This window comes from Cryptomeria japonica, chromosome 3 (assembly GCF_030272615.1).
Source record: "Cryptomeria japonica chromosome 3, Sugi_1.0, whole genome shotgun sequence".
Taxonomy (NCBI): Eukaryota; Viridiplantae; Streptophyta; class Pinopsida; order Cupressales; family Cupressaceae; genus Cryptomeria; species Cryptomeria japonica.
In genome coordinates this window covers 275,021,996-275,310,353 of record NC_081407.1, presented here as the reverse complement: position 1 = coordinate 275,310,353, position 288,358 = coordinate 275,021,996, and the positions used below count along the sequence as shown (strand labels likewise).

The 288,358-nt window shown below is 37.1% G+C and overlaps 2 protein-coding genes across 2 annotated transcripts; one reads left to right on the top strand and one right to left on the bottom strand.

Annotated features, from left to right (window-relative positions):
• Positions 1-47,549: 47,549 nt before the first annotated feature.
• LOC131063911 (uncharacterized) lies at positions 47,550-172,924 on the bottom strand. Its single transcript, XM_057997880.2, has 34 exons — positions 172,669-172,924; positions 170,502-170,636; positions 161,220-161,281; positions 160,851-160,943; positions 143,290-143,461; positions 142,865-142,980; positions 142,593-142,679; positions 142,323-142,439; positions 142,157-142,220; positions 141,881-142,023; positions 135,311-135,358; positions 135,130-135,198; positions 134,912-134,987; positions 109,406-109,536; positions 104,735-104,794; positions 104,406-104,475; positions 104,232-104,296; positions 104,033-104,094; positions 103,798-103,921; positions 103,619-103,676; positions 103,380-103,492; positions 75,638-75,715; positions 75,471-75,533; positions 75,106-75,201; positions 74,823-74,932; positions 73,250-73,439; positions 73,024-73,138; positions 64,031-64,143; positions 63,862-63,942; positions 63,539-63,604; positions 63,314-63,448; positions 63,154-63,210; positions 62,957-63,037; positions 47,550-48,207 (listed from the first exon to the last, which is right to left on the bottom strand). Exons 2-34 carry the CDS (start codon positions 170,629-170,631, stop codon positions 48,157-48,159), a joined length of 3,096 nt encoding a protein of 1,031 aa, XP_057853863.2. The 5' UTR covers positions 170,632-170,636; positions 172,669-172,924; the 3' UTR covers positions 47,550-48,156.
• Positions 172,925-261,506: 88,582 nt separating this feature from the next.
• LOC131063910 (RAN GTPase-activating protein 1) lies at positions 261,507-266,616 on the top strand. The gene is made up of 2 exons (XM_057997879.2): positions 261,507-261,904; positions 264,387-266,616. Exon 2 carries the CDS (start codon positions 264,423-264,425, stop codon positions 266,160-266,162), a length of 1,740 nt encoding a protein of 579 aa, XP_057853862.2. The 5' UTR covers positions 261,507-261,904; positions 264,387-264,422; the 3' UTR covers positions 266,163-266,616.
• Positions 266,617-288,358: the final 21,742 nt, after the last annotated feature.

Here is a 288,358-nt window from a genome sequence, read left to right as displayed (position 1 = left end):
TAGCCCACCCATTCTATTGATTGAGGATATTTGTGATATAATTCAGTGTAAGAGCATAGATGGTTTTGCTCCCAAGACACTCACCATACATATTTCCTTGAGTAGAAACATAGCTTTTTGAAAAGTCACTTGTCGCTTGATGAAAGTGGTGACTCCCCCATCATAGGGATCATCTATTTGTTCTGCTCATGCAAGACTTAGTATATCACATCCTTACCTGCCACGGCGAGATTCATAAGGTACGTAGTACCAAAGTTGAAGAAATATCAAGATGTGGGCTGAATTTATCACAACTGGCCATTTGACCTTAGGGATAAAGAGTGTTTGAAGTGTTTTCATTTTGAGTCAAGACCAGTGCAAATTGAGCTGACTTCAGGCTTTGGAAAACACCTAAAAATAAACTTAAAGGAAAGGGTCATAAAAATTCCAAGGATTGGGTTGATCTGGACCCATACTTATTTGTGCCTTTTGAGGAAACATTCTTGTGTTTGTGTGCTTGCTTTGTTTTGTTGTCAAAAAAATAAAAAAACCAAATTCCAAAGAACAAGTGTTCATCCAACATAAACAGTTTCAAACACCAACAAAAGATCAAAAATAAAGAGAAAAGTATCAAACTATATGACCATTCTTCACATCTTGAGAAAGAAGAATCTTCATCAACACATCAACTTGAAAAGAAGACCATTAAGCTCAAAGGCTTTAATCAAAAGGAGGAAATTCTTCTATCTAAATAGACAAATCTTTGTCTCTCATAGAGCTTTTATATGTCACATGCGTCTTTATCTTCAAGGAAAATCAAACGAATTTGATCAAAAGTCATTAAACCATCGAGCTTTTATGCAATATAGAGCTTTGAGTTATCACAAAAACAAAGGAGGCAAGATCAATCCTGACTTCTTTCCAAACATTTGCATCACATATAACGTAGCTCGGGAAGAACCACCAACTCCTGAAAGAGAAGAAGAAAAATTTGTCCCATATGTGACACAAAGCTTTTATTGAAGTTAAAACATTTCATTAATTATCACATTCACATCTTATCAAATCCATTCCAACTCTCAAAACATTAAAGAGGTTTTTATCCTAAGTTCTATTTTCGATATTTCTTGAATCAAACACAATACATCACTTTTTAGAGTGTCTCTACATCTAGGATAAACTCATCCTAAGAGGCATTTCTACGCAGGTTAAAACTAGTCTATGAGTGCATCCTCTCATTACTAGGTAGTTGAGTCTGTAACACATCTCAGATCTCTCTAAACCTTATCACATCAAACTTCATCAAAATAAACACAACAAGCAAATCAAGAAGAAAAATTTGGTCACATCTACCTCTAAAGTGCTTGAGATCCGTATGCAAAACATTTCACCAACCATAAATCTCTCATTTCATCAACAACTCATCCTCATTTTCACCCAACTTAAACAAAAACTTGTAAACAAAATGGCTCATACCAGGTCCAGGTCTAGACAACAAGAAATTGAAGAGGAAGAGGAGGAAAATATCAATGAATTCCAAGAAGCCCTTGGAGGAAATGTAAATGATGACAATCCAGGCACTCCTACTCCTGCGGCAATAGAAAGGGCGCAACACAACCCTCTCTTCAACAGACTTTTTGATGAAATACTCAAGAGTAATGTTGATGCTCACTTTTTAAAACTTGCTCAAGAAGAAGCCAAACTCCCCTCTGACTTCGACCTTGCACAACTAAGACAAGCATCAGAATGTCAAAGTCGTAATGAGGATGAAAGAGGCCGAGAGCACATTAGATACAACTTTCATCAAGGTAATCCCCCACCTCCTCCTCCTCCAAGTGAAATAGAAATGTTGCGGCAACAAGCTGAAAATCTTGCCCAACAACTTCATAGTGGTGTAAAAACCAATCAATTTTCACTCAATGACATTTGTCCCTATCCCTTTGATAGGAATCTTCATATTCCACCTTTTCCGTGAGGGTTAGAAACACCCAAGTTTGAAAAGTATAGAGGAAAAGGAGATCCTCATGATCATGTTAGAGAATTTCATTCAGCTTGCCTCGAAGTGGCATACGAGGATACATACATAATGCAACTTTTTCCCCAAAGCTTGGGAGGAACAACCACATCATGGTTTTCCTGATTACTAGGTGACATTAGGACATTTGAAGAGTTAGTCCAGAAATTCTTGGCACATTACTCACACAACATTGAATGTGATATCACCATGGCTGATCTATGTAACACTAAACAAAAACTAAGTGAACTATTTTCAGTCTTTCTGCAACAATGGCGTCAAATATCTAGCAGACGTTCTCTTCAGTTACCTGAACAAGAACTAGTGGAAATATTTATTTCCAACTTAAACGAAGAAATGGAATTTCACCTGGACATAAAAGACACAGACTCTTTCAATGACATGATCACCAAAGACTTAAAATGTGAGTGGGCTCTCATCAAGAAAGGACTTATCAAAATCTACAATGAACCAAAGGATGGCCTTCACCCACGTTTCAATAGTGACAAACCAAGCTTCTAGAACAAAAACAAAAATATCATCAACGACGGGGTTGTGGATGCAAGAACTATCAAATGTGCACAACCTGTAGTTTGATTTGCAGGACAAAATCCCCCACCTCAGATTAACACAATTGCTCCTCCAAATCAAGGTCGCATCCCATCTCAAGATGAACCCAGACCGCGTCAAGAAAAACCAAAGCGAACATACACTCCCTTAGGGGAACCCATCGAAACAGTATTACGACAACTGGTTTCTCAAAATCTGGTAACCTTACCCAAAACATCAAAATATGAACCTCAAGTCAAACCTTCATGGTGGAGGGATACTAAACATTGTAATTTCCATCAAGGGAAAGGACATAAGACAAGCAATTGTCATAGATTGAAAGATCTTATTCAGGATCTTATTGACCGAGGTGAAATCGAAATCGAAGGACATGACCCAAAGACAACAAACAATGATCATCTCATGTTTAAAAATCCACTTCCATCACAAGATCAAAGGGGTCCTTCCACTTCAGGGAGAAACACAGATACCACCAATTATACGCAAGCCACATATAATTATACTATGAATCACCTATACAATGCCAGTGAACAGATTGCAACTATAACCATAAAAAATCCCAGTTCCACTTGCAATGTTGTTACACGTCGCAACAAGATTACCATAAAAACAGCTCCACAAGGCACCCCATCTAGCCCAAAGCAGTATAACCTTGTGGAACAGTTAGATAAAATGGCTGCATTGACATCTATCTTAGAGCTATTGCACCTATCTCCATCCCATAAAACAATCTTGGATCAAGCTCTCCAAGAGGCGTTAGTCCCTGCAAACCTAAATACATATCAATTCCAAGCCATGGTCAAAAATCTAAGATCATCACCTTGTCTCACTTTCTTAGAAAGTGACAACTCCTCCTTCCAGCAACCTCATAACGCCTCACTCCATATTGAAGGGTTTATCAACTAGCATAGGATCAAGCGAGTCTTGATCGACAATGGAGCGGGCCTGAATATCTGTACTCTACAATTAGTCACAACTTTGGGATATGCAATAGAATCAATGGATCCCCGCAAGAAGATCACAATCAAATCCTATGATGATGCTGAACGTTCATCCAAAGGAGCTGTGGTGCTACCAATCCGAGTGGGCCCTGTGGTGAAACACATTATCTGTCAAGTTCTAGACCTTCCTCTGCCATACAATCTATTGTTAGGAAGACCTTGGATACACGCCATGCAAGCCGTTCCATCCACCTACAATCAGTGTATCAAGTTCCCACATAATGGTGTAGAAATTACAATCCTAGGCGATGCAAACCCCTTTGCATATTGTCATAATATCAATCATCAACCAAAGATAACTATTCCTAACAATAGAGAAGACATCTCCTCCACATCATACATAAGCCCAACCTCTCTTCCCAGTTCAAACACCACTATACCCAAGCAAGAAAAGCTGAAGATGAAAGTAGCAGAGGAAGGTCCTGGGGAATACAATTTGAGCCAACTCTTTTGTGTTGGACAAATGCCCACTTCTCCTAGAACACATGGTAAACCTCAACGGTTACTTCAAACACCATTGATCAAGCCAACATGTACTTTGACGCCTTTCATCCTGGGAAAGAGTCAAGAAGAAGAGACCAGAGATGATGACTTCGCAGAATGGATCTATAAAGATCCCATCACCACCAATATTCTGCAAGCTAAGCTTCCCACAGATCAATATGGCAAAGGCCTTCTCATTATGCAAAGAATGGGTTATGATGGTCAGAGTGCGTTGGGACCTTGCAAGCAAGGACGAAATGAACCACTACAGCCAGAATTAAAGCCTAAGGATAATACAGGCCTAGGCTTTCAAAAGGAGATCCTTCCTAAGCTAAGATTTAAAGGAAAACCCAACAAACCTCTATATCAACCTATTACAAAGAGGTCACCTTTGATTATAAAATCAACATCAAACACCATAGCAACTCCCCCGGTGAGGCTAAAAATCCTAGCACAACCACCTACAATACCCATCCTCCCACCAATCAGACTAGCGATCCCGCTAGCAACAACAATAACCTCAATAGCACCATCAGCAGCAACAACTGTATCAGAATTCCCAACAGTATTGACAACACTAGCAGTTCCAGCAGAAGCCACATAGTCAACACTACCGATACTCCCCGTATTGGATTCATTGATCCCCATAATCCTTCCTGCAACACTGATTATTTCATCTACACAGGTACATCAACCGATCACACCTGCAGTGTTTAACTAAAAGGACATCCCAGTAAGGTATAGTAATCGAATACTAGAAAGTGACTCAGAGACCGACTCACATGAATGGGAATTTGATTCCATCCAGCTTAATACTTTAGATGAGGAAGACACATCACTACCTCCACCCCGCAAAGACATCCTTGTTTACGGAGAAGCACAGATAAAGACCTCTTGGGTTCCTGAGTTAAAAACTTCTTCCACAAACCCTACGTCCCATCCTACACCTGATTCTGACAGGGAGAGTACCATCAACGACCTTCACCACAACATCTTAACCCTCACTGACACATCTAACGAACTTAACCTAATTGATGAGGTAATGCCCATTATCCATCCTGAACTCATCGAATGGAACCAACCTAATCCCCCATGTCTTGACCATTTCCAAAATGATGAGGCGATCATTGACTTTGTGGAACTACGGGATAACATACCAAGTGGGGATCACAAAGCTGGATTCGCCATAGAACTTAATAGTGCAACATACTTTGGGGCGGATGCCAAACCTTTCAGCTGCAAAAATATAACAATAAAACGTGGATCTTCGAGTGAAAACCACACTATGGCACTATTTGATCCAACAAAAGTAAAAAGAAAGAGCGTATCCAACAGTGAAAACCTCTTTGAGGCTCCGGAGGATGAAAGGTTTGATATTCTCCCTGCTAGTACACAACAGGAACGATCAATGATTTTCATCGAGGAAACAAAAGAATACAACGTGGGGACTCTTGAAACTCCTCACCACATACATTTGGCATCTCTTCTAACTCCAGAGGAACAACCTAAGTTTGTAGAGTTCTTCTAGAAGTGTTAGATCAACTTCGCATGGTCATATGCAGACATGCCTGGTCTTGATCCTGATTTAGTCATGCATCACCTCACCGTAGTAGAAGGAGCCAAACCTATCGAGCAGAAACTTCGCAAGATGCATCCTCAGATTGCGGTATTAGTCAAAGCAGAACTCAAGAAACTCCTAGATGTTGGTTTTATTAGACCAATTGATTATGCAGATTGGATATCCAATATTGTGCCTATTGGCAAACCAAATGGGGGCATCCGTATTTGTACTGACTTCAGAGATCTAAATAAGGCATGTCCTAAGGATGACTTCCCCCTACCAAACATTGACATAATAGTAGACCTAACAGCGGGACATGCCATGCTTTCACTCATGGATGGCTTTTCAGGGTACAATCAGATAAAGATCGTACCAGAGGATCAACATAAGACAACCTTCACATGTCCATGGGGAACATACTGCTGGAATGTAATGCCTTTCGGTCTCAAGAATGCAGGCGCGACCTATCAACAAGAAATGACTACCATCTTCCATGACATGATGCATACTATAATGGAAGATTATGTTGATGACTTACTGACAAAATCACTCACAAGAGAAGGTCATCTACACACATTGGTGAAAATCTTTGACATACTGGAACAATATCACGTTCGACTCAACCCAAAGAAATGTGTCTTTGGAGTAACCTCAGGGAAGCTTCTAGGATACATCATCTCAAGCAAAGGTATTGAGGTCAATCTAGCAAAAGTCAAAGCAATCATGGACATGCCACCTCTAAAGAACATTAGCCAGCTAAGGACACTACAAGGACGACTTCAATCAATCCAAAGATTCATTGCATAACTAGCAGATAAATGTCACCCATTTACACACCTGCTACATAAGAACATCCGTTCTCAATGGGATGCCAGATGCCAGCAAGCATTCCAAATGCTTAAAGACTATCTCATGAATACACCATTGTTGATCCCACCAGATACGAGCAGACCTCTGTTACTCTATATATCAGCAACAAATACAACATTGGGTGTACTATTGGCACAACATAATGCAGAAGGGAAAGAGTGCGTTGTTTACTACATCTCTTGCACACTGGTTGGCTATGAACTCAATTATACACCTATTGAGCGAGCTTGCCTAGCAGTAATCTTGGTAGCCATTAAACTAAGGCACTATCTGTTAACACACAAGGTACAACTCATTGCAAATATTGATCCACTCAAATACTTACTCAGTAAAGCAGCATTGATAGGCCGCTTGGCCAAATGGGTGATGATTCTCAGTGAATTTGACATCGAGTATGTGGACCGTAAAGCTATCAAAGGACAAGTCATTGCAGATCAGTTGGCCGATGCACTACTCATAAGCGATCATCCTCTCATTTCCAATTTCCAGATGAAGAGATATTCATGATCACAACAACACAACCATGGAAACTATACTTTGATGGTTCATACACTAGGCATGGCTCGGGGGCAGGCATCCTGTGTATCTCACCTCAAGGTGAAAACATCCCAAAGTCTTATAGGCTCACCTTTCCATGCACAAACAACATAGCAGAGTATGAGTCCTTGATCATAGGACTCAGGCTAGCCATACAATGGAAATTACAAGAACTACAAATATATGGCGACTCCCAACTGGTCATTCGATAAGCAACAGATGAATATCAGACTAAAGATGACAAACTCATGCTGTACAAACAAATGGTGGATAGTCTAAAGACAACATTTACTACTATCACCTTTGAGCAGGTACGAAGAGATCAGAATCGAGCTGCTGATGCTATGGCTACCATTGCATCTCTCCTAGATCTTCCACAGAATTCAACACGCTATGAGTTCTTGGTGGAACAACTTTGGATCCCCACTTATGATATCCCCGAATTCGAGATGATATGTCACCTTGTCAGTTCCGAATCCCCATGGTACGGTGAATTCTACACCTACCTTCGCGATCACACACTTCCTCCTAACCAATCGAATAACCAACATAAAACCTTCATTCGCCAAACCGCTCGATATACCATTATTGCTGACACCTTATACCGACGCAGTCTTGATGGTGTAGACACCTAAAATTGTCCAGTCTAATTAAATAAATATTTTATTTATTTAATTATTTGAACCTAATTCTTCTATTAATTAAATAAATCTTTATTTATTTAATTAATTCATTTATCCTCTTCTAGCCTTATTTCTCATTTAAATAAATACATTTATTTATTTAAATTATCCTTTTCCTAAATTAAATAAATATTTTTATTTATTTAATTATCCCACTTCTTCTATTAATTAAATAAATCTTTATTTATTTAATTAATTCATTAGCCTTTTCTACCTATGACACATGTCATTCATCTCTTAATTCATACACTACCTACCCCTTTCATTATTTTATTATTTCTTTTACCTACCCTCTAATCATAGCCGACCTCCTTTTACACCTTTCAATCTTATCCCTCCATTTCATATAGTGTCTTCTATATAAGGAGATGCTTCCTTCATTATCAAACCCTAATCATTCTATGCATTCTAATCAATCATCCTAATCAATCATCCTAATATATCATGCTAATCATATTTTATGCAATTGACTACACTACGATCCTACTTGCAACCACATTCCGTTCTTTGTTGAGCTCTTGTGCATATAAAATCTGAGAGCAAATATATCAAGCAAGGTCAATGGAGATAGGAAGAATGGAGATCAAAACCCTATTGGACATGTGATGGTATAATCTTTGTGATTTCATGTGATTTGCATTGTCTTAGGTAATCTTCATATGTTATGGTAGATCTTTGTTGATTGTTAGGCTAGGGTTTTGTGGTTGAATTCATTTAGCCTTTCAATATTGTTATTATTGTTATCCATTTTCACCATATACATTTTGGCACGCCTGGTGGGACATGGATTTTTCTTAGATCTATGTTTTTTGCAGATTTTTCTAACCCTATATTGCTATTTTGTAAAACAATTTGGAGAATAACCTTGTGCAGCTAGGGTTTTGGACACAAAATCAAGATTTTGGAGAGATTCGATCATATCTCATAAACGGATTTGAAATTTTGCACCAAATTGTTTTTGCAAGTTGAAGAAAGTATCAGGAGCTCTCAATCCAAAATTCAGATTTTTTGAAGTACATTTTCATTTTCTATTAATTTTTTATGATTTTTCATAAAAAAATAATTTTGAGAGCAAATGAGAGAAATTTTCAGATTTTCTTATATTTTTGGAAATCTCTCATAATTATACATAGGATCTGTTCTTTGTGAATTTAATTTTGATGCAAAATATTTCCCTAAAAATCAGATCTTTAAAAATTAGGGTTTTTCCTTATTTTGATCAGATCTCACAAAAACATTTGAATTTTGGTATAAAATTTTTTGTTCAGGTTAGGAAAAGTATCAGAAAGATTCAGTAAAAATTTTAGATTTTTTGGATCGATTTTGAATTTTATATGAATTTTTTATGATTTTTCATAAAAAATTAATTGTGAGAGAAAATTAGCGAATTTTTTGGATTTTCTTAAATTTTTGAAAATCTCTCAGAATTATACATAGGATCTGTTCTTTGTGATTTTAAATTTGATGCAAAATAATTCCTCAAAAATTAGATCTTTGAAAATTAGGGTTTTGCATTATTTTACTCATATCTCACAAACTGCTCGGATTTGTTGTAGAAAATTTTTTGTGCAGGTTTGGAAGACCATCAAGACTCTCTAGTAAAAATTTTAGATTTTTTGGATTGATTTTGAATTTTATATTAATTTTTTATGATTTTTCATAAAAAATTAATTTTTGGAGCAAATTAGCAAATTTTTTGGATTTTCTTACATTTCTGGAAATCTCTTGAAATTTTACAGGTGGTATTTTTTTATGATGAATCAGATGTTTGAATTGGTCAACAAAACGCATTATTGAAGGCCCCTATTTCACAAAGTCTTTTGGATCTAAAATTTACCCAACTTGTGTGCTTGCAAGAAGGGGTGATCATTTGAAACAATCCAAAATACTAATAAATCTTTGTTGCAGGTCCTTGGCAAGGGTTTTTTGGATTTTTATTGTGTGCCTTGTTTTCATAGACTAGCAAACACTTCAATTGGTGCACTAAAATTGAATCATTGTCTTTTGTGTCTTGAGCAATAGGCTCTTTTTGTTTAATCTTTAGAGGGCCTGTCTTCCCGTGTGGTCATTAGGACTACTAGTGAGAAGAGAACGACCCAAGTGGTAGCGAGGAAAACCCACCTCTTCCAAACCACTATAAACAAATGTATTCATGGTGAAAACTATGGATAACGTGTGTTGATTAGTTCATACCGACACTATGTCTCCCCATAAACCCGTTTGATCAAATTTATTTGATCATTTGTAGGGCGTAACCCCTACCGGCTGGGAGCCTTCTGTATTTATAGAGCTGAAAGTGCCGCATGTATGGCCACAAGAGCGAATGCCCTTACTAGCACCTTTTTTTTTTAGAAGCCCAAATCCTTCTAGTTGTTGGGGCAAGAGGTCGGACCTCTGGTAGCGGCCCACACACATACGATTCTTAGTAGAGATACAAAGTTCGCCACGGGGAGTTTTCGTGGGGACTGATGCTTGGTTGACCTGAGAAGTGAGTGCCGAGGGTGGAGCCAGTGAGGTCAAGCATCTACGTATCCGCTCTGAATAGCGTAGCCTCGAGGGTAAAACCTCATGTGGGATCAACAACTATTGTCTTGGCCAGCCATAAGAATTGTGCTTGACTTATTTTAAACATTCAAACATTCAAGACCAAACAACAAAACATTGTGTCTTTTGTGTCTTCAAGTGTATGCAAAACAATTTTACATCAAACAACACACTTTTCTTGGAGTCATTTTGAGTCTAAACACTTGCAAACATTGAGTCCTCATTAACATTGTGTCCTCTTGTCACGAAAAATAGTCAAACATTCAGATTTGGTCACAACTTCACAAATTGGAAAAATTTTACAGTCCAGCAAACAAGAGCAATCAGTTTCGGAATTCTTGAGCTTCCTAGGTTGTTTCTCCAGGTTTTCATCTAGCATTCAACTTGTCTTTGGGTCTCACAAAATCCATCATTGCTTTACACCTTACATTACATTCAGATTTGTCTAAACTTGAGTCAAAAGGTCACTTGCTTGTCCTCATCATACTTTGTCAACATACTACATACAACAACACTTTGCTAAGTGGTCCCTCATCAAGGTTTCTTACCTTTGGGTCTCATTTGGTTTTACTTAGAGTCAAGGTCAACTTACCTCATCAAGAGAAACTATCCTCTCTTTGGAAGTCACACCTACTCTACTACATACATACTTGGTCTTACACTTTGGACATTGCAAGTACACTTCAGACTCATTTACATTCCATTCAACTCTTGGTCTTCCATACTCTTTCCATTTTTCATCTAGTCTCTCACATCTTGGTCAATACCTAGTTCATGGTTGAAACCCGCCTTCAAAAATCTAGGAGAGAAACTAAAGAGGCTCAAGAGTCCGCAAACATGAGTTCTTATGAGTATGACAATGATATCTTTTTCAATTCTGATCATACTACATTACCTGACATGGATGTCTATAGAAACATTCCAAATGTTGAGAACATGGACACTATAAAGAACAATGCCACACACAATGACAATGTGGACAACTTTTCAGTACATTCAGCAGATGTGGAAGAATCCATTATGAATCCCCATTTCAATCGATTGGTTGAGGAAATAATGAGGAGGGATAGACAATACTTCTTACAAATGATGGCACAAAGTGGAGCCAAGATACCTCATGATTTTGACATGTCTCAAATAATGGAACATAGACCTTTGCAACAACCTCACTCCAATATGGATCAAAGGAGACCTAATAGTGGAGGAAATAGAGGACCACATATGGTACCTGAATCACCATCAGCTTTGCTTCAAAAACCAGAGGTCCCACATACACATGGTCAAACATATGATACTCACTTTCGTAGACCATTATGAAAGTCTTATGCAGACAGATATGCTCAATCACATACTAATGCTAAGGATCAACCACCAAAACAATTGGATGTTCAAAGGCATGCTCAAAATTTGGACACAAGGAAACCTCATGTCAAATTTGGGGGCAACACATTAGAACATGACATGCCTGTAGAGTATGGTATACATGGACAAAATAGATATTTCGTTCCTCAACATGAATCTATACCAAGTGGTCCATATACACAACATCATTACAGACCTCCTCCATATGAACATGTGTATGATCAATATCATCCATATATGCAACATGCTCCTCCTCCAATTGGTGCCTCAAGCATGGGGTATGGTCCAAGAAGTCGATCTCCACCTAAGAGCAATTTGGAGCAACAAATCAGGGACTTACAAAAGAAAATGGAGGACATAAATACACCGAAGCCAACATACACAATGAGAGACATATGTCCTTATCCATTTGACAAGAGCATTCCAATGCCTCCTTTTCCTACACACTTTGTGACGCCTCAATTTGATAAGTATAGAGGAAAAGGGGATCCTAAGGCACACATAAGACAATTTTTCATAGCTTGCATTGAGGTAGCATCAGAAGAGACATATTTGATGAGATTATTCCCACAAAGCTTAGGTGATCAAGCTATGGAATGGTTCTCCCAACTTCCACCTGGAATTAAGTCATGGGGTGATCTAGCAGAGGCATTTATCCAACATTTCTCCTACAACATAGAGACAGACATATCAGTCACTACTTTGTGCAATACCAAGCAAAAAGAGGGAGAGTCTTTTGCATCACTTTTACAAAGATGGAGAAATCTAGCCAGCAGATGCTCTTGTGAAATTCCACAAAAACAAATGGTAGAAATGTTCACCCAAAATGTTAACAAAGAGATTGGTTATGACTTAAGGAAAGCTTGTTTGTCCACCTTCAAGGACGTCATTGAAAAAGGCTTAACAACAGAAAAGGTCCTAATTGAACAAGGAGTCATTAAGATATTCAAGGAAAACAAAGATGACTTTAAAGGAAAAGACAAGCCAAGATTTTGGAATAAAAACAAGAACATAGTCAATGATGGTGTTGTTGATGCCAACACAGTGCGACCCAAATTCATTTTTTTTGGATCAAGTTCTACAAACAATCAAGTGAATACTCAAACAACTTCTAGATCACGAAGGAAGTACACTCCATTGGGAGAACCACTTGAGTCAGTTTTCAAGAAAGTAGTGGCAAACAAAGTAATCACAGTTCCAGATTTTCCTCCATATGAACCAAAGGTCAAGCCAAATTGGTGGAATGATGATGAGTATTGTGAATTTCATAAGAGAAAGGGTCATAAGATAGGAAATTGTCATCGACTGAAGAACATCATACAAGATCTCCTTGATAGAGGTGATATTGAGATTGAGGGACATTCCTCCAATCAAGAACATGAGATGTTTAAGGAACCATTCCCAAAACATGACAAGGGAAAAGCTAAAGACGCAGATGATCAAACCAACTATACCAGAGCATCCTATAACTATGATTCAACTATCAATCACATATCGATGGACAATTACGTCTCTACTATTATCATCAAGGACAAAGCGTTCGAGAATTCTACTCAGAGACCCAAGATTGTCCTAAAAGGTATTGGATCTTCTTCCGAACCTACCTCTGAATGTCATGTTACAACTCGCTGAAGTAAATTCACTTTGCAAGGTGCTCCAACTAAAAACACCGCTTCTTCATCAACCAAACCTGAGTATGACCTTGTAGAATAGTTAGGGAAGACACCCGCGCTCATTTCAATCCTTGAGCTATTACGCATATCTCCCGCACATAAAGCCATTCTTGACAAAATCTTGAGAGATACTGCTGTTCCTACTAATCTGAACGTGGACCAGTTTCAAGCCATGGTGGGATACCTTTCCGTTCCACATTCACTTACATTCACAGAAGTCGATGATGCCTCCGTAAGTCAACCACATAATGCACCATCACACATTGAATCCTTCATACACAAACATAGAATCAAATGAGTCCTGATAGATGGAGGAGCTGGTCTAAACATTCGTACATTTAGCACAATTAAACAATTGGGATATTCTGATAAAGTTGTTAATTCTACAAATCAAATCACTATCAAGGCATATGATGATGAAGAGCATTCATCCAAAGGCACAGTCACCTTACCTCTCAGAGTTGGGCCAGTTACAAAGGATGTGGTTTGTCAAGTCCTAGATCTAGATCTCACATACAACATACTCTTGGGACGTCCATGGATTCATGAGATGAGTGCAGTCCCATCTACATATCATCGATGTATCAAGTTCCCACACAATGGAGTTGAAGTGACCATCAAAGCTGACCCAAATCCATTCATATATTGCAACAATCTGCGACCTAGATCAGAAATAACAATTTCGGCTAATCGAGAAGTTGTTCCACCTTCAGCATATGTGGATCCAGAATCATTGAAAGATTCTACATCAAAACAAACAGAGCTCAAAGAAAAATTCAAGATTAAAGACATGGGATGTGGTGAGTATATCTTTCATGTTGATCAACTCCCATTATCTCCTAAGACATTCAGTCAACAGTAACAACCTACAAACAATTTGCAATGCCAAGGAATTGGGTGTGAACCACCTAGTGTTGTGGCTACTAAGTCTGAATGCAAATCTCCTCCAGTGGTGCAAGCAACTCTTGATATCAATAGTCCTAAGAATGGTTCCAACAAAGAATCTATTGAGCGTATCGCCAAACCTCTTGAGAACTCACATAGCTTTACCATATCATCCACTCATTCCATTTCCACTCCACTTCCAGACTTGGATCAACAAGAATTACAAAAGCCCTTACTAATTAGGGATCAAAAAACAAGCTTTGAAAAGAAAAATCTAAAAGTCAAAACTAAAGAAAAGTCCTTCAGTCCAAATCAAAATCAAAAGCTATTGGACTCTGCAAAAATCAAATTCAAGGATAAAAATTCTATAAAAGAAAAAGAGCAAGAGTTGATCTCCCCTAATATCAAAATAACTGGGGGCAAAAGTTCTAAAATTTTAAGTCAAAAAGCATACTTGTTGATCCTAAGTCTCCATCATGCTATCCTACTTTCACTTCTTTTCACAATCCTAAGCCTTCATCACTCATCCACTTGTTCCGCAGATCCATTCCCTTCTGGCGATACATCATGGACCTTTAATGGAGCTACCTCAAGGGACTTTGTTATCAGGGATGCCTGAACTTCTTTAGGTGACACGCATACAGGCCTGTGTAGTGCACACACTAGTAATTCTATCTCAATTCCTTCATCAAGGAAGACAGTCACTCGAGCTACACATCATTTAGTCAAGGAACAATGCAACTACAATCACAAGGTTAAGCCTCACACATTTGAGGTAGGTGACTTGGTTCTCAGAGAAAATCTTAAAAATCAACAAGACAGAGAGAAGAAGGGCAAGTTCGAACCAAACTGGCTTGGTCCTTACATTATTACAGCAGCATATGGATCTGGTGCATATCAGCTCTCAACTATAGAAGGTGAACCTTTGGAGGATCCTATCAACAGCATGCACCTTCGCAGGTTCTACACATAGCTCTTCAGAGTATCCTAATTCAAAAATACAAAAAAATTATAAAACAAAAAAATCGTTACTTGGTGAAAACCTGGCAAATAGGCGCCTTGTGACACAAAAAACATTGAAAAATTGAAAAAAGTAAAGAGAAATAATTTTGTCCAACGGTGAAAACCACTTTGGTGGCGCCTTGGCCAAGTACCATGGTGAAAACTGGGTCACCAGCGCCATGTGTAGAGACATTGCTCCTCCCTCCTTCAGGATTCTCTTTCATCACTTCACTTTGCACACACTCACAACCTATTCGTTCATAATAAACTTACCCATTCCCATCATGGCTTGTTATTGATCTACCCAAGATTGGTTAGCCATTCATAATTAACATTCCTTTTCATCCCTTTCCATCCATAATAAATCAGATCCTATCTGTGGCTAAGGCAAAATCCTACGTCTAGTAATGGGTGTGGAACTGAGAACATCACATGTTTCGAGGAGTATAGTTTCTTCCAGCTTCCTTCAGTCTATCCGTGCACAATCCGCAATAAAGCAACATTTGCATCACAGATCCGCAATAAAGTTTCATCTTCTTCGCAATAAAGTATCAGTTTCATGGATTCAGTCAGTTTTAGATGAGACACAACAGCAACAATGGGCTTCAACAAATCAAATCTTTCAACAGACTCAGACAACATTATGGTTTAGTGCTATCTATCCTTTCTGTGAAAGTAAACATTGTGACCACAATCAAATAAGACTTATACAAGTGACAAGAGACACCAAATTTGAGGACTACAATGGATGTTGGTGTCGAGTCTTGGTTTTCTTTTGATTTCATCTTTTTTTTGGTGACATGTCTTTTAGCTTTTTCGGGATGTCTTTGACTAGAGATTCTATCTCCAGGATGTCTTTGACTAGAAAGGCAAGGATGGGGTATCGTCACCTATTTGTATTTGCTGTCTGTGGATTGTCTCTTAGTAATGCTATGACTTGTCCAAGGATATGAGGACACTGTGAGTCTAGTGTGAACTGGGGCATTCCTTGTTTGTGACTATCTTATCTCCATGCAAACAGGTACAATGACTTTCTAGGTCGAACATATGCCTCGATTGTCATAACCTACTTGCCATAATAAAGCTCAATGATGATAACGCACAAGAAGCTCTTTCACTTTCATATCTTCTGTCTTCCATCCCCCTTTCTTGATTGACTTCCATCGTCCTTCTCGAGTCCGCATAGCCTGCTATCACATGACTGAGTATAATGACACACCAAAAACATTTGCATTTCATGTAGCTGCACCTACATTACCACATATAAGCATTTCATACATACATATAGATATCACAACTGCATCACATCCTTCACACAACACCTGTTAGCACAATTTACATTTGCATTACTTACATTCACATTTGCATCATGCATACACATATAAAACATAAACGAAATAAAAATAAAAATATTGCATTGCATCATATACATATTTGCATCCATATCATAAGCATCACATAAGAACATCTCATCACATAGGTACACATGCATATAGCTGCCGCAAAGATGCATCATCTCATATATATATATATATATATAAAGTGTCATGATACAATGATGTCAAAATCATATGGCTACAATCACTTGCAGGTGTCTACATCATTATACAAAATGGTACAAAACTGACACAGAGGAACTCACTGATCACTCCTACCAACACTATTGGTAGTGCTAATCCTATCCATGTCATGGTATCCCATGCCACGTGTCCCACCCTCATCTCCAGTCTTGGATCCTAGAACACTCGTCTAAGGGCATCCCTATCTCTGTCTCGATCGTACGGAATCAGCTCCCCATCAATCGGTATCCGCATAATCCTATATACATCCTCCAGGGTGACTGTCATCTCACCCATCGGCAGATGAAACGTGCACGTCTCAGAGTGCCATCTCTCAGCCAACGCAGTCAGCAAACCCATGTTTTCTTGAAACTCAGGCACATACAGCACATGTCTCAAACGCATCTCCTCGATGGCAGCTCTATCCTCGAGCGACAACTCAGGTCGCAACCTCTGTGTCGATGGGAATCTCTCCCGTGACTCTAGCATCGACAAATACTCCTGCAGTCAAACAACTCAATCATGTCAGTTATAGTGGCATTCACTGTTTATCACAAAATGCTACTCGCTATCTAAATGCATATGGCTATCTACCCTAGTGACACTCACTGTTCATCACAAAGTGTTGCTATTTATCCTAGTGGTACTCACTGTTCATCACAAAGTACTACGTGTGTGACACTCACTGTTCATCACAAAGTGTTTCTCACATTTGCACTCCCTGTTCATCACAAAGTGCTGCTCATATTTCAGTACTCCCTGTTCATCACAAAGTACTCTATCTTGGTACTCACTGTTCATCACAAAGTGCCTTGATCTATCCTAGTCTTCCTAGAGGACCTGCTTGAGTGTATCCCCTCAGCAGCTTATCCAATCGACAACATATGTTCATCACAGAACTGCCGATTTGACCTAGAAGATGCAAATTCATACTTTTCAAATGCAAACGCGCTTACATGACATAAACGCGCTCAAAGACTGCATAGACGCGCCTGAAAAACACAGACACACCTTCTTGACATAGATGCGCCTATGCTCTGCACAGACACGCCTGGACGTTTTTTGACACTTTTTGGACCCTAGTCTAAGTGCATTTATTACCTTATTCGACATGCATTAATGACAAAATTAAATGCGTCAAAGTACGAGGAGGTTTGGTGGTACTTACCGGCTCTCCTGCCTCTGCTGGCCTCTGAAATCGACGAACGCGGTCGAATCTGTGAGTGAAAGTCATCGCTGCTGACTGCTCCTACTCTATTTTCGCTCTGCAATATGCTCTTGTGAATGTGTAGATGACAATGAGGATGTATTTTCCCTCGTGGTCTATCTTATAGCCTACCCTAGCCCTCGCATTCATTTCCTGAGTCAGTCTTCGTTATCCCGTGACTTTGTCACTTTATCCGGTCAATCCATTCTAGCCTTTCTTTCTTATCGAGAGATTGTCTGCAATCTTTTCAGACATTTTCATCCAATCTCTCGAGGGGGCATATCATTCCCATTCTGGGGCAACTTTGTATCAGTTCATCTTATCTTCTTTGAAACAACGCGACAAGTCGCATTGTCTCAAAGAGGGGCAAAATGTAGACACCTAAAATTGTCCAGTCTAATTAAATAAATATTTTATTTATTTAATTATTTGAACCTAATTCTTCTATTAATTAAATAAATCTTTATTTATTTAATTAATTCATTTATCCTCTTCTAGCCTTATTTCTCATTTAAATAAATACATTTATTTATTTAAATTATCCTTTTCCTAAATTAAATAAATATTTTTATTTATTTAATTATCCCAATTCTTCTATCAATTAAATAAATCTTATTTATTTAATTAATTCATTAGCCTTTTCTACCTATGACACATGTCATTCATCTCTTAATTCATACACTACCTACCCCTTTCATTATTTTATTATTTCTTTTACCTACCCTCTAATCATAGCCGACCTCCTTTTACACCTTTCAATCTTATCCCTCCATTTCATATAGTGTCTTCTATATAAGGAGATGCTTCCTTCATTATCAATCTCTAATCATTCTATGCATTCTAATCAATCATCCTAATCAATCATCCTAATCATTCATGCTAATCATCTTTTATGCAATTGACTACACTATGATCCTACTTGCAACCACATTCCGTTCTTTGTTGAGCTCTTGTGCATATAAAATCTGAGAGCAAATATATCAAGCAAGATCAATGGAGATAGGAAGAATGGAGATCAAAACCCTATTGGACATGTGATGGTATAATCTTTGTGATTTCATGTGATTTGCATTGTCTTAGGTAATCTTCATATGTTATGGTGGATCTTTGTTGATTGTTAGGCTAGGGTTTTGTGGTTGAATTCATTTAGCCTTTCAATATTGTTATTATTGTTATCCATTTTCACCATATACAAATGGTACTCTCCTTTGATGTCTGGAATAAGATTAGATAACAAAGGCCTTGGAAGAGGTACATGAAGGAATTTGTGGAACTCATGCAAGCGGTCCGTCACTAGCCAAGAAACTCCTGCACACTGGATACTATTGGCCATCTATGGAAAAAGACTCCTACTATTTTGTCAGAAAGTGCAAGAAATGTCAAGTTCATGGAGACTTGATACATGCACCAGCATAGGAATTGTAACCAATCACAACACCATGGCCTTTTTGTCAATGGGGTCTTGACCTTGTGGATAAAATTCATCCATCTTCATCCAACGGACACAAATTCATTATTACCGCCACCGAATACTTCACAAAGTGGATCGAAGCTGTTCCACTTACCCAAGTCACTGGCAAGTAGATCGCCTCATTCATCCTTAATTACATCATTTGTCAGTATGGTGTACCCATGTCCATCATCATAGATAACGGTCTTCCTTTCAAAAATCAAGATGTCCGTGAACTCTGTGAGAAATTTCACATCCAGCACTACTTTTCCACTCCCTATTACCCAAAAGGCAATGGTCAGGCCGAAGCATCAAACAAGAACATATTAAGAATCCTCAAGAAAACAGTCAACGATGCTGGTCGTGATTGGCACGTTCAATTGAATCCAGCACTATGGGCGTATTGAACTAGCATTCGAACCCCTACAAGCACAACTCCCTACTCACTAGTCTATGGCGCAGAAGCTATCTTACCTCTTAAGGTCGAGATACCATCACTATGGGTTTCCTTGCACAATCTCATCAATGATGAAGCATACAGAGTATCCTGTCTCCAAGACTTAGAGCTACTTGATGAGAAACGACAAGATGCATACAATCACCTCAAAGCCTATCAACAACGCATGAGTAGAAGCTATAATCATCGAGTTAGACCTAATACTTTTGAGGTGGGTGATCTTGTTCTTCGAGAGAATCCTGATAACCAACCAAACCGCGAGCATCAGGGAAAGTTTGAATCAAATTGGCTAGGTCCATATGTTATCACTGTTGTATTTGGGTCTGGGGCATATCAGTTGGCTACTTCAGAAGAAGAACCGCTAGCAGATCCGATCAACAACATGCACCTCAAACGGTTTCACACATAAGCTGAATAGAGCATCAGGATCCCATACATACTGGCAAAGACACCAAAAAAACATTCAAATAAATGATCTGAAGAAAATACAAAAACATCAAAATAATAAAGAAAAATCATGCATCCAAACAGTGAACAACCACTCCGGTGGCACCTTGGATTAGTGCGATCAGTGAAAAATCATGCATCCAAACAGTAAAAACCTGGCAAACAGGTGCCACTCATAAAGGCTATGGCTCCATTATCTTTCAGGATTATTGCGATCACATCCACTACATTCACACATCCATCAGTCCAAACCATGGCTTCTTATTGATCTGCAATCCAAGATAGTACTTCATGCATCTTGCATCCTGCTTTTTCATAGTCATGTCTAAACTGAGGGCAATGCCCTTAACCTATTGATGGAAGTGGATTTTACATTTTTTTGTGATTCGTTGAGTTCTTCATTCAAAACTATCTCTCAAACTCCAAAAACATTCAAAACTATCTCTCAAAATCCAAAAACATTCAAAACAATCATCCAAATACCAAAAACATTGAAAAACTATCTCACAAAATAAAAAAAACATGATAAGACATTAAAACTCAATCAAAAACATGGCAACGCCCTGTATAGGCATTTTTCAAAGCAAACATTATGAAACACTCCAAATGATGACCACTTATCCGATCAACAAAACAATCAACATCAAACACGCAAACTATCTAAACAAGGATGCATCCTTCCTTACCAAAAACAAAGACAAGATGACATTTTTCTTTGACAAGAAAATATTGTTTAAGTTATCAAATACTTGGTTGATTTGTGGGTTATTTATTCACATCAGGTTCCTACAACATTGTTTGTGTATCTTCTGCGAATTATTTCGATGAAGTTTTGGGGCATGTACTAATGGTGTCTACGTGGGAAGTTCACTCAGCTACGTGAGCATAGGCAAAATACAATCATAGATCACTACGGCTTGCTGACTACAGCATATACCTCGACCATATGAGTATGAACCATTACCAAGGATCCATATTCTTTATTCTTTATGTATGCTGTTTGTTTACGGGTACAACGCTCTTTCTTTGGTTCCTCCTACCTCATCCAATTTGGATAAAGGTTTTTGTCTCTTATTACGGTATGAACTTGTCTCAGGATATGATCAGCCCAAGATCAAGGAGGATGATCCAAGTCATGCATAAAAGAAGATGATCCTTGTCTGTTTTGCAAGCAATACTCAGGTCAACTTGACCCATTATATCAAGTTGTTTGTATTAACTTGCTATATCAAAATCCATGTAAGGAATACTCAGGTCATCTTGAATCATTATGTCAAGTTGCTTGTATTTTCTTACAACATTTTAAAGCTCGATGATGAAAAATAAAGCACTATGGATCATCATTTCATCTCATCTATTTATATTGCATTTCGTTGCATATCATCCATCCATTTACTCATTCATTATTCATATACATAGTTTTTGCATGCAAGTGTAAACAAAGTTAAATATGAGCAGTTATGCAAAAGTTGAGCCAATTTTGGATACAATCGCGACAGAGTACTTTGATACATCATCAAGTGCATCATGCAAAGTCCAAAAAACAACCTTGCATTCCTCTATCATCATCCCATCATCATCTCATTACATTGTAGTTGCATTTGCATTATTCTTTAACCATTCATTTGCATCAAGTGCATTTCAAATCATTTAGATGCATAAATTACATATAGTTCATTATCATTTATTGACATTTGTCTTTATATATATCATTGCATAATCATGACATTTAGATTCATTCATATGATAAATTTGTCCTTAATTGTATTAACCATTACTCATACATTCATTTAAACATCCGCTAGTGATCATCATTTATCATCATTTCCACACTTATGTATGATACATTTGTTTAGGTTTTCATAATTGCATACATTCATTTATCTATCCATTAGTTAAAGTGCATTCATTCATCCATTTTTAGTATATTCTTATACTCATTTTATCTCACTTAGGATTCATTAGATTGCATTCATTATCCCTTTTTAATTGCATTAAGGTGCATTTATTCATTTAACCATGAGTTGCATTATCATCACATTATCATTTTACTTCATCATATTTTGGACATTTAGAATCATAAAACCATTTGTCTCAAACATTGGTTCATACATTATAGCATATGCATTCATTTAGAAATCATCATTTAAACATTTGTACTTTACATTTGTTTATCCATGTTACATTTATTTTTAACCCTCTAGATGCATATACATAAATAAATCATTCATTCCAAAGCCTTTGCATTAACATCATTGCATATCATCATTATGTTAATATAAAGTACAAAATACTATCTAATACCATCATAAATCATCATTTTATTATGCATACATAAACATCATGACATTGCATACATCAGGCATTCTATCCCATAACCATCAAAAGCACACATATATTAACCTGCATCCACATGTTAGCATCCAACATCATACAACATGCATATAGACATCATGTAAGAATAAATCATCATAAAACATGCATATAAGAATCATCTCATAAACACATACATATAGCACAACACAAATATCCATCTAAGCATAAACTCATAAAAATCATCATCCTGCATAAAATCCATACATATCAACATGCATATCATAAAATGGGATCTCCTCATATATATCATCTCATGTATCAGAGTACAATGAAGTCTACAAAATCGGCTACCAAGAGCCATCCAATACATAGTCCAAGGTAAACAATATAAATATATGCATGCAAAATGCTCTCTCAAATACCACTCTGACCAGATGCTGCACCACCATCACCACCTGCTCCCCCACTAGTCCCTGCACCATTCGATCTATCTCTCCGTGGAGGCCCCATCAAACCCCCACTAGCTCTTGTGCCACGTGACCTATCTCTCCGTAGAGGACCCATCACACCCCCACTACTCTGCATCCTCTGAGACCGCTCTGACCTAGTCTGTTGCATCTGTGAATAGCTTAGTGCTCGCTGACTAGCTAGCACCACCTGCTCATATAAACCCCTCCAATACTCTATCTCGGCCTGTGCTCACCGGACCTTCCTCACCAAAGCCTCCACAATTGGCCCCTGTCCTGGTACTCCCTTCAAGGCCCACACTCTCTCCTACAAATGAGTCACTCTCTCCACCACACCATCCCTCTCCCACAACACTACAGTTAGCTTTGACTCTCGTACAAATAGTTGCACATCTCTAGCTGCAACCTCCGCCTCCATATCCTCCACTTGCGTCTGGGCTGGTGTAAGTGGAGTCTACAAATGTAATATCATATGATCCCGAAGATCACCACCCCCTTTCGCTCCCTCCCCTATATCCATAGGTGCCTCACCTATAGCTCCTTCTCCAGTGGCTCCCTCCCCTCTATCCATCGATACCTCTCTCTCCCCCATACCTCTCCCACCCAATCTAACTCCTCCTTGTATCAGTGGTCCCTGTGATATCCGCAATGGCAAACCGCCTCTCCCTCTCCGCTGCACCTAACCACCACTACCACCTCCACCTTCGAATCCACCACCCCCACCATCCCCTCCTCCATCACCACCTCCTCCACCTCCACCATCCCCTCCTCCTCCATCACCGCCATCCCCTCTCCCTCATCCATCTACTATCAGTCCTCGACCTCCTCTCCTCCGTCTCCGTCCCCTCTCCTCCTCAAAATCGGGAATCGACTTTGCCAGATCTGATATCCAAAGTATTGGATGAGCCGCCATATACTGCGTATACTCCTTCGACACCCCTGCATCTACCACCCTCGACCGTATATCCCATGGCCTCGCCTATAGCATCTAAAACTCTGCCAAAGCCTGATCATAGGGTAGTAATGGCCCCCATGCATACCTCTCTCGTACCACCCTGGCATACTCCCCTAATCCCCTAGGCAATCCTTGCTGCCGTCCAAACTATCTCATAACTCGGCCCAACAACTGTCTCTCCACATGGTAGGCTATCCTCCCAATAAGGAATCGGGTCATGAATACATACGGCAGTGCCTCCGCATCATCCTCCCAGGGCTCGCACTCAATATAAGGTCTCCAAATAACTGCATCCAAATCATCCAGTGCCCGTTGCCACCACTCTAACTTCCCCAGGTGGGGCTGACTCATCATACCGCTATACATATACAGCTGGTCGGCTGCTCGAAATCTCAGACTCACTGGTCGGGTAATTGGTAGGTGCTCCCACGCCCAAATATGCAGCAGCGTCATTCCCATTGCCAATGAGCCCCTCTTGCGGTATACTACCTCATGAAGCTCCTGATATAGGTGCACTAACAGGCACGATCCCCATGCAAACCGGGTCCCCTCTGTAATCATCTGCTCAATAACCTGCCCCCAACCAACGACCAGACCATGTGATTGCCTATCCGGACATAGTAGCCCCCCAACGATCCTTGAAAACACAGCTGGTAATGGCTCGTACAATACGACATTATCCTCCAAGGCTATAGAGCCATCATCAATATACACGTCCTCCTCAAAGAATCTCTGCACCACTAGGTACCCCACACTCTTTTGTATGTCACCAGCTCACCTCGAATAGGTATATGCAGGATGCACCATACATCCTCTAGTGTCACAGTCATCTCCCCTGCGCCAAGTGAAACGTACATATCTCACTATGCCAACGCTCTGCCAATGCTGTCATCAAACTGTGATTTATCCGAATCACGGGCATATGCATCACATCGTACAACCCAGTCGCTGCAATGCAATCCACCTCGGCCTTTGTCAGCTGATCACGCAACCCTTGTGTCGTGGGATGTCTCTCGCACAACTGTAAGACGTGCAGATCCTCCTACACAAGTGCAATCAACCATCATCATCAGTTGTTTTGTTTCAAACTTTCTTAAGTTTAAACCTAGACTATCAACAAATACTTTGATCAAGTATCTTCGGGCCTCAACAGGTAAGCAATCATGGCACACCTAGACTTCAACAGACATTTATCCTAATGACCTAAGTCTCATTAGGGCTACTATGGCTCAAAACAACTCTCACTTCACATCTCCATGCATCCATCATTGGCATCCATAGATTATTTATTCAAACACTGGGGCATCTATTTTTCTGCACAAAAGTGCTATTTTGAACACAAAAGAGCTATCTCCTAACAATAGCACCATTACCCTAATAAAAGCGCTTAATCAACTCTTCAAAAGTGCTCAAACTACAATAGTGCTATATCAACTACACAAAAACGCTACATCTCAACAAAAGTGCTCAATCAACCACTCAATAGCGCTAAACTAGCAAAAGCGCCATTGCGGCACAAAAGCGCTAATTCATTTAACAAAAGTGCCAAAATAAAGTTTCAGCGCTATTGTCTTGACTCAACTTGGACCTAGCTAAAAACATATAAAAAATGTGGAAAATTCAAAAATTCAAATTTACATACCGCTGGTCCGCAATCGTCTGGCCGCTGGAATCGACGGACGCGTTCTAATCGATGCTCTGCTACTGGTACCGGCATCCTGACTACTCCTTGCTCTTCCAAAAAAATCACTATCAGAACTAAAGTTTCACTATGGTCGCGGATGCAAATGAGTCTGTTTTCACCCCTTTCTCCCCATATAAACCCTTTGCCGTACCCCTAATTTTTCCCCCGCTCATCGCCGTGGTCCCCGTGAACTTCCCGAGCCTTCCATTTCTTCATTTTATCTCTGATTTCCTCTATTTCTCACTAGCATTGCTAACTCCTCTTCTATCACCCTGCCAATTTTCATTCTTTTTTGAGAGATCGCCCGATTTTTCAAAAAAATTCGGCCCGTCTCTCAAGGGGGCATACCACCCATTAAATTAACATTTTATGGGGCATTTCTTCACACCTATATTTCTTTCTTTGAAACGATGCGATAAACCGCACTGTCTCAAAGAAGGGCAAATGTAGTCACATAAATCTATCTAGTTTAATTAAATGAATACTTGCTATTTATTTGATTAAAAACCCACTAGCCAACAATTAATTAAGTTAATATTTAATTAATTCATCTTCAAAACATTCTCCTATTAATTAAATAAATTATTGAAGTTATTTTAATTAATTCATTAAACCAAATTCACAGTCAATTAAATGAATAAATATTCAATTTAATCCCCTTTTCATTTTTTAAATAAATTAAATTAAATATTTATTTAAATCATTTATCCCTCCCACTTGTATTTTCTTACAAATGCAACTTACACACATTTAATTTATTTTAAATAAAAATCCTATTTTCCTTCACCCACCAAATCGACTTGCATTCCTAAACCCCCTTCTAGATTCTTCTAACCCCTTCCTAATTAACCTAATCCATCTCCTAATTATTGTCACATTCCTAAGCAACTTGGAGTCACTTCTCAAAGACTTCAAAGTCTTTGAAAAGCATTTAATGCTTTGTGTGTTCAACAATTTAACCTCTAAAGTCTTCCAAAACCACTAATGGCTCTTACATGACCATTAATGGCTCTTACATAACCATTTATGGTTAATTCAACTTGCACTCATGTGTCTCCTCAAGCATTTATTGCTTTGACCAACCAACTTGCACTCATGTGTCTCCTCAAGCATTTATTGCTTTGACCATGGTTATCCCTTTTGCCTTTGCACAAGAGTTTATCCATTGGATAAAAGCTTTATTCTTTTAATAAAGAATTTATTCATTCAACCTAACCTTGACCTTAACTCCCAAGTTAACTCTCAGGTCATGTCAAGCATTTAATACTTATTCCCTCTCCTCTCAACCTATCTCACATTAACACTTGTCATCCTGGGATTGGGTTGAAAGCCATCACATGAATTGAATATCATTCAATCCTGACCCTTGTTGAGATTACTCAATTTCAACCATCCATTGCTCCATTTTTCCTATATATAGAGCCCATTTCTTCATAATCCAGATCCTGAAAAATTGTATGCATCTAAGTTATAGAGAATTTTAGAGAGCGTTTAGCATATCTTATTCATATTCACTCTTTTGGATTAAAATCAACACTAGATTAGATAATAATCTCATTTCCAGTTTATTCATACTTGCATAGCATTTAGAGTAATCATCTACAATCTTGAACCTCCATAAGCATCCATAGTGCAAAAAGCTACTAAGAGCTACACTAATTTGGAACTTGGGGAGGAGAGGAACAAGGAAGGAGAAGCTACCGGCATGGTAGAGAGCATATGGAGAAGTTTAGTTACTTTTTGTAGATTCCTTAAGCTTTCTTTTTGTTTAGTAGTATCTTTCTTGATATGCTTGCTTAGAATAGATTTTAATTGGTGATTTCTAACAGTAACATCTAACAATTGATTTCTTTTGTTTCTTGTGTGTTTATCCCACATAACATTGTCCTTTTTTGCAGAACATCACTAATGTTTAAATAATTTCATTTAAATTATTTAAATTAATAATCTTTTCCGCCAAATCCCTAAATTTGAATTTCAAATAATTCCATTTAATTTCATTTCTCCCAAATTCACATTTTACCAAATCTAAATTTTAGTTAATTTCATGTGCATTTCAACATTCCAAAACCCAAATTCAAATCCAAATTCGAAATGAAAATCCAATTCAACTTCAAAATCCTACAACACATTAAAAATCTTAACTGATTGATCAAATCAGTTAACTCAGTTAACTTTGTTAATCTTAGAGGATCTGGTTAATACTGAGAGGGGGGGTGAATCAGTATTAACAACAATTTCAAACTTAAAACTTGAACTTATAAAACTTCACCAAATCAATCATAAACCAATAATAAACTCTTTACCATTACCGGTAATCATTGATAACAAATTGTTAAACTGATTTAACAAAACTGCTCCTTAAGTGTTCATCAACACACATGAATTGAAAGTAAATCAAATCAACACATAGGAAACATTCACCACATAAACACCATGTTTTTCACGTGGAAACCCAAATAGGGAAAAACCACGGTGGGAATCGGTACCCACAAAAATTGTGCACTCCTTCGGAATGCGCCTTGTTAGGAGCCTAGCTTGGTTAGGGGCTTACAAAGATGCCCTGTTAGGAGCAGATCCTATTAAGAGAAGACCCTATTAGGAGTCACTGGGTTAAGGGATTTAGATGACAAGCCTTGTTAGGAGCTTTGACCTCTTAGGATCAACCTCGCAAGAGGATTTAACTCTTAGATGTTGAGCTACTCAATTAAGGGATTTACAATGTAAGGCCAGTTAGGACTTACCCGGTTAAGGGATTTTGACTGCTGCAACTATTAGGGAACAACAATGAATGATCTCGGTATAGCACTTAACTGCTTGCTTGATCAGATCCAATTCTGCTCTAAATCTTCTACACTCTGGAAGATCTCTCACACTCTAGTTTGGCTTCACACTCTTCTCATAAACCACCGACACAACAAACATCAACTGTACCGACCTAAATAACATTTACAACTTAGTTGGTTAAAAAACCCTAAGACTTACAACATAGATCATCACAGATCTTTACAACTCATTACAGATCATCAAATGGATCATAACAATCAATTACAAATCAATTACAGTCGTTGAATGATCACCTCACCTCAATCTGATACACTTTGAAACCCTTAGCTCATTTCGCTAAGCACTTCGCTCATTCCCAAGAAATTCGCTCTTTGATCGTGCAAATTCATCATTCAAAAAATTCACGTGGTTTCAACCACGTCATCACCAACTTATACACATAATGTGATCCACCACCGAACTCAAAATCATTACCGGTTCTTCAACCCTTCTTAAACCCTGGCAAAGATACAATAGAAATCATAAACATGACTTTTGGTAACCAAAATATGATGCGGTTCCGATCAGATACATATTACAATGATACAAATTCACATTCCAAATTGCAACACTTCAATCATCACCAATCGCCAGATCTAATCAAAACATTCCCTTGTTTACCGATTAAGGTCCTAATTCCCAGTTTCCTGTTTCTTTATCGGTAAGGTCTTTCTAGTAGACCAAAAAGACTAAGATGACAAAATACAACATAGTAAACATCAATTGCCATCAATGACAACACAAATAACTAATCAAATTCATCTAATCACAATCTCTTCATCACAATGTCATCACAAACAGTCCTTTACCGGTTCAGTCATCATTCTTCATCTGCATCAGTTATGCCAATCATGCCAACATTCTCCCCCTTTGGCATTGATGGAAACACCAACATATTCATGTAAAGCGGAAAATCGCGATCGAACCCTAGTTGTTCTCCCCTCTTCCAACTCTGAGGAGAGAGAAGGGAGGTTCGCTAGGATTCGATGGTTTTCACTTAGGGGAGAGACTTTACATTCAAAAGAGGGGTTGAAACCCACAAGATCCAATCCCACACAATGCAGGATTGGATGCTAAATGTGTTTCAAGGGTTAAGACAGCAAGGCTACCCTCTTTTGTAAAGAATGTGCATAGGAGAATTAAGCTAAGCATGCATAGAAAGTGATAAAGATTCGCTTATAAACTGAGATAGGAATACAGTATGAAGCTGCGGACCTGGAATTAGTAGTAAAATGTTGATACGACGCTGTCCTGCAAATTTGAGCAAAATTTGTCAGGACGATGGCGCCCGGCGCCACGGTCCTCCGAAAAATCCACGAAACGAAGGGGGATCTGTTCGTCTCTGCACAAGAATTCCAGATCTTCAATCTCAGCCGCGTACCTGCAACCTACACACAGAAAAGCGAAGACGATTGGGGGGTTAGGGATTAGGGGTTTGCCTTTAGGTCAAACCCCGGTTTTGGAATTAACCAAGAAATGAGCAAGAGCTGTAAATGTAAATGTATGTAAAACAAGTACTAATACCTTGTTCTAAGGATGTTGGTATCCTTATGTGCGAAGGTTTAGATGTTGTATGTTGTATGTTGTATGTAGCATGTAGTATGTGATCTCCTCTTCAATGGTTGAATCCTTGACTTGAATGCAACACTTAGCCTTGAATGGAGACTTGAAATGATCAATTGCTTGAAGGAATGCTTGAATGCTTGAATGCTTGAGTATAGTTTCCACGCCTTATACACCTATCCTCCTCATATATCTGTTATGTCCAAATGAGAGAGAAAAATGTAGTTTATATACTTACCAATTAGGGTTAAAAGACTGATTTTCCCGACCTTAGGCCGACCAGGAAATGTAATTTCCAAATTGCAAACAAAAAGACCCGCAATCTCCTTAGGAGACCGGGCCCAAAATAGGACCCAGGGACCAGGGCGCTGGGCGCTCTGGTCCCACCTCCCGGGACAGCAGGGTGCAAGGAGGTTCAGGCCAGGGTGCTTGAAAAATGCAGTTTTCAGTGTCGTGAGCAAGTTTCAGGGTCTCCATTCAGGTTGCGTGTTGCGTCGCCATCGTGAAGACCGAAATGTAGTCGAAATTGCAAGTGTCACAATTTTAGGATGCTACATTTAGCCCCCACTTTAGCGGGAGTATGTATGCTCATACTTCCGGTAAAGTACAAGGAAACAACATTGAAAGACTTTCACCACGTCAAGGAGGCAAGACACACCAAGCCCCCAGTGGACTAAGGATCTTACGACTTCGATTGACAAAGTAAAAGGGAAGATCACGAGGGAGAACCATGACTGTCAGTAGTAAGGTTCCCTCACTATGAGTCATGTAAGAAAGATATCAAAAATTTTCAAGGCAAGGCTAAATTTACCAAGAAATTTTCAAGTATCTTGAAAAGATATGAACGAGATGTATGCCCCCCTACGTTAAAGTGATCGCACACGCGTCACCGGGGGTGATTGTTTTAACGTAGTGATACACATAAGAAATGAGAAAGGAGCACATTATCGCAAGGATTTAGCCCCCAAGTGTGAGATAAACCCAAGGATAATAGACACAAAACACAAAGCACAAGGTGACTTCGCTTTCCTCGGGGTCAGTATGCTGTATGATAATTCATGTATATATATCATATGTATGTATGCATAATTGTTCTTCATTCCCCAATCAAGGAAGGTCACCTAGAAGAAGGGAACACATATGTCTTTTGAGTCAACATGAGAGAGATCGAGAGATCTCAATGCTTTGCATCGTCCTCAAGTAGACAACACCAAGGACAACAAATAGAAGAATGAGAATAACACATAGAAGAAGTAACAAAAGAGAGGGGGAGAGAATCTGCTATGCTAATGTAACTAGTCTAGCATGTCATCTACCCCCCGATCTTGCTGATCAATGTTTCGGGAAGGCAGGGAACACGCTAGAGGAGGAACATCCAACACAGCAGATGGAGCTATCACAAGATCCAAACAAGGGCTATGTTCATGTTCCGAGCCACATTGTTCTTGTCTAGGAGCTAGGATAAGTGCTTTAGAAAATTCATTAGATAAATGGTTATCAACATCAACAAGTTCATATTCACTATCAGAAGCAAGAGGAGTAACATTTTCATCATGCATAACATTTTCATCCATATCATCATCAAGATTTATAAAAATAGGATCTTTAACTCGCACCGGATCAAGACCATCATGCATCTTATGTTTAGGAGATTTAGGCTCAATGTCCAGCTGAGGAGGAATGGAATAATGCTTGTTGAAGGTATTTTTGGAGATTGCAAAGTTTGAGAAGCAGCTGCTTGAGCTCTAAGACGACGCTTTCGCCGGCGTTCACGTGCAGAACGATTTCGTCTACTCTTAGTAGGAAGTTGCGAAGATTGAGGAGGAGGAATGTTCTCATCCTTATCACTTGGGTGTTTAGGTTGTGGTCTCTTAGGCTGGATAATAGGAGAAGAAGAAGGTCTCTTCTCTCTATAAAAGGACGGAGGAGGAACTGCTCCATATAAGGGAAGAATATTTGGTTTAGGGACAAGACCAAGTCCATCATGATGAGGAGGTATAGGTCTACTCTTAGGAAGTTTATTAGGCATAGACATAGTCACATCCATAGGGATGGGTTGGGAATCTTCTCGAGGAAAGACATTAGTTTTATCTTTCAAAGGAAGAACTTCCTTCTCAAGAATGATAGGAATGTCAAGTTTAGGTGTTCTAGGTTCACTTAGAGATAGGATCATATCTGTTTTCCACTTTTGATAAGATTTGAAAAGATGATCACTTCACGGAGGAAGAGATTGGAATTGTTTAGGCCAAAAGTAATCAATAGGAACACTAGAAGTTCTTTCAGCTGGTTTAAAGAGACTATGATTGACAGTAACAACTTCACCATTATGGGGAAATTTCAAACACTTGTGAATAGGAGAAGCAATAGCTTTCATGGAAGATAGTCAAGGATAGCCAAGCTTCACACGAAATTGTTTGGAAGATGGAATAATAGCAAAGTTCACATCAAGAGATTTGTTATGGACCTCAATAGGCAATGTAATAGAACCAATTGCAGGAGAAGAAAATGCATCAAATAGTTTCACAATCACATCTGTTTTGTCATATATCACTTGATTCAATTGCAAAGTAAAAAGAAATTCTTCAGTAATAACATTAATCATGCACAAAGGATCAATAAGCACTCCACGGCAAGGTGTATTCTTAACTTTTGCAACTATGTATAAAGGACCATCAGGTGCCCTAATGGTTTCACTGGAATCAAATGTGATGGAAGGTTCTTTAGGGATTTCTTGCTGCTCTACAAAGTTAATCACATTCGGGGTCATAGACACAAGACCATCAGATGAAAGAGAGAAATCATTAGCCTCAATTACATTAGAGGTATGAGAAGGCAATGGATCAGTGAAAATTTGAAGATTTTGGTTAGGAGGAGCTATAGATGTGTTGCCTTTATCATTCACTCCAGAAACAGAGATAGTGTTGTTATCAATCAAATCTTGAATTTTACCCTTTAAAGAAAAACATTTTTCAGTATCATGCCTAGGCTGACGGTGAAATTGACAAAAAGATTTGTTATCAAAATAAGGTGAAGTAATCTTTGCAGGATCAATTTGTCTTATAGGAGGAAGAGTAAGCACATTTTGTTCCAATAACTTATTCATAATACTATGCAATGATTCATTCAAAGGAGTATACTTTCTTTCTTTCTTGAAAAATTTAGAAATAGGAGGCACACCTGATGCTGCATTCACATTGTTGTTGATGATGTTTTCATTGAATTTGATGGAATCTCTATTCGGTTTAAACTTCCCAAATGGTTGTTGACTGCTATCACCCTTATCACTCGGAGCCATAGGATGTGATTGTTCCATTTGACTCACAGTCAGTTGATAATTGTGAAGAGTTGCACACAACTGTTGGAAAGAAGTAAACTCAGAAAACAGAAGTTTGTCTCGAATATCTTTTTGTAAATTAGAAATAAAGATTCTTTGAATATCATTGTCAGGCACTGGAAAAGAAATTTGAGCACACAAATGCTTATATCTACCAATGAAATCAGTCACTTTTTCTTTAACACCTTGTTTACAATGCATTAAATCAATCAAAGTAACTTTAGGACTTATATTGTTTTGAAATTGTTGAATGAAAGCATTTGCAAGTTGTTCGAAAGAAGTAATAGAATAGGAAGGAAACGAGCAATACCATTGTAGGGATTTGTCTCTTAATGTTCTAGTAAACAGTTTTGCAAGCAACCTTTGGTCATAAGCAAAATCAGTACAAATTGTTTGAAAAGTCTTAACATGTGTTAGAGGATCTCCTTTACCATTATAAAGTTCTAAATGCGGGATTTCAACATGTTTAGGAGGGATAGCTCGAACAATGTCAAGAGAAAGTGGGCTCGCAACATCAAATGTGGGCACACTAAACTTAGATTGATTCATAGAGGCAATTTGTTGCTGTAAAGAAGAGACAGTTTGTGCAAGATTGTTAATGGTCGCTTCGGTCGAAGAGTTCATATTAGATGTGTTAGATTGAGATGGAGGTGTTATGTTATTGAAAGAAGGTAAAGAGTAAGGTGGTGGGACCCTATGATAATTAGTCATAGGAGATGATTGGACAGGAGGAACACTACAAGGAGGAATGGAATGGTTAAATGAATTGCCCCCTTGCATCATGTTCATTTGTGGAGATGTAATAGGAACACTCATTGAAGGAATGAATGAAGAAGTCGGATTGAATGAAGGAAGAGGGTAAATTGAAGAAGAAGGGTTGCCCCCATGACTGGTGATCATAGGAGGAATGTCTTGTGTTGAAGTAGTCATTATGTTTGATGTAAAAGTAGGTATACTAGCAATAGGAGTTGTCAAAGGAATAGAATGATTGTCTTGAGTAGGAGGTTGTGTATAACCTAAGGTTTCGGCACAACTCTTCATAGGCATCACGTTCGAATTCACAATGTGTGAAATACCACGCAAAATATCAATTCCATTCTTATCACTTTGAAGCATACGTTTTAGACCCTCAATTAAAGGAAGAGCTTGACTATCAGGGTATTCTTGAGACATCCATTGTCGAAAATCGTCAAATTGGTTATCCAATTTCGAAAGTTGTTCTTTAGAAACCTCATGGAGAGCTTCTTCATCATTAAGAGGATTAGAGGAATTACCCATGTCCTCGTTAAAAAGGCTATTCAAATTAGGTTCCATTTCCTCAGTAATTAAACCTCGGAAAGACTTAATTCTACGGCTTCGTCTAACGGGAATAGTGTAAGTAGGGCTTATTGTTGTAAAACTCATGCACTAGAAAGAGAGAGAAGATTTTGAATTTAGAGGTAGCAATTTTTAGTAAAATCAGCTAATCTTCTGGATTTAAGCTGTTAAATGCAATCACAACAGTCTCCCGAAATTTCGGAAAAAATGTCCGGGACTGTGGCGCCCGGAGTGCAACACGGTCCTTGCAACTTTTTTCGAAATTTGCAGGGATGAAAGGTATGATGATTTTAGAGCTAATCTGAAAAAATTGAGTGATTTTACGATCTGTAGATAGGCCAAATTAAAGCCGCGATCTCGAAATTGAACCCTACCAAGATTGTCAAAAAATGCAAAATTTGAATTTTGAAAAAGAGAGGGAAACTGAAATTTTGAATTTTATGATTTTAGAGGGAATGTCAAGAGCAATGCAAATTTTGAAATTTGAAAATTGACTCAATTTCACGCAAAATTCAATTTTGAAAGCGGAAATCGAAGTTGTTGTAATTAAGCACTTAATTTCAAAAGTCACAAATTGCAAGAATTTGAATAAAGCACTGAAATTTTTAATGAATGATAACACACTTTTCAGATTTAGGATAGTAAGAACACAATTTTGACACAAAATTTCAATTTCAATGATTTTTAAATGTTTAGAAGCCTTAATCCAAGCAATCACAAGACCAACTTTGACTGTAATTTTGAAGGTGTTAAAATTGATAAAATCAGCCAAAATTCTGGATTTTAGCAGGAAAATACAGTAAGATCTCGCTCCCGAAATTTCGGAAAAAATGTCGGGGACGATGGCGCTCGGCGCCACGGTCCTCGCAACTTTTTTCCAAATTTTCAGGGATGAAAGATATTGTGATTTTATTGCGGAATCCAAAGTTACAGCTGATTTGGAGATGTTTTGATCAGTGAAATTGTCGGACAAAGGTTGAATCAAGAGGGTTTCAAAAATTAGGGTTTTGACATTTAACCATTTAATTTTCAGAATTAAAGCACAAATATGAATTGAAAATTTGTAATAGAAGGGCAGATCTGAAACAGGCATTAACATTTAAACATTTCGCAAGTTCAATTACTAAAAAAGAAATTTTAGGGTTTTAATGCAATCACCTCTAAAATTTTGCAAAAGATCAAACATGGAAATGTAATCAATTTTTTCAGATGTAAGCATGAAAAATCAGAAAGGATGTTCACGTCGGGTTCACCAAAATGTAAAGCAGAAAATCGCGATCGAACCCTAGTTGTTCTCCCCTCTTCCAACTCCGAGGAGAGAGAAGGGAGGTTCGCTAGGATTCGATGGTTTTCACTTAGGGGAGAGACTTTACATTCAAAAGAGGGGTTGAAACCCACAAGATCCAATCCCACACAATGCAGGATTGGATGCTAAATGTGTTTCAAGGGTTAAGACAGCAAGGCTACCCTCTTTTGTAAAGAATGTGCATAGGAGAATTAAGCTAAGCATGCATAGAAAGTGATAAAGATTCGCTTATAAACTGAGATAGGAATACAGTATGAAGCTGCGGACCTGGAATTAGCAGTAAAATGTCGATACGGCGCTGTCCTGCAAATTTGAGCAAAAGTTGTCGGGACGATGGCGCCCGGTGCCACGGTCCTCCGAAAAATCCGCGAAACGAAGGGGGATCTGTTCGTCTCTGCACAAGAATTCCAGATCTTCAATCTCAGCCGCGTACCTGCAACCTACACACAAAAAAGCGAAGACGATTGGGGGGTTAGGGATTAGGGGTTTGCCTTTAGGTCAAACCCCGGTTTTGGAATTAACCAAGAAATGAGCAAGAGCTGTAAATGTAAATGTATGTAAAACAAGTACTAATACCTTGTTCTAAGGATGTTGGTATCCTTATGTGCGAAGGTTTAGATGTTGTATGTTGTATGTTGTATGTAGCATGTAGTATGTGATCTCCTCTTCAATGGTTGAATCCTTGACTTGAATGCAACACTTAGCCTTGAATGGAGACTTGAAATGATCAATTGCTTGAAGGAATGCTTGAATGCTTGAATGCTTGAGTATAGTTTCCACGCCTTGTACACCTATCCTCCTCATATATCTGTTATGTCCAAATGAGAGAGAAAAATGTAGTTTATATACTTGCCAATTACGGTTAAAAGACTGATTTTCCCGACCTTAGGCCGACCAGGAAATGTAATTTCCAAATTGTAAACAAAAAGACCCGCAATCTCCTTAGGAGACCGGGCCCAAAATAGGACCCAGGGACCAGGGCGCTGGGCGCTCTGGTCCCACCTCCCGGGACAACAGGGTGCAAGGAGGTTCAGGCCAGGGTGCTTGAAAAATGCAGTTTTCAGTGTCGTGAGCAAGTTTCAGGGTCTCCATTCAGGTTGCGTGTTGCGTCGCCATCGTGAAGACCGAAATACAGTCGAAATTGCAAGTGTCGTAATTTTAGGACGCTACAATTCAACTAAAATCATGCTGCTTAGTTCTGGAACTTCTCTGTAGCACTTCACTCTTATGTCGGTTCTTCTCTTCTCCCCCTTTGACAACAATGCCAAAGGTGCATACGCATCACCAGTCATCAAATCTACTACTACTGTCTTCAACATCTTTGCAAATCTCATCTAAGTTGCTCCCCCTGCAGAGTAGACACCATTCCATCAATCCATAGTGAAGATTTTTCAATAAGCATACTAGATTGATGCATCTCCTGCATCCTAGTTTTTCTTGTGTATGGGTCTGACCCCTAATTTACCTCTAAGGTACTCAAAGGTAGTCTTCGGTAATGGTTTTGTGAAAATGTCTGCTAGTTGCTCTTTGCTTGTCACATATTCCATTCTGACTTGTTTTTACTGTACTCTCTCCCTCAGAAAGTGATATTTCAATTCTATGTGTTTAGTTCTTACATGTAATACATGATTTTTTGAAATATTAATTGCACTTGTATTGTCACAATAAATAGTTACCAGTTCAGATATATCAAGTTTAAAACCTTCTAACACATGTCTCATCCAGATTGCCTGCGTGCAATCCATTGATGCTGCAACATACTTTGCCTCTGTTGTTGACTGTGATACACAAGTTTTCTTTTTACTTGTCCAAGCAACCAATCTACCTCCAAGAAGAAAAGCTCCACCGGTCATCAACATTGCCTACCCAATCTACATCAGTAAACACTTCCAAAGAAAAATCATTTTTATAAAGATACCATAAACCATAATCTATTGTGCCTTTCAAGTATTGGAATATCCTTTTCATCGCTACCAAGTGAGTCTCCTTGGGATCCTTTTGAAATATAGCAACCAAACCAACAACATATACAATATCAGGCCTACTGTGAACAACATAATGCAACTTACCAATCACGGACCTGTAATCTTTTTCATCAACATAGTGGTGAATCATCCTGTTTAGACAATTTACAACCTATCACCATCAGAGTACCAATCGATTTACAATCCTCTATGCCAAATGTTTTCAACACTTCCTTTACATACTTACTATGACAGATAGATATTCCACCATTCAATTGTTTGACCTGCAACCCAATGAAAAACTTAATCTCACCAATAAGAGACATCTCAAATTCGTTCTTCATCTCCTCAGCAAAAGCCATACATAAATCATCATCACCTCCAAAAATTATATCATCTACAAATACTTCAGCTATCAACACTCTGTCTCCATCAGTCTTAAGATATATGTTACTATCCTCACTGGTACGCTGGAATCCTATCTTGATCAGGTGTTTATGCAATCTTTCATACCATGCTCTCGGTGCCTACTTCAATTCATACAATGCCTTATGTAACAAAGCAAATCCATATGGTTGTTCTATGTACACTTCTTCCTCAAGGATGCCATTAAGAAAAGCAGATTTAACATCCATTTGGTAGACCTTAAAGACTTTAAATGCATCATAAGCAAGTAACATTCTTACTCTTCCAATCTTGCCATCGGTGCAAAGGTTTCTCCATAATCTTCTCCTTCATCTTGTGCATAGCCTTTGCATACCAGCCTTGCTTTATTCCTCACAACCTTGCCTTCTTCATTCAACTTGTTTCTAAAGACCCATTTAGTGTCAATCATATTCTTGTCTTCCAGTTTGGAAACAAGTGTACATGTCTCGTTCTTCTCTGTTTGATCCAATTCCTCATTCATAGCATTAATCCAACCATCATCCTTCAATGCCTCTCTTACTGTTTTAGGCTCAATAGTTGAAATTAGACAGGAGTTTTCTCCGATTTTCCTTCTTCTTTGTACACCAGCATTTTTTATCTCCAATAATTTGGTCTTCTGAATGATTCAGTCTGACATATCTTGGTATTACTGGTTTCGGTGCTGTGTAATCTACTTCATGTTCTTCATTGCTTTCTTCATTTACCAGTTGAGTACCTATTTCTGCATCTTCCTGCTTATCATTCTTTTGTACTTCTAGTTCAATAAACACAAGTTTTTCTTCATCTTTCTCATGTTCAGATCTGCTGGTCTCATCAGATTTCTCAGAGAGTTCATCTACCTTCACATTTGCACTCTCAATGATCTTTTTTGTTCTCTTGTTATAACATTTGAAATCCTTACTCTTTGTAGAGTAACCAAGAAAAATACCTTCATCACACTTTGCATCAAACTTTCCACTGAAATCATTACATTTAATGAAACATTTACTCCCAAATTTTTTAAAGTAACTTACATTAGGAGTCTTGCCATGCCATAATTCATAAGGTGTTTTGTTACCTCTCTTGACAAGTACCCGATTCAAAGTGTAAACAATAGTGCTAATTGCTTCTCTCCAAAACATTTTCGGTACTTCACCTTGAATTAACATGGTTCTAGCAGTTTCAACAATTGTTCTATTCATTCTCTCTGCTATCCCATTCTGTTGTGGAGTTCTAGGAGCTGACATCTGCCTCTTGATTTCCTATTCATCACAAAACTTCACAAACTCATCAGAAGTAAATTCTCCTCCTCGGTCAGATCTCAAACATTTCAAATTCTTCTCGGTTTCTTTCTCAACTAAAGCTTTTAATGCTTTGAATTTACTGAACGCCTCAGACTTTTCTCTTAGAAAAGTTACCCACATCATCTTGGAAAAATCATCAGTGAAAATCATGAAATATCTATCACCATAATACCTCTAAGTCCTCATAGGACCACAAAGATCAGTATAAACCAAATCTAGAATATTTTCTGAAGAGAAAGATTTACTCTTAAAAGATACATAAGCCATCTCACCCATCTGACAATCCTTACATAACACATTATCCGGTTTAACAAGCTGGGGCAAACCTCTCACAATACTTGATTTACTAACCTTTATCAAATTGTCAAAACTCGTATGACAAAACATCTTGTGCCATAACCAACTGTCTTCAATCTTTGCCACCAAACAACTATTCACATTAGTATTCAAATGAAAAAGATTACCTCTTGTCTGCTTTCCGGTAGCAATCAATTCTCCATTACTTCCAAGAATCCTGCACACTCCACTTTTAAATTCTAGAAGATATCCCTTATCATTTAATTGACCAACACTCAAAAGGTTATGTTTTAATCCATCAACCCAAAAGACATCTACATTGCTTTTTCCATTCAATGAAATAATTTCTTTACCTTTAACCATGCAGGCTGAGTTGTTAACAAACCTTACCACACGTCCATCAAATTCTTCAAGGGATAAGAACTTGTTTCTATCACCGGTCATGTGGTGTGAGCAACCACTATCTATTATCCATTCATCACTGCTATTCATATGAGACACCAATGCCTTTTCATCAGTCAGATCTTCCTTCACAACAACAAACACTATCTCCTCATTGTCATCTTCTTTTGTTTCTTCATAAGTCACACCTTCATCCACTGCAACATAGCAATGTTTTTGTCCTTTTCCTTTAAATTTCCTGAACTTTTCCTTTTTATCACCATTAAGGCAATTTGCAGCAATGTGCCCAATCTTATTGCAGGAAAAAAAAATCAAGGGTAATTTACCTTTATACTTACCAGTGCCTCTCGAAAATCTTTTAGCCAATAGTGCCTCAAATTCCATCAAATGATCTTCATTATCATCCTCACCTCTTCTACCACCATGACTAGACCCGCAGTCATGATTATGACAAATATCCTTTCCTTTCTTCACAAATGTACCGGTTACAAAAACTTTAAAAGCACATTCAGACGGTTTTGAAACACTATTATCAAAGTTGTTTAACTCAAATGCAGTCAACTTTCTAATAAGAGAATCAACAATGACTTTATACTTAGAGATAGATCATGAATGAAATGCATAACATCATCCTCTCTACAAATATTTTGATGATTAAGATAGGCTCTAGGAGAATAAGGTGTATCTAGAGAGATTCAAACTCTAATATTTTGATCTTGTCCCCCTTGCGCTAGGGTATGTGTATGAGAAGAAGATGGGGCCATATTTCTCTTCAATGTTTTCTCTCCATTATAGAGATCATTGATAGGAGTATTAGCTTTCTCTTTGTTCACATTAGATACCCTAGGGGAGATACAAGTATTAGGTTTTGTATTATCATCTCTAGGATTGGGATCTACAAAAGCTTTTAGTTGATCTACATATGAAATGCATTTCCCTAAAAATATCACCATAAAATAACATGTACCATAATGGAAAGCATTGAGATCTAATTTATTGATAGGAAGCAATTTGGAAATTCTAAAAGTACAATATGCAAAAGTGCTAAGAATGATTAGAAGCAATGTGAAATGAAAAAAACCATTATCCAACACATGATTATGATAAATATAAGTGAAAATAAATCATATGTGAAATAGAAAATAAATCATATTTATTAAATGTCATTGTTAATGTTTAAAATCGGATCTAAAAATTGATTTGAAAAATTATACAACCCTCAAATCAAATTAACCAAAATAAATTAGGTTTTTTGTGAATTAAACCTCTTAATTTATGTAATTTGATTAAAATAAGATCTATGAATGCAAAATTGATAATTAGAATGTTCCCAAATCAGATCTAAAAATAATTGATCCAAATTAAACAACCCACAAGCTTAATTTTAGGATTAAAAATAAGGGTTTTTGTGAAATTTAACCTCTAAATTTTTTAAATTCAATTGAAAATTAAACTTGTAAATGTAAATTTGAATTTTAAATTGCATAAACACTCAGATATGAGAACATAAATCAGAAATAAAGGTGTAAGGAGTCGGGTTCACAAAAAATGTAATGGTGAAAATTAGGGTTTCCACAATTAGATGTAAGAAAACCTCTAATTTTGCTTAGGGACCATTAAATTAAGGAAAGATAGGAATTTTGATAGATCTAGATTATGATCAAATTCCTAAGGGGTCTTGAATGTGCCTCTTCTTTCCCTTAAATTGAATTGAATTATTGAATTTGTTGAAATTAGGGCAAATGTGTTGAAATGGAGGTAAATATGTAGAAACAACAAGCTACAATCATCAAATTGAACCACAAACATGGATTGAGGAATACAAGTGTATTCGAACCTATTCCCAGACGAAGCTCTTGATTTGTCAGGACTGGGATGGTGGTCGCCCTGGTCATTTGGTAGGTATATATGGCTTGAAAATTGGAGTTAAGACACTGAACAAACCCAAATAGGTGATGAGGGGTAGACACGCTAAAGTAGGAGCACAAACATGAGTGTAAATTGGCTCGGTGACAATTTACGATGCTATAGGCCACATTTTACCTAAACACTTTGTCCATGAGATCTTGAGAATGGGATGATTAATTAATTGTTTTGTTTGGTTAGTATTAAGCAGACATTTATTTTAGAAACATTTATGATCTCACGACAAGAAATTTCGGAGGTTGTATAAATAAGTTGATACTATTAGAAGTATTTTTTGTTGATTGAAAGTTGAATCTGTCAAAACTCCATATTTGGAAGGCTTTCGTGCTTGTAATGCAGTGCTAGGTCACTACAACATTCCTAGAAATTCAATTTATCTAAGAATTTTCCCTATCATAACTTTAGTAAATTGAAAGGTCACAGACAAGCATCAAGCATGAATAATCGTGAAATCAAAGGCCATCAAGGGGGATTATTAAAAAGAGAGTACTGAAATGCATTGAGGGAGAATCGGTGTGGGCATCAACAAAGAGAAAGAGTGAGGAGATGGTTTGCGAGTGAATGAGGAGTTGGAATTTTAATATTTTGAAATAAAGAACATAGCAATTGTAGAGAAGCTTAGAAGATATAGGTGTTTAGAGTAAAACAAAGAAAATAAAACAAACAACCATTGCAAACAACATTCACAAATAGAGTTGGAGGTTCACGTGATCTCCAGACAAAGCATGTGATAAAGGAAAGGGAAAACTTATGGTTGCAAACCGCCAAATGTTGTAGCTGCAAACCACCACACTCTGGAAAATCCGAAACCCTCTACAGATAGCTAATTTTTTAAATGACCTTGCATTTGTAATGCAAATGTCACAAAAACCCATGTGCTTGACTGTCATTTTCTCCACTAAATGTAGTATACAAACATGTTTGAAACCCTAACCACCGCGTGTAACCTCTAGTCTGCAAAAACTTTCACTACCCGAGACCTTGATTTGCTTGCAGCAGACGTTGCTTGCCGTGCATTATCTCACATAAAATCGTGTGAACAACACCGTTTGCCATGCCAATCAAATGTAGGAGAAATAAAAATCTTCAAAATTTGCCTTAAAAAATATGCAATTTCATCACAAAACATTAAGCGATGAAATATAGCTTCAAAAATCTGGCAATTGGATTGGTTGGGCAGCAAAGAGTTTAATAACAATTTAATGTTTTATGTCTTCGCTATAATTCCATGTGAGGCAGGAACTAATAAAATCAAAGTCAATATAGTGGGTAACCCTACACACATGCATAAGTAATGTTAGATCTTAGTGTACAACAATTTATTGATATGTACTTTGTTGACATACTAGATGTATATAGAATGCTACTTAGTATGTGACTTTAATGGAAATATTTTACAAATTAAATTCATGTAGAAATAACTTATGATAAAATTATAAATTATAGAGGATATATAGTTAAATGAAGTGTTTAATAAAAAAATTAAATTTGGAGTCTACACTTCTAAGTGATTAATTCTTGTAATACAATAATTAGTCAAGATAAAATAATATATTCTAGGATAACTAAAAATGATTTAAGACTTTGAGATTTGATAGATTTAAATCCAAGAAAGGAGTAAGAACAAGTTTGGAATTAGTTTAATTATGATTACAAAATATGAAACATTGATACATGGTTTATAGTTGACAATGCTAAAAAGGGTCATATTATTAATAATCAAGCAAGTAAGAATGTTGTATAAATGTATTAATAAAAAAATATGTAGATACATAAACAAGGTATATAAAATTAATCACTCAAATTTTAATGTAATTTAATGTGCAAATCATTACTAGAAGGAAAAAATAAATAAATGTTTTAACAGTAGTTAATTTTTCTCTCAAAATATAAATATATTACAAATTAAAGATATTATTAGTTGTTTTAATCACTAATCCTTCCATTTTAGATAATATCATGGACTTCATGCATTTAATGATGGTAAACATATTCTTAATCTTAAATTTATGTCCAATTTGAATTCAAGGGCATTTTTTTTTTCCTGCTGGAGCCTATATTACCTAAGGCAGGTGCTTTCACTTGGTTAGCATTAAATCAAAAAATTCTCACAAACTCCTATTTTTCTCACTTGGGAATTGCTAATTAGTCTCTGGATCACCTACTTTTACATTGTCCTTATTCTCAAAAATGTTGGGAATGGCTGAAGAAAAAACTAAATTGTCAGCACCTCTCTCCAACTCGCTGGTGGGCGTCTTGAATTGTTGGCCTTTGCTTTTTCAAGATTCCTTCTTTACAATCATCTAGGAAATCTCTCCATTTTTTAATTTGGAGCCTCTGGTGGGAGAGAAACATAAGGGTCTTTATAGGGCACTCCCAACTAATTCAGAAGGTTTTAGAGGGAACCAAAACCTCCATCTCAGAAAATGTCAAAGCTTTCACATCTAAGAAGAAAACTCTTTTAGCTCTTTTCTCTTTTTGGGATTCTGGCTTATTATCAAAATGAAACAAATTTCCCTACCATTCAAAGAAAGTCTATTGAGTAATTTATTTTAAAAAAAAGAAGAAAACAACCAACCAGAAACATGGTTTAGTGCAAACCTCAAATATTAATTTTATAAAACTAAATTTTGGTGGTGCAGCAAAGGAAAACCCTGGTCCATCAGGTGTGGGGCGTGTCTTAAAAAATCACAAAGGCCAAATTTTATCTATAGTGGCATCCAACTTACCTATAGACACTAACAACTCTACAGAATTCAAATCTCTTGATTGGTCTCAAATTAGCCAAAAATCAAAGGTCCAACACTTGTTCATCGAAGCTGACACGCAAATCATAATCAATGCCCTTAGTAGGCAGACGATTGAAAATTGGAGGTTAAATACATCTTAGTAGAAGCCTTTATTATGTAAAATTCCTTCCAAAGCTATCAAATTGGTCACATCTACAAAGAAGGCAACAAACTAGCTGATCAATGGCAAACATCGAAGTTAATTTGCAGTATGCTAATCAACACTTTTCTAAAAATGAAATACTCAAAATCCTCGATTTGACCGTTGAGTTGGCTTCTTTCAACTTGTCACCTTGATTTTCCATCAAAAGTTGGTTCTCTTGAACTTTTCTCTTTAATATTTCTCTGTTAGGCAGTTGTTTTCTGTATCTCACTTTTTCCTATCATCTTGAGAGGTTTTGCAACATGGAGGTTTAAGATCTTCCCAGTGTACATTCATGGGCTCCTAGTCTCAACAACTCGAATGTATGTGCATATAAATTGAATTATTTTATGATGGGTATAATTCAATCTAATGGGTATCTCATCATTGACTTGTTAGCGACAGAACTGTGTGCAAAAAGACATTAGCAAAAACATGTTTTCAAAGGGATTGTCATCAAATGGTCAAGATAACTTCAGCCATGGGCTACTCCACACAATCTACAAAGCTTACAAGCAAGTCAAGTTCGAGGCTCTGTAATGGTTGGTTATCATGGAGTAATTGGCAATCTTATACAACCACAAGATTTGAATCATAGAACAGTTTGTCCTATGCAGTATTGAACAAGTAATAATGATGGACAATATAAATGGTGCTTGAGGTGTACAAAGCAATCCAGCTCAAGTGTCGATGCATCAAGAACATATGCATCATTCCACTTTTGGCTTCCATCTGAGTTAAAAATGTCATTGTGTTTCATAAGCTAACACGTTTGTCTCTTTGTGCAAGTGTTTTAATGATTTTTGTTGTCCTCGCACAGATCCCTATTTCTAATAGCGGAGTTGTGGTCTGAGTCTGTTTGTTGGCAGGACATAGTATTTTATCATTCGCATGGGAACATTTTAGTTGCTTAATTTTAACCTTTAACACTTAAACAATCATACGAAAACATGAATTAAATCTTTATCATAAAAGATCTTTGCATGTGTATATCCAACATCAAAAGTCATTTATTTGTGGTCGGATTGTACATTAGCACCTTCATTCATAATTACTTTTCATCTCCTTTGTTTGCAAATATGTGTGGACAACTTGTTAGAAAAAATTGTAGAGTTTTTTGAGCTTGTGCTCAACAGGTTTGCAAGCCCATTCTACTGAGTTAATCTAGGTTTTAGTTTTTTTTAATCTATTTGTCCATGCCTACTCTATTAGATTTATCTAGTTGGTTGTTTTTTTTAAACGTATCTGGTTCATTATATCTTTATCTTTGCAACTCTTGTAGTTATCTTTTATATCAATATATATTTTCAGGGTTTGCACCTTTTCAAAAGAAAAATTATATTCAATTTGATAGTATTTAAAAATTTGATCATAGATGAAGAAGATTTAAATGTTGTTCCACTACATATCTGTATTTAGTTTTTTGTTGAAATGTTGTTAATTATGCAAAATGTAGACTTAGTTTTTACCATCTTCTATCACACCTAACATTTTATCCTATTTTTATGTCAACACTTCCTCACTGTCATTTTATGATAACTCTCATTATTATATTTAACTAAATAAAATAGATTTTAGTTAATTAAATTAATAATCATCTATTTATTCCAAAATAGAAAATTCATTTTCATGTATTTTCCAAAAAAAATCAAAAAAATCTAATTATCCGCTCATATTTCAGCATAACTCTTCCATGATCCCCTTTTTAATCCATGAACAACTAATTAACTAAAATAAATAAATAAATAAATTACCCTTATTCATTTTAAAATTCAGTAAAGATCAACATAACTCATTTTATATATTTTAGCCAATTAATATCCTTGACTCATTCTAAATCAATCTCAACTCTCCACCATTTTAAAATTGAACTTAATTGATACATACTACAAAAATATTGCACAAACCCTTGAGCTACATCTATTGCATTTTCAACAAAAGAAACAAATTGCATTGATAAGATTCTCATACATTCCTATGATATATTTGATTTAAAATGAAGATTTTTAATATTACTTTATTTTTCATTTTATTTTTTTCTCAATCTTTACTTATACATTAGACACAAGAACAATTAAAATAATTACATTATTTAATAGACAACAATACAAATAGATGATATGAATGTAAATAGAAAAAATCCAGTACAAATATGACACTCCAAAATACAACAAATCCCAACCGGTCGTTACATGTGTCAATACATGGACCATACCTAGCATGTTTGGATATAGTATCAAACCATCTATTATCGCATCAAATTTGATGTTATTAAAAAGCATTCAAATATTGAAAAAGAAATATTATATATATACAAGTCGAATAACGCACTTCCATAAACAAGTGAAACAATCAAGAAATTTGAGTTTCTGTCAATAGAAGGGTTCTTGCTTTTTTTAAATATGAATTAAAATTACTGAGAGAAACTCTCTTGCTGATACACTGGAAAATTATAATTCACAAGCATGAAAGTGCATGCCTGAATGTATAGGACCCACTCGTGGATCATTCTTCTGCCAGATATATCTCTAGTTTTGAACACTACCTCGTTATCAGGCCAATGACCTATAGTAACTAAACATCCGAATATAAAATACACTCATAATAAATAATATGCTTTGGCAGCGAGTCCAGATTCCAGACATTGCCCTTATTTTCCACATACATGTCGAAAATTGCAGAAAGACATTCGAAAGAATAACGAATTTATACTACAGGAGAAAAAATAAATTGACCTATATCATGAAGACTGTCAACTATAATATCAGGTTGTCAAGAAGAAATACCAGGAGTGATCACCGACATTATGATAATATTTTGTTGGAAAGATTACATATGGTAATATACTGTGGATTTTCACATCACAGAAAGGTTTTTATTGCACCAACACAGCCTGTATAGCATGTTTCTCCCGATCTGATAAGTCCTGGAAAAGATTATAACAGAAAATGCAAAATGTAAGCATGATTACAAGGTGGAACTCCCAAATGAGATTATTCAATACATGAACAAACATGTAAGACAAAACTCTATACTAGTTTGTAAGTATGAAGTTATTCGTACGTGAAAATCGCAAAAAGCATGCCAAAAGTAAAACAACAAATATAGAAAGGTAAAGCACAGAACCATCATAAATTCATCTCATTTCAAAATTGAAAAAACTATATCATAGATAAATCAGAAACAACTTGATAAACAAAACATAGGAGTTTATGTCATCCTGGTGTAAACTAGCGTCGTTGGGTTAGTTACTAGTGATTCTTCTGACTGGCCAAACTTGCTGTCACCCAAGTCTACTTACCGTGTTGGACTGATTTTATTCAATTTGCAGTATGCACTATAAACACAATTTCATATTTACAAATAAATTATTTTCACTCAAACTACTCCATACAATTGTACAGCTTGCAGATCTGGGCAATGAATGATGAATTTCAGACTTGTATGACCCTAAACAGATTGTTGTATGGATATTCTATTATTCACTGAAGTGGTACGACTATGGCTGGAAATTTGTAGGATACAGCAATAAATATTGTATATGGCCCCAGATTTGCCCTAACCTGCTACATCACCTCCTTGTGATGACATCACATAGCAAATAATGATGAAAAAAAAACTAAAGTCAATTCATGGAGGAAGGCAGCCAATCATGGAGACTCCTCTTCAATTCCTCTATTCTCTAGATGTTCCAGATTTTCCTTAACCTGTTATAGCACTTCTTTATGATGACAGCACACAGCAAATAATGATGACAAAAAAACTGAAGTCAATTCATGGAGAAGGTAGCCATTCATGGAGATTCTTCTCGGATTCCTCTATTCCCTAGTAATGTTCCCATATGTAAATTCTTAGGAATTAGGGACTATCAACTCACAAATTAATTGCAAGAGACTTGCTTCCAATCGAAGACTAAAAAAATTCTTTATAAAAGTTACATTGACGATAATTGAATTTGATACCACTCGTATAAAAATGATATATTCTGATCTGCATTTAAATATTTAGCCTTAGGATATACAATCAATACTAATAATATGATGATCTTGATCACATTATGATATACCACTAGTAAATGAATATCTTTTGATAATCTTAATCACTGTATGCTAATCAAGAATTCAGATTTGCAATAAGGTGGATAATCGTTGCTATCTCTGATATAAACTATGGGGATAATGCAATGATGATCTCTTGCTAAACTCCAATCTGCACTTATGGAGTAAACGTTGTTGGATTATTTGCCATTGATGTCAAAGGCTTAATAAGTTTTGTTGAGGTTGCTAAAGTCGTATTACCAACTCTCTCTAGTCAACACAGAATAGAATTGTCAAGTATCCTATCCTCTCTTGTGTAAGGAAATCCCTAATGCTGTTTTAGATAATCAAAGGGGACAACCTCAAGGTTCCAAATGTCAGGTCTTAACTGCAGGATAACTCAATGGTTTGATGTGTTTTGCTGGTAACACAGGGGGCTTACATTTACAAGCAGCTGGTGTGCATCCAACGATGCCGATTCCCAAACCGCGGAAAATAAAATCAAAAGAGAAGGGTTTAGGGATCCTAAGGATGGTGACAATAACAGTTAATGCAGCGGGTAGATAGATTTCGATGAACTAATTCTTGTTTTGAAAGAGACACCCTCACAACTCGACAAGAACAGTGCAAGCTTCAAGGGGATGAAGGATTTTCAGACTAGAGATACTCATTTAGGCACCCAATTCTGGCGTAGCCTAAGACGAATACCTACAGTTGAACTAAGCATAGTTTTGGGCTCAAACTAACCATACACGGTGACCTACAATCAGCAAGTCCCCAATGGTATGAACCTAAAATGCATCAAAAACCCTCACACATTTCGCCATTAAAATCACTGAACTCTAACTAACCAAATGAAGGGAAACCATGCAAACATGAGAAAAACAAAAGTAACAAACACCATATTCAATGTTCATCTATTGATTTCAACTGTCATTACAACAATTTCTACAACAGCTCTATTCTACTCCTAATCAGATAACTGCTAAAACCTATCTAATTTCTAACTCCTAAAAATCTAACAAACTCTAACTACTAAAATCTAACCCTTTACAAGAGAGAGGCCTTTGCTTTTTATAGATTTTACAATTTCAGATCAAGGGCCGAGATTGAATGCATCCAACAACTGCAATCTGCCTTCTAGAAACTTCGAAACTTTAACCCATGCCTATTTATCTTTAGTTGTCCTCCCAACCACTTTCCCAACTACCAGCAACTATTTGGCATCAATTTGATCAATTAGGTAGTTGGGGAATAACTGACCTGTGTACCCCTTGCTTTAAATATATTAGACGGGGCCCATAGGTAGCTATTTACATTAAAACAATTCAGTTTTGCAACTGATTTTCTGGAATCAATTCCAATTGTGTAAGTCTGAGAATGTATACACTTGTAACATTATGTGTGTTCTTTTATCTTCAATCTTGGTGGTGTATTCCAACTTGTTGTCCGATGGTGGCACGTTTCTCCATGATTGTCGTTTTGATCTTGCGCTCCTACATTTTTGCTTCCTGGCTTTGATCACGATCATGTCTTCAATCTGAGCCTTAGGTTTTCCCGCAGCTCCTTCCAATGATGTCGATCTGCAAACAATCGATTTCAACCCAAATCAATCACTTTGAAAAACTAAATAAATTTAACAAATAAGCGTCAAAAGACACTTAGCAACTTTTGAATGCCCTTTGCTTGAAGAAAACTCAACATCTTAGGGCAAATGCAAACAAAATTTCCTTCTAACGTGTTTGCTTTGTTTGGGCGATCCACTAAGGGTGAATGCAAACTCGAGATTTTTCTAGCAAAAATGCAAACATAGACCCCTTAAATTTTAAAATGCCCCCACCCCCTATTCTAGGCCAAAACTCGGCCTTATTAGTGGGTTTGGGCGATTTTATTTCATGCGCCTCCCTTTACTTAAGAGAAATTCGACCTTTAAAGGGGATTTGAGCGAACATAAGTCCCTTTCTTTCTTGCAAAGTTATAAAAAAAAACCGTCGAACTTTAACCTCGTCCATTTACTGAACACCAAAACTCGGCCATTTTGGGAGAAATGTGCAACTTAGGGTTCAATCTTTTCTTGCAAAAGTAAAGTCACCAAAACTTAATTTATTCGCCCTCTTGCTTCAGTTGCAAACTCGGCCTATTTGCTCAAAATGCGCGACTTTTCTTAGCATCTCCTAAAACTTAAAAGAATTTCGAACTCTCATCTTGCCCTTAAGTTGTGGTAAAAGAAACTTGGCATTTTGGAACAAAATGTGCGACTTTCTTCAGACGCATTTTCACTTTGAATGGAATTCAGCTATTTTGTTAGGAATGAGCGATCTTTATCTCTAAATTTAAACGCCTCTCCCTAAGTTGTAAACTCAGCCACTTTTATAAAAAGGTACAAACTTTTGCCTTTGCTTTTCATTTTTTTACCAAAACAAAAAGTGCCGACCTTGGCCCTTTAAATACCTAACACCACCAAACTCAGCCATTTTTAGAGAAAGGTGCAAAATTTTGCCTTTGATTTTCATTTTTTTACCAAAACAAAAAGTGCCAACCTTGGCCCTTTAAATGCCTTACGCCACCAAACTCGGCCATCTTTAGAGAAAGGTGCGAACTTTTCCTATTTCGCGCTTTGATTTGCAAAGTTTGGATATGGGGCGAGTTTACAATTTTGCCTCAGCACTTAGCAAGTTTAGGTTTTTGTTCAAAAGTGTGACTTTGTGCTCTTTGTGACATTGACAAGAGGGCGAGTTTTCTGTTTGTTCACTTTTATGTTTTGACTTGAAACTCGTCACTTTATTTGAAATGTGCGATTCTTGCCTTTGTGATTTCCTTTTTGCAAACTTGTTAAAATACCAATTTTTCTTCGAACACCCTTCACTTAGAGAAATTTAGGCCTTAAGGGGAATCCGAGCAAACTCAAGTTTTGGTGGTTTTTGTAATCTCGGCTCTCTAGGCGAAAATGCAAAGTTTTAGGTTTTAGGACTTCGGCCAGTTTGAAACTCCAGGTTTGAATTATCTTTCTAAGCTCAGCTCTCTCATTCTTGCAATATACTCTGCTGATTAGACAAAATTCCTACACAGGACCTCAGTGAGGCAAAGCACAGAAAGGGGGGACCCTGTCGATGACGGGGAGTGTGTGCAAGGCACAAGTTAGAGTATGCATTTTGGTTGAGCTGTCTACTTGTTTGCCTACTTGACCAGCTTGACCTGTCTGTGTGTTTGCTTAAGCTGTCTGGGTGCCTGCTTGTCCAGCTTGTGTGTCTACTTGGCATATGTCAGCTGCTACATCAGAAGTTTTTGCCAAGTCAGCAAACCTTGTGGAACCCGATTCCCATTGAATCAATTTTTTTTATATGATTTACAGCAATCTTTATGGATGACTTTCTCACATTTTATCTCTCAGCTTTGTTTGAAACTTTGTAAGGCCTTTTTCATATTTGGTCAAGGATCTTAATTATGGAGTCGGACACTTTTTTTTTTCATATTTGGTGTGAGGAAGTTTTTTGGGGGGAGGTATGTGTATTTATGAATATGGAGTGGTGCCGTCGGAATTTTCTGGTGTCCATGTTCTTTAAAAAAAAAATGACTTTATGGTCGAGAGCGCTTTAAGTATGCGTTAAAGACTCTTGATCAGCCATCGAAAAATAGATGCCACGGGGATATTTCTGGTTGGTGCCATCGTGGAAATTGAGGTGGCATTTTTTATTGCTGCAGGAGCAGCTGAATGTGAAGCACAACCTCCAATCTTCATTGCGCCTCTGAATGCGTTGCAGAAAAGTCATGTATACAAAGAATGGAAGTGATCATTTTTTTTTGGTGTTCGATTCTGAATTTCTTCCAGGGATGCATGTAACGTAAATAATATATTGATCTCTGGCATTTTAATTTTGGATTGTCGAGCTATGAAGTGGAATGTTTTTTTTTGAGAGTGGGATATGCGTATTTGGTGGGTGGTGCAAGTAAATACATGTGAATTTTATTCCATCATTTGAATTGATAAGAGTGCGGATACCTTTTTGGTGGGAATTAATGCCATCTTAGATAGCACGAGTTTTGCGTGTATTAGTCTGAGCTTTTTCTGAGCGTGGAGATTTAAGTAATTTGATTCTTGAACCTGGAAAATACACAGTAAAGCAAAAAGGGGAGCATAGAGCAGCTCGGAGAGTTTGTGATAGTAGTATCATTTTAGATGTATTCGACCTGAATACGATTTATAATCTGCAAAGTTCTATCATATTTCAGTGGTTGAGGTCGAATGGTTCATTTTACCAGTCATCACATGTTTGAGCCTGATCTGTGAGAAGCTTTTTTCTTTTGGCAATGAGAAGATTTCTATGTTAAAGTTTATTGGCTTGAAGCGAAAAGTTCGAGTGTATTGTCTGAACGTATAAGGTGCTCTCAGAATCTGATCAACATTGATATTGTCTTGCTCATCTTTTCACTCAGTCAAGTGTGGTTTATGATTCAATCAGCATGAATGAAGAGTCATGTTGATAGTTTGAAATTGTTGCATAGATCAAAGTTAGTATTTCTGACATATGAAGACTGTTCATGTGGGATATGAAATTGTGCTTCAGACTTGTTATGTTGGTGCACTTTGTGAGTTGAAGCTCACTTTTGTATCAGTGGGTTGGTGCACATTTGTTTGAGATTGGTAAGAGTCTTTTATGCTGTGGTTTTTTACCCGAAAGGGTTTTCCACGAGAAATCTGTGTGTTTTTATCTTGCTGGTTATTCTCTGTGTTTTTACTTCTGCAATTTTTGAAAAAGGTTGAAATACTGATTCCACCCCCCCTCTTAGTATTTCTTGTGTGCTTCTCAAACCTTGCTATTTTGGATATGGCAATGCAAATTGTGCTGTAAGTCTCCTCTCAATCACTTATAGCTGTTCCTGATATGGCAATATAAATATGTTGCAAGTCTTTACACTATCACTTATAGCAATCAAGATGTAATTACTGTTTCTGTTTATGCTTTAGAAGTATGCAATGGTGATGGTGATGATGATTTGGAAATGAGTACCGATCCACTTAAGTATCAAGGTTTAAGAAATGATAAGCGGTGTCTCTTCATCGCAGCTAATGGGGAGACTCTTCATGACACCTTTCGTTAATGATAAATCAAACTTCTAGAGATCGTACTTTCTCCCTCCAACTAATCGCTGCCTTAGTCTTAACTAATGATTAACGATTCTTTGAATAACTAATCAGTTGAATAGTTAGTTGCTCACTACAATCATCTATTTGGCGATAGTTGATATTTTTTTAGTTGATTTGAAACTAAGACTTCTCCTGTCACTATCTCTTGGCATGGTGGGATTATCACTGTAAACATGATGACATTGATATGTTTTGCTGATTGCCTTCGTACTCCCTTGGAGACTATATGATCGATACAATACAATCAGTCCTTAATATAAGAGTTCTCACTGCTTAACGTAATCATAAATAAGTTATAACTGCCGCAATATATATCTGCACAGCATCAATATTATGATCTCTGATTATTGCTATATCAATGTCATATCTTCAGTATGCATCATACTTCCTTCTATACCAATTTGTCTTGGTGATGAACGATGTATCTTTATGATTGATATGTGGTATCCCATCTTATGGACATGTCGGAGCATGAAATTGCTGTTTATTATGTTGATCATACTGGATTGATGTAAACAATGGTAAAATCATGACCTTCATGTTGATAAGGTTGGCAACCAGCAAAATCAACTTGCTTGATAACTTTTTGTCTCGAAACCCTGATCATACTTTGGATATGCTTGAGTATAGGTTTGTGACTGGTGCCTTGCTTCATATTGATGTAATCAAATGTTCATTGATACATGGAATAAACTTATTGTCTAATATCTGCTATTGATTATGACTCTTGCTGATTGGATGTGGACATCCCATGTTCAAAGTTCAAACACTGGCGGCAATGGTAGCGACAATGCCAATGTTGGGCCTAGAGTTCATGGACCTAGATTAAATTCATATGTTGTACCACACACTACTCCAAGATCTTAACCCTCAATTGAGAGAATGGATTGGAACATGGACAAGCATTGTGTAGCAAAGATTGCAATCAATGACTTATGGTTTATTATTCCATTCCATTTTATGCAGCCAGGTAATTAATTATTATTTTTGTTTTGAATTATTTTGTTTGACTTTTGTCTTCTAAATTTTTCAGTCTAGGGATTTGTAAAATTTAAACACGAATTTCATAATACCTAATTTTGTTTATTTTACTTGTTTTAGGTCTCTTTATTGACAAACTATGGAAAATGCCATTAATGTTTGTGGGGTAGTGTTGTGAGGTATTCACACATCGCCCCATTGCAAATGGGGACCCCCACTTTTTTCTTGCTTCCTAGGTTTTGTTTGAGTCTTTTGCTATTAGCCTTTGCATTAGAGAAGCATAGGCACTTAAAATGGCCAAGTGTCAGGTGGATAGTCTTGCATAAATGTGTAGTAGGCTTGCAAAGTCTAGGCATGATGAGTTCAATCATGCGTAAGGAAGGATTGTCAATTTGCAGGTCACTCCAAGTGCTCCTCTTAAAAGAACGAACTCCACTTCATGAACATTCCTTGTGGCCAATTTCTTGCACTTTTCAAAGTGAACTTCATGAGTTCAAGGTTTGGAGCGAATTTCACGAATAAGCAAGGTGATTGAAACAAGTTACAAGTACACACCATCCAGAGCAATCTTCATCTTCAAACCTAAACAAGCAGATCTCAACTTCATGAATTTACATACATAAGTGAATTGAACTTCATAAACTCACCTACATGAGCGAAATTCATGATTGAAGGGAGATGAGCGGATTTTCCTTAAGAGCTTTGTTTGAGTGTATGTATGAGTGTAAGGATTAAATTAATGAAACGACAAAAGGATTGAAGAAAAGTTCATTTGAAATTCATTTCATCTCCAAGCCTTCAAGAACTTCATGTCGAACTTCACAAAATGGAGGATATGAGTAAGCTTCAGGAATTGAGCTACATCAGCAAACTTAAAAAATGAAGACATATGAGCGAATTTTATAAATTGAGCTTCAAGAGCGAATTTCAAGTGAGTGAACTCTACTTCATGTGTTCCCAGCTGAAGGCGAAGGTGCAAGATTGACTACAACACCACTACATTGAAAGAGATTTGATGATTGGAAAGAATCATTTTGAATTGAAAGGATGAAAATTCAAAGATCACTTTATGAGAAGTAAGGCGAACTTCATGAGTAGGGGCTTAGGAGTAGACTTCAAGACCTCCTCTTCACGATCAAAAAACAACTTCAAGTGTCCCTTTATGAGGGCGAATTCTCTTTATATGCTTTAATTAAATCTATATATCAAGTATATTTGATACTCGCTTGTTTGTTTTGCAGGAAATGAAGAAAGAAATAAGGAGATCACACAAGAGGCATTCACTTACACAAAGACATGATCTACAACATCGACAACACGAAGGGAGTCACAAGAGAAGGAGTTTGAAACTCCGAAGGAGAAAGGCAGTAGTGACATCAAGAGGTCGTCCTAAGGCACATCAATACTTCGAAGACAAGATCTAATACTTGCACATCTATGATTGAAGCCCTCAAGAACATACTTTCAGAAGAGTTAATCAAAGTTAGAAGATTATCATCATCATCACGGAAGCTGGATAGTGTTGAATATCAAGAAATATTCCTTCAAGATGATCTATCCAGTCTACGAGGTGCAAGATAAAGGTGGCGTCCCAGTCATCATCCCAGTCATCAACCCAGTCACTATCTCTACCAATAGAAGAAGTTCCACATCAGCACGTCTAGATGCAATGTACCAGACTCACCAATGATGGCACAAACTCCGAGGCACCTACCCTTGTTATCTATTGGTTAAGCCAAGGTGTTGTAATCATTTCATTGGCCAATTTGAGTTTGTTGTAACAAACCCTAATTAGGGTTTTGATTGTAAAATCTTAGCCATTGATGGAGATTCAATCCTGGCCATTCATTGTAAATGAGCTCTCTATATAAAGCTCAAGCTATTCATTTGTAAGGGTTAATTGTTAATAGTGCTAGAATAGTTAGCTAATAGTCAATAGCGAATATTCAATAGATAGTCTTAAGAGAATAGAATAGAAGTTAGAGTAGAGTAGGAAGAGAAGGCAAAAGTTGTTGCCTAAGTTGTAAATGAACTTCATTTTCATTGAAGTTATGGTGAAGTGTGTTGTTTCATTACAATGTGCATGGTTTCTTGTTGGATCTTCACATTAGATGAAAAATAATTAGATTGAATGGAGGAATTTGTTGACTGTAATCATGTGGAATCCGTTTTGTCCATACCACTAGCCTCTTACTGATTGTAAGTGAGCCTTGCGTGGTCAACTGGAATGATATGAACTTAACTTCAAATCGTCCTACATTCATTGCTTATGCATTAACTTGAATGGTAATCGATGTTGGATGGTATCGATTTGAACATCCTTGAAACATCCTTAAAAGATTGCATTGAGCATGTGTCAAATAGTTCAAGTTGATGGTGAGACCTCGCTCGACACGATTCCATATAGTCATTCATCCATGTTCCTACATTCTAAGGCCTACAATAGACTCTCTCAAACCCTACCTCTTTTGCTCTTTTTTATCTTCCAATTGAGTAGATAGGACCTAAGTTCCAACAAATCAAGCATTCGAATGTAAGTCCCCTTCTGATTCCAACATAATCACATCAACCAACAAAGCTTATCCACACATAGTGACCCTACATTCAAGAACCTTGGAGTCTTCTCAAATGATCCTTAAGCTAATCTTCAGCATCCGAGAGATTTTGTTCAAGAGAGGATAAGATACTTTTGGGTATTTTATTTTGTGTTCGCATGTGCACTAAAAACACATCAACAGAAAGGATCAAAGCCCCTATTGACAAATTGTTTATCTAGGTTTTGTTGTGCCTTGCACACACTCCCTGTCGTCGATAGGGTCCCCCTTTCTTTGTTTTCTCGTCTCGTCCTCGCTCAGGTCCTGATTAGGGAGCCTCGGTAATTTGCAGAGAAGATGCAACAGTTAGAATTTCAGACAAAAGGAGATGATCTTTCTCAAGAGTGAGCTAGCCTGAGTCCTAGATACTGAAGTATTTGCATCTTGAAAATGAGAAGCAAGATGTTACAATTAAGTCAAATCGGCAAGTTGACAGGAGAGTCTTGAACTGTTAAGAAAATTGGTTACCTGAGTTGAATAAAGAACCTAAGGTGAATACACAAAACATTGTCAAGTCGACGTCGCCGTCGTGGGCAGGTTTCAAGCCTGAAGCCGATTGAGACAAGTGAGCAAGGCAACTTGGAAGACTCCAAAGATAGCCTTTCAGGTAAAAAATGACTTAAGATTCAAAAAATCGGCCTCCAAGGCCAAAATTCAAGCCAACTGTCAAAATCGGCCTAAATAAATAAGATGAGAGCTCCAAAGAGCTAAAAATCGACCTAAGAGGTCGAAATAAGAGAAAAGGCTTACAAATTGGCCTCCTAGGTCGAAATGGGAGACAAAATTGGCAAAAAGGCCTTATAGGCCAAAAACAACTCAAATCTCAAAATCAGCTTTTCAAGCCAAAATCAAACTCTCAAAATCTCTCATAAGCCCGAAATGCGAAAAGTGTAGAATCGCACATTAAGTCTCTTTTGGCTGAAAAGTTAATAAGCGTAAAATTGCGCATTTCACGCTTTTTACCCGAAATGGAACAAAGTTAGAATCGCGATAACAAGCCAAAAGCCGAAATCATCCAAAGAGTCCAAGTTCACAATATAAGCTAATAAGCCGAAAAAGTTAAAACTCCAAAAATCACGCCAAAGTCGTCTTTTATACCGAACAGCTTCAAGAGTTCAAGTTCACAATATTGTCATTTGAGCCGAAAACAACTTAAGGTTTCCTAAACTCACAAAATGACGATGTAGCCCGAAAATGGAACGAAGTTAAGAAATCGCGCAATATAACCAACTTGCCCGAAAAAGACATTAAGTTCAAATCGCGTGAAAGGCTTCTTATTTGCCGAAAAGGAGAAAGAAGTAAAAGGTTCGCAAAATGCTGAAGATGAAATAATGAGCCAAATTGCGCAAAAGGTATCACAAGCCCCGAGTTTTCAAAGATGATCCAAAGGCCGAAAAGGGTAAAACGATTTCAAAATCACAAACTTTCCATAGCCAATATAAGAAAGAGACCCATTCTCACAAAATCGGCTAAGAGGCCGAAGTCTTCCTTTAAGCTGAAATTCACAAAATCGGCCCATTAACCCGAAAAATACCAAAAGATAAAATTCACACAATATAGTGATTCAGGCCGAAAACAAGAAAGACGTTAAGAACAAAATCTCTCAAAACATCTAAAGCTCACGAAATCTCCTAATGTCCCAAAAACCACTCAGTATAGGGGGGCGAAATGTCAGCAAAAATGGCTCATTACTCTACTTGTAACATTCGAAATATCCCAATATCCCGTAAAACCCTAAGTCGCGCATTCCTTTCTCTAGGCAAAGAGCCAAGTTTTGCAAAGGATTAAGATCCAAAAATCACCTATTTTCTTCAAGGAGCCTGATTTTTTGAAGTTGGTGTTTTTATCTGTTTTGTGAAAGAGAAAACGCTCTTGATTCTCTTTGTAGAACCCGAATTCCTCCCCAACGCAAGTAATCTGTAATGTCCCCTACTTGATCTATTTCAATATACTAAAATTGATTGATATTCTTCAATAAATTATTAACAAATTCTTATTTATTTTCCTCATTAGATGATTAATTTCATAATTCATTGTTTTTAATATAGATATCAGACCCTGCTACTACTTCAGTTTAAGGGAGAAGGGTTTATGTATGTTACCAAAGCGCTTAGAGACCAAATACAATAGGTTCCCTCAAAGTTTACAGATCCAAGCCCTTACCTATCTTGGGTCCATACCCTCAAGGCTTATGGGTGCTGATCCCCACCCTATCTTGGGACTTAACCTATTGCTTGGATTTAGACTGCCCCTCTTTGGAACATCTCATTCCCATCTTCTTAAATACTGACAGTAATAACATGATTTAGACTATAAGTATACTAATTTCTTATGTATTATGAATATATATATGAAATTAAGTATGACTGTCATACATATTGAAGTCCATATTAATATTACTATTAATTCTGCATGAAAATATTATCAGGTTTCATATATTAAACATACATTCTCAGATCACATATATTAAACATACATTCTCAGATCATCCCCATGCATACCACCAAGAACAAAGATGTTACTGCCTATAACTTAATAACAGTTCTGATCTTATCAATCCATGGTGATGTTAATGGATGCTTTGATTCCTTTCCTTTAAATCTCTCAATGTGAGGGAGAGGTCACACCTCTTCATCATGCATGCCCTTTGGCAAGAGACACACCCTTTCACCATTAGCACCTTTTGAAAGAGTGCAACTCTTCATTATTTCTGCCCTTTGGAAGGGACGTAACCTTTTATAATCAGATCTGCACTTCTTATTTAAATTAGATCTGCACTCTCATTTTTCAAATTCTCCCCCCCTCAAATGAGTTTCTCTTCTCCCTTTTATATCTCACGTTTGAGGAAGTCACAACTTATCATTTCATGCCTTTTGACCTTTCATTAAGTTTAATCAAATTCTAATTATATTTAATTATATTCTTTTATATTTATATTTATATTTTTATATTTATTCTTTTGTATTTTAACTTTATTATTATTTATTATTAAATTATATTTCGAAGGAGGGACATTACATAATCATTCAAAGTGAAGAAAGCAAGCAAAATCATGCAAATAGCCTAAAGAGCCCGAAATTCTCACAAAGCCCGAAGTTACTAAGGCGCAGTTCATGCAGAGGGGAAAACGTTGAAAATCAAAGGATCAAAGCCAAGTTTTGCCTTCCAAGGGCATCAAGGACAAGCTTTTCGATATTGCCAGGTATGCCAATAGTTTCCCCAAATCGGTTTTATTTGTGCAAGGTGGTCATTTTTTTTAAACTAAGGTTATTATGTTGCTGCATTGTGTAAAATCTTGAGGATTAAACCAGAGTGAGCACCAACCTAACCATCAAACAGTCAGAATCAGCCCTGTAGCCGAAAATCTGCAAGCTTAGACAATCTAGGAATTCTAATCCGAAACGATTACAAACACATAAACTCATCTTTCAAAATTGCAAATATAGAATCATTTTTTAAACGATCAACGCTGAATCACGCAATCCAATAACGTTTGCAACTTTTCGCCATCAACAATCAGGAACAACATTTCAAAAATCCACTCCAAGAACAACAGTTAACCAAACCAACTGATTTTCAACTTCAAATTGCATTCATTCTCCAAGTGCAGATTAAAATTGTTTAAAAGCCTGTTTTTAAAACACTTTCAAATTTAAAAAATTATCTGGCTACTTGACGATTGTAGTGCTAACGCCGTCTTCTAGCACTGCTAACCCACATTTTTCCTCAATCTTGCCTTGTAATCTGTGTCCGGCAGTGCAAGATAAATGCCTAAATCAGCGACAGAGTCTTCAGAGACACTTGACGCAACCAGAGCATCACAAAGATTGGATACAAAGAGCATAATTAGAACAAATACAACATCAATGTATTATTATTTGCTCATACTATCCATTCTTTGATCATTTTACTCTTGATCTTGGTCAGCTTCCCACTCAAATATCACTAATCTACATTTATGTATACAATTGATGACTTGACCTCTATTTATTGTATATTGGAAGTGTCATTTTAGTGCACTAAAGAACTCCCAGAAATCTAGGAATTGAATAAATAATTTCATTCTACTTCTACCCTACCTATACAACTTCTTCAGACAAAAAGACATCATCATCATACCGGCACTCCACTTGTATAACTTCTTAAGGCAAAACAGAAGCTTTCAGAAGACTAACAACTACACAATTGTCCCATGGTTAATAAACTGCATCCTGCATTTACTAGCAGTTAAACTTCTGTCACTTGGGATTCTGCATGAATTGGCACCCATGGAAACTGATGGTTACAAACAGTTTAAACTTTATAAAACCACTGTCAATGCAATCTAGTGGTTTCATTGCATGCACAATATATCTATTCACAGATCTATTGCTGATTGTTTATGATTAACTAATGAAGGGGTGTTGATTTATACTAACATTTGTGTATCAATAACTTTTAAACTTAAGGAACAAATTCATATGTATTAATATCAACCAATGCAACAGGTGTTTCACTTCATAAGATTTGGATTAGACTGGAATTGAAATTGATTAGTCGAAAGATAAGTACGGGCAACATGAACTTCTATACATTTGTTTTAAAGTCCAATTACCAAATTTAATATAATCAATTAAATTTCGAAGTATAGACTAAATTTTCAGTATCATTACATGTTCTCATCTTAAATCGAAAAAAAAATTCAAACATTGAAAACGTAGCAGATCCATCTCCATCAATAACATTAAACAGAATACTAAAGAAAACGGGCATTTTGCAATCCATGTTAAAATGAAATTCTGCATGAATCTCGTATAAAAAATTTGAGCTATGGATTATAACATTCATCTTCATCATAGGTCACCCACTCAATTTAGAACTAGCTAGTTGCCGAAAAAAAAAAAAAAACTAGATGACTTTCAGACAAGAAGCGTTTACCTGGCAAAGAAGATCAAACAATTGGCAATCACTTTCACAAAAATTCTTGAGAAAGTTAACAATGTAAGATGTGAGATTGATCTGTAAAATTAACAAACCGTTTATTAATAGCTGACAAACATAAATTTCATAATCTCGGATTACCCATCTATCTAGTATCTATCCAAAAAATGAGTTTCAGAGAATTATTATTATACCTCATTTAGAGGATCTCCTCCTGTCAAAGGATCATCTTGGAAATCATCATCTTCAACCTAAAGTTCAATAAATTTATTATGAATAGAACATTCTTATTCAAGCAAAATTTGCATTCAGACTCTACATATTGAAAAGAAAACTGGAGAATTATCACTGTACCTCCTCATTTATTATATGCTTCATAGCATCAATATCATTATAAGCAGATCTTCCATTGAAAGAGGTATTCAAGCAGTGCGTGATATCTGCATTGCTATCATCTTCCTCATCTTGCACATCTTCCCATTCATCATCCTGCAACATAACACATCATATTTCCTTCTTGGCTTCCTAATCCAATCTAAAGAAAGACCACTACAAACATCACTTCCAACTTCCATGCACCTCATCATCTGCACCCATGTTTTGCTCCTTTATTTCAATCAGCATCTCCGCAATGAGAGAAAGTATCTAGAACAGCAAAAATAGAATCTAATCAATGCTTTTTCATGATTAGCATTTGACAAGAGAAAGACATTAAATTTGAATTGGTCAGATGGGAAAAGCAAGAAACATAGGAGATAGTGCCTGGTTGCATTTCTGAAATTTATTCTAAACAAAGATGCGCTCATCAAATAAAAAAAGAGGGATACATTAGATTCCCACAAAGAGACTGATGGGATAATGTTCTATATATATAGAAACCTAAGAAATTCAAGGATTTATACCTTGGCAGGAAGAGACATTAATGACCACTGATCTGGAGCCAATTTAGCTCTTGATCGCGTAACTATGCCACTTGTACTTGACTGAAATAAATATACACATATTATATTGTTGTTTGTGAGATCCGAGTAATAGAAATTCAAATAACTCCAAAAGTATTAAAAAAAATACCTTAATCAGGTGACCTTGAACATAGACTTTTGCCAACTCTGGATGTCGTGAAGCCAATATTAGACACAAAGCAGTAGTAGTAACCTTGATTTGGTAAGAACCATGTATTTCACCTGGTCACAAAAAGATGCAATAAAAAGTAACTCTTATGCAAAAACAAGAATAAAAATAGCACTGCAATTTTACAAGGGTTTTCCTACAAGTATGCACATGTGAGAATGATAGAAAATATATAAGCCTGAAAACAAAGAAGTTACTGTTTGCTTCAGAGTTGATATATGAAGAGAGAAACTTATATTTCAAGTGTACATGTTTTACATTGGAAAATATCAGATTTTGGAGCTATTTAATTCTGATGAACAGTTATAGGAATAAACTGCTTTAGGAACCAAACAGAAATAGCCTTGATTGATTCAAAATTGGCTGGAAGGATTTTTAGCAGGACAGATTTTTCCTGCTTGCAGGACTTCGGACATCCAAAATTTACCAAAGGAGTACAAAAGAAAAGATGTGACTTTCAGTCTTGTTAAGTTCATTAGTTGTCAATAATTTAATTTATTATGTTTTGGATAATACAAGATTCCAAAATTTTCATGGGAAAAAGATAACCTTGCTATATTGTCAAATTATATGAATGCATAACTAAGAATAATTAATTAGTGGATCAGTTAAAGGACGTTTCACCTGAATGAAAAGAAAGTTATGAAATAACCCTGTAGTATTGAAGGGAGATCAAAAACGATGAGCACAGACTTATATTGAGAAGGGTCAGGGGAGGGGGAGGTGGTGGTCTCGAGGGGGTGAATCAGTAAAAGGTAATAATTTACTTTTTCAAAGTAAAAATCACAATAACATCCATCACACAACTTCAACAATTAAGAACACACGAAAAATACAAATTTTATGTGGAAACCCTTTTCAGAATAAACCACAACAAAATATTGCTTATATAAAATTCTCTTACAAATTTTGTAGGCACCAACCTTTTGAAGACACCAATCCCCACTTATCTTTGTAGGCACCAACCTATTGGAGACACCAATCCCTACTTATCTTTGTAGGAACCAACACATTGGAGACACCAATCCCCACAACTAAGCACCAACCCAACAAGAGACACTAATCACTTTTATTGAGAGGCATCAACCTCTAACACAACAAAGCATGAGACTTTCGTCTTCTTGATATTGCTTCTTCAAAGCATGAGAGTCTACTTCATAAAATCAGCTATGAATCTGCTATAAATCTCCTTGAAAAATTTGCTATAAATCTGCTGATGAAGGATATAATTCTACTCTAAATCTGAAACATTTTTCATTAATTGCTTACACCTTACACCACAAAGTTACCTTCTTTTGTACCCTATCAGATACCTCTTCACCCAAAGGAGGTGACTCTCCCAAAGATGTTGGCCAAATGTGAAAAGTAAACAATTTATTTTATCTCACCCAAGGAAAGCAATCGTTGGCCCACATAAACGCTGAGTGAATTACCCAATGTGAGTGCCATAAATTAGGCACTAAGAACATACAATATGGCTCAACCTTAATAAGGATAAAATTCTGACTTTACATACAATAAATATTTCTCATTTGTATTTTGTTCTTCTTTGCATAAAACTTCTAGATTGGTCCACATTTTACAGCACCTTTGACATCAATGACAATTCATCTGGATATTGATTCCCCTTCAACATCAATGACAACAATATTTTCAGCAGAAAATATAAAGGATGTTATGGTGCTTTGGTTTAAATGGAGAACAATAAAGAATATTTACCAAAACTCTTTTGAAAAATAGAGGAATTATTGTATTTGTTAAATGATAATTAAAGGTAACATTTGTGAAAAGGTGTAATGGTTGGGAACCACCCATTAAAGGTTGTATAAAGTAGTTATATGAGATTTGGAAAGGACATAAAAAACACTCAAGGAAGAAGGTGGTACACACAAAGTGTATCCAACAAGGGGTACAAAGTACACTTGGTACTGTCTTGGCTAGGGCTTGTTGAACAATTGCTCTATTCTGCATGTTCAGTAATTACTCAGGAGCATGTTGCATTGTGTATGTTGAGTGATTGCTCTTCTAGTGTGTGCCATAGCTATGCGGACCAAAACCACTAATATCTTCCTAGGGTAGGGATGATCATTCCAAGTGTTTTGATTCATACAAGTATTGAACTTACTGTATTAAAAAATATTCTTAATTAATATATCATTCTAATGAAAATAATCGAAAGATGTTATTTGTTCCTTTAGATCATGCTCATATTGTTCGGTGTCAATTTATATATTAATGATGGTGATCTTAGTGTGCTTAAGTTTTAAGCTAGTTATTATTGATAAACCAGCATTTTTGCACATTTGTTTTAAATTATTAATATACATAATCTTTAAACTTAGATAATATCACTAATAACTCAACATTGCATGATCAGATTAAACAAAAAGGTCAGCTGTTTCAAAGTAACCCATCTCTGAAGGAGAATTGAAGACGAGTGCAGCTGCAAATGCAGATGGAAATATTCAATTAAAAAGCTTAGCTCATGAGGATCCTACGAAAATATGCTCAGAATGCCAAGAAGAGAAAAGGATCATAACAATTAGAAGCATATACATTTTATTTATTATAAAGCCTAAAGGATCTTTGCACAGTTAGCTCTACAGCAAGGGCAGTTATAGCAGGAAAGAGAATATGTTAAGATTAGAAACTTTTCCTTATAAGAGAAAAATTTCACAAAATAAGAATTTCAGAGTTTTAACTCCAATTCTGATAAGATATGACTAATATATCTGGTAACTTCTAGAGAGCTTTTAATAGATGCTTATGCAGGAGTTGAAAGTTTCTATTTCATGGGATCCACTTTATATATTTTTCTGAAAACATATCATGGTGATCTGAAAAATCAGATCTAGAATTATGTTGCATCATTTGGCAGAGACATTGTTGACTTCATAAGTGTACAGTTCTGTTGCAAGGCCAGAAACAGAGTCCAAATTGAGTGAACAGTTGAATATTTTTTATTTCAATGTTCCTTTCCAAAAGCTATACGATTTCAAAATAAATAGCATTATTTTTGAGTTTGTATGAGAAAGTAATGCCTTCAGGAAGGTTGCTGCCAACATAGTTGAAAAATCTGCACATTAATGACAAAACTTGCAACTACTCACTAGTCAAACTAACACACTACTAAGTCACTTAATGTCTCCCAGCCAACTAATTGGCCTGAATTTCTGTCAAAAACATGGCCACAATTTCACAATACAATTTTGCATGAAAAAAGGGTCCTTCTACACTATTTTGGAGCCCTTTTTCAACTTTAGCAGTAGTATTGGAGCAGGGAAATTTAATCTGCAGGCATTGAATAACAACAATTTGGCTCTTATTCAGCATTATGTAACTATAATACATTCCCAGCCTCTATTTTTGTTTTTGTCCCTTCTAAATGTTTTGTGATAGGGTTATTTGTTTTCTTTTTCATCTACTGCTACGGTTTAGTAACTTGTTAAAAAATTACTTTTTATTTACTTTAATTGCTAGGGTTTTGTTTGATTTTGTTGGGTTGGTTCCCTTCTGCTTGTTTTTATTTCCATTTTCCCAAACACAAAATGGCATATGCAAGCTAAGTCACTGCGTTCGAGTTCAAATTCGCCAACAATAAAATTTGGATGAAATTTGGCAAGAGGAAAAAATTCAAAAAAAAAAAATCGTCATTAAATTTGCTTTATATAAATTTGAATTTTTAGAAAATATAAATAATAAATCTAAAAAATATCAGAATAAACAAAATTATATTTGTTTAATTTAATTTATATATTTTAGTTTTAATTTGTCAAATTTTATATATAAATAATTAAAAATTTGAATTAAATATTCTAAAATATTTAATTTTTAATATATTAAATGTTAAATCTGACAACTTTTATAGCAAAGCCCCTTAATGGGCCAATAATTCTAATGTTAAAGGTACTTAAGATAATTCCTTTAATAAAAATAAATTAATCTATGGGAAAAGCCTTCGAAGGGATGGTGGAAGATTAACTTTGATGGTGCTTCAAAGGGGAGTCTTGGACCAAGAGGTGCAGGTTTCATTGCTAGGGACTGGGATAGCAATATTTTGGCTTTGGGGGCGAAAAGATTGGAGAATGGGACGAACAACACTGCGGAAGCTTCAGCAACTTTGGTAGCAGTAACACTTGGCAAGATGTTGGGTATACCAAGAATCCATTTAGAAGGGGACTCTTTGATTATAATTCAAGCAATTATGAAGGGTAGTATTGATGCATGGCACCTTCAAAATACAATATCTACAATAGTGGATGAATTGGCCACTTTTGAAGACTTTCAAATTAGCCATGTTAGAAGAATGGGGAATGTTGAAGCAGACAAACTTTCCAATTGGGCTTTAACTTTTGATAAAGTTGGTGAAATGAAGATCAAAGACTTCAGGTTTATGTCGTTGGAAGAGGATGTTTAAGTTCTCTTTGGCAAGTACGAGACATTAATGAGCCTGCATTTATTCATCATATTGGAAAGCATGCGAAATTCTGCCAACCTAGCTTGTAAGGGCGGTGGATGGTGATGGGACAACGCATTTATGAAGATTGCTTGGTTTTTTAATTTGGTATTTATTTCTTGTGAGGCTTCCTCTACTGTTTTTCTCGAACATTCGATAGTTTAGTGAGGAGTTGACCTCAAGGGAAGATTGGTGGAAGGTGGCAACACTGTTGAAACAGGGAGCAATGGAGGCAAATTTCACACTAGGATCAAAGAAACAACTTTGCCCTTTTCTTGTACCCGAATCTGAAGGGTGGCTGAAGGGGATGTTTTTGCTGAAGGATGAAAGATTGGTGAAGAGTGTACAGATGATTTTGGCTGAGGCCATTGGAGTTGTAAGTCACAAATACAAAACCGACATGGACGTATACTCACTCATTTTAGCGTGGGGTTTGGACTTGGAAAGCTCCGTGGTTAGAAAGGTGATGGAAGCCATAGTTCCTGAGGAATACTATCTGGGTATAGAGTTGATTATTGAATGGGTGGTTCCCGATGTTGGTATTGATGTGTGTGAAGGAATCGAGAACTTTCATCAAGAGGTTGCGGAGAATTACATTATGTTTGTGAGGTGGCAAGAAGATGGTACAAAGGCACGATACAGAGAGGAGGCGAGAAGGGGATGGGAAGCCCTGAAGGTGTTTCTGCAATTAATGGAGGTCGAGGCGACGCTGCAACAAGCCATTGAGGAGGCGATAACGATGGAATGCAGTGGGTTGCGGCCGAGGAAGAGAAAGGCGGGTGGTGAACAAACCCTTGCAATTACCCCGAGTAGTTCTTATTGAAATGTCTTCAGTTAAATGGTTTTTTTTTGTTTTGGGTTGCGAGGTCTATCCCTGTTGTGTTTTTTAGACCCTATCATGTTTAGATTGTGTAGTAAATTTTCACCCATAATTGGTCTGCTGGAACGAGCGAATTTTGTGCTCGATGTTACTATATTATTATTTGGGTTGGTGGTTTGAACAGGTGGTCTATGATGGTGGTTTTTGGTTTTGTAAGTGTTGAGACATGGACCAGCTAGGACTCGAAACTAGGACCTTCCATACGCTGTTGGAGTGCTCTACCACTGAGCTACTGGCCCCTCTTGGACCAATCCATCGTCGGTCTGGGTGTGGCTTATTTCCAACACCAACACCCCCCCTTAAGCCACACCTCTCGTGTGCTTGGGGCTCCTAGCTTGGACCTGGCTCTGATACCATGTTGAGACATGGACCAGCTAGGACTCGAACCTAGGACCTTCCATACGCTGCTGGAGTGCTCTACCACTGAGCTATTGGCCCCTCTTGGACCAGTCCATCGTCGGTCCGGGTCTGGCTTATTTCCAACACCAATAGTAGGGTGGATTGGCTGGAAGTCTTTTCGGGTGGTTTTAGGGTGGTATAATGCATACTTTCCTTTGAAGATGAAAACTTTTTTATTTCAATATTAATAAAAAACTCTTATTACCGACCAAAAAAAATATTAGAACTTTATTCCAAATAAATAAATTACCTTTCCATTAAATGCAAAATCATCTGAAGGGGTAAGAGAGTAAATTACATAAGGGTAGAAGGAATACTACAACTATGGCTGTTGAAGATGCATAAGCTTGATCTAATTGAATTTAACGTGTTTTCAACCCACTTAAATGATGGTTGGATTATTTTAGAAGCTTCTTAAGGGTGTTAAATCATCCTCTGTGGTAAATAAGCATCCAAATCATAACATAAATGACAAAAATTGCCATTATTGATTAAAAACACCCAAAGAGTGAATATGGCATTCCAAAGTTGGTGAGCTTTGGTTTTGTCATTTGATCTTTTGTTTCTAACCTTTAGGGACGCTGAGGGTTTGTCTTAGATACAATCTAAGTGAGCATGTGAGTGTTTCTACGATGTTTTAGAGCTCTTTTAAGCATTGTTGGGGGCTTGTTTGGACCATATTCATATTCATAACCTTTGTAATTATTTATTGCTTAGTGGAACAAGGAGTTTTTGCTCCTTAGATTTGAGCTTTTTGATTCGAAGTGAGTTCCAATCTAGGGTAAATGTGTTTTTTTCCAGATTTGGGCATGTTTGTTTACTTATCTTTCCGCATTATTGATGTTGATATCTTTGTTTGAGTGATTTGTACAAATTGAAGTTGTAGTTCACTCAATTTAATTGGACTAAATGCAAGAAGTTGTGTATTTGAAAAATTGACATCAAATTGAATCCATTGCTAAGAGGTGGCATCACAGTTGGTTGGTCGAATCATCCTATTGAGGGATGTGGTGTTGAAGCAGAAATTATTAAATTATATTAAAAGAAAAGATGGAGTCTCCAAGTAACCCCATCTCCTATTTTTGAAAATTAGCCGTACTAGTACCAGTACCAATATCCGGCGTCTCCAAGCACCCCTGTCTCCTAGTGACTATGCCAAAACCATAGCCTCATTAAAAACCTAGTCATAGGTTTAAAAATATTAGAAAACTGTTGAGAGTAACTGCATGAAGGTAAAAACCTGCTCATATTAAAAAAATGATAATTTTAAACACAAAAAATTTGCAGTCTTCAAACTGAAACAAACAAGATTTTTATACATATCAAGAAACAGCGACACAACTTTTAACATTTAAGAACCTACGATTTTCAAATAAAATTGGATTTCTCAATTGACCTTGCAAACATTCACTATTTCCTTCCAAAATACCAGATGCAATTTTATGCATTCTAGGTAAAAGTTTCCTTAAAATTTAACAATCCGGCCAATTCTGAAATTAGATTATTGGGAGGAAGTGAAGATGCTCCACTCGGGAAAGAAAGGACAAGCGAATAATTGTTCTTTATAGATAAGTGGCCCTCGAAAAAAGCATGAGATATCCATCTCGAACTCGAAATTGACCTTCCAATCAAGGTTTCATGGATCATCATTGAACAAGGTCCAAACCAACTCTATTTTCGCCCTACTATCTATAGGGGTGACGTTTGGAGTTGTAATGATCCTTGTTTGAAGGAAGCATGGTTTCGGGCTCCGAAAACACATATCTTTCGCCAACTATTTTGGAAGGAAAGTTGGCGGTTGAGTCGGGACTCCAAACCTGACGGAACGAGAACTCAGGAAAGGATGTGGGTCTTGTTTATGCATGCTTTTATGTTGTTGAAACTCTCACCTCGCCTGCTCCCCCCCTAGAGTGGTCGATTATCCCCGGGGGTGGGGCTCATCGATAGTTGTTTCATTCAGGATCAAGCCTCCACCAGGAAAGTAGCGAAGACCAATGGCGGTTAAGGTAAGAAAGCAAGCTTGACTGAAGGGGGAGAGAATGGATGTTTGAATGACGAATTCCTTTGATCGTCGTTGGTTATCGGGCCAGAGATTGGCTAGACCCAGAGATATAGGTGAAGAAGTAGTTCGTGGAATTGATCTTTACGTGTATCCCTCTGAAACAAAGAGTAATATTTTAACCAGGATGATGGCTCCTTAATCATTCTTGTAAGTTTAAAGAAAATCTTGGAAAATGTTCGAAAGACCATATGATGAGCTGCTGGGAGCAATATATTAGTGAGGTCAAATTTCAACTAGAGGATATGATAAACAGCAGTGCCACTATGCGTTAATAATTAGTGTTTTGATGGCCATACACTTTTCCTTAAGGACTCGACGGGGACAATCGAGGAAGAAATAACTTGTTTTCATTTCTATAGTATAGAAAAGTAAGTATTTAATAAAATGGGCATGGTATTCATTCTAACCAGATTTATGATAGTAATCCGGAATTAAAGTGTTCTGACTTCTCAGATGAAAGCAAACTAGTAGCAGTAAGATCTGGACTAGTTCAAAGCTAACTCTAAGCTCGCAATGCCTTGAAACTGGAAAGATTGTTCAAGATATGATTTGTTGGATTTTTGGTCACCGCAGCATGAAGGGATATTATCCAAATAAATTTACTTTGATGACTTCATTTGTAAGAGTGACCTCGATCATGAAAAAAATTTGTTTGATGTGATTGATATACTGTTGCTTTGTTTGACTTGTAATTTGGAGAAGATATGAACATTTTATCTACATGCAATTAGTTATAGCAATTTAGGATCCTGATAACAAATTTACATTATTAGCTTTTTAAGATCCTAACATCATCTTTAGCACATGAAGCCATAGACAGTAGGATCTAATTATAGGCTGAAAAATGATAAGCACGTGAATAAAATTGCAGTCTTGGCCTAAGTGTTCCTTATATGCGAAATTTTCAACCACCAGTAATCCAGAGAAGTCAACTGCATTGTTTCAAGAAAATTGTTGTGGAAGGCCACAAGTTGTATCTTCGTAGTCATTTGTGAATTTTCAATCTGCCTTATAGATCTGTAGTATACTAATGTTTGTATGTCTGGCATAAAGGAAACTTATTTTCATTCAACATTGAAAATTGATGAGACCATAAAATAAACATACATTGTGAACAAATTCTATAAATTACTCACCCTGTTGCTTGGTCCATTCTGACATTACATAGCCTAGAGAATTTTCATAACCTTTGACTGGAATAGTCGTTAGTAAATCAATAAACTGACCGACATCTGGAGAACTCATATGGACCTGCAACCATTAAAATAGCATAAAGCCATTGTACAGTAGTCAAACTAGAAATGAGTAACATATAAATGCTGACAAGAAGAGAATAAGACAAATTATATAAACCTGACATACCAGCCTGGCAAAGACAAGCAATAATGAGTTTTTCAAGCCTGCAATCTCTGAAGTTTCCATTCGCCGTACAAGAGCTACAACAAGGTCTCTGAGGTGCTGTGCCATGTATGGTGACAAATGCAAAACAAGCTGTAAAATATAGCTCCCTACAAAGAGTGATCCAGAACTGTCCATATTTGGGCTCAAAAGTCTACAATCAAAACTTATTATCAGATTCAGAATAAAGGGGCTATTACTTGAAAATAATTATTGGTCTAAGATCAGAACTGAGATTTTGCATTTGTGGCGGGCACACACTTTTCTAGGGCACACAATATAATGCATCGATACAAGATTAAAAAATAGCTAGTAAAACCTTTTTAAATGTGATACAATGATGGCTCGAGTTTCTTCCCTAGCATCCCCTCTCCCATTGACAACAGTCTTATTTGCCTTTCCATTTAAATCTTTGGAAGCAATGCTTTAATCCTTCCCTCATGGCATCTACATCCTTTCTTTTTAACAGTTTTTATAGTTGCTTGGGTAGTCATTTCTTCCAGCAATAATTATTTAGTATTTTGTATGAGAAATGATTCAGTTTAGTAGAATTTTTTGAACCTGGTAACTATGTTTATATCCCATTTATAGGTTTTCAACAAATTTTAATTGGATAATAGGCCTTCATTTACAACCTGTGCATTTAATGCCGACTTAGATCTGAATCATGAATTCATAAAAGCTATTTAAATACTATGACTGTATGACCTACTACCTTTATGCTACTTAATTCAGTTCATTGTAGAACTTTTGTGCAAATTATTATTTTCTAGGCTATTACATGGGAAACCAAACATTGTAATTTAAATTTTATTTCATCTTAAACTTCAGGGCAGCTTTGCAATGGCACCATTTTCAATTTCAATAAGTTGCCATTAATAAAACCTACTTTTCATATTTAATAAAACCTTCGGATTTATTAACTACAAAAGTATGAGCTCTGCTACCATTTAAGAAACAAATTGGCAATTGCATATATGTCCACAAATTACAAGAATGGAAGATACTAACAAGGGGAGCAAGGGAAAATGGTGAAACCCTAGACAACCTACAAAAGATAAATCCATATGAAACAAATACAGATAACCATATCCATTCTCATAAATATCAATGTATAAGCTAAAATATAAAATTCTGTAAATAAATATAAATTTAGATGCATCAGTATATGGTACTATGCATGAACAATGCATCCAATCGTTTAGACACTCATCAAAAATACACATGTACATATAAACAAGAATACACAGCATTTGCAAATCTTAAAAAAACAAAGCTAAGAAAGATGAAGGTGCCACTGGACCTTTGACACATAACAGCTGAATTTAACTTTCTCTTGCAAAGAACATTGAATCTATTTTGATGTTTTGGTCGGATGCGACAGACATTTTTTTTATAGAATCAAAAACAGGTTACAAACATTCAGAAATACAGAGGGGCACAACCAGCAAATTTATCTTAAATTACAAGAAATGTACTATAATAAATATTAATCCATATCATGACACATTTTTTTTAGAGACAAGTACGCCACCACCTTGCAGTTGCATCAAGAAGCATTTTCATGGTAATGCTGCTATCACCAGCCCAAGTCAACAATGCATCTTTTCCCCATAATACAAAAGCAGCCAAGCATTCTGTCCCATTCTGAAACAATAGTAAAACCAACAAATCTCACAACAATAAAAATGGGAAAAAAGAAGAAAACCTGATTGGGCATGAAATCAAGAATACAATCTTGATTCTTAATAGAAAGTTTACAAAAACTTCAGAACTGTCCAAGCAAAAAATAAGCTGGTAAAAGCTGTTTCATTCCTCACCTGCAACTCGCTATGATCATCACTTTCAAGAATTATTGAAACAACAGAAGAGAAACAAACATCATGCATAATTTTCACCACGTCTGATGGTGCATTCTGTATCAAGAAAAGGCTAAATGTCAAATAAAAACTACGAAACAGTTAATTGAGCAAGCATTGAAAATAATAAACATTCTACCCACAGATTGACTGGAAATACATGGAACACTTTGAGAATATGTGCATGACATGTTGATAGGAGGAATACAAATTTATCCAGAGAAAAGTGAGAATTACTTAAACATATTGAATTATTTCTAGAAGTGGAAAAGAATAAAACTGTAATACAAAAGAAACTGGAATTTTGGTTCATAAAAGGTAACAACCTTCAACAACATGGTAAGAAGATCCAAGGTGCCAGCAACCAATCCTGTTGGCTGTTGCTGAGGCTGTCTCAAACAATATAACACCATGGTGAAGCAATATGCTCAAGAATGAAATTTCAATGCACTTAACTGCAGCATGTCATTAAGGTGATAAGCATTAAACTTACATTTGCCAATATAGGGCCAGTACAAGGCAGAACCCGAGAAACAAGAGGAGGCAAGCAACCTGGCACATCCTTGATAGCCTGTTGGAGAAGATGAAGAGAGTTAAAGGTTTTTCACATTATGGCAATTCATAAATAAGTAATAACTGTTGCCTCACAATGCGCCTTGAATATTTGCATTGCAGACCTCAATTGAATTTCTTCAATCAATAATACACATTTATCAATGATTAAAAAAATTCAGCATTAAAACACAGAACAGTTGAGAATCAGAAAGCATATCCCATCAACGATAATATTCAAAACTAAGAATTGTTTTTGAGGTTTCAGGTTATGCTTCAAATCATGTTAGCAAACTCTTTCTTGGGATTGACTCAGCTAACCAACAGAAAAAAGAATTGATCATGAAATTATAAAATTGCTGGAATTTTCATTAAAATGGAGAAAAATGCAATCAGTCCGAGCTGCAATAACGGCAAATTTTTTCTAGATATTTGCGACTATGTTTAAAATGTTACGATATTTGAATCTGTTCTCATTCTGTATGCTCCATATTTTAATAGCAATGTGTTTGTATGTTAGGGTAAGTTCTAACATATAGGAAGGAAAAATTGTCCTGATACTTTTCTTGGATGAACAGTTAACTGTAGGAGATGACCTAAGATCCTTAAAAATATAAGATTCCTCCAAGATCCCTATAGTAGCTGCAGGAATGAATACATGAGAATAAGGAATACTTTCCAAAATAAGTAATGGCTCAACAGCATTCACATCTCAACCTCCTATTGGCTTTCCAATTTGCCATAGGCCTCCTGTCCAGCTATTATGGTTCTAAGTCCAACCTCCCAAATCTAGCATTTTTCAAGCAAAACATTGACAACTATTTGTAAGAATGTTAGTAACAAAATTGGTACTACCACAAAACTTACTCCTCGTGTTATCAAGTGTCAACTGAATTCTGCTCTAGTCAAGTGGAAAAATTATCTGGTTATACTCTAGGTTTCCAACTTGTCAGTGCCAAGATTAGCATCCCTATGAAATATAGGTTGTACCCAAGATTCAGTCAGTAATTATGTCATTTTTGTTGCTTTATCAATGCCAGGTTAAATATCCTCTTTGTCAAATTGCCAGGCTGTCATGTGTAGGTCTATTTTTGTCAAAGCTAAATGTTTGCAGATTCCTCAGCGACGGGGAGATAGTGAAAAAATATGATTAAGCTCTCAAATTGTTAGCATTAAATAAGGATGGAGAGAACATCAGAAGATTTGGCAATGAATGTAAATTAGTGAGCACCAACAAATGTTCTTCCAGCGCTTCATCCCACTAACATGTAAGCCGGGGGGCAAGAAGGAAGCAAACATAGGTTTGATCACCAAATCCAGTGTGGCAAAGAATTTCACAAACTACACAATGAAAGAAATCATCAAGTCTCATTCATTATGTCACACATTTTGAATAGTTGAACCAAGGAAAGATTGCACTTTAAATGGTTATGATGGCAAGAAACTGCACAAAGGTGGAGATGAGTTTAATAAAACAAATCTTTTAGCTGGTGATACTAAAGAAAGTGGCCATGGTGGCCAAAATATGTGATCAGCATCAAAGACTCAAAACTGTTAAGTAATTTTACCTTTTCCAATTAGCTATACCAAGGAGACTATGTGAGCAAAGTGGCAACAGTGGTTGATAAATGCAACAAGGGAAGGAGGGAATAAGACTTAAGTCAAAATCACACGTGGAATGGTAATGCTACTTACAAGCCACAATACAAATGGTGATGTGGTCAAAAGTGCAACAAGTTAAATGAAAGGCAAAAACATAAGTGCAACTAACCATTTTCAGATGGCAGCACCACTTGAAAGTGGCGATTCAAATAGACAAGATGGCTGAAAAATGTAACAAACGTCAGCCATTTCAAATACAAGCATAGGACTGGTCACGATGGCTCAAAAGATGACCAGCTGAAGACTTGACTTATAGAAGTTCAAGTCACATAATTAAGTTGCCATTGCCACGTAAAAACTATGATCAAGGGACAGCCATAGTTAAAATGCACGACCAAGTACGAAAGACCACAACATTAATTGATTTCACATCTTTCAAAGCAGGTTATAATGTTCCACAAGTGCTACTCAAGTGGCTAAGACGGTAAGTGAGTGTGACTGTTACAAGATCATGGCAAGATCAACTTAAAGTTGCAACCCAACTTGTTATAAAGATCAAAAACTGCAACACTAGACAATTTTGCCTCATTTCTAGTGCTTATGCCAATCAAAAAGAGTGGCTAAGGAGGCAATGGTGGCTGAAATGTGTGATAAGAGGTTTTAGTCATCAAATAAAAGCATGTTAGGCAAAGTTGATAAATTAGAAAGGAAAAAGTGACCCGAGTAAAGAGAGAGCTCTAAGGTGTATGGGGCAGATGAAGAATCTTCCTCCATTGTTGGCCTTACTCTAGATCTCCCTTTCACTTTGGTGAGTGTTCTTTGCAACTCCTGAATTATTCATCCTCTTTTTTCTCTTTTTGGGGTTTTCTTGGGCAAGTTCCCATAGGTCTTAGGTTTTTGTTTTTTTGTGTTGTCTTCCTTAATCCATTTTGAATTGATTTTGTGAGTTTCCCTCCAATAGTTAGCCACATAGTGTCCTACTAGGAATCTTTATAAGGGTGTGAGAAGTAATGGAGGAGTAAGGGGTACAAAAAATTAGATGAGGACAAAATTAGTCGTACCGAATTTGTAGAGAAATTTAAGAAATCATAAAGAGATGCCCTAAGCAATGGTGAGAAAGAATAAATCTTGTTGGAGACAAGATTTGAAGTGCAAGAGAGCAATGATGGAGCCTTCATGGGAGGTTTGCAAGCTAGAAAGGAAATTAGTAAGTTATCTCCTCCTCCCCTAAAACCCCCCATTGTTGAACCAAACAAAGATATGATTGTTGTAGTTGCTAAGGAAGAAAATGGGTTGAAAAGTGTTGCAATCTTTTTTTGCCATGGATACGGATAATCTCCTGTCAAGAAAAAATGTTAATGATTGGGTTTTAAATGTCCAAGGGAAAACCCTTGGGTTATATGTGTCACTTTGTAGGATGATTTAGAAAGGAACTTTTGTTTTCTTTATTTTATTTTTCAAAAATCATGCTATGCAAAAAAGGACCCTGAGCAAAGAATTTATGAAATGTTGGTAAATCAATTTTCAATGTAGTTAATTGGTCTCCAGCTGTCTTAAACAAAGAGATGTTAATTCATGTAATGTCCCCTCTTTCCTAGACGATCACTCAGATGATGAGATTTGCCTATCATCCATCTCTGTAGGAAAATCCAGTGGTTAGGGTATGATTTTCTTGGCATGAGAGGAATTTCTACACTAGAGATTGGCATTTGATTGGCATCCGCGTTATTATGAGCAAGTAATGTTATTTTAATATAAAGTTACTTTTTGCTAAAAATAAAGTTTTTTATTACTAACTTTATAAAGTTAAAATCATAAAGTAACTTTATAAAGATAAATTCTAAAGTTACGTGAAATTATTATTTTTCACCCAACTTGGACGCCACCCTTGGCCTGGACGCCACTTATTGATTTGAAAGCAAAATAAAAAATTGCAAAGGGAGGTGTTGGAGTCCTAAACTGAAAAGGGTTTTGTTTTTACAAAAGCTTGCACCCTTGTTGAGCTATCAACTCAACAACCTCGTGAAACATGGAAACAACCCAGAAGTGTGGGTCTTTGCAAAAGGGGGTTGAATCTCCGGAGAAGGCCGACTTCCTTCTCAAACCAAGTGAAGGTGTTGAACCAACTCAACACTTCAAAACTTCCTCCTAAGCCTATCCTAATAGCTTGCAAAGGAAAAGGGAAGAGAGAAATGCTTAAAATGAAAGGAGGTGATGCACCAAGATAAGAGATGTTTCTCTCCCCACCCGAAATGGCACAAAGAATCAGCTGAAATACCCAGGAGATGCACAAACTTCAGTTGTATGAATGACCCCAATGCATGTATGGAGGTTAGAATTTGCTAAATGTCAAAGGGGGGAAGATTTCCCACAAGTCACACTCAAAAATAAATTAACACAGCACAAGACAACACTTCACACTTCATAATTCCACTGCTTTTCTCTTTGATCAACTGGGGCAGCACTGGTCCATGGAACATATCTCCGATCGGTTCTTACTGATGGACCAAGGGTGTCATAAAATGACAACATTTTTAGTGATTTCTGCGGGATGCTTGCCTGCTAAGCATGAAGTCCAGAAGCCTTGAGCATCCATTGGGCACTGAGTCATTGAAAAGACCCAAAACATGTGTGCACCATCACTTGGAGGGAAACTGGAAACTAGAGCGCACACCCTATTAAGGAGAATGCGACATGTGCACAAGCACTTATGAAAGCAAAAGAACTTCTAGTCTAATATTTACATAGTCATCAACACCCTCTTCAGAAGCAGGGCTTGAGATGAATCCCATTCACTGGGATTGGAAGAACTTCGCCACCAACCCTGGAGAGATGAAATGCATTGGCCTCCTTGCAACTAGTGATGACATATGGACCGCTCCATATAGCATCAAATTTGGAGTGTCACGCGGCCTTGGCTATGTCTGCATCGCACTTTAGAACTAGATCTCCCTCTTTGAAGACCCTATTAGTAGCCTTTTTGTCAAAAACTTTCTTGACCTGTTCTTGATGAGTCTCAAGCGTATGTATAGCCCGACCTCTAACCTCTTCTAGCTCCATTAGTTCAACTAGCCTTACTGTCATGGCATCATTCTCTATCAATTCCAGCTGATGTGCTAGTTCAAGAGAGGGTAACTCTAGGGAAGTTGGGAGTCTTGCTTCTTTCCCATATGCCAGCATGAAAGGGGAGTTACTAATCGCCCTCTTGGGTGTGATCCCGTCAGCCCATAAGGCGGTCCTCAACTTAATATGCCACGATCTCTAGTTCTCTTCAATCGTCCTTTTAATTATCTTAATGAGGTTTTTGTTGGAAGATTCAGCTAAGCCATTACCCTGAGGGTAATAATTGGTAGACGTCTTCAAGTATACACAATGCTTCACTGCACAAGAACCGAATTGGGTTCCAACAAATGCCTTGGCATTATTTGATATGATGGTGGAGGGGACACCGAATCTTGTCACAATTCCATCAAGGAATTCCAATACTGAGGCCTCAATGGCATCCCTCAATGCAACTACCTCTATCCACTTAGTGAAGTAATCTGTTGCGGCCAAGATCCACTTATGGCCAACACTAGAAGGTGGATTTACCATGCCAATGAAGTCTAAACCCCATTGTGCGAATGGTTGATCTACTCGGATGGGGTGAAGAGGTAGGAGCTAGTCTTTCCTTTCCAGAGAAGAAAGCACATTTCTTGCAATTCTTCACCCATCTATGTGAATCATTGAATAAGGATGGCCAGTAAATACCAGCCCTCATTATTTTGATAGTTGTAGTCCTTGCAAAGAAGTGGCCCCCTGAAGAGCCATCATGAAATTCTTCTAACAATCTACTGACTTGATTTTGCTCAATACATCTTAACAAGACTCCATTAGAGTCTTTTCGAAAAAGGGGGCCATCCACTAAGACATAGGGGATGGATTGCAACCTGAAATGCCTTCTTTTGGTCCTGTCCAAACCTTGGGGGTATCTACCCTCCATTAAGAAGGTGGTCATGTCACTTACCCAATTGAATTGTGTGTCGTTGCTAGTTGGTTGATCCTCTTGTAACACAAGGGCGACCTCTAAAGTAGTCTTAGAAGATGAGACAAGTTGTTCACATAGGCCCCTGCCTCTTACAAGCTTGGTGATCTTGATGTTGATGTCCTATTCCATGACCTTGGTTATCTACCCAGCCCTCTTCTCACTGATGTCCTTGTTTAGAAGGAAATCCTTGACACTTGCATGTGGAACTAGGAGTTGGATCCTGTTGTTAGACAACATGTGTCTAAACTTTTTTAATGCCCTTACAATGGTGAGGACCTGCTTCTCTACATAGCTATACTTAAGCTCATAGTCCTTTAACCCCTCACTAAAGAAAGCAATAGGTTGCTCCAAATTATCATCGTTCAGTTGTGTTAGGACAGCGGAGATGCTAGATTCTCCTCTCAAGGTATAGAGGATAAAATCCCTTTCATAGTTAGGATTGACAAGGGTAGGGGCCTGAGCAATTGCTTGTTTAATCTCTTCAAAATCGGCCCTTCCCTCCTTGGTCCAACTAAAAGCCAATTTTTTCTTCAACATGGAGGTGAGAGGTTTTACCATGGGGGCAAGGTTGGGAATGAACCTCCTCACAAAGTTGATCCTACCAAGGAAACTTTGTAATCCTTTCTTGTGACTGGGGAGTGGAAGAGAAAGTATAGCCTCCACTCGCTCTGCATCAATTCTCAAGCCCTCCTTGGATACAATGTGTCCTAGCAATCTTCCTTGATCAGTAGCAAATACACACTTGCTAGGGTTCAAGGACACACCATACTCCTTGCATTTCATGAACACCTGCTCAAGATGACCAAGATGGTCAGCTGCATGCTTTGAATAAACACTTATGTCGTCAAGGTATATAAGCACAAATTTTTCTAATACACCCTTGAAAGCCATGTCCATTGCTCGTTGAAACATGGCATCTACATTGGTTAGCCCAAAAGGCATTTTGCAATAAGCATAGGTACCCCACTTAGTAGTAAATGTAGTCTTGTATTGGTCTAATTCTTGGACTAAAATTTGATTGTAGCCTGAATACTCATCCAAGAATGAAAATCTTTCTGAGCCAATGACCTTTTGGAGAATCTGCTCCATAGAGGGAAGGGGATAATGATCCTTGAGGGAGGCTCTATTGAGGTCCCTAAAGTCTACACATAGTCTAATTTCCCCATTCTTCTTCCTTACAGGGACAAGTTTGGCCACCCAGAAGGAGTGCTTGATAGGGAAGATGAAATTGGCTCCTATGAGCTTGGTCAACACCTTCCTCATTAGTGGCTCAATCTTGGGGTTTATTGGCCTTTGCTTTTGTCTAACTGGCTTTGCATCTGGGTTTAGCTCTATAGTATGCTGGGCTAGGCCAGGGTCAAAACCCTTCAAATCTTCATAGATCCAAGAAACTATTTCATCATATTTTTGACAAAGCTCAACAAAGGCCTCTTGTTCGGTTGAGGAACACACCTTGCCCAAGTTTAGAGACCTACCCTCGGCAACAACAACTGGCTTGTAATCACCCCTCTTTGCAACCAGGTTCATCTTCTTCTTCAACTGATCATCAGAATTGAAAATGCCTTCCAAGGTAACTAGACCTTTAGGCAACTTGTAGGAGTTGAGCTACATGATTTGATCTCCATACTGGTCTTGCAGACTGATTTTTAGCAGAAAATTCTGCTTCATTTTGCAAGAAGTTGACAATCTGTTGATCACTGTCGAACACTTGCCAATTTACCTCATTGTCTGGAACAACAGGCCTCACAACAAGCCTGATGTGTTGTTCCTTCTCGCTTACAGCATGCACTAGTATGTTGAAATTCGCAACAACCACTGCAAGCCTATCAGCATGCTTGTTTTGACTTCTAGGAATACTCTGGATGTTGAAGGCCTTGAATCCTTCAGTCAAATCCCAAACCCTGTGTTTGTATGATTTAAGTAGGTTGCTCTTTGTTATACTTTGAGCTCGAATGTGATTAACAACCAACTCACTATCTCCAAATACTTGCAAATATCTGATCTTTATGCTTTGCGCAAGTTGGAGGCCTTGGATCAAGGATTCATACTCAACGACATTGTTGGTGCAACCAAACTGAAGCCTAAAAGAGAAGAAATATTTCTCTTGCTCAGGAGAAACAAGCAACACACCGGCACCTGCACCGTTCTTGTTTCTTGAACCGTCAAAAAACATGCTCCACAACCCCTCTGAATCTCCTTGTGTCTTGATCAGGTTAAGGATAGGAGTATCCTCTTCATGGATACAATAGGTGCCAAGCCCAATCTCTTCAGCCACAGCTAATGGATCAAACTAAAAAGCATTGGCCCATTCGTCCAGCAAGCAATCAGGGACCTCTTGCAAAAGAGTAGTAGGCTCACGAACAGTACACTCCTCCCCATCTTTGTGCAAAGTGCAATTCATGTTTATAGGGTTGGGGGTGTAGGGCTCAATGTGGTTTTGCGCAATGGGCTCTGCCCTTATGGTAACCTTGGTACCATACCTTGTTCGAAATAGCATGTGGAACCAATCGAAAGACAGGTATCCACCTATCTTGGCAGTGAAGTCTCTAGACAGGCAGATGGCAAAGAAGGCAGGGAGGTCGATGATTGATACGTCTTGCAAGACAGTGCAACCAAGGCATGCATGCAAGGTTAACTTCAATTTTTTTACAACCCCTACTGTCTTAATAGAAGTGCCATCTAATTGGACCACACCTTTAGTCACAGGTTCATATTCAATGCCAAGAAGATCAACTACCTTCTTAGGCATGACTGAGCTACTCGCTCTTGAATCTATCATGCAATTGTGAACTAAGTTATCTTGTATGATTAAGGAGAGATAGAAGGGGGGAGGCTTGCTGATCTTGCTTGAATCTTCTTCCTCCTTGGGTTGCACCAAACTGGTGGAGACTGCCTTTTTGTTGATTGTTGCCTCATCACCTGACTGGTCAATGTCCTTCAGTGCCTCCTTAAGCAAATCCCTTTGAGATGGGATGGAAAGGACCTCCCACATAGTGACATTGAGGTTGGCCTTCTTCATTTGACCAACTATGTTGAAAGGAACACCAGCTGATTTTAGAGGCCGCTTTGAGACTACAAGGTCTACCTTTGCTCTTTGGACGACTTGGGCCTCCTCCTGCCTCCTACTTCCTTGCATGGTATTTTGGCTTGTATCATGGACAGCTATATTGGGTGTTGGAGCTTGGGCTGCTGTTGAAGGTGACCCAGCCTCCATAGCTCTCTTCTTTGACCTTGTATATTGTAGCATAGACTCACCGTTTGTTTGGTTCATACCATAAAATTTTGCCTCCTGCCAATTGACAAAGGTAGAATCACCTTGCAAGTAAGCCTGAGTGCCAACACTAGGTTGATTTGGGTCATACTGCTGGCCAGAGGTGGTTGGCTCATCTTGCACCACTAAAGCTTGGACAAACGCTCCATTTTGGCATGCACCTTGGTTGTGTGGCTGATTGCATTGTTGACACCAATCTTGCTCTTGGGTGAGGTTATGTTGCATTGGAACTATTGCTTTTGAGCTGCTTGTAGCCGTGGGGTTCACATTATTCAAAGACCTGGCGTTGCTCCATTGGTTTTGCACTTGAAAGGGTGGCCTATTCTGCTGATAGTTCTGATTTTGTGCTTGATAAGGTCTGCTATGTTGGGCTTGTTGCCTCTTTAGTGTCACCGACTCAATGCTAAATCTTTGCAATAGAGTCTTGACTTCATGGAGCTCATTAGAGGATGTAGAGGATGTCGATGGTTGGCATTGCTCGATGATTGATACGTCTTGCAAGACAATGCAACCAGGGCATGCATGCAAGGTTAACTTCAGTTTTTTTACAACCCCTACTGTCTTAATAGAAGTGCCATCTAATTGGACCACCCCTTTAGTCACAGGTTCATATTCAATGCCAAGAAGATCAGCTACCTTCTCAGGCATGACTGAGCTACTTGCTCTTGAATCTATCATGCAATTGTGAACTAAGTTATCTCGTATGATTAAGGAGAGATAGAAGGGGGGAGGCTTGCTGATCTTGCTTGAATCTTCTTCCTCCTTGGGTTGCACCAAACTGGTGGAGACTGCCTTTCTGTTGACTGTTGCCTCATCACCTGACTGGTCAATGTCCTTCAGTGCCTCCTTAAGCAAATCCCTTTGAGATGGGATGGAAAGGACCTCCCACATAGTGACATTGAGGTTGGCCTTCTTCATCTGATCAACTATGTTGAAAGGAACACCAGCTGATTTTAGAGGCCCCTTTGAGGCTACAAGGTCTACCTTTGCTCTTTGGATGACTTGGGCCTCCTCCTGCCTCTTGCTCCCTTGCATGGTATTTTGGCTTGTATCATGGAAAGCTATATTGGGCGTTGGAGCTTGGGCTGATGTTGAAGGTGAGGCAGCCTCCATAGCTCTCTTCTTTGACCTTGTATATTGTAGCATAGACTCACCGTTTATTTGGTTCATACCACAAAATTTTGCCTCCTGCCAATTGACAAAGGTAGAATCACCTTGCAAGTAAGCCTGAGTGCCAACACTAGGCTGATTTGGGTCATACTGTTGGCCAGAGGTGGTTGGCTCATCCTACACCACTAAAGCTTGGACAAACGCTCCATTTTGGCATGCACCTTGGTTGTGTGGCTGATTGCATGGTTGACACCAATCCTGCTCTTGGGCAAGGTTATGTTGCATTGGAACTATTGCTTTTGAGTTGCGTGCAGCTATGGGGTTCACACTATTCAAAGGCCTGGCGTTGCTCCATTGGTTTTGCCTTTGAAAGGGTGGCCTATTCTGCTGATAGTTCTGATTTTGTGCTTGATAAGGTCTGCTATGCTGGGCTTGTTGCCTCTTTAGTGTCACCGACTCATTGCTAAAGCTTTGCAATAGAGTCTTGACTTCATGGAGCTCATTAGAGGATGTAGAGGATGTCAATGGTTGATCTGTCGGTGCCATGGGGATAGGGGCCAAGGTGGGTTGTTGAGTGGGAGCTTCTGGGAAGAGAAGCATTGGAGGGCTTGGAGCTATCTTCCCAGCCTGAATCAAACAATTTTCTGCCCTTATGGCTATGTCATATGCACCTGGTAGAGAGGCTCCACCCATTGATTGTATCATGACAGCTATATCTTTGTTGAGAGCTCTAAGATAATACAAGAAGGCATGATTTGGAGATGGCTTCACCAGAGCAAGAATTCTATTCCATGTCTTATGGAATCTGAAATTGAAATCTCCCATGAACTCATGAGGTGCCCTCTTAACTGTAGTCAACTGCTCCACAAGTGATAGATGATCACTTTTGTCTTCGAAATGTTTGCACAACCTCTCCCCCAATTCATCCCAATTGTGAAATGAACTAGACGGCAATCCTCTATACCATTGCAAAGCTTTTCCTTTCAAAGACGTGGCTAAGAGTCTAACAACAACATCATCCTGAGTGTCATTATGGACGGAGTAGATGTTCGCAATGTCTTGAAGGTGCTCAATGGGGGTAGCAGCTGTTTCACCAGTGAAGTATGGTATACTTTTTTAACGCAGCCACTGGTATATCATTCCATTGAGTCAAAATAAGAGAACTTCCCCCATTGAAGGTAACAAAAACTTGATTTTTGGCCATGTGAAACAAAGGTCTATTGATATGAGTGGTGGGAGCCCTTGATAGTAATGGTCTAGTAAATGGAGGGGTAGAATGAGACCTAGGAGATGGAGCGTTTACAACCTTGACCCCCCTTTCTGGTGACAATGAAGGTCGCCTTCTAGAACTTGAAGATGAGAGTTCTTCAAATTGAAAACTACCTCTAGAAGACGCCCTTGTGTAAATTTTGGGCATGAAATCTGTAATTGTAACTAGTCATGAACAAGCAGTGGACCTGTGAGCAGAGACTTCAAAACCTCGGGGTTCTAGACTTTGGCACTTCGGAACCTGGGGGTTTCGGACTTCCGGAGTTGCGAACTGTGAAACCTAGGGGTTCTGAAGTTCCAGAGTTCGATGACTTGGGAACTTGGGGGTTCCGAGGTTCCGAAGTTAGGAACTTGGCATGAACAAGAACTGGACTTGTGAGCAGAGTCACCAAGTCCTTGAGAGATGATTACCTCTAAAGGCTGAGAAACTAAGAACAGCACTGAATCCTTAGCATGTGCATCGAAAGTAAGTCCCATGGGGCGTGCCAAAAATTGTTGTCACAAAAGCTTGCACCCTTGCTGAGCTATCAACTCAACAACCTCGTGAAACGTGGAAACAACCCCGAAGTGTGGAACCTTGCGCAAGGGGGTTGAATCTCCAGAGAAGGTCGGCTTCCTTCTCAAACCAAGTGCAGGTGTTGAACCAACTCAACACTTCAAAACTTACTCCTAAGCCTATCCTAACAGCTTGCAGAGGAAAAAGGAAGAGAGAAATGCTTAAAATGAAAGGAGGTGATGCATCAAGCAAAGAGATGTTTCTTGCCCCACCCGAAATGGCACAAAGAATCAACTGAAACACCCAGGAGATGCACAAACTTCAGTTGTATGAATGACCCCAATGCATGTATGGAGGTTAGAATTTGCTAAATATCAAAGGGGAGAAGTTTCCCACAAGTCACACTCAAAAATAAATTAACACACATATATGAGAGAAGAGCCACAAAACATACAACTATGATGAAGGTAAGGAAACATACACAGCATGCACAAGTTGAAGTAAGGCAAGAGTGATGATTTCAATTCATTCAAAGGACAATGGCCAAACTTACAGTTGCAGAAACGCAAAAATAAATCCAAGTCTTCAAGAGTGAAAGAGCATAGAATAGCTCAAGCCAGCAGGGAAAGCACCCTTTACAATGAGGCATAACAGCCTTATATAGAAAATGGTTGCATAAGAGAGATCATGACCCTTGTGTGTGCAGGGAAATGTCAATCAGGGAATGCAAGGAAGTGCATGCACCTGACATTGTGTACATGCAAGAAACCTGGCCATACCTTGAAAATGCAATCCTAAGAAGAAAGGTACTTCTAGAAGGTGGATTGACTGACATTCCAAAGTCAGAGCATGCAGGCATGACATAGGTAACCACAATAAGCATGGCCCTATACCTCTCTTGATGTAAATCCTACAAAATTATTAAATACACCCCTGTAGCTCCACAAAAGAAGGTGCACAAGTCACAAGAGTCGTCGGACCATTTAAAACTTTGAGCGTTGATCACACCATCCTGAAGTGTTGCAAGTCGAAAGGAAGTCGGAAGACTTGGTAAACTCGGGTTCCCAAAATGGGGAAGACTAAGGAAGGAACTTCGGAACCTCGAGGTTCCGGAGTTCCAAGAAAGAGAGAAGGAGACAAGGGAAGGAAACTCGGAACCTCTGGGTTCTGGAGTTCCAGGGAAGGGAAAGGAGACTAAGAGAAAAGAACTTCGAAACCTTAGGGTTCCGGAGTTCAGAAAAACTGGAGAGAAGGCAAGAAAGGAACTTTGGAACCTCGGGGTTCCGAAGTTCTGGGGAACTGGAAAAAGGCAAGGAGGGAACTCCGGAACCACGAGGTTCCGAAGTTCCGGGAAAGAGAAGGGAAGCAAAGGAAAGGAAGTTCGAAACCTCGGGGTTCCGGAGTTTTGGGGAACAGAAGAAGAGACAAGGAAAGTAAAAGGCTAAGGAAAGGAATTTCGGAACCTCGGGGTTCCGATGTTTTGGAGAAAGAAAGGAAAAGGCCAAGGACGGAACTTCAAAACCACGAGGTTCCAGAGTTCCGGGGAAGGGAAGGACAGGCAGCAAGGGACTTCGAAACCTCGGGGTTCCGAAGTTCAGGGAAAAGAAAAGGGCAAGGGAAAGGAACCTCCAGGTTTCGGAGTTCCAGGGAAGAGACAAAAGGCTAAGGAAGGAACTTTCTCCAAACAAGACAACACTTCACACTTCATAATTCCACTACTTTTCTCTTTGATCAACTGGGGCAGCACTGGTCCATGGAACATTTTTTTGATCGGTTCTTATTGATGGACCAAGGGTGTCACAAAATGACAACATGTTTTATAAAAGAGAATTCATTTCTCTATTTGCTCATTATGATGGATGAGTTTTTCAAAATTCTTTCTCATTGCAACTCATGCCAGACATTTTTTGAGGACGAAATCCCTTGGATAATTGTGAATTTAACAAAAAAACAGTTCACCATTGTGGGGAATCTACACAGGGTTTCCATTTGTGCGACATTGGATGATTATTTTCAGGCAGATTTAACAGGTTTCTTCAGCAATAAGGCACCTGGGGTTTGGTGCATTCGGACCAAGTTTATTCAATAATAAATAATGCCGCCTGGAGGTCAATTGGTCGTTGTTTGATGAAATCCTCTGCAAGGGTTTTGCGTAGAATTTGATTACAGCAGATATAAGGCGATTGTGAGCAGATTTGGAGGGTTTGAAGCCTCATTTTCCAGCAGTACAATATCCAGGATAGTCATACTTCTTTCCTTGCAGTCGTACCATTTGCGAGTGGCATTGGAATTCGTACAGATTTCTTATTCATCAGCAATTATCAGAAGCAAATTGGTGATTCATTCAGATATCAGGAATAAATTATGGATCAGTTGTTATGCACATTGGGACTTCCAGTTGATTCAATAATCTTGCCTAGAGGCCAAGTGTAGAATTCAGCATTTCCATGGCTACTTTCATTATTTGTTTTCAGTAATTATTGTTATTGCAAATAAAACTATTGGCACCTTTTAGCAAGTTGGACGCCCCTATTCAGGTGTTCCTTTCAATTCTTCAATAAAATTCCTCAACTAGTTGAGCGCTAGACTCCCGGGTATGCAAATTCTTGTTCATGGTGTCTCGATTCTCTAATTCTGAATAAATGCATTGCTGATCCAAATAAATCAGAATTTAGACTTTTATATCAGTCTTTCATAATCTTTCATTTGGGTTCAAAAATTATTATTTTCTTGCATATGTTCTATGGTAAACCCCATTCCATCATCACATTGAAACTCAAACTAAAACCTTTGCAAACAAACACAAAAACTTCAATCAGGAAGCCTACAAATCAGAAAAAATCAGATCAGACCTTGGAGGGGATCTTTCATTTGTATTGTACCCAGATGCGTAACTCTCAAAAGTCTCCCACCCCCAACTCTGGACTTTATGCCTCAATCGCTCCAACCATTGGGGGAATGCACTTAAACAGCAGAGACCAAAATGACATTGTCTCGTATGGATGCTAGAGTTCTTCTCTCACTCTCACTTGAGGTAGACACCATGAGCAATGAGCAATAAAGTTGGCAATGAGCATTTCGCCTCTAGTTAACGATTGTTAATTTTAGAAACATCGTCTTTGTAACTCTATTTAAAGGAGCTTTGTCTCCTTGATTAATTGAACAACATCGATTCTTTGAAATCCATTGCATGTCTCGCACTATTTTTTATGGTATCAGAGCCTGAATAAAGAATTTGTGAATTCTTTTCCGAGATTTTTCAGGCCTCTTAGTTTTGCTGCAGATTTTTGAAAAAAAAAATTGTGTTCAAAAGTCCGTTTTGGACTGTGTTTATGCCGTGTAACAGGATTCTTCCTGTTTGCCTCTGTCTAGCGAGGGTTTTCGGCATTTTTTGGCACGGTGCAGACCCGCCATTTTTTCTGCAACCCGCAACTTGGTCAAACCCGCGTTTTTTGACTTTCAGGTAGGGTTTTGACCCTCCAGATTCAGTCGAAAAAAATGTCCGAGTACAGATTTGTCGTGGTATTTTCGAGATCTCAACTGGGTCGTCGTCAAAATTTTTGGGTGCCTCGATTTTCGTGCCTCGATTTTCAAGCCAGCAGATCCAGATTCCGACAGCAAATTCCTTCTGGGTTTTTTGCAAGGATTTCTAGGTTGTCTTCGGATTTTTCTGGGTCAACCGGAAATGTTTTCTTGAAATTTGTGCCCGTCGTACTTCATTTTTTGAAGTATGTACCTGCATCTGCCTCTGTTTCTGCATTGGGATTTGAATTTTTTTGAATTCCGTGCCAATTCCTCTTCTCAATTTTTTTCATTTTCTGTGCATTGGAAAATGTGCAAGATGGTGTCACTGACCAACTTGATGTTGGAAGGCAATTAGGTTTTGTGCACTTAGCATCTTCTTAGTACCTCATTTTTTGCGCCTCGAAAAGTGTGAAGATGGCTTATGGGCATCGATGTTTGTTTCGGTTTTTAATATTTTTTTACCTTGAAAAAAATTCTGATGGGTTTTAATATTTTTTTCCCTTGAAAAAATCTGTGGGTTTTAATAATTTTGTCCTAAAAAATTATCTGTGGGTTTTAAATATTTTTTGTCCCCTGTAAAAAAAACAAAAAATCATGAGGGTCTATGATTTTTTCCTCAAAAATTGTACTTTGCTGCAATCTGTTTTTAGTCGCACCTGGAGTTGTTGTGCGAACATCTGCACTAGTGTCTTATTTGCAGTCTATTTTCGAGCATCTTGCTCATCTACAATAGTTTGGAGGGTTTGCCGATTTTTTCCTCAAAATCGTGACAGTTGTTCTTGGTGTGTCTCTAGTTATAGAGAGGAATAGTTCTCCAACATCAGGTTGGACGGTTGGTGTTGTTGTATCTCCAGAAGGTCTGCAGTTTCTGAGAGGGTTGGTGGCAGACTCATCTCAAGTGGCAGAGTTAGTGGCAGGCTCTTGTCTTCTGTTGCAGCGTGTTCTGAGAAGAAGGGGGCAACCTTCTCTATTATTTCTCTTGGTAGTTAGAACGATGACCATTAAGGGAGGGTATTAAAATAATATCTTTCTCTTTGTGTTATTAATGGTCATTTAAGTTGTTTCTAATTTCGCCTCTAGTTAACGATTGTTTCTTTTAGAAACATCGTCTTTGTAACTCTATTTAAAGGAGCTTTGTCTCCTTGATTAATTGAACAACATCGATTCTTTGAAATCCATTGCGTGTCTCGCACTGTTTTATTTCCAAGAGAACTTTTTACTTTTCTAGTGCACTCCAATTATGTTGAAAAAAAATGCTATTTTTGGTAAGTGTCTACAAAGTAAATTGGATCTTTGTAAGTTCCTGTATCTCCCTAAAAAATAAATCAGCAAAATGTACAACATCATGTGTATTCTTACAAGGAATGAAATGTGTCATCTTGGAAAATTGCTTGACTACTACAAATATGGAATCATGTCCTCTTTGTGTCTTCGGTAGTCCCAACACCAAATTCATGCTAATACCCTCCCAATGTCTTTCCAATATTGTTAAAGGTTATTATAGTCCAGTGTTTTGACCACTTCATTGTAACTTGACAGGTTCTACATTCTTAAACGAATTTCCTTGCATCCTTACAAATTTGAGGCCAAAATTAATTCACTTCAAAGCTACAATCTTGTCAATAACAAAGTGGCCTACTAGTCCCCCACTATGTTTCTCCTTGATCAAATTCTCCTACATTGAGCCCCTAGGTATTCACAATTGGTTAACCTTGAATAAATATCATCCTAAATGAAATAGTCCAACCAATTGCTTCTATCAGTCACTACAACGTCTCTACTTGCTTTGCAAGTTCCCAAAAAATCAAGGTAATCCTCATACAAGCGTTTTAGTTCACCAAATCCCATTACAACTACCTTCATTTCCATTAACAAGCTTCATCTCCTAGTCAATGTATTTGTAACCTAATTTGACCTTCCACTCCAATGTTTTAATACAAATATATAGCTCCACATGAACTCTACCCATCACACGTGTCTTTGGTTCAATTTACCTTGAATGTTCAAATATTGTGAGGCTTTATGATCAACATACAACACAAATACCTTTGGCAACAAATAATGTCTCCACTTCTTCAAAGCTTGGATTATGGCATAGAACTCCTAATCATAGATTGGATATCTCTTCCTTTTATCATTCAACTTCTCATTGAAATATGCCATAGGTCTACCTTCCTAACTCAATGCTAATCCTATCACACTTCCGCTAGCATCACAATCTACTTAAAGTACTTTATCAAAATTAGGCAAAGCTATAAAAGTTGTTCAATTACCTTTTCAGCAATTCAGAACACTTTTGTGCTCTTGATGTCCACTTGAATTCCTTCTCATCTCCCCTCAATGTCTTTGTCATCAATGTGCAAATAGCACTAAAGCTACTGATCAACTTCAAATAGAAACTCGTCAATCCATGAAAAGGTCTCACCTCCCCAATGCTTTTTGGTGTAGGCCACTCCACACTTGCCCTTACTTTCTCTAGGTTCATCTTCAACACATTAACAGAAATTACAATCCCAAATAGGCCAATTATGTTTTCATAAAGCTACACTTCTTGATGTTAATCAATAACTTGATGGAAATGTTGTCATTGATGTCAAAGGAATTAGAAGTCTTTATGTCAAAGATGTAAGAAGACAATTAGTCCTGTAAAAGGTGATGATTAAATAATTGGATAGCTGTGATTTATATGAAGAAGACATGAAACCATTAATGATCAGAATTGAAGGCATCTCCATGATCAGATTAGTGATCAGTATTGAAGATGAACTCCATATACAAGATGAGGGTATACAGTGATCAATGCAGCAACCTGTTTACAAAGACAATGAACCACTAAGCAACAAACTGATATATATATAGTCTCAACAAATGGCTACAGAATACATATATACAGTGTGTATATATATATACACAGTATATACAGTAATATATAAAAAGATGACAGCATACAGAAGACTGTAGTATATACAGTACCAGTATTGATTGTTCCAGCATTATATATATACTGAAGTATATTTAGTATTGACTATAGACAGAACATAGCAGAGTAAAGGTTCAGAACATAGCAATATACAGTACCAGTAAAAATACAATATACACATATCAATAAAAGGTTTCAAATAGTGTATTCCCAGAACGACAGTAATTTGCATATACCATACTGTGGACATATACCGTGCAGAGTGGTACACATAGCATTATGAGCAGATAGACTGTGGACAATACAGCAGACTGGGGACTAATAAAGACACACATATACATATACAGAGCCCTTATACAGAGCCCATATACAGAGTTCATACCGTATAAGTAAAAATCTTACACGGCACATATCTATACAACCAAATGTCTGCTCAGACTATATTGAAATTATTCATAAGAGTATCGAAAATGTCAATATGCAGGTCACAAACTGTTTTAACCCGATATCAAAGTTCATATGCATTATAGGTAGCATATCCTTGACAGCTGCTTACGGTGGTCAAACAAATATTTATATTTTTTGGAATGACGTAAGGAAGACATTGAAAGAATAGAAGCAGTGACTCTTAGACATCAGCGATCCTCTGAACAAGCGATTCAATCCTTGTAATTATTATGATCGTATAAGACAGTTGGGATGACAGCGATAATGATTATGTGAGAACAGCAATGAATGAATTTGGAGTTTAAGTATCATTTAATTTAAATATGAGCAGCAATTGAATATGTCTCAATAAACAGGTGCTATCTGATTAATGTATGAGAAGGTGAAAGGATAAAATCAATTCCATATTTAAAAGAAACAATATATCAAGCAAACAGCGATGGCATTAGCATTAGAGTAGTTATTCTAAAGTAGCAGCAACTCTGTTTTGACAACAGATCCGACAGAAAGACAGTGATCGAATGTTATAGCAGATCACAAGGGTTCATAATAGAGATCGAATACTACAGCAGATAGAAATTTTTTTAATTTACTGACATGATTAATAAGAACTGAAATAAAAAAAACCTTTGCAGCGATGGCTAAAGACTCATGAAAGAAAACAAACGTATTTACCAAATGAGTTAGATGACAAAAATTGCTGTGTCTTATTCACAAAAAAAGACAAACATCAGAAAAGGACAAAAATGAATAAAGACAAAATTATAAAGCAACGGAATGATTGGGATTTATCTATACCAATCAATGACATAAAAGATTGTCTTTTAATAAAGTAAGCAGCGCTTAAGACAATGATTAGTTTGACGATAAAAGGCAAAAAGAAACGAACTTGTTTGACTATAAAAGACAAAAGTCTTGTTAAGACAAAAAGAAACGAACTTGTGAAGGAGACGTGAATATTCATAAAGCAAGTTTATCAAGGTGGAACAAATGGGTGAAAGATACGATTAGTATTAAAAAGAGAAGAGGTTTGTTTAAGCAATAAATTAATAAAAGATGTATTTTGTTTTAAAGAAAATGTTTGTTTCAAGAGGTGCGAAATACATTTAAAGTGTGTAGAAAAAGAAAATATCAATCAGACATACACAGATCCGAAAATGAAGGCATAGAAGAGAGATCACTGCAGATTTTATCAAAGAAAATAATTTCAGATTTGTAGGTGTGTTGTGTGTTAAAGACATATCATATATACTAGCAGATATATGAACATGAATGTGCAGATTTGAAAGAGGGTTCAAGGGACAGAAAATATAAGAAGACCACGTGAAGAAAGAAGACTGATTGAAGAACATTATACAGTAAACTGTAAAGTAATCTTTGAAGCAGATTTATCAAAGAAGATAGAGGATATACAATGTATTGGTATGACTGCATAATAACAAAAATAAATCAGAAAAAATTATTCTTTAACAAAAAATTTAATACAGATTTTGAAGAAGAATTATGGCAGATTTATGAAAAGATCATAAATTCATAACAGATTTGTGGAAGATAATATAACAGTTTTATGAAGAAGAATATATGCTTGTGAGGAAGGAATATATGCAAAAGATTAAACTGTCCATCATCAGTTGAGATAGCAACATTGTCAAGATGGAAATTCAGATTTATATGAAGTGAGTTGGTGCTCACTAATTCTGGATTGGGGAGTTGGTGCTTCCAATGGGTTGATGCTCACAAATTCAGAAGTGAGAGTTGGTGCTTCCAGTGGGTTGGTGCTCACGAAATTAGATTTGGGAGTTGGTGCTTCCAATGGGTTGGTGCTCACGAAATTAGATTTGGGAGTTGGTGCTTCCAATGGGTTGGTGCTCACGAAATCAGATTTGGGAGTTGGTGCTTCCAGTGGGTTGGTGCTCACAAATAGAGTTAGGGGTTGGTGCCTACAAACAGTGTAAAAGAAATTTATAAAAGCATTTATTGCCGCGGTTTTCTCCCGTAAGGGTTTCCACGTCTATATCTTGTGTCAACTTGTGTTCATATTGGATAGATTACATATGAATGTTAGTATGCAATGAATATGGTAATAAGATAAGTTATATACTTATGATTGAAGTTGAAAAAGTTTAAATTGGTAAAAGATTGTTGTTATACTGATTTACCCATCAATACATGATCGTATATGAAATTTCACCAAACATTGCAAATTTACTAGTATCTTATGATCACCTTGGATCCAAGCAATCTATGTGGGTCTGGATGTTTTATCAATGCTACCACTATCAATGAACTTTACAATATTTACCTCATGATTTTCAGTTTGAGGTCCTGAAGGAGGCTATTCAGGAGGTTGGGCCACAAAATGTGGTTCAAGTAATGACAGATGCAGCACATGTGTGGTAGAGCTGCAGGGAAACTTATTGAGGCAGCCATGAACAACACACTCAAGGACGTGGGGAAGACTGACTAAATTAGAGGAATGGTCAGCGATGCGAGAGATGTGTTGATGTTTATCTGCAAACCACCACACTTCACATGCACTCTTCAGGACCTTCTCAAAGGTGTTCTTGAAACCATAGTTTTAATTCAGGACCTTCTCAAAGGTGTTCTTGAAACCATAGTTTTAAAACTAGTGGACTCGCCACGGACTCGCGAGTCCATGGGAGCCACGAGTCGATTCGCCAAGGACTCGCGAGGCGAGTCCTGGCGAGTCCATCTGAAAGACTCGCGAGTCTTTTGCAAGGACTCGCGAGTCTTTTAGATGGACTCGCGTGACCCAGAAAAAAAGTCATGCAAGCTTTAAAATTGAGTTTTTTTAAAAAAAAATTGCCATCATTTGGCATAACTAAGGGAGTGAAAAATAAAAGAAAAATAACACCCGACGCCTTTATAAAGCTGCCCATTGACCCCGCAAGGGGCGATGCCCCTTGACCCCAACTTGGGGGCGCTGCCCCCAAACCCTTGTCGAAAAATATAGGGGGAAACTGCGCCGATGGAAGTAGGGAAAATTTAACCTCAGAGTCTGATTAGGCTCCATATAACAGCATAATTAGCATTGAAGAAATCTTGGTATTATACATTTTAGAGTTGAAAGTTTGAAACTATGAGCATGTGACATGTGTAATGTTTCAATTATGGCTCTTATGCTCTCTAAATGCATTTTTTTCTTTATGATTTTTTGTAAAACTACGGTTTTTCTTTTTGCCGAGTCCTTGCCGAGTCTTTCACGAGTCTTTCACAAGTCTAAGTCCAAGTCCAAATTTTTGGTTTGCCGAGTCCAAGATTTTCAACTATGCTTGAAACCAATTGAGACCAAATATGCATCCTATTTCACTCTTGGAAAGAATGATTGAGTTGCAAGAGGCATTGCAACTCATGGTTATGACAGCAGAGTGGAATAGGTGGGTTGAGGCCAAGACAAAGCAGGAGAGAAGGGTGAAGGAAATAGTGAAGAGTGATGTGTTTTGTACTGATGCAAAATACATAATTTTCCAAGTCATCAAACATGGGGATGGGGATGCACCTACCCTTTGAGAGGTGTATGTGTGCATTGATTCTATGCTTGACTAGATGAGGGTTTTATGTGAGTGAAGGACCCCACTTTAGCATTCTACAATGAGCACATTCGACCAATCATTCAGCACAAAAGGGATAAGCTCAACAATCCCTTGCATATGCCTGCCTATGCCTTGAATCCTAAGTGGTACAAGGCTAGGCCTAGTGGAGTTACACCAATTCACGATGATGAGGTGAAGGCAGAATTCTTTAGGTGGCACAATTCGCACTAAGTGGACAAAATTTGCCACTCTTAGGGGTTATTCAGATGCGACTAAGATGGAAATAGCAATTATGGCACAAGAGTGTTAGTTTTACTTTCAGATTAACAGAAAAACTCAAAAAATAGATTTAGTAACTAGAATTAGATTATTTTAGTTATGGATTTCAACTTAGTAAATGACAAAAGCAAACAAAATGAGACAAGACAACATTACCCTGGGAAAATCTCTTAGGAGGAAAAACCCAGCAAGAAGAGATCCTCAGATCTGATTATGAATTATACACAATATTCTGATTACAACACTTATCTCTTTAAGAGGTCTGATATGGCCACACTTAGGGCTGATGTAGTTGACTAATCAGTATCAGGTCTGCACCTCAGATCTGCACTTTTGACTTCACCAACCAGTAACTTGGTCTACACTTTTGGACGCCTAATCCTTGATAGCAGTTCGCACCTTTCCCTGGAGATAATCACACTTAAAGTTTACACCTTGGCAGCAGATGTAATTCGCATTCAAGCACAACAGATAACTAACTATTTTCACTTCCACTTGAGAGCTAATTCGCATGATGTGTAGAATGATATGATGTCTGAATGAGGTCAAGTAGTTGTTTATTTATACGAGGCACGAGGACCTATTTTAGGTTGGCTTGGTGCTGATTCTTTTTATTTATTTTATTACTTTTGGTTTATAGGGTCGGCCCTATTAGAGGGAACACATTTCCCTTTTGAGTGGCATGTGTTTTTTAGTTATAGGGTCGGCCCTATTAGAGGGAACACGTTTCCCCTTTAGTGTGGCGTGTGAGAGGGGAGAGAGAAAGGCCCAGCCCTTGGCGGATTCCAATGTTGCCTTAAGGCAATTGGAATCCGCATTCTACCTAGTTACAATCAACAAGGAAGACCCACTTTTGTTGTGGAATTGTCATGGTCAAAAATCTTTGACTACCACTAGCAATTCATTTACTATCTCAAGTTTCTAGCTCTTCAACTGTTGAGAGGAACTAGTCTACATATAGCTTCATGCACTTTCTTAAGAGGCACAGACTTAACTCTAGGAGAGTAGAAAAGCTTGTGGTTGTAAATAGTGCTTTGCGTCTCATTGACCGCAAGACATTTGTGTACAGAGAGAGTCCAACGGCATGATAGGATGTAGAGCTAGAGGATCCATCACAGGTTGATGAGGATGCTACCACTTCATATGCAGGGCTAGTTGGTATTAGTTTGAGGGATCTTGACCGTGAGGAGTCCAATAGTTCCAATGATGAGGAGTTTGTAGATGATTAGAGGCCTCCCTTCACTACATTTTGACATTTTGATATTTGTACTTATTTTGATATCATGCTAGTCATTGTAATGTTACTGCTACTCATTGTAATGATGTAATCATCTTTATGATATTTCTGATATAATAGAAATCTCCAATTTGTATTGTCTATTATGTACTACGTAGGATCTTTTACTAGTGATATCTTCCTAGAAACTAATCCATTTATCCAGAAATTGTGTATGACAAATTGTTGATGGTTTGTTCTCTTCTATGAGCCAAAATGATGTAATGCATTGCAATGTAGTATAATCTTCTGAGATGCTTATGCATCAATTTCTCTTGCAACCAAATGGATAAAAAAATCTTTTAGTGGTATGGATCTTAGGAAATTGCTATTGAGAAACAATATCCAACTAGCAATCCCCAAGAATGCCAAGCAATGAAAAGGTTTGCAACCTCACAATGTTTACTTTGATAAATTTAATGTTTCCCCTTTTGGCTCTAAGGTTTTGAAGAGCATTTGGGAAGTGTCGGAGTTGGTGAGATGTTATATCAAAGGCAATAGTATGCATGAAAAGGAAAATAATAAGGTTTGTGGTTTTAAATCCATCTAGTGGAAATTACAATAAAAGAATAAGCCTTAAGCCCTTCTGTAAAGGCATCAAAGAGTTTAGTAATGTTGTGGAAAATAATTAATTTTAGACTTGGCAAAGGCTTCGTAATGCATTTCCCTATTCAGCTCAGTTTTGATAAAAAAATCTGTGGGAATTTGATTTGGAATTATGGTTCTACTCTTTGTAAAATCAATCCCAGAAAAGTGTACAGCACCCTAAGTAACTCCCAAGATGTCACTAGGCACTTGAATAATTGTTGGTAATTGAATTTTGACCAAAGTCATTGGTCCAAGGTCCTTAAAGTCGGTCCCATGTAATTGAGCCAAAAAAGCTTGTTTTAGATGTTTACTTCTCCTGAAGAGATTGGTTGTTAACTTGAGTTGCTTTAAGTATAATTCTGGTAGAGACTTGTGCTTCTTTTGCAAGGCTTCTGAGACAATTGAACATATATTTTTGGACAGTTCTTTTACTAAAGAAACCTAGTTGTTATTGACTTCTGAATTGTGTGGGTGGGATAAAGACCAATTTTTCTTGGCAAGAAATCTTGTTTCGCTATGTGGATGGGTTAAATAGGAAGTATAATTTATTTTGGCTTGTTTGAACCACTGAAATTCATTGCTTTTGTGGAAAGCAAGAAATGAAGATTGTTTTCAAGGCAAGAGAAGGCACCTTACAGAATCCTCTAAAAGACTCACATTTCATATTATTGCCTTGCAGGTTACCTTGACACTAAAGGTTTCAAAAGGAAAGAATTGGGAGTTAATGAACAATGGTTAAAGCAATAAAATGATGAGATCAAAACAGAAAAGTTTTGGCCATATGCTAAAGAAGAAGATGACACATTTGTAAAAAGCTACACGAAGTTCCAAAAAAGATGGATAAAAGTTTCACCTTTGACATACTTTTGATGTTGAAATATCTAGCTAGTATCAGATTCTACTATGCTAAATTTTAATGTTGCCTTTGGCAATTAAAATTTAAGTAATATGTGAGCGATTAGCTATTGTAATTTTAAAATGGGCCCTAAGTCAATGTTATGTAAAGCGTGGCCCCAATTGTACCTTATTTGTCAATTAAAAGGTGTCGCCAAAAGCAAGGAAATAAATAAAAGATAATATTTATAAGTCATCCTTATAGGCCCAGCCAACTCATGAAAGAGAGATTGAGTCTTGTATATAACAAGACTCAATCTACACATTCAAACACAAGCATTCCATTGTCATGCGAAATTATCAAGCAATCAAATTCAGTCATACAAGCGATCTGCCTCATGCATACTATCATCTTCAGAGAATATGATGCCTTGCTATCACCGGCGAATTGCTCTCATATAGTGCAATCTGATCATCATAGTTCAGGCGACTTTGTGCTCAATCCAAGGTGTAAACTTCAAGTTCAACATCAAAATATTAAAATGATAATATCAAGTTCAGTATCACTGTTTCAAAATTCAACTTGCAACAATTGGAACTTTATACTAAGTTTAAATCATCTAATGGATTCTTCTTCTTCTTGCAATAGCAGTCAAGAGTAACAGCAAAAGTCTTTCACGGAAACAACTAATGTGATTGAAGATGATGAAAAAGAAGAAGAATGAGCAGTCAAGAAAGTGAGCTCAGGAAACTGAATATTTTTGTTGATTTTCATAAGCCAAGGATTGAGCATGGGTATTTTGCTGTTGTGATTGAACATTGTTTTAGTACATTGTATAAGGTTAACAAGTAAGAGGTCAGAACTCAATTGTTTGCTGCTCTGTTTTATCTTGCTTCAGACATTAAAAATTTGAATAAATCTATCAATTGTCTGCTCTTGTTCTTAATAATTTTAAATTTTTAAGTCTTAAACCTGCATGATAACTTGCAAAACAAACACACAAATCTGCAAGTCTGAACTCATTGCCATAAATTTTATAAAATTTTGCATAAAAAAAATGTAAATTTGAGCACCCAAGATTCCAGGTTCACCCTGAGCTTGCCACGGGTTCACCCTGGACAAGCCAGCTTGCCTGGGTACAAACCCTGGCCAAACCCAAAAACAAACTGGAACAGAACCAGGAGCCCAAGGCAGCGAACCAGACACCCTTTGTGTTGTAATAATCATGCAAGTTTGGCAAGCCAAGCTATAAAGAAGGTTTTTGTTTAACTTTGTGTAGCCCCAATCTTCTACCTTGCTGAGCAACTTTGTATGCTTCAAAGTTGTTACATTCTTTTCAATCTTATTCTTTGCCCATTGCCATTATAAGTATTGTATTTCTCGTTCAAATCAATCGAACTGTTCATGTGTATCCATTGATCTCTAGATTATTTAATGAAAAACGTTAGTGTTTAAATTGATGTTATAATATACTTGCAAAAAAAGAAAACCTTGTGGTGAAATAAATACTTTGAATCTTGTGCTCCTACCTTAAGATCAAAAGACATCTCTAGATTGTTTTTCAAGCAATCCAAAGGCTAGTTTGATTATTTTAGACTATAGGTATAAAACAAATCAGGAAGCTCCCCTTGCTAATTTGAAGAGACGATTTTCCTCACACTATTCCATTTTGTGTTGTCATGAAAGTCACAACTTAAAATGGCAACAAACAAGACTACAACTTTATTACGAAAATGTCAATGGTGAAAAAAAATACACCTGTGTATGAACAAATCCATCTATATGCATTCTGCAATTCTATTCCATTTTGTTTTGTCATTAAAGTCACAAATTAAAATGGCAACAAACAAGACTACAACTTTATTAGGAAAATGTCAATAGTGAAAAAAAAACATATTTGTGTGTATGAACAAACCCATCTATATGCATTCTGAAATTCTACCAATTTTATATCTATATTCCTATTTATGTAATAGAAGAATACTAGGATAAAGGTGATTTTCTCCATGGAATACTTCATAATCTTTAGAAAAATTTGACAATGGGTAATAAATAGATTAAATCCTTCAAGGTTATTGAACTTCACATATGCGGTTATTATTTTGTTTTGTTCTTCTGTTGTGGAATTGTGATCTATTAACCATAACTTTTGACTAGACGTAATGTCCGTCCTTTAATCTAGCTGGTAAAACTTTTGTTGTTTACCTTAAGTATCTCTCTGCAAATAACTGTTGCATCAAGCATCAAGTTCTTTGTTAAAAGGAATAAACAGGAAAACGACACTAACATATACAGTAATAAATTCTTTGTGACAAACTCAATCAAGAGATGTTCCAATTTTGAACATTACTTAATCAATATCAAAAACACTTAGGATTAACGCCTTTGCTGATGAGAAAATAGGTATAGTTCATTTACAAGGAGAAAAACAGACACTAAATTGAAAATAAAACCACCATGCAATTCAGGTTCATTTCACATTACCTCTAAAACTTCCACAGCATCGATACTGATGAAAGGATCTGAAACATGTTGTGCCCATATGTTCAGAAGCAAAGGTGAGATAACTGATTCTACCATCACTGTTGTCTGTTGGTCTGAATCAACAAAAGAACTATATGACTCAGACAGGTACAACCATTGAAAAGCATTTTACAAAAATCATAGAAGAGCTCCTGCTCTTATGAGATCAGCCAAAAAGAGCCAACATGATCATCCCAGACCTGCTTTTACTGCTGCCTGCAAAGCCTCCAAAACCAGATGCAAAGTTTCATCTGAAGCCTGTAAATAGAAAGACACGGTTAATGAGAAATTCAATTTTTTAATTTTATAATTGCGCAGCTTACAATTCAAATAAAAGAATGAAAATCAACTAAAGTGCCTTTTTTGGCTATAAATTCACCTCCTTTAAGAGGGTTGCAATGGCAGAAAAAACATCCCCCATATGTGGCCGTAAGATCTCTGCATTTGACTGAGGAAGAAGTTGCGACAATGCTCTACAAGCACCCACCTTCACAGTTGGAGGCCTGTAAACCCAGAATTTCCCATTTATATTTCCAATTGTTGCCAATATCCTCATAATAAAAGGACCAAGTCACCATGTAACAATTACAATAGTGGAAAACAAGATTTCTTACACATCTGATGCTAATGCCCTCATAGAAGCATAAACAAATTCCTCTTGCCTTCCCTTACTAATCTGCACAGAATTTAAAGATGGAAACTGTTAAAGGAATAGTGTGACAAACCTCATACGGAATCGACAGCCTTTAATGGCAGCTAACATAGGATCAGGATGGGAGGGTCTATATCAGGAGATAAATTTGGAGAAATTACCACTGACGAAAACTTGGAAGCAGCCCAGAAGGCACGTGCGTTGAGAAATGGATACTCCACCATAGCTGCGAATGTATCATGGAATACAGAAAAAGAAATAAATTTATGAGCAACAACATAGATAACTGTGACGTGGAACTTGAATAAAGGGCCATGTTTTAATTCAAACATCACCTGTTCCTATATCATTTGCAAGTATATCATCAAGAAATGCTTCCACATCAAACTTGAGACTACCTTCTAACTGCCAAGTGTACAAACATCAAAATATCACTCCAAAATTCTTATCTCTAGTATGCCTCTTTAAATGTTGTGGAACAGTAATTATATATTTTTGATGCACATTATCTATATACCAGCATGAAAATCGTCTCCACAACTGAAGAAGAAAGAATCAATGGAAAATCTTGTACTGTCTGTCTGATAGCTTTTATTGAATAATACAATAGAAAAAGGACAGCTATATCTAAAAAAATTCACTAAGCATGCATGTTAAAGAAAACCTGTGATTCATCTAGCATCTCTGAAATCGATCCAAAGGCAAGAATTGCTGCTTCTCGTAACTGTCAGAAAACAACCAAAATAATATAATTGACAATTCAAATTTCAATACGGGAAAAAGCTGATTTCCTACAAAAACACCTAAACATGATGCCACTAAAATATGTATTGAAGAACTGATGGAAAACAATTCATTAACACAGATCAATTCTCAAACAAAATGGCACTGTCACAAAGTATTCAAGATTTATTTCAGTGAATTACTAATGTCACAAACATAATTCAAATGCCCAATGCCTACAAGACCTACTCTGTAGACTCCTTATCCCAACATATGGTGCTAGACCCCTTACCTTCAGTGGGTTGTCAGTTTCACAAGTCGAGCCTTTTAGGGGACTCCTAAGACTAACAAGCCGATTACCATCTTTGTGCATTGCCATAAGAGCTTTCCAATCTCCATATTCTCACATCAAGTCTGATTGTTAATGACCATCTAGTACCCCTAAAATTAGTCCAGGTTCCATGGAGAGGTACATGTCACATGTTTTCTCCAAATCTCTGAAGGTTCATCAGCCTTTGATGTTTGAAGATCTTATTTGGAATATCTTTCTTCCTTCTAGGATTTTTATTTTTTATAAAAAGGGCATTTAGCACAGGAAGTTCTCCTATGGACGACGTCAATTCTTATAAAAATCCTTTGATTGTGGATGATGAAGCTGTTTATCCTTTTTCTGTTCTATACATTATGGACTACATATATCTAATCTCCAGCCTTGGCGCTCAGATCCCTATTAACTCCTCTTCTCATCTTGATAGAGAAATCTTTTGACATAGTTATTTGTACTTGTAACATAAGGCTTTATCTTTTCCAACTTATCTAGGGTTTTGATAAAGTTGAAGAAAACAATGCCCTCTCTACCCTCTTAGAACACTATAACTCATCAATACATGTTGAGGCCAAGCATAACCTTTAGGGATCAACCTTTCAATACATGTTGAGGCCAAGCATAACCTTTCATTTGTTTTAAATAATGGGGAGAATAAAAACCTGGCTCAAATAGTAGATACCAACATTAATGTATTAGTGGAATAATCGGTCCAACTTCCAATCGATAATGCACAATATTGATTCATACTTGGTTATGTTCAACGGTCAACCCATACAAATGCTTAATTGCTTCTTTGGCCCTATCCATGGCTTCATATAGATACCCCATGTGGTTTTTGTCCGCATCCACCTACCACAAAACACTAACCAATGGTTCCAGCACCTTAAAAAAAGTGAATGGAAAGAGGAAATTTTAGTAAATATTGCTAAAGATTTCAAGTTAATAGCATTTGTTGTTCATGCCCAAATCTGATCACTATTTTTGAAGTAGTTTTATGTTGAGCATGGTAGTGACATTCTAAGGACTAGTTGATTTAGATCACTTGCATTCGGTTAATCTTTCCAACATTCTTGTGAAGAGGCTTACCTTTCCATAAGGCAAATTAATAATTAATGTTTAATATTTAATGTAGTTCTTTAATACATGTAAATAGGAGATTAGGGGAATTAATATTATTAATCTACAACAACCAATTCCAAAGCTTTGTGAACAGCGATCAACATTTGAATTTTGTGAAGTAAATTAAATTTGATAGGGTATTACAATGGTATCACAACTGGATCTTGCTAGCCTGTGAAAAAGTAATTATTGTCTAAAGACAAAGAAAATAAAAGGCTACTGATTTTTTAGATCGACATTGCTTCATTGTCAAAGTTTCAATTGCCTTTAAAAGAATTGAAAGTCACCATTAAAGAGTTGTTGCCACTCAATACAAAGAGTTCATAAGAAAATTTTGGTAAAGCTGCAACAAAAGGAAGACGCAAATATATGTGATTGAGCCCTTGTTTAAAAGATATAGAAGAAAGGAAGCCACTAGTAATCCCTCAAAGAATACTAATCTCAATCAATAGAAATTGTCAGAGAGTTTTTGGTGAAGTCATGGCCAAGGAGAAACTACGGCAAATAAGAGGTCATGGCAAAGGGAAGAAGGTAAATCATAGATGTCACTGCAAAAGGAAACTAATATTAGTTTATAAAATTGTTGGCCACCATAGTGAAATAATTTGTAGTGGATAATTTTACAAACAACAAAGGCAAAGATCAACAAATAAGGAAATCATGAATAGAGAAAACAAAGGAATTTGAATATATTTGATTAAGCACAATGACCAAGAGGAGACAAAGGAGATTATGGGTCACGAAACAAGATTTACACAAAAGCATAGTATATGTCATTACCCATTGTAAGATTTGGCTATGGAGATAGCCATCAAAGATCTAGAAGCCTAATGGAAAACACAAGAACATGAGAAGATCAATATGACAAGAATAAACTGTATTCCTACCAAAAATGTAAATACAATGAATATACAATGTATGAAAGACCCTTGGTGAGACATATGATAGCGTAAGATTATGACAAGTGTCTTAATCTTATGATATAAGGATGACATAAGGCATAAAGTGATAACTTATCATCCTTTTAAGGTGGAAAAGTAATAACTATCCACTTAAAGTGGAAAACTATTTAATATGTAAAGAATCCTATGTGGTCCCTAAGTAAACTTAAGTTACATGTGTGATTAGGACCTAGGTGATAAATTTACTATATATAACACCTTATTCACACCAACACCCCCACTAAATGCAAGTTAGGGATAATGTATACAAATGCAAAAGATGCAAAGATGGGTCCCAACTACTAGGCCATGTTAAGTACCCATGTACAAATGCAATCTCTCATAAATGTGGAAAAGAAGAAAACCCAATGGGACAAAACTCCTACCTAAAAGAGAGATGAAAATACAAAATAATCTCAAAGAATCATGAGAAGACAAAACCCCATGTGAGGTAAACATCCCCCCATAAGAGAGAAGAAGAGAGACAATGTAAACCCCCCTCAATATAAACAATGAACAAAATGGTAGATGCTCAAAACTAGATGTAAAAGATGCTCCACAATCATCAAACAATGTTCCTCCCCTTAGGAAGAAACAAAACCAAAGGTGTATGAATGATGTCTTCCCATTCCTGAAAGAAAGATGTAAGAAAAAGGATGATAATGTATGGAGTCTTTGAAGGCTACTCAAGTGTCCCCATATTGATGTTGAGATTTGCCCCTTCCAAATTAGGTGTTTAGGCCACACTGCTGAAAAAGACAATCTAGGATCTAATGAAGATGAATGTAGAACGAGATCCAAAAACTCAAGTGTCTCCTCTAAAGATAAAGAGGCCTCCTCCAAATGTTGTTCTAAGTATCCAACTCGTGTCAAGAAGAGAAGAATGATCATGTAGAGAACAAACAAAAGGGTTATAGTGTTCCCTCACAAACAATTGGCGAAGGATCAACTCAATCAAAGAGAAGATGTATGTCACCAATGCTGCCTCCCAAATCTACAAGAGAAGGCTCCACAAACAAACCTGCAATGTCTGCCATGTCTATCAAGTAATCATCCTAAGTCACTGTATCTGGAAGACAATGAATATCATGTTGCACCAAATCACAAGAAGCCATATCATTACAAGCAAAAGTAGATGTGATCTCAATAAGAGGAGATGGAATGCAAGGTTCAAGAACTCAATCACAATTGAGTATACCCAAGTTCAAATAACCAAAGTTCTCCTCAAAATCAGAATCCATGCTAGAAGTGTGATCATCATCTAAAGGATCAAATCCATCAATAGGTACAAAGATTGAAAAGGAGTACATAAAACTGTGATACAAAATCCACCAAACCAGTAGCAATGATTGCTTTACTCTCCAAGTCTCTAATGATAACTAAAACAGGAGTGAACTCCATAGTCTTCCCTGCTCCATCATGAGTGATTTGATAGATGGAAATGAGATTATTTGTATGATTGCCCATCATTGAAGTTGCCAATAAATCCCCTCCCAATTACATTCATATAAGTATGATTGCCGTCAAAATAGGTGGCATGTTGCAAGGCTCAAATGAAGAGAACATAGGCTGCGATGATGCCATATGATGAGAAGCTCCTAAATGTAGAATGTGCACTACATAGTACATCATACGATATTAACAGAATTTAATATGCTGCACTTTGATTTTCTATTGATCTATGTATAAATATTATAAATATTTCACAGATAAGCACATATATCTGCTCATGCTAAACTTTCCAATATAACTTGGAGCCTCATCTGCACTAAAGTGGTTGATCAAAATATGAGTTGTAAAATTATTTAGAAGTTAGTTCTTTTATCATATATAAACTTCAACATTAATAGGCACGCCTCTCAAGAGAACAGTTAACATCTAAGATTTGAACAAACCAAAATTATAATGAAAGGGATGCACAAGTTGGTGCTTAAATTCACATTAAGTATACTTGATCAATAATGTTATTAAATGTCACATTAGTCTTGATTTAGTATAATTCAGATACAGAAAGATCGTCTATTACTCAAAGCACTACTACAAATTCAACGGTTTGATTTTATTGCAGTAACTAAAAGAAATTCCTCTATGAAACTACAAAGAGCCCCACTGGAAATTGTTGTTTGAAATGAACAAGTTTAGCCGTAGTAATTCGGAAAACTATTCTAAAACTATTATGCTCCCACCAAGTAAATGAAAAAAAGTTATGTAAAGACATATGCACCTTCCACCAATTTAGGTTACCAGCAGCTTTTGCTTGGGTTGCCTCTGCGACACGTTGTTTTACAGCATCTACTATAGATTGAATGCCAATGAATTCATATGCACCAACCAGTTCCTCCAACAAGAGAACACCTGAAATCAAAACTCTTCAGATATTGATTAAGATGATATGAATAAATTTGTTCAAGAAAACAAAAGCCCTTTTAAAACCAATTTTTTAGTCAAGTTTATGCACTATTTTCAAAATGAATTTCCCTTATTTTTTTAGGAATAAAAAACACTTTCCACTTCAATTTGAAATATGTTCCTTACATAAAATGCATTCACATAAAATTGTACAAAAGTTGACTTCCCATTTTCAAGATCAACCACCCCAAAAAGGTGGCGATCTGTAAGTTGTTTAGAATAGTAAAATTCAAGAATCATAAATTATGCTAGCATATTGCTTAACTTGTTATCACAAATGACGGTGTTAAAGAGAGGGATTAGTTGTTCAAAACTTCAAATTAAGGAGGAAACATGCCACAACAGAAATAAAATCCATGCAATCACTCAATATTTAATCTAGAAAGACTCAAACAGGGAAAAACCAGCTTCTATAGTGGCAAATACCTACTACCTTCATTAATTGCAGAGAATCACCAAGTACATTATCTTGTTGGCATACAAAATTGTCTCGACCTTGAAAAATCATTATGAACAGCCGAATCCTCCTTTCTTTTATCAATACAACTTTACTTGAATCTTCCTATATTAAAATAGCTCTATTTATACAATTGTTAATGCTATAGCGTTCTCCCTGGCCCTAGAAGAATTCTCATTGATGCTGGAAATCAAAATGGCATCTGTTCATTTCAAAGTTCTGAGATACATAGTCAAATGACACTAGCACAGTTACAGAACAGTCCTACTCTTTTTCTAAGCAACCTATCGTGTTCTCTGTCTAGGTTCAAAATCCATCTTGCTGTTCACATTTTACAAGATTTTATAAATAGTTTTATTACAATTTCAAGATCCATATGGATCACATCTACCTCATTATAGAGCCTTCTGGTTCCAAGGAAATTTAGTGAGACTTTTGAGCAACAAGAAGATCCCCAACTTCCTCCTCCATGGAGGGTGGTAGCTTTTCTTCAATGTCCACACACTCATAGTAAGCTTGGACACACGCTTCATCCAAGTATTGTGAGTCGGTAGTGACTACTCTTCTTCTAATATGAGAATCGAGCCCTCTAAGGTATACTTGATTTGCAAAAGCCATCATCCTTTCATGCAAATGCCGAAACACAATTTGCATCTCACACAATCATCTTAAGATGACTTAGATGATGAGTGGTGGGCTCATGTGGAATATGTTTTGAAGTAAAAGCCATTCATGAGGATGATTAGATATGCTAATACTGCTCGACCATGTTTGGGTGAAATTTATGATAGCATGGACTCCATGGTGGAGTAAATAAGAGCATTATTAGCAGTGAAGGAACATGACCCAACGGAAACACTTTTCAAAATTGTGCAGAAAACTATTGTCGATTGTCAAAACAAGATGACCATCCCCTTACATCTCTTAGCATTTGCTTTCTCGCCAAAGTATTATAGTAAAGAGGTACTTTCATTGCCGAGGAGTGTGGCAGCACCATATAGAGAGAGGGAGATTATTGCTGGCTATAAGGCTGCATTTAGAAAGATATATACAGATGAAGAAATCCAAATTATTGTCTTCAGTGAGATCAGGCAATTCATAGCTTCAAAAAATCATGATGTTTCCACTCTTCATGACAAACATAGGAAAAATGCTAATGAGTGGTGGTATCTACATGGTCAAGGCTCCATTTCCTTGCAGCCTCTTGCAGTTAAATTTCTCTTACAAGTATATATCTATTTATTTTTCTTGTTTTTCATTCAATGTTATCATGCTATATATTATATTAAAAAAATTATTTTATAATTTATGTTTTAACGTTAAAGTTTTGATTCTTGAAGTATAAAATTAAATACTAAATGTTGTATGCAAACTCAACAAGTTGCAAGTTCTTCTTCAGCTGAGCGGAATTGGAGAACATACTCCTTCATCTGCTCGGTCAAGCCCAAACATTTGGGTGCAAAAAAAAAGAGGTTTTGACTATATTGACTCCAACCTTTGTCTCTTGTCACATAAGAAACATGAATACAATGACAGTGAATTGGGATCTAAACTTTGAGTGTGCTGATTTAGATGCTACAGTTGCACAACTTGCCCAAGTCTCTATAGATGAGGCAGCTTCTAAACTTGGCACAACTAGTAGGAGTGGTGATCCAATGGATTGTGGTTAAAATGAAGTTGAACCAAATGTTCACCTTGATGCTTCTAATGGAGAAGAATATGAAAATTAAATATTAATTGTAATTTGAATATTAATTGTGTAATGACATTTTGAGACTCGAGTATTATCACTTTCACAAATTCTGAATATGATATAATGAGGTATTTAAATATTCTATTTATTGGGAATTATGAATTTGAGTATCACTGTTCTTATCATTTATAATCTTAAACATATTACATACATATACACACACACACATACATACATACATACATACATACATATATATATGTATATATATACCCAAGTAAAAAAAATTGCAGTACCACCATTCCAGGCTCTGATTCCCATACCCAAATCAGCAACTTAGATACTTTCATGTGGTTTTCCAACAAGATTACTCATGCATTCTCAACTACTTGAATTGAGATTTGTGTGGTCTTGTCACTATCATACACACAACTTTCACAAAAATCAAAACCTCTGATAGCCAAATTATCCATAAATTCTCTAAATTAGTAGAATTTAAGAATAATAAACTGTGCTACATTTATTTAAATTAAAAATAAGAGGAAATTTTTGTCTGAATTAAGAATAAAACACATGCTGCAATAGAATTGAATTCCACACGAACTCAAATTTTATCATGGAAATCCTCAACAAGGAAAAAACTAGCTTATCGTAGTGGCAAATACATACTAATTGTAAAAAATCACCATGTACAATGATTTGCTAAGATGCAAGCTGCCCCTTGCTCCTTTAGTGGCATACACAATTATTGCAGCCTCTAAAAACTGTTATGAATGGCTGAATCCTCCTTTCTTTGGTCAAAATTAATATTTTTGTATCCTCCCATGTCAAAACACCTCAGAAACACCTCTATGTATACAACTATTGATGCTAGAACATTCTCACAAGCCCTTGAAGAATCCTGCAAATGTTCGAAGTTGAAATAGCATCTGCTTGTTCCAAATTTTGAGTTACACAATCAAGGGGTACTACCATGATTATGCCTTTCTAGACACTAACACAGTCACAACCCTGTCCTAAACACTACCACAGTAAAGGTAATCTCCTTGTGCTATGTTTTCTAAACAACCTATTTTATCCTATATCTAGATTCAGAATGCATCTTATTGTTCATATTTTACAAGTCTTTATGTGGTGCCCCTTCATGATTCATACTCTATGATGGTTATGATAGATACTGGCGGACTCTTTTCATGTCTTGATACTTCATGTTTTCATGCTTTATTCTTTCATGTTTGAGATACTTCTTCATATTAGTAGATACATTATAATATTCACGATGATGATTCTATATTTAGGGTTACTTGATGATGTTAGGGTTTACCATTTGATGGACTTTGTGATAACACATTTCCTAGGTGATATGGTTTATGTTCACTTCTCGTGATGTTATATCTTGTGCTGACCCTAATTCTCATCATCTCATTGGATATGGATGACGGTCGTTTGATTATGTTACATATATGTTTATGTTGTTTTACTGTTTGCAAGTGTGTAAGGGATGATATTACATCACTCATCATGAGAAGGATGTGATGTTATAATTCTCTTTCACTTGACTATGTTGATTTGATGTATATATGTATGAGCATGTCTTGTCTCATAATGTTGTGTAGGAGTGCAAGTACTAGGCATCGACTCCATCCGGTCCCACAGGTTTGAGCGTGCCTCCTTTCCCAATGGTAGTTGATCGGAGGTGACACTAAGGCCCTACCACATCTAACCCTAGTCCATGTTTCCGGTTTTGATCGTATGTCTTGATTGCATTATCATCGGCTTAATCCTTGTTTAGGATGTGTGGTCTTGTGGATGGTTTGGTGAATGGTTGTGTTTTCTCCTTTTTATGCTATTTTAATTTATTTGAGATTTAATATGGTATAAGGTTAATTATTATTAATATTAATTTATTATTTAAATTAAATGTTATTTATATAAGATAAGCTCTAAATTATAATAATAATGTCTTTTGTATTTATTATGTGTATATTTTGGATTTAGTGGTATTGAATAATATGTATATTTGCATCTCCTATTTTCCATCCTACTTTCTAGGAGGAATTATTTGATAAATTATTATGTTTTATTAGTGGCATTAAATATTTATAAGCATGAAATAATCTAAGTGGGATGATATAATATAAGATTATTATTAAATGAGATTGGTTGTTTCCCGTACAAACTAAAACAATGCGAGACACGCAATGGATTTCAAAGAATTGATTGATTAATCAGAATGAGCAAGACGCTCATAAATAATACAAAGCTATTTACAAGAATAGCAAGTTTCTAATAAGAAACTGTTGAGAAGATCGAAGACGATCTGTCTAAAATAGAATATACACTGATGAGCATTAATACTAAAATTAACATTATTCTATTACCCTCCCTTAATGCTCAATCTATTAACTACACCTATAGACCCCCTGAATTTTACAAATTTATCAGGACCAAGGGGCTTGGTGAAGATGTCTGCTGGCTACTCCGAGGTAGGAACATACAGCAACTGGATGGATCCGTCTTCAACCAGCTGTCGAATATAGTGACAATGCGTTTCCACATGCTTGGTTCTTTCATGGAAGACTGGATTCTTGGCGAGTTTGAGCACTCCCTGATTATCACAGAACAAGGGAGTAGGACCTGCCTGGGAGACATGCATATCCGCAAGCATTCTTCGAAGCCAAACTGCCTCACAAGATGCCTTAACTGCTCCCCGATACTCTGCTTCTGTCGAGGAGAGAGCCACTGCCTGCTGCTTCTTACTAGTCCATGTGACAGCACCAGATCCCAAACTAAACACATACCCTGCTGTAGACTTACGGTCATCAACCGAACCTGCCCAGTCAGAATCTGTGTAACCACTGAGTATAGGATCACAACTCCGAGTGTACAGAAGTCCATAATCAGGAGTGCCACTCACATAACGCAGCACACGCTTCGCTGCTAACCAATGATCAGCCTTGGGAGCTGTCATGAAGCGTGAAATGTAGCTCACTGCAAAACTGATGTCAGGTCTAGTGGCAGTAAGATAGATGAGGCTGCCCACTAGTTGCCTGAACAGAGATTCATCCACAACTGGTGAGGATGACTGAGCTGAAAGTTTGAGCCCGGGTTCCATAGGAGTAGAGACAGGTTTGCAATCCTGCATTCTGAACCTGTCCACAAGACTTCTGGCATACTTGGACTGAGAGAGAAAGATACTGTGCTCAGTCTGCCAGACTTCAACTCCTAAGCAGTAATGTAGACGTCCTAAATCTGTCATATCAAAGGTATGGCACAAATCCTGTTTGATCCCAATGATCAAATGTGCTGAACTGCCAGTAATGATTAAGTCATCCACATAGACAACTACAAACAGAATATCATTACTAGAATGCTTGATATACAAGTTTGCATCAGATGGACTCCGCTGAAAACCATGATCTGTCAGGTACTTATCAATTTTCATGTACCAAGCCCGAGGAGCTTGTTTCAGACCATAGAGTGCTTTGACTAATCTACAGACCTTCTGATCTTGACCAGCAACCTTGAATCCTGGGGGTTGCGTCATGTAGACTTCTTCCTGTAAGTCACCATTCAAAAAAGCACTCTTGACGTCCATCTGATGGACTTTCCAACTGAACTGGGCTGCCAAGGCAAGAATGAGCCGTATGGTACTCATTTTGGCTGTAGGAGCAAAAGTCTCCTCGTAGTCAATGCCTTCTTTCTGTGAGAACCCACGAGCAACAAGACGAGCCTTATATTTGTCTAAGGTTCCATCAGCTTTGTATTTTACTTTGTAAACCCATTTGCAGCTAATGGGCTTCTTCCCTGAAGGAAGATCAGAAAGGGAGGAAGATCAGAAAGGGCCCAAGTGTGATTCTTCTGAAGACTCTGGAACTCAGCTTCCATAGCCTGTTCCCACTCAGGTATACCTTTAGCCTCTGAGTATGTCTGAGGCTCAAAAACACTGTGTATGTTAGCCATGAGAGCAAAATTGACTGTATGCTGCTGTTTGCTCTTATTACGGGAGGTTCTACCCTCAATGAGCTTAGTATCCCTAAGATCACCAATGGTCTTGGCCCACCATTTAGGCCTTATGGTGATCACTGTATCCTGTCATCATGAGTTTCTGACTTTTGGAATCCAACTTGGAGCGCTTAGCATCTGGAATCCAAACATAGGCAACAGAGCCAAAAACCTTCAGGTGGCTGATCTGAGGCTTCCGACCAGACCAAACCTCTTCTGGAGTCTTCCCCTTAACAGCCTGAGTAGGAGAGCGGTTAAGAAGGTAGACAGCAGTAAAGACTGCTTCAGCCCAATACTTATTCGGAACACTCCTGTGTTGTAACATAGAGCGAGCCATCTCAACAACCGTACGATTGCGAAGCTCGACAACACTGTTTTGCTGAGGAGTGTAGGGTGTAGTCAACTGGCGTTTGATGCCATGGGTATCACAGAAGTTGGAGAATGCAGAAGAACAAAATTCCCCCCCGTTATCTGTCCTAAGAGTAATGATACTATGTCCAGACTCTTTTTCAACAAAGGACTTAAACTTCTGAAAGATACTAAATACATCTGATTTATGCTTAAGAAAGTACACCCACATCTTTCTACTAAAATCATCTACAATAAGCAAAAAATATTTGCAACCAGTAACAGAAGATGTATTCATAGGACCACAAATATCAGCATGAAGTAATTGAAGTACCTTAGATGCGCGCCAAGACTTTCCATGTGGGAATGAAGTCCGATGCTGTTTGCCAGCTTGACAGGCACCACATACTCCAAGATGCTGAGTCTGAATATCAGGTAACCCTGAAACAAGTCCCTCCCGAGACAGCTAAGAGAGATACTGAATGTTGAGATGTCCATATCTCTGATGCCACAAAGTGCTAAGAGGAGAAACACGAGCTGCCAGAGCCACTTCAGGAGAATCACCAGTGTCAAGAAGCCTATATAGGCCATGATCCTCTAGACCAACAGCAACAGTAAGACGAGTCTCCCGATCAATGATGGAGCACTTGTGAGCACTGAACACCACATCTAGTTGAGGAGAATTCCTCATAATCTGGCTGACAGAGAGCAGATTAAGTTCCATTCCAGGAACATAATACACATTCAGAAAAAGGAGAGTCCTGCCACCAGATTGTATCTGAACAGTGCCTTTGCCAACAACTATATACTCCTCACCTCCGCCAAATACAACGGAATCACTGAAAGGTGAGAAGTCTGTAAACCAGTCACGCCGATGAGAAAAGTGACGTGATGCACCAGAGTCGATGTACCAAGCAGAAGACCTGGCATGATCTGAGGACCTCTTAGCCATAAAGGCATAAAAGGCAGACTCCTTCTGCTCGGAATGTTCCGCAACATGCGCCTTCTAGTGTGACCCTCCCTGCTTCTTTTGTTCAGAAGCGAGCCTCTGACGGCAATCTTTCTTCATATGGCCGTACTTGTGACAGTAATTGCACTGCACATTCTTCTTCTTAGCTCCATCCTGTGTCTGAGAAGAGCCTTTCTGCTGAGAAGACTGAGAGGACTGAAATTTGCCTTTATCCTTCTGAAAGGATTGAGCTGTGAAGGCATTTTCCAAGGAGGCTGATGTAGTACCACTACCAAATTGCTGTTTCCAGCGATCCTGCTGTAGAAGTTTGGTGCATAATTCTGAAAACTTCAGATCAACATTAGTGGAAGTAATATTGAGGGTTTCAATGAAGTGTTCATACGATTTCGGAAGACTTATTAGAGTGATTACAACCATGTCTTCTTCCTCCATAGTCCGACCAATAGCTTCGAGTTGATCTCGAATGTCCTTAATCCTCGTGAGGTGCTCCTGTAAGGACATACGTTCGTCCATCATAATGGAGAACAACTGATTCTTCAGAAAGAATGCTCGGCTCTTGTCGGATGTCTCATGCAATTCCTTTAGATGCTTCCAGATGTCAGAAGCTGTCTTGCCGGAAGGAATCTGCGGTAACTGATCATCGGTTACTGAGAGTTTGAGAAGCATGACTACCTCCCGATTGCGTTCATCAAACTTATCTTGATCTGCACCAGGTGTACCAGGACTGAGCTCTTTGCCCAAAACAAGCTGGTCAAGACGCCTATATTCAAAAATGGTCAACATACGCTGTTTCCAGATGTTGTAGTTGTGACCATTAAAGCGTTGACTGCCTTCTAACATCAGATTGGTGAGAGAAGCCATTTGCACGTTTCCCAAGAAAAATTCCTGGCTGACCCAGAAAAATCCAAAGACAACCCAAAAATGCGTGCAAAAAACCCAGAAGGATTCTCCTGTCATAATCTGGATCCGCGGGCTCGAAAATTGAGGCACGAAAATCGAGGCACCCAGAAAAAACGGACAACTACCCAGATTGGGTTTCGAAAAACCCACCAAGAATCTGCAAGAAAAAATTATTTTCGATAAAAAAATGGAGGTAAACACTTCAATCGAAAAATGCAGAGGTCGTGGGCGCCATTGTTTTCTCAGAAAATGACATCGGCATTTGCAGAGAGTGACAAGTTGCAGGGGGCGCCGCTGGAGGTGACGACGTCGAAGCCTGCAGACGTGCATAGAGCCGTGACCAGGTTGCAGGTGCCGAGAACCGGTCGCAGGTGCCGAAGCAACGCCGGGAACAGGTCGCGACGCCGAAGGTCGCGAACAGGCGAAGTGGAGGTTGCGAACAGGCGAAGACAAAGCGAGGTTGCAGGCACGCGAACAAGCTGGCATGCACAGGGCCGCGGACACCGCCGGAGACAGACCCTGCAGGTCGCACGAACGCAGGTCGCGGTAAAACGCGACGATACAACCCCGCAGGCACGCGAACACAAATCGCGAAAAAACGCGACGACCCTGCAAACCCAGGTTGCCAAAAACGACGATTCCACCCTAGAAGCCAAAAAAAACTTTGATAAATTTTTCCAGAAAATAATTTCGAAAATTTCCACTAATTGGAAATTAGGATCAAAAAATTTTCGAAAAAATTCCTCCTATAGCTCTGATACCATAAAACAGTGCGAGACACGCAATGGATTTCAAAGAATTGATTGATTAATCAGAATGAGCAAGACGCTCATAAATAATACAAAGCTATTTACAAGAATAGCAAGTTTCTAATAAGAAACTGCTGAGAAGATCGAAGACGATCTGTCTAAAATAGAATATACACTGATGAGCATTAATACTAAAATTAACATTATTCTATTACAAACAACAACTCCCATTTTTGGGAATGGTACCTGTCCAAGAAATAACATGTTTTTTGGGGTTGATTATTTGCTTGAGAATTCTTGGGATTTTGGGGGATGAATGTGAGAAACGTTTGCAGCCTTATTTGTATTGATTTGGAGGATTTTTGAGGGGGATTTTGTGAAGTTTGTGAGAAGATTTTGTGAAACTTTTGCTGGAGATTGTTGCTGTGGTTTTCATGATTGGAATGCTTGCTTGATTGGCTGGATTTTCTGTTTGTGAGGAGTTAGCTCATGCAAGAGATTGTTCTTCCTTCTCTCTTTGAACTTTCTCTTCTATTTCCAGGTTGGATACTCAATTCCATTTCATTTTACGAATTGAAATATGCAATGGCATTGGAAAGATTGTTTTCTTTGTGTTTTTAATGTCATGACTCTACTTTGGAAAGATTTTGCATTTGTGGTTTGTAATTTGTATGCTTGATGAAGTAGATGTTTCCTTTGATGCATTTTTCTGGACTGTTTTTGGTGTTTTGTCTCTTGGAGTTTTATTATTTATCTTGGGTTTGGTCAATTGGCATTTTTGGGAAGGGGACTCACCCCTCTCAAATGGGTCTCAGTTAGTTTTGGCATTTTTTATCGTCTGGTTATCGAAATTTGGGCCCAAAGTCAACCTTGGGTCTTTGTCCTAGTTGTTGTTGCAAATGCGCTAAAAGAGTGTAAAAGTGCTAAAAGAACTTGCATATGCACTAAAAGAACATGCAAAAGCGCTAAAAGTTGTAAATGTGCCACTTCAAGGTTAAATGTGCAAAAACCCTATTTTGACTCCCCAGATCAATTTTAGGAGCACGTGTCAGTCCGAGTCAATCCAGGGGCTAATTCTTAGGTTTATAACTTTTGTTATGCAATTTCCAGAGGTTGTATGATTGTTTTGAAATGGATTCATGTTTCTCCTTTCAATTCTATGCATTCATTCATCATGGTTTGTTGATTTTGCATTCATGATGATGCCTTGAGTGCTTTCGGATAAAAGAATATTATGTTGATCTAAAAGCAAGTTGTGGTTCAGACTTTGATATGGATCCAATGTGATGTGAGTAATATGATGCTTCATGTGATCTATTATGTTTATGTTTCATGTTTAAGAACCTTGCGCTAGGGGTGTCTAGATACATGTTAGGGGGAGTGGCATCCAAATGGGTGTCGGGGCCCTAAGTGGCTGCCAGGAGATCCCATTGGAAATTTTCTTTAACAAGTGATAACTTAGTTAAATGTATTAGGAGGTAAGGTAGATTTCACAATAAAAAGATAAGGATGTTACCCTACCCATTGCCTAGAGTGCTCATACAGGCTCAGGATGAGATTGGGATGGCACATTGGCAAGACCGTACCTCCTTGTCCTAACGAGAGGTGGGTTCGGTTTCGCGTGTGTGTCACATGGGCATCGAGGCCAAGAGCGTTGTCAAGATAACTCATGGTGATGGCATGTGATGACACTCTTCCCTAAGTGTATCCTAGGACCCTTTCCTATGTGTTGTGCAAAAGCCTCTGGTAGTTAGTGTTATGTTTTGTTCTAGTCCTTGTGATTGTTGCATTCATATGTTAAGCGTGTTTCCATGGTTATGTTAGTGTTGACCTTAGTGGTATGTTTGGTGTGTGGGGCCTTATGTCATTCTCCGAAGCATGGGGACTGGACCTTTAGGTTCCACACGGTCGGGTGGTTGATGCTTTCTTCCATTGGGATTTTGGTGATATTATCATGAACTTCATGGATGGACTTTGTCTTCTTCAATTGCAAGAGCTTTGGAATTATGATGCAAGTAGTATTCTCTTATGTAATGATTCATTTATGTATTAGAGTGGGTTTCCATTTATGTCCATAATGTAATAAAAACTCTCTCTTTGAGATGAAGATGTAAAGTAAATTTAATGTAATGATGTTCATTATGTGACCGTTTTATGAGTTTAGATAGTATGGTGTTGGTACTATCTATCTGTTATGAATGATTAGATTCTTAATGAGTAAGATGTTAGTCGCAATGCATAAAATGTTATTTCATGAGTATAGTATCATTTATTAAGTTTAGTTGTTATGGTTATATGATAATGTGGACAGTAACCTTAGGAAAATTTGGATTTTGGGATTAATCATAATGTATAGTTCTTATATGATATCATTTCTATGTTAAGATTCATTTATTTATGTTAAGGCATTATATTATGTAATGGTTAGTTTAGATTTGATTCTTATGCCTTAGAAGTGTTAGCATTGCCTTGTAGCGACGCTAGGGGACCATAGAGAACATAGGTGTTATTGTCTTTGGGTTGTTTCTGCTTGTGCTTAGATAGGTTGTTATCATGTTTGAGATTATGCTATTCATCATTATAGTTTAATGAGTTAATGTATCTCTTTAGAAAAAAAAAATGTTGCCTCTTGAGGTTAGTTAGTTAGTTGTGTTGTCCTTTGGGGTTCCTTAGCGAAGCGTTACACTTTATACATTTTTATTACAACTTCATGACCCATATGGATCAAGTGGAGAGGGGGCATTCGAACAGTTAGCATCTATTCTAAGATGATGCTCTTGTGCCCTACCTTGGGTAGATACCTCTAGTGACAAAGAGTGCACAACAGTCCTTAAAAAACAACTATTCATGTGAGACATCTGTGTATATAGAGCTCCAAATAATGTGAAGAAGCAAGTGAAAGGTCATCATTTCTGATGAACCTACCTACTCGAAAATGTTCAAATAGCCTCTTGAGCACTACAAAAGCCACAAAATGGATTGGTATAATCAAACTATGTGAGTATTAATTTAACCAAAGAGCTTGGAAAGTCTCTAATTAGCAAAAACACTATAAAACTTGAGGTGGCATAATACTTACAAAGTTAGCATGACCTCACAATCTACAATGATTGAAGACCTAGAACATGCTTCAGGAGCTACACTTCCAAAAATTTCTAGTACCCTTAAGTTTAACACTTTTAGAGTCCATGGAGTTTTAGGCAAACAAAAAAACTGTTGTGTTCATTTATTCTAGAGCAACTCACAATTTCATTGCCAAAGGGATGGTTGCAAAAAGAGGCCTAAAAACTGAAAACTTTGAAGGTTCCAATGTAATGGTTGCCAATGGTTTCATCATACAATGCACAAGGAAAAACATTAAACCATGAGAATGTGCATCAACTACAAAGCTCTAATTACAAAGACTATTAAGAATAGGTATCCAATTCCCAAGATCAATGGAGGATGACCTAGCAATGTGACGGTAAGTCACAAACCTTGTTGATAGGGCGATCACGAGTTCAAAACTCATGCCTTTCATCCTGCAGGAGCCCACAACAAAGCACACACTAGCAGCAAGGAGGTACACAGATAAAGGACGAAGGTGGCCGAGCGGAGGATGCCACTTACAAAGGAAACAAAGAGTTGGTGGTAGAGGTGGTGTGTGATGGACAATATATATAAGGAGAGGTGTCACCATCGTGGAGGGAGTGCACGGGGAGACATAAGGGTGCAAACCGAAGAGATAGGGGATTGGAGACGAAGAGATAAGGGGCCACGACGATTTGAGCGATGGAGAAATAAGGAGTCGTGGAGGGATAAGGAGATAAAAGGAGTGATAAGGAGGAGCTTGATCGACCTTAGAGTGTGGCAGGTTGGAGTGATTAGGCATTTCACAGAGAGATAAGGAGAGGAATGTAGGAATCAGCAAGAGACAGATCTAGGAGGTGTTAATGCCGCAGCAATAGCAAAAAAAATTACCACGGGGATGGGGTCCCCCAATGTGACCCCGCTGATTCATAGCTCCAATCAAAAGCAATTACTAACCCAAAAAAAAATCCCAATCAATGAGCTAATTGATGAGTTGCACAAAGCAATCTATTCTTCCAAAATAGACCTTTGACCAAGATACCACCAACTAAACATTTGAGAAGACAATCTTCATAAGACAGCCTTCAAGTGTCATTATGGACACTATGAATTTTTAGTCATACCATTCAGTTTAACTAATACTCTAGCTACTTCTCAATCATGTATGAACCAATTGCTCAATAAACAGTTAAGAAAGTTTGTTTTGGTCTTCTTTGATGACATACTCATCTACAACAAAACTTGGGAAGATCACTGGGGACATTTGGACAAAGTTTTGGGTATTCTGGAAGCACAAGCACTACTTGCCAAAGAGTCTAAATGTGAGTTTGGTATGACTGAAATAGGGTATTTGGGGCATTTTATTAGCACTAAAGGAACGCAAGTTGATCAAGACAAGATTCAGACCATCTTGGATTGGACACCTCCAAAAACATTGACACGATTGAAAGGGTTCTTCAGTCTTTGCAGCTATCATCAAAGATTTGTGAAAGGATTTTTCCAATTGGCAAGTCCCTTGACTAATTTTACCAAAAACAAGAGCTTTCACATGGTCTAATTCAATGCAGCAAACTTTTGACAAAGTAAAAGAGGTGATGAGTTCTTGTCCTATGTTAGTCATTCCTGATTTCTCTCCTCCTCTTGTGTTAGATCGTGATGCTTCTAGGGAAGGGATTGGAGTTGTCTTGATGCAAAATATGCATCCTATTGCTTTTGAAAATTTTAAACTCAGAGAGGTTGAAAGAGGGTTCTCAATCTATCAAAAAGAAATGTTGGCCATCATGCATACTTTGGCTGAAAAGATCTCAATGGAAGGCGACAAAAAAGGGTAAGTAAGGTTCAAGTTTACACCTTTCACATTGTATCGAGGGAAAAGACAGTGGTTGATGCATTATAAAGAAAACCCACATACTTTGGCTGAAAAGATCTCAATGGAAGGCGACAAAAAAGGATAAGTAAGGTTCAAGTTTACGACTTTCACATTGTATCGAGGGAAAAGACAAAATGGTTGATGCATTATAAAGAAAATCCACCTTATGTTTTCTATGATGGAAATTACAATAGGTTGGAAGGTTAAAATTTTTGATAGAATATTCTGAAAACACCTTTTCCATTGACATATTCAGAGGAAACTTTGAGGATGATAAATATGTAGAGGTTAACAAACTCATCCTATAAAAGGATTGAATCTTTATGGTGCCCAAATCTAAAATGAAAGATGAAATTTTGAGAGTGGTTAAGCATATCAAAGAATGACTAGTTTATTAACAGAACAATATAGATCAAACATTTCTAACAGATTTGTTGTGGCCCCTACACATTCCAAATAAAAATTGGGAAATTATTTCAATGGAATTCAGCATTGGACTTCATAAGGTGCAAAGTAAGAACTAAGAACTGCATTTAAGTTGCTGTGAACAAACTCACAAAGCATGCACATTTCTTTCTTATTTGTTCATATTTTAAAACACCACAAGTTGCTGATTTGTTTTTCATGAAAGTGTTTAAGCTCCATGGCTTGCCAAATTTTGTCAGTGATAGGAGTAGTCTATTCCTAAGCTTGATTTGGCAAAGTTTTTTCATTTTGCAAAAATTGGACTTACTACCAACTCTCACTACCACTCCCAAACAAATGGGCAGACCAAAATTGTCAATAAATGGATTGAAGCCTATTTGAAGAACTATGTATCTAGTCAACAAAAAACATGGATCAATTGGTTCTACTTGAGAAAATTAAAAAAATATTGTAATATTGATATAATGGTCACCTTAGTCATTTAGTTAGTATTTAAAAACTTCCTTTTATGTCTTTCATCTCTAGTTAGTTTAAGGAAGTTTCCTTTTTGTCTTTCATGTCTCTATTCTCGATTGTTTCCGTTATGGAAAAATTGTCTTGTAATTTTCTATATAAGGAGCTTTCATCTCCTTTGTTAATATAACGAATTACCATTTCAAGGAAAGCATTTTTTAACACCACTTATCACTATTACTACTTATCAAGTTGCCATTAGTTTCATGTCAAAGTTATACTATATACTCTAGTCGGTTACTACTACCAAAATATTCAGTCGGTATGCACAATCTAGTCGGTTACAGAAGAAAGTAGTCTCAGAGCGTAGTTTACACCGAGCTATCTACCGAGTATCATTCCATGTCTACGAAACAGCAAAGATGACACACCAAGTTGATATACACCGAGTTAAACGTGTTACCAGATTCATTGAACCTGGACATACATATGAAAACGTGTTACAAGATCGAGGAACATCTAACCGTTATCACATTGGAAATTGCACTTAAAGATTGTGTATGATTTTGAGGTCATCTAACCAATGAAATATCTTGCATGGTTATTCATTCGATAAATCATATTTGTAAGATCGAAGCAATGAATGGATCACCGACATAAGAGATCTATTTATACAGCATGAGTTAAAAATTAACAAGGTGTGTGCACGAGTGTAAGAAGACTGTTACAAAGACACAGAGGTCACCGAGAAGGTTTTCAGAGAACAGTTAAAGAACAGAGTAAACAAAAGGGTTTACCTAGTTACTATATGGGTTGCTGAGGTATGCTATAAGCAAGGTAATCTATTCTGAGCACATAGAATCTGCTATAACATTCCAGATGTAAAGTTGCAGATATTTGTAATGATTTTATTGTAATATTTTGAAGTTGTAAGAGAAACCTTTAACAGGGTAAAAGACTCTAATCAAGTCTACAAATTGTAAAGCCTCTAACCAGGTGCGGCATTTAGTTTAAGTGTTGTAAAATCTTTTAGCAAGGTAGATCTAACAGATCTTATTACTCCTAACAGGGTAAGCTATCAGAAATAGCTAAACATGTAGCTCTAACCGAACACTCTTTATTATTGCAGTAGTGAAAGCAGAATATATGTGTTATGGAGTAAATCATGTATGATTGTTATCTACTTGTTTTAACTTTATATTATGTTACTGCACTATTCAGTTTATGCATAATAGTAAAGTTCTTATTGAAGAAAAGTTTTGAAGTACTGATTCACCCCTCCCCTCTCAGTAAATTAGCTTTCCATATTGGGCCTAACAATTGGTATCAGAGCTCATTCTTGGAAAAAGGTTTAACTGCCTAAAGAGAAAGATCTTATCAATGGAAGGCTATAAACAATCTCAGAGGATTGTGTATCTGCAAGAAGAACTGGATCATGCTAATCAAGTGATTGCAGACATGCAAAGGCAAATGCAAAAATCTCTGAAAGTAAGAAGAAGATTATCTGATGATTTGCAGGACTCTCAAGAGTTAGTGGAACAAATTGAGACATCATCTGAGAACAGTATATCTGAAGAAACTGAAGAAATGATTGGAGTATTGAAAGAAAAGAACAAAGCACTGGCTGATCAACTGAAAGCAATGACAAGAGAACATGAACATTTCAGCACACAGATGACTGAAAATCTTGATGCATTGAGGACAACCGAGGATAAAGTAAGAGATCTAGAAAAAGAGAAACAACAACTTGAAGTCTTAGTATTTGATAAGAATGATGAAATCACAAAGTTGACTGGAATTCAACAAAATCTGTCAAATCAACTAGGTTATGCACATCATGAAGCAATTCTGAAAAATGATGAGAATCAAGCATTGAAACTTGAAGTATCAAGGTTGACCGATGAACTTGAATCAGAGAAGAAATCCAAAGAAACACTGAAGAAGAGTTATGAAGCATCAAAGATGTTGGATGAGCAACTGAATACAAGAAGACCCATCAAGGATGCAGGACTCGGTTACAAAGGAAAAGACTCTACCTAGAAGGGAATTCATACTACCGAGAGAGGAGAATCATCAAAGCAAGCTGGAAACAAGAATAACATCAAAAGAAAGAAGCCTATTTGCAACTACTGTGGAAATCAAGGTCACACTGCCAACATGTGCCAAATCAGAAAAGGTAAACAACCGAATGTCACTAAGTCCAATGGTTATTGTTACAATTGCAATAAATATGGTCACACATCTAATCAATGTAGGACAAAGTCTGTTAACAATTATCAGAAGGCAAAATTCAAAAGGTTTTGTAAAAACTACAATAGATATAGACATAGTACCGAGAAGTGTTGGTTTAAGCAAAAGAACTATACGTTGTATGCACACCGAGCGAATGCTAGAGGTTACCGAACTCACATACATCCTTACCGACAGTATTTTGCAGTACCATGGGATTACAATACAAGGATATGGTGTGAATGTTGTGGAAGATATGGACATATAAGTGCCAACTGTTTTATAAGGTTTGGAATGAACAACCGAAGATCATGGAGAAATCCTGGTATGGCATGTTTTCATTGCCACAAAGTTGGACATTTAGCTGCAGATTGCAGAGATCAACCTAGAAAAGACACTGAAGAAATAAAAGACAAATTAAAGATGATTTGGAAAAAGAAGGAAATTGTGTCAAATGAAGTAAGCACCTTACCTACCGAGTTAGGTGCACCTATTCCAAATTAATCGGTAAAGGTATGAAGGGACTGCATTATCTCAAGGTTAAATCTTAACAAGTTCCTATTTTTATGTACTTAATTCAAAATCTGCATAATTAAGATGTAATAGTAAAGTTTGAAATTCTATCAAAGTCTTTTAAAGCACTATACAGGAAACCTGTCTAGTCGGTGAATGAAGGAAGTTTGGTTACTCGGTTAAAGCGGAAAAAGGAAAGAAAGTTAAAGTGAACCAAGAGCATTTAATGTTTTTGACCTAACCCGCACGGAGCCCGATAAGGTATAATGTGTACTTAAAAGCATTTTCGCGGTCATTTTTCACTTACCAAGTTTTCGAGAGAGCGGAGCAAAGCGAATCCAAGGTGATCAAAACCTCATACAAAGCAAATTCAAGGTATTTACATCAATCTCAACGCATTGTTAAGTTGGTTTACCAATCTTATCTAGTTGCCATTATCTGCTAAGTATAAAGCATCTGTCGTTTGAAAATCCTGAAACCCTAAGGATTCTTTGTTAGCTTTTATCTGAAATCTACAATGGCACCTAAGATCCAAAATCCCATTGTTGTCAAGAATGTAGAGAAGCCCTCACTAAAATACTCTTTGACTCCCAAAGTTGCATTTGAACCGAATGACAAAACCGCCTTTTCACTCATCCCGGATAGAGTGTTGTTAGTCGAAAATGTGAGATTCTTCACCAAATGTCGTGTTGAAGAACTCAGTCATGTTGAAATTAAAGACACCTATGATGAACTGTGCACAGATGGTAAATTGAATAGCAAGTATGAACACATCAAGATCAAGGGATTAACTGAAGCCCTAGCCTATCCCTGTGTGTTCAAACCCCAGTGGGATAAGTTTGTTCTGAGCAGAGTTCACAATGATTTCATGTGGCTAGAAGAACAACCATTTAAGATTACCAAGGAGATCATTCATCTGCTTACCGGTTACCCCATTTATGATCATGCCCGAGCCCAATAGATGATATCACAGAAGGAATTGATCAGTTTAACCGGAGTGGAATCAGTTTGCACAGGATTGAAACTGAATAATGTCACTGATGAAGAACTAAAATTTGCCATAAGAGTAATGGGTTACTGTTTCTTCTAATCAGCAAGGGAAAACAGTGTACGTTGTGTAGCAGTAGACTTGGCATACAAAATTGTGAAAAAGGGAATGAAAATTGATCTACGTGAGGTGTTGCTGAAGAACCTGTTTGAGAATCTGAACACCATCAGGAAGCCGAAGAAAACAACTCGGCAAATACACTAAAGTTTGGATCATTACTTGTATGCATGTTTTTCTATTTTGAGAAATTATTTCCATCAGTCGGTAAAGTTGTTTGGGAACTACACCAACCAATCACCCATCAGATAAATGACTTCATCAAGAAGTTAGGTGATAATTTCAATGATATTATGGATGACTACTTTAGCAATTTTCAAGAGAAAATGCATAATAGATACCTGATTCCACCCCAGCTAGTAGAGAAATACAAAAATGATATATGTTTTGAAGATGACACTGATTACTGTTATGTGAATGCTGTGGAACCGAGAACTCAATCTTTGACACCTATGGGATACGAGATTGATTTTGACATCACACAACAGCAAATTGATGCATTTCTCACATTACCGAGGCATGCTACTGAGCTAAGGTATGGAACCTATGAGGAAGTAAAGGAAAAGGTAAAGATGAGCATTGTAGTACCCAAAGCTACAAGAAAGGCAACAAAAATGATAAAGGCATTGTCAAATAAATTCGGAAAAGACTCTTCCTCTACACCTGTCAAAGGCACCATTGTCATTACCGAAGAGGAATCTGAAGCCCAAGAGGCAACAATAACACTAAGCACTGAATTGCCTAAGGGTAAAGTATTGAAGAGAAAGAAACAGGACACATCAAAGGCCTCACCGACTCCACCTCCAAAGCGACCTAACACGAGCATCTGCAGCCTCACCGAGTAAGAAAACAAAAAGTGTTACTGCTCCCAAGGTAACAAAGACCTACAAGAAATCTACTCGGAGACTCATTTTGGCAAAAGAGTCTAGTGATACCGAATCAGAGGATGCAAGCAAATTTCAGATTGTCAAAAGCAAGAAGGTAAATGTACACAGTGTTGAAAACTTTTGTGCTAATCTGAAAGAATATGGTGGATTTGGTTCATTCAGATATGTAAAGTATGAAACCAGAAATAATGATGAGAAGAGACAAATTGAAGAAGCTGTCATCTACACACTTTTAAAATTCCGGTTAGCTCCATTGGAACTAGCAAAGTCACTTCCAAATGAACTTTACTTGCATATTGATAATAGGTGGAAGTATGCAATGGACTCGGAGAAACAGATCAAAGAGAGAAGTCCGGTTCATCTATTTCTTGACATGTCAGTAGCTGAAATTAAAGAACATCTGACAACCTACAACTCAAAGTTTCTTGTCAAACAGAGAGCCTTAAAACTAATGAATGGGCTGTACATTGAAGTTGAAAATGAGACAAAAGCAAAGTGGCAGGAAATCTTTAAAATCACGGATACCGGTGAGCAAGCTACAGTTGAAATTATTGATGTCATCGAGCAAGATCCTGATGTTACCGAGCAAGACCCTGCTGACACCATACAAATAGATGAAGATGTCATGGATACAGAGGCACCAGAACAAAAAATGATAGAAGGCAATGCATATGCAAAACTTGTATCTAGTGAATCAGTCTTGGAACAAGTTCAGCCTTATCCACTGGTCAAGCAACCTGTCTCAACCAAAACCCCTCATGACACGGATCAAGGCACCGAAGGTCTCAAGTCTACAACAGGAGAAGGTACTACTAAAGAACAGATATCTCAAGCACCTTCTAGCACTAAGAATGTTGCAACTGAGACATCGAGTACCGAGACACTGAAGGACACTACAGAGGCTAAAGAAACCGATCAAAGTGTTGCCTCTACCAAGCAACCTACCGAGGGTCATCAAGCCTCACAAGCCATTGTCTTAGTTTCATCAGTGAAAGGTAAAGAAAAGAAGATGAAAAAGCATAGTTTTAAAGTTTATTTGTCAAAACCAATAATGTTGCCCAATGTTGATATATCAAAATTAAAGGGGCAAGCACTCATTGATTTCGGTGAACTATGCAAAGCAAAGGCCGAACAAGAGAAGCAAATGGCCATTCAAAAGAAAAATAAAGTACTTCAGAAGGTGAAAGCACTCTTAATAGATATGCTACTTGAAGCTACAGTATCCACTGATGCAGCCATCCACATTCAGCTGGATGAACTCCTAACAAAGATAGAGACATCTGGAGTAGATGCATCGGAGTATTTGAGCAAACTAAAAGACAAGGAGCTAACTGCAAAAATGATAGAAGAGGTACAGAAAGCTATAGCTATTGGCAAAGTTAAACTTGTCAAATTTATTGCTGAGTTGACTCCTCAACTCAAGCACATTCTTTATTTATTTCAGAAACTCAGCATATTTTCTTTATTCATTAAAGACATTAAAAATAAAACAGAGGCAACTGAGAAAGAGATCACCGATCTCTCAAATAAGTTAACCACAGAGCCAAATTCAGTTCAAAATTTTTATACCAAGCTACAACAGCTCATGGCTCAACAATTGGACTTAAGATGAAGAACACAAAATCAGGATGGATATAATGACACTACAGACATTATTCCTTCCTCATCTTTCATCCGTCCAAGAACAGATCAACCGAGCCACCTCCTTATCTACTACACCAGAGGGAAGCACTCTAGATGGCTTAATATCATTATTGGTTGATATTCAAGCACATAATTCTTCAATGGACAATGTAAAGAATGCACTCTCTGTCGCTCTCACCGAAGCCCTGACCAAGTACAAATCCATTTTTGATCAGTTACCACCCCCGAATGGTAATTAAGTTTTGATGTTTGTCAAAAAGGGGGAGTAATACAGTATTGGGGGAGTGATATAGTATTCAAAATATCAAACAAAAGGAGTATCGTATACAGGGGGAGTATACCAAGCAGAGCAAGCAGAGTATCCAAGAGCAATGAACCGAGCAGTGAACAGAACAGTAAGCAAAGCACACAGGAACAGATCACCGAGCATGCAAAATCAGAGTTTTGTACAGTATATCGATAAGGGGAGTATATCTGGATATATTATTTTATTGACTATTGTACATACTGTCAGTATAGTCAAATTTTGCAAGTATATAGATTTTTGAGTTATAACTTTGAAAGTAGTTTTTTGTCAAACAACTAATGTCAAAAGGGGAGATTGTTACTACTTATCAAGTTGCCATTAGTTTCATGTCAAAGTTATACTATATACTCTAGTCGGTTACTACTACCGAAATATTCAGTCGGTATGCATAGTCCAGTCGGTTACAGAAGAAAGTAGTCTCAGAGCATAGTTTACACCGAGCTGTCTACCGAGTATCATTCCATGTCTACCGAGCAGCAAAGATGACACACCGAGTTAAACATGTTACCAGATTCATTGAACCTGGACATACATATGAAAACGTGTTACAAGATCGAGGAACATCTAACCGTTATCACATTGGAAATTGCACTTAAAGATTGTGTATGATTTTGAGGTCATCTAACCAATGAAATATCTTGCATGGTTATTCATTCGATAAATCATATTTGTAAGATCGAAGCAATGAATGGATCACCGACATAAGAGATCTATTTATACAGCATGAGTTAAGAATTAACAAGGTGTGTGCACGAGTGTAAGAAGACTGTTACAAAGACACAGAGGTCACCGAGAAGGTTTTCAAAGAATAGTTAAAGAACAAAGTAAACAGAAGGGTTTACCTAGTTACTATATGGGTTACTGAGGTCTACTATAAGCAAGGTAATCTATTCTGAGCACATAGAATCTGCTATAACATTCCAGATGTAAAGTTGCAGATATTTGTAATGATTTTATTGTAATATTTTGAAGTTGTAAGAGAAACCTTTAACAGGGTGAAAGACTCTAATCAAGTCTACAAATTGTAAAGCCTCTAACCAGGTGCGGCATTTAGTTTAAGTGTTGTAAAATCCTTTAGCAAGGTAGATCTAACAGATCTTATTACTCCTAATAGGGTAAGCTATCAGAAATAGCTAAACATGTAGCTCTAACAAAGCACTCTTTATTATTGCAGTAGTGAAGTTGTGGGTGCCATCCCCACCGCAGTTTTTCTCTCTAACCAAGAGTTTCTGCGTAACCAAAATATATGTGTTATGGAGTGAATCATGTATGATTGTTATCTACTTGTTTTAACTTTATATTATGTTACTGCACTATTCAGTTTATGCATAACAGTAAAGTTCTTATTGAAGAAAAGTTTTGAAGTACTGATTCACCCCTCCCCTCTCAATACATTAGCTTTCCATATTGGGCCTAACAATCACATGTCTATGGAAATGATGTCACTTATGGCTTTGTACAGATATGAGGCTTAGACTATTATTGATGTTATTTCTAACAACAGAATTCCAAGTGCCAATATTTGGTTCTAATAGGTCAAAATATCTTATAAACTCTCAAGGGCGACCTCCATCATACTCAAAATCAATAGAAAATGTATGCAAATAAGCACCGTATTGAACACCCTTTTGAGGTTGGTGACATGGTCTACTTGAGATTACAACAATACAAGTAATCCTCTCTTAAGAGGAGTAGGGCAAAGAATCTTAAGCGCCGTTTCTATGGACCATACAAAATCAAACAAAGGATTCAAGAAGAAGTTGCACATGAGTTACAATTACCAAAGAAAACTAAGTGTTTCTCATTTCAAGAAGGCACTTGGGTTCATGTCATTCCATATATTGAGCTACCTCTTTTGGATGAAGGGAAGTTCATTTTGGTTCCTAAAGAGATTGTTGACATCAGGGAATGAAAACTGAAAAACCAAAGAATAAAAGAATAATCTGATTCATTGGAAGGATCTTGTAATTAAGAATGGCACTTGGGAAGGAGAGCAGATTAGGAGCATCCCGATTTGCAACTGTTTGTCTAGTATAAGTTTATCCCCTAGATCACCTTTACATTCAGTGCATTATCCACTAATTTGGTGTGTATCTAAATTGAGTGATAGTCTGTCATTTCGGCATTGAAGCGTTTCCATTTTTTATCAGCCGATTTGGCCTGATCAGAATTTGCATATCACTATCTACAATTTTGGCATTGATCAATTCTATGAATTTTAAATTAATGTAATTTAGTCAGTTAGCCCCCAATATCTTGTTGGTTAATTTATCTGTCCTCAGTCTAGTTTCTAAATGCTCTCACCTTGCCCACATCAAGAATTTAGTGATCAGAAAAAAGCTAAAATTTGAGTGATTGTAAAAAAAAAATTGTGGATTGGAGCTAACATCCAACCAGGACATTACATATTCTCTATTTGGAGGGCTTCAAGAGTAAACATGGTGTTCAATTTCATCCTCTCCATCTTCTTCTTCCTCTTTACCATCATTTAATTTGTAATTAAGTAGAATGGCGTTATTGATTTTTTAAGTCCTTGATTTCTACTGCATGAATATCTAATATGCTATAGGTATGTCCAGCTTATTTCTCTTTATTCTTTGATGTTACAAAACCATATTAAGTAAAAATCACTCTCTTTATAGACACAAATAATATCAAAGATCATTTTGAAACCAATTCTAAACATGAAAATCTAAATAACTTATTTAAATTATCCCTGCAACTTTGGCAACAAGTAGCTTCAAGATAATCTTGAAAACCAAGATAGTGGCAAAAATTAGAGAACTTTAATCTTACTCACATTTTGGTCATCTTTCATAAAAAACAACTTTGTATATTGTATATCCCATATTTCATAAATAATTGATTCGAGTTGGGCTATCATGCTATGCTAATGTCATGAATGATAATTAAGATGAATCATCAATGACAATGATATTTCATTATAAATACATAAACATTGAAAACTTAAACCAGAAACAACCGGTAGGTACCTACTACATTTTATATTGTAGAACTTGGAGTTATATTTCCTCCCTGCTAGGATCAATGCATGCAAATGTACTTATTTTCACATGCCTACTCTTGGAAATCCATATGCTAGTTTGGATTTTTATGTAATAGTCTGATGTAGCCTGGTAGATTTCTCATAGAAATCTCAAATCAGCATTCTCAGTTGTTTGTTTGATTATTGTTATTAATAACTGCACAATTTCGCCCTTTCTAACATCATCAAGTCAATCCAACCAATGATCATTAAATCATTTCTCTTCCCTCAGCAAGCATGCATGTGAGGCAAATGAGGAAAGAATATCATATCACCATAAATTTAGGCACTGATGCATACCATCACTGATCATTACCTTCAAAAATGCATGCCTAGAAAATATTTCTTAAGTTTTACAATGGAAAACCTGCATCTATCCTTGCACTTGTAATATATTTTAAGGCATATTATGCATTCAGTTAGCTATGTCTGGAAAATTTCAGAAGCAAGTCTGTGAAGGAATTGGATCAAATAAGATTTTTAAAAACATATATTTTGACTTTGAAGCATAACTGAAAGGCATAGAAGAACTATTCTACAAAAGGAACTCTGATACCAGACACAAAGATAACTGCTGATTTAGGGAGGAAACCATGAAAAGAACAGTCTGACAAGAAATCAAAACAAGGATAATAATAATTAAAACTCACCAGAAATACGGCAACTGTACATAACATCATCTTCATCAGCAACATACTGGTTAACATCTGATGACCAAGTTTGTACCTGAAGTTCTAATTATATTAAGCCAGAAAAAATATTGCACAAATATAGTGAAATCTAGACTGACATACCATGCTAAATTATTACATTAAAATTAGGAGTAAAAATATGAAGCCTGAATTCAACACTAATACAGAATACTCACCTGGTCCTCCGTTATCTGCATGAAGGCAATCGTATAATACACCAGATCAATTGCATTCTTCTTTATAACCTGGACATGGCATGCACCTATAATGAACAAAAGAAAAATTGAAAACCCAACTATTATGTCTAAAACTGTAAAACATAGTAAACTAAAAAAAAATTTATCATGCAGCACATACCTTTGCCATTTTGGTATTCCCAACCACTGACAGTAAGAACTCAAACAACTGCAACACATAAAATTGCCACAACCAATATGCATGAAATAAATTACCATTATCAAATACAAAAGCAATATTAATAGGTTAGCATATTATTTTTACTAAAATTATTTGTGATGGCCAAGATAGGTGTTAAATGCCAATATTTTTTATATAGAATTAAAACACCGTTTCCATTTCTTTTAAGTTTCAAATTCTGAAATTTTCAAGTCTGTAATATTATGTTATTGGTGGTAAACATGACATACTAGAATAAATGGTGATGGACAACTAAGGAAATGCCAATATTTAATGCCTAGTAATAAACAGAATGCTTCCTAGTTTGTCAAATTTTCCAGATATTTGACAACTAATTAATGTGCCAGCCCAAAAATTCACATTTCTGAATTCTTCAACGGTATAAATAAAAAGCATAATACTTGATAGTCTTACAATGTTTTGGTTAAGGGTAAAACAGGTTAAGAAGGGACCCGAAACTCTGTACAAATGGACTTTGCGTGGATCTAGAACCCACTTACAAAACGCAGCAACAATTTACTAAACAAACAAACAGCATCCAACCTACAGCCAATCAACAGAAACTAAGCATCAAGGAACCAGCTGTGCCAACAAAAGGCTGAAGCCATCAAACAAGACAACTTAGAGACTCATTCTCAATGGGTTTTGGAAGGCTCACATAACCTTAACAATTGATTTTGACAAGGCTCCCACAACCTTCAAATAAAACAGAGATGAATTCTCAATGTTTTCCCTAATCACCACCTCAATAGGCAAGAAAGGAAAATAGACAAAAAGAAAGGCAGCAACAACCCCTTTACAGCCAAACAAAAACTCATCAAGATCACCCTTAAGGGCAGCACCAGGCCCCTTGCAACACCAACCATCTCCTCCAGCCACGATAATCTCCGCCTCCATAGGAGACAGCTACACCTCGATAGGAAAAGCCAAAGAAGACCACTGATGCAGAACCAGCAACACAAGCCAGCTCACCAAAGCATTCCCCACCTCAATAGGAGATAAATGGGCTGAGCCAAAAGAAAGGGCAATAAAAACTCCCTTGTAGAAGCTACACATCTTAGCAGAAAAGATTTTCAAAAGTCTACCAGCCATAAAACTAGGTTCACAAGATAAGTGTCACTCAAGCATAGCTCCACCTCAATAGGAGCCATAAGAGCAGAAACCCTTAAGCAAAAGCAAACACCAAGAACAGGCCTAAAACACCTCGAGGCCACATAAGCAAAACCAAACATAAAGTCCACAAAAACCCCACAGCAAGGGAGTGAGCAACACCTTGCCACAACCAGCAAAAAAAACAAAAAACTGAACTAAGTATAGAAAAGCAAGAGCACAAAATCACCATACACGTCATGGCCAATGTTCAACCCAACAATAAGAATAATAACTCTAGTTGAAGTCTCAACCCGAAGTTTGGACATTCATTTGGTAAAGTCACTATTTTCATAGCTAGTGTTCATTTGATTGTCAACCCAGGGACGTAATACTTGAAATGGGTCTGCACTATATATGCACTAAGTTCCTACGACAGCTATTCTGCATTACTGCAGCAACTAACATTATGCATAAAAGATAATCAAGAATGGAAACTATGGAAAGGCTACAGGAAGACTTCTACATAAACTCATAAAAGCAATACTGGATAAATTCAATGCTGATAAACAGAAATTACTCTGTTCTGGCTTGGCTGCAGAAACAGTCAGTGGATCTATTTCCAGTGGCTGCAAGAACAGTCAATGCAAGAATGTCTACTGCGGCTAAGGAAAGAAAACTAATTTTAACGAATGCACAGGAACACTCACCAAGTGGGCCCCCTTGGATGAGTGATACCAAGCTTCCCAGAAACAACTCTAACAGATCAAAATAACATAATTTTATTCATTGTTCTTGAAAATCATTACATGATTCAATATGAAAATAAACTCAAAAATACTTATGGAAATCCTCCGCTCTATTCTTCTCTCTTTCTGTCTAACCTCTCAGAAGAAGAAGAGCTTCTTATTAAAAACAAGAGGCAAATGATTGACCGAGAAAGGAGATAGCTGGAGTTATGTTGTAGGAAACGTGGATCTAGACCGAACCACAGTCATAACATACTGTGGCGGTATTTACAACTTCAATGTCAACTTTAAGTTAGACATTGGTAGTATCGCTTGATTGCTTCTCTTATGCCGTCCCTTAAGCTTGCTCAGCTTTTCTACAGTTTGATCTTTAGTCATCACTTGAGTATCCTTCCCTTCAACAAGCCCGATAGGCGAACATCCACCGCAGCATCATTTATTCTCTGCACTACAAAAGAAATAACATACAAGAACATACATACGCATTTTATTTAATCAACACATATATTAATTTCACATATGATCTTGCCCTAAATAATCCGCATGGCAACTAGAATAAATCACATGGCTACAAGAATAAACTGGCAAAGATAAAACATGATTTAATAAGTTCAAGCTTAACATATGGAATACATATAGTCAACTTCCAATACATCACTACTACTATGCAAACCAAAAGATGACAAAAACTCAAGAGTTCTGAGGATAGAAATATGACAATGTCTCAACTCATCAGCCAAGACACCAGACCAGGGAGATCTACTCAAAAACAATAGAGGAACACCCTCTCCAACAACAGCACCTTGCAAAGAACTCTCCACCTCTATGGGAGAATCAAGAAGAGAGGCCAGGAAACCCACAACAAAAACAACACAACCCATATAAAGCTCACCATCATTGACAGCCAAGAACGAAACCCCACAAACGAGACTCAAAAAGCCCCAATCAAAAGCGAAGAAATAAACAACACGAACAGGGACCGAAGAGCCATGAGCAAAAACACTCACCCACCAAACAAAAGAAGAGATCTCCCTATCCAACCCCTCAAAGGAAGAAGAAACCCCCAACAAACCACCAAACAGGGGGGGAAACAAAGCCCAATCTCTGAAAGACCTCAAGCCACCATCGTCGACACACCGAGTCACAGCAAACACCATCACAAGAATTAGCACAGGGGACAAAAACCACTCAACAGGCCGATAAATGAGAAAAGAAACCAAAGAGGAAACCTGGCAGCATCCACCGAAGGAGAGATCAACAACAAGCTCAACCGCAACAAAAACTATGAGAGAGCAAGCCCAAGCAAGGGCCCAGAAAACAACCACCAACAACCAGCTCTACCCGACATAGGAAGTCACAAAAACAGTGTAAACCACAACAATCGTGGGCATCCCTACTAGAACAAGAATCTCCTCAACCGCTGAGGAAACTACAACAACAACCAGAAAAAGGACATCAACAACCACAACACCGACCCCATCAACAATAGAAAAGCTAGGAAACCAGGCACCACAAACTCCTCTCGGCACAACACAAACAGCCAAACCAACAAAAACCCTCAAACCGGCTACAATCCACCATGGGAGATCTGAATCGCCATCCACGTCATCTTCTCCAATCTCCACTTCCCCAAAAACCCTAACTCCGCCTCCTTCGCGCACCATTCCTAAACAATTATTTTTGTAGTCTTACAATGTTGCTCTCATAATGAAGATCGAATATAAGAAAAGCAATATGCAACATGGCTAGACCCTCTATTCCATGTTATATATGGTTATATAATTTTCATTTCATTTCTTTGATTTTTAATTTTCATCTAATAAATCAATGTGGGCTATACAAGTGGAAATGCCAAGCTGATTAGGAACAACAAAAGATAAAGATTGGGTCTTAATGTGAGTAAGAACTAGTAGACAAGCCTCTAAACTCCCATATGTAATGCCTACCTATCCCTAGCCTGAGCGATGTGATGTGATGTGCTGACACTAAATGTATGATTAAGATGCTAGATGTATTTAGTGATGCTAGTTGATCGCATTTTAATGTTGTTGGATGATTTTACTTAAGGATGCCACATAGACAAGCATATCAACCACCTAGACATGAAATGCTAAGGCAACACATCACAAAGGGCATCAAACTCACAAAGTAGGCCACATTAACTTTTCCACACTTTTGATTTTTTAGATTTTTAGCAATAGATCTGCAAAATAACCCCTTCCCTTCGCCTTTGCCCTTACCTTCAAACATCGGGGATCAGAGATTAGGCTTAACCTTTCCTCCAGAAAAATTAAACCTAACTCCCGACCCCTAATGCTTAGATCTTGTTGTTGGAAAGCATATATTTGAATCTCTTCAATTCCCTAAAAATATAAAGGCCTATTTTCTGCATAACTAGATTTGAGCCCATCGTCCTTAATCCCTTTACTAATAAAGGCACTAGGCTACACCAAGTTAAAATGATAAATATTAGATGAACTAAGAAACATAAAGTAAATGTGATGAGATAAGATAAAATTACAACTAAGACTTCCTTGTCAAAAAAAAGTTAGGTCGTGAGAAAAAACCCAATGACAGATTTTGTCACAGGCATTGGAATCTTCCATAGATGCCTAACAATATATGTTGCAGATGATCCAAGTCCAATGAATAACATTCCTCCCCTTAGGAAGAAATAGTACTACAAAAGTATGCAAGTTATCTTCCATTCCTAAAAGGAATATAAGAAAACTCAAGATGAAGGAATCCTCTGAACTTTGCTGAAGTGTCTCAATGTCTTCACAACTTTTATTAAGGTTTGAATGATTCTTTTCAAATTAGCTAGATCCTTAATAACTCTTCATTATATATATATATATATATATATATATACACGTGTGTGTGTGTACATACATACAAGCATGCATGCATACATACAGACATACATAGACATAGGCGTATATATATATATATATATAATATAGATATTCATAATGTTTATGGGCTAAATATTCTAGATTTTATTAAATTAATGATACAAGGGATAAAAATCACTTTCAGAGGAGTTTGGGAGACATAGACGCAGAAACAATTTCAAACACAGACCTGGCCAATGACTTTGGAATACTGCGGGGCCTGGGGCAAACCCAGGGCCACACCTGGACCCAACCCAGACCCAGGCCAAACCTGCACCCACACCCGCACCCAGCCCCTGACCCCCGTACCCAGATGTAAGCATCATGAGAATTTCATAAGTGGCATAGCATTTATGTCCCACTGCCTGTGGCAATTTTGCCCATCTGTACAATATGAGAGAGTAACAGTAGAGAACGTAATTTTTTTTTTCTCAATGCTTGGAAGCCCTTTAGTGCACGGAAGGACACTTCAAACTTTTCATATTTGCAAGACACGTAAGCTCATTCAAGCAGAAGAATCTGAAAGTGAGATTTAGAGAGTTCAGCCCACTATAGAAGTAGGATTTGTTGGTGCTGGGTATCTGTATGTGATAGTATAACAAATGATTAACATGCTTTATGTAAGCAACTGGTTGCATTCAAAACTCTTAGTTTAAAGCGTTATTCAGGTAAGACATTATTCACACCAGTAAATTTCCAATGAGTACCAAATCTTGAGAGATTACAGATCAATAATGAATCTAAAAACTTCAAAATAACTATTAGTTTGATACAATTGCAGAAGATGGTTTATGCAGGTGGAGGAATTATAATAAATAAGGCATGATAGTTTCTGTCCAGACAGAGAGAAAACTACAGAATACAAGTATTGGCTAGAGGAAGACGAATCAAAACTCAGATAGTAAGGGCAAAAGTTCTGAAAATCCAAGCAGAATAACAAACAATATCCATGTCCCCATTAGAGTAATAGAGAAAACACATAACAGTAGAACGGATACTAAAATATTACTGAGAAAAGTGGTAAAACACTGATTAGAGAAACAATGGATAACGACGGATTGGGAGAAGCAGTTCAAATCCTGAATATCACTGTATTACATACCAGGGACAAACTTCATATTGATATTGTGGCCAAAGTATTCATCTATCACAGACTTGTTCATTGAAAGATAGCAGAACTAATAACATTAAGAGAAGAAAGCCAATACAAACCAATGACACTGAGGATTACAAAGTTTTGGAACACTTACAGAGCCTTAAGCAACAGATAAGCAACAGATACATAATTCAAATGAAGAAGATTGAGAACTCGATGTGGAGTTCACAATGTCGAAGTAGCAATATACCCACTAAATGGCTCTATATCATTAATGCCAAGCTGGCAGACATTCATGACTCATGAAAAATAAGTTCTAACATGCTCTCTTAACAAGTAGGCAAGCAGCAAGTCATTAGGAAGCAATATACAAGTGACAATCTGAAAAATATACAACTGCAAAGAGCATCTATGATTAATATTTGAAAACCAAAGACTACAAGCATTTTGTTCATCAATAAGCCAGGATCCTTGTGATGTTATTGATTCTCCACAGTCTGTATGTTGAAAAGTGATAGATTCCCTTAATTTAGTCAACATAAATAAAACATGCAATCAAGCACTTGAATTACATTTTAGCCTCAGAAATGCTAAACCAAACCTGGAAATTTGAAAAACCTAAGCCACCTCTAGAGACGGAGAAAATGACGCATGATATTAATCTATAGCTTTCGTACAGTACCTGAATGATAAATGCCTCAAGACTTTGATCACCACCATCTGAGTCAGTCCGCCCAGCATAAGAATCATCCTTCCCCTGAACTGATGCCAACTCATAGACCCTGAGGCAGGAGACAAAGGTCTGCCACAGTGGCTCCAAAACAACTGTACAGAGGTAACACTATTTTAGAAATAATTAACTTTGAAGAAAGATTTCCCCCGCCTTAAAAAAGATATCAAGGAGAATTCTAAGACACATCACAGAAATATGATTACCAAAGATTAAGTTACTTATTACCTGAAAACTCAGATAGCATTAGTTTTGGAAAACTCTGAACCATCTGTGTTAATGTCTTTAAAGCCTGATAAAAAAGAGTTGCTTTTATATCATATGGAACTTCAAGAAGTAATTTATAGAAATAAAAAAGTTGCGTCAAACTATTTCAGTTTTCTGAATATCTTACCTCCATCCTTAGACCCCAGTCTTCTGGATCTTCTGAAGGTACTGGAGAAGATAAAATAAATGAGAATTGCTCCAACCATGTTTTCAACATTGGCGTCATCAATTCCCTGGTTTCTAGCTACATTTCAAGACAGGAATTGCATAGCAACATTAAGGTTGACAATCTGAAGACTGCCTGACAGCAGTATCAAACAGACACTGGAGCCTTAACACCTGTTACCTTATCAACACATGCCATAATTTGCCAGGTGAAAACTGTGAACAAACCTACCTCAAAAACCCCACTCATTACTCCCAATGTAGAAATGCAACTATGAAGGATTGCCAGAGCTCTGCGTCGCATAGACAAATCATATACCTTGACAATTGTTTTTCATCAGAACAGGTTCAAAATAGATGAAAATCATATCAGAAAGCAGAATGCATGAAAAAATATGTATCTTTGATGTCCATAGCCACTAATTGTAGAAAATGATAACTACTATAAAAAATTACAGAAATTAAGATAAGGTTGAAAAGTGAAAGAAGTAAATACCAACTCACATTTATAGACGAAACAATTGTGTGTAAACATGGAAATAGAACAGGTACTAATTTAGGCAAGAGCTTATCATCCAGATCCCCAGAAAAAAGCGCTAAACATCTTAAAGCTCCATGAACTGCCAAGCAAGAGAGGCTATGTTTCAGACTAGAGCTACTTATCAATTGGAGCTTTCTAATTCAAATAGAGTATACAAGTACAAAATTGCATCTCACAAATCTTTGTCATTTAAGAAAAGAGAGAAATGTCTAAAGCATACATGGAACATAGCAGATGAAGATAATAGCGAAATTCCAAATTGTTTACTTGATAGTTTTAAACCATGTGCGATTTTCTTAACAAGAGAAACAGTGCCAATAATTAGGTAAGGTAATATTGCAAAAAAAATTCCAGAAGAAAGTCAATATAAAATATAAAATATACATACCCCCATTCATATTTGTTTGATCAATTATCAATTTCAAGAGTGTTGACATCAATTCTGGCCATTCTTCTGGCCAGTCATACTGTGCAATAGATGCCACTGCCATGCCCACTGCAGTACAAATCTTCCGATGAGGATCATCCAAAGATTGCAGCAGAAGATTTCGGATCACACCCTTTCAAATACAATGAACAAGAATAATCTCAGCGCAGGTTAAAATTGTATATTTCAGCATCCCAAATCTCATAAGAACACAAGAATCACAGAACCACCCCCTTGGAATGCAGCTCATTACCACAAAAATAATAATAAAACAAATGAATATATTTCAATCTACAATCAGATTTTTCAATTGTAAGGGAAATAAATAAACATGCCCATGAAGTTGGCTGAAAAGCCGCATGCATAAAAAAGCATAAAATCTTAAGTTACCGGTATGGGTACAGTGATTCAGGTATGCAGGTACATCAAAGTTGAAACTGGGTGCATTTTGGATAAGTCAATACAAAATTCATATTAAAATTTCAGTATTCCATGGGGATGCATCCCCCCTTACATTTCCCAGATACTCAAGATAAACTTCCCCCTATCATTCCACTAACATCCCCAAGTCTCTAGGAACATTTCTGGGACATCCTCTCAAAGAGGAAATGTTATCCAGGTGTCCTCAAAGAAGGGACATTCCTAGGATGTCCCTCCTTATTTTGGGGACATCAAAAAGATGCAGGACATCCTCAAGTCCCTTAGGGAACTCCTGAGCACACCGAAAAATAGTCCAAGTGTCCCTAGTGTCATTCAGCTCAAAATGTGTGTTTTATAAAATAATTGGAAATAGTAAGGCCTTGGTGTTGCAGAAAAATAAAGAAAACAATTGTAAAAATGGGATGCCCCTCAACCCCACTAGAGGTACTGCCACCAGGCCCCCATGATAGGCATTGCCCCTCAACCCCACTAGGAGGCTCTGCCCCCAAACCCCACAAGGGGCCCTGTCACCATACCTCCACCCACCATCATCTTGCTACCATCCCCCCACCGTCCCCAAATACAGACATTTGGTCCCCCCATATCTCAAACCAGTCCCCCACCCATCCCAAGACTCCATAGAACATAGTATTAACTATTAAATCATATATAATATATATGTGCCTAAAACACGGATTAAGTTGAACAAAAAGTGTTTTATGTGAATTCATTTTCATTTTCATTTTTTTTCAAGAGAACAAAAAGTGTTTTATGTGAATTCTTGTTTCAATTATCTGCAGTTGTGTGGTACCTGTATAAGGGAAGTCGTAGGTTGGTAGGACATGAAATTCTCTAACACCTTTCAAGGAAATTGAATGATTTGACAAATTGCAGCTAATTATTGCTAATTGCTTTTAAGCCTCAAAAGAAGTAATGAACTTCCAATTTCCATTCTTATTCAAAAACAATAAACTTGTAAGGGTTTAGTTTATGTTGTTAGTGTGAATAGGGTTATTTAGCTATCTAGGTCTTTATTAGCTAGTTCTCCACAATAGCTCATGTATTGTTCAAATATGATTGCAGATCCAATAATCAAGATTATAATATTGCTTGAGGGCAAGCAAATTCAAGGAGGGGAGACTGTGATGTCCCCACTTCGAAATATAATTTAATAATAAATAATGATAATAAAACTAAAATGTAAAAGAATAAACATAACAAATAAATTAAATTAAATATTAAACATTTATTTAGTACTGATTAATCAACAGAGTGTTTTTAGTGGCGAATCCTCGCCTTTTGGCGAATTCTACGATTCCATTTTCCCAGAATTGGCGAATTCTGCGATTCCATTTTCCCGGAATTGGCGAATAGTATTGGACAACACGGTGGCCAAATCGCCCAGAATTTTGGCGTTAACGGTCCAATGTATTTCAGATTCACCATTGACCACATATCGTTTCACGTGGATGCCCGTTATATTCGCATGGAATCACTCGGACGTGGGTATTAGATTACCTCCCTTATTTGCTATAAATAGTAACACGACACTGTACCCAGGACCTATTTCGCCAATGGTTAATTAAATCTTCATTGCACGTGCCGGCCCATTTCGCCAATTGTTAAATTTTACGTTAAGCATAATGAGACCCAATTCGCCAATAACAATTAAAACATTATAAGCATTCGAGGACCCATTTCGCCAAATTTCCAATGCATATAGAGTATGACACCTACATACAATCGAAGGGCCAATAAGATGCATTTTGAAAAACCCGCAGAATTCGCCAAAAATGGAATCATGGATTGATATAAATACAATTGAAAGTTTGAAACGGTCTTCCTTACAATTTGTTCGTGTCTGATTAGTAAATTTGGGACCTCTCGATTCGCATTGCGCAATTTGAGTTGGAACCTTCAGTTGATTGTAGGGCGGAGGGCAAGAGTTGCAATCCTGCAACACAGACCTAGGCATTCCCGATTCTTGATTCAGAGAATTGAGAAAGCGTAAAGGTGAGTAATCATTTCTTCATACTTCATAGTATTAGTTTTAATTCGTAGTGAGAGGTCAAGATGTCAGACAACAGTGAGACTCCTCAGGGTCGTGAAGGGATTGAGATGTCAGACAAGAGTGAGACTCCTTAGGGCGGTGAAGGGATTGGAAGGCTAGACAAGGGTAAGACTCCTCAGGGCGGTGAAGGGATTGGGAGGCCATCAAAACGCCCAAAACTTAGAGATACTACCATAAAGTCTTACTTTAGAATTGGCAAAGCTTCTGGTCCATCAACTTTTGCAGTTGCAGAAGCCATTCATAGTAGCTCACCACCACTACAAGGTGGGATTGTCATTGAGTTAAATGTGTCAAATGAGGATGACAATACCGGCATGGGAGAAGATGTTGTAAGGGATACCCACAATGAGATAATTCACTTGGATGAAAATGCTAGCACTAAAGATGATGTTGGTAGGAAGAAAAGAAAAAGAAAAGTAAAAATGGGGCGGGAGTGGGAAATGACAAGGAGCTTTAAGCTTGATTGGGTAGCAAAGTACCCATTCATTAAACCAAACCCAAACAATGATGAACAACCAACAGAATGCAAGAGTAAGATTTGTAGCTGGAAAACTCAGAGAAAAGAAGTTGCAGCTAAAGCTTGACACCATAGAAAAGCATATTGGTAAGGTTTATGAAAAACAAATCATAGACGGAAAGGAAACACCAGTAGTAAGATGGAAATCAAAGGAAGAATGTCTTCATATTAAGTATGTCACGGAATATGAAGAGCATAACCACAAAATGACACTAATTGGTAATAGTGGAAATACAATCAAGGTTGGGCTTGAACATGCAGCGAAAGATGCAAACCTGGCAGAGACTATCAGACGAGTGTTATTTTTCATACTCTGTCGAGAGGGCCTCCTATGAAAGATTTCCCAAAATATAGTAAATTATTATCTTTTTTGAATGTTCCTCACTATCCTATGTCACATTGGTCAATAAAAGCTGGATGGGAAATGGCAAACTGTCTCGCTGAGGTGGAAAAGCAAAATTTACAGGAGTGTAAAACAGTCAAAATTCATTTCATTATCCATAGATGAAGTTACTGCGGTAGATAACACTGCTTGGGTCTGTATGCATGTGTATACCGTTAAAGAACACATCTGTCGAGCTCATCTACTCTATGTTCGTTAAATGAGGAGCAATTCAACAGCAGAAAATTTATATTTGGAAGTTAAGAAAGCTTTGAATGAAATTGCTGGTATGGATGACTTGACAATTGCCAAGAAGTTGGTGTGTGTTGGAACTGATGGAGATGTAGTAATGCAAGGTCAAAGGACCGGTCTTTGCGCAAGATTACAAACTAGTATTGCACCATACATGCTTGGCATTCACTGCATGGCCCATCAAATAAATTTAGCATATAGAATTGTAAGCAATTTCCCTATTGTGTCAAATGTTGAAGATCTGGTCCACGAGCTCCACTCATACTTCTGCCGAAGTCCTAAACGTTTTGTAGAATTTCTGATTTTTGCTAAGGGAGTAACAGCAGGAAACAAGCTTCTCAGGGATGTTGAGACCAGATGGATCTCCTTGCATGGCCAACGGAACAAGTTCTAAGAGAATATCAATCCTTGATTAGACTAATGTACAAGCAACGCCTCACAAGAGACAAAGCTCCTGATCTCTTACATAAGTTAAGTGATATAGAGACTCTGTTAACTTTAACTAGTCTTCTCCCCATGCTGGATTCAATGAACAAACTTGGTAAGAAAGCCCAAGACAAAACTATGTATATCAATGAGTATAACACTCTATGTAAAATGACATGCTTGGCCCTGGATGGTCTATATTCAGATCTAACAGGGCGAAGCCCAAATTTTTTAGGTGGCAGATAATTACAGATTTGAATCATGCTGACAAAATTATACATTTCAATGCAAAAAATGAGTTATGTGTCTTTGTAAAAGGATTTCAGATACCAATGCACCAATCTAAGACAGGCAAGCGAGGCAGAGCACTACCAGTTAAAAAGGAACATTTTGACAGGATTGTTAAATCTGTTAATGATAATTTGAAGTCTATTGCATACGAACTTTCAACTGAGATTCGTGAAAGATTCCCTCGAAAAGAAATACTTGAAGCCATGGGTTGTGTGTATCCTCAATTTTGACATTCATTTGGAGATAATCCAAATGATGCAAAGGTGTTTCATAAAAAACTAAGGAATTGATATTGACATTTTCAAAAGATGCATATTGCAATGGACAGCCAATAGAAGAAATTTTAAATTCAGATCATCTTAAAAAACAATGTAAACGCTTTGCATTGTGTATGAAACAGCAATTGGAAAACTTCGATAATCCATTTGAACCTGGATCAATAACAAGGCTTTGGAAAAGGATAGATCAGAGTGAAGTATTGCATACTTCAATACCAGAATATTTCAAACTTGCTGATTTATGTCAAACAATGATATTGGGGTCGGTGGAAGATGAGAGAGTTTTCAGTGCATTAGGGCTTTGAAATCAAAGATCAAAAACAAACTAGACAAAAATTTGGAAACTTGCTTGAAGTTGTTTGTAACTCAGTATAATGTCAGAAATTTTTCTTATGATAGGGCACTGGCAATCTAGAATTCCATGCATAAAAGACGAGGGTTGTACAACACTTCAAAAGTTGGTGGTGCTACTGCTAATGCTGAGACAAATGATGGATCTCAGAGTTAGCATGAAATTTAAGACAAAGAAATTTTTGAATACCCAACTCAGATTGAAGATGGACCTGTTAGTACTTGTTAGGTTCAGGATCTTGAGTCCATTTAGAATGTAGAAGCCTCAGAGTCCAGACTGAGTCACTGAAAAGAATTAGCAGTCAGTTTTTAGGTATTTATACTGCACTTATTGAGTCATATTAGTTCTTACAATTTACAAGTAACAAAACTATAGTTGTTGTTGATGATTTTTTATATTGTATTCCTTGAAATTGTCAATCAGAACGGATGCTTATTTCATTTTGAATTATTAGTAAACAATTAGAATTTAGTTTCTGATAGCTATTTGTAACTGCATGTTGACTGTTACTATATATTTTAGTTCTAGTTTTAAAAATTTAGAGGCTTGACTCTTAGAGCTAAGAGAATATGTTTAGTTTTGCATGAAGTTTGATTCTTGAATATATATTATCTTTAGTAAATTGGTTCCACATTATGCTTAACATGAATTGCAACAATATGTCTCACGAGATCTATAAAATTATTTATATTGCATAACTGTTAGAACCTTTCTACATTAAATGCTTAACATGATGTTAGAACAACATTTTTTCCATTTTTCCAAAATGCAAACTCCAAGGCTCAAAATGTCCTCTGTGATCATAATCTTAGTCTTAAAATATGATATATTCCCTTCTTCAAATTGTCCAAATTCAAAAGTCCCCAATACCGTTCATATCGGGAAGACCAGCCAAATTTTGTCCGACTTCAAGAGTCGCCCCTGTTAGGACTGCAATTATTTTGGCTAAGACATGTCAAGCTTCAATTCATGTCGTGGGTTTATTCTCTGGTTTTAGGGAAGTGCCTTTTCCCGAGTTTTGGTCATGTTCATGGCGATTAGATGTTTGTGTTTGTTTTTTGCATTCGTTGGCTAGTTGTCGTGCGTTGAAAATCTAAGTTGTCCTCTCTTTATTTGTCCATGTCAACGTCAAGGGTGGTCAAACGATCAGTCAAACATGTTTTATGTTTCATCTCTAACTCCCGGGTCAATTTCATGTTTAACATTTTAAGTGGCGAGTTAGCGAATGTTGGTTTGGGTTCGAATCGCGAGGTCTCTAGCTTTTTAGGTGTTAGCATTTTATGTTAGCGAGCTGGATATTTTTAATGAAATTGCTTTGGTCGCGAGGTCTCGAGTTGGTCTAATGTCATGCATTATAGCCGCGAGAGTTAGCGAGTAAGTCATTTCATACAGTTGTCGCCTAGCTCTCATGTTTGTTTAATATTAGTAATTTTAGGTCGCGAGCTAGCGACTAGACAGTTTGTGGTTAAGTTTTATGGTTATCACCAGCTCGAGAGGTTAAATGTCTAAAGAGGTGATCAAGTTGCGAGTTGGCAACAAGTTGGTTTGGGTTTACATCGCGAGGTCTCTAGCTTTTTGGGTGTTAGCGTTTTATGTTAGCGAGTTGGAGATTGTTAATGAAATTGCTTTGGTCGCGAGGTCTCGAGTTGGTCTAATGTCATGCATTATAGCTGTGAGAGTTAGCGAGTAACTCATTTCATACAGTTGTCACTAGCTCTCATGTTTGTTTAATGTTAACATTTTTAGGTCGTGAGCTAGCAATTAGACAGATTGTGGTTAAGTTTTATGGCTATCCCCAGCTCGCAAGGTTAAATGTCTAAAGAGGTGATCATGCCGCGAGCTGGTGACAAGTTGGTTTGGGTTTAAATCTCAAGGTCTCTAGCTTTTTGGGTGTTAGCGTTTTATGTTAGCGAGTTGGATATTGTTAATGATATTGTTAATCAAATTTATTTGTTAAAGTCATTCCATACAGTTGTCGCTAGCTCTCATGTTTGTTTAATGTTAACATTTTTAGGTTGCGAGCTAGCTCTCATGTTTTTTATGGTTATCGCCAGCTCACAAGGTTAAATATTTGAAGACGTGATCAAGCCGCAAGCTTGCGAGTGAAGTGCTAGCGGTTAAGAGATAAACAATTTTATGTTGGCGAGTATGCGATAAGGGTTAAAGTTACCACTATCTCTAGGTCGCTGCGGTGATGAGGACTTAACATTTTGAGGTCGAGAATTGGCGAGTGGCGGTTCAGTTGCCCTCAGTTGCTAGCTCTCGAGGTTATGAAGGCTTAGCATTTTCAGCTTGCGAGCTGGAGATAAAGTCATAAGGGCTTGTCGCTAGGTCGCAAGATTTTCTAACAGGCAGTCTTTCAAGCAGAGGGCTAATGACTGTGTGCCACGTGTTTTAATGACTTGACAGGGACTCCTGAGGTGTTTGGAAACAAAGAGTCAGAACAAATGACGAATTGACATGTGGATTGTTTTGGTGCCTTTTGCTGAGTAAATACTAAAGTGAAATTTCATTCTAAGATAGTTTCTAAATTTTGCATACAACTCATTATGACGTTATTGTTTTTACGGCTAGTTTGCAGTTTTAAATTTTTAATGGCCGAATGCATGAGTATTAATGGTCGAGATGACGGCCAGTTCTTTCAAGGCCAAAAAATTATAAAGGGAGGATTGTGTTAAGGATTTTGCACACTTGCAATGATTAATGAGCCTTGGTCTGAATGTTCACAGTGTGAGTGGTAGCTTTCTCTCTGCAACTGCAAGCTGTAGGCCCTAGGGTTGTGAAGGTGTCAAGTTCTCTGGTATAACTATAATTGTGCAGAATTTGAAGTTGTCTTCTTTAAGAAGATGAGTAGAGCAACCAATAGCAGCAGTTCTCAAGCGTCGGGGAGGAAATCAACCGGAGCGATGAAGTATTCAGAAGAATTTATTGAATTGCTGCCAGGGACATCTAATGGGTTGTCCATGAAAGAGTATGCCTGGAAAGACACATGCAGCCAATGTAGAAACCCAGAGACCCTTGATATTTCTGGTGCTTATTTGTTTTCGTACTTCTGGAACAACGAGGTAAAGGGAGTGGCCATGTCTTATCCTTGGGACTTGAACATGGCTAAACTGGTTGTGCCTGATGTATACATGGATGTGGACCTGGTTAGAGAGTTGGCGAAGGCATATTGCCCTATAACTAGGGTAATTCGAAAGAAGGATAAATCTGCCCTAGTTACCATCAATAGGGCCAGTTTTGTTGAAGCATTCCAGATATCTGGTGCAACTTGCACGGATATAGAAGTAGATAGAGAAAAGCAAGATTACAAGAATCATAAGAATGTTCTGAAGAAGCACGCCATTCCCCAATACATGCCTAGGTCTAGCAGGCGGTCTCTGATTCCAATTCCTAACAATGTGGAGGAGCCATTTGATTTGAGTACTTTCCATTTCTATATGAAGTGCATAGTTTATGGATTATGTAAGGTGTTGGGGATGGATGGGAGTAGTACGGTGCCAACTGAGCTTCTAATGATGGCAATGAACATCCAGCACCCAGAAGTCAATACAGATTATGATTATGTGGGATATTTGGTGCAGCACATCCATGACGCCTTGGTGGACATCCAAAAGAATGCTTTTATCATTAATTTCTGTGAGATTTTGCCAAGATCAAGGGCACAATGAAAAGTATAAAAATAGAGACAAAAGAATGAAAAGAACAAACTGTATTCTCATCAATATGAAAATGATCAACTGGATTCACCAATACAATGAATATAGGCCTTCTTATATAGGCAAGGCCATATGGATGTACGAGCACACAATCATGACATGTGGCTCAATGAGAAACAAGGGTAGATAAGAAATACTAGGGGTAGGTAGGAGAAATAATATAATATTCCACAAGAGGTGGATGACCCACCGAATGTGGAGTGTAACAACAAAACAAGACCAGAAAAGGTGGAATTTCTCCTACAAGCTCTATCCCTATGTGCACACTTCCCTAAGTGTCTCAAATCCAAACTACGAAGAAATGCATTATCCTAAGTTAACTTAAGTAAAGTGTAATAATATCCATAATGAATATTTATTTACACCAAGACCCCCCCTTAAGTGCAACTTAGGGGAATGAAGACTCAAGTCAACAATGCAAGATGGGTCTCAGCTACTAGGCCATGATAGGTACCCATTTACAATATGCAAATGCAAGAAAAACTATGCAATGCAATCTCTCACAAATGGAGAAAGGGAGAAAACCCAGTGGGAAAAAACTCCCCCCCAAAAGAGAGATGAATGTACAAAAGACTCTCAAAGAAGATGGACAAAACCTCAAAGAGGAAAAAGTCCCCCCCATAAGAGAGGAAGGAGAAGTCAGCTGACCCCCCCTAATGACACATCCTGCAACCCCAAGAGAGCTCGCAACTGCTGGAACTTACTCTCAGTGAAAGGTTTGGTGAATATGTCAACAACTTGCTCCGCTGTAGGACAATACTGCAAATCAATGACCTGCTCCTGAATGAGCTCTCGGATATTGTGCATATGAATCTCGATGTGTTTGGTCCGCTGGTGCTGGACCGGGTTCTTCGAGATTGCAATAGCACTCTGATTGTCGCAATGTAGAACTGTCAACCGTGGACTGGTGAACCCAAACTCTGTGAGAATCTGCTGGAGCCAAATGGTCTCAGTCGCTGCATTAACAACGCCTAGATACTCAACCTCAGTCAAAGAGAGAGCAATAGCATGTTGCTTCTTGCTCTGCCAACAAATGGGGCCTAAACCAAGGTGAAAACTGTAACCGGAAGTAGACTTACGATCATCAAGATCACCAGCCCAATCGGAGTCTGGGTAACCAACCAAGCGAAGTCCTGTGCCTGCTGCATAGTGAATCCCATAGTGATGTGTACCCTGGATGTAATGGAGGATGCGTTTGGCGGCTTTCCAATGAAGCGAGAAACCATGCCAACTACAAATGAAATATCAGGGCATGTATGGGTCAAGTAGATGAGACTACCCACAAGCTGACGATACAAAGTGGCATCAACTAGTGGAGAAGAACAATGAGCCTCAAGCTTGACTCCTGAAAGAAAGGGACTTGGGGCAGGCTTACAATCAGCCATATGAAAGCGTGCAAGTAGATCAAGAGCATACTTGGGCTGCGATAGTGTAATCCTGGAAGGTGACTGTGAAATCTCTATCCCGAGAAAGTAGTGCAAAAGACCCAAGTCGATCATAGCAAATCTGTCATGCAAAGCAGATCTGACCGTGCTAATAATGGATGTGGTACTCCCTGTAATGATCAAATCATCAACATAGAGCACAAGTATCAAGTGAGAGTCATCCTGTCGCAAAATGTAGACATTCGGATCGGAATGACACCTGGTGAAACCTGCGGAGAGAAGAAAGGAATCCATCTTGGCATACCAAGCCCTGGGGGCCTGCTTAAGGCCATAGAGAGATTTCCTTAGTCTACAAACCAAGGAAGTATCCTGGATGAAACCCTGTGTCTGCTCCATATAAATCTCCTCATCAAGATCACCATGAAGAAAAGCACTCTTCACATCCATCTGATGTACAGCCCAACCATGAGCTGTAGCAATAGCAAGTGTCAAGCGAATGGAGTTCATCTTGGCTACGGGCGCAAAGGTCTCAATATAGTCAACACCTGCAACCTGAGAGAAACCTTTCGCAACAAACCGAGCCTTATACTTATCCACACTACCATCCGCAGCATACTTGGTCCGATAGATCCACTTACATCGAACCATCTTTCTCCCCTTAAGGAGATGGACTAAATCCCATGTGTTGTTCCTCATCAAGGAACTATACTCTTCCTCCATGGCTTGGTCCCACTCAGGAACCCTTGATGCTTCCCGAAATGTTTGTGGATCGGAAGCAGTAGCAATGAATGCATGTGGAAGATCCTGATGTTGTGATCGAGTTCTCCGTGTATCTGAAGGATCCCCAACAAGAGAACCCGCGGACTCAAGTGTCTGTCGAGCCCAACAAGGTCTAGGTGGAGGTGGAGAACAAGGCTCCTCAACTGCGAGTGGACCCTACGGAGGTGTAACCCTACAAGTCGGAGTTGAAGGAGTCTCATCATTTGAATCACTAACATCACTATCCACAATGGAGTAAGGTAGAGGAGGTAGAGAGGCTAAGCTAGGAGAGCTTTCCTCAAAGTGAACACTCCTCTCAATGAACACCTCATGTGTCTCAGGATCCATCAATCTATATGCCTTAACACCCTCAGGATATCCAACAAATATGCAAGGCCGACTCTGAGGTTCCAATGCCTTGCGTTTCTGTGGAGGTATGCGAGCCCATGTTGGACACCCAAAGACTCTGAAATGTCTCACAATCGGTTTCCTACCAGCCCAAGACTCAAAAGGAGTAATACCTTGCAAAGCTTTGTGAGGAACCCGATTCTGGATGTGTGTGGCACAATTGATAGCCTCGGCCCAAAAGGCGGGATCAAGAGAACGTGCATGAATCATACATCTAGCCATTTCTTTGAGAGTTCTATTCTTGCGTTCTGCAACTCCGTTCTGCTGTGGAGTGTATGCTACAGAATGCTAAAGATCAATCCCCTCAAATGTACAAAAATCCTCGAGTCTCTTGTTCACATATTCCCTTCCATTATCTGTACGAAGAATCTTGACCACTTTCCCGGATTGCTTCTCCACACGAGTCTTGAAGTCCTGAAATCTGTCAAATACTTCACTCTTATGAATAAGAAAGTAGACCCAAGTGAAGCGGGAATAGTCATCAATGAAGGTGAGGACATAGCGGGCCTTGCTCAATGAAGGTGCTGGAAATGGACCTGCTACATCGCTGTGAACAAGTTGAAGAACTTCCAAAGTTCTCCAAGCTTTCCCCTTATCAAACTTCTCCTCGGGATGCTTGCCCATGGAACAACCTGAACATACACCCTCTGAAAAACTGATTCGAAGTAGACCTGTGACCATGTCTTTAGTGCTGAGTTGCTGAAGATAGCGGTAGTTGAAGTGACCAAACCGCTCATGCCATAGCTTACTTTCAGAATTTGAATGAGTAAGCAAGGCCCTAGAAGGTGAACTTGGCACAAAGTGGGAGAATGAATAAAGCCTTGAGTTGTCATTGACTTGTCCCACTGCTACCAAGGCATCATCATCAAGTTCCTTTACCACAACTGAATCTGGTGTAAACTCAACCTTTTTCCCATTCCCATACTGAGTGATTTGGTAGATAGAGAGAAGGTTGGTAGACAAGTTAGGAACATAGAGAACATTCTCAAATGTTCCATCATCCATGTCAACTGAACCTTTCCCTTCAACCTCTACTTGTGTATCATCACCTATGTAAATGTGAGGTACCTTAGATGGCTCCAATGAAGAAAACTGCTCCTTTGTAGAACCCATGTGATATGAGGCACCTGAGTCAAGTATCCATTGCTGTGAAGAACTTGTTGTAGCCACAAATGCTTGCCCTTTTCCCTTAAACTGTGAGGAAGAGGAAGGAGATGAATCCTTCTTTGTGTAGGCGGATGGCAAGTTGATGTTGTTTTTCTTAAGAAGATTAGTTAACTCATCAACTTGCTTTGTGTGGCATCGATGCTCATTGTGACCATACTTCTTGCAATATCCACAAGTTGGCTTATCCTTCTTAGGTGGTGTCCCCTTCTTGGAAGAGGATGAAAAATCGCCTTGTGATGGAAAGGATGATTGTCCTTTTTCCTGTTGTGGCTGTGACTTAGATTGCTTCTTCTTCTTGTTGGAATCTTTGCCTTGACTTCCTTGATTCCCTTGATTAGCCACCAAAGCCTTGGACTTTGAAGACTTGAGAAACCCCTTGTTCAACAACTTAGATTGTTCCAATATCAACATTTCTGTGAAAGCATCAAATGAAGGCATAACAAAGGAACTCCCCACTGTCAAACGATGAGTTTGGAAGCTAGACACAAAGCTTGTCCAACAAGTTGAATATCAACTGAGCATCCTTTTTGTCAATTCCATAATCCTTAAGCTTTGCTCTTAGCTCATTTGCTTTGGTGACATAATCTTGGATTATATCAAAACTCTTGGGATCCAAGTTGGTGAGCTCATTGTCAATCTTATAACCTCTGATTTCATCAACTTGACCATACAATTTCTAAAACATATCCCAAGCATCTTTGATTGTAGTACACTTTTCAATATGAAAGATGAGGTCATCTAACACATACTTGCGCAAAGTTCCAAGAGCCATGCAATTCTTAGTGAGCCATTCTAATTGAACATTAGGATCAGCCTTAGGATCAGGTGGTGCTGCTATTGTTCCATCTATGTAATGCGTGAGACCTTTTTCCATTAATTTGCTCCATACTTTAATTTTCCATGATGCATAATTATGTGGAGTTAAAGATGGAAATTTATGAGGACTCATTGCAACAAAAATGAAAGAGCACAAGGAAAGAGAGGCACAATCACACAAGACACCCCCCAAATTCACTCAATCAAAGAACCCCCCCAAAAGTGATGATTTGGCACTTTATACTTAGTGCATGTACAATGGGCCACTTGCAAAAAATGGCAAAGTGGACTTCTGATTTCAATTTTACAACTACCTCAATAAGGCCAAAAGAGACTCAAACTAATAATGCAAGAGATCTAAACTAAGATCCAAGCAATTTACAAATACCAAATAGTCCAAATAAGACCAATATCTGAAAGTACAATTTCTACTTAAAATCTTTGAAATTTGATCATAGATTATGAAAGTAGAAAAAACATGCACTTTCAAAAAAAACGGCACCTGAAAAAGAGGTCGTATGAGCTCAAACGAGGCCTATGAAGTTGCAGAATTGAGGATTGGACAGGTACAACTGAGAGAATCTGCAAATTCCGAAAACCCTGTGCACCAAAACCAGAAAATAACCACACCACTGCGAAGAGCACGAAAAATTAGCCCAAATCAAAAAAAATTGTACCCAAAAAGGAGCAAAATTGAGCAAGTTATGGACCTCCAAAGTTGACCCAAAAATCCAAACTGCTCAACGGAGAGGTGTCTAAAAATTTCCAAAGAAAATGTTGACTAGGCACTGACTGGGTGCTGCTGACTGGGCGTTGACTGTGCGCTGCTGACTGGGCAGAAGATACGAATCCCAAAAATAATTTTCAAAAAATTTTCAAACTGGAAAATAATTTTTAGAAAAAAATAAAAAAAAAATTTTGAAAAAAATCCGAAAATTTCGTACCGTACCGCCCGAATTGGGCAGAAAATTTCCTCCACACCCAAAAATCGATTTTCGCCAAAATAGGTCGAATTTATACTCGATTTTTATGGAAACGGCCTCCCGGACGCAATGGTGAGGTTGAAAACGCTCTAAGATGCCTCCAAAAAACGCAGTCCCTCAGATCCGAAAATAGAAGCCTTCCAGGATGTCTCCAAAAACCAATCAATGAAGCCCCAATGGCTCTAATACCATGTGAGATTTTGCCAAGATCAAGGGCACAATGAAAAGTATAAAAATAGAGACAAAAGAATGACAAAAACAAACTGTATTCTCATCAATATGAAAATGATCAACTGGATTCACCAATACAATAAATATAGGCCTTCTTATATAGGCAAGGCCATATGGATGTACGAGCACACAATCATGACATGTGGCTCAATGAGAAACAAGGGTAGGTAAGAAATACTAGGGGTAGGTAGGAGAAATAATATAATATTCCACGAGAGGTGGATGACCCACTGAATGTGGACTGTAACAACAAAACAAGACCACAAAAGGTGGAATTTCTCCTACAAGCTCTATCCCTATGTGCACGCTTCGCTAAGTGTCTCAAATCCAAACTACAAAGAAATGCATTATCCTTAGTTAACTTAAGTGTAATAATATCCATAATGAATATTTATTTACACCAACAATTTCAAACATTATTGCATATTGATGCACCTGATTTTGTACTACAATGCGGACAAAGATGGACAAAGAATTGGTACTAGAAAGAGTGGAGTTCGGCATGCCTATGCTAGTACAAAGGTGAACACAGGTGTGGAATAGTAGCACTTACAATTCCTCTTTTCTTTATTTTCAAAATTGGATTGGTTTACCTATCACTGATAGGTTAGGAACAAAGAAAGAAAGACTTATCCTAGGTGTGAGGAGGCTTTTGAGACCACAGCAATTTGTCCCTAATTGACCCATTACTCATAACTGGAGGGAATTTTATTTCTTTGATAATTTTACTATCATTTGGGTATATGGGTGTCCTCAACCCCCACACATTTTTACCAAAATAGATTCCAATGAGATTAGCCATAATTGAATTCATTTGGCAGCTCACTTTAGTTGATAAAGAATATTTATTAACTCACAAAAAGGGCATTTTTCTGCCTAGGTTGTGGGTAGTTCCTGACTTTACCATTGGCAAAAGAGCCTTAGATGAAATTAATAATTGGTTAAAACAATACAGAATGGTAACTGCTTATTCTAGGTTTTGTGACCCTGAGCAGTTTATAAAACTTGCACTAAAGAGAATGACACCTTGGGCACAAGTGAAACATCATGAGCCTCTTGATGAAGAGGATGTAGCCGGGAATTTGACAGAAAAGATTGTTGTGCAAGAGAGAATATGGAAATGGGGTAATTTAAAGAGGTTAGAACAAGAATTCAGAGATAGTGACACCACTTTCGTTGGTTTTTATCATCAAGAGGGTTATTTTGAAAGAACGGAGAAGATGATCAATGCTTATGAGGACTTAATGGGTCAAATGCCAGGACAAAAGGAGCTACAAGAACCAGAGGATGAATTGTCCTCTCAAGGCAATACACCTGTTGATCAGCTGGTAATGCAAAGAGATCTACAAAGATTATTAAGGTAACTTCATTAAAATTTCAAATTAAATCATTTATCTTTTATTTTTAAAATGCATTTATTTTAATTGTAACTTGTTTGTATTTTGTAGGTGTCAAAGCCTTTGTAGGATACATTTATGAGGGCATGGATAGGAGCAAAGAGAACATCCAAAGCTGTTATTAGGGGGATGCAAGTAGATTTACCTCCATTTAAGAGATCAATGATCAACGATGGAACAACTGACTCCACCAGCCCATTCATGCAGTAGGGTACTACGTCAGCCCCAAGTTTTTCTTCTCCGTTAGTTTCATGAATGCTAATAGAAAGGTTGTGGAAGGTTTTTCAACATAGATTGAGAGGATGACAAATCACAAGAGCCTACATGGAGGATGTGGTTGCAACAGAAGCAGAAGAGATTGGATTGAATGACATTGATGTGGCAGAGGAATCGTGGCCATCAAGGCAAGGTGGAGCCACAAGCACAACCTTCAAAGACAATCATTCATAAATTCATAAAAGTTATCAACTAGCTATTGTATTTGCATAATGATGCAATCTTGTACTTTATTTGTATTCAAATATAAGAGAAAACACTTCCCCAAATGTTTTATGGACTCATTTGATGCATTTTGTAACTGAATTTTAATGTTTTTTAATGAAATTTATATATATATTGAAGTTGCCAAGTTTTTGCTGAGTCGGAATTTTTGGTTTGCTGAGTCTGAATATACGAACTATGGTGCATACAACATATTCAACAACTCATGCCCTAGTTGTCACCATCTATCTAGTTTTTCTAAATCATAATTTTTGGTGAAGTTTTATTAGAAAAGAACACAGCAATTTTTCGTAAAAACTCAACACTAAGTTTTTGGTACTATCACTCATGGCAGAATTTTCTGGACCCACAAGAATTCACCAAGTTTTTATATTAATTGTTTTCCAATATTAGTGATGAGATATTGTGTAAACCAAGAATACTGATACAAATGGCGACAAAGAAACACAACCAATTATTATGAGCAGTTGTTTCTTTGCCAGCAATTTATATGCATCTATACTACACAAAAACCTCGAGGATATCTGTTTCTGAGGCAGCTGGAAATTGGGATTCCCGTTGCAGAAGATTCCTACTTGAAAAATTGGCAGAATTCATATGGAAACAGATTTCTTCAGCTACAAAGGAAGTTTTTCAGACATTTGAAATCGGGATGTATTGAATGTATGTACAATACTCTGTACCACAGTACAGAGTTCAATATTTTTTTCCCCAGGAACTACAATAACAGACATAGTGTACCCAGGCAGTTCTGGGATGGATCTCTGGCACCCTGTGCAATTACACAGGGTACCCATACCCAAAACATTTTGTACTTATTTTCATGCAATTTCCAGGCTAGTGCATTAACAAGGATAAAATCCCATAAGCCTACATATTAGCAAATATTACCCAAGTATGTTGAAGAATAAATTGATTGCCTTTCGTACATCCTGAGTTGGCCTAGTGGTGGAGAACTTGTGCTCTTGAAAGAGAGGTCACAAGTTCAAATCCCAAAAGGGGATAGGGTATGTACACCTTATCAGCTTCGGCCCATTACCAATCAAAAAAAAAAATTGATTGCCTTTTCAAGGGATGCTTAAAATCAACTAGGAAAATAGTGCAAATTTATAAGAAACAGAAATTGATACAAAACTTAATCTGCATATTCGCTGAAGTCAGAATCACCTTATCTGCTGGTATAACTGTTGGAGGGACATAGTTTTCCTCTCCTTCTTGCCAATGTTGTTTTACATACTGTTTCAGCAGAACCGCAGCTAAGTAAAAATGTACAGTCAAGGCATTCCATAAGTAGAAATGTATTAACAAGATTCCTTATCTGCAGGATGTGATATTCATCGTGTTTAAAACTAGTTTATCATCAGCACATAGATGCCTCATCAAACACGATACTCATGACCGGGTCAAATGGGACAAACTAACCTATGTGGAAGTTTATAAAACCAATCCTTCATTTATATCAGCATATGAACACCAATAGAAAAAGAACGTGCATTATAATTAGCAAAAATAAATAATATTTATATCAAAGGATATCTGTCGTAATCCCAATGGCAGCTCCCTGTTTACAGTGATCTTCGCTAAAGCAACTCCAAACCCTGCAGAACAATCAAATGTTATAAATCAGACAATTATTTGACATGTTAAAAAACTAGCTTGTTCTCACAAATTTAAATTAACCACCAAACTGATAGCTCATGGATATAACAACCAAGAAACAAACATGCAATTTTGATACATTAATTTAGAAAACAATGATGCCACGTGGTCTTCAAAAGGTAATTATACAAAATTAAAACCAGACCCAATATAACCTATCATACTCTAGAAGCAAATCAAAAACACTGAAATTTTGTCATAATATCAATCATGTTGCAAGGAATATATCATTTATATTAAAAACCCTCACTGTGATATACATATATGTATACATATACATATATACATACATATATGTGTGTGTGTATGTGTATGTGTGTGTATATATGTGTGGGGAGGGGGGGGGCGGGGGGGAAGAGTAATAGTCAGTATTAGATTGGGAGCATGTGCTTTGTAAGTTATCTTCATGGAAAATTAGAATAAAAGTATTTATGCCACATGCATGGGATCACAGTAATTGCCTTTAGTAAAACTATATGTATTCTAATAACTTCCCTAGCGTAAAGCATCCTATATATTGTTATTAGATTTCATGCTCTATTGGGATGATAGCCTCCTTGAAGTGGCACTGCAAACATAATAGACAGGCATTTTGTTGCTCATATTTTTGGTGTATATCTATGTATATAAATGTTTATTTGCAACCATCACATTTCACTTGCTTTGTTCAAAACTAGAAGTCCTCATGGTCCTGAATACTAGATATGCCAACTATCTTATTTTGTTGAAAAGGATAATTGAGGTGTTGAAGCCTCTACAATTAATGGTGATTAATTCAAAAAGGGCTAGATGGCCAGAGGCAAAAACTAGAATTCCTCATGCTCCTGAATGCTATTAGAATATTTAATTATATTTTAGTCACCTATATTTAGTTCCTTGTTTAATGGTCATTTAGCTTTTTAGTTAATTAGCTTTTAAGCTTTATTTAGCATTTAGCTTTTTCTTTTTAATTAATTAGCTTTGAAGCTTAATTTAGCTTTTAGCTCTTTAATCTTTTACTTTAACGTTATGTTCTAATTATTGAACATCGTCTTGTAACCTCTATATATACGTGTGTATATCATTCAATGTAATCATCCGATTATTGAATCATTCATTCAATTTATTTTTCATGATATCAGAGCATGGAAATTAAAATTTTCGAAAATTTTTGTTATTAAAATTTTTCGAAGTTTTTATTGAAGAGATTTTTTTTTAAAACTGTTTTTTTCTTAAAAAGGCAGATTTTTTTCTTTTCATGGGCAATTTTTTTTTTGCAGGTTGAAAATTTTCCTAGGGTTTCTGCAATTTTCGACTAGGGTTTTGACCCTTCATTTCAAGTCGAAACTTTATTTTGGTTGCAGATTCTTGGCGGGGTTTTCGAAACCTCAACTGGGTTGTCGTCAGATTTTTCTGGGCGCATCGTTTTTTGTGCCTCGATTTTTGAGCCATCGTATCTGCATTCTGTTTTAAGATTCTTGGTGGGTTTTTCGAGAGCTTTTCTGGGTTGGTCTCAGATTTTTCGATGTGCCTCGATTTTTGTGCCAGCAAATTTGCCTTGGAATTTAAAAATAGTTCACAATTTCTGCTATTTCTGTGGACGTTGGGATTTTTGCTGTTTTTTTAGCACCATTTATGTTGTTTTAAGTGTGTAGAAAATTTTAATTTTTGGATTTCTTCCAAACCTCGAAATTCATGCCTTGGAATTTGTGCCAGAATTCTCCTATAGGGTTTCAGTTTTTTAAGCAACTGTTTCTATTCTGATTTTTTTTTAAATCAGATTCTTTTGTCTCTTGCTTTCACTTAGTTGACCTCGATCAACCTCGATTTCCGTGATGGCATCATTAACCAACATCATGTTGGAACACAGTCAAAAGTTCAATAGCCGCAACTACAACACCTGGAAACAACATATGCTTACCATCTTTGAGTATCGTTGCCTTGATCAACTTGTTTTGGGCAAGGAATCTCGTCCTACAACAGCAAGTGATGATCAAGACAAACATGATGTGAAGAATTGAGAGGCTGTCATGCTTATCAAACTCTCTGTCACAGATGATCAATTCCCACAGGTGCCTTCAGGTAAAACAGCAAAAGAGATCTGGGATCTTTTGAAGGATCTTCATGAAACGTCCGACAAGAGCCGAGCTTTCTTTCTGAAGAATATGTTGTTTTCTATCATGATGGATGAGAAGTCATCTATCCAGGCACATCTTACGAAGATCAAGGACATCCGTGATCAGTTAAAAGCTATAGGCCGAACCATGGTGGAAGAGGATATGGTAGTGATCACGCTGAAAAGCCTTCCCAGATCCTACGAGCATTTCATTGATACACTCAATATCTCCTCTACTAGTGTTGATTTGAAGTTTCCTGATCTTTGCAACAAGCTGCTCCAATAGGATCGATGGAAGCAGCGCTAGTTCATCCACTGAACAGGCTTTCACAGCCTCAGCTTCGCATAAGTACAAGGGTAAAGCTCCGTCTTTCCAATAGAAAGGACAAGGTCAAGGTCAACCTCAGCAATCTTCCAAAAAGAAGAACTTATAGTGTTCCTACTGTCATATATATGGCCATTTGGTGAAAGATTGCCGGAAATTGATAGCATCCGAGCAATCCAAACAGGGAGGGTCCAAGCAGAAAGCCAATTCTGCCACGCATCCTGATCAGAAGGAATCTGCCTTCTATGCGTTCATGGCCCAAACCTCCTCTGATGATGTTTAATCATCAGCCTGGTACATTGACTCTGGAGCCTCTCGACATTTCACACATCGTCGGGATTGGTTTACAGAGTACATGCCTTTCACTGATTCAGTGATCTTTGGTGGAGGTGAAGAGTATACTGTTGTCGACAAGGGCAACGTTCAGATTTCATCTGATGGGAGGGATTTAATATTCCTCAATGTATACTTTGTACCTGGTATGAAGCTCAATCTACTGTCAGTCAGTCAGATTATGCAGCATTCACCACAACTGGATGTCGTCTTCGGGTTGCACAAATGCAACATTGTTGATGGGGAGACTCGCACTACAGTTGCAGTTGGTATTGAGGATCATGGTCTTTATAGACTTGTTGATTCTACTGGTTCTCAGGAGCTCACCATGGCAGCTAGGAGTACTTCCATTAGCACTCTTTGGCATCAACGATATGGGCATCTCAATGTCCACTATCTCTCTCAGTTGGTTCGAGAGGATCTAGTCGTAGGATTACCTGAGATTCAAACTCAAAATCATGGAGTTTGCGGAGCATGTCAAGTTGGAAAGCAACATAGGACTCCATTTTCAAATGGAGACGCTTGGAGAGCATCCAAGGTCTTGCAACTCGTTCATGCAGACAACTGTGGTCCCATGAACACTCCATCAATCACTGGATGCAAGTATTTTCTATTATTTGTTGATGATTTCAGCAGACGCATGTGGGTTTATTTTCTTAAGCAAAAATCAGAGGTGTTCACCATGTTTCAAACGTTTAAGGCCTTAGTGGAAAAAGAGTCTAGATGTCAGATAGTCACTCTTTGGTCTGACAATGGAGGGGAATTTTGTTCTACAGAGTTCACCAACTTTTGTGCATCACATGGCATTAAGCATCAACTTACCACACCTTACACCCCACAGCAGAACGGTGTTGTTGAGCGCAGGAACCATACAGTCATTGAGATGGCTCGGTCTATGTTGGAGCATAGAAATGTTCCAAAACATTTTTGGGCGGAAGCGGTCTTCACTGCAGTCTACCTTCTGAACGAGTCTCCCACAAAGGTCGTTAAGAAGATGACTCCAGAGGAAGCTTGGTCTGGCAGGAAGCCCAAAATCAATCATTTGAAATTTTTTGGCTCTACAGCTTATGTTTGGATTACAGATGCCACGCGCACCAAACTGGATCCAAAGAGTCAGAAATTGATGTTCATCGGCTACAATGACAACCACAAGGCATATCGGCTGGTTGATATAGACACTAATCACCTCATATTGAGTCGAGATGTAGTTTTTGATGAAGAAAGAGGGCCTTTTCAGCCTTCCTCTATTAATTTGAGCATTGAGGATCACCCTCCAAAGGTTGTAAGTATGGGTGTTCGTCTTCCCTTAGCTCCACTTGATGGGAGGGATTTAGTTGACTCTGAAATTGTGGGGTCTCCCAGGCAAGACATTGCACCCCCTGACTTTCCTCAAGATCTTCACGATCCACATCCAGAGGAGCTTGCTCCAGATATTCCAGGCACTCTTCATCCTGCAGCAGATGTTGGTACTTCTACTCTCTGGCCTAAGTGGTGGGCCAAGACCATTGGTGATCTTCATGTTGATGAGCTCATTGAGGGTAGATCCGTTAGAGGTAAGAGCCAACAACACACAGTTAATTTTGCTCTTATGGCCAACATTCACAATATTTATGAGCCTCAAACATATACAAAGGCTAAAGGTGTACCCGAAAGGGAAAAGGCTATGGCAGCGGAGCAACATAGTCTTTTGAAAAACAACACTTGGGCATTGTCTGATCTTCCTCCAGGAAAGAAGCCCATTGGCTGCAAAAGGGTTTTCACAAAAGGAGGGCTTCGACTATGAAGAGACATTTGCTCCCACAGCCAAGATGAGTACCATTAGGCTTGTCCTCGCTCTCTTAGCTCAATTTGGATGGAAAGTCTATCAAATGGACGTCAAGAGTGCCTTTCTCAATGGTGATTTGCAGGAAGAAGTCTACATGACGCAACCTCCAGGTTTCAAGGTTGTCGGTAAGGAACACCAAGTATGTAGACTAGTCAAACCACTCTATGGCCTCAAACAGGCTCCTCGTCCATGGTACATCAAAATTGATAAGTACTTGATTGATCAAGGCTTTCAGAGGAGTCCTTCAGATCCCAATTTGTATGTCAAGCATACTAGTGATGATATTCTATTTCTAATAGTCTATGTTGATGATCTCATCATTACTGGCAATGCAGCACATCTAATCATGCAGGTCAAACAGAATTTGTGTCAACATTTTGATATGACAGATTTGGGACTTCTCCATTATTGTCTCGGTGTAGAGGTTTGGCAGACTAATAGCCATTTATTCATTTCTCAGTCAAAGTATGCCAAGAGCCTACTAGATAAGTTTCAAATGCAAAATTGTAAACTTGCATCTACACCTATGGAGATAGGGCTCAAATTATCAGCCAAATCAGATTCACCTGTAGTGGATGAGTCTTCATTCAGGCAACTAGTGGGCAGCCTCATCTATCTCACCGCCACTAGACCTGACATCAGTTATGCTGTGAGCTATATTTCTCGCTTCATGTCAGCCCCAAAAGTTGAACATTGGGTTGCAGCGAAGCGTGTGCTTCGATATGTGAAGGGCACTCCTGATTTTGGCATTTTGTACAACAAAAGCAAAGATCCTAGGCTGGTTGGTTTTACAGACTCAGATTGGGCAGGTTGTGTTGATGACAGAAAGTCAATGTCTGGGTATGTTTTCAGCTTGGGTACAGGTGCAATCACATGGACCAGCAAGAAGCAACAGGCAATAGCTCTTTCCTCAACTGAAGCAGAGTATCGAGGAACTGTTAAGGCAGCATGTGAGGCAATTTGGCTACATAGGATGCTTGCAAACATGCAAATGTCTCAACCAGGACCTACTCCCTTGTTTTGTGATAATCAAGGGGTTCTAAAATTAGCCAAAAATCCAGTCTTCCATGAGCGGACAAAGCATGTGGAGCTTCATTGTCATTTCATCCGCCAGCATGTTGAAGATGGATCTGTGATATTGCAGTACATTCTTACAGAAGATCAGACTGCAGATATCCTCACCAAGTCCTTGAGCCTGGCAAAGTTTCTCAAATTTAGAGGGCAGCTTGGTGTGATAGATAGCATGACCATTAAGGGAGGGTATTAGAATATTTAATTATATTTTAGTCACCTATATTTAGTTCCTTGTTTAATGGTCATTTAGCTTTTTAGTTAATTAGCTTTTAAGCTTTATTTAGCATTTAGCTTTTTCTTTTTAATTAATTAGCTTTTAAGCTTAATTTAACTTTTAGCTCTTTAATCTTTTATTTAACGTTATGTTCTAATTATTGAACATCGTCTTGTAACCTCTATATATACATGTGTGTATCGTTCAATGTAATCATCCGATTATTGAATCATTCATTCAATTTATTTTTCAAATACTAGATATGCCAACTATCTTACTTTGTTGAAAAGGATAATTGAGGTGTAGAAGCCTCTACAATTAATGGTGATTAATTCAAAGTGAGCTAGATGGCCAGAGTCAAACACAGCGCAAGGAAAAAATGTGAAACAAAAAATTCTTAACAATGATTGGTGGTCCATACCAAAGTAAGAAATTGTTGTTTTTTAATTAATAGTTGATTTTATTATTAGATTGCTGACTTTATTGCTGACTTTATTGTTAAATTGTTTAATTTCATTTTAACATTAAATTTTTCAATTTCTTGTTTTTAAGTTTCTAACTTGTAAATTATTTTCATTCTTTGCAGATATGTTTGCTCCTTCATCTCACCTGTTGTACATGTCAAAAGATATGTTGGTTAGACTCTACTAGCCTTGGAGAGATTTATGAGACATTTAATTACATTCTTGGGCAAATGAAGCAACTCGTTCATAGTTCAAAGCCTAATTGAAATTTTATAAGGGGCACACTAGACCCACTGTGATGTTGCAGTGGACTTCCATGAACACCTTGCTTCATATGGCAGCCTACGCTCCAAATCCCAAATGGTATGTAGCAAGATCTGGGAGTGTGCCTCCATATGATGACGAAGAGGTGAAAGAGGCACTCACGAAGGCCCTTCACAAGATGTATAATGACAAGAAGTCTACCTTACTTAGAATACAATAGTTAGTAGTCAATCTTTGTAGTCCAAAACTCAGCAAACCAAAGGCAAGGACAAATAGAGCTACATTAGCTCAAATTGCACTTATTACATGGTAGACACGGCATGACAAAGACACACCAAAGTTAAGGATATTTGCCACTCGTCTCATTTTACAAGTTGTCAATTTGACTGTTGCGAAATGGAATAGGTCTACATAGAGTTTCTTACAACCAATCAAGAGGAATAGGCTTACCTCTTGACAATCAAATAAGTTGGTAGCCATACATAGTACCTTGGGACTTCAAGATCAACAAAATACTTAGTATCATCAAACTCCAACCAAACATTGGAATGTTGATACCAAAGATGCCACACAAGTGATGAGGAGGAGGCACAAGAGGGATGGTTGGGGTTCAATTAAATATAGTAGCCCCTCAAAGTGGCAGTGACTCAAACTTAGACTCCAATTTTGATGGAATGTTACCAAATGCTTATTAGGGACAGCTGCATATTTTCTCTGTTTTTGTTATTTTGTAATTTAAAGTTGCAGCCTTTGAGCATTTTGTTGTAATTTTCATATAATATATATAAACATTGTCAATGAAGCAATTAAATTTTGTTAATTTGTTTGTCAACTCTCATGTGAAATATCAATTCAACTTTAATGTTATGTATTAGTGTTATGTGATGTCTATGATGAATGCCTTATCTATGTACCATATGAATATTTGAATTTTTTCTATTCTTTTTAATTTTACTCTTTTTAGATAGTCATCCCCTGCTGCCTCCCAAATAGTCATTCCCTGCTGCCTCCCAAAAAATCCATCCTAGAAACGCATCCCCCCATCTCCTACCATCTCTGTCCTAAAAACTTGGTGGAACATAGAATAATATTGATTCTATTACATGGCCCGTAATCATAAGGCCAACCACCAATCAATGGATCAGATGTGGAAGAAAAATAATCAACAATAAAAGCCATATGCTTCAAAACACATCAAAGTCATTTCCATTAATTATTTCCAAATCTAACTAAAATATGATCCATACTTCGGTTTGATCTAGAATAGGTTAAAAGCCTCTAAATGCAGAACTAAACGAACCAACATGTTGATCTCAAAATGCTTTTTAAATGCGTAAAACCTGAGGTCAAACAAAATCGGTATGACAAAGTTTTGACCTCCAAAACCTCAAATCCCAAATCTGCCTAGTGACAATGAGAAGACCATCAAATATACACTCCCTACTCTAATGACACAAACAATCGTCAAATTTCTAGGCAGAGATTTGTCAACAACCAAATGCACATCAATAAGCCATTTCAGCTCTAACAAACAAAATCTAGAAAATGCAAAACAATGGCCCCTAACAACTTTTTGCAGGAAATCCAAAAATGTGATCATATCTAGAAACTTCGACCATATGAGAAAAATTGCAATAACAAGCCACAAAATCTTATATGGGTAAATCTTGCACCAAAGAACCAAAATGAAGTTGTTACCCTACAAATAAGCCCTCACTGAGATCCCATGTCCAATGTGCTATGAGTAGAAACTATTTTAAAAACTTTGTGAACAACAACCAGAAGAAGAAAAGAGAGGATGAATGAACAATTCAACATCATATTTCAATTGTAAAGAGAGAGAGAATATTAAGAAGAATTTGCAAGTTCTGTACAATGATCAAACAGGTCAGATTATCAACCAAAATAACATATCTAGCTTTTATTTTATGTAAAGCTAACATATTTATCTACAAGCAAAGGTGATGTAGGAACAGCTTGGCAGGAAAAAGACAATCAATTGCTTGCCTTGCATCAATGCACATTTTCCATTAGGCTCTACAATTTTGACCAAGTGAGCTTGAGACCGCTACGAAATCAATATTGAAGAGAAAAATTGATATTAAGTACCATTGTGATACCACAGTATAATCAAAGTTAGAAATCCTCCTGGAGGATTTATCACCCCTCCATGAGAAGAAATGGTCCTCCTTACAGAAAGTTGAGAGAAGAGGCACAAACAGTAGTAACCTAAGCTCTAGGGTATAAAACACTTCAACAAGATTGGCAATCTGGTTGAGAAGAATTATAAGTCCCAATACATTTAACCCATGCATCAATGAATTGAGACACTTGTACTGGTATACTCAATTCAGGGTTGATTTCTTTTATCTTAAGTTCTACTACATATGGTGTATCCACCAAAGGTTGAAACTTCAAAGTTACATCAAAAAAGCTTTTGAAGTACAAGATTTAATGTATCATTTTTTGTTCCTTCTAAGGAGCCAAAATGCTGAAAGGGTTGAAATTAAATGTTTGCAGGATGCAAAACTTAAAACTTGAAAATAATATGGTATAAAAACCAACCTGGATGAGCAGATGCTTGTTTTAATGAATCCTCTGCAGACGATCTAATCTCCTGATTGATGTCAAGAGTTGCATTCAGACAGTTCAATAGCCACAGCTGGTCTCCATCAACTCCACCAATGTTTTCCATCTTGACTGTCATTAAATAAAAAAAAACCATTTTCTATCAGCATTTAGCCCCGGCATCAAGGATACCCTTTAAAAATGCCAATGTAACCTTTTAATTTTTCTAAGAAAATGCAACAAACAACTACAAAGAAATTAACGTTACCTTTCTCATAGCCTATCAGATATGGCTTTGTTTTTTCAATAATAAGCACATCATTGTATGTACCAAAGACATCTAAAATTTATACTGTCATCAATCAAATTTTAAAATAAAAAAGTTAACATATATCAACATTAAGCCTCAGAATCAACAGAACAAGGAAAAAATAGTCATGCTTTTATAATTTTATTACAGTAAAGTAAATCCCTACTTTATCTAAGAAAAAGAAATGCTCAATGACAAAAGCATTGACATTACCCTTAAATGGCATTTTCCTTGTCATGTCATATTTTACAAAAACAAGTTTACAATCAAACATCATGTGTATAAACACTGAATCCATCCTTACTCACATCAATCAATTTAAAACAAAATCAACACCCATATCCCTACTTTGTCTGAGAAACAGAAATGTTCATCACAAAAGCATTGACATTATCCTTAAAATGTCATATCCTGACATTTCCCTTATCATGTCATATTTTACAAAAACAAGTTTCCAATCGTGCACCATGCGTATAGACACTAGATCCATCTTTACTCACATCAGTCAATAGAAAACAAAATCAACACACATATCAGCATTAAGCCTCGGAATTGACTATGAATCTGATAAGCATTGACATTAGCAATATCATGTCCTCTCAGATAATATCCATATTTTTTGTTCAAAAGATAGCAAGTTTAGTATCATGCATTGAAAATATTCAATATCAAGTTAAAGCAATGTTTAATCAGATAGGCATTGACATTAGCGGTAACATGTGATATCAAATATATATCCAAACTTGTTTTTTAACAAAAGCAACAAGTTTTTAATTGAGACCAAATGTTGCCATTGATATAACAACGATCAAACAACTAACGTCATGTGATTCCACAGTCCATAATGTTGACAATATTTGCTTCTGGATTGGACTGTGTAAATTTTTTCATCATCAAATTTACACAGTGCAATCCAGAGGCAAATATTGTCAACGATCAAACAGGCAATATTGACAATAGCTGTGCAATCCAATCAGATTCACCCAAAAACGATTTATTTGCAAAAACTGCCTTCTTATGATCACCCGGATCAGATTTCACATACAGAAACAGTAAAACTCCAGGAAAAAATTAGAATCTGGACTCAAGCAATGGAATAGACATGCCTATATAGGGTAATTGAGTTTTGAAAAGATTAATGCAGCCATACAATGATTTTGGGTACTAATGCTTCTATATTAATTTATGAAGCTCTTTGCTAAGAAAAGAGTTCAATCAGACAGACAAGGTCATTAGCTGTATCATGTCCTATCAGATATACATAAATGTGCTTATCTCCAAAAAACAGTAAATCTGAAAAAAAGGTGATCAGAATTGGATAACAGAAATTTTGAGTATTTCAAACTATTTGGTTACTCATCATCGTGCGAATTAACGGAACTTCTTCCTAAGAAAAAACAGTATTGGATGAGACAGACAGCGACATTGCTGTATCATGTCGTATCGGTTATACCCAGAATTGATTATTTAATGAAAACAGCATACACACCCAACCCAAAAGTTTGCATAAAGAGGCATTGATTTTTTTTATAAACTACCCTAGAGCATTGAACATACGTGATCTGAATAGGGCAAAACAGAATTTAAGAACTTCGAACGGTTGTAGTACTCATTTTTATGTGTGTAAATGTAGCTTATCAATCAAACGAACATTGCCAATGGCATGAGATATACCAAAAAACTGTATTTCACAAAAAAGCAAGTCTTCAAACATCCGACCCAAAAATTTACATAACAAGAACTGATATCTTTAGAAAAATCACTGAACTTCACTGGAGCATTGATGATCTGGATAGGGTAACCTTTTTTTAAGAAATTTTATGAGCATATAACTAATGATTTGAGTACTCTCACCTTTATTGTCGAATAAGGAATGCTTGCTGTGTTGGAATGAATTGAATTCAAATGAACAATCTAATCGTGTGCTGGATCGGGAGACAAAATTGCTGTGAAATAAAGAGGAATTGGATCCTTCGTTATTGTTTTGTTGAAGGTTTTAGGGATAAATATTAACGTAGGAAGTGAGCTTATTTATTGCTTCCACTTTCCCGCTCATGTCGGCCAGTCTCCAGGTGAAAAAGAGTGTGCGCGAGAAACAACGTAAGGAGGGCAAAGAACTCTTAGATATATGTGAAATGGTGAAAACTACATCCCTTTCTTTTTTCCCCGTGTAATTTATTACTACTTTGTAAGACTTGTTTTTTTTAATGTAGAACATAACTAACTAATTATGTCTTAGCATTTTTTTTCATTATTTATGTGTGAAATTAAATTAGCTGGGTTCTATGGTTATAGATTTACTTCTCATACATTTAAATTTGAATTTTTCAATTTAGATTCATATTTATCTCTATTATTGATTGTTATAAGTCTATTAAAGTTCAACTTTATTGAAGAGCACATTCATGAATTTGTTTACAAGTGAACAAAAAAAAATTACACTAGTGTTGCATCATCCTCTTTAGAGCATGTTATATGCTTGCTAATCATTGTTGACATTGGTTAATTGTTGTTGAATCACTTCATCTAGGGGTTTGACTTAGAAGAACATTAACCTTACAATTCAACAAATTCTTCAACAGTGTTTGTAAACACCACTTGTCCTTATACAATCTAGGTACCAAAAATTAAGACCAACAAGTTTTACATTGCAAATTGTCTTAAATTATATTTGTGAGTTCAGTGTTTAGATTTGCATATCAAATTTAGACCTACACACACAAAAATCGCTTCTACATTCATGGAACTGAACCCATATAGTGCGTACCAAAATCATGGTACCTAGACGAATGAATCCCTGACATATATACAAAGAAATTGACATCAAAATTAAATATAAGCATGCATATAGATAATTTATTTAATTTTGTGTATTTATTCGGTTAGTGATTATAGCATTAATTTTAAATAGGAAACCCCTCTAATTTATCTAGGTTAATTGTTTGCTTAGTTAAATACTTTTATTTAATTGTCCTAGATGATTTCGTTTAGAATGTTTTTGCTTAATTCAATATGCTTATTTAATTGATTTGGATAATTTGATATAGGTCTTTCCCCTCTATACTTGTACGTACCCAGATGCTCTTTCACCACCTTAGAGTTTCATCCTTAAGGTTTATTCCTTATATGTCACAGTTTCAAATCTAATATTTATTTTCCATTTAACATTTTCAATATCATCCATTGCTTCTGATAACAACTTGGTTCCCCGTCATTAGAAATTGAAGCAACAAATGAAACAAAATTATCATACCTTTTAGGAGAATTTCTGACTTATGTAGATCTCCTTATAGATGGTTGTGGTTGTAGACACCTATTTTTGTCCATTTAATTAAATAGATGTTTGGTATTTATTTGATTATTTAACCATCGTTCAACTATTAATTAAATCATCCTAACTATGTTCTTCTATTAATTAAATAAATTATTCAATTTATTTTATTTTATTTACTTAACCATGTTTTGATAGTTCATTAGATAAATAAAGCATATTTGTTTAATTAACCCCCCTCTCACATTTAAATAAATTAACATTTATTTAAATCCCATCTCTCACATTTAAATAAATAAATATTTATTTAAAATCCTAAATCCTTCACCCACTTGCACTTTCTACAAAATGCAAGTTGCACACTAACCCTTCTCCTAATCATGTCTAGACCCCTATTATTAGCCCAATCGCCCTTTGATGGTTTGCACATTCTTAAATCAAACATTAACCCAAAACCCATCAACTCAAGCCTTTAAATGGATTCCTTTAAAGTCATCAAGCCTTTAATGGTTTCCATCTAGAGTCTTCAAACCTTTAATGGCTTCCTTTAAAGTCTTTAAGTTTTTAAAAGTTTCCTTCTAAAGTCTTCTTAAGCCTTTAATAGTTTCCTTCTAAAGTCTTCTTAAACCTTTAACGGCTTCCTTTAAAGTCTTCAAGCCTTTAATGGTTTCCTTCTCGAGTCTTTAAGCCTTTAAGCCTTTAATGGTTTCCTTCTAAAGTCTTATTAAGCCTTTAATGGCTTCTTTCAAAGTCTTCAAGCCTTTAATGGCTTCCTTCTAGGGTCCTCTTAAGCCTTTAATGGCTTCCTTCAAGTCTTCAAGCATTTAATGCTTTGTCCCCCTCTCCTCTCAAGCCTTCCCTTGTTGACTCTTGTCAACATGTAATTGGCTTAAAAGAGAGCACATGGATTGAGGATCAACACTTCCTCAAGCAATCCTAACCCTTCCTCAAACAATTCAATCTCAACCCTCCATTTGCCCATTTTTCCTATAAATAGAGCCCATTCCTTCATTGTTGAGGGTCACACACACAAGAGTTATCCATGCATTGTTATTTTGCTTAGATTTTGAATTATTTGTATTATGTTTTAGCTCTTCCACTAGTTGGAATTGCTATTTGACATTAATACTCCAATCAAAAGCTTCATCCACACTTGACATAATCAACCATCTCACATTCTCCATTTGACATCCTTTTGTGTCAGTGCTCACGCTGAGAGCATACTTCACATAACAGCAGGATCTTGGAGAGGAGGAGGACAAAGAAGAGTCATGTCATAGGGAGCATCATGAGGGAGTAATATCCATGTTTGTTATTAATTTCCTAATTAGTTTATTGTACTAATCTTCTTTGATAATACTTTGAATGGATTTGTCTTCATGTTTTACTTATGGTTGAAAGCTTGTTACTAACATGATTTCTTATTGGTTTATGCTAACCTCCATTTTCATAGCGTTTCAGTGATATTTCTTATTTTCTTGTATATTTTTTGTATCTACATCTTCGTCTTCAAAAGCTTCTTCTCGTTGCCTATTTTTTGTAGATGAGTGTGTTTCCAACTAAACTTGTTGATGTTGTGGTACTTTCCTATTACATATCAACTTCTACAATATCTAATTTTATTAAAAAAGATTCATAAAAAAAACTCCATCTCTACTAATGATTATTTTTTGGGTGGTAAGATCCCACAATCTATATCCCTTGACTCCATCATCATTACCTAAAAAAATGTATTTCTTGGATTTGGGGTCTAATTTAGAACTTCAATCTTTGGAAATAACAACATATGCATCATAATCACTTTAAAAAAAATTGAATTATCACATGATTGACTTGTCCATACCTCTTCAGGAATCTTACAATGTATTACAACTGACGATGACAAATTTACAAGAAAACATGTTGCATTAACTACTTCTTCCCAAAATTCTTGCTCCAACTTTACAAAAGTGAGCATGCTCCTTGCTCTCTCTCTAGAAGAGTTGTGTTCATGCATTCAACAACATCATTTTGTTGAGTAGTGTAAATTATGGTTTTATGCCTTCCGATCTCAACTTCCTTACAATGCTTTTTGAATTCAAATCTACGTGAATTCACCTTCGTATTTGTTCTTAAATACTTGATTGCTTGCTAGTTTCCTTTTCAAACAAAACTCTAAATTTATTGAATACCAAACACATCAACTTTACTTTTAATAAAATAGACCTGTACCTTTCTAGAGTAATCATCTATAAACATCACAAAATATGATGCTTCTCCAAAAGAAACTACAGAAGATGGTCCCAAACATTTGAATGAGTACATTTTAGAACACCTTTACTTGTATGACTACCTAATTTAAAATTTTGTCTATGTTGCTTGCCAAAGACACCATGCTCGCAAAAATTCAAATTCAAAGATTTTAAATCTGGAAGTAATGTACCTTTAGCCCTTTGTCACTCATATGTGTCATTCATTGATACCATTAAAGGGTAGATTCATTATCTTCCTTAGACACCATCGATGCTTCATCTATTTCAATACTCTCTTCTAGCATGTAAAGGTTTCCAACTTACGTAGCCTTCATGACCACTGAAATTCCCTTGGACATTTTTAGTACTCCACCTTGACAAGAAAAATTACAATGACCAAAATCCAAAACTCCCAAGGAAATTATATTACTTCTTAGGTCGGATACATGTCTTATCTCTCTTAATGTCTTTACAATGCCATCAAACAACTTAATTTTAATGCTCCCAATCCCAATAGTCTTACAAGAAACATTATTTCCCATAAGAACAACACCACCATCAACGGGTTGGCAAGTAGAATTATAACTCCTATATGGATACATATGATTAGAAGCACCATAATCTAATAATTAATCTTGATATTGCAAGGTATTACAAATAGATAATACTTCATAGACCATACTTGAACTTGTCTTAATTAATTTTGCTTCTCTCTTTTGGATTCATCATTCTCTTATTTCCTCTTCCGACATATTTCTTGAGTTGTCCTAATTATTACAATACCAACATTTTCCATTACTCAACAACATTAAGATAACATGAATACTTTTAAGTGAATTAAAAAAGCGAGGGTTTGAATACTAGTAGGGTTTGGGGTTTAGGTTTTTTTTTTGCTAGTTGTTTTACTCTCTGATGGTCATGTTGAAAGGGGGGGGGGGGGTCTTTGGGTCTCCCAAAGAACTGTAAATATTTTGTAAAGGTAAATTTCTCGATTGCAATAACCAAGGGGGTGCTCCTTCCTCTCCATTGTACTCTCCAGGGTCATTCTTTGTAGAGGAGGAGGGCCTGACTCTTTTGTGGAAAATTTAGTTGGTAAAAGTCCTCAAAAAATGGGTGTTGTTGCTTCTTTGCATGGACCTGAGCCATCCTGTAATGTCGAAGGGTTCAGAGTGGATAGTCCTAATGAAATTTTGAATGTGCCTTATTGTTGAGATGATTCTTTCATTGATTGATAAGTTTCTGGTATTTCACCCTTCTATTGACCAAGTTAGGAAATGGGTTGACTTTTCTTGGTCTTTAAAGCCTAGTGTTGAGATTTTTGCCATGGCACATGGTTTACTTCTATTCGGTTTTGCAATTGAAGAATATTTGGTTAAAATTTTAACTGGAGGGTCATGGTCTTTTGAAAACTCTTGTAACTTTTTGTCCTCATGCAAATAGAAACTTGGTTTTGATCACATGGTGGATTTGGGCTTTGTGGCCTTGACTTGGATCCGCCTCCCTATGTTGCCTTAAAAGTCTGGAAATTGGGTGTTTTTAGAGGGATAGCCAACTCCTTTAGGAATATTTTGGCAATTGATAGATTTACTCAACAAAAGTCTAGGCTATTCTTTTCCAAACTTCATGTTAATGTGTTGATTAACATAGTGCTCCCTACTAGGTCTTATTGAAATCCAAGATGGGGTTTGCACTACAGCCCATTGAATATGAGAATGCGCACACATATTGTACTAATTGCAAGAAATATGGTCATCTAGGCTAGGATATTCAGTCCAATGCCATAAAAGATTTTTTCTAGGTAGGATGTTGTACCTCCTCATTGTGACAATGTCTCCAGTGCTAGTGTTGATTCTATGGCAGTTAAGCCACAATAAAAGAGTGTAGATCATCCAGTTGAGAGTAGCAATGCGTCTTTAGATGTGGGGTTTTTTAATAATGATAAAATTCAAAAAGAGAGTGATATACAAAAGGGTGACGCCACAATGGCATTTGGTTTTGCTATCGATGTGCCTTTTGCGAGTAGTGAGATGCAGGAATTCCAAGTGTTGCAAAATGTGAAACTTTTTAAATAGAAAATGAGTGCAAATCCATTGGAGGAAATAGTTGTGGAGAAGGTTTCATGTGTTTCCCTTAATAAAGTGGTTGGGAGTCCTGCAAAGAATCAACTTTGGAGGAGGGTGAGCTAGAAAACCTGAAGGAGGCAAAGGAAGAAGAGGGGAAGGAGGATCCAAAGGTTTTGCAAGAGAATGTTTCTAACATTCCTTCACCCCTATTGGAGGGTAAGGCCTCTCAGGAGGGTGTGTCTCGTCATGCGAAAGGGAGTCAAAAACCTTAAACAAAGCTTAGAACTTATGGGATTTGATGTTACTCCTCAAACCAAACAAAAAAAAAAAATTGAAGATGATGACTTGGAGGTGGAATGGACTTTGGTCATTGGGAAACCAAAAAGATAAAGAAAACAAATGTTGGTGTAGAAGGAAAGTTGGGTTGACCTTTGAAAATTGAATCAAGGAATTGAGATGCAACAAACAAAATAGTCAATGGGAGGAACCTTGGATGGCCTATCAAAATATAGAAAAAAAAACGAGGGGCTAAATAGCTCTGTCAAGCATCATATTTTGAAATGCACCCTCTTGGAGCAAAAACTGGATATTTTGTTATTTCAGGAAATAAAAATGAAATTTTATTCTTTCTGTAACGTGGTTAAAGCTATTTTGTAATGTGGTTAAAGCTATATGGCCTATTGCTAAATTCTCAGTTTGTGATGTTGAAGGTGCCCAAGGTGGTTTGGCAACTTTGTGGAACTCTGGTAGGTTGACTAATAGTACCAGGCATGCCTCTAAAAACAACCTAATGATTTTGTTGGTGTAATTAATTATTCATCTTGGATATTATTACACCTTACTTAAGTTTACTTAGGTACATGCATATCATAGTAGTTTGGGTATGAGACACTTGGGTGTTTGTGCCACATTAGGATAGTGTGTGTGGGAGAATTTCCACCTTTTATGGTGTTGATCTTGTTACTACTCTATCATATCCACTTGTCGTAGAGTGATAATTCCACCTTTGGTGGGTGATCCACCTCATGTGGAATATTTTATTGTTTCTCCTACCTACCACACCTATTTCCTACCTACACTTGTTTCTTATTGAGCCACATGTCATGTTTGTGTGCTCACATATCCATATAGCCTTGCCTATATAAGCAGGCTCATCTACATTATAAACAACAACGATTGATGATCTAGTTGATCAGTATTTTCTCGATAAAATACAGTTTATTCCTATCATCTATTTTGTTCTCTCTTATTTGTGATTTCCATTTCTTCTATATCTTGGCAAAATCTCACATGGTTCAAAGTCATTAGAGTGTCATTGGTTTGCCAATTGAGAGAAATTTAGGGTTTTGCATTTTGGAGCTTTCTATTGCAGATTATTATTGGAGATTGTTGGGTTAAATATGAGGTCACTATTGGATTGAGGAGGTTTGAGAAAGTCAGAATTGCCTTTTGTTTCATCCAAATCCGACATTCGAGGCCAAATCTAGAGCTGTTTGAAGGTGGAAGGTAGTGACTTGTCCCAGTAACGATCTACAATTTTGGAGCATTTTTGGCCAAATCCAACATTGCCATTGCGCTCAGAAGGCCCAAAAACCCCATGATCAACTGCCAATTTATTGAAATCAACTTTCGTCCCTTCGAGTTGAAAAATTCCCCCCTCCTTGGCCGTCGTTTTTTCAGAATTAAAATTGGACGAGGGGTTTTCATTTGTTTTGTTTTTTTATCGAAAAAAAAGATTTTTTTTTTTTTTGGGGGGGGGGTCCCTTTTTGGCCTGCAGGCTCACTTGCGGTGACCACAGGTGTACTTGCGAGGTCCGCAGGGAAGCCTGTGGGTATCATAGGTGGTCCCTGCGGCCACCTTCGCAGGGTACTTGCGGGTATCGCAGAGTATTGCGGCCCGCAAGCTCTGTGGCCACCGCAGGGACATTTTTTAATTTGTTTTTAGTTTTTTTTAATAATAATAAAAAAAATTCATCAAGTTTTTTCTTTAATAAATTTTATTAAATTTTTTTTTAATTTAAAAAAAAAATGGCTTTACGCTTTTCTTTTCTTTTCTTAAATTGAAAAATTAAAAAAATCATGTTTTTTTTCTTTATAGTTTTTTAATAAAGTTTTTTTTTGCATGGATTATAATAAATTGTTTTTATTTAGATTTTAAAAACAAAAATATCATGGAATAAGTCAAATTGGGAACACAATTTTTTCTTGTCACTTCATACTTGTCTTGCAGTGCTTCCAATCGGCAATTAAGGGGGGGCGGGGGGGGGGTCGATTTGCTCCTTTATATCTCTTGGCCACATCCCAATCAGAGGCATCTTTTTCTGTAGTATTCTACAAGGCTTCTTGGTGGCATCATTTTCATGTTTCCAGATTTGCACTATCATGTTGTATGCTCTTGCATGAGCAATGTTGTACTCGCACTATCATAAAGTGCCACACCTCTTTGTATCTTGTCATTGTTGACATATTTGATGTAATCCTCTTGTACACGTAGATTAGGAATATCTTGTGAGACTTGGTGCATGGCTCCAGTTGAGACTTAGATTGTACACATTTGTGCATGGCTCCCGTGAGACTTAGATTGTACCAGTATTTCTGCTATTTATGAGTATCCAGATGATGCTTAAAGTAGGTTGTCTCCATGCCTAATCTTTGTCATGTTACAGCGAGTGATTCATTGTCATTGACTTGGTACCTGATTTTGTCACACTTTGACGTTATTGGTGCAGCATTGGCTCTCTTTCTTCCTAATGGGAAGGTATTTTGGTCAACATCATTGGACCATCTTTGCAGGAGATTCAACATCGAGGGGGGGCTTCATGGTCTCCTCTTCTCTCTTATGGGGGGGACAAATTTTGTTCTTCTCATTCATCATTGAGAGAATTGTGTGCTTTCATCATCTCTCTTTTGGGGGGGAGTTTTTTCCCATGTGGTTTTTCTCTCTTTCTCCGTTTGTGAGAGATTGCCCTGGTTTGCATGCATTTGTATTTGTACATGGGTACCTAACATGGCCTAGTAGTTGGGACCCATCTTGCATTACTTAGTTGCATTGTATACTTAAGTGCATTCCCCTAAGTTGCACTTAAGGGGGGTGTTGGTGTAATTAATTATTCATCTTGGATATTATCACACCTTACTTAAGTTTACTTAGGTACATGCATATCATAGTAGTTTGGGTATGAGACACTTGGGTGTTTGTGCCACATTGGGATAATGTGTGTAGGAGAATTTCCACCTTTTATGGTGTTGATCTCGTTACTGCTCTATCATATTCATTTATTGTGGAGTGATAATTCCATCTTCGATGGGTGATCCACCTCATGTGGAATATTTTATTGTTTCTCCTACCTACCACACCTATTTCCTACCTAACCTTGTTTCTGATTGAGCCACATGTCATGTTTGTGTGCTCACATATCCATATAGCCTTGCCTATATAAGCAGGCTCATCTACATTGTAAACAACAACGATTGATGATCTAGTTGATCAATATTTTCTCGATAGAATATAGTTTATTCCTATCATCTATTTTGTTCTCTCTTATTTGTGCTTTCCATTGCTTCTAGATCTTGGCAAAATCTCACAAATTCATTCCAAGGATATTGCTACCAAGCATGAGTGGCATTTGCTAAACATCTGTGCCCCTAATATCAAAGCAACAAGGGAAGAGATTTGTAACTCTCTATCTAATCACGACAATAGTGGGCACCATGATGCTTGGATGCTAGGTGACAACTTTAATACTCCAATTTTTTTCTTCTGAGAAATATGGAGGGATCAAGGATCTTAGTGACGTTATGGGCAACCTAGCGGGGTTTATTGCTACCATGGGTTTGGTCGATATTAACCTTGAAGGACCTTTCTATACGTGCTCTAACAGATGCCAAGGTAATCATTTTATCCAATTCAGGTTGAATCGATTTTTGATCTCTATTAACTGGGATATTTATCTTGATCTCTTGCTTTAGGCTCTCCCAAGGTAGGCTCAGACCATAATGACATTCATCTTACCTGGGAAGATAACTCTAGAAAAGGCCTCTTTCCTTTTAGGTATGGAATTATGTGGACCCTCCATCTTGACTTTAGAAATTTGATTAAATAATGGTGGAACACTCCATTTACTGGCACCCCTATGTTTAAATTTGTTCAAAAACTAAAACTCATCAAGGAAAAAGTCAAAGAATGGAAACAAATATATTTTGGAAAAATCTTTCATAGTGTGAGATTTTGCCAATATCAAGAGCTCAATGAAAAGTAAAAATAGAGAGACAAAATATAGGACAAGAATAAATTGTATTCTCATCAATAGATAAATGATCAATTTTTCAATAGTTGTTACATACAATGAATATGAGTCTACTTATATAGGCAAGGCTATATGGATATGTGAGCACACAAACATGACATGTGGCTTAACAAGAAACAAGGGTAGATAGGGATAAGTAGGGGTATGTAGAAGAAACAATATAATATTCCACATGAGGTGGATCATACACCGATTGTGGAATGTAACAACAAGATAAGACCACAAAAGATGGAAAATCTCCTACACACACTATCCCAACGTGGCACAAACACTCAAGTGTCTCATACCCAAACTACTGTGAAATGCATTGTCCTAAGTAAACTTAAGTAAGGTGTAATAATATCCAACAGGAATAATTAATTACACCAACACCCCCTGTAATAATATCCAACAGGAATAATTAATTACACCAACACCCCCCCTTAAGTGCAACTTAGGGGAACACACTTAAGTCTATAATGCAACTAAGCAATGCAATATGGGTCCCAACTACTAGGCCATGTTAGGTACCCATGTACAAATGCAAATGCATGCAAACCAATGCAATGAAATCTCTCACAAAGCGAGGAAAGAGAGAAAAACCCAATGGGAAAAAACCCTCCCCCAAAAGAGAGATGAAAACTATACAAGAGAACTCTCATAGAAGCGTGTGAGGAACAAAACCTCACGTGAGGAAAAAGTCCTCCCCATATGAGAGAAGAAGAGAAGCTAGGTAGCCCCCCCTCAATGTAGAATCTGCACCAATGATAGAAGCTCGAGAATGAATGAAGAAACTGCTCCATGAACGTCAAACAACATTCCTCCCCTTAGGAAGAAACAAAACCAGGGGTGTATCCATGAAGTCTCCCCAATCACGAAGGGAAGGTGTATGAAAAAAACTCAGGATGAATGAAGTCTCTGAAAACTGCTCAAGTGTCCCCATGTCGATGATGAAAGATACCCCCTCTAAAGGTGGTGATATACTCCACACTGCTGAAAAAGGCACTCCAAGATCTAGTGGAGATGAAAGTAGAACATGTCCCAAAGGCTCACATGTCTCCTCTAAGGATAAAGAGGCCTCCTCCAACTGTTGTACATAAGAATCCACAATCATGTCAACCTTGAAAGAATGATCATGTAGAGAAAGAACAAGAGGTTTAGAGTGTTCCCTCACAACAATCAAAGAAGGATCATCTTCATCAAATAGAAGATGAATATCATCAATGATGTCTCTCAAATCTGCAATGTAGGACTCCACAAACAAACCTGCAATGTCTGTCAAGTAGTCATCCCATGAAACTAAAGCTGGAAGACAAGATATATCCTATTGCACTGAATCACAAGAAGGAAAAACTGTCACACTATCTGCATCATCAGGTGCAATAGGTGATGTGATATCAATAGGAGGAGATGAAATGCAAGGCTCAAGAACGGGGTCACATGCGAGAATCCCCAAGTTCAAGTACCCAAAGTTCTCCTCAAAATCTGAATCATCACAAGAAGTGTGATCGTAATATGTAAAATCATCCTCATCAACAAAATCTGAAAAGGAGTATAATCGAGATGCATGATCAACCACCCCAGTCGCAATGATAGCTCTAGTCTCCAAGTCTCTAATGAAAACTTACTCAGATGTGAACTCCACAATTCTCTTAGTTGCCCCATGTGTGATTTGATGGATGGAAAAGAGATTTTTTGTCAAATGGGGTACACACAACATATCATTGAAGGAGCTATCCCTAATGGCAATAGTTCCTTTCCAAATCACATCCATGTATGTATGATTGCCCATCAAAATCTGCGGCATGGTGCAAGACTCAAATGTAGAAAACATAGACTGCGAAGATGCCATATGATGAGATGCCCCTGAATCTAGAATCCATCTCCCTGAATCATGACTTGTAGTAGCACAAAGAGCTTTTCCTTTTCTTGTTCCAAAAGAGTGAGTCTTCCCACTTGTAGAAGCCATGAATGCTTGCCCTTTCCCTTTTGATTATGAGGAAGTGGAAGGTGATGAATCCTCCTTCTTGTAGGCATTAGGCAAATCAATGTTGTGCTTTTTGAGGATGTGTGTGAGCTCATCAATCTTCTTAGAATGGCAACGACACTCCTCATGACCAACCTTTTTACAATAAGCACAAGTAGGTCTCTCCTTCTTTGGTGAATTGTTCTTCTTGAAAGAGGATGAATCCCCTTGTTGTGGAGAAGGTGGTGCTTTATCCTTGGGCTTTGATTTCCATTTCTTCTTGTTTGAGTTGTCCTTTCCTTGATTTCCTTTGTTCCCTTGATTTTCTACTAATGCCTGAGACTTAGAAGTCTTAATAATGTCCATGCTTATCAATTTAGTTTGTTCCATCATCAACATTTTGGCGAAAGCATCAAATGTAGGCATTGTGTAGCTTGAACCCATTGTCATCCTATGGGTTTGGAAACTAGAAACAAATGCTGCATATTCTTGTGGAAGTTTGCCCATCAAATTGAAGATCAATTGAGTATCCTTCTTATCAATGCTACAATCCTTGAGTTGTGCCATCAACTCTTTTGCCTTAGTGACATAATCTTGTATAGTACCAAAGTTCTTGGGATCTAACATGGTGAGATCACTATCAATCTGATATCCCCTAATCTCGTCAACTTGACCATACAAGTCTTGAAACTTTTGCCAAGTATCCTTAATTAAGGTATATTTTTCATTATAAAAGATGAGATCCTTTGATACATACTTTCTTAAGGTACCAATTGCCATGATATTTGTAGTCGACCAATCCAAACGAGCAACAGGATCAATGGGAGCAACAATAGTTCCATTAATATAACGAGTTAGTCCTTTTTCCATAAGTTTACTCCATGCATCAATTTTCCAAGTAGCATAATTATGAGGAGTTAAGAGAGGAAACTTAGGAGAACCCATAGCAGCAAAATAGAAAGAACACAAGAGCACAAAAGCACAAGAGAACCCCCCCCCCCCCCCGCCCCCCCAAATTCACTCAATCAAAGTACCCCCACCAAAAAATGATGATTTTGGCATTTTATATGTAGTGTGTGTACAATAGGCCACTTGCAAAGAATGGCAAGGTGGGCTTTTGATTTTGTTTTACAACTGCCCCAATAGGCTAAGAACTACAATGCAAAAGACCAGAAAGATAGATCTATGCAATACAAGTGCCAAATTGGCCAAAAAATACCATATGTTGAAAGTAAAATTTCTACTCAAAATCATTGCAAAATGATAGCATATTATGAAAGTAGACAAAAAATTATGCACTTAAAAAAAAATGACACCTAAAAAGGAGTTCGTATGAGCCCAAACGGAGTCTCGAAAGTTGCAGAAATGGGGATTGGACAGGTACAGTCACCAAAAACTGAGATTTATGAAATATTTGTCCATAAAAATTAGAAAAAAAATTCCACCATGAGAAAGTAAACAAAAAATTAACCCATTTCAAAAAACATTGCACCAAAAAAGGAGCAAAAATGAGCAAGATATGGCCATTCGAAGTTGAACTACAAAATCAAAAAGCTCAATAGGAGGGGCCTACCAAATTTTCTAAAAAGATGATGACGTCAGTAAACCACTGTGTTAAATTTTATGGTCATATGGTTGTCGCCAAAACTTCGCCTCCCTGCCTGATTGGATGTTTGTATAGTACGGACTAGCTGACGTGGCGATATGTGACTGGCTGAAAATGATGACGTGATAGTACGACCTGTTTGCGTGGCCTGCTGACTGGATTGTATGGTTTATGTTGTGTTAAAAGAAATAGCACCACATGTCTATATGGACTGTCGATGTGTCTGTTGACTTGCGGGTGCAGGTGGCATTTTGATGTACCGCGTGTCACTATCCTTGTGCCCGCGTGGCCAAATGAGAGTGGGTCGCGTGGCAGGTGTGGATGCTAGAAGGGAGGTCATCGGAATGTCAGGAGTAAACCATAGAAGATGGGTGTCGATGGGATGCAGGGAGCCGACACAAAGTACAATGGTTGGCGGGAGGATGTGCAGCCAGAGGCGGCAGATGAGCCGGAGGACGGTCGTCGCGGGAGCCAAAACAGTTGACGGCGATGGGTAGTCATCGGCGAGAGAGGTCAGTGATGGATAAAAATGTAAATAAGACGGATAAATTTTTGGAGAAAAAGGTTGGACAACAATAGATATAAAAGTATGAGCAAAAAATAGATTGGTGAAGAGAAAATTTGCCAAAAGAAGGGAGGAGTTGTTACAACTATATGTTGGAAGAAAAAAAAAAATCAAAGTAAATTTTGCTTTGGTAAGGAATTCACTATAGGTTGTCTACAATTTGAAAGGGTGTTTTAATCACTTGACTCCACTTTGTAAGCTATGCTCACAAAAATTTTACCCTACACGACTGAAGTAGGGGCATTTGGATCCACACCTAATCCTACATCACTCAAAAAAATTGTCTTATATATATATAGGTGGTTTTAGACATCTCGAAGCCTAGAAAAGTCACTCATTTGGTCAAAATTGCAAAAAACTAGTTTTTGTTGAGTTATCATTTCAGAGGCTCCATAGGAAATTTTGGAAAAACAATTGTTCAAAAGAATATATTGTTAAACACACTAGAATAGTAAGAGGTGAGTGAATTAGTATTCCATCATAGTTCAAACTCTTCTTCTTCAAATTTAAACCTTTACTTAAAAATATCAACATCGATGAAATGGCACATCAAAACTTGGAACACAAAATTTATGTGAAAAACTCAACAAGAGAAATATCATGGTGAGAAAGATACTTGGATCTATTGTCCAAATCTATCCTCACGGTAATATAAAACATAATTAAAACTTTGTTTTAGGGAATCAATCGAAGGAAGCAACAACTCCCTAAAACACAACTTTATAGAGCTACAACAAAAGGAAGTTCACTACTCCTTGAGAGCAACACTTATAGAAGGAGGCTACAACCTCAAAATATCATGAACAATTGATGAATTTCCACTACAACACTTATGTTTGATCATATCAATAGCTTTTGATTCATTGTCTCCAACTAACTTCTTTGCACATTCAAAAGAAATTACCTTCGATATGCATTAAGCACTTATTTGCTATACCATACCATTTAATAACACATAATTGATAATGATTTTCTCTTTCATTTATATCATCTACAAGAATCAACAAGCTTTCTCCAAGTTAACTAGGATGAAACATGTAAACATGAAACATGCATCCCCCAAGGAGGTTAGTCCCAAACAGTTCCAAGATGGAAGGAAAATAATTGTGGACCGAGGCAAGAGATAGGCAGAATCAAAAAATACTTTGGCACACACCTCCACACGGGTGCACAACCATTAAAGCACTGGCTCAAATATCCTCGGTTGGCCCAACATACTTAGCCTTTTGTCCAAATGTTCTAGTCAATAAACAATATCAGAAAGACCAAGAACCATCATGTGGAGCTCATAAGAACATCATATGAAAATGTTCTAGTCAATAAACAATGTCAGAAAGACCAAGAACCATCATGCAAATATCATAAGAACATCATATGAATTTCAACATCATTTATGTATTGTTATTTCACACTATCATGATCATTTTAACTCGAACAAAAAAATAGATACTAAAACCCTAGAGTTACTTGCAAACTAATCAACATAGTCTTTAGATATGACAAGTATATTATGTTTGACACATGGCAAGATTGAGAGGTGGGGTGAATCAATCTAGAACTTCAAAATAGATTAATTATTGTGTGCCAAAAATGTGGGATCATCCCGCAAGAGGGGAAAACATCTCAAACATACACATGAAACATTGCATTAGAGTTAGAAATCACAAAACAAGTTAGTTAACCAAAAACTCTCAAAATCATTCCATGCTACTCTATCCCTAAATATCTTCAAGATTCAAGGTGGCTCTCACTTGGAAGAGCAACTGATCTCTTGGATGACAACCTAGAGATCGAGATTTTAATGATGATTCTAGGATCAAAATAGATGCAATTGAGATCCTAGTGAATGGTGAGATGATGGATGAAAACTAAGTATGCAAGATGCAAAACTATATATGATCAAGATGATTAAGATAAGATGAAGCTATGTTAATTACAAATTGAAGATTAAGATGAACTAAGTAAGCTAGATGAAGATGAAAACTAAGTAATTGATATGAAATTAAGTTAACTAAAATCACCTAAAGCATGATGCAAATGCTAAGTGTTATAATGTTAATGCTTGAAGACTTGGATGCTTGAAGGTGAACAATGAGCTCCTTTGATAACCTGCAAAAGACTATAATTTTGATGCACAAGATTGGGGATCTTTGAATTGAAGAAAAGAGTTCTATTTATAGGCAAAAATAGAGAAATGGATGGTTGAGATTGAGTAATCTCAACAAGGGCTGGGATTGAAAGTTATCAATCCATGGGAGAGATACAATCCAATCCCTAGTTGACAAATGTCACCTTGAGAGGGATTGAGAGGATGTTAACAAGCATTAGATGCTAAGCAAGCAATTAGGGATAACCTAAAGGAGTGACATCATTGGATAATGTCATTAACCAGGGAGGTATGCTATTACCCAAGAGGTAAACTCTTGTGTAAAATGGGAAAATGGTTAAAGGGGCAACCATCATGGTTAAGGGGTGTGGTCTTGCAAGAGGCACTAAATGTCTTTTGAATATTTTGGAGGCTAACTTGCTCAAAGAGGAAAACCACTAGTGGTTTATGTAAGAGCCTTACATGTTTGGAAGACTCAACAAGTTAACTTGTTGAAATAGACAAAGTCTTAAATGCATTTTGAAGACTTTCTTCCAATTTTGGAAAAGTGACTCCCCCAAATTTAGGGAAAGGACGTGATTAGGAGGTTTCTAAAAGGATGATTAGGAGAATAATGAAAAATGTAGGATTTTGCAAGTGGGTGAGGAAAATAGTTATTTTAGCAAATTAAAATGATTTAAGGGATGCAAGTGTATTTGTAGGATTTTGCAAGTGGGGGGACAATTCACAAATAAATAATGATTTATTTATTTGTGTTGTTCACCAAAACTGGGTAACCCAAGTTCATCTGCAATCTATCTATGAAATAGCCAATTTCAATCTATGAAATACCGAGGGCTTGGGACAACATAACAAGTATAAAAATCCTTCTACTCTTCAGGCTCTGCAAAACCTAGGTGGGTGTACCTTTGATGCATAAGATTAGACCCTCTACACATAAGACAAAAAGCATCAACAAAAGCAAATAGATCTCATTAAAGGTTCAAAAACAAGGAGGGTACTGTAGATAGGCCAAATCTACATTGACAACTCAACAGGTTTGAAACATGAGATAAGTGGAACATTTCCACAAAATAGATAAGAAAGATATTCTGATTTGATTTTTAAAGTGCCACAAGTAACCTCTAGCTGTAACAGATCAGTGCCTCAATCCGGGCATAGAGTCAATACAAATAACCACAAATGAAATCCAAGCTGCACATCAGATTCATTGAAAAGATATCCCCGTATTAATGCCTGACAATAATACATTCTAAACTCAAACAAAGGATCATACATATCGAAACCTTAATTATGTTTCACAATTTCTTCTCATAGAATTTAAATCCCTTCTGTAAAGGACGCCTGAGAACAGGAATTACACTCTCCCGTGGGAGGATAAACCCAAACTCCCTTGAAGACTGGATTTATTGAAATTAAAAAAATGTTTGAAGACAATCCAATGGAACTGCATATATGCCTTACATATATGTGACCTGCAACTAAGAATTTACAACTAAATGTATCTATTCAATGATAGAAGAATGAGAACATCAACAATTACAACCCAGAAAATTAAATGCATCAGATTGGAACCCCTCTTGGAAATATGCCTTAGAGAATTTCTCAAAAATTGGAACCCCTAATAAAATGAGAAGAATTCAGAATACGAGGAAGAGGGAAGAAACCAAAATTGCATCCCCAATTGCCAAGTGTCCTCTTTCCCCAACTGAAAAATTATTTGCATCATGCTCGTGCAAACTTCTCTCAAACTATCTGATATTTGTTGAAACTAATTGCAGAAACAATGTCCTTGATCCGAGAGCTTTCCAACAACATATAATACTTGCATATTTGGGCAAAAAATAACCCCTCAACCATTAATCTCTCAGATGCACGACAGTCATTTAAATTTTTGAATTTTTACTATAGTTGGAACTATATATGTAATTTTAATTTTTCCTTGGCTGTGCGTCATCTGTGTCATGTGTCACAATCTGATTCGCCCATGGGTACACCTATCCTGCCACCTATCCGCCACCTCACCTTGATTCGGACTCACCATTGGACCTGGGCCCGCCTTGTCAGCTATTTCTCATCGCAGTATAGCGACAACCGTTGGATCTTCTCGGACTTGCTCGATGTTTAACTCCATTTTCCTAAGCTGCTCTCATGTTGGACCCACCATCTAGTCGCTGAGTCGCGATGGTTAACCATCGAGCATTTTCGCATTGTGATATAGCGACAACCGTCAGATCATCTACAACTTTCTCGCTTGTTAATTTGCCTTCCTACTGCAAAATTTGGTTGCCTCGGGATGCATGCGTACACGTGGGGTCCACTGGGTCGCCAAGCAGTCTCCTATCAAAAGCCTTCAAGCTTTGACACTATATATGTGTTTGGGTTTGTATTTAAATACAAAAAATATCCTCTCCACAACCAATGTGGGACAAATGTTTTACACATTCCTTGTCATTCGTTCTGGCATCTGCATTCGCCTAGAAGTTTCTGAGGCATCAAAATGCCATTTCATTTGCAAAATGCATTTGCTGAAGGTTTCTAAGCCTTTCCACCATTTCCACACACCATCAATAGCATTTGCTGAAAGTTTTGAAAACCTTCTTCTACGCCAAATTGGGGGAAATGTTATTTTTCATCTGCCTTGAATTTGTTGAAAAACTTTTCTAATGGCATTTACCTCTCACCACGCAAGGGGAATTCGGCAACACACCTGCCAATGTACATTTGCTGAAACTTTATAACTATCTTTTCAACGCAGGGAGAATGTTGGTTTTAAACCTGGCAAATGAATTTACTTGAAGTTTAAATACTTTCTAAATTCCACTCCACGCAGGAGCTACACCTTCCAACTCACGACAGGGAGGATAAATGTCTACGCCTGCCCATTGCATTTGTTTGAAAGTTTCTTAAAAATTTCAATAGACTCCATCTCACGTTGCTAGGGGAATGCTAGCAAATGTCGTGGGTTTTGGCAATACATCTGCCAATTTTGCATTTGATCTAAAATTTCTATGGTCTTCTTACCCATACCACACAAAGGGAGGATGCAGGCAGGGGTCGTGGGAGCATTAACCATACACCTACCAATATGTATTGCTGAAGGTTTCAATGGCCACGTGACCCCTGGAGGAGTTGGAGAGCGTTATGAACTTTGCATTACACCTTCCAATTTGCATTTGGTTGAAGGTTTAAAAACCTTTTCCACGCCAAAGACCTACGGTAGGGAGGAGCTAGGGAGGCCATGGAGTTTGGGCTTTATGCTCTGCAGTTGAAACCCCAATGCCAACAAATCCAAAACTGTCTGTCCCACAAATTTGAGAGTATGGACTTGTAACAGAATCCAAATGGTGCCTCACAAGCTCCTTGCATTTCTTTGTTAGATTGTGGATGAAACTACCATATGCACGCCTAAGAGCAGCATTAAAAGAAATATAGCCACCAACACCAACAATGCTTCCTTCAACTGAAGAATCTTAAATTTTTTTTTTTTTTTGCTCAACAGCTAGATCCAATAGGCCTCAAGATAGCCATTGGTACTGAGATACCGATCTACCTCTCATCTTTCTCCAGCTTTCTTTCTTGATATTTAAATCATATAACATATAATTTAACATAACAATTTAAACCTAGCCTATGAAGTTGATCGACACAATTTTCTGATCATTAAAACTCAACTTGCAACTCACTGGCAACTGTGCCACATTTTCACATTTAAACCCAAAGATGCATTTTAAAAACTGGTCAGAACAACTTCCTGGACTTCACAAACTGATAGGTGTGATGTTTGATATACTGGCATTCACTCTACAAAACCATTTCTCAAGACGAATCCCAGGCGATGAGATATTAATGCACAAAGATGACCATTTGGCTCTGTCAGCACTTGAACCTGACAAAATCAATGTGCAGGGATCACAAAGTGCACACATTAAAAATATCAAACGGTCTATGTGGATCCCCAAATATGGGTTATACATACTTTGAAGTACAAGAAAGACCATGGAATGCTCAGTTTGACAGGGAAGCTGATAGGGTGCAAATGGTGAGCTCATGAAAATGACAACTTAACAGAGGCAACAATGAAAGTGATAAAACTCAATAAAATGGCTCAACAAACCATCTTAGAAAACTGATCAAACGGATTGGTAGGAGCTTCAAACTAGATACATAGCTTGTCTTTCATACTAGCAGTAGCTCAAAATAAACATTCTAACATGACATTCACCGGGGCAACTTTTACACGTGCAAAGTGAGGCTCTGACTAGCTGTTAAAACAAGGACTTATGCAAACAATACAAATTGCAAATGGATTGAGCTTGCCAAACTGAGCAAATGGATTGATAGGGACTTGAAACTTGGCATGTTGACTCACCTATATGCATAGAATTCAGTGCAATTTGAATTTTAACATGATGACCTACTGGTCATGAAATGAAAAGCCTCAAAGTAGGCCCCTTAATAAAATCTGCATTTGTACCTATGATGGACTTTCAGCTCACCCCTTGAAATGGGTACTTGATAAATTGATCCAAACTAAATTCTGAAAGTTCTAGAACACTGCATCGACTAAATGAAAGGTTTAGGACCCATTTCCCAAGCCTTACCCCTTGACAATCAACTGGCTCCACTTTACATGCCCTCAAACTAGGCCACTCAAATTAACTCATTAGGTAGTCATTTGAAAATGCAGATGCCAAATTTTGAAAAGGGCCTCTCAAAATACTCGAATTTTATGAGTCCCAATAATTTGCAACTTTTAGGTGTCTATATTTTGCCCCTCTTTGAGTCAATGTGTGACCACATGTTGATTCAAAGAAAAACGCTCAATTTTTCGTCAATTTTTTTCGTTATGATGTTGTCGCCAAAATTGTCGATATGATTCCCTGGATATGAAAAATTGATTTTGATATGATATGCTGATGTGATTTTGTTGATATGAAGTTGATATGAGACTAATATGGAGATTTGATATGATAATGATGATATGCCCCCTCAAGTGATAAACTGAGAAAAATGTGGTTTTCGAGAGAGCGACGTGAAGTACGATGAGTTTTAGGGATTTTTAGCGATGTTTAAATTTTTAAATTTATTTATTTTTTAAATTTATTGCCTGATATATTTTATTAAGAAGGATATTTGAAAAATGGGGTTAGGATTATGTGGGGATAGCGCGTACATGCCCCACACGTCCATCGAGGCATCACAGCTACCTGCGTCAGCATGGGCTATATAAGCCTCCAAGGGCCCATTTCCACCTCATTTGTTCACTTGTCAGTTGAGAATTGGAGCTCTGGAGTGGAGAGGATAAATGACACCCCCTTAATATCTTCATCGATTTGAGCGAGTTCGGCGATTTCAGAGGCCACCAGAGTATGGCCCACCAATGAGTTCGATTTTCTAACCCTTCTTGTGAATTTTTAGCTTATATTTTAGTCGATTTAGCTAGATTTTTCAAATTTTTAGTGCTAGGGTTTGCTTTTTTCCGCCTTTTTTTTATTTTTTTATTTTTTTAGCGCACTCAAATTTTCTTTTTGCGCATATGATTGGGATTTTAGCGCGTATGATTAGGAATTTAACGCATTTGATTAGGATTTTAACGCAGATGAAATTTATTGTAGCGCATATGATGAAATTTTTAGCGCATTTGATGAAAGTTTTAGCGCATATGAAATTGTGCATATGATGATTGTTTTAGCGCATTTGACACAGTGCACTTTTTTTTTTTTAATGTTTCAATTAATTTAGACATGTGCAATTTGGACTCTTTAGTTTGTTAGGAAGTTTTACACCCTATCAGTGTGTCAGTTTGTGTCGATGTGATGTTGATTTACTGATTTTTGTGTCGTGGGCCGATATGAGTCGGTCGTCGATATGAGTCAATTCGATATGGTTCAAAATAATATGGGTTACTTGTCAATATGGGTCATAGTCGTTATGAGTCAAGTTTTGATATGGGTTCAGATTCGATATGGGTCAAAGTTGATATGGGTCCTAGTCGGTCTTAGTCAAATTTCGATATGGGTCCTCATTCAATATGGGTTCTGATTTCAATATGAATCAAAGTTGATGTGAGTCCTGATTGCGATATGGTTCTTGTGTTCAATATTGTGCTTGTTTTGTGATATGATACTTGTGTTCGATATGGTGCTTGTTTTCGATATGATACTTAGTCTTCGATGTGGATCTTGTTGTCAATATGGAACTTGGTTTTTTGATATAGGTCTTGATTTGGTTTTTTCGATATGGGACTTGTTTTGGTTTTTGATATGGGACTAATTGATTGATTCTTGATATGAAGCTTGATTTCGATATGGTTTTTGTTTGATTGACAAGATAGTCCTTGTGTGATATCGTGACTATCGTCATTTGATAGATGCCTCTGTTGTTTGATTGTTGATTGCTTGATTTCTTAGGATAGATAAAACTGATATGATACCCCCTTGTTGATATAGGTCCGTCGATAGGTTTTTTCAGTTTCGGGAGAAATACCCGAAGACCTTGTTGATTGGAGATCGTTTAACTGTCGATGATTTAGCAGTTATAGAGGCTTCTGGTTTGATACACTTGCTAGAGATGCCTTCCAATCGAAAGAATAGGGGTCTACTCACCATGTTGGCTGAGAGGTGGCACAACGAGCACGACACCTTTCATTTACTGATGGGTTAGATTACAGTGACACCCGAGGACGTCTGTCGAATTCTTTAGATTTTGATTACAGGAGAGCTGGTCGTGTATGACGTGGAGGAGGTTGGCGGGACAGATGCTCTACAGGAGGTGTTCGACTATCCTCATATTGTTGGTTACTCAGTGGCTTGGTAGGGCATGATAGATAGCTATGCCCCACTCCCTTTAATATTGGCAGGCTTGATTGGTAGCTTCCTGATTCCTGATAGGAGGGCTCATGGTTTATCGGTTGGATGGAGTTAGGTTCTATGACACATGATGCAGTTGTGCACACGATATGCTTGGGGTATATGTCTGCTCGCTCACTTATATCATGAGCTCCACTAGATTGTCTATGATGAGGCGACCGGTTTAGCTTCTGGGTGCACCCTACTATAGATTTGGGCATGGGAGCATATAGCAGTGACTCGTCCGATTGGGGATAGATTCAGACCAGTAGGAGCACCCTAGGTGATGATGTATAGCAAGGTCACTTTCTAGCCCATGCTTAAGAAGTTGGAGTATTGGAAATGGGCCTTAGATGATATGGATACAGTGGTGTGGAGTCCTGTCGGCTTTGTGAGCCTTAGCCAGAGGATGGATTTGAGGTGCCGTATTTTTTTTGGAACAGGTTTCTTTTGGGTCGCACCCCCTATGTGGTAGAGCAGTTCATTCTTCCTCGAGTATAGCCACAATTTCATCATGTGCAGCCTATGCCACAGGGGATAACTATGTACACTAGGGTACACAAGGAGAGGACAGATTGGGGGCCGACATTGGATTTTTCCGCAGCCTAGGCTGAGTTCTACTCCTTGCCCTTGCCCTTTTGTGTATGGAACATGCAGGTGGACGTAGCTGATGCGAGTATGACAAATGAGTATGCTCAGTATTTTATGACAGAGGTTCCCATGACTTACAAGGCCAGGAGAGCCTATTCCTGTACTTGAGGAGGTCGATGATGACAATGATGATTAGGGTCGAGGTAGAGGTTATCGAGGTGGTGGGCGAGGATGAGGGAGAGGCAGGAGCGGTGGGAGAGATGTTAGAGGAGGAGATGAGGGAGGAAATAGGAGGGGTGGTGGGCAGGGTGTGAGGGGGAGAGGAGGTGGGTGTAGGCAGCAATTGGGACGAGGAGGGCTAGTGCAAGTCGAGGATGTTGTTGCGGTGGAGGTTGGGGAGAGGTTAGGTGATGATGGATATGAGGGGGAGACTAATGATTCTTTCGATGAGGAGATTGAGTCTGAGGAGGTTGGTGAAGGAGGGTTGATTAGATTGGGAGGGATGGCAGTGGATGAGGAGGAGGATGTGCAACCACTTGCTCGTTGGAGGAGGATTGATATGCCCCCTCCTAGCCCTCGACAGGTTGGTGGTCAGGATCTGCAGCAGTCATAGCCACAGATGGTACAGATTAGAGTGCCTCCTCATCAACAACAAGCACAGTTGGTAGGTTTACATATCATATTTTTTAGGATACAAGGTCAGATTACACATGCCCAAGCACAAGTGACACAACTACAGAGACAGGTGATCACGCTGTCTTTAGAGTAGGGCTCGACTAGAGCTGAGAGGGATAGTGCTCGACGGGTTTTGTAGGCGTTGTAGGCACAAATTGCTCAGTTCATAGCTGAGCGAGATACTGAGAGGGATTATCGGGGTCGAATAGAGGAGCTAGTGCAGATCCTACAACAGGTCACTGCACGGGGAATGACGGGTGAGACTATCTGGAATCTTGTTTATTAGTTTGAGCGAGCCACTTATTATAGGGATTTGTACTTTGCGATAGTGTCGACAGCTCAACGAGCTCCTAGTTATGCAACCAGTTCTTAGCGGGGTAGATCTCACAGACATGGAGGTAGTGAGGGGGTCATGAGACCTAGGAGGGATGCCCTTAGCAACAACATAGGTGCAGGTAGCTTGAGCTCTCGACTAACAGGTTTTGGAGGTGGTCGCGTTGATCCCGCCCCTTGAATGTGATCACAGATGTTGTATTTTTTATGTACTTTATTGATATATACACATATCATTGTATTTTAATGACCTCTCAATATGATACATTGTTTTACTTTGATCCCATTGATATGATAATCATTGATGTTCTAATAAGATGCTCTAATGTTCATTTATTTCCTTGATATCGATGTTGCTTGATTTGATGGACATTGTTATTGATATGATATCCAGGGGCTTTGGACATTTTATTGTTTCACTGATGATTGGCTCTGACTTGTATCATTGATTTTCCTTTGGATCAACATGTGGCCACACATATGCATGATGATATGATAGTAGATATGTTTATACATGCAACTACTTTTATTTCGATGAGCTATATGATATGCCTTTGATCTATATGACTTTTGCTTGGATGATGATGCAGATGATGTGATGTGTGTGTTTTTTATTTTTATGATCTACATGCTTCTATGATGATTGCAATGTATGTCTAATGGATACTATATGTTTGGAAGGTGATATGCCTAAGATGGTTGGATTTGATGATTGCCGATGCTTATGATTGTGCAAATATTTCTACCATGTTTTTGTGCTTTGGATAATATGATATAGAATGCCAAATGTTCTTGATATGATATGCACTATGCGATAATGATTTGAAACATGACATGTATCTTGTAAAATGATAATGATAATGATATAAGATGTATCTTGAAAATAAGATGTATGATGTGAGATGTATCTTGAAAATGAGATGTATGATGTGAGATGTATCTTAAAAATGAGATGTATGATATGAGATGTTTAAAATGATATGACGATGATAGTGATAATGAGAATGCATGATTAATATGATAATGATGTGCAACCTAATGTGATTTTAAGATGACAATGATACTGAAATGATATGCAACCTAATGCAAGATTAAAATAATATACAATCTAATGCAAGATTAAGGTGATAATGATACTAATGCATTCTCGTTCCCAGATGTTTCCATCTATATCAAAGGGCCAGTGCTTCCTTTGTTTTCATCATCGGGCCTTGATTTGTTGAAAGTTGATACAAGCATCATTGTATAATTAAACCATAATGACTTGAGTATAACTTACATGGATTTTGATATTGCAAGATGACACAAGTGTTGAGGCATAATTAAACCAAGACGACGTGAGTGTTGCTTGCATAAAATAGACAAGAGTTAACCATTGTCCCATACAAATCCAAAATGTCTTCAGCGATATGTTATTCGTTTACGTCGTAAGACAAATTTGCATAGTAGAAGGCTTCACTCCCAAACAGTAGACAAAGAAAACACCACATTCCTTCCTTGCTTCTATAGTCGTTGAGACATCCTTAAGTCACTTAGTAGATATGATAAGCAAAAATTAACAACCATAAGTAAGCATGTATGTTATCTGGAGTGTATTTTTGTCAAGTAAAACATCTTGCAAATAGGTCATTTGTTCAGTTCAATTCCTTGATGTCTAGCCTCTTGTATTGCAGTTGTCGTTGTTGGTTGTCCTGATCCTTGTTGTCTTGCTATGTGTTTGGTCTGATGTTGAAAACCCTCAAGGTGAAATGCCCCCAGTGAGGTTAGGATTTTTCCCCTTGTTGTCGATAGTACTTTGATATGGATATGTACACTAATCACCAAGCCATGGTGGGATATGAGTCGGATAACTGGTACAGATAATAAAGGACAGTGACTACGCTAAGTATGTCTGGGATAATGTTGCGTGTATAAGTGTTCTATGATGGCTATTGGCTTAGAACAGATGGAGCAAAAGATCTGATGCGAGAACTGATAGATAGAGTAGTTGCTCTCTCACAAATGGATCATGTTGCCAGGTTTTCACCACCTGTTTTTATTGCACTTTTTTATTGTTTTTCATTTTTTTGTATTTTTCTTGATATTTTGATTTTTTTTGTGTCACAAGGTGCCTGTTTTCTATGTTTTCACCCTTGTGACGATTTTTTATACTTTTTTTTGTTTTTTTCGCTTTTTTGCTTGATCCATGTATTGGACGACTCAAGTGTAGAATTTCTTCAGATGGATGTTGTCGGTTGGCTCATCAAGCATGTCCCCCTCTAAATTTGATAATTGATATGCTCCCAATCCACAAGCTGATATGATAACAAACAGTCCCAATCCATAAGCTGATATGATAACAAACGGTCCCAACCAGTTAGTCTCAAATATCCTTTTCTTTTCTTGATCTTGTTGATTCAGGGGATTTTCCTTTAGTACCGAGTCACCAATTTTGAATGCTCGTGGGATGACCTTGTGATTGTAGCTTTTGCACATTGGTTGTTGATATGCCTTGATATGATCAAATGCATGTTGGCAACATTCATCTAGCAGCTCGAGCTCTTGCAACATGTTGACTCGATATTCCTCATCTGGAATGAGGCCTTTTAATGACACCCGAAGTGATGGAATATCTACTTCAATATGTACGATAGCTTCAGATCCAAACACCAATGAGTATGGTGTAGCTCCTCTAGGTGTGTGGATACTCATTCTATAGGCCCAAAGTGCAGGATTAAGCTGGACATGCCAATCTTTACCAGCATCATTCACTGTATTTTTGAGGATTTTTAAGATTGTCTTGTTTGAGGCCTCTTCTTGGCCATTCCCTTGTGGATAATAAGGTGTTGAAAGCGATGTTGGACATGAAATCACTCACAAAGCTCTTGTACATCCTGATTCTTGAAAGGTCTTCCATTATCTATGATAATAGAATTAGGGATGTCGTATCGATAGATTAGGTAATTCAAAATGAAGGAAGTTATCTGTTTGTCGGTCACTGTAATCAATGGAACTGCCTCAATCCAATTGGTGAAGTACTCGGTGGTCATGATGATGAACTTGTGTCCATTCGACGAGGAAGGATGAATCTTTCCCACTAGGTTGAGTCCCCATTGACATAAATGCCAAGATGTAGTGAATGGTTGCAACTCTTGCACTAGCGCATGTATGAGGTTACCATGAATTTGACACTTAGGGCATTTCCTAGCAAACTGATAAGACTCTTTTTCCATTGTTGGCTCTTTTCCAATCTTATAAAAAATGGAAGAAAGATATGATTTTATCATTGAGTCAACCTAGATCCCCAACACTTGACATTCCTATCATTCTTGAAGATGAAGTTCTTCCTCCTATGGAAGATCCTCAACCTATTCCTATGGATGTATTTATGCCTTCTCCTAACAAGACCAACAATATTACTCTTAAGGTTAGACCTGTACCACCTCCTCATGATGGACCTTGTCTCCTTCCTACACCTAATATTCCTCCTTTATATGGTGTAGTTCCACCTCCTTGCTCTTATAGAGAGAAGAGGCCCACCTCTCCTCTTGTCCAACCTAAAAGACCTCAATTGAAACCTTCAACTATCAAAGAGGAGATTGTTCCTCGTTTCATAAATATTCCTCCTCCTTTTCAGTCTTCCGCTAAGACTCGACAAAATTGTTGTGCGAGAGACCGTTGTTGGCAATATTGCATTATAACAGACAATGAAAGATTGTTGGCATTTCAATAAGGATATTGAGAAGGTTGTTGATGATTATGGATATAACTGATTAAGGATGTTTACTGTCTTGATATTATTATTTTGTCATTGATGTCAAGAAATTGATTTTCTAATTCAATATGATGTTGCCATATCTTGAGAAGTATGATTTGAAGAATATAACGATGTCGGTAAAAGACACAGGAAAGAATATGATGAATAAGGGGATGAATAAGGTATTCAATGGGTAACTAGTACCGAGTCAGACAATGATGAGATCATGATGTTTTAGATTTTTTTAACATCATACATATGTTGTAAATTGTAAAGGTTAATACTATACTATGTTATCAAGCAAAGAACCTAGTCGGTAAACCCTAAGGAACCTAGTCGGTAAACGCTAAGGTTATCGCTATCGGTTAATGAAGGCGGAATGTCTACCGAGTGAAGTTTAGTATTTACCGAGTTGTTACTGAGTTGTAACTGAGCTATAACAGAATGCATTAAATGTTTGCATGCGTTATTTAATGAAGGAAGTTGATGAGATGGAACTGATTGAATGATTGGTATGTCGTTAATATAGTTTGTTAATGAATCTATGGAAAAGGAAAGTCAGCATGAAGATCTACAATGCAGATTGAACTGCAATGCCCTGACACAAGTTCCAAGAAATATATGCAAGTTCCTAGGCGGGGTAAAACATTTTCAGATCGAAAGATGCATTGAACCTGGACAAGATTGAAGATCTGATGGCTATAATTGATAATGGGAAATATGATCAAGGAGATTAAGCGGTTACCTAATTGTTTATAAATAGGAAACTATTGATAAACAATGTATGCGGGAAAATGTATGCACAGGGATGCTACATAGTGATTACCGAGCACATAATCTTGAAGACCTGTTTGAATAACAGAGTATAGAAGCCCAACAGATAGACAAGATTAGTTCTATGTCTAGATTATATTGAACAAATAAGAATCTGCTTTAGCATTTTAGATGTGAAGTTGCAGATAGATTTTATTACTGTTATTTTGTGAAAGTGACAGAAAATCTCTTAACCGAGTGGACTTAACAGTCTTATTTGTAAAACCCTCTAGCAAGGTGACATTCTGATTGAGTGTTTGAAATCCTTTAACAAGGTAACTTCTAACAAGGTGAAGATCCTAACAGATATGAGGGAAATCCCTTAACCGGGTCACATCTAGCAATGTGTTTGTAATCTTTAACAGGATTTTCTTTTAACTGAGCATACTCTAGAAGAGTATATTTCTTAGTGGGTCTGAAATCCCACAATGGTTTTTCCCTATTTGGGTTTCCACGTTAAATTTGGTGTTATGAGGTTTATGATGTTTCTATGCTTTTGAGTTTGCATGTTTAACATTTTTGGTTATATTATTGAAATATATGTTATTGAGGTTGAATCTGATGTTTTATGGAAGATTAAGTTTGTATGATTCACCCCCCCCTCTCATCTTGTTGGCTATTGGATCTGTACTTACATTTAGTATCAGAACTATCAGTCGTCATGCTCGAGCTCATGAATTGTTCCTCAAACCATTCAATATCCAAAGACTCCAACAATTGATATGATTCCCTTTTCTCCTAAGCAAAATGTTGAACCTGCATCTCCAAATCATAAGTTGCACAAAGCATGTGATGGTTTTACTCCTATTTGTGTTCGTGCTCCTCTTTCTATAAATCTTGATGAAGAAATGAGTGAAAATATTATTCATGATGGCAATACAACTCCTAATGCTTCTGATATTGACTATGAATATGTTGATGTGCACAAGCATTTATCAACTGAATTTTCAAAAAACCTAATCCTAGCTCCTAGAATTGAACAAAGTGACTTAGCCCATGAGCATAGTCCTTGTTTGGATCTTGTGTTAGCTCCATTTGTTGTGCTCGATGTCGCTCCTCTAGCATGTTGTTCACCTTCCCAAAATAGTGATCAACAAGATCGGGAGGCGGATGTCGCGCTAGATTAGCAATATTAGCACTGTAGATCTTCTCCCTCTCTCCTCTCTTGATCTTTGTGACTATTCTTCTATGTGTATCCATGTTCTTCTATTTTTTCCTTAATGTCTACTTGAGGATGATACAAAATATTGAGATCTCTTTTGGTATCTTTCATGTTGACTCAAAAAGACATCCCCTATTCCCTTCTTCCAAGGTAGAGTCCTTTCCTTGGGGAATGGCGATTATTATATGCACATACATATGATATACATGAGTTATCATACATCATATTGATCCCGAGGAAAGCGAAAGTACCTCTTGTTTTGTGTTCATTATCCTTGGGTTTATTCCTTGCCTGGGGCTAAATCCTTGTGATAATGTGCTCCCTCTCTTCTATCTCTCTTGAGTGTATCCTACCTTAAAGAAAATCGCTCCCAATGAGGTGTGCATGATCTCTTTAACATGGGGGCATACACTCTGCTCATATTTTTATTCTTGATACTTAAAGTTATTTAGTGAACTTGGCTTTGCTTCATAATTTTGGTATCTTTTCATGACTCATAGTGAGAAGAAACTTGCTACTTGCAGTCATGGTTTTCCCTTCTTGATATTCCCTTTTACTTTGTCAATCAATGTCATAAGATCCTTAGTCCACTGGGGCCTTGGTGCATCTTGCCTCCTTGACATGGTAGAAGTCTTCCGATCTTGTTTCCTTGTACTTTACCACTATAATTAGCGTACGCTTATACTCCCATTAAAGTGGGGGTTAAATGTAGTGTTATAAAATTGCAACCCTTACAATTTACAACCATATTAGGGTCTTCACATTGGCAATTTGAATCCCCAAGCCTAATCGAAGACCCCCGACTTGCTCATCCCCAAAAAATGCACTTTTTTTGCCCTCTGCACTGCTTGAACCTGCTTCCTGTCCCGAGACAAAGGAAAGATAGGGGCGTGGTGCCCTTGTCCTTACCCTATTTTGGGGCCCCCTCTATCCTATATTTGCATTGGAACTTGCATAAAGTGGGAAAACTTTCTCTGTGTCGGTCTGTGATGAAAAAACAGTCAATTAACCCTAATTGATGAGTATATAAGTCGCATTTTCCCTCCCATTTGCATAAGTTGGATAAGCGATAAGGTGGGCATAAGTTCAAGCATTCAAGCATTCCTTTCAAGCATTGAGCATTCTCAAGTCTCCCTTCAAGTCTAGGATTCAAACATTGAAGAGGAGATCCCTTTCAACATTCAATTCAATACAAGCAAATCTACCTACATTCTATCTACAACCTCCCTTGAGGTGAATTATATTTCAGTCTTTCATTTACATTTACTTGCAAGTACTTTCTTTCATCATTTGGTTAATTCTAAAACTGGGGTTTGACCTGAAGGAAAACCCCCAATCCCAACCCCTTTTCCACTCTTTTTTGTGTGTAGGTTGCAGGTGCATAGCTATTTTTGCAGATTCAAACTCCATTTGCAGAGGCGGAAATACCCTTTTCATTTCACGGATTTTTTGGAGGAGCGTGTGCACTTTCAACACGGTCCTAACAAATTTTCCTCAAATTCGCAGAGCAGCTTCGTCTCGACATATTATAGCCAGATCCAGGTGCAAAGCTTCATCTCACACTTCTATCTCGATTTATAATCAGTTCTTTGCTACTTTTACACTTAATTTCACAACACATAATTCAATCATTTTTCCATTCTAAAAGATGGGTTAGCTTGTCATTTCTATCTCATCATCAATTCATTTAGTATTCAATCTCTTCCCTAAGAGATTGGATCTATTGAATTTCCCCCCTCTTTTAAATGTAATGTGGATAAAGTGTTTGAAGGGAAATTCGCAATGAAACTTTCATCTCTCCTCGGAGGGAAGAAAAGCTTTCCTCTTGATCTCTCCATCATTCACCTTTTTCACCATTACAGTTACCTTCAACTTTGAAATAAAGATTATTGTTTGTGGTACCTTTCCTAAAGTTTTGTTGTAACAAATATATGTCCAGTGCAACATACCAAGATCCAAGTGCTTGTTTAAGTCCATATAATACCTTCTTTAACCTAAAACTGTATCTAAATCCATCTGGTTGTTCAATGTTTAGCTCTTCTTCAAGTTCTCCATTCATAAATATTGACTTAAGATCCATTTAATATACCTTTAAAATCTTATAAGCAAAAAAAGAAAGGAACATTCTTGTAGCTTCCATCCTAGCTATTGGAGCAAGTTTTTTCTCAAAATCAATATCTTCAACTTGTGAATAGCCTTTACATACCAATGTCACTTTGTTCCTTGTAACTTGTCCTTGTTCATTTAGCTTGTTCCAGAATACCCACTTAGTTCAAAACACATTTTTGTCCGCTGGTCTAGGTACCAACTCCAAAGTTTGATTCTTTTGTATCTGATTCAGTTCTTCTTCCATTGCTTTTATCCAACTTTCTTTTTTGTTTGCTTCTTGATATGATTCAGGTTCCACTAGCGAAAGGAAATAATAGTTTGTTTTCTCATTTACCTCTATAACACTTCTTCTTGTCTAAACTCCTTATTTTTGTCCCAGATTATCTAATCTTTTGAACAATTCCCTTGCACATTTGTTGGGGTCTTAATTACTTTCTCTAGTTATTCTTCTTCCTCTTCAGTTTCATCTGTTTCTTTCTCATTGTTGTCTTCTGGATCTATATTTTCTTCTACTACAATAAGAATGATCTCAAATTCAATCTCTTGTATGGGTTTAGGGATAGACATCCCATGCTTCAGATACTTTCACATTTGTGCTCTCCACCATCTTGTTCAATCTCTTATTCTAACATCGATAGGCATTGTTGTTTGTAGCATATCCCAAAGATATCTCTTCATCTGCTCTGGTATCAAACTTGAAAATATCATTTTCATCTCTTCTAATATAACACTTACTCCCAAATATTCTAAAATACTTTACAGTAGGGGGTCTTCCATTCCACAATTCATTGGGTGTCTTGGTGTGATTTACTCTAATATGTGCCCTGTTAAGAATGTAGACAACAATATGCATAACTTCTTTCCAATATACATTAGCCAAGTTAGCATCCTTCGTCATAGTTCTAGCTATCGCAATAGCAGTCCTATTCTTCCTTTCTATCACACCATTTTGTTGAGGGGTTCTTGCAACAAAAAATGTTGTTTAATATCATATTTTTCACAAAAATTGTCAAATTCATTGTAAGTAAATTCTCTACCTATATTAGATCTTGAACACTTGATTCTAATATCAAATTGATTTTGTACCATTGATTTGAACACTTTAAATCTTTAAAAAGATTCAGATTTTTCTTTCAAAAATGTAACCCATGTCATCTTAGAATAATCATCAATGAGTAACATGAAGTACCTTTCTCCATCAAGTCCTTTTGTCCTTGTAGGCCAACAAAGGTCTATATGAACCATCCCCAGGGTTCTTGAAGTGGAATACTCCTTGTTCTTGAAACTTCTCTTTGTGTGCTACAAAATTGTAGTTTCAACCACAGTACGCAAGATTACATCTCTTCTCACAGAGGATATGCTACCTTCTTATTTATTTATACCAATTAACCCTTGGCTAAGAACTAAAACTAAACTAATTATTTGGGTGTTATAATCACCAATTCCTCTTATTTCAAGATTGATGTTTTTCTTATTCTCTTATTTTAGAATAAGTTATCTCTTCTCAAGACTTACAAATAAGAATGGTAATAAAGAATAATAATTGAGACCACGAGATTAAATGAAAGAAGAACCCCATGTGCACTAGTGCAATATATTATTTCAGGAGCTCGCACAAGCTCAAAGACTTCTACAACCCTTTTAAAAAATTAGGCAACAAAGATGCAATATATAGTAGCACAAAGACTTCCAAGTATATTGCAGCTCCAAACTTATAAAGGAAAGAAAATTTGCAGCTTAGAGACTACAAATTTTCTCTAATTAAAATGATTATCACTATTTCTAAATCCAAAATTACAACTCAAAGACTGTAAAAATAAGATTTAAAACCACTTCGAACCATATAGCCACAACACAATACCTCTATATAGTTCTAGGTTATGTAATCACACTGACATAAGAACACTATAATCTCATAAGAAAATGCTTCAACATGTAAACATTGAATGCACAATTGCTCCTTTCTATTCACTTGAAATTGATTTGCATCAGTCTTAAATTGCTACACAAATTAGTAGAGTTTTGTTGTTATGCATAAAGATGATTATTTACAAATGAGCATCCTCACATATATAGGGGAGAGGCTATGAGAAAAAATAGGAAAAATTATAACTAAGTATGACTTATTCAATAGTATAGTCCTACTTGACTTTGACTTGTACCATGGATACATGTAATTACATTTTTTTGAATGACACGTAGAATGTCAAAACAAAATTATAAAATGCATATACTAAGACAGATAATCTAAATATCACGGGGTGTTTCTTCATCATCTCCATTCTTGGTCATGAATTCCTCTAATTTGTGTAGTCCATCTTGAAACACTGCATCATTAGGTCCGGACGTGTGTTTTGCAATTGCCTTGACTCGTGTGATGGTATTCTCCAAATCAATGAAAGACTTCTTATAGCAACCCAAAATGCACTTCAAATTATCCAAAGTCACTTGAAGATCTACAAACTTGTCAATAGAGGCTATTGATAAATCATTAGAATAAATCTCCTTTTGAATGAGAGATGTAAACTCTTGTAGTACTATATCCTCTAGAAGAAGTTTCTAACTTTAATCAAAGATTTTGCAAGGGATCTGTTCAATTTTGGCAACAATGTCTTGCCCTTTCTCTTCACCTGTCTCCAGAGCAAATTGTAAATCTTTTGTCAGTTTCTCAATAACTTCTTTTTATTTCTCATGAGTTCTCTAAACTCCATTCATTTTTCCTTAAATGGGATGACACCATTGTCAACCATAATCTCCAAATCCAAATCCTTGAATTTGGTCCAAGCTATTAGATTTGAGGCCCGTGACTCTAGATCTTGTGATAGAACTTTCAATGTCTGCTATAATTGGGACTTAAAGTCTTTCCAAAATTCAATAATCTTGAAAGTAGTTTTCAAGAGGCGAGGGCCTAATTCCATCATTCATTCTGACCATACATCAATTTCCCTTGCTTTGCTTCTAGCCCATTTAGCCTTCTCGATTGATTCCTCGATAATGGAGGTGTAGTCACATAAATCTATCCATTTCAATTAAATAAATATTTTTTATTTTTTTAATTAAAAACCCACTACCCATCAGTTAATTAAATTAACATTTGATTAATTCATCCTCAAACATTCTCCTATTAATTAAATAAATTATTCAATTTATTTTAATTCATTCATTAAACTAAATTCACAATCAACAAAATGAATAAATCCCATTTATTAGTCCCTGCCTTAAGCAGGGAACTAATGTTTTCACCTCCAGCATTAGTATGCTTTGATAATTGTGCAAATTGAAAAATTTAATCTTATATCAAAGTTTCATTTTTGTTCTTATTAAACTATTTTAAAAATTATTAATTTTTTGATCAATCATTGGCTGTTTCATTTTTTGCTGGGGTTTATTTATTTTATTTTTGAAAATATTTGCTATTATTATTATACAAGATATATTGCAAACCAGCTGTCAAATTGAAATTTTAAAATATTTGTTTACCCGTGCAGGTACATGACAGATAAAGGATTCATTATTTTTACATTAAAGAGTGCAACTGGCATTGTAAAAACACTGGGATAGTCATTAAAACAGTCGGACAGTGTTAATGTTTATGGCATTTGTTTCAACTTCCATTACTAGCTTTCTGGTTTGAGTAAGGGTAGTGGCGACCTGAAATAAGACTCAATCGAAGGCAAATAGGTGTTGTAGAGGAGGGGAAGACATAGCTTTTAGATAGGTAAGTAAAAAACTGTTACAAGTCTTTCTGAAAATTTCGCAATTTGTAAATTTGTTCTTATTTGCCAGCGGTCAAAATCTGCTATTTGTGCACTTTTTTAATATGATATTTTGATTCATTGGCATTCACATTTTTTTCGCTTATTTTTTGAACACCCAATTTAGCTTTCAGTTGAGCCCCTGACCTGGGAATAGCGATTAGGGCTAGGTTACTTTTAGATTACAATACTATTTTTCGTTAGCGGTTTCGAACTGTGGATTTGGCCATTTTTTTGAGGTTTTTTCTTTGGGTGAGATAAAGTTTCATCTTTTCTAAAAATTTTAGTTCATTTCAAGTAGATTCGAGGGTTTTTCATTTTTCTAGTTGTTTTGTTGACCAATTTGCAGCAGAATTTAAATCATGAGATTTAAAAGCTAATACTAATCAGATCTTTCGAGTTTTGAGATTTCATTCTCCAGATCGGCTGTTGTAAACGGTTTTCAATTTCAGCAGTGGATTTAGATAGCTTCACAGAGGAACCAATGTTGTTCAGCATTTTCCTCTCCCTTACCCCAGAACTCAGGGTACGTCATAGATGACCCTCCTTGAGTCACTGCCATCCCATTGGGTGTCAACCCTTCCTAGATAAAACCACTTGGACTTGGCTACGCAACTAAATTCTATTGATTCGGTGCTAAAAATGAGTTAGTGCTCCCCTGACCTATACCAAATCTCCAGAAGCTCCAAATTATTATCTCACATTCTTGCAATGAAATACCCTTCATTCTAGCACTTATCCCTTCTTTAACCTACAATTTTCCCCCTTCCAATTAGCGGAGCAGTTAGGTCATTTATAATAGCTATCGGTCAGTTGGTTATTTTGCAGTTTACCACCAATTGCTCCTGGTGACAAACGATAGCTGCTCGACATGGATCCACTTATTCTATCTTTGAATTTCCTCTTTGATTTGCATTCTGCTTGCTGAAATAAGTATATTATATATGATATTATGCCATTGCTTATTCGCTCATTCATAGGCGATTTTGGGTTCATTGTCATTGCCATTGGTTCAAAAACTGACACTGAAGTGGGCTCCGCTCCTGCCGACCATTGATTCCATTGCACTGAGATCGATAGACAAATGCCACAACAAAGAATTAATTTTGCACTGGTGAGGCTCAAGGGATACAATAACCTACACTTATTAGGATGCTTCGGTTTAAAGTTGTGCAGAGCAGAAATTCTTCAGCAGACTTAGAGATTGCACTTAGTAACAAGGAGAATCACCCCAGCCAATAGTTACTGTACACTAGTAAGATTGAAGGGTAAGATGTTAACTCGCACTTATTACAATGCCCAGTTTCAAAGATTGGATGGGCAGATATTCTCTAGTAGAGGGCAAACCACATATTGTGAGAGACCAGGGCATTGTGATGACATGGAGATTGAAGGACTTGCCTGAACTGCACACTGAAACATGTCAGGTGATTGAGACATGATCGCTAAAAATCGTAGATACCAAAAACTCGTCACAAAAAAACACATCTTATAGTGTTCTCAATTTAATTATAATCCCACTACACCAGTGCAATCAACTACGTAGAAACACAATTGCAAATATAAAACTCATTAACACCTAAACCAAATCCCAAATCAACCAAAACAAAAGTAAACCAATTCCTATATTAAAGCTCAATTACCAAATTTACACCCATTCGGATTAAATCAATACAAAAGAAACTCAATTCCTCATCAGAGCTTACTACTAATTACACCAATTCCAATTCACACAACACTCGCCTTTTGTCTGGCAGACAATATTTACTGATAGGTCTTTCCACTCAATATTCTTATCAAAATTTATGAGTTTCATCTCACTAAATGTTCTTTTTTTCATTTTACATGCAACCCAAATGTTTCTTTTCTCAATGCTACTCAATTGTATTAGGTTTTTAATTACGTTGATGTATCAACATAGGGGCATTGAAAATAATAAGAGAAATGTTAGAAAAGTATTGAATAACTTCATGTTTTCCTATGTTGCTTGACTCCCAAATATCGTATAAACTGAATGTACAATGATGATTACCTTATGACAGCATTTTGACACAAAGGAATCATTGGTCCAATCAAATAAATTCTGACACTATATGCATCTCACAGACAATACCTGTGTCATATGAAGAAAGGACTTCCTGCTACCTAAATGTTACCAATATAGTTTAGTTAGGAATATTTTTTGGTGAATATTTAATAGTTATTATTATCCCTAAAAACTTCTTCTTGAGAGCTTATGATTAAGTTCTTTGAGCCTATGTTCATCAGGTTTAACACATTTATAACATGTAGCTTGTGTGTTTTATTTTAGTTTTCCAATTCAGATTAGAGTTACATTTGTATTTATTAGTTAGGCTTGTGCTATTTTTCTAGCAGAGAGGATCATTATTTGTTCCAAAGTTTCAACACTTGTATAGTTTCAACATTTTCAAGAGATTGTTCATGTCCAAAACTAGGGACTTGCATCTATTTTGCTTCAGTTTTATTTTTAGAAATTTATGTTCAGTTTTATTAGAAGTTTTAGTTGAGTTCAGAACATGCAGAATTCCTTTCTAGATCTCACATGTAGAGAACATTTTATTATATAAATTGATTTTTTTATCTTAATAAAAAGCTTCATTTAATTTATATTGAAATCTAAAAGTTATTATAATTATTTATATCTTTTAAAAAAATTATAATTAATAATTAAAATAAATAAAAAATACTATATATAAATTTAATAATATTAGTGATTATTATTAAGTATATATAAATTGAAATAAATAAACGATAAAATTACAAATCAAATTTTCTTTTCATTTTAGTAGGTTTCATTTTAATTTAGATTTAAGTTTGAAATTTGTTTTAATTTTTATGTCTTTATATGAAATTACAACTAATAAGTAATTTAATTTAACTTAATTTATAACTATTTGTTTCATTATCTACCCCTCTTTTTCTGGAACAAGCACATGAAAATGGACTCCATCAACCAGATGACAAACCTCAGAATAATACAATTTAAAAGTTCAAGTAAGAATAATGCCTGAAATTCCTCATTGATAGTTGCAAGGTATATACATTTAGTACTAATCGATATTATCTTCCACTAATAGCTCTTGCATTGTAAGCACCGTATTTCTCCACTTTCAAAGCTAGAACACCTTAATTTTAGCTGCAACTTGTAAATATATGATGTCAACACTCATTACTTTGGCAATGTGTAGCTAATTTGTCTCCACACTTCTCTCAACATCTCTCAACATCTCTCTTAACTCATCTCATTTAACCTCTTAAATTCCTGTCTGATTCTCTTCCCTTACTATTCATTAATAGAAAGCCATGAAATTGAAATATATTTTTAAGACCAATTAACTATTTTTCTCTGAGTACTGGGATTTTCACATTTTGGGAAGACAATATTTATGGACTTATGATAAACCCAAACACTTCCAGATTGATCTTCAAAGCCATCAACACAGTCAAGAGTTTGTAATATAGATCCAATAAATGAGCTGTAATATCCTCAAGGTTCTCTCAAAGACTTCAATATTCATCAACCACTGCTACTCCACATAATTTGTGGACTCCAACATCGGAATATGATATTTATCATCAGTGCATGTACACAATTTCAAGTTTCAAAGTAGATAATCTAAATTGTCCATCTACTGAGAATTACATATTTTATTATCAAGACAAAGTACAAGAACCGATATTAAACACGCTCAGAGAAGTAATATCAACATTGAATAAGAACCATATAAGAAAAAAAAGCATACATATATTCAAAATTCATTTCTATTCGTTTTAATTTAAACAAAAATAATTATATACTGGAAATAAGGTGTATGTGGAAAAAAATTTGTCCTATCGCTTTCAATTTCATTGATATATAGAGGAAAAAATAGTGTCACAAAGGATGACAGCTCCATGATAATTGAAAACAAGATGGCTTTGAAAAATCTACCTGCAAGCTTTACAAATAGTTGACTTGGGACGAACCTGTAAAAACCCCTACGAATTTTTCCTAGGTTTGCCACTAACCCCTCTCAGTATTCTGTCAAACAGTTTGCTTGTAATTGGTCTAACAGGGTTTGATATTAAGTTTCAGAAATTGCAAGTGTTGTTCAAAAGTGCGTATTAAGTATGCTGCTTATTAATAAAAAGTCTAGTAAAATCATAAGCATGGATATAAGAAATGCATAATATTTGAGTGTGAATATAATTGTGTGCCAAACATTTGAATGCCACTTGTAACATTAAAATCGATTGAATAATATTTATTTCCATGGGATGAATGAAGTGGGGTTAAGAGAAGAACCCACGCATAGCTATAGTCTCCTCATAATGACTTTTTATGGAAGCAAGTGTTTATCACTCTTTTTTATAATGATAAATATTAATTTTCATAACTTGCTACTGAAAGTAGCATCCTCAACAACTTTGACAAAATTCGGCTCTTTGTTTTTTTTGGTAAAAATTTGTCTATGAAGTGTGCACATGTTGCATTTTGTCTTCTTTTCCATATTCTTAAATTTGTTTATATGATACAAAATTGTTCCAAATTTCAACTACTCTCAAACTTCTATAAATAACATTTCAATTTTCTTAGTTTTGTAGGTTCGCAAAAAAGAAGATTAAAACAATCAAAAGCCAGTTTCTTCCACTACTCGACAGCTGGATATACCAATAATATTCAAAGCAACATCTATATTATTTTTGTTTTGTAAATAACCAGTTAACTGTCTCTCACAACAAACATTCGATATTATGCTTACTTTTTGTAAATGCAAATTTTGTGCATTGTTCAATTACATTCAGAACACGCATAGTATTAGACACCATACTTTCCAAACTGTTTTTCAAATTACATTATATGAAGAGAAAAAAGTTCCTACTATTTCAAATAAAAGCTCACCCAGATTTATAAAATTTATCATCTCTCTGTGTACTTGAAATATATATTTTATAACAAAGATTCCTGCAATCAATAAAATGAGAAAAGTCGTTGCCTTTTCATATATAGTATTGTTTATTTTTATAATTTTTTACATGCTCAAAGTAACTTTATACTACTTAATTGTTCTCAACACTTCACTGCATTGCTAGCATGTTTTTAGCTAAAGGCAGGGACTTATGCTGTCTCACAGCTCTTGTTTCATTTTGCATCCCCTTTCCTCTTTTAAATAAATTAAAATAAACATTTATTTAAATCATCAAATCCCCCCACTTGCATTCTCCTAAAAATGCAACTTGCATCTATTTGTTGAAATAAATGAATTTTATTTTAATAAAAATCTTATTTTCCCTCAACCACCAAATCCACTTGCAATCCTAATCCCCTTCTAGATTCTTCTAAACCCCTTTCTAATTAGCCTAATCCATTCCCTAAATATTGTCACATTCCTAAGCAACTTGGAGTCACTTCTCAAAGACTCCAAAGTATTTGAAAAGCATTTAATGCTTTATGTGTCCAACAAGCCAACCTTTAAAGTCTTCCAAACCACTAATGGCTCTTACATGACCATTTATGGTTAAATCCACTTGCACCCATGGTTAGGGACTTTGACCCCTAACTCAACCCTCATGTGACCCATGTGTCTTCTCAAGCATTTATTGCTTTGGCCATGGTTATCCTCACTAACTCTTGCACAAGAGTTTATCCATTGGATAAAAGCATTATTCTTTGGATAATGAATATATTCACTCGACCCAACCTTAACCTTAACCCCCAAGTTAACTCCCAGGTCATTTCAAGCATTTAATGCTTCTTCCCTCTCCTCTCAACCCATCTCATGTTGACACTTGTCATCCTGGGATTGAGTTGAAAGCCTTCACATGGATTGAATATCATTCAATCTTGACCCTTGTTGAGATTACTCAATCTCAACCATCCATTGCTCCATTTTTCCTATAAATAGAGCTCACATTCCTCATTTTCAAATCCTCAAGCATTTAGCATCCATAGTCATAATCCTAAAAACTTGTATGCATTATACTGAATTTTAGAGAAGAGCATTTAGCACAAATCACATACATTGTTATTTTGGTCTAAAATAAATCATTCTCATTTCATAGCATCTAATATTAGTTTTTGTTCACATTTGCATATCATTTTGAGAACAATCATCTTTCATCTTGATTCTCCATAAGGCATCCATAGTGCAAAAAGCTGCTGAGAGCTACACTAATTTGGAACTTAGAGAGGAGAGGAACAAGGGAGGAGGAGCTACGAGCATGGTAGAAGACATTTGGAGATGTCTTCTTGCATTTATATTCATAGTTAAATGATTTACTTTGTTTTTAGTGTCTCTCTTGGTATGCCTGCTTAGACTAGTTTTTGGTTGATTAACACTAACTCTTCTTTGTTTCTTGTGTTTCTTATGTGTTATACGACCACAGGTTTTAGTCTAAACATTAACCCCTTTTTGCAGAGCATCATTTGGTGAACCTGACGTGAATCAAGGAGCAACTTTTTCAAAAAAAAAAAAAACTTGTTTGACTGTTTTAATTCACACACAGGTCGTGCTTTGGCGCTTTTGTTCGTGTTTTAGCGTTATCGAAATTTGGTCTTTAAGCACTATTGTCCCAAATTTAGTGCTATTGCCCCTAGCATAGCGCTTTTGACTATTAAGTAGCGCTTTTTTCCCTATTTTAGCGATGTTGACTTTCTGTATAAATAAACTCTTTTAGCACTTTTGTAACTATTGTCGTGCTTTTGTGTTAAGTAGCGCTTCTGTTTTCACAGAGAGTAGCGCTATTGTAACAGAGCGTTGTAAAAAATGACTTGCAACCGATCAGTTAAATTTTATTAGGCTTGTGGAAGCCCACCATGTGTTTGAATTTTACTAACTTTTCATTTTGTGTGCAGGTTTAAACTAACCCTTTTATTGCTTAAAATTCCTTTTTCTTAATTTTATTGCAAGTTAAAACAAACTCAAACACTTCATTTGGTGCTTTAAAACTCACAAGCAAATTTTGTTTTTCATACAAGATAGGCAACTTGAACACTTCATTTTGGTGCTTAAAACTCAACAAAAATAAATTTTGGTTTCCTTGCATCAATTCAAGTTAAAAATCACAATCCACACTTGGTTTTTGGGCAAATAAAACGAACAATCAATTTGTCTCGTTTTTCAAAGTGATTTACTTCAAGCAAGCATGCTTTTCATTAAGTTGACCAGGATTTCATTTTTCGTACAATAAATTCTTGGGAGTGACCTCGCGTGGTAAATTCTTCAAGCCGCTATAGAAATTAGGTGTGAGCGAAAGTTGTAGCCTTGGGTATAGTTGTTCCTACAGTGTAACTTGCCGAAAGGACAAATGGGCCCCACCACAAGTTACAAGGCTCTTAAGTGAGTCACTACAGAATGAACTTATGTCCAAAAATAATGAAAATTACTAAACACCTTTATGTAGTAGCCCACCCGTTCTATTGATTGAGGATATTTGTGAGAAGTTCAGTGCAAGAGCATAGAAGGTTTTGCTCCCAAGATACTCACCATACATATTTCCTTGAGTAGAAGCATAGCTTTTTGAAAGGTTACTTGTAGCCTGATAACAGTGGTGCCTCCCCCATCACAGGGATCATCTATTTGTTATGCTCGTGCAAGACTTAATATCACATCCTTACCTACCACGATGGGATTCATAAGGTATGTAGTACTAAAGTTGGAGAAATATCAAGATATGGGCTGAAATTATTGCAACTAGACATTTGACCTTAGGGATAAAGCGTGTTTGAAGTGTCTTCGTTTTGAGTCAAGACCAGTGATAAACTGAGCCGATTTCAGGGTTTTTGGAAAAACATACTCAAAAACATTTAGAAAGAAAGGGTCATAAAAAGTCGAAAGATTGGGTTGATCTAGACCCATACTTACTTGTACCTTTTGAGACAACATTCTTGTGTTTGTGTGCTTGCTTTGTTTTCTTTTCAAAGGAAAAATAAAAAATCTAGTTCCAAAAGACAGGTATTCATCCAACACAAACATTTTCAAATTCCAATAAAGATAAAAAACAAAGTGCAAAAACAAAGTATCAAACTATATGACCATTCTTCACATCTTGAGAAAGAAGAATCTTCATCAACATTGTCAACTTGAAGAGAAGACCATTAAGATCAAAGGCTTTCATCAAAAGAAGGAAATTCTTCTATCTTAATAGACAAATCTTTGTCTCGCATAGAACCTTCTTACGTCACATGCGTCTATATCTTCAAGCAAAATCAAACGAGTTTGATCAAGAGTCATTAAGCCGCAGAGCTTTTACTCAATATAGAGCTTTGAGCTATCATCAAAACAAGGGAGGCAAAATCAATCCTGCCTTCTTTCCAGACATTTGCATCACATATAACTCAACTAGGGAAGAACCACCAACCCCTGAAAGAGAAGAGGAAGAGTTAGTTCCTTTTGTAACACAGAGTTTCTATCGAAGTTAACATTTCATCGATTATCACATTCACATCTCATCAAATCCATTCCAACTCTCAAAACATCAAGAGGTTTTTGTCCTAAGTTCTATTTTTTATATTGCTTGAATCAAACACAATATATCACTTTTTAGAGTGTCTCTACATCTAGGATAAACTCATCCTAAGAGGCATTTCTACGCAGGTTAAAACTAGTCTATGAGTGAATCCTCTCATTACTAGGTAGTTGGGTCTGTAACACATCTCAGATCTATCTAAACCTTATCATATCAAACATTGTCAACAAAACACGACAAGCAATTCAAGGAAGGACTTTGGTAACATCAACCTTTAGTGCTAGAGATCTGTATGCAAAACACTTCACCAAAAATCAATCGTTTATTTCATCACCAACTCATCATCATTTTCGCAAAACTTCAACAAAAACTCGTAAACCAAATGGCTCAAACCAGATCAAGGTCTAGACAACAAGAAATTGAAGAGGAAGGGGAGGAAAATCTCAATGAATTCCAAGAAGCCCTTGGAGGAAACACAAATGATGAAAATCCAAGTACTCCTACTCCTGCAACAATAGAAAGGGCACAACACAACCCTCTCTTCAATTGACTTCTTGACGAAATACTCAGGAGCAATGTTGATGCTCACTTTTTAAGACTTGCCCAAGAGGGAGCCAAACTACCCTCTGATTTTGATATTGCACAACCAAGGCAAGCATCGGAACGCCAAAGTCCTAATGAGGATGAAAAAGGTCAAGATCCCATTAGATACAACCTTCATCAAGGAAATCCCACACCTCCGCCTCCTCCAAATGATATAGACATGTTGTGGCAACAAATCAAAAATTTAGCCCAACAACTCCACAGTGGTGTGAAAACAAACCAGTTTTCACTTAATGATATTTTTCCCTATCCCTTTGATAGGAATCCACACATGCCACCTTTTCCATGAGGGTTTGAAACACCTAAGTTTGAAAAGTATAGAGGAAAAGAAGACCCTCATGATCATGTTAGAGAATTCCATTCAGCATGCCTAGAAGTGGCATATGAGGACACATACCTAATGCGACTCTTTCCCCAAAGTTTGGCAGGGACAACCACACAATGGTTTTCATGACTAACAGGCGGCATCAGGACATTTGAAGAGCTAGTCCATAAATTCATTGCACATTACTCATGTAACATTGAACACGATATCACCATGGCCGATCTATGTAACACTAAGCAAAAACCAGGGGAGCTATTTTTCAGCTTTCCTGCAACGATGGCGACAAATGTATAGCAGACGTTCCCTTCAGCTACCTGAAAGAGAACAAGTGAAAATCTTTATTTCCAACTTGAATGAAGAAATGGAATTTCATTTAGACATTAAAGGTACATAGTCTTTCCATGACATGATCACATGGGATTTAAAATGTGAAAGGGCCCTCGTCAAAAAGGGGCTTATCAAAATATACAATGAACCCAAAGATGCGCCTCGCCCGTGATTCAACAGTGATAAACCCAACTTCTAGAACAAAAACAAGAACATTGTCAATGATGGGGTTGTAGATGCAAGAACTATAAAAAGTGCACAACCTGTGGTCCGCTTTGTAGGGCAAAACCCCCCTCCTAAGACCAACATGGCTCCTCCCCCACCAAATCAAGGACACAATATACTGCAAGAAGAACCAAGACAACGCTAACAAAACTATAAACAAAAACAAATGTACACTCCCTTAGGGGAACCTATTGAAATGGTGTTCAGTCAGTTGATCTCTTCAAATCCGGTGACCTTACCAAAGACATCCAATTACGAACCTCAGGTTAAACCTTCATGGTGGAGAGACACTGAACATTGCGAACTCCATCAAGGGAAAGGGCATAAAACAAGCAATTGTCACATATTGAAAGATCTTATTTGAGATCTCATTGACCGAGGCGAGATTGAAATTGAAGGCCGTGACCCAAAAACAACAAACAATGATCATCTTATGTTCAAAAATCCACTTCCATCACAAGATCAAAGAGGTCCTTCCACTTCAGGGCGAAACACAAATACCACTGATTATATGCGAGCTACTTATAATTACACTATAAACCACCTATATGATGCCAATGAACAAATTGCAACCATTACCATCAAAATCCAAACTCTACCTGCAATGTTGTCATGCTTCGCAACAAAATTACCATCAAAGTAGCTCCACAAGGCACACCTTCTATCCCAAAGCAGTATAGCCTTGTGGACCAATTAGATAAAACACCTGCATTGATATCTATCTTAGAGCTATTTTGCCTATCTCCGTCTCATAAAACAATCTTGGATCAAGCTCTCCAAGAGGCATCAGTCCTTGCAAATCTAAACACAGATCAGTTCCAAGCTATGGTCGAAAATCTGAGGTCATCACCTTGTCTCACTTTCTCTGAAAGTGACAATACATCCTTCCAGCAACCTCATAACGCCTCACTCTATATTGAAGGATTTATCAACCAACACAAAATCAAGCGAGTCTTGATCGACAATGAAGCAGGCCTGAATATTTGTATACTACAATTGGTCACAACATTGGGATATGTAATTGAATCAGTGGATCCCCGCAAGAAGATAACAATCAAAGCCTATGATGATGCAGAGCGTTCATCCAAAGGAGCTGTTGTGCTACCAATTTGAGTGGGCCCAATGGTGAAGCACATCATATGCCAAGTTCTGGACCTTCCTCTGCCATATAATTTATTGTTAGGAAGACCTTGTATACACGTTATGCAAGCCATTCCATCCACCTACCATCAATGTATCAAGTTCCCTCATAATGGTGTAGAAATTACAATCCTAGGCGATGCAAATCCCTTTGCATATTGTCACAATATCAACCATCAACCAGAGATTACTGTTCCTAACAACAGAGAAGCCACCTCATCCACCTCATACGTAAGTACCACCTCTCTTTCCAGTTCAAACACCCCTATACCCAAGCAAGAGAAGCTCAAGATGAAAATAGCAGAGGAAGGTCCCGGGGAGTATAATTTGAGCCAACTCTTTTGTGTTGGACAAATGTCTACTTCTCCTAGAACTCATGGTAAACCTCAACAGTTACTTCAAACACCACTGGTCAAGCCAACATGCACTTTGACACCTTTTATCCTTGGAAAGAGTCAAGAAGAAGAAACTGGAGATGAAGACTTAGCAAAATGGATCTATAAAGACCCAATCACCGCAGACATCCCACAAGCTAAGCTTCCCACAAATCAATATGGAAAAGGCCTTCTCATTATGCAAAGAATGGGTTATGATGGTCAGAATGCTTTGGGACCTTGCAAACAAGGATGACATGAGCCGTTGCAGCCATAATTGAAGCCCAAAGATAGCACTAGTTTAGGCTTTCAAAAAGAGATCCTTCCTAAACTTGGATTCAAAGGATAACCCAGCAAACCTCTATATCAGCCTAAAACTCTAAAGAGGTCACCTTTGATTATATCAGCATCACCAACCACCACACCAACTGCCCCACTGAGGCTAAACATCCCATCAATAATATCCACAACACCAATCATCCCACCAATCAAACCAACAATCCCATCAACCGCATCAACAACACCATTAGCACTATCAGAACCCCCAGCAGTATTGACAACACTGACAATTCTAGCAAAAGCAACAGATTCAACACTACCAATACTCCCCGTATCAAATTCTTTGATCCCCATAATCCTTCTTGCAACACCAATCATTTCATCTACAAAGGTACATCAACCGATCACACTTGCAGTGTTTAACTCCAAGGACATCCCAATATGGTATAGTAATCGGATACTAGAAAGTGACTCAGAGACTGACTCACATGAGTGGGAATTTGATTTCATCCAGCTTAATACTTCAGATGAGGAAGATGCATCACTACTTCCACCTTGCAAAGACATCCCTGTTTACGGAGAAGCACAGATAAAGTCCTCTTGGATTCCTGAACTAGAAACTTCTTCCACAGACCTTATTTCACATCCTATGCCTGATTCTGATAGGGAGAGTACCATCAACGACCTCCACCACAACGTCTTGACCCTCACTGACACCTCTTATGAACTTAACCTGATTGATGAGGTAATGCATATTAAACATCATGAACTCATTAATGGAACCAATCTAATCCCCCATGCCTTGACCAATTCCAAAATGATGAGGCGATCATTGACTTTTTGGAACTGAGGGATAACATACCAAGCGGGGATCACAAAGCTGGATTCGCCATTGAACTTAATAGCACAACATACTTTGGGGCAGATGCCAAACCTTTCAGATGCAAAAAATATAACAATAAAATATGGATCTTCTAGTGAAAATCACACTGTGGCACTGTTTGATCCCACAAAAGTAAAAAGAAAGAGCGTATCCAATGGTGAAAACCTCTCTGAGGTGCCTGAGGATGAAAGGTTTGACATCCTCCCCTCTAGTACACAACAGGAATGATCAACAATCCTTATTGAAGAGACAAAATAATACAACATGGGGACTCCTGAAACTCCTCACCACGTACTTCTGACATCTCTTTTGACCCCAGAGGAATAACCTAAGTTTGTCAAATTCTTCTAGAAGTGCCAAATTAACTTTGCATGGTCATATGCAGACATGCCTGGTCTTGATCCAGATTTAGTCATGCATCACCTCACTGTAGCCGAAGCAAAAACTTCGCAAGATGCACCCTCAGATTGCGGTACTAGTCAAAGCAGAACTTAAGAAACTCCTAGATGTTGGTTTTATTAGAGGTTAATTGATTATGCATAATGGATATCCAATATTTTACTTGTCGGCAAACCCAATGGGGGCATCCGTATCTATACTGACTTAAGAGATCCGAACAAAGCATGTCCTAAAGATGACTTCCCCCTACCCAACATCGACATAATAGTGGACCTAACAGCAGGACATGCCATGCTTTCACTCATGGATGGCTTTTCAGGGTACAATCAGATAAACATCACACCAGAAGATCAACATAAGGCGACTTTCACATGTCCATGGGGAACATACTGCTGGAATGTAATGCCTTTCAGTCTAAAATATGCAGGAGAGACCTATCAACGAGCAATGACCACCTTCTTCCATGACATGATGCATACTATAATGGAAGATTATGTTGATGAATTACTGGCAAAATCACTCACCAAAGAAGGTCATTTGGACATATTAGATAAAATCTTTGATAGACTAGGACAATATCATGTTCGACTCAACCCAAAGAAATGTGTCTTTGGAGTAACCTCAGGGAAGCTTCTAGGATACATTGTCTCAAACAAAGGCACTGAGGTCGACCCAACCAAAGTCAAAGCAATCATGGACATGCCACCTCCACGAAACATTAGTCAGCTAAGGACATTACAAGGATGGCTACAATCCATCCGAAGATTCATTGCACAACTAGCAGATAAGTGTCACCCATTTACACACTTATTACACAAGAACATCCGCTTTCAATGGGATGCCAGCAAGCATTCCAGATGCTTAAAGACTATCTCATGAATACACCATTGTTGATCCCACCAGATCCCAGTAAGCCTTTATTACTCTATATCTCAGTAACAAATACAAGATTAGGAGTGCTATTGGCTCAACACAATGCAGAAGGGAAAGAGTGTGTTGTTTACTACATCTCTCGCACACTGGTTGGCTATGAACTCAATTACACCCCTATTGAACGAGCTTGCCTAGTAGTAATATTGGCAACCATTAAATTGAGGCACTACCTATTGACACATAAAGTACAACTCATTTTAAGATCGATCCACTAAAATACTTACTCAACAAAGCGACATTGACTAGCTGCTTGGCCAAATGGGTAATGATTCTCAGTGAATTTGACATTGAATATGTGGATCGTAAGGCTATCAAGGGTCAAGTTATTGCGGATCAATTGGCTATTGCACCACGCTTAGGTGATCATCCTCTCATTTCCAATTTTCTAGATGAAGAGATATTCATGATCACAACAGCACAAACATGGAAACTATACTTTGATGGTTCCTACACCAGGTATGGCTCTGGGGCAGGCATTCTATTTATCACACCTCAAGGTGACAGCATCCCGAAGTCTTATAGGCTCACATTTCCATGCACAAACAACATATCAGAGTATGAGGCCCTAATCATAGGACTCCGATGAGTCGTCCAATGGAAGTTAAAAGAGCTACAAATATATGGCGACTCCCAATTGGTCATCCGACAAGTAATAGATGAATATCAAACCAAGGATGACAAACTCATGTCGTACAAGCAAATGATGGACAAGTTAAACGCATCATTTACTACTATCACCTTTGAGCAGATACCCAGAGATCAAAATTGAGCTGTTGACGCTATGGCTACCATTACACCTCTCCTATATCTTCCACAGAATTCAACACGCTACGAGTTCTTGGCAAAATAGCTTTGGATTCCCGCTTATGATATCCCCAAATCTAAGATTATATGTTGCCTTGTCGGTTTTGAATCCCCATGGTACGGTGAATTCTACACCTATCTACGCGATCACACACTTCTTTCTAACCAATCGAATAACCAACGTAAAACCTTCATTCGCCAAACCACTTGATATACCATTATTGTTGAAACCCTATATCGACGCAGTCTTGATGGTACTCTCCTTCGATGTCTGGACCAGGATGAGATAACAAAGGCCTTGGAAGAGGTACATGAAGGAATTTGTGGAACTCACGCAAGCGACCCTTCATTAGCTAAGAAAATCATACGCGTTGGATACTATTGGCCGTCCATGGAAAAAGACTCCTATTATTTTGTCAGAAAATGCAAGAAATGCCAAATTCATGGAAACCTGATACATGCACCAACATAGGAATTGCAACGAATCACAACACCATGGCCTTTTCAATGGGGGCTTCACCTTGTGGGTAAAATCCATCCATCTTCATCCAACGACCACAAATTCATTATCACTGCTACCGAATATTTCAAAAAGTGGATCGAAGTTGTTCCACTTACCCAAGTCACCGGCAAGCAGATCGCCTCATTCATCCTTAATTACATCATCTGTAGGTATGGTGTACCCATGTCCATCATCACAGATAACAAGCTTCAATTCAAAAATCAGGATGTCCATGAGCTCTGTGAGAAGTTTCACATCCAACACCGCTTTTCCACTCCCTATTACCCATAAGGCAATGGTCAGGTTGAAGCATCGAACAAGAACATATTGAGAATCCTTAAGAAGACAGTCAATGATGTCGGTCATGATTGGCACGTTCAATTGAATCCAGCATTATGGGCGTAACGCACTGGCATTCGAACCCCTACAAGCGCAACTCCCTACTCACTGGTCTATGGAGCAGAAGCCATCCTTCCTATTGAGGTCGAGATACCATCCCTACGGGTTTCCTTGCATAATCTCATAGATGATGAAGCATACAGGGTATCACGTCTTCAGGACTTAGAGCTACTTGATGAGAAACGACAAGCTGCATACAATCACCTCAAGGCCTATCAGCAGCACATGAGCAGAAGCTATAATCATCGAGTTAGACCTCGTACATTTGAGGTAGGTGATCTTGTTCTTCAAGAGAATCCTTATAACCAACCAAACAGAGAACATCAGGGAAAGTTTGAATCAAACTGGCTGGGTCCATATGTTATCACTGTTGTATTTGGGTCCGGGGCATATCAATTGGCTACTTCAGAAGGAGAACTGCTAGTAGATTCGATCAACAACATGCACCTCAAACGGTTTTATACATAATCTGCACAAAGAATCAGGGTCCCCTACATACGAGAAAAACACCAAAAACATTCAGATAAATGTCCTGAAGAAAATACAAAAAAAATAAAAAAAATAGTAAAAAAAAAAATCATGCATCCAAATGGTGAACAACCACTCCAGTGGCACCTTGGGTAAGTGCGTTGGTGAAAACCTGGCAAACAAGCATCACTCATAAAGGCTATGGCTCCATTGTCTTCTAGACTTGTGCGATCACATTCATTGCATCCACTCATCCATCAATCAAAACCATGGCTTGTTATTGATCTGCAATCAAGGATAGTACTCCGTGTGTCTTGTATCCCGCTTTTTCATAGTCATATCTAAACTGGGGGCAATGCTCTTACAAACCTCTTGATGGAAGTGGATTCTACATTACTTGTGATTCATTGAGTTCTTCGTTCAAAACTGTCTCACGAAATCCAAAAAAACATTCAAAACAATCATCAAAATACCAAAAATATTGGGAAATTGTCTCACAAAATCTAAAAACATCATAAATCAATCAAAAACATGGAAAACGTGTTGTATATATGCATCCAAGAAGATATCAAACAAACATTGTGAAATACTCAAACGATGACCACTTATCATATCAACCAAACAATCAACATCAACACGCAAATTGTCTTAACACGAATGCATCCTTCCTTACCAAAACAAAGACAAGATGACATTTTTCTTTGACAAGAAAATTTTGTTTGAGATATCAAATACTTGGTTGATTTGTAGGTTATTTATTCATTTATATCAGGTTCCTATGCTACTCCGGGATATCCACAAGTGATTAGAGTGGTCGGGATGGTTCCAAAGCATTGTTTGTATGTATTATGCGAATTATTCCAATGAAGTTCTGGGGCATGTACTAATGGGTGTCTACGTAGGAAGTTCACTAAGCTATGTGATCTTATGCAAAATACAGTCATGGATCACTAGGGCTTGCTGACTACAGCGTATACCTCGACCATATGAGCATGAACCATTCTGGAGGATCCATATTCTTTATTCTTTATTTATGTTGTTTGTTTGTAGGTACATTGCTCCATCCTTGGTTCCCATTGCCTCATCTAAGTTCGATATTACCATGCTCAATGATGAAAATAAAAGCACTATGGATCGTCATTCCATCTCATCTGTTTATATTGCATTTCGTTGCATATCACCCATCCATTTAATCATTCAATATTCATATTCATGGTTTTGAATGCAAGTGTGAACAAAGTTAATATGAGAAGTTATGTGAAAAATGAGTTGGTCTTGGATACAATCACGATAGTTCTCTGATACATCATGCAAAGTTTACACAACCTTGCATTCATTTATCATGATTACATCATTTCATTACATTTAGTTGTATTTGCATAAACCTAGTTCATTATCATCTAAATTGCATATAGGTTTTTTTCAATCTTCATTAGAGTGCATTTAATATCATTTAGTTGCATTTAAATACATATAGTTCATTATCATTGATTTGCATTAACATCATTATATCATTTCATTATTGCACAAATCATGCCATTTAGATTCATTTGTATGATAAATTCCTCATCATTGCATTTACTACCATTATTAGCCATTACTATGCATTCATTTAGTGTCATTTACTGATCATCATTTACCATCATTTAAAACTTGTTTACCATCCATTTGTTTAGAGTCTCATAGTTGCATACATTTATATATCTATCCATTAGTTAAGTACATTCATCTATACATCTAGTATATTTTTATACTCATTCATTTCATTTCATTTAGGATTCATTAAAATGCATTCATTCTCCTTTTAATTGCATTAAGGTGCAGTTATTCAATACCTGTGAGTTGCATTATCATTTTCACTTAGCTATATGTTATCAACATTTGGATCATAACACACAAAACCATTTGTTTCAAACATTGGTTTATACATTTTACATATACATTCATCTAAAAACCTATCTCGATGCATTTATATAAATCAATAATTCATTACATTTTCAATATAATCAAACATCATTTCATATCATTATCTCATCATCATATCAACATAAAGTACAAGATACTATTTATCTCATCATTAAACATCACGTTCATTATGAATACATCATCATCATCATGGAATTGCATACATGAAGCATTACATCAACAACTCATGCATATCAACCTACATCCACGTGTTAGCATCACATTCATAAACCATGCATATAGACATCACGTAGGAATAAATCATCATGAAACATGCATATAGGAATCATGTCATAAACACATACATATAGCAAATACAACTATCCATCTAAGCAAAACTCATAAAAATCCTCATCCTGCATAAATCCATAACATATCATCAAACATGAATATCATCACAAAATATGGGATCTCCTCACATGTCATATCATGTCACCAAACACATACATGTATTAGAGTACAATGAAGTCCAAATTATCGGCTACCAAGAGCCATCCAAGACACAGTCCAAAATAACAATGTAAAAGCATACAAAAATGTCCTCTCAGATGCCACTCTGACCAGATGTTGCACCACCATCACCACCTACTCCCCCACTACCCCCTGCACCACCTGATCTATCTCGTTGTGGAGGACCCATCACACCACCACTTCTCTGCATCCTCTGAGACCGCTATGATCTCGCCTGCCGCATCTGGGAATAGCTCAGTGCTCGCTAACTAGCTGGCACCGCCTGCTCATATAAACCCCACCAATAATCTATCTCAGCCTGTGTTTGCCGCATCTCCCTCGTTGCCTCCCCGGTAGGACCCCGTGCTCCTACTCCAACCCGTACTCTCTCCTGCAACTCCACAAATCTCTCCATGACTCAATCTCTCTCCCGCAACACCACAGTCAACTTTGACTCTCGAGCAAACAACTGCACATCTCTAGCTGCAACCTCCGCCTCCATATCCTCTAGCTGAGTCTACAAAAATAATATCATATGATCCCGCAGATCTCCTCTTGTAGCTCCCTCCCCCATATCCATAGGTGCCTCTCCAGTGGCCCCCTCTCCTATAGCTCCCTCCCCTGTATCCATAGGTACCTCCGCCTCCCCCATATCTCTGCCCCCTAATCTGACTCCTCTCTGCATCAAAGGTCCCTGTGATATCTGCAATGGCTGCCCACCTCTCCCTCTCCGCTGTAACCGTCCACCACCCCCACCTCCACCGCCAAATCCACCACCCCCTCCAAATCCTCCTCCAAATCCTCCATCACCTCCTCCTCCATCTCCACCACCTCCGTCTCCTCTCCCTCGTCCACCTATGCGACCTCCTCTCTTCCTTTGTCTCTGTATCCTCTCCTCCTCAAAGGAGAATAGGCTCTGTTGGATCTGTTATCCGACGAATCGGATGTGCCACAATGTACTGAGTGTACTCATCTGACACCTCCGCATCTACCACTCCTGGCCTCATCTGCCATGGTCTCGCCTGTAGCGTGCGAAACTTTGCCAAAGCCTGATCATAAGGAAAACTAGTCCCCATAAGAACCTCTCTCAGACCACCCTAGCATACTCTCCCGATCCACTAGGCAATCCCTACCTTCGCCCAAACTGTCTCAGAAATCTACCAGGAAGTTGTCTCTCCACATTGTAGGTTGTCCTACCAATGAGGTATCGTGTCATAAACACATATAGCAATGCCTCTGCATCATCCTCCCACGACTCGCACTCAATGTACGACCTCCAAATCACTATATCCAAATCGTCCAGTTCCCGTCGCCGCCACTCTAACTTCCCTAGGTGGGGCTGACTCATCATACCTCCATACATGTATACATATGGCTAGTCCACTGCTCTGAATCTCATACTCATTGGTCGAGCAACAGGTAAGTGCTCCCACACCCAAATATGCAGCAGAGTGATCCCCACTCCCAATGAGCCCACCTCTCGGTATACTACCTCATGTAGATTCCAATATAAGTGCGATAGCACGCACGACCCCCATGCAAACCGGGTCCCCTCTGTCATCATCTTCTCGATCACCTGACTCCAACCAATGGCCAGTCCATGCGATCATTGATTTGGATATAACAGTCCCCCAACAATCCCTTATAGTACAGATGGTAATGGCTCATACAAAGCAGCTATGTCCTCCCATGCTACTGACCCATCATCAATGAAGACATCCTCATCGAAGAATATATGCACTGTTGTTGTCCCCCAAGCTCGCTCATACGTCACCAGCTCTCCTCGAATGGGAATGTGCAAGATGCGCCATACATCCTCTAGTGTAACTATCATCTCCCCCTGCGCCAAGTGAAACATGCATGTCTCACTATGCCATCACTCTGCTAATGCTGTGATCAACCTGTGATTCATCTGAATTATGAGCATATATATAACATCATACATACCAGTCGCTGTAATGCAATCCACCTCGACCTCTGTCAAACGATCATGCAACACCTATGTGGCGAGATGCCTCTCGCGCATCTGTAAGACGCGAAGCTCCTCCTACACACGTGTATCAACCATCATCATCAGTTGTTTTGTTTCAAATTTTCTTAAGTTTAAACCTAGACTATCAACAAATACTTTGATCAAGTATCTTCGGGTCTCACCAGGTAAGCAATCATGGCACACCTAGACTACAACAGACATTTATCATAATGACCTAAGTCTCATTAGGGCTGCTATGGTTCAAAACAACTTTCAACTCGCATCTCCATCCATCCATCATTGACATCAGGAGATTATTTTTCAAAAATACTAGGGCATCAACCTTTCTAACAAAAGTGTTATTCTGCACACAATAGCGCTAACATGCTCACACAAGTGTTAAATCAACTACCCAATAGCGCTAAACCAACAATAGCGCTACATTGACTGTACAATAGCACCACCTCACAACAAAAGCACTCAATCAACTACTCAATAGCGCTAAAAACCTAATCGCACTAAATCAGCTATACAATAGTGCTACACTTGACAAACACGCTAAAATGACTAAACAAAAGCGCCATAGCAGCACAAAAGCGCTAATTTAGTTGACAATAGCACCAAAACACAATTTTAATGCTCTTATGTTGACTCAACTTGGACCAAGCAAAAAACCTATTAAAAATGCATAAAAATAAAAAATTGAAATTCACATATCGCAAGTCCGTAGTCATCTGGCTGCTGGAATTGACGGACTTGCTCTAATCGATGATTTGCTATAGGAACCAGCATCCTGACTGCTACTTGCTCTTCCAAAAGGTCACTATCAGAGCTCTGAAATCACCAAGGAGATGAATACAAATGAGCTTGTTTTCACTCCTTTCCCCCCACATATACCCTTCGCCGTAACCCTAATTTTCCCCCCGCTCATCGCCGTGGACCCCGTGAACTTCCATAACCTCCCATTTCTTCATTTTCTCCCCGATTTCTTCTATTTTTTCACGAGTATTACTAAAATTTTCTCTTCTATCACCTCGCCAAATTTCATTCTTTTTCCCGATTTTTTGAAAATTTTGGCCCATCTCTCGAGGGGGCATACCAACCACTAAATTAACATTTATGGGGCATATTTCTTCACACCTATTTTTCTTTCTTTGAAACGACGCGATAAACCACACCGTCTCAAAGAGGGGCAAATGTAGTCACATAAATCTGTCCATTTCAATTAAATGAATATTTGTTATTTATTTTATTAAAAACCCACTACCCATCAGTTAATTAAATTAACATTTAATTAATTTATCCTCAAACATTCTCCTATTAATTAAATAAATTATTCAATCTATTTTAATTAATTCATCAAACTAAATTCACAATCAACAAAATGAATAAATCCTATTTATTTCATTTTGTGTCCCCTTTCCTCTTTTAAATAAATTAAATAAAACATTTATTTAAATCATCAAATCCCCCCCACTTGCATTCTCCTAAAAATGTAACATTTCAATTAAATGAATATTTGTTATTTATTTTATTAAAAACCCACTACCCATCAGTTAATTAAATTAACATTTAATTAATTCATCCTCAAACATTCTCCTATTAATTAAATAAATTATTCAATCTATTTTAATTAATTCATCAAACTAAATTCACAATCAACAAAATGAATAAATCCTATTTATTTCATTTTGTGTCCCCTTTCCTCTTTTAAATAAATTAAATAAAACATTTATTTAAATCATCAAATCCCCCCCACTTGCATTCTCCTAAAAATGTAACTTGCATATATTTGTTGAAATAAATGAATTTTATTTTAATAAAAATCTTATTTTCCCTCAACCACCAAATCCACTTGCAATCCTAATCCCCTTCTAGATTCTTCTAAACCCCTTTCTAATTAGCCTAATCCATCCCCTAAATATTGTCACATTCCTAAGCAACTTGGAGTCACTTCTCAAAGACTCTAAAGTCTTTGAAAAGCATCTAATGTTTTATGTGTCCAACAAACTAACCTTTAAAGTCTTCGAAACCACTAATGGCTTTTACATGACCATTTATGGTTAAATCCACTTGCACCCATGGTTAGGGACTTTGACCCCTAACTCAACCCTCATGTGACCCATGTGTTTTCTCAAGCATTTATTTCTTTGACCATGGTTATCCTCACTAACTCTTGCACAAGAGTTTATCCATTGGATAAAAGCATTATTCTTTGGATAATGAATTTATTCACTCAACCCAACCTTAACCTTAACCCCCAAGTTAACTCTCAGATCATGTCAAGCATTTAATGCTTCTTCCCTCTCCTATCAACCCATCTTATGTTGACACTTGTCATCCTAGGATTGAGTTGAAAGCCCTCACATGGATTGAATATCATTCAATCCTGACCCTTGTTGAGATTACTCAATCTCAACCATCCATTGCTCCATTTTTCCTATAAATAGAGCTCACATTCCTCATTTTCAAATCCTCAAGCATTTAGCATCCATAGTCATAATCCTGAAAACTTGTATGCATTATACTGAATTTTAGAGAAGAGCATTTAGCACAAATCACATACATTGTTATTTTGGTCTAAAATAAATCATTCTCATTTCATAGCATCTAATATTAGTTTTTGTTCACATTTGCATATCATTTTGAGAACAATCATCTTTCATCTTGAATCTCCATAAGGCATCCACAGTGCAAAAAGATGTTGAGAGCTACACTAATTTGGAACTTGGAGAGGAGAGGAACAAGGGAGGAGGAGCTATGAGCATGGTAGAAGATATTTGAAGATGTCTTATTGCATTTATATTCATAGTTAAATGCTTTACTTTATTTTTAGCGTCTCTCTTGGTATGTCTGCTTAGACTAGTTTTTGGTTGATTAACACTAACTCTTCTTTGTTTCTTATGTTTCTTATGTGTTATACGACCACAGGTTTTAGTTTAAACATTAACCCCTTTTTGCAGAGCATTAGGAGGTATTCATAGGTTCAATCTCTTTAGAAGAAAGTGATTTTCAGAAACACGAAATTAAGCTCCTCATTCGTGAGTTTCAATTTATCTTTAATTTTCTTATCCTAATGATACCTTTGAATCGATGTATCCATTGCAAGTTGAGCATCTTTCTTGACACTATCTGATGCCCTCCTAAATGGCACAAGATTAGTCTATGATCAAATAACACAAAAACACACAAAACATTAGTGTTAGTCAATCGAAAACTAATCTAAAAAGGCATACCAAAAGAGAGACTACAAGCATGCAAGCATATTTAACTATCAAAACAAACATGATGAGGCATCTCCAAATACCTCCTAACATACTCTTAGTTCCTTCTCCCTTGTTCCTCTCCTCTCCAAGTTCCAAAATAGTGTAGCTCTCAGTAGCTTTTTGCACTATGGATACTTATGGAGGATTGAGATTTAATATTAAGCTTCAAATATGAAATGAAAAGCTAAATACTATGCTATTGATGCTAAAATGATATATTTTAACCAAAAATGATAAGATGTTAGATTGCTTATGCTAAATGCTCTCTAAAAATGTCTATAGCCTAAATGCATACAAGTTTTCAGGATTTGGATTATGAAGGAATGGGCTCTATTTATAGGAAAAATGGAGCAATGGATGGTCAGGATTGAAAGGTTTAGTCAAGGGTCAAGCTTGAAAGTTGGGGATCCATGTGCACAATTTGCACCAATGAAATGGTGACAAGTGTCAACATAAGATTGGGTTGAGAGAAGAGGTTAGAGGCATTAAATGTCTGAGGAGACCTCATGGTTATCTAGAAGGTAAGGGTCAAGCCTAAATTAGGATTACCCACTGGATTAGGAGTTAATGCAAGGATAAACCTTTGTACAAATGATTAAGAGATAATCATGGTCAAAGCATTAAAGGCTTGATGAGACCCTTGGGTTGGGTAGAGGTTGAGTCAAAACAAATGTTTTAACCATGTGGGAGGGTTTGAGGTAACCATTAATGGTTATTGGAGACTTTGGGGATTAAGTGGTTGAAGGTTGAAAGCCTTCAATGGCTATCAAAGACTTTGAGCCATTTATTGGTTGAAGGTTGGAAGCTTTCAAAGATTATCCAAGACTTTGAGACATTTAGTGGTTGAAGGTTGAAAGTCTTTAATGGTTATCAAAGACTTTTAGGCTTTGAGAAGTGACTCCATTTTGCTTAGGAATGTGACAATAATTAGGGGATGGATTAAGTTAATTAGGAAGGGGTTAGAAAAATCTAGAAGGGGATTAGATTTTGCAAGTGGATTTGGTGGGTGAGGGAAAATAGGATTTTATTAAAATAAAAATTCATTTATTTCAATAAATGTGTGCAAGTTGTATTTGGATAAATATTCAAATAAATATTAATTTATTTAAATGAGAAAAAGGAAGATAAAGCATTAAAATGCTTGAAGACTTTGAGGGGAACCATTAAAGGCTTGAAGACTTTAAGGAAAACCATTAAAGTCTTAAGAAGACTATAGAAGGAAGCCATCAAGTTTGAAGACTTTAAAGCCATCAAGTTTGAATACTTTAAGGGAAACCATTAAAGGTTTCAAGTGGGTGAGGATAAATAGGATTTTAAATAAATAATTTATTTAAAATAGTTGTGCAACTTGCTTTTGTAGGAAAATACAAGTGGGTGGAGGATAAAGGTGTTTTTAAATAAATTATTTATTTAAAATAATTGTGCAACTTGCTTTTGTAGGAAAATGCAAGTGGGTAGAGGATAAAGGTGATTTAAATAAATGTTAATTTATTTAAATGTGAGAGGTGGGATTTTGGGGGATTTAAATAAATATTAATTTATTTAAATGTGAGAGAATATTTAATTAAATAAATATGATTTATTTATTTAATTAATGGTCTGAATTTGGTTAAGTGAATTAAATCAAATAAATTGAATAATTTATTTAATTAATAGGAGAAGAGGGTTAAGATGAATTAATTAAATATTAATTTAATTAATTATTAATTAAATATTAATTTAATTAATTATTAATTAAATATTAATTTAATTAATTATTAATTAATGGTTAAATAATCAAATAAATACTAAGTATTCATTTAATTAAGTGGACAGATTTATGTGACTACATTTGCCCCTCTTTGAGACGGTGCGGTTTATCGCATCGTTTTAAAGAAAGAAAAATAGGTGTGAAGAAATGCCCCATAAAATATAAATTTAATGGGTGGTATGCCTCCTTGAGAGATGGGCCGAATTTTTTTTTGAAAAATCGGGCGATCTCTCAAAAAAGAATGAAAAGTGGAGGGGAGGTAGAATAGAAGAAATTAGAATTAATGATGAAAGAATGGGAGAAAATGGAGTGACTATGAAGAAACAACAAGCCAGCGAGTACCCTGAGGTCATGCAAGAGATACATAGCAGATGTAGTGTGGGGCTTGGATTGATGCTATACAATTGATCAAAATTGGTTGGACAATCTAGTGCAATTGATTTAATTGCCCTAGTCAAGTCAAAGCGTGATAGTTGATGTCAGTTGGTCACTTGGACATGATAAAGTCTGAGTAGTAAGTGAATCAAAGTGACCTAATGTGACTTAGACAATTGATATAATTGCCCGATGAAGTCAAGGTATATGAAGCAAAATACTCGTTGAGACGTAGACAATTGATGTAATTGTCCGTTGGATTGTGTTTGATTGGTTGATCAATTGATAGTGTGTGCGTGTGATGGATGGTTGTGGGGAATCATGGCAGCCCCGTTGAGACTAGGTCATTGTGATAAATGCTTGATGTAGTCTAGGATTACCATAATCGATTACCTGTTGAGACCCGAAGATACTTGATCAGAGTATCTGTTGATAGTCTAGGTGTGTGGGAGTCGATGTATCTGTGTAGACAGAGTAACTGGCTTAATTTTGTGGATGAGTGAGGATGGGAAGCGATGAAGGGATTAGGATGATGTTGATGATCAAGATAGGGAGGGTGAGGGGGGATTTGATGTTAGATAGAAGACTTGGAAAACCTATGACTCATTCCTATGGAAGAAGAGGAAAATAGAGTATGCATTATTATGACTATGTATGCATGATATGCAGCTATTATGAATGTATGGATGGGTGGAATGCAACGAAATGCAATATATACAGATGAGATGGAATGACGATCCATGGTGCTTTATTTTTCATCATTGAGCTTTAAAATGTTGTAGGAAAATACAAGCAACTTGACATAAAGATTCAAGATGACTAGAGTATTTCTTACATGGATTTTATATAGCAAGTTAATACAAGCAACTTGATATAATGGATCAAGTTGACCTGAGTATTGCTTGCAGAACAGACAAGGATTATCTCCTTTCATGCATGACTTGGATCGTCCTCCTTGATCTTAGGCTGATCATATCCTGAGACAAGTGCATACCGTAATAAGAGATAAAACCTTTATCCAGTTTGGATGAGGTAGGAGGAACCAAAGAAAGAGAATTGTACCTGCAAACAAACAATATATACATAAAGAATAAAGAATATGGATCCTTGGTAATGGTTCATGCTCATATGGTCGAGGTATACGTTGTAGTCAGCAAGCCGTAGTGATCTATGACTGCATTTTGCATAAGATCACATAGCTTGGTGAACTTCCCACGTAGACACCATTAGTACATGCCCCAGAACTTCATCGGAAATAATGCGCAAACGATACAAAACAATGCTGCAAGATCCTGATACAGATAAACGAACGATTGTACTCACAAATCAACCAAGTATTTGATAGCTTAACATAATTTTCTTGTCAAAGAAAATGTCACTTTTGTCTTTGTTTTGGTAAGGAAGGATGCATCCTTGTTGAAGACAGTTTGATTGTTGATGTTGATTGTGTGGTTGATTGGTAAGTGGTCATTTTGTGAAGTATATCACAATGTTTGTTTGGTATCTGTGCGGATGAGTATGTACAATGTGTTGCCATGTTTTTGTTTTATTTTTGATGTTTTTTGATGTTTTTTGGATTTTGTATTGTTTTTGAATTTTTTGGTTTTTTGAAGTGTTTTGAATGTTTTTTGGATTTTGTGAGATAGTTTTAAATGTTTTTGGATTTTGTTGAGACATTTTTGAATGTTTTTGGATTTTTGAGACATTTTTGAATGTTTTTGGATTTTGTTGAGACATTTTTGAATGTTTTTGGATTTTGTTGAGATATTTTCCAATGTTTTTGGTATTTTGATGATTGCTTGAATGAAGAACTGAATGAATCATAAGACAATGTAGAATCCACTTCCATCAATAGTTTAAAGGCATTGCCCCCAGTTTTAGACATGACTTATGAAGAAGCGGGATGCAAGATGCATGAAGTATTTATCATAATTGCAGAGAAATAACAAGCCATGGTTTTTCGGATGGATGGATGTATGTATGAAGTAGATGTGATCGCAACAAGTTTGAAAGACAATGGAGCCATAGCCTTTACGAGTGGCGCCTGTTTGCCAGGTTTTCACCACCGTACTTACCCAAGGTGCCACCGGAGTGGTTGTTCACCGTTTGGATGCATGATTTTCCTTTGAATGTTTTTGTATTTTCTTTAGGACATTTTTCTGAATGTTTTTGGTATTTTCTAGTATGCAGGGGAGCCTGATGCTCTGTACAGCTTAGGTATAAAACCGTTTGAGGTGCATGCTGTTAATTGGATCTGCAAGCGGTTCTCCTTCTGATGTAGCCAACTGATATGCCCCGGACCCAAATACAGCAGTGACAACATATGGGCCCAGCCAGTTTGATTCAAACTTGCCTTGATGTTCTCTGTTTGGTTGGTTGCGAGGATTCTCTCGAAGAACAAGATCACCTACCTCAAATGTACGAGGTCTAACTCGGTGATTGTAGCTTCTACTCATGCGCTGCTGATAGGCTTTGAGGTGATTGTATGCAGCTTGTCGTTTCTCATCAAGTAACTCTAAGTCCTGAAGACGTGAGACTCTGTAAGCTTCATCATCAATGAGATTATGCAAAGAAACCCGTAATGATGGTATCTCGACCTCAATAGGCAAGATAGCTTCTGCACCATAGACCAATGAATAAGGAGTTGCACCTGTAGGGGTTCGAATGCTAGTTCGATATGCCCATAGCGCTGGATTCAATTGAACATGCCAATCACGACCGGCATCATTGACTATTTTCTTGAGGATCCTTAATATGTTTTTATTGGATGCTTCGGCCTGACCATTGCCTTGTGGGTAATAGGGAGTGGAAAAGCGGTGTTGGATATGAAATTTCTCACAAAGTTCACGGACATCCTGATTTTTGAAAGGAAGACCGTTATCTGTGACGATGGACATGGGTACACCATACCGACAGATGATGTAGTTGAGGATGAATGAGGCGATCTGTTTGCCGGTGACTTGGGTAAGTGGAACAGCTTCGATCCACTTTGTGAAATATTCGGTGGCGGTAATAATGAATTTATGGCCATTGGATGAAGATGGATGAATCTTACCCACAAGGTCGAGCCCCATTGACAAAAAGGCCATGGTGTTGTGATTGGTTGCAGTTCCTGGGCTGGTGCATGTATCAGGTCGCCGTGAACTTGACATTTCTTGCATTTTCTGACAAAGTAGTAGGAATCCTTTTCCATAGATGGCCAATAGTATCCAGCTCGCATGATTTTTTTGGCTAGTGATGGACCACTTGAATGAGTCTCGCAAATTCCTTCATGTACCTCTTCCAAAGATTTTGTTATCTCACCTTGTTCCAGACATCGAAGGAGAGTACCATCAAGACCGTGTCGGTATAGGGTTTCGGCAATAATGGTATATCGAGCAGTTTGGTGAATGAAGGTTTTTCGTTGGTTATTCGATTGGTTGGGAGGAAGGGTATGATCGCGAAGATAGGTGTAGAACTCACCGTACCATGGGGATTCAGAGCCAACAAGGCGACATATCGTTTCAGATTCAGGGATATCATAAGCAGGGATCCAAAGCTGTTCTACCAAGAACTCGTAGCGTGTTGAATTTTGTGGAAGATCTAGGAGAGATGCGATGGTAGCCATAGCGTCAGCAGCTCGATTCTGATCTCTTGGTATCTGCTCAAAAGTGATAGTAGTAAATGATGTCTTTAGAGTGTCCACCATTTGCTTATATGGTATGAGTTTATCATCCTTGGTTTGATATTCATCTGTTGCTTGTCGAATGACTAGTTGGGAGTCGCCATATACTTGTAGTTCTTGTAATTTCCACTGTACGGCTAACCTGAGTCCTGTGATCAAGGCCTCATACTCTGCTATGTTGTTTGTGCATGGAAATGTGAGCCTGTAAGACTTCGGGATGCTATCACCTTGAGGTGTGATAAACATAATGCCTGCCCCCGAGCCGTGCCTAGTGTATGACCCATCAAAATATAGTTTCCATGGTTGTGCTGTTGTGATCATGAATATCTCTTCATCTCAAAAATTGGAAATAAGAGGATGATCACCTGTGAGTGGCGCATCGGCCAACTGATCTGCAATAACTTGACCTTTGATAGCTTTACGGTCCACGTACTCAATGTCAAATTCACTTAGAATCATCACCCATTTGGCCAAGCGGCCTGTCAATGCTGCTTTGTTAAGTAAATACTTGAGTGGATTAATCTTTGCAATGAGTTGTACCTTGTGTGTTAACAGATAGTGCCTCAGTTTAGTGGCTGCTAAGATTACTGCTAGGCAAGCTCGCTCAATAGGTGTGTAATTGAGTTCATAGCCAACCAGTGTGCGAGAGATGTAGTATATAGCACATTCTTTGCCTTCTGCATTATGTTATGCCAGTAGTACACCCAATGTTGTACTTGTTGCCGAGATGTAGAGTAGCAATGGTCTACTTGGATCTGGTGGCATCAGCAATGGTGGATTCATGAGATAGTCTTTAAGTGTCTGAAATGCTTGCTGGCATCGAGCATCCCACTGAAAGCGAATGTTCTTGTGTAGCAGATGTGTAAATGGGTGACACTTATCAGCCAATTGTGCAATAAATCTTCGGATGGATTGAAGCCGTCCTTGTAGTGTCCTTAGCTGACTGATATTCTTTGGAGGTGGCATGTCCATGATTGCTTTTACCTTTGCTAGGTCGACCTCAATACCTTTGCTTGAGACAATGTATCCTAGAAGCTTCCCGGAGGTTACTCCAAAGACACATTTCTTTGGGTTGAGTCGAACATGGTATTGTTCCAGTCTATCAAAGATTTTATCTAAGATGTGGAGATGCCCTTCTCTAGTGAGTGATTTTGCTAGTAAGTCATCAACATAATCTTCCATCATGGTATGCATCATGTCATGGAAGATGGTGGTCATTGCTCTTTGATAGGTTGCTCCTGCATTCTTTAGACCGAAAGGCATTACATTCCAACAATATGTGCCCCATGGACATGTGAAGGCTGTCTTATGTTGGTCCTCTGGTGCGATCTTTATTTGATTGTATCCTGAAAAGCCATCCATGAGTGAAAGCATGGCATGTCCTGCTGTTAGATCCACTATGATGTCAATATTTGGTAGGGGGAAATCATCCTTAGGACAGGCCTTATTTAGATCTCTGAAGTCAGTACAAATGCGGATGCCCCCTTTTGGTTTGCCGACAGGCACAATATTGGAGATCCATTCTGCATAATCAATTGGTCTAATGAAACCAACATCCAGGAGTTTCTTGAGTTTTGTTTTGACTAGCACTGCAATCTGGGGATGCATCTTACGAAGCTTCTGCTTGACAGGTTTGGCTCCTTCTGCTACGGTGAGGTGATGCATGACTAAATCAGGATCAAGCCCAGGCATGTCTGCATATGACCATGCGAAGTTGATCTAACGCTTCTAGAAGAACTCTATAAATTTAGGTTGTTCCTTTGGAGTGAGAAGAGATGCCAGATGTATGATATGAGGATTTTCAGGAGTCCCCACATTGTATTCATTGGTTTCCTCGATAAGAATCGTGGATCGTTCCTGTTGTGTACTAGCAGGGAGAATGTCAAACCCTTCATCCTCAGGCGCCTCAGAGAGGTTTTCACCATTGGATACGCTCTTTCTTTTTACTTTTGTCGGATCAAACAGTGCCACAGTGTGGTTTTCACTGAAAGATCCATGTTTTATTGTTATATTTTTGCAGCTGAAAGGTTTGGCATCCGCCCCGAAGTATGTTGCGCTATTAAGTTCAATGGCGAATCCAGCTTTGTGATCTCCGCTTGGTAGGTTATCCCTTAATTCCAAAAAGTCAATGATAGCCTCATCGTTTTGGAAGAAATCAAGACATGGGGGATTTGGTTGGTTCCATTCGATGAGTTCAGGGTGGACAATGGGCATTACTTCATCGACTAGATTAAGTTCGTTAGAGGTATCAGTGAGGGTCAAGACAGTGTGGTGAAGGTCATTGATGGTACTTTCCCTGTCAGAATCAGGCGTAGGATGAGACGTAGGGTCTGTGGAAGATGTTTCCAGCTCAGGAACCCAAGTGGTCTTTATCTGTGCTTCTCCGTAAGCAGGGATGTCTTTGCGTGGTGGAGGTGGTGATGTGTCTTCCTCATCTGAAGTATTAAGCTGTACAAAATCAAATTCCCACTCATGTGAGTCGGTCTCTGAATCACTTTCCAGCATCCGATTGCTATACCATACTGGGATGTCTTTAGAATTAAACACGGCAGGTGTGATTGGTTGATGTACCTTTGTAGTGATCGGTGCTACAGGAAGTTTGATGGGGATAAAAGAATCTGGCACAGGAAGTATCAGCAGTGTTGACTCAGTGGCTTCTGCAGGAACTGCCGGTACCATAGATGCTGCTGCGGATTCTGATACAGTTGCTGCTGCTAATGGTACTATGGATGTAATGGCTGTTGCAAATGGGATTACTGGTTTGATTGGTGGGATGATTGGTATTGTAGATGGTGGAGTTGTGAGCCTCGATGGGGCAGTGGGGATAGTGCTTGATGGTGCTTTGATTATGAAAGGTGTCCTCTTTGCAGTAGGTGGGCAAAATGGTTTGCTGGGTTTTCCTTTGAATCTGAGTTTAGGAAGGATCTCTTTTTCAAAGCCAAGGCCTGTATTACCTTTGGGCTTGAATTCTGGTAGCAGAGGTTCGTGTCGTCCTTGTTTGCAGTATCCCAAAGCACTCTAACCATCATATCCCATTCTTTGCATAATGAGAAGGCCTTTGCCATACTGATCCGTAGGAAGTGTAACTCGCGGTATGTCAGTGGTGATGGGATCTTTATAGATCCATTCCGCCAGGTCCTCATCTTGTGTTTCTTCCTCTTGACTCTTTCCAAGAACGAAAGGTGTCAAAGCACATGCTGGTATGTTTAGTGGTTGCTGGAGTAACTGCTGTGGTTTACCATGAGTTCTAGGAGAAGTGGGCATTTGTCCCACACAAAAGAGTTGACTCAAGTTGTATTCCCCAGGACCTTCCTCTGCGATCTTCATCTTAAGCTTTTCTTGCTTCGGTATAGTGGTGTTTGAACTGGCAAGAGAGGCGGGATTTATATATGATGTGGAAGAAATGGCTTCTCTATTATTAGGAACGATAATCTCTGGTTGATGGCTGATATTATGGCAAAATGCAAAGGGATTTGCATCGCCCAGGATTGTGATCTCTACACCGTTATGTGGGAACTTGATACATTGATGGTAGGTAGATGGAACAACTTGCATGGCATGTATCCAAGGTCTCCCTAATAATAGATTATATGGCAGAGGAAGGTCCAGAACCTGACAAATTATGTGCTTTACCACAGGACCGACTCGGATTGGTAGTATCACAGCTCCTTTGGATGAACGCTCTGCATCATCATAGGCCTTGATGGTGATCTTCTTGTGAGGATCCACTGATTCTATTGCATATCCCAATGCTATTACCAAATGTAGTGTGCAAATGTTTAGGCCTGCTCCATTATCGATCAAGACTCGCTTGATCCTGTGTTGGTTGATAAAGCCTTCAATGTGTAGCGAAGCATTATGAGGTTGTTGGAAAGAAGAGTTGTCACTTTCAGAAAAAGTGAGATAAGGTGATGACTTTAGATTTCCAACCATGGCTTGAAATTGGTCCGTGTTCAGGTTTGCAGGGACTGACGCCTCTTGGAGTGCTTGATCCAAGATTGTTTTATGAGAGGGTGACAGACGCAAAAGCTCCAAAATGGATATAAGTGCAGGGGTTTTGTCTAATTGTTCCACAAGATTGTACTGCTTTGGGATGGAGGTGGGGCCTTGTGGAGCTGCCTTTATGGTGACCTTGCCACGACGTGTAACAACATTGCAATTTGAGGTGGGATTTTTGAAGGTGATAGTTGCAATTTGTTCACTGGCATCATACAGGTGATTTACAGTGTAGTTATACGCAGCCTGCGTATAATCAGTGGTATCAGTGCCTCGTCTGGAAGTGGAAGGATCCCTTTGATCTTGTGATGGAAGTGGATTTTTGAACATCAGATGATCATTATTGGTTGTTTTTGGGTCATGTCCTTCAATTTCAATTTCTCCTCGATCAATAAGATCCTGAATGAGATCTTTCAATCGGTGACAATTATTTGTCTTGTGTCCTCTTCCTTGATGGAATTCACAGTGTTCAGTATCTCTCCACCATGCTGGTTTGACTTGAGGCTCATAGTTTGATAGCTTAGGTAGAGTGACCAAATTTTGAGAGAGGAGTTGTCGCAACACTGTTTCAATGGGTTCCCCTAAGGGAGTGTATGTTCGTTTTTGTTTTTGCTGACGAGGTCTTGGTTCATCATGAGACGTGATGCGACCTTGATTGGAAGGAACATTTGTGTTATTCTGAGGTGGAGGATTTTGTCCTGCAAACCGAACCACAGGTTGTGCATTTTGGATAGTTCGAGCATCCACAACCCCATCGTTGACGATATTCTTATTCTTGTTCCAGAAGTTTGGTTTATCACTATTGAAGCGCGGGCGAGGACCATCTTTTGGTTCATTAAAGATTTTGATGAGTCCTTTCTTGATGAGTGCCCTTTCACATTTTAAACCCTTGGTGATCATATCGTTAAAAGAGTCTGTGTCTTTGACATCCAAGTGAAATTCCATTTCTTCGTTTAAGTTGGAAATGAAAATTTCCACTAGTTCTCGTTCAGGTAACTGAAGAGAACGTCTGCTAGACATTTGGCGCCATCGTTGCAGGAATACTGAGAATAGTTCACCTGGTTTCTGTTTGGTATTGCATAGATCAGCCATGGTGATGTCGCGTTCAATGTTATAAGAGTAATGAGATAGGAACTTCTGGATGAGTTCCTCAAATGTTCTAATGCCACCTGGTAGTTGGGAAAACCATGATGTGGTTGTTCCTCCCAAGCTTTGGGGAAAAAGGCGCATTAGGTAGGTGTCTTCATATGCCACTTCAAGACAAGCGGAATGAAATTCTTGGACATGATCACGGGGATCCCCCTTTCCTCTATATTTTTCAAATTTGGGTGTTTCGAACCCGCGTGGAAAGGGTGGCATATAAAGATTCCTATCAAAAGGATAGGGACAAATGTCATTGAGTGAGAATTGGTTAATCTTGACACCACTATGAAGTTGTTGGGCGAGATTCTCGACTTGTTGCCGCAACATCTCCATTTCATTTGGAGGAGGAGGTGGTGGGTTACCTCGAGGGATGTTATATCTGATGGGATCTCTACGCCCTTCCTCCTCATGGCGACTTTGTCTTTCTGATGCTTGTCTTAATTGGGCAAGATCAAAGTCTGAGGGGAGTTTGGCTCCTTCTTGAGCAAGTCTTAAGAAGTGAGCATCCGCATTGCTCCTGAGTATTTCATCAAAAAGTCTGTTAAAGAGAGGGTTATGCTGAGCCCTTTCTATTGTTGCAGGAGTGGGAATACTTGGGTTTTCGTCATCTGCATTTCCTCCAAGTGCTTCTTGAAATTCATTGAGATTTTCCTCTTCTTCTTCTTCTCTTTCTATTTCTCGTTGTCTCGACTGTGATCGGGTTTGAGCCATTTTGTTTGCAAGTTTGTGTTTGAAGTTGATTGAAGATGATGATGAGCTGGTGATGAAATGAAAGATTGATGGTTGGTGATTTGTGTTGTATGGGGATCTCTAGCACTTTAAGGTAGATGTAACCGAAATTCCTTCTTTGAATTGCTTGTTTGTTTGATAAGTTTGGATGTGATAAGGTGTAGAGAAATCTGAGATGTGTTACAGATTTTGACTACCTAGCAATGAGAAGATTCACTCATGAACTAGTTTTAACCTGGGTAGATGTGTCTCTTAGGATGAGCTTATCCTAGATGTAGAAACAAACTAAAAAGTGATGTGATGTGTTTGATTTCAAGCAATATCTAAAAGAGAACTTGGGACAAGAACCTCTTAATGTTTTGAGAGTTGGGATGGATTGATGATGAAGTGATGATGTATGAGTGAGATGATGGATGTTTTTGTTTTTCAACTTCAATAAAAACTTTGGGTTATAAATGGGACAAACTCTACCTCTTCCCTTTCAGGTGTTGTAGGTATTTCTCGAGCTGTGTTGTAGGTGATGCAGATGTTGGGGAAAAAGTGGGGATTAATCTTTCCTCCTTGATTTTTGTGATAACTCAGAGCTCTATATTGCATAAAAGCTCTGTGGTTCAATGATTTTGAATCAAACTCGTTTGTTTTACTTTGAAGGTATAGACGCATGCGATGTAAAAAGACTCTATGGGAGACAAAGATTTGTCGATTGATATAGAAGAATTTCCTCCTTTTGATCAAAGCCTTTGAGCTCAATGGTCTCCTTTTCAAGTTGATATTCTGATGACACTTCTTCTTTCACAAGATGTGAAGAATGGTCATAAAAGTTGTGACTCTGTGTTGTTTGCACTTTGTTTTTGGTATTTTTGGTTGTGTTGACAGATGTTGGATGAATACTTTGTTTTTGGGATTGATTTTCTGATTTTTCTTTGACAAGAAAATAAAGCAAGCACCCAAACACAAAATTGTAGCCTCAAAGGCACAAATGAGTATGGGTCTAGATCAACCCAATCCTTGGACTTGTTTTTGACCCTTCCTTTAGATTTATTTTAAGGTGTATTTCCAAAGCCTGAAGTCGGCTCAATTTGAACTAGGTCTGTAAAATGAACACACTTCAAATACTTTTTATCCCTAAGGTCAAATGGCCAGTTGTGATAAATTTAGCCCACATCTTGATATTTCTTCGACTTTGGTACTGCATACCTTATGAATCCCGCCGTGGCAGGTAAGGATGTGATATACTAAGTCTTGCACGAGCATAACAAATAGATGATCCCTATGATGGGGGAGTCACCACTTTTATCAAGCCACAAGTGACTTTTCAAAAAGCTATGTTTCTACTCAAGGAAATATGTATGGTGAGTATCTTGGGAGCAAAACCATCTATGCTCTTGCACTAAATTATATCTCAAATATCCTCAATCAATAGAACATGTGGGCTACTACTTAAAGGTGTTTAGTCATGTTCGATGTTTTTGGACATAAGTTCATTCTGCAGTGACTCACTTAAGAGCCTTGTAACTGGTGGTGGGGCCCATTTGTCCTTTCGGCCAGTTACATTGTAGGAACAGCTATACCCAAGGCTACAGCTTTCGCTCTCACCTGATTTCTATAGTGGCTTGAAGGATTTACCGCTCGAGGTCGTTCCCAAGAGTATCGATCCCTTGGCAGGCCTCTCTTAAAAAGATAAAATGTGAGTGTTACTAACACTTTTCTCTTGCACCTAGGACCACGAAAGCCAAGGGAGAGGATAGTGTGTGTTAGAAGTAGGACCACTCGACCAACTCTTTGCACAAGTGTGCCAAGCAAGAAAAACACTTGTTCTTTTTAATCTATCATTGCAGTGTGATCTAACTATTTGGAGATGTTGCTCCAACAATCATGGTGTTCTTTTTAATTTTCAAAGGCAATTGTTTGAGTAAACTAGAATTTGAAAATCCTGGTCAACTTAATGAAAAACACGTTTGCATGAAGTAAAATTGCTTTAAAAATGAGACAAGTTGATTGTGAATTTTATTTGCACCAAAAATGGAAGTGTGGATTGTGAGTTTTATCTTGATGCAAGAAATAAAATTTGCCTTGTTGATTTTAAGCACCAAAACGAAGTTTGTTTCCTAACTTGCAAAAAAATAAAGTTGTTTTTGTATAAGTTTGTGGTTCTTTTTACCTTGGAACAATGAAATTCTTTTTAAGAGCCCCAAACAAATGTGTGATTCTTTTTTAAAAGCCCAAATTTGAAATGTGAAGTTAATTTTAAACCAAAATAAAAAGTGAATTCATTTTTAAAACCAACTTAAAAAACAAGTTAGTAAAAAATATAAATCTACTTTTTAATCTAATTTAAATCTGCACAAAAGAGAAAAATAGTTAGTAAAATCTGCCTATTTGGTGGGCTTCTACAAGCCTAATTTTTTTCTTTTTTTTTTGGTTTTTTTTTGGTTACAAGGTGATTTGTACTACGTTTTGTTACAATAGCGCTAGTCTGCGTTTGAATAGAGGCACTGTTTAACACAAACACACTAAAAGAAAGGGAAAGACAAGAGAAGGCAAAAGCACTGAAACGGGGTGAATAGCGCCAAAATAATGTCAAACACGCCAAAACAGTGTCAAAAACGCAACCTGTGTGACATTTTCAACATTCAAACATTAGTGTTAGTCAATCGAAAACTAATCTAAAAAGGCATACCAAAAGAGAGACTACAAGCATGCAAGCATATTTAACTATCAAAGCAAACATGATGAGGCATCTCCAAATACCTCCTAACATACTCTTAGTTCCTTCTCCCTTGTTCCTCTCCTCTCCAAGTTCCAAAATAGTGTAGCTCTCAGCAGCTTTTTGCACTATGGATGCTTATGGAGGATTGAGATTTAATATTAAGCTTCAAATATGAAATGAAAAGCTAAATACTATGCTATTGATGCTAAAATGATATATTTTAACCAAAAATGATAAGATGTTAGATTGCTTATGCTAAATGCTCTCTAAAAATGTCTATAGCCTAAATGCATACAAGTTTTCAGGATTTGGATTATGAAGGAATGGGCTCTATTTATAGGAAAAATGGAGCAATGGATGGCCAAGATTGAAAGGTTTAATCAAGGGTCAAGCTTGAAAGTTGGGGATCCATGTGCACAATTTGCACCAATGAAATGGTGACAAGTGTCAACATAAGATTGGGTTGAGAGAAGAGGTTGGAGGCATTAAATGCCTGAGGAGACCTCATGGTTATCTAGAAGGTAAGGGTCAAGCCTAAATTAGGATTACCCACTGGATTAGGAGTTAATGCAAGGATAAACCTTTGTGCAAATGATTAAGAGATAATCATGGTCAAAGCATTAAAGGCTTGATGAGACCCTTGGGTTGGGTAGAGGTTGAGTCAAAACAAATGTTTTAACCATGTGGGAGGGTTTGAGGTAACCATTAATGGTTATTGGAGACTTTGGGGATTAAGTGGTTGAAGGTTGAAAGCCTTCAATGGTTATCAAATACTTTGAGCCATTTAGTGGTTGAAGGTTGGAAGCTTTCAAAGGTTATCCAAGACTTTGAGACATTTAGTGGTTGAAGGTTGAAAGCCTTTAATGGTTATCAAAGACTTTTAGGCTTTGAGAAGTGACTCCATTTTGCTTAGGAATGTGACAATAATTAGGGGATGGATTAAGTTAATTAGGAAGGGGTTAGAAAAATCTAGAAGGGGATTAGATTTTGCAAGTGGATTTGGTGGGTGAGGGAAAATAGGATTTTATTAAAATAAAAATTCATTTATTTCAATAAATGTGTGCAAGTTGTATTTGGATAAATATTCAAATAAATATTAATTTATTTAAATGAGAAAAAGGAAGATAAAACATTAAAATGCTTGAAGACTTTGAGGGGAACCATTAAAGGCTTGAAGACTTTAAGGAAAACCATTAAAGTCTTAAGAAGACTATAGAAGGAAGCCATCAAGTTTGAAGACTTTAAAGCCATCAAGTTTGAATACTTTAAGGGAAACCATTAAAGGTTTCAAGTGGGTGAGGATAAATAGGATTTTAAATAAATAATTTATTTAAAATAGTTGTGCAACTTGCTTTTGTAGGAAAATACAAGTGGGTGGAGGATAAAGGTGTTTTTAAATAAATTATTTATTTAAAATAATTGTCCAACTTGCTTTTGTAGGAAAATACAAGTGGGTAGAGGATAAAGGTGATTTAAATAAATGTTAATTTATTTAAATGTGAGAGGTGGGATTTTAGGGGATTTAAATAAATATTAATTTATTTAAATGTGAGAGAATATTTAATTAAATAAATATGATTTATTTATTTAATTAATGGTCTGAATTTGGTTAAGTGAATTAAATCAAATAAATTGAATAATTTATTTAATTAATAGGAGAAGAGGGTTAAGATGAATTAATTAAATATTAATTTAATTAATTATTAATTAATGGTTAAATAATCAAATAAATACTAAGTATTCATTTAATTAAGTGGACAGATTTATGTGACTACACTATCATTTGTTTGTTTGCTGAGCTCAACCCTTCTTATCATATAGTTTGAAAGTTGCACTTCTCCAGTAGTCTTGTCATGAGGAGGTTCATCTATCTCTGCATACCTTGTCCTATCTTCATCCATTTTATTCTATTGTGGAAGATTGTGATCCCCTATTTTATATGAGGAATGTGGATGGAGTGCAATAATAAAATCTTCAGAAAGTGAAAAGCAAATATTTGTAGTGTTTAAAAAAATAGTTTTAGCAAAATCTATCAAGAGCTAGAATGGACTTCCAAAGCTTTGTTGATGAAAATCATCTTAAGGACATTCCAACCAAAAATGAAATATTTACTCGGACCAATAGGATGCAAGGATTCACCAACGTCTTAGAAAAAATGGACCGGTTTCCATTATATAGGGGCTCGACTGATACTACAAAATCCTATGAGGCGACCACCATATACTAGATTAGATCATTTCCCAGTGCCTTCAACAAAATGGCCTGATGGTGGGAAGGTTGGCTCCCCATTCAAATTTGAGAGCATGTCGCTTAGGGACCCTTCCATCACAGATCTGATGAAAGTTTGGTTGAATCAGATCAGAATTGGCAATCACTCCAACTTTACCTTCTCAACAAAAAGCATTCCCATATTAAGCATAAGCTAAAAGAATGGAATATGGTGCTTTTTAAATGTATATTTGAAGAAAAAGATAAAATAGAAAAGAAACTTCAACAACTAAATGAAGCTATCACTTTGAATGGGATGACTTCAATAGAATTTGAAAAAGAAAGGGAACTTAAGGCCCAATTGATTGAACTACTGGCAAGAGAGGAAACATACTAGAGACAAAAAACTAGAGAAATATGGCTAAAGGAAGGGGATAAAAATACCGAATTCTTCCATAAGTCTGCTAATGTTAATCGAAGCAGAAAAAGAATTGTGGAAGTTCAAAGGGAAGATGGAACAATGATACAAACCATGGAGGAGGCAAATGAAGAAGCAATAAGATATTTTCAATCAATAATGAATAGAGATGCTCCAATTCATATTGATGAAAGGGATATTATTTTAAACATAATACCTTCATTAATCAGTGAGGCAAATAATCTAGAATTATACAAGCAAGTCTCATTAGAAGAAGTCAAAATCACCACCTTTCAATTCAACTCTGAGAAAGCACCAGGCCCAGATGGGTTTCATGCTAGATTTTTACAAATCTTTTGGGATATTGTGAAGGATGATTTATGGAAGGTGGTGGAAGAGTCTGAGATAAAAACAACTATGCTTGGGGAAATGAATCACACTTTTTATTGCATTAGTTCCTAAAAAGAAAGAATCTCAGAGTGTGAATGATTACATGCCAATAGCACTGTGCAATATGACCTACAAAATCATCACCAAGGTCATAGCTAATAGGCTAAAAATTGTTATAAATACAGTGATTTCAAGTGAGCAGAGTGGTTTGTCTCTAGGAAGTTCGATTGTGGAAGGAATCATTGTGGCACATGAAGCAATTCACTTAGCTAGAAAACTCATAGCTCCCTGTATGATAGTTAAGTTAGATATTCTAAAAGAATACAATCTCGTGGATAGACAATTTCTCCTCAAAGTTTTAAGCAAATTTGGATTTGAGGATAAATGGGTTGAATGGATTGGAAGTTGCATTAGACCCCCAAAGTTCTCAGTGCTTGTTAATGGTATATATCATGGTTTCTTTGAGTCAAATAGAGGGATCAAACAAGGTGACTTGCCATCACCCTTTATTTTCTTAATCATGGTAGAGGCATTGGGCAGACCTATTACACAGTGTAGGTTTGAAGGGCATTGACAAGGTATAAGCATTACAAATGGTATGGACTCAGTCACCCATCAACAATTTGTTGATGACACAATTCTATTTGGGAAGGCTTCCAACTATGAAGAAATGTCTACGAGGAAACTATTAGATTACTATAGCATGGCTTCTAGACAGAGTGTCAATTGGAGAAAATTAGAGGTATTCTTCCTCAACACTTAGCCTAGTCTTCAAAGAGAAATAGTTAGAATTCTTGGAAACTATTAGATGACTATAGCATGACTTATGCACAATGTCAACTAGAGAACATTAGAGGTATTCTTCCTTAACACTCAACCCGGTCTTCAAAGAGAAATAGTTAGAATTCTTGGACTGAGAACAACACGCTTCCTAGGGAAAATTTTGGGGATACCACTATTTATTGGGCTGAATAAAAAATGTTATTGGGAATATCTCATCAGTAGATGCAAAAAAAGGATGGAGCTATGGAAAGGTGAATGGCTAACATTTGTTGGAAGAATTCTAATGATCAAAGCAGTCTTATCTGCTATACTGATTTATTCTATGTCATGTTTGAAGATCCTTGGGGCAGTAATAGATAACCTAATCAAGATTTTGAGGAAATTATTTTTGGAATGGGACTAATGACACTTAGAACTTTTCTTTGATTTCATGGGATGATATTTTTATGCCTCGAGAAGCAAGAGGGATTGGTGTAAAGCAACTCAATATCATGAATGTTGCAATGGGTGCCAAACTTGTTTGAAGTATGTATCAAAGCAACTCAAAATGGGTTCAGATTTTGAGAAAGAAATATTTGGATTCTGAAGACCCTACCTGAATCCTCACTATAAGAAATTCCCCCAAAGGCTCTTCCATTTGGAAATTTATACTTATAGTAGAGACATAATTATCGAACATATCACCTGGGATGCCAAGAAATAGACAAAAGGCATTGTTTTGGGATGACTCATGGGATTGTCATAAGGAATTATGGAAATTGCAGGATTTGGAAGACATCAGGAGGGAAATAATCAATGTTTGGGGGAGGAAAGTTAGTGACTATGGGTATATTACAAGGAGAAATAACATTTCAAAATGGGAATGGAAGTCGCTAGATGGGTTGAGTGCCCCTTGAGATCAAAAAGTCAAATTAAAAGAAATATTAAATTCCAAATGTATAAATATTCTAGAATAAGATGGTGTGCATCAATGGATGGAGAATATAAAGTCAATATCAGTTATAAAGTAAAATAAGTTGCTTTGGAGGACAAAAAATGGCCTAAGGACCTACTGTGGGGAAATAATTCTCCATCTAAAGAAGGGGTCTTCTCTTGACTGGCAATACAAAATAGGATTTTGACTCAAGATAGACTTATCAAGCTTGGCATCCCTGGTCCCGAAAGATGTCCATTTTGCAAATGCAAAGATGAAGATGCTAACCATATACTACTTTTATGTCCTTATGCATAGGATTCTTGGAAAAATTTCACCACATTTCTCAATTTGCAAGGACCCACACCACTCAAGTTGAAGGAATGGTTTGGTATGTGGCCAAAATGAAAAGAAAAGGGCGTGTTTGGGTGTTTTTGGTAGGTGATTCCCTTGTTAGTTGTATGGGAACTATGGAAGGAACGTAATAGAAGGATATTCAAAGATCAATCTATGTCAAGAGATAGTCTAATAAAGAAGATAGAGGCTCTAATTGTGGAATTATCAAATTCAGTAGCTAGAAACAAAACAAAAGGAAACAACTATACAAACTGGGATGAGAAAGTGGTTAAATTTTTTAAAGGTCTGATCATTCTCCCTTTCCTTATAAACAACACAACTAATCCAACATAATCTTGACAAAATGTAAAATGAGAGCCACCATAGCCTGGGTGGATTAAAATCAATTTCGACAGTGCCTTTAAGGTCAATCTAGGCTCAAGTGGTATTGGATGTGTAGCTCGGGATGAGTTTGGAGTTGTGATTGTAGAAAGAGTTGAATCAATATAAGTTTCTACCAGTAATTTGGCAGAATTTAAGGTGACCTTTAAAGGTTTAGAACTTGGAAAGGAGATTGGAGTAGGAAAAATTCACGTTGAAGGTGATTCTCTTATAACCATCAATGCTATGAGACATAATCAAACTCCAAATTGGAAAATAAGCAAATGGTTAGAGGCAATTGATATGATGATTGGAAATTATACAAACTTTAAAATTAGCCATGTATACCGGGAAGGTAATGACATGGTAGATGACTTGGAAAAGAAGGCATTGAAAGATAATCTATACCAATGATATGAAATGACGTTGGAAAATGTTAGTTGGCATGTGCAATGGGGATGGATATCATAATTAAGATTTATACCATTTATGGGAGGATAGTATAACGATGGATTAGTATGCTTTTGATAAACTCATGTGTCGATAAAGGATGCATAGACAACACATTTCATCTAGAGATATTAAATTTGACACGAATTAAGGGAAAGCCAAATTATTCGAGAAACATCTGACACTCTATTAAACCTAAAATACAGATTAAATTGTAGTCATATGTGGGTTAGACAAAGCAATATTTTGTAGTTATTTTGATGAATTGTGGCATTACAGTATGGATACACTTATGTTGGTAAGGTCTACGAAGAGACAAGTGACGTTTATTGGAGAGATAACATAGAAAAGGCATGTCTCCATCATGAGAATGGGGAATCATCTGGTGCTTCATGCGATGAAGGCAGTTCTGGGTGAGGAGTTTATGTGAGCCTATCACTGCTATAGAGTTAATTCAGACATTATCACAATGTTTCTTGCTTGGTTGTTGTTTTTTGGAGTGAAAAAGGGTAAGGCGAAGAACTTATGTCATACCCTTTTTAAGCATGAATTTATGGATGAAATAGATGGGGTTCTAGATAGTGTCTTTGGGCAATCAATTATTCCCATGCCTCATAACTATTATATGGTGAAAAATAAGGACAAGAAAATCCGAATGTTCCCTCTTAATGGAACACTTCAAGAGGAGGAATTTGAGAAGAGATGGGCAATAATTAGAAGGAACATCACATTTATGCAAAATCTAATGGGTGTTGTTGAAAGGGAGGAGGATGGTTGGTTCAACACATACATGAGAGAGGAAGGTTTGTTGGACAACGAATCTAGGTCTCCAATGGAGATAGAAAGCTTTGATGTGGCAAAGTCTGATGAGGTATGTCCGGAGGAGGAGTTAAGAGATTTCATGAAAAAGGCTCGGGAACTAGTCCACTCTGCTTGCAGCCGTGAATGCCCTGTTATGTATCGATTCGAGAGGGAGAAACAAACCCTGGGAGATGAGATAGATGACATAAAAATTGAAGATGAAGAGGCTGAAGGAAATTTATAGGAGTCATATTGTTCGGGTTATTATATATATGTCAGAAAGATATGTTAAAGTTTATTTTTCTAATCCCATTTTAAATTATAGGGATTTGTAGATAGGGAATATGTTTTAGGGGGGAGTAATTTTGCAGAGTGTTCATCTCCTCAGATGGATGCTGTGTTATAGAAGACAGGTTTATTGATAGTAGGTGGCTGATATGAGTTTAGATTAGGTGGTATGAAGGCTATATTTGCTATATGTTGAACAATATGATGTAAATTTTTGAACTTATTAATATAAAAGGGAGTTGGCCCTATCCAACTATTTACCTATCAAAAAAAAAGTTTTGATAGAAAAGAACAATTTTAAGTGACAACTAAGGTGAAATCATCTTCTTCATTGGAATTCTCAAAGACAAAACATGAAGAGGTTGAGGCTTGTGTCTTGAAGTTTGATATCTCTAACTATATTAAGGGAATAGAGGTCAAAATATGTAGCATCCATTGGTCTTTCCCAACATTGTCATGGTTTAAATTGAAATTTGATAGAGCTACTCAAGGAGACCATGGACCAACTAGTTGGGGTAGGGTTATGCGAGATGAAAATTGGAACCTTGTCATGGACTATGCTATCAATTTTAGCTCTTGACTTAGGTATTACATAGAAGTTACAATGATGTATCGGGCATTGAGGATGGCATAGAATTGGGATATACATTCTCTTGTCATGGAATGTGATTATTCTAGAATATTATTAATTTTTAAAGAGTTGGATATTTAATTCCATCTCTAAATTTTCAAATATAGATATGGGGTTTATGAAACTGCATTATGACTACATGAAAATCTCTCTAAACCATACATGGGAGGAAATTTCTCTATGCATAATGAGTTATGTTACCTTGAGAGGGTATATTTGAGTCTTTGTATTCCTATCAGTTTTTTCCTTTAAATCATTTTATACACATGAAGTTTGTATCAAATCCCTTTTATCTTTTGTCCTCATTGGAAAAAATAAAAAACGAGTGCAAGAAGTCTCTTGCAATGTGTGAAGAGGTGAAATTAGAGTTTCCAACATGAGATGTAATGAAAACCGCTAATTTCAACTCAGACACTTCACATTAAAAGAGGGTTGATATCCAATGGATCTATTCACAAACCAATGAGTGTTAGGACTGAGAATTCCTATTGGATTTGGTTTTAGGATATGAATTGATCAAACCTCTTTTAAATTAAATTGTTGAAATCAGGGTAAATGCGATGAAATGAAGGTAAAAATGCAGAAACAATGAGCTACAATCGGTAGATTGAGCCACAAACCTAGATTTGAATAATATGAAAGTATTTGGAGCTACTCCGCGAAGGAGCTCCTAAAATGTTTGGACTTTGGTGGTGGTCGCCTTGGTCCTCCGAACTTTTAGCACTCCAAAGGGGGATTGATTCGTCACTGTAAATAATGGTTATTCTAAAGATCGCAATTTCATACCTGCTTCCTACAAACAGAAAGAAGGGGAAATAGGTTGGGAATAGGAGTTTTCCTAAGTCAAACCCCAATTTAGGAATTAACCTTGAATGAAATATTACAAATACTGAAATAAATAATGGAAATGTATACCTCAGATCTACAATGATTGATAATGATGCTTTGCTTCTTGAATGTAATCGCATATGTTGTATAAAATGGCATGAACATGACAAAACCCTAATCACACAAACATGCTTGCATATGAATGATGTACTTGCTCCATGATGGATGAATGAAGAATATGCAACCTTGAATACCTCTAGAAGTGCTTGATAATGAATGCTTCAATGCTTGAATGATAGATTGCTTGAATACGGATTGACTGGATGCCTTATGATTCTTTGTGATTATGAAATGAGAGGGGTGGACCTCCTTTTATACTTGCTCGTCGAAAAACATCTTAATTTTTTGACATAAGCTGACATGGAGATCGCATTCTCACTAGCTCATTGTGACCATTAAGGGGGGCCAAATCAAGGTCCCAATTGGGAAGACCAAGGTGCCACGCCCTGGTCCTACCCCATTTAAGGGAAGCTTTGAGACATGAATGCTAAGATGGGGGCCCAAATGTGGACAAAATTGTAAGGGAGTACAATTTAGGACGCTACACATTGAATTCCCTCCATGGGGGGCTTATTACATGTTAATATGTAATAATGTGAAATTCTGAAAATCCCATGTCTAGTTTTTAAAGTAGAAAAATATAAAAAATGTTAGACTTATGGAGTCAAGTGACACTGTGATTAGCCTTATGGTTTCTCGTTTCTAATTGGGCCACTCATAGATGGATCCTAAATATGATTCAAACTTTGAAAATGACTCCCCTGCCTCGATGGACACTAGTGTGAGCATTTAGGGTATATTAATGAAGGGTGGTCATAGTATGGGTTCAGGATGCATCAAAAGGAATAGGGGCGGATCTAGCAAAAAGACAAGTAATATGTTGGAGAATGACACTAGAGAGGGTTTTTCTACTAATTTAGAGAATGGAAAGAGATATGAAGGAAAAAGTATCATGTCCCCTATTCCCAAATCTACCATTTGAAGTTTATTTTTGGAGGTTCAAACTCCAAACTTGGAAAATATTAGCTTTTATGACATGCCCAAGGTGGAACATATTTCTCTACAAGACATGACAATAGTGATTAATATGCCAATACACAACATGAGATTAGTTTAGGAGGCATTTGAAGCTCAAATTAGCCTCATTAACTTATTTTTTTGTTGAGATCAAAATATAAAATATAAAGATATGCATGTGGGAAAATAAATAGAAGATATCTCAAGGATGATAGGTTCATCTTTTATAATTGGAACTACCTTCCTAAAATTGGAAGGTAGGAGGTAGAGAACATGCATAATAAAAGAGGATTATATTCAATCAAATCCAAGAGTAAAAGGGAGAGAGATAAACATAATGCCAAATAAGTCATTGTGGAGTAAGAGATGAAGAAAATAAAGGAAAAATTAAACGTAGTTTTAGAGGTTAGTAAATGCATTATCAAGAATAATGTAATGGGGCTAAAAATATTAAGTGAAAGACTAAAGATGATGGAATGGTATACTACTCCTCCATTGGGTGATAAAATTGATAAGGCTAAACACATTACTAGGACAAGGGGAAGCAAGCTAAAGAAGGTTATAACCGAAAGGAAGGATCTATTATACTTCATTGACCTACATGAAATTTTCTATAAAGAGTATTTAAAGATTACATAAAGCCTTAAGGAAGCTATAATTGGTCCCCATATCTATGGTTTGCTTCTTTTTTTTTTGTTATTTTACTTTATCTTTGGTGTTTTTTGTAAATTATGTTTCTTATGGTCAATTGTTCTTTTATTGTGATTATGTTGTGGGAGCCATGTAAAATGTATTTACCCTTGACTAAAAAATAATAAAATAATAATAAATTTCATTATATATTCTCTACACATAAACCTAATTTTACACACACAATACAAAATTGGGCCCATCAAAACCTCCTACATGGCATCACATATAAAAGAATACAAGAAGTATCCTCCATGAATATACCGATAATGAGTTTCTTAGGGGCACCCCATCTTGTTGACATACAAAGACTATTAATTATGATTATGAAGATGTATAGGTGTGGGTATGTGATTTTTTTTTTACTCATCCTGTAGACTCCCATTGAATTGACCAAGGGTCATCCATAGCCCCACTAACCCCTCATTATCATTTAAGTCTAGGTAACCTCTACTTGTAAATCTTCAATCAAACCAAGTACCTTTACCACACGTACTAACATTTTTGGCATTAGATGTTGAATTTCTATATCCTCTTGCTCGTGTTACATCTAATCATGCTCCATATAAAGTTGCTTCACTTTCTGTTTCAACCAATCTTTCTTGATCTATAATATCTCTGTCCACCGTGCAACTTAGATCCATTTCCCTAAGCACATCTTAAGTTCTCATAGCACAATCAAATGAACTAGAAAATTTATTGTATGATCTCACTTACTTAACTCTCTCTTTGACATCTTTAGAAACATTGATGATAACATGTAGTGTATTAGGCTCCTTCACTCCCCTATATAGGTTGCTTCAATTTTTTGAATACTATTAGTACTTATTTATACAAAAATTACAAAAGTACCTATCATTTCATAAGCATTCTCCTGTTCATATTTGGGTTTCTTAATTGCTAATTAGGATGAATAATGTCACACACTCGTTATTAGCCACTTCAACCTTGAGATCACTTCATATGTAGGTATATCCTACCAATCATCCTCATCCCTAATGGTTATACCCTGTACGTTCTCATTAAATCCCTCCTCAAGGGTGCCTCATCTTTGTATCAAGTATCTCTACATCCTTGGGATCATTAGAAGTAGGGGGGTTGGATGCCTTATTCTCCACCACTTTCAATACTTATATTTCATGCCAAAACATTAAAACATAGTTAACAACCATTGTCTCATGCACCTCCTCATTAATCTCCATGTATAGGTGAAGCGATAGTCTATACTCCTAATCATGAGGGTTGTATCTCTCTAATTGGTGCCACATGAGCAATGGTGGTGGCACCACCTCTATCAAACTAGACAACTGCATTTTTTTTACTAAATAGAGCCTCTATCATAAATACCTATTTTATCTCAATTCAACCTCCTAATACGACTTATTTGTATAACATCCCTAGGTTGCTCATCTAGGTGCATGCAATACCTTTCAATAATTTCATGTCCTGTAACTTGGCAACCCATTGCTTCCACTCCCCCAAAGTTCTTATGTGCCATGAAGTTCACAATGTCACTATCCATAATGCAACTAAAGGCATGCCTTGTGGGAATACCATCAACAACCCTCGTGGTTGTGTCACAACTATGTGCTTAAATGTCCAAACCTACATCAATGTCCCATGCATAAGATAATGACCTACCCCCCCACACACAAAATATTGCATATCATGATATAGAAGGGCCAATAGGAACTTGCCACAAGAAATGATTATATCATGCTCCACATTTTGTATGCAATGCATGAGACCCTTGTTTATCACCACTACCCTACCGTGTATGTCTCAAAGGACACTTTAAAAAGAAGTATAGTTGGGAATTCAAGTTGAATTGCATGAAGATACCAAATAGAGAATCCAACTACTTAATGTAAGCAAAGACTAATTCAATAATGCCAACAAACTAGGCTTTAATATATATATATATATATATATATATATATATATATATATATATATATATATATATATATATATATATATATATATATATATATATATATATATATATATATATATATATATATATATATATATATATATATATAAATTTATCAAAAAAAATTCTTGTGACTATGACAAGGATTGGAGCAAACCGATTTAGGTTGCAATTTGACAAGAAATTTAGTAAGGCTTATTAGAAAATAATCATCTAAGGCATCGGGGTTTGATGCGCCATATATAAAATTGGAAAACTTACCCAATTTCAAGAAAGAATAGGTCAAATAATGCAAGATACCTTCAATAGTAATTGATAATAAAATTTCTTCTACAATTTACTAGAAATTTTTAGATGGACTAGATCAAAAAGCTACAAGTGAAGCAGTTGCAAAATTAAAAAAGTGTAGACACCTAAATTGACCATCATCATTACTTGACTATTTTCTCTATAACTGATTGAATATAACCTCAATTATTCAATTAATTATCTAATTTTCATCCCCTAATTAATTAAATAATATTTTATCATTTTATTGATAAAAGCACCATTCATCAATACTCACATGCACCTATTTCTAGCCTAAACCATTAAATCATTCCTCTCCTAGAATCTACAGGTTAATCGATCCAATTATTTACTTACTCATGTTCCCCATCCTCACCTCAAAAATAAATAAATACCTTATTTATTTATTTGCCTTTCTTCTACACTTTTCATAATGTGGGCTAAAACCATTTAATCCCTTAATCCCTCCTTCACACTCAAAATCCTAATGAAATCCTCTCAAATCCTCCACATACTCCAAGGTGTACAAAGGTATAGGTTCTTTCTACATAAAACATGAGCATTTGTACATGTGATGTGGTCTTGACACCATGTCACTTGGGTCACAGAAATTGCCCATCCTTCGTGGGTTCTCCAAAGTACCCCTTCCATCTTGTCGATCCAACCTTCCCAAAGAGAATATCCACCCTTTATTTTCTCCTCAATTTCTCTACCTCCATCTCCTCCAACCAAATAAGGACACTTGTCCTCCTCTCATATTTCCATATCTCTCAACCATTACAAGCCATTAATCTCATCCTTTAGTCCCAACGATCCATTTTTATAGCAAAAGAACTATAAATTAGATGCCATCTTAAGCTATAGACTTGAAATGAAACCTTATGTTATTAGTAAGATCACTCATACATTAATGTCTTTGAGCACAACCACCATACTATAGTGCAACAAGGGTTAATTTGGTGATATCTTTTATGTTTTCGTCATGTTTTGTTAACTCTTATGCTTAATAATGAGCATGCTTGTATTTTGGATAGAATAGGTTAATATTTTAAGTCATTTTATAATATAAAGTGCTTTTCCTATTAAAAAATGCAATAGAGGCCCTTTTAAGGGACAACTAAAATATTGTACAAGACCTTTGACATTTTAAAGAACGCTACATGAGAGAGAAGAGACTTTTAATTTTGATTTTAGAAAGAATCATAGCAATGAAATTGGTGAGTTGTGTCTTATATTCAATTTGTTCTCTAGATTTATATTAGTGTGAAGTTTGATATTAGTTATTCAAGATAATATAAATTTATTTGTGTACTATTAATTTGAACTCTGTATTTATTCAACATAATACACATCACTTTGTTTCAATTTTTTTAATTTTTTTAATTTCTAAACCCTACCCCATCAATAATGGAGTCTCCCTTTCCAACAAAGAAGGGATTTTTGTTTCAAATTGATATAATACTGATTTACTTCCCCCTTATTGCACTTATCAATTCTTTGGGTAGTTCTCACCTATTATACATTTGATAAGCCCCTCTGAACTTCAAAATTACTTCATTTAACAATTATGTTTTGAACTAAATTACAATTTTTTTTATTGTTGTATAACATAAAATATAAATATCATATCATTATTCTTAAGAAAAATAGATGAAAAAAAAAAATAATGACAATATTTTCAAAAACTTTATATTTTATAAAATTAATGACAATATTTTCAAAAACTTTATATTTCATAAAATTAATAATATTTTAAAAAATAAATTTTAAATACTCATTATTATATATATCTAGAAAACATCATCAATCACTTGTCAAAAATACTTATTATTAATTTATATGATTAACCATTATCTGAAATCAACAAAATTACTCTTCCAATAAGTAAAGTAATTTAAATTTTGAAACATTATTAACGACAACAGTCATTCTTTATAATATAATAAACAGATATCGTTTTTTAATTGTTTCTGAAGAACTCCGCTAATTGGCTGTTTAACTTAAAAGGAAAAAAAATTGTACTTCATTTTTTCAAACCCTACGAGCCTTTTCGTTTCGCTTGAAACTTTTCTTTGCATATATTATCTGTTCTTCATTGTCTTAAAACCCTCAGTTGATTTGTCCGAAAGAGTAATATAATCTGGGTAAGCGATTTTTTGGCTGCAGTAGCCCATTTCAGAGGCAGAGGTTTTGTGATCAAACCAATCGTAGTATTGAACAAACCCTTCTCGCTTTTTGGGTTATTCTTGCTTGAGTTTGCATACATTTTAGATTTGTTTATAGATTCTGTTGGAGGAATTTCGGACTGTGTTTTTATTTTAGTTTAAGCAGTCATTTGGACATCGGGGTTCATCACTTTGAACAATTTGGGAAAAAGTTTCAAGGTTTTTTTCAATATTCAGGTAAGATACCTTATTGCACCCTTTCACTTGTCAAATTCTTTGGCATTTTATTTTATTTAACTAGGAGAGAATATTATTTTGCGAAATCTAAGTGGAAATGTGATGACTATTGAATTGATATCCTTCTAGCGGTTTTATATAACTGTCTAGTAACTTCAAACTAGATAATAACCCATGTCAGAACACTGCCTATCACAAGAGTTTTCAACGTAATCACATACATTCTAGTTTGAGACTTAGAAGAAGTTACGTATGCCTCGATCGTTCACTTTTTAAAAAACATCAGCCCGAAACCCTTTTTTTCAGAAAATTGGTAGTTGTATTGAAGCTCTTACTTCCAAATTGTCAGGCCATAAACGTTTTTTGGATCCGGTGAACTTCCTGGTAAGAATGTTATCCCAAGTGGATACCGTATTTTATTGAAGTTTATCAAGTCATTTTGTTTCCTGTGATTTGGACTTGGGTCTCAATCATCCAATTCTAGATGCGTCAATATCTTCGGCTCATCTTATTTAGCACAGCCTTTTATATCCTGAAAAGCACTAATATGTTTTCGAAAAATATCCAGGAAAATGCCTTTTGGATACTGGTAAGTTCCTTTTTCATAGGAATGTGTGAAACTCATTCCAATCTGTATTATATTAGTTTCAATATGTACGGGGAGATTTGAACTTGGGTTGGGTTCCTCACATTGATGCGAGGTGACTTGGCCTCTAGAGCACAGCCCTTTGACATCAAGTAACAGGGGTTTGAACAAAGGTGCCCACTGGGATAAATCATCAAAATGCAACAGTTCAGAATAAAACTATGGTCAATGCTGAATGAATAAAAGGTTATGTTCTTAATGTCCCGGGAGACTGTTCTCGTTATCTTGACTTTATTTTTGAAAACAAAAATAATTACTTTTAGAGCATGAAAACCGGCAATAAATCATCTGTTAGAACTGATAATTGAGAAAGTAAAATTCAGAAATGTGCTGGAAAACATCAAAATTTCTATTGAACTTGATGTTACACAGGTTGTCTTGGTTACAGAGGTCCTTTGCTCTGTTGATCTCCCATACTTGCAGCATCACCATTCAATTACAGGAGAAATCCGCACAAAATCTAAAGTATTTTGGTTTGCCCCGAGTTTACCAATCAGTCTACCTTCAAGATAATCCATTAGGGCCCTAATGCACTTCTTATGCAATTCACTAACAAATGAATTTACTGTCCAATTTATCTCACCCCTTCTTCCAGATAAGAGTTGAAAGATTTACTCTTCCAGATAAGAGTTGAAAGATTTACTTTCAACTGTTTGATTTGTTTTCTTCCCAGGACTGATTTTACTCTCTCCAAATACCACCTTTATAAATTGGCAGCTATAGGAGTTAAAATGTGAATGATGACTCTGATTTCATTTTTTAAGAGCTTACCTCCGTAGTGTATCAATATCTTCTTGCATGTGCATAAGAACAAATTGCTGGACATAAGGAATTAGAGTCTAGGAGGATGTTCTTCTTGACTAGGCTCCTAAGATCATCCCTAACATCTAAACATCTAAGTCTTCTTTAGTGTTCGACTCATCACTTTGTCTTCAATAGATTCCATTATTTGTAACGTAATCTACAGTCCTATTAGCTTCCTAAAAGAATGGGGGAACAATATAAACTCAAACTGTGGAAGGAGATCTAGTGCTTCCACTCTGCTTTTCCTTAACCTCCAGTTAGATGGTATACTCTGTTGCATTGCTGTTATAACTGGAAGGGAGCGGCCTTCATAGTCTTATGCAATTCTGGTTTTAAACTTGCTAGCAAAGCCAAAGCCTCCACTTTAAAGCTCGCTGTTACAGGGAATTTGGATAGAGAAGGCATATTTTGTAATTCTAGATACTCTCTGAAAATGCCTCCCCAAACCACTGAACCTGGATTCATATTGGAAGCTCAATCAAGCTTGAGCAATATTAATTTCCAAAGGAGGTTCCTCATCTTACTTATCTTCTGAAATTACTTTCTGCACTGCCCCCATTAGTAGGGTAGGAAATCAAGAGCATTATCCAAGCTATTACCGGAAAAATCATTAACCTACAAATCCTTATTTTGATAAATCAACAGTCGTATCCAAATTATTAGCCTCAGAAATTGTTAGTGCGCATGTTTTAAATTTTCAGTAATTCAACAGTACCAGTAATATCAAAGCTATTGCAAGGTACTTCTTTTTCAGGAAATCAATTATAGTAGCCAAGTTACTACACTAAAAAATTGTTTATCCAAATGTTTTAACAAAACTACAGAGCAATCATTTTTGTAAGCTTGACACAATTGCAAGGAGAAATATTTGAACGCTATTGACATAACTTTTACCAAAATAATTATTCCAAAGAGAAATGACTGATCACTATCGACATAACTTTTACCAAAATAATTATTACAAGAGAAATGGCCAACTACTATTGACATAAGTTTTAGTAAATTAATTCTTTCTTTGAAATTTTGTGGCAGATCAAAGAATCAAACATTATTTCTTTGGTAAAGGTCATGGCAACTGACGAGAATCACACAGAGAGGGTATTCTCCGTCAAACTATGGCCTCCAAGTGAGAACACTCGCTTGATGCTGGTAGAGCGCATGACCAGTACCCTTTCTTCAGAATCTTATTTTTCAAGAAAGTATGGTCTTTTGAGCAAGGAAGAGGCTGCAGAAGATGCTAAAAGAATAGAAGATATAGCATTTGTTGCTGCAAATGACCATGCTAGTAGACACCCAGATGCAGATGGTAGATCTACTGTGCAACTTTATGCACAAGAAGCAAGCAAACTAATGTTGGAGGCCCTTAAGAGAGGACCCAGTACAGACAAAATAGCAAACCCTGTTGCCAGGGAAGCATTTCCTGAACTTGTTGAAGTGAAGGAAACTGCTGAAGTGAAGGAAACTGATGAATTGAAGGAAACTGCTGAAGTGAAGGAAACTGATGAATTGAAGGAAACTGTTGAAGTGAAGGAAACTGTTTTTGATATATCAGGGGGTTCACGAGGATTTGTTGATAAAGATTTAGCCACAGAGCTCTTGAGGCCATTAGAAGAGCCAGGGAATTCTTATACCAAGATATGCTTCAGCAACCGAAGTTTTGGTCTCGATGCTGCCTATGTTGCACAAAGAGTCTTGATGGGTGTTCAGAAAAATTTAACAGACGTAGACCTTGCAGATTTTGTTGCTGGAAGGCCTGAGGCTGAGGCCCTTGAGGTAATGTCCATATTTTCATCTGTTTTAGAAGGGTGTGTGCTGAGATCATTGAATCTTTCACATAATGCACTAGGAGAGAAGGGCATCAGGGCTTTTGGATCACTCTTGAAATCTCAGAAAACACTGGAAGAATTGTATTTCATGAATAATGGTATTTCGGGAGATGCTGCTAGAGCAATTTGTGAGCTTCTTCCTTCTGTTGAAAAGATTAAGACTTTGCATTTCCATAACAATATGACTGGAGACGATGGAGCAGATGCCCTTTCAGAGCTTGTTACAAAATGCATTGCTCTAGAGGATTTCCGATGTTCATCAACTAGAATAGGTACCCAGGGTGGTATTAGTTTAGCAGGAGCTTTGGGGAAAGGAAACAGTTTGAAAAAGCTTGATTTAATGGATAACATGTTTGGGAAAAGAGGTGGGGTTGCTGTGAGCCGAGCTATATCTGGACACCTAGGTCTGACAGAAGTGTACTTGAGTTATTTGAATTTTGAGGATAAAGGGGCAATAGCTATTGCCAACAGCCTCAAAGATGCAGCTCCATCTCTCAGAGTTCTTGAGATTGCAGGAAATGAAATCACTCCAAAAGCAGCTCCAGCATTTGCAGAATGCCTTGCTGTAAAAAGCTTACTGACAAAATTTGTTGCATCAGAAAATGAACTCAAGGATGAGGGATCAGTTATTATATGCAAAGCACTTTTGGAAGGTCATGATCATCTCAAAGAACTTGATTTGAGTACAAATGGTATCACTGGAATTGGAGCAAAGGCTGCAGCAGAAACTGTTGCAAACAAGACTGATTTCAATCTGCTTAATATTGATGGAAATTTCATTTCTGAAGAAGGAATTGAGACTGTCAAAGATGTGCTGAGAAAAGGTACCAAGGGTGTTTCCGTGCTTGGATCTCTGGAAGACAATAATGAAGAAGGTGAAGGTGATGAAGAAAATGAAGGTGAAAACGAGAATGGGGATGAAGAGGAAAGTAGTGACAATGACACATTGTTAGAGGAGAAACTTCAGAACCTAAAAGTGTAGCATGGCATGGAGATGTCTAGTGTAGGCTCATATGGTAGGACAATTTTGGATACTTTAATGATTTAATCCTTTGAAGGTGAAATTTCACAGTTTTAACAACCACAAGTAAGTCTCTTCTAGTTTTACAAAGATAATTCCCTTTTGGGAAATAAGGTAAGTGCATTTCCTTTTTACTAATTAGGAACACGCGTTACCTCAATCTGAATATATGAGCTCTACTTGAACTGGAGGATTCCCAATTTTTTAGTTGTTGGCTGACATGCCTTTATGTTCTGTTTCTTTAGTTTGCATTACTCATGATAGTTAAAAATATCTATCATTTAGTCATCATCTTTAATGATGATAGGTTTGTGTGTTTTTCAAAGGGTTTTGCTTCTGCAGCAGCTATATCTGTACAAGGCACCTTCTTAAAAATGTGTGAAAGCTTTAATGGCGTGGTGTTTAAGATTTCAAATTTTGGTTTTAGTACTTATTTATTATTTGTCTTGTGTTTTATTTAATATAAATAGCATTTATCTATATGCCTATTTACATGAATTAAGTTTAGTGCTTCAGTTGAATTGTCTATTAGGATTGTCGATTTTTTTCATTCTTTTTTGTTATTTGTCTTATGTCTTGTTTAATATGAATAGCATTTAGCTATATGCCTATTTACATGGATTATATGAAATAAGTTTAGTGCATCAGTTGAATTCACTATTAGGATTGTCGATTTTTTCATTGATAGATAAAAGATAGGGTTTATTTTGCAGATCCAAAAGGTTATTTGTCTTAGAAGTTTACTGGAAGAGAAACTGGCAAATCTGAAGAACTTCCTTTCCAATAATTTTCTACACAAAATCCAAAGATAACTTCAAATGCATGGAATTTTTGTAAAGCAACTGGTAAACAAAATAATAGGTATATTTCAAGTTTCAACGTTTTGATTAATATTTAATATTTATTATTAATTATGTGTTTTTTTAATTTTTTTGAGTTTTCTCAATTTTGTTTATTTAATCATCTCTTTGATAGCCCATGTTCACGAGTGGTTATATTTTTGAAGAAAATTTTAACTCATGCACATTAGCTAAATCACAAGGCAATGGAACAATGCTAGTACTGGAGTATATTAATCTAGTGTTTTTCATCTCAAATCCTGTTCTAGATTGGAAAAGCTTTAAGTGTTTGTAATGCCTTATTTGTCATAAAATTGTTTTTTTGGATAATTTTTTTGGGTTCTGGTACAGGGCTCCAGTGTATATGGCAAACAAGAGATACAATACTTAATAGCACACACAAGGCCTGTATCCATACCCCACACAGGGACGCAACAGCCTTAGCAAAGCACAAGACCAAGTAAAAGTAATACATATTGAAAAAAATGAACAAAAGCCAGCAAGTAGACTATAACCTGGCCTTACAGTCCATGAGGACACAGCTGTAAACAGCACCAAATGCTACTACCAAATGAACCAAAATACAACAAAGCCACTGAGAGACTGTGATTCCAAAGCAAAGGTCACCTGCAGATGCATGATGCAAAGTTATTGAAGTTGGGATATACCCCAACACCAGGAAGCAATTCCAGCACTATGTGGTGCAGTCTTCCATCTATTGAATGCCTGAGTATAAATGCTGTTTCCAGATGCTGCAACTGTCCTAAACTTCACCATTATTGGTACTACAGACTCCTCCAAATCATCCATCAGAGCACTTTTTATAACTTTGCCCATCTCACAGGGTGAACAAGATTTGACTTTCTCTATATGGCCTTTATTGTTTGTAATGACCATGTGCTTGATCACTAGGTGTAAATCTTGACAAATTTTGTTGAGGGTGTCCACTTACCTGGTTAGGTCAATTAGCTCCTCTTGCATTGCCTTCTATGCCTGAGCCTCTGGGACACCTTGTAGCTGCACCATGCCCTGCATATCAAAAACTGGATTCTCCTCGTTTTCTACCTTTGGACATATTAGAAGCTCCTCCAGGCTGACTCTCATTTGCTCATTTTGAACCATGTCCTCTAATTTTTCCTTGAAATTCACCAACAGTCTAACATAGTTACTCTGGAGCGAAGTGCAACATTATCTTCAATACTATCTTTACCCAGAAACAATTTTACTGCTTTTGGTAAAGATGCATTAGGGCAGTGAAATATCTGCTTAAGGCAGTGGTTGGCAACTCCACCACCTTTACAGAGGATCACAAGCTGAGCCACCACCTCGCCTAAACATAAAAAAAAATATACTCCTGTTCAGCTTCACAAACCAAAGCTGTACATCCACGGTCTTTTGAAAACCATGCCAATGCACCACACAAACAAGAATTTCCAATGGGAATAGTCCATTGACAGGGCACTTTATACCATGCAGCCAAATTCACAAAAGAGAATGTAATTACAAGAGGAGTTACTGATAATCCCTCCCCTAACACATGTGATGCCTAACATTCCAACTTTTGCCTTCTGTATAAAGCAATAAATATTAATAAAGTCTACAGTGACAGGTGGAGCACCCATTAATCATAGTGGGCGATCATCCTTTATGAGCTTAGATAGTCATGTCCTGACTTTCCAAAGATGAAACATTAGAAAGATTAGCCCACTGATTGGCCAAACAATTGGAACTTTGTTTTGCTCCCTAAAACAGTGATTCATCTCCTTTAATTCATAAAATTAAATTTCCATTTTGCAAATTAGGACTTAATTTAATATGGAGTGAAGCTTCCAATTCAGGCAATGCTATTCTTTTAGAGCGTTTCTAAAGTATAAGAGTTAATGAAACTTCCTCCATTGTGATGTTGTTGTTCACAGTATGCGGAAATCAAACCAGCTAACAGTTAATCTTTTCTTTCAATCCATAACTCTACATTTTGGGATAAGCAGGAATAGGAGGGATCAGTTCCAGAGGGAAAATCAAATTCAAGTTTCATCTATGCTCTTCTAAATCCCTAGGATAACTACACTCTGTGCCTTCAGTTGCTTTACCTTCTTATGCAAGTCTTTTAATATCTAACATAGAGTTTGTGTAGATGTTGCCAATGCTTTCCTTATTGGAAATGATGAATCATTATTAGCCACTGCTGGTTTAATTGCCATCTTTTTAATCATTTTTTGAACGATCCTTGCAAGGTAGTTGCCAGAATCTGGCATTGCTTTCTTTATGCAGGCAGCATCATGTCTCACTTGTTAGCCACACATGGGAGTTTCTCAGTAAGCATGTTTTGGCTTCGTGCTCCACCTCTTAAAGCAATTCTTTATGATTTTCCTTTTCAAGCCGTCTCACAGCTCAAGCTGAGCACGGTTTCTTTACAGCCAACTCTCTGATGACTAAGTCAACTTATTTTCTCTCTCTGATTCCATCATGATATATTAGTCTTATGGTTTCAATGGTATTATATCAGATTTCCTTTTGGCCATAGTTATTCGCATTGTTTTGCTTAATCCTGTTTTAATTTAATCATTGGCATCCCTAGTCATTGCATGAGTAATATTACACTTTTATGTTACATGGTGCCTCAAAGCACTGTAATTAGTTAAAAAATTTAAATATAAAATATCTTTTCATTTTATTAAGGAAAACACATTCATACCTTAAAGTCTTTGGGGTTCCATTTTGGCAATCTGATCGACAAATTATCTAAATTATGTTCCACCTAGCTTCACTATGCACTTGAAGGGACTAAAACACACAAACAATTGGGGGAGAAAAACTGCTGGTTTTTTTTGGCTCGTTGCAAACTATGGCATGGTGTTAGAATGAAATTTTCATGGAAAATATCAATAACTATATTTTTAAATAAAAAACGATGATAGTGTGTTCTCCTTGGATGAGAAATTATTTGTGTTATATTCAGTGAACTCTCAACATATTGAAAGCCAATCAAAGTAGATTAATATGGAGTTGGCCTATTTTCAACAATAGATTTTTCATTATGGAAATACTTTATACAGCATAAACAGAGTCCCTCCAAAGGTTGCTATGAACATTTGTTATATTATGAAGCTCCTAATCTAGACCACAAAGTATATGAAGTGAAAAATATGGGGCTGATGTCGTGGTTGTTCTATGGAGTTGTCCCTATTTCTTTAAATCACTTTTGCCATATCGATCACTGTAATGCCCACTTCTCGGACCTAGTTAGATGATGTTTCCCATTAGCCTGTTTCTGGGTTCCCGGAGGCTATTCGATGGTGGTTAGGTGACTCTTGTTTCTTGGAGAGCTCGGTTTCCAATTTTGTGGGTTTACGACAGTTGAGTTGGTGACTTATTGGTAGCAATGCACTTGTAGCTTTTTGAGCCTTTGGGTTGTTCGAGCCATTTTTTTAGTAGAACACTGTTATTTATAAGTGCTTGTTTTTGTCATTGAACATTATTCTTCTACTTTAGTTATGTCTCGGCCTGATTGGTTACCATTTTAGGTAATCTTTTTGTAAGGTGGTTGGTGTTTTTTAATATTCGCACTAAAGTAATAAAATAACATATAATTATTCATTTTAGTGTTTAGAGGGTTAAAAAAGTTAAAAAAAATAAAAATAAAAATAAAATAAAAATTGCCCTTGTACATAGCACCTCGTTTGCTTTAGCACAAGGTTTGAGTGGGTTTTCTAGCATGAAAATGGAGTTCGCAATATTGGGAGAAGCTGATTAAAATGTTTGGGTGCATTAGGACTGATTTGGCTTGTTTCGGGGTAACCTTGACCCTATTGTTGCATTTGAGTGACTTGCCATTGGCTACAAAATGAAGATTTTGGTGTCCGCTTCTTGAACCTGCCGCTTCAAGTATGAACTTATCTGCAATCTTTCATGTTTTGATGTATTTTGTTGTGTTTGGTTGTTAGTTTCGTCACGCTACCATTTCTTATTGTTACGCTTTCTTTGGAAAGTTGAATCTCCATGAACATTGTAAAGCACATTGGAAAGAACATCAAACAAATTCAAATCATAATTCATATTAGTAGGGAGCTCTCCTTTTGCAATATCATGTACCCGTGACCTATTGATTGACAAAAATTCATAAAAAAAAATATAGGGGTGTTTTAATAGCTGTGAATGAGGAAAAATGTCTATGATCTTATGGAGTCAAGATCTAGATTCAATCCAACATTTTCAATTACTCTTCTCAATAGAGTAATTGCAAGAACAAAATGCAACACTAAAACAAACCAGACATGCAAATCAACAGGAATCAATAACTTTATTGCACTCCTATCAATAACTTTATTGCACTCCTATCAATCAAGACTTCATGCTCAAATTTTTGATGCTCTTAGTAAAAGCATTTGCACAAAGAGCTATGATTGAATGAAGATTTGAAGAGTTATTTGAAGCTATGAAAGATGAACACAAGATAATAAAAGCAAGAATGTGAGAAAGAGAGACGCAAAATGCAAGATGTTGATTAACTTGCTAGGCTTAGAAATGAGGAGGATCAAGGTTTTTATAAATGTTTTTAGGGTGGAATCCAAGTTTCAAGACAAATGTGGGATAAAAGAATAGTGTAGAAATGTAAATGCTTATCCCACATTCATTAGGTGGATGAAATGGCTAAGAGTGGGAGATGATAAATAGGAGATGAAATAGATTTAGGAAATGGATGAAAAAAATGGATTTAATGAAAAATAATGTTATTAAATAGATTTATTTAATATATGATATAATATGAATATTATGATCTAGGGAGGAATAATGGAATAATGAATATTGATGAGCGACTATTATAAGATAATGGGGAATAATAATATTATATTATATGAAAATGAGGAGCAAGGTTTTTATAAATGTTCTCATGGTGGAATCCAAGTTTCAAGACAAATGTGGGATAAAAGTAGTGTAGAAATGTAAATGTTTATTCCACATTCATTAGGTGGATGAAATGGCTAAGAGTGGGAGATGATAAATAGGAGATGAAATAGATTTAGGAAATAAATGGAAAATATGGATTTAATGAAAAATAATGTTATTAAATGGATTTATTTAATATATGATATAATATGAATATTATGATCTAGCGAAGAATAATGGAATAACGAATATTATAAGATAATGGAGAATAATAATATTATATTATATGGATCCACCTGTTAATGGGAAAAATTGAGGTCGATTGTTAGGACAATGGTAATGAAATTTTTTGTCTACAATAGCAACCCGTGTTTTTTAGACCATCTATTTGCATTTGAGCACATATGAGAGAGATAAGGTACTACACTAGAGAGCTATTGAAAAACCCACATTGTTAGTTTGTATCTCACATAGCAGCAAATTCTTCCTACTTAAAGCATCAACGACTTTATTCATTTGGCCACTCTTATGTTTCAAAACAAAATTAAAACTTTGAAGATACTCAACCCATTTAGCATGCCTCTGATTCAACTTTTGTTGGCTATTAATGAACTACAAAGCATGGTTATCTGTATACACAATAAACTCCTTAGGTAGTAAATAATGTCTCCATTTCTTTAGAGATTGAACCAAAACATAGAATTCCAAATCATATAAAGAATACTTCATTTTAGCATCATTAAGCTTCTTACTGAAATATGTAACCAATTTACCTTCTTGGCTTAGGAATGCCGCAATTGCTATCCCACTAGCATCACATTCTATTTGAAACACCTTGTCAAAATCAGGCAAAGCAAGAATGGGCTGCTCACTTACCTTCTTCTTAAGAAATCTAAAATTTCTTTAGCTTCCTTAGTCCACACAAATGGTCTTTTACTTCCTTTTATGGTCTCAATAATAGGTGCCACCACATGACTGAAATTTTTGATAAACTTTCTATAAAAGCTAGAAAGACCATGGAAGTTCCTTACATCCATTGCACTTCTTGGTGTTGGCCAATCAATGATGGCCTGTACCTTCTCCTTATCCATCTTTAGTCCATCTTTGGACACCACAGAGCCTAAATAAATGAGCTCGGTTTGCATATACACACATTTCTTCAAGTTAATCTGCAACTTTTCTTCGTGTAATCTCTGTAATACCATCCTCAAATGTTCTATATGCTCCTCCTTAGACCCGCTAAACACCCAAATGTCATCCAAATATACAATTACAAATTTACCAAGAAACGGTTTCAAAACCTCATTTATTAGTCTCATAAATGTGGTAGGGGCATTAAACAATCCAAAAGGCATGAGTAGCCATTCATACAACTCATCACTAGTCTTAAATGTTGTCTTCCATTCATCCCTCGGTTCGACTCTTATTTGATGGTAGCCACTTTTCAAATCTATCTTGGAAAAATACCTGGAGCCACTCAAACAATCCATAAGATCCTCTATTCTTGGTATGGGAAACCAATCTTATTTGTAATCTTGTTAATAGCCCTTGAGTCAGTGCCCTCCCTTCTTCGGAACTAGCATAGTAGGAACAACACATGGACTTAGGCTCTCCCTTATCAAACTCTTCTTCAAAAGTTTTTCTACCGGTTCCCCCATTTCTTCATCTCCATAGGAATTAACCTATAAGTAGCTTTGTTAGGAAGGCTGGCCCCCATAATCAAATCCATATGGGAGGCAATTCACTAGGCAAATTAGATGCAATGATATCCTTATGCTCATTCAAAATATCTTGCACTTCAATAGGCAAATCATCAACTCTTGAGGAAGACAAAACACTTCTAGGTTTAAGACAAAGCGTAACCAATTTCTTGATTCTTTAAATCATGCAAAAACTCTTTACCACTTACTATCATCACCTTACTGTTGCTGCCCTCTTCATTTTCTTTTATTGGCATCAAGGTATGCTTCTCTCCATCCTTTTCAATGGTATATGTTTTCTCCTTTCCATCATGCATCACTTTCCTGTCAAATTGCCATAGTCTTCCAAGCAATATATGGCACACATCCATGGGCATTACATCACACAAAACATTATCCTTATAACTTCCAACCTGAAATTCAACATAGGCTTGCTCACTCACCAATATTTGATGACCTTTTTGTAACCAAGACACCTTGCAGGGAGAGGGATGCTTAATCCTTTTAAGATCTAACTTTTCTACCTTTTCAGTTGCAACAATGCTATTTGTACTACCACTATCTATAACGAGTTTGCAACATTTAACTTGTGACTTACTCTTGGTTTTGAACAATGATCTCCTTTGGATTGGCTCTTGACTTTCCTTTTGAGGTTTCAACAATACTCTCTTGAGCAACAAAGATTCTCTTGACTCGGGTTCATCCTTGTGGTGTACTAGAGATCCCACACTTTCTTGATCAGCATGCACAATCTGATTGCTCTTCTCAAATTTTGTATATCTTTCTTGGGATGTCTCTCCACATTCCCAACTCTTGTGTCCATATTGATTTCATTTATAGAACTTCCTGACAAACCCTCTACCTCTACCTTGGGAACCACCTCTACCATAGGACCTACCCCCTTTATTTTGGATGTCATTAGTTATTGTTGTATCGGAACTTCTAGCCTCTTATCCTTGGCAATGTTGCTATCCTCTACTTGTTTGCTGTCCTCTTCCTCTGAACCCTCTTCCTCTCTTCTTCTCTTGTTGACTTTTCTTTCTTTGCAACTTATCTTTTGCCTTTAGAGAAAATCGATAAGCTTCTTCTAGGCTTCTAGGGGACATAAGACTCAATTCTTCTTGAAGACTATACTTCAGGCCATTCATATAATGAGCTATCTTCTCCTCATCTTCCTCACTATGCCTCGATTTGATTACTAACTTGTAAAATTTCTCTGTATAATCCTTTATAGACATACCTTTCTGCTTCAAATTCTATAACCTCTTAAAGAGATTGGTCTAATAATCACCAGGAAGAAACTTAGCTCTCAATTTAGTCATCATTCGGTCCCATGAGTGAATTATCTCCTTATTATGCCGCCTTCTCTCAGTTTGGACAAAGTCTCAACACATTGCAATGTGGCCCTTCAATCTAGTAAAAACAAACTTTACCCTCTTATCTTTTGCTACACCTTCATACTCAAAATACTTATCTAAACAATTTATCCAATCAATCAAGTCTTCTCCATTAAGATTTCCTGAGTAGGTTGGTACTTCTATTTTAGGCTTGAAACCTACATCAAGACTATCCTCAATAGTCTCTCCTAAAAAATTTCCCACTCTACTTGCCCTTTTCTATTACCCTCTTGGTCTTGTTCTTCATCCTTTATCTCATCACCACTTTCATCTTCATTAGGGCTCCCTCTTCTTTGTGCCTTTTCCAAGGCGTCCATCCTCTCCATCAATTGCTGCAATAGTCTTTCATCATTACTCTTCTAGCTTTTCCACGGGCTCCACCTCTACCCATTCTTCTTGGAGGCATATTGTTCACACTATCGAATCCCCAGAGTCTGCAGGCTCTGATACCAGAATGATGGCAAGCCTCATTGGTCACTTAACAAAATTCACCCTTTAGACACAATTCAAACAACCTTTCTTTTTGCTGGCAATGATTTGAACAAGAAACAAAGAATATGTTTATTTTAACCCAAATTAAGAACAAACAATTGCTTAGTAGTTTCATACACATTCAGAGAGACAAGAATAATTATTGATTTCTGATAGGGGATTGACAAATGTCCACTGTTATGTTTTATCAATTACAAAGGTTCTCAATCATTCATTGGCAACATTCAACAACCGTCTTCCATAGTCCACAACATCTTCAAGGCAATCATTCCTTCAACCAATGTCTCCTATGCAACAACTTCTATGGTCACAAATTGACTGTCCAACCCTTCCTCCAACTATCGACTGCCTTCATATAGCTGACCAGTCGCTTGGGGGTTTCCAACTGTCAACTATTTGTTTGTTCCTTTGATTCCTGCTTGGAACGGTCGACTTCCATCCCACACAACTGCTCAACTGTTGATGCAAACCAAACTGTCAAGTAACATTGCCGGGTTTGGTGAGAATAACGACCAAATTAGTTAAAGCCCCCTTCAAAACAAATTTTTGTCACTCGGGCGATAAGAGATAGGAAGTTCCCTCAGTTTTTCTTTCCTAAGGCGACATGAGTAACCATGGACTTGAGATATGCTGCAACATAACATAAAGAACACCCACTCCAAACAAGAAAATAAAAATCAACCAAAAACCAAAATTTCACAACAGAAATAAAACCATAAATTGCAAGAGCATGATGCCTTGCATCAATTGAGTACTATTCAACAAATGAATTAGTGGTAGAAATTTAGACGGGCAAGCTAATTTAGAGGAAAATGAAGATGAAAGGTCTTTAGAAGAGTACAAGAAAGAGGAATAGAGTGCTCTTGCCCAACTCTATAGGTTTTAGAAGAATGAGTCACTTCGATGTGTGGAGTCCTCGAGGGAAATGTGTGGTGGCATTGATAAGTATAGGCGCTATTCGCAATTTTATCCTTTTAGGAGTTGTGGCATGCAAGGGTGTTAAGGTAGAGGACATAGATGGCTTTAGAGTGATGGTTTTGAATGGATTCACCGTTACATTGACCAAGATGATCTCAGATATGAGTTTAGAATTGGGTAATTATTAAGTCAAGGATTTCTTCTATATGCTTAGTATTAGGGGGGCAAATGCAATGTTGGGCATCTGGTGTTTGCGTCTTTCAGAGATATCACACAATTTTCAGACCATGGAGTTGAAAATTAAATTAGAAGGGAAGAATGTTGTCTTAAGGGGAATGTCTAATGAGGGGCCATGACTTGTATCTTTCAAACACACATAGAGGTTTTTATACATCATTAGATTGAGTGGGCAACACAATGTGTGATCATGCTTACAATTACAAAGGAAAAGAGATCCTATCACCCAAAGATTAAAAATTTGTTATCCAAGCGAAGCAAGGATTTTAGTAGCATACCTCTAGGTAGGCCTTTTGATAGAGGCATTAAGCATGTGATAGACTTAGAGAAGGTTGTTAAACCCGTTGATTATGACTCTATATAGGCATCCTAAGAGACATAAGGATGAGATTGAAAAGGTAATTAGGGAGTTATGGAGATGGGACACATTAGACCAAGTAAGAGTCCATTTGCTTCTTCAGTTATTTTGGTGAAGACGGATGAAACAATGTGCATGTGCATTGATTACCTGGCCTTCAATAAGAAGATGATAAAAACAGTTATCCCATCCACAAATCAATGAGTTCACTGACGAGCTACATGGAGCAGTCTATTTCGCCAAAATAGACTTGAGATCAAGGTATCACAATATTCCGAGGTTAGAGAGGATATTCTGAGGTTAGAGATGTCACTATAGCCACTTTGAGAACCAAATGACCCCGCCACTTTCTAATTTTGCATGAGTTGGAATTTTCACAAGTAGTTACATAAGTTTGTCTTGATATTTTTTGATGACATTTTAGTTTGTAATGGAACATGGGAGGAACATTTGAGACATCTTGATGAAGTTTTGGACATTCTTGAGGTTGAATCCTTGTTTCTAAGGAGTCCAAATGTGGGTTTGGAATGACAAAGTTGTTGTACCTTGGTCATATAATCAACTCTAAGGGAGTTAGTGTTGATCCAAGAAAGATCCAAGCAATTCTTTGATTGATTTTGGCCACAAATATTACATAATTGAAGGGTTCTTTCATTTATGTGGTTTCTATTGGAGGTGTTTTACAATCGTTAGCCTTGTTCACAAATCTGACCAAGAAGGGGACCTTTGCACGGTTCAAATATACACAAAAATAATTTGATAATTTCAAATAATTAATGAGTACGTATCTAACTTTGGCTTTTCTAGACTTCTCCAAGCCTTTTGAGCTTGAATATGATAATTCAGGTGATGGCATTGGTATTGTTCTAATGCAAAATGAGAACCCAATTGCTTATGAAAGTAGAGAGTTAAGAGGTGGAAAGAGAAGTTATTTGATTTATGGCAAGGAGATGCTTGCCATTATGCATGCATTGGCTAAATTTAGGCAATACCTTGTGAAGGTAAAGTTTATTGTTAAAACATATCATAATAACCTCAAATCAAATCAAAAGGATCTTAATGATAGGTAGTAGAAGTTGGTCAGTAGGCTTCGAGCTTATGATTTTGACATTGAATATGTCAAAAGGAAAATGAATGTAGTGGTTGATGCATTTTCAAGAAGGCCACATTTGTGTTCATTAATTGAGATTGTTGCAGATTGGAAGGGTCAAATCCTTGTTGAGTATGCAAGAATACTCTTGTCAACATTATTTTGGATGGCTCTATGCATAATGACATGTAGAAGGGATGAGCTTATATTTTGTAAGGAGATAATCTTGTTGGTCCCTGAATCAAGGCTCAAGTTGAAGGTTTTGAAGACATTTCATGATGTTCCTTTGGCTAGCCACCCGAGTTTTTATAAGACATACAAGCAAATTCATGAAATATTTTCTTAGAAAGGGATTAAGAATGAAGTCCTTAAATATGTTTAAGAGTGTCCTACATGTCAACAAAACAAAAATAAGCATACTTATTTTGCTAGTTTGTTGCAGCCCTTTCATATTCCCAATAAAAATGGGAAAGTATCCCAATGGATTTTATTGGGCTTCCCAAAGTGAAAGGGAAGGACGATATTTACATGGTAGTATATATATTGACCAGATTTGCTCATTTTTATGCTGTTTTAGCAGGGTTTATAATAGTACAAGTGACAAATTTGTTCTTTAGGGAGGTATTAAGGACACATGGGATGTCTAAAAACATTGTTAGTGATAGGGACAACAAGTTCATGAGTTTGTTTTGGTAAGAGTTGTTCAAAATGTGTGGAACTGAATTGAATCTTAGTATTAATTATAAACCACAAACATATGGGAAAACTTAAATTGTTAAGAAATGGGTAGAAGGGCACTTGCAAACTATTCCTTGTTTCTTAGGGAGTTCATTTTTCATTTTTTAGAGTTTTTGACCATTGAGTTGGTGTTTAGTTGGTGTCTTCTTAGTTGCAACCCTCGTAGCATTTTGAGCCTTCTAGGTTGTTCTCCATTATTTTTGGAGATCACTACCATTTATAGTAAGTTCTCGTTTTTGGCACCATATAGCATTCTTCAACTTTAGTTATTTCTTGGCATGATTGGTTTTTGCTTCTAGTCTTTTGACAGTCTTTTTGCAAGGTGGTTGGTATTTTTTATTATTTGCACTAAAATAATAAAATGATGTTTAATTATTCATTTTAGTTTTTAAATATTGTAAAGTTTTATATCCCCAAGTTAGATGCCTAGAATACATCCGGACTTAAGTTTTTAAAAGTGATAAGGGGCTTTTTTTGAGGGAATATGAAGCATTTGAATTTAAAAATTGTCCAATTTCCCCCAAATCTATATATAAGGGATTTTTGGCTCTCATTATTTCATTTAGATTTCCCACACTTGAGGAGATGCGAGAATGAAGATTTATTCACAAGTAGTTGAGGACAAAAACCCTTTAATTTAGCTAGTTTCAGTAGTGAAAAATCCATTTTAATTGGTATGAAATTGTCACTTGGGAAATACATTGAATTTTTAGTGTTTTGAAGTTTTGGGGTTTCATGAATATGGAAATTTCAAGGTAAGATAACCAAAACTTTCAAATATTTTTGGCAACTTTGGCATGGTTTTCAAGTTTTTGTTGTAGTTTTTTTGGGCTTGGCTGCATACCATTTTTGAGTAGGTTGAATGTAGCCTTTTTGGATGCTAGGGTTAGAGTGAATGAAATTTTGTGGGTATTGATCCAATTGATTTATTTTTATTGGGTGATCATTCTCCATGTGTTTTTGAGGTCTTTCTTATAGGGGTTGATTTTTCTAGTGAGGTTGAACCTTTTGATAGGTTGCCCACTGGCTTGAGCTTGGCGTGGAAAGTGTAGGGTCAAGCACCTTACATTTTTTGGTGGAGTTTCTTACTTCAAGTGAATGTTTAGAATTGTGGATTTGTTAGAGATAAATGGAGGTTAGTTTAGAGGGCGAAAAAGGAGCTTAGAATTTTAAAAATAAATAGCCCTTATGTCTTAGCTTACCCTATTTGTGGTAGAAGATTTGAGTGGGTTTTATAGCACGAAAATGGTTTTCATAGTGTTGGGAGAAGCTCAGTAAAAAAATTGAGCGTTTAAGAGTGATTTGGCATGTTTGGGGGTAACCTTAACCCTATCACAACACTTGGGTGACTTGCTATAATGCAGATTTTGGTGTTGCTATTGACAGTTCACCTCTTGAACCTATTGCTTGAAGTTTGAATTTTTTTGTTATGTTTCATGTTTTGAGGTATTTTGATGTTTTTGGTTGTTAGATGAAGGAACACAATGGACCACTGAGAGGGGGGGTGAATCAGTGGTAATCTAAAAAATTTAAATCTTTGGATTAAATAAAACTTTAATAACTGTAATCACAAAACTATGAGCAGATATATAAAACACATTAACATACACACACACTGAGCAAAATCATAACACAAAAATATATGAGGAAAACCCATGGTTGGAAAAAACCTCGGTGAGAAATGTTGCTGGAGTCTACTACTCCAATCTAGCCTCACAAGTAAAACTTTGATTACAATGTTTATGGGCACCAACCCAAAGGAGCACCAACCTCTGAAGTTTATGGGCACTAACCCCTAACTTTATGGGAACCAACCCAAAGGAGCACCAATCCCTTATCCGAGCACCCACTCAGAGATTACAATGAAGATAAATAAAAAATACAATTTATGCATGTTGTTACAAATGATGTTTTGTAACTCATAGATGTTTAGTTCTTGAGATTGACCTGATTCTTCTCTGCTCTCAATCTCTGTTCTCCGCTCTCTGAGCTCTTCTGTCAATCCTTGCTCTCTGTTCTCTGTCTTCTTCTTATCTCTGCATCTATCCACATGACCTCTACTCGATTCAAACCTCTTTCTCTTCCTCTCACAGTGTATATAACCCACTGTGTTATCTACCTTGACTTTGCACTCTTTGGTTGCTGGTCTTTGCTCTTCACAGCTGCATTCTGCTATTTTTGCATTTGCAACCTGCTTCCACTTATCTCCTCTCCGCTTTCTGATTATCCTACGTGTAGTCTCTTCTGTTGTGTTATATGTACACTGGCATCGTGTTATGCGCTCCTGCGTAAAACCCCTTTCTGCAGACACTTCTATATTTTCTTTGTTTTGTTTTTGCAGAGCTTCTTCTCCTCTTCACTAGTTGCTGCTTTCTCTACCTCCCTCTCTATTCCGTATACACACTATTTTTCTTTTACAACTCTCTCCCTTTCTAAATACACTACTCTATTTTTCATTGACATCCTCTTATCTGTCTCTGCCAACTCAGATACCTCTTTTACCACTATTAAAAATCATCACCTGTCCTCTGTACTCGATCAACTCTGTACCTATAGTATTTATTTCCAAGCATGGATTCAAAATATGATCCCCTCGGCCTTTGAGAGGTCATGTTTGCATACTGATCAGATTCTGCGTACACCACTTAGATAGATAGCCGTCATTCATAAATGCATTCTCCCTATCTTTTGACTGTTCTTTGTATTCGGATTATATCTCTGTTTATTGATTACTAAGTTTAGTAATCTTCTCCTGATGGAAGAGGTTTGGTAGATTTCCTCGAGCCTGAAGAAGCTTGACAACTCTCTTAGCATCTTGACCACCATTAAATGTTGCTTCGTTCTTCCCATTATGTTCTGTACACTGATTACTAACTTTAGTAATCTTCATTTGTCTGATGAGATTTGATCTCTTCTTCATAGATCATCTCAACGGTTCCACCATTCATGCATTCTCCATCCTCCTACTCTGATAAGATCATTTTCACTGACTTTTGCATATTGGATTTCCTCTTCGACTATTGGGAAGCTACATTTTTTTGTCTTTGACGTCCAGATCATCTAGTCAAACTTGGTCGAACTCCATGTGGATTGATTTACCTATCGACATGCATCCGTGGCATCAAAATCTTCATATAGGTCATACGGTCAATCTCAGTCAGTAGCCCACATGGACCATCTTCCCTATCGACATACAAATGTGTCATCAAACTCTTGTCATTGGACATCTAGATTGCTCAGTCAGCTTTGGTCAGCTGTAGTCAACCTACCACGTGGACCTCTGTGTTTATCGGGATAAGAACGTGTCTATTGAAACATGTCTAATGGTCACAATGACCTTAAAACTCTATTGCTGTGGGATGGTGGGATGCACACAATCATCCATTTATCATATCAGTTTTCATTGGATCTAACAATTTAAGAACAACTTCATATCTGATCAATTACAACAAGAACAAAGATAAGCACAATAACAACAACACACATAACACCAATATTTTGATGTGGAAAACTTGGTTAAGGGGAAAAACCATGGTGGGAACCTACCCACAATAAGATGACACTTTGCAGTAGTATATGTAAATATTACAATGGGGAATGCATATGCATTCAGGCACACTGCCTAGAGCTCATTGCTCAAAATGAGAAACCTAGAAAGGCTCCAACCTTTAGGGAAGGCTCACTGTCTTACAAAGATCAGACAACAATTTGGAATACATGAATTGAAAGAATAGCATCTTCAAATACCTGATGACAATTCTAGTTAAGCACATTTGTTTGCTCTGCAACATTCTCTGCTCTACACTTCTCACTGAAAGATGAATTTGCTTGTTCACACATACACCACTTTCTGAAAATGTAGACACAACACTAATATCCAAATTACATGAATATGACACCTATTTATATAAATTATCAACCTTGACTACAAGGTTGACTCAACCCTTAAGACCTAATTACAAAATTACATCTCACAATACATAGATCAACCATTGGATCAATACAATGCTGTGACAACATAGCATGGACCTAAATTAAATCCACGAACACACAACACCACTAGAAATCTCGTCAAGATCATTCACAATAGGCCACATCACCAAAAATGTCGCATAACACGAAGAAGATCATCGAACCCATAAGATCCAAAATAACACACACAATGATCAATGCGGACCAACAAAACAAATATGACACAATTAGGAAACACCAACAAGCATGTTAGAACCATCTGCAATAGCTGCACCAACACCACTTAATCAAATCTTTATCGATCAACTCAAGAACACTCAACAACATCAACTGGGACTAGAAAGATAACTTACGGAGCACAAAATCATGAACCATGTGAATTGATGATACGCATGAACATCCCAAACACTCTCCCAAATCTGCAACTCAAGATATAATCATTCTGAAGCACAACAGATCAAATACCAGAACACTACAACACTGAAAAATCAATCCTCATATTGAAATCCATAACTTGATCAAATCACCACATAGCATCATGAAACCAACATTGAATCAATTAGAGATACTTCATTACTGAAATCATAAATCTGCACCAGCACATCTGCAACATACCAACTGTAACAATCAAACCAACTCTCTGCAATACCAGAACACAAGAATATGTTGACATCAATGACAACAACATATCCTAGTAGCAACAATATCCAACAATCACCCCCTTTGGCATTGATGGCAACATATGAATGTGAAAATTAATCAATGCAAATAAAGAAATCAACACCAACAATCTCCCCCTGAGATCAAACACACAAAACTTCCAAGATAAGGCAGTTTTTTTACATGCTTATCTCCCCCTTTGACATCAATGCAAAAAGGCTTTGAAAACAAAATATCTCCCTCTAAGAATATGCAAATTATGGTTCTCTCCTCCAAACACAAACCACTGAACCACACACTGACTACTCCTGCTAAGTAGCAACACTTGCTCATCAATCCAGATAAGAAGATAAGACTATGAAGTCCATTGGATTGATGCATCTCAATGCATCTAGTTCTCATCAGGGGGGGGGCAAAGACTCCTAACTTATCTCTCAGATATACAAACGTATCTGCATGAAAAGGCTTAGTAAAAATATTTGTAATTTGATCCTTTGTAGACAAACATCCCAATTTGACTTCTTCCTCATGGACTTTCTCCCTCAAGAAATGATACTTGATTGATATATGCTTTGTTTTAGAATATAGTTCCAGATTCTTGGAATTATTAATCACTTGAATTATCACAATATATTATAGTAGGCTCATCATAAACAACTCTCAGGTTCTTCAACATCTGCTTCATCCAAACTACTCGAGTATAGTTCCTTGCAACAACAATTTATTCAACTCCTGTAGTAGATAGAGAAATAGCATCTCACTTCTTACTTGCCCAAGATACCAACTTCTTTCCCAAAAAGAATGCTCCACCGGTAGTGCTTTTCCGGTCATCAACATCACTTGGCCAATTGACATTAGTATAAGAACATAAAATGAATTCATCATTCTCCGGATACCACAAACCATAGTCAACTGTCCCCTTCAAGTATTTGAAAATCCTCTTCACAATAGTAACATGACTTTTTTTAGGATCAACTTGTCTTGCATAAAGACAAACAATATGCATACTGGTCTAGTCAGAGTCAAGTATAGTGGTCTACCAACCATAGATCTATACAAGGCCTGATTAACTTTCAGAGATTCATCATGCTTAGACAACTTGCATCTAGTCACCATAGGAGTTCCGACATGGTTGGAGTCATCTAAACCAAACTTCTTCAACAATTCCTTCACATACTTAGATTGAGAAATGAAAATGCCTTTATCAGTTTGTGTAATTTGCAATTCCAAGAATAATTTCATCTCACCTATCATAGACATCTCAAACTCTTTTTGTATATCATCAACAAACCTCATACTCAAATCATCATCTCCTCCGAAAATGTCATCAACAAAAACTTCAACAATCAAAATGTTATCATTATCAACCTTAAAGTATAAATTACTATCAACAATACCTTTATAGAATCCCAATTTCATCAAATGCCTGTCCAATCTAGCATATCGGGCTCTAGGTGCTTGTTTAAGTCCATACAATGCTTTCTTTAATCTACATACCATGTCTCCTTCATCTGATAATGAAAATCGACCCGGTTGCTCAATGTAGACTTCCTCTTCCAAATCACCATTCAAAAAGGCTTACTTCGCATCTATCTGATATACGTTGAATTCTTATAAGAAACATACGGAAGAAGTAATTTAATAGCTTCAATTCTAGCTACTAGAGAAAAAGTCTCCACATAATCAATTCCTTTCATCTGTGAACATCCTTTACATACCAATCTTTCTTTGTTTTTAACCACTTCATTGACTTCATTCAATTTATTTCTGAATACCCATTTTTTACCAATCACATTCTTGTCTTTTGGTCTCGGAACAAGTTCCCATGTATTGTTCTTCTCAATCTAATTCAACTCTTCTTCCATAGATTTTATCCAATTCTCATTTTGACAAGATTCAGTAACATCTTTAGGTTCAATCTTGGACATCAAACATATCTCTCTAACAACAATCCTTTTCCTAGTCACCACACCTTTATTTTTATCACCAATATTCTGATTTTCTGAATGATTTAATCTCACGTACCTCAGAGTCTTCTGATTATTCTGATTCACAAGTTCTTGAACTTCTTCACTGGCAACAACAATATCTAGATTAATTGTCTCCATTGGATCATTCTGCTTTAGGCTCTCAGTATGCACTTGCTTTGAAATAACACCTTGATCATCAAATTCATATCAACATGCTCTGATATGCTTTCCCTGACATTCATCAACCTTCACATTTGCACTTTCTAGTATCTTTCTCAACCTCTTATTGTAACACTAGTAGGCCTTGCACTTAGTAGAATAACCCAAGAAGATTCCTTCATCACATATTGCATCAAACTTTCCTATATCCTCATCTCTTTTGATATAACATTTGCTTCCAAAAATTCTGAAATATCTAACTGTCGGAACATGACCAAACCATAACTCTTAAGGAGTCTTACCAGAATCACCTTTTATATGCACCCGATTGAATGTGTATATAACAATGCTAACAACTTCTCTCCAAAAGGTCTTCAAAACATCTCCTTCAATCAACATAGTCCTAGCAATATCCAAAATAGTTATGTTCTTCCTTTCAACAACTCCATTCTGCTAAGGGGTTCCAGGAGTAGATAACTATCTTTTAATTCCATCCTTTTCACAAAATGAATCAAACTCACCGTATGCGAATTCTCCTCCTCTGTCAGATCTCAGACATTTCAGCTTAAATCTTGTCTCTATCTCCACCTTAACTTTGAATATTTGAATTTCTCCAATGCTTCTGATTTCTCCCTTAGAAAAGTAACCCACATCATTCTAGAATAGTCATCAAGCAACAACATGAAATATCTGTCACCCTGCACACTTCTCACTCTTGTAGGACCACACAAATCAATATTCACAAGATCTAATAATCCATTAGATGTATATTGCTTACTCTTGAATGAAATTCTTGTTTGCTTTCCCAACTGACATTCTTTATATACCAGATTAGAAGGTTTCACAATATTAGGCAAATCTCTAATAACTTGAGTAGAACTTATCTTAATCATGCAGTCAAAATTAACATGACATATCTTTCTACGACACAACAAGATTTCATCTATCTGAGCAATCAAACAACTTTTCTCATCAACATTCAAATGAAAGATATTACCTTTAGTCTTAGTTCCTCATGCAATCTCTATATCAGAGGGATTCATAATATTGAATTTACCATTCTCAAATTGCAAATCATATCCCTTATCAACCATCTGTCCAACACTCAAAAGATTATGCTTCAAGCCTTCAACATATAATACATCATCAGTATTAAGTTTACCATCAAGAGAAATAGAACGTCTTCCACAAATTACACAAGCTTTATCATCTCCAAATCTTACTATACCACCATCATACTTCTTCATATTCACAAATTTACTTCTATCACCTGTCATATGATGTGAACAACCGCTGCCAATTACCCATTCACATTTCTCTTCAATCTTCCTTGATAGCGATAAATACAAATTCATCTTTTGAATTCCCATTCTCAGACTCTTCATCTATGACACCTTCATCAACAACATAACAACATTTCTTTTGATATTTGTACTTCCAATTAGATTTATAGGGCTTATCATACTTATCATGCTTCTCATATCTATTATGCTTATCAAATTTATCATGCTTACCATACCTTGACATTCTCTTAGGACACCTAGAAGCAAAATGTCCTATCTTATTACAAGTGAAACATTTCAAAGGTAACTTCCCATCATACTTACTGGATCCCTTAAGCAATCTTCGAGCGATAAGTTCTTCAAGTTCTTCCAACTCTCTTTCCTGTTCTTCCATCTCTCTCATTTCTCTTTCATATCTGGAAACCCTAGATGAACTTTTTCCCGGATCAAACTTCTGCTTCTTGGATATAGAGGCTTTAAATGCAGTCTCAGACTTGTTGGAAATATGCTGGATTTGGTTAAGTGTTGTCATTGATGTCAACACTGCATCCCGATTGTACCTATCCTGGTTAGACTTGGTATTTATCTTGGTTTTGGCTATGATTCTGATCTGGTATGATCAGATCCCTGGTTTTGGTTTTGGATGATTATTCAGGATGGTTATATGCTTGTCATATTCAATTGGTTCATGATTTGGTGCTTCGAAAGCTATCACTTATGTTTCTGGTACCGGTTAGCTTTACCAGTTAGCGATATTTGATGATATGATTTAATGATTTTGGTCTGACTTATGGAAATGGTTTCTAACGTGCTGAAGGTGTTTCTTGGTTGTGTCCCAATTGTTTGGTGGATTCGCATTGGCTGGCGTGCTGATATGGTGGTCCTATTTGGATTCGGTTAGATATTCTATGTTATTGGACTGAGGGTTTGGTGAAACGTGTTGGAGATTGGTCTTAACATGATTTTTGATGGATATAACTATTTGGGAATTTGTTTCAGGTCCATGCTATGCAATGTAAATCATAATATTGGTTCGGTATGTGCAGGATGTTGTCGGCATGAATGCTAAATATGTACTTACAAGTTATATAAGACAATGAGGTTGGATATCATTGCATTAGCCCTGATAACATGTAATGGAAAGTTATGTCTCAGGTGGTGTTGATGAAGACCTGAATGACATATGTTGGCCCAGTTGTTAATCATGGAGGCATACATGTTTTTGGGCTAACTAGTTCGTTCCATGGCATGATGATGACATTGTATGGCATTGTGTACATCCATGATCATGTCATAGGTTATGGTGGATATGATAGTACTGAAAGATAATCAGATGATCACATACACACAACTCAACCGTTATATGGAGTTGATTGGAGCTCCAGTTTTGGACCTGACCGACAATGTGGACCTGAGATGCATGACTCAAGCGGAGTTGACAGCCATGTTTTCTGATG

What these genes read in the sequence shown, in the direction of transcription:
- LOC131063911 (XM_057997880.2), bottom strand. Translation starts at nt 170,631, where the DNA reads ATGGAAAACATTGGTGGAGTTGATGGAGACCAGCTGTGGCTATTGAAC. An exon ending in GTAACCTAAATTGGTGGAAG is followed by an intron (nt 104,795 to 109,405) that starts GTGCATATGTCT and finishes GTTTTCTGACAG; the next exon opens with TTACGAGAAGCAGCAATTCT. An exon ending in TGCAAATGATATAGGAACAG is followed by an intron (nt 104,297 to 104,405) that starts GTGATGTTTGAA and finishes ATACATTCGCAG; the next exon opens with CTATGGTGGAGTATCCATTT.
- LOC131063910 (XM_057997879.2), top strand. Translation starts at nt 264,423, where the DNA reads ATGGCAACTGACGAGAATCACACAGAGAGGGTATTCTCCGTCAAACTA.